The sequence below is a fragment of the Pholcus phalangioides genome, unplaced genomic scaffold, assembly GCF_987345545.1.
Source record: "Pholcus phalangioides strain wild (caught in Gottingen) unplaced genomic scaffold, Ppha-v1.0 ptg000015l_1, whole genome shotgun sequence".
NCBI classification, from domain to species: Eukaryota; Metazoa; Arthropoda; class Arachnida; order Araneae; family Pholcidae; genus Pholcus; species Pholcus phalangioides.
In genome coordinates this window covers 60,944,112-61,185,926 of record NW_028301608.1, presented here as the reverse complement: position 1 = coordinate 61,185,926, position 241,815 = coordinate 60,944,112, and the positions used below count along the sequence as shown (strand labels likewise).

Sequence of the window (241,815 nt, the reverse complement as noted above, 5' to 3'; positions counted from 1 at the left end):
CACTCATCAATTCATAATTCGATGCAGAATTTTCAAACATATCATCAATAAAATCTGTTATCGTATTTTCCTGCGTGTAATCTGCGGATTGTACGTTAGAAAAACAGGAACTTTACAGTGTGGGTGATAGATTAAAAAATAAAAGGATCTCACCGGAGAAAGTAATCAGCACGATACTTACATAGCATGAAAATTCAAGCCGTTACATCCTCACTTCAAAATATGGAAGTCATAAAACAGCACCAGCAAAGAACATAAAACAAGCGCAACTCTCACAGCATAAACGCGTTAGGGCAATGCATATAAAATATGCGTGCCCAACACATTCTGTCACGTACCGGTTAGTAAGAAATTCCACGGAGAAATGTACTCGAGGTACATGTACGGTTAAGAAGTAGTGCGGATTATATCTGCAGATTTTCTTTCTGGGATTGTAATTTTGGGTTCGTTTTCATAATTTTTTTTATGGGAAATAAATTTGGATAAATATTTAAAATTAATTTGTGAAAAATAATAATTTGATAAGATTTAGAGATGAATAAAGAACTCTCTCTTTTTTATATTAAAAAAATGGCAAACAACCCCTTTCATTTCCTAAGATTTTATATTTTTTTAAATCATTAATAGATAAAATTTTCTGCAAATTCTTGCCGTAATACTGAAATGCACGATCTTTTAATTAAAATACTTTTTACAATATAATTATAATTTCCTTCCTATATAATCCGCGGAGACAAATTTCATTCATCAACAATTATTAACGAATGAAATCTGGATATGTGAATTACACACCACTGCCGACTATATATACGATGGCATTTTTTCTCAAAGTAGCAAAATTTATCTCTGTGATTATAAAGTAGAAAATTACGGTAGCTATGTTGCAAAAAATTCAATAAAAGTTATATTTTTATACTAATTATATATAAGATCGTGCATTTCCGTATGAACTCTTTCAGACCCTGAATGCACAAATTTCGTGGTTGGCTTTTCTCACCGTAGAATTTTTTTTTTAAGTGCAGGGAGTTAAGCTTTAAATCAAAGGATTGTGTAAGTTTTGAGTAAGTAATATGATGAATATGAACTTTAGGGGCTTTCATCAGAAGGCAGCACTTACAGTTGAGCTTTTAGGGGGTTTAAGATGGCTTGCAGGAGAAAATGAAATTCTGAAAAAAAATTGTATATGAAGATGGTGAAGAGATGGATATACATCACATCACTTAGACTGAAAAAGTTCGAACGAAGTGAATTATTTCTTTAAAAAAATAAATTAATTAAATTTGAAAAAAAATAAAGATTTGCTGACATTTATGATTTTAATGTATTTTTTGAGTATCAGAAATACGTATATCTTGAAAATTTCAAAAATGAATGCTGGGTTATGAAAGATTTACGGACTGGGGTACTGCACAATGATGGGTTTCTGTATAAGAATGGGGGGGGGGAGATTTATTCATTCTTTTCGTATTAAATTTAAGAGAGAAAAACATTTCTAGAAAATTAGAGCTAAATTTCACTCTTCTTTTTTGGGCCGCGTCTTGAGTTGCATAGGCTCAAGTTACCTTAAATCACGTCTAATAAAATAATGTTTTTAACTGAATTAGTCTAACTTTAGGAGAGAAAAATGAGGTACAGGATTTATTTGTCAGTATTTTTAAGAAAGAGCGAATCAAATAGCTTACATTAATAAAAATAGAGTGTAGTAAATCTCAAAAATAGAGATGAGAACAATACAGTATAAAATTTTAATTTTCAATTTTTTTCCCCACTCAAACGTTGTTTCTTTATACAAATACAACGCCACAACAGGCAAAACGCCCAACGAGGTGGCTGAGAAAAAGATGCCCATAAAAATATGGATGTCATATATTTCAAAAATACAGCAACCCAGTTAAAAATGCAATTAATAAAAATTATAAACAATATATTTTGTTTTCTTTAGCGTTTAGTTCATTTGAGGAAATTTTGTTTCTGCACCAGATATAGAAAAATAGAAGCTTAAAAATTAGTCATATAATATATACATATACACATGTATCAATTATGACTGATATGTGAATTTTTACAATAATTTTGGTCTTTTTCAACAGATTTTTTCGAAGATAGAAATTTTCAAGATTTCTGATAAAAATGGAAAAATCTTCAAACATTATAATGTTTATACATTTTTAATTAATCTCTTTATGCGAAATATTATTACTAATTTTTTTTTCATTGTTTTCTGAGGTGCCACACATTTGTCTTATTTTTTTAACACGTTAACTATTGGGGTTTTTGGCCCACCAGCCATTCCATTTCGCCACCGGTGAAGAGAAAAAACGTTCACCCTTAGGCTATGTATGGCCTGCTTTTCCGTCAATGATTTCCCGTAATACTGTTGTATTATGGGTATTAAGGGTATTCAACACTGTTGAATACCCTTGCTTTAAAGTGGCCCACCAGTTTGAGTTTCTTATAAAATGGCCCGACATTTGCGTAAGATATAAAACAAATGATTTTCCATCTTTTTTTTTTTTTATTCGATGTTGTAATGTACGAATTTTTTTCCGATACACCTCAGCCGATAATTTTCAGCTGTACTTGATTTTTTTCTCCTTCATTTAAGAAAAGTTAAAACTATAACGATGATCGTTACATTTTTTTTTTTAACACACAAAGTCGTTTTATCATTATATTCTGTTTGTACAGGTCCTTCTTTTTTATCAAAGTATTGTATTCAAAAGAAATGAAGAAAAAATTCCAAAAGTAATAATAATAATTAAGAAAAACGCATCGGATGGTTTTTTCTAGAGAGGTTCACAGGAAGAAAAAAATATATAACTCAGGGCACTTGGGACCATTTAACGTATTTTTTTATAATAAAACTCTCCATCAAAAAAATTGGGAGAAAAAATTGTAATGATAATGTTAAATGCACTGTAGGTAAAAAATGATAAACTGCAAAAAAATGTATGTATATATATATATATAGTTAGGAAGGACCCAATGATGAACAGAGTAGTATGTAAAGAATAAAAATAACAATTACCTGAGTAAAAGCGATGTATTATTTTCCAGGTGGCCGCGCTTAGTCAAATATAACAAACGGTTCTAATCAAACCATCGAGTTCTGCCTATTGTTTCCGCGCTGTTGCCAAAACAAAGAAACGAAGAACGACCGACCCCTTCACCATTCCTACACACTCATACAAAAAATTACAGGAACTCAAATGAACGGAAAAAAAATTGCATAACAAGAAATAAAGGCAATAATAATAAAAAAAAATAAATGATTCTACCCTAAAGCTCGAATCCCTGATACAAGGGGAGAAAAAAAAAATGAAGGTTCGATGATGAATTGCCATCGTCTTTTTATATTACTTTTACATATGGCGATGTCTCGACCATTTAATTACTTTAATGCTCAGTTCGGTACTTCTGCATTCGGCCCGAATTATTGGATTTTTTTTTTTTTCAATTAAGGCTCCTGCATAAGAGATATGTTATACAGAAATAGACGATGCGAAAAAAAAATTGTATGTATATATATCGCTATCAATATATAAATATATCTGCGATAAATTGCCGATATCTGAAATCCGGATAAGTCTAATTTCTCTTATCTCTCGATATTGGCAAAGACCAATATCACCTGCAACGACTGTCATTGGAATGTTTCAAGGAAAGAAGAAAAAATTATGATTGGTGAAACAATCTGTAATTTTTATGGCCATATTCTGATCACTCGACGTTGCAAATTTTGTTTGATATAAATCACTATCAATAATGTTAGTTTTGGTTTGTTAAAGCTTGTTTGTTTTGGTTCTTCCCAAATTTTTAAGGGGTAATTATCTAAAAAGAGGGGTATTTTTTTTACTATAAAAAAACAGAGAAATAAATTTAAAAAAAATTACATAAATTTTGAAGGAGTATTTTAAATTCTCATTTAAATTTGGATGAGTAAGATTGAATTTTGATGAGTGAATCACGCATTAATATGCATATTGGTGAATACTGGTAGTAGTAGAAGAATATTTAAACACTATGTTGGAAAGTGGAAATTGAATGGAAAAATGCATTCAGAAAAGTAAAAAGTGAATTTGAAAAAAAAATGAAATTTTCTGTTTTGAAAAATAGCTTTTCAATTGCACCTGCTGATCAAAAGAAAGTCTACTTCATAAAAACAGATATGACATTATATAGAGGGTGGGGAGGTTAGCGATTTCTACTATGCCGTGGAATGGGTTGTTTCCTCAAGCCCAATTCAAACATGAAGAAATCTATTATTTTGTTTTTCTCACTCATTAAGACGATAATAATCATGAACAATATTCCATTGTACCAGTAATGAGAAATGATAGAATTGTATAAATAAATAAATTTTTGATCGATAAATATATTTCCTTTTCCATCTAAGCATCCTTCCTCATCTCTTTAATCTGTAAAGATCTGCATGGAAAAAATTAAGTTTCCAGGTAAGGAATCATTGTGCAACGTCTTATAGAAAGAATATCAGATATGAAATAAAAGGTGAAGATGTAAAATTTAATTGATCATAAAATTATCATTTTAGAGTAGACACGTATAAAATTTTGAATTATCAGACTAAATAAATAACTGATCATAATTTCAACTATTTTCTGCAAGTCGCTAAGCAAAGACATTCACGAAACCTAAGGTTCACCTATCACATCTTTTACCATGATGATACCATTTACTTTCTTAAAACTAAGGGGCCATTCAAGTATTACTTAAGCAGATTTTCAGCCATTTTTGAACCCCTCCCCTTGTCAGCAAAAGTCAGCAAAACACTTACCCCCCCCCTCCCCCCTGTCAGCAAAATTTCGTCAGCAGCTTAGAATATTTCATATCTTCAAAAAGGGTAGGTTGATGACGTAAGCAACCTTCAACACCCCCCCCCCCCGTCATCAAAAATCAGCCAATCCGAAACCCCCCCCCCCCTCAATGCTGACGTAATACTTGAATGACCCCTAAGTAGAAACTTTCATAGCGTTCAACATGTGATTACTTGGAGCTGAGATAAATTGTATGTATATTATACATAATTTTATGAAGGAACCTTTGATGCCAAACATTTTACACGTTTATACCATATTTGTTTCATTCCGGGATTACACTATAAAAATGTTATGAAAGTTCTATAAAACTGGCAAATACAACCAAAAGCTTATAAGTTGCATTTGTTTGAATGTAAACGATAAGTTGATTGCATTTTTAAAGTTTTTTAAGGAATTTTTATAAAATGTTTATAGTATAATCCTATCCTTATACATAAGTAAGATTTATTCGCCCTCTTGTGAGGGCAGAAAAATTTTCCTTTATGATAATTATTCAGTCGTAATTAAGCGTTATGTTTGACGTAATTGTCACCTAGAGATGCGATATCGGTTCCACAAGCCACTTTTTACGTCAAGAGTTTCAATAGAACTCATATCACTCTTCAATATTTTTGAATGAGGGAGTGAGATTACATATAAAATATTTTATTTTATTGAATGCTGCTTAGTCGAGGCCATGCGCAAGAGAATGCTGTTGTGATTATGAATACTGCTTTAGATTAGTAGTGGAAAGCCCTTTTCCTAGCCAGTACAATTATCAAAACCGCAAATCTTTCGAGTACCACTCACTGGCATGAAAAGTTTTACACGTAACAGACTCATAAAACAGAAATGCATAAATTTTATGAAAACAACGGGATTTACGATAGAAATTTAAGCAAAATAGAGAAACAGTATCAAAAACGGTAAGTAAAATAATATTTAAAAAAAGTTATGGTTTTAAAAATAAAACTTTTAAGGTATATCCGACTACCTTTCATAGCCACTTTTTTCTATAAAATGGTACTGAAGTGAACTTTAATAATACTTTTTGGTAGAACGCGTCCCAAAATGGCGAAAACAATAATAAATTTTAGACTGTCTATGTCATTTTCTATGAAAAAAGTCATTTTTATGCCACAAGTTTCCAACAAAATTCATATCATAATGCAAACATGATTGCAAACAAGTCTATGAATTGAAGTATATTGTTTTGTTATTTGCGCAGTACATTTAACTAGTAATGGTGCACGTTATGAACCAAAATTTAAAGGATCGTATGGTATGCGCATAAATTACACTCAAATCTGTTAATGTACGTGTGATTTTTTTGAAATTTCATTCTAAATGTCGTGTATAAAACACTTTAATCAGACAAATATATGACAGACCTTATATTTTGATTCATAATCTTAACAATTCAATATACAGCAGAATATCGTATTAAAATTTCGTAATGATATAATGAACAGATTTTTATAAATAATGTTTGAAATTCAGGTAAAGTGTCAAAAATAGTTTTCTACGCGTTTAAAATTTTTATTCGCTGTTTACTTGTATGTAAAAACGCAACACTAAAGTGGAGGTAACTTCAGTTCTAAGCATCATATTTTTTTTATTTATTTTGGTATAGTACAATAGACCTCTGGTCGCAGTGCTAGGTTCTGTGGAACCACCCGCCCATAAGTCTAAGCATCATATAAAAAATTAGGCCTGTTTAGGAATTTCCAAGAAATACGGCCTTCACAAAAAATAAAAAGACAAAAATTCATATTTTATTCCAAAATTACATTTCTTTCATCTAAATACTTTAATTTTCATCCGCGTTCTTTGGTATTTATTTATCCAACCAATCGATTCATTTATTTCGTTTTCATCAGTCCTGATTCTGAATTTCCTAATCCTGTATCAGGATTAAAGGAACTTTTTTTTTTGCTGGGGGTTTTTTATGTTTAACATCTAGAATAAAAGTTCTGCTTTTGGCAGCCTTCATATTAATATACAATAATTATTTACTCATTATAAAGTGTTATGCTTGAAGTAATCGTCATCTAGGGATGCCAAATCGCTTCCACAAACCACCAACTACCTTCCACAACACGTCAAGAGTTTCAACAGAGAACTCGTATCATTTTTAAATATTTTTTGAATGAGAACGTGAGAGGCTTGTAACCCATTATAGGCGTATAAAATAGAAATGCATCAATTTCATGAAAAGAACGTGATCCACGATAGAAACTTAAGAAAACCTGAAAAATTATATTATTAGCAATTAAAATATTCAAACATTAATGAAACATAAAACTTAGATCTTTTATCCAAATTCTCTAATCTTCATCAATGCCTTTTTCATTTATTCAACTTATCGATCATTTATTTCGTTATCCAACTTATTTCGTTTTCCGTCCTGATTGATTATGTACCAGGATTGAAGAAGCTGGTTTTTTTTTGTGGAGGCATTTTTTTTTCTAAAATAATAAATAAATGTTCTGATTTTTAATAACCTTTATAATAGTGATATCGTAATGGTATATAATAATTATTCACTCATAATTAAGCAATATGCTATATGTATATTAGTCTATTACACACACACAAACACGCACACACACAGACGCATGAAATAGAAACGAATGACTTTTGTGAAAAGAACGTGATTTATGATAGAAATATAAAATTTAAAAAAAAAATAGTTTCAAATATAATTTAAAACTTAAAATAATATTTAAACATGTTATGTTTTTTAAACAAATAGAACCAAAATTCTTTTATCAAAATACTTTACTGTTCATCAGTGCCTTTTGGTATTTATTTATCTAACTAATCAATTCATTTATTTGGTTTTCCATCCTGATTGATTATTATGTGCCAGGATTGAGAAGATGGTTTTTTTGTTCTTTTTTTTTTATTTAAGGTTTTTTTCTTTCTTTCTTTAGCAACTAGAATAAAAGCTCTGCTTTTGACAACCTAATTTCTCCCAACTAGTTCTATTATGCATTAGTATATAAACACAAACATACATGATTGTATTCCTTTCTCTCTCTCCCTGCAATTTTTTTGGTTAAAGGCGAAATTGCTGTCTTCGTGGTCGTTGTCGTGGACGAGCGCATGTTCTTCCAGAGATGAAACACATTCGTTAATTAAAGAGCGACGCAAAAACTGACTTCTTTTTTTTTTTTTTGGTTTTCCTCATCCTTCTTTTAGTTTTTGGTTGGGATTTTTCTTTTCTTTTCCAGTTACCATATCTTCCAATAAAAAAAACTTCGTGTTTCAGTTTTTTTTTTTCTATTGTTATCATTTTATTTTATTTTTTTGTTTTCTTCTTGTGTGTTTTCCCCCCTTATTTGACTTTGTTCACTGTCCATCCCATCCTCCTTATATGTGTGTGTGCCACGCTCATACCATGAGCATTGCCTTACCTCCGTCTACTATACCTCCTTTACCCGCAGAGGTTTTTGTACACAAACACTCCATTCTACTCTTCAAATATTTATCCCAGTAACAACTCGCGGGGCAGTTTTTCCTCGCGTTTAGTTTGGGCGAAATGGCAATGCACTGAAAATCGGAAGGTAATCAAGAATTGATAAACTAAGGAAAATGGTGCGCGCAGGATAGAGATGGAAAGAGATGGTCGTGGGGTAGATGGGTTCGTTGGTTTTTACTATCCTATTTATTTCTTGATTTTTTTTTTCTTTTCTTTTCTTTTTTTTTTTTTTTTGTAAAAACGAGCTCTGATTCGCTGGAGGTCTCAAAACGGTTCGTTTTCCAGACGTAAATGAGCACAAAGAATGAACGAAACTAAAGTTATGTATTACTCTTTTATCTTCCTTGATTCGTTTTTTGTAGTCCTCTCGGGGATTGTGATCCTGGGGATTTCGTAAGTCTTCTAAAAACTTCGAAGGCCTTTCGGTCGTTTTCCTGAGTTACGTTTATTGAGTTTTAAGGCCACAGCTGAAACCAAACCCCGTGTAAACCTCTATTTTCCCCCCACTACAACAAACTGTTTAAAGATGCAATCATTGCGTATCCGTGAATTTTTTAAATCTCCTTTTATTTCCCTACTTCTATTCTTTTCTTCTTCTAAAGAGATTTTCGTGAGTGAATCGTTTTTATACAGAATTCTTCAGAAAACAAAATACAGTAAACTTTCCTAAGCATATGCGTATTTGTTGTTCCGAACGTTGTTATAATAATGATGGAAATATACTTCATTTGATTTGCTATTGCAGCAAATGCTACTACAGCTGTAGTCTCGCTTATCCGACATAAACGGGCCTGCAGAACGTCGGATAAGCGGAAAAGTCGAATAATAGGGAGGTGATAAGAAAACGCCTACTAAACATCAAACTATGTTATAATTTTACGCATTACGAACCTAATAATCATGTTTCACAACAAAACAACAGAAAAGTTCAGTCCTGTGATGATTTAAATATACATATTTTGATCGTAGTCTGCTTTCTTGACGAGTGTCGTTTATTCCCTGAAAAGTCTCGCCATCTTTGCAGCATTATTATGTCGATTCCTGTAGCTTCTTTTTGTTGCTCAATGTATTTGATTGCAGTTTCTAGAGCCTTTTCTCTGTCCTTTTGTGAAATTCTGAGAGGCTCAACAGTTGATGCTTGATCTTGATCTTCAATTCCGTTGTCATTGCAATTGACAAGAGTGAGAATTTCTTCACGAGTTGCTTAATACTGATCACCATCCTTCAGCGTAGTGTAGAGGAGTGCGCCACTGTGCAGACGGGGTAACTAATTAGCTACGGTATAGTCGAAAGCAACAAAAAATAGACTACGCTCACGCTCGCAACTTGCAGTTCTTGTCGATAAATGCGGTTTTTTTTTTTGTTGTTGTTGCGGTGTTGACGTCGGATAATACGGAATGTCGGACAAGCAAAGAGCGGATAAACGAGACTGTATTGTACATTACAGTTTGAAAGGATAAAATATTTATATAATTTTACTTTATTGAATTGGTAGAGGCCATGTGTAAAACGAATGTTGTGATTGCGAGTATTGTTTTAGATCAGTATGGACCAACCTTTTCCAAACCCATGCAATTATCATAACCACAAATGTTTCACGTGCCACTCACTAATGTGAAACGTTTGACGCGCGTAACACGCATTTTTTATTATTTCTCTCATTTCGGGTCACGAGACATCCCGTTGTTTCTCTCATTTAGAGTCCCCCTAGTGACCGAAAAAATAGAACGAGTATTGAAAAGATTTAATTTATATTTGCAAATTTGAATTATTTTTCTTCCACCTTTGAAAATCGACTCGTACTTTTAGGATACTATCGTATTGACATCAAAAGGAAAATCTTGAGTTAAAACCAAAATTTATTTCTTACAGATGGGAAAAGTGTAGAAAAAGTTTTCGATCTCCAGATATTTTTTCAAAAATTCGAGACATTTTTGTTGAAAATCTTGCGAACATACGAAGTATTAAGTATCACACTTAATACTATGACATACCACTCCTCCCCACCCCCACACAAGTAGCATACATGCTGCAGGGTCGACCACATTAGTGAAAAAAGCATAAAATTTTTTGAAGATTTTAATACAGAAAAAAGGGAAGAATATTTCATTTCAAAACAATCATGATGGAAAAAACTATTTTTAAAAAAGTCGGTGGATACAAAAATTTAATATTAGAAGATAATTGTACTTTAGAATTTAGAAGATGATGTACTAGTTATATGTACTGCACTTGGTGGGCGGGGAACAACATTTTTACTCAATAACAAGAAATGTGATGCAATTATGAAACAGCAGTAACCTTTTCAGATTGATCAATCCCTAAAAATTAGATTGCAGAAATGCTTCTAATCCTGCTTATAGTCAATATCGTTCATTTTCTTCGTTAGAAATACTCAATAATAAATTAACCCTTTCAAGCAACCGGGTCAAAAAATTATATGCCGAGGCCCTACTCGCGGTATTTAAGTTTTAAAGAAATCGAACTTTGTCCAGTACCGCTGATTTTTATCATAATAAATGTTTTTTGTGAAATCACTGGTACCTCGGCTAGTGAATTTTTCGGCTGATGAAGGTTTTTTTCGTGATTTTTCTGCGTCGGCTATCAAACATTTTCGTTGATATGAATGCATGCGCTAACATAAAATAGCAGTGTCATGAGTTGAATTTTCACTTCTCTCAATCATCATCAAAAATACTGTCACTAGAGCCAATACCTTCTAAAGCTTGCTCTAGAACATAGTTTCCCAACCTTTTTTGCCCCATCGCCCCCTTCTTCAGAAATTTTCTTCTCCCATCGCCCCCCAACGCAATCTAACCCATAGGATCCTATGTTATACCGTGACCTTCGAAAGTAATACGTGTCACTCACGTAGGTCAAGGTTATACCCGTAGCTTCTACCGCCCCCCCTGGAACATCCCACCACCCCCCAGGGGGCGTTAACGCCCCCCGTTGGGAATCACTGCTCTAGAAGGTGTTGCTAGAGCCCGATTTACTCACACTTCTCTTTCTGAAATTCTTTGAGCCATTTCATGTAAAACGAAATGCATTAAAAAAAGGGGGAGTCTATGTTTTCAGAGCATGCGTTCTTTCAGTGCAAGATTCTTAGTATCAAGCTGAACAGTGTGGACATTCTAGGAAATTGTATTTTCCATCTGTATATATCAAACACAGAAATGAGCTGTCTAAATCACAAATGGATGGGAACACCCATCTATATATTCTAGAAACCTTGGGGAACACCTATGAATTCGATTGGGTTATGGCAATACGAGCTTTAATAGACCAAAGTTGGTGGTGGTTGTATGCAGGGCCGTAACTAGAGGGGGCAGGGGGGGGGGGGGGGGGTTATAATCAAAATCCTAGTTACGACCCTGGTTGTGCACATATTGGAAAATAAAAATATCTTCAGCATCTCTCATCTTTCTGTAAATTCTCATTTATCCTATTCTGAAGCTGTTCATTTCAGCCTTCGATCAGTTTTTATCTTTTTTATAGCATTCTTTGATATTTCAAAAACTTTCCTTTAAATTTTGGGCAGAAGCTGGAACGAATCAAACGGTTTCTGTAGAAACATATGGAAAAATCACGTTTCGGCTAACGAATGCGATTTCGGAACGAATCACCATCGTTAGCCGAGGTATCGCTGAAAAGTATTGCGAAATCCACGAAAAGCATGTTTCGTCGTCAAACATTTTCATTCTCAAGTATTTCTTCGTAGCGCCATCTATCGTTTGAAAACGTAAATATATTCTGATCTGTGATAAGAAATTTTTGATTCAGATTCAGAAACGAAATCGATGATAAATAGAAAATAAATCTTTCGACACGAGTAAAAAGTATTTATGAATGAATGGTATCCCCCCCCCCCTTCTCCCAGTTCAATTGGTGGATGTTGCGTGTATCGATTCGGGGAGGGAGGAATAGTAATAAAAGAAGAGAGCGTCCATTTTTCAACGAGCGTCCACATTTCCCATTCTATTGCCGTTTGCTTTAGGAACATTATTTTGACGATTCGTGTCTCGTTTGTGAGTATTGTGTGACACAAAAGAAAGAAAAGCACTCGCGAAAAGTCCTATTCAATGATAGGAAAGAAAAATTTCACACACAAAAAGGTCCCATTTCGGTACCCACTTCGCAGCGGGGAGCAATTGCGCGTGGAGCTGGGCAATATTAGAAATATATTATTGCTTATGATTCCTTTCATCGCGACGTGATGTCTGTCGGCAGTCCATCGCTCTTTTTAAGGTCCAAATAGGAAGGAGACGATAACGCCACAGGAAAAAATAGCGATTGCAGCTGGTCGTTGTCTGAAGTGGGAACTTCGTTTTTCGGGCGACACGTGGAAGAAAATAGAGCAACTTAAAAAAAATATGATTGGAGAATCTTTCTTGGGAAATTAGCACGAAAAATTTTCAAGCAGAAAAAACGAGCACTCATTTCAACTTTCTGCTTCACTTCGGAAGAAGGATCGCGTTGCAAATCTTGTGACACTACCAATCGTTCATAGGCGGAGAAGATAGACTTGAAAGTCTGAGGGGGGGGGGCATGGTCATTATTGCTGAGGGGCACGATGATGATATGATGTCAATTCATATATACATATATACATTAGATCAATCGACTCCATCTTCGACGCTGGGGGGGGGGGAAGCAATGCCCCTTCACGCACCGGTATTTCCGCCCATGCAATCGTTCCATTTTTGTGTGTCTGAAGATTTCAGTTTAAAACTTTTATTTCCCGTTTTTTTCAGGTCAAACGAATTTCAGTGTACCCGTACAGGGTAGAGGGTGCCCGTTAGATTTTGGTCTTGAGCAAACCAGAGGTGCCCTTAGAGGATGTGTGATCAGTGATCCTTAATTTTCGTCAATTCTGGAATTATTTCTTTCATTAGTTCTAAACTTTCAATAATTCTGGAATTATTTCTTTCATTAGTTCTAAACTTTCAATAATTCTGGAATTATTTCTTTCATTGGTTCTGCATTTTCATCAATTTTCTAGTATTTTTTTTCTTCCATTAATTCTGAATTTCTATCAACTCTGGAATAATTTCTCTCATTAACTCTGGGGTTCCATTGATGCTGGAAATATTTCCTCCAATTATTTTTAATTCGTCAATTTTAAAATTTCCATTAGTTTCGGCAATTTTTTCTTTTGTTGCTTTAAAATATTCCGATACCTTCTCTCAGCGCTGAATTTTCATCAATTTTTTCCGTTCATTTGATTGTGTGTTTAAAATTCTTTGTACGAATATTTCTCAGCATTCCTGTATATTCTAAAATAATGGATGCCGATTCCCCCAAATATATAAAAATCGGGGAAAGGGAGGGGGTCCTAAACACTTTTGATGCCCCGAAATTGTTGACACACCAGGTCCTGCTATTATTTTTGCACCGTGCCCCGCGTGGGGAAATTGCGGCCATGAGGCAAATATAAATTTCGAAGCTAACTTTTCACTGCTCAAAATAATATAACGTTACGTAATAATTTCATACATAACCTCAATTGTAATGTAATAATTAAAGCGTGTATAAATAGATTCTAAAATATACGATGGCATTTGTGCTTGTTTTACAATTCGTCACAGTATTCAATTCTACAAACACCATTCAAACCATTCGGGAGAATGTTTTTTTTGGAACCATTCTTTGGTTCTAATGGGATGCTAATGAAAAGATTTGCTATATTAAGTGATGTGATTAAAGAGGTCCCTTTGTCCAATATCTGGCAGATATACAGACCGATTCTGGGTACTAGTGAAGCTTCCTAGCGGACACTAGTTTAATTAATAAATAGAATTTCTAATCAAGGAAACAGATATTTTCTGGATTTTATGCCTAGGAGTACTCGGAAAGAAGTCATCTGGCCTCCACCGGGACTCGAACCGAGGCTCTTTTCATTCCGGGCAATCACGTTGCTATCTAAGCCAGGGTTTTCCAACTGGTGCTCCGCGGAATCAAAAGTGACGGAACCCCCAAAAAACCCGGAACCCTGATAGCTTCAAAAATTTTCTTGTTACTGTTTCACCTGAAGCAATTTTTTATTTTTATTTTTGTTGAGCACGTGTACTCTAAAAAATTTCGGCAACATATTGGGATAATCTACCAGTAGAAGGCGAACAATATTAGTGCTCTCTACTTTCTTTCTGTTTTCATGAGGGTCTTCCAAAATGGAATCGCGTTTGTACGACGTTCAAGAAACCATGTCAAAACCTCGTTAAAAAATATACGAAAATCGTACACCTGAAACTTCTCTGAAAATGTCGTTCCCCCCATAGACCTCGAAGAAAATATCACAAAAATTCAGTGATTTTAATTGCATTTTGTTTGTTATATAATTACTACTCTTGAGGAAAACTTACCCTCAACATTAAAATTTTCAAAATAATATTATAAATTACATAAATACCTGTAATTCGCATCACATATCATAGTTGTTTAAATACCCACCGTCGCCACAGTGGTGGTCGGCTGAAGTTGGTTTCCTGTGGTTCCCAACTTCGAGGCGCAAATGCGAGCCGATCATTAAAAAGTCTCGCCGCAGAGAGCAACAGGCCTGCAACGATAAGTTATTCAATCATTACACTTCACTCGTAGTTAGAAAAACTGGTGGCAGATGGCAACACTACACGTAACAAGTGTTACACACAAACAAATTTCACGTCAGGTTTCACTACACGTACATTCCAACATGTACCGATTCGTTAGAAGTTCCGCAGAGGAATATCTACGAGGTGCATGCGTGGTTTAATAGTAGTAGTTGTTTAAATATTAAGAATTATATTATTCTCCTGAAGATTTGAAAGAAAAAACGTAATTTTTCACTTTTTTAAAAAAGCATTTTTTGTTCTGTTCGTGCATCGTGTCCAGCTTTTTAAAAGTTGTCTAAAAGAAACGAACCTAAATACTTCATCAGTGTTTCTCAAACCATGCGTCGTGGCTCTCGGGGGGCACCGCCAACACCCCCCTTCACCTTTGTGAAGGGCTTCGCGGCAAGCTGTCGACATTACTGATTGACCGTTTAATGCTTTCAAGGGATTTTTTTCAAACTATTCTGGGCGGAGCTGTAACTAAGGAGGAACCTGGGGGGGGGGGGGGTTTCCAACTAGGAGGTCTTGAGATGTGAACGCCGGACCAGAGGGGGAGCAAATTTTACGCTTAAACATCTCTTTCAACATTAAAAGGGGGTGCCCCAGCTGACTAAGAATCCAGTCGCGGCCCTGATACGGTATCCGGGCCGGTCTGTCAACAATCAGTCAATTAGTCGATCATTAAAGTTTAGTGCTTTTGGGGTGACAATATGCAATGAACAACTATTATAGCCACACATTTTCGTAATCCACAATTACATCTATTCAAGTATAGACGTTATCATTTTCCAAACATTCGGAGTTCCAGTTGAAGTGAGAACGTAGAGTAATTGAAGTTTTTCAGAGGAGGGACAGTAAAGTTTGAGAAATGAGTGGCAAAAAAAAACAAGTAGAATAGGAAGAGGACGGCAAAATTCGAGTAAACCTGAATAAATCCGCCTCCGCCTAGACAGTAAGGATGAGTGAGTGAGGGACCTAGAAAGTTTGCAAGCACGTGGATGAGCAAAAGACTGACTTAAAGTATGTGCAAGCATGTGAAAGACCGAAAGAGTGACCTTGAGAGCGAAGAATCAGATTAGTGAGTAACCTAGAGCGTGTGCAAACATGTGAATGACAAAAACAGTGATCTAGAGCACATGCACCCATGTGAATGACTAGTAGAATGACCTACTAGAGACTGTGTAAGCGTGTAAATGATCAAAAGAGTGACCTATAAAGCAAGGTACCATATCAGTGAGCGACCAAAAGAGTGACCTAGACAATGTAAAAGCATGTGAATGACCAAAAGAGTAACCTAGAGAGTGTAAAAGCATGTGAATGACCAAAAGAATGGCCTAGAGAGTATAAAAGCATGTGCATGACCAAAACAGTGATCTAGAATGCGTTCAAGCATGTGGTCATGACTAAAAGAATAACCTAGTCCTAGAGCATGTTAAAACATGTAAATGATCAAAAGTGTGACCTGTAAAGCAAGGAACCATGTCAGTGAGTGACTGAAAGAGTGACCTAGAACATGTGCAAGTATGTTAATGACCAAAACAGTGTGCAAGCATGTGAGTGACGAAAACAGTGTGCAAGCATGCGAGTGACCAAGATAGTGTGTAAGCATGTGAGTGACGAAAACAGTGTGCAAGCATGCGAGTGACCAAGATAGTGTGTAAGCATGTGAGTGACGAAAACAGTGTGCAAGCATGCGAGTGACCAAGATAGTGTGTAAGCATGTGAATGACTAAAAGAGGAAATTAAAGACACGGATTACTTGCAGGGAGGGAGGTCGAGTGGGTTATAGCACAGTGTGGCGAATTCGGGAAATAGTAGTAAAAAATATTGGACTAGAATGCGAGAAGGGCGTCAAAATTGGCGTAGCCCACAGCCGGCAAAACCATAAATGCGCCTCTGCAATACTGACCCACGTCTGGTTTAGAGCGGCCTTAGAAAGGCATTTTAATTTACTGTGAATTGCAATATCCCATTATTTCCATCCCATTGCTAAACTTTTTGGCAAATCATCCCAATTTTTAGCAACTTTTAGCATTGCTAGGGGTGATTATACATCACGTGCATCGCGGGACAGGCCCCGGTATTTATGGGGGGTTTTTCTCGCTCTCCTGAATTTTTTGAAAAAAAATTTCCCGATTTCTCACTTCGTTTGTTTTTAACATCATTATTAGCGGTAATTGGCATTGTCCTGTGCTTTCCCGTATTTCGAACCTCAATTTCCCGTATGTTTTTCAAACAAGTATGGTCAGCTTAAGCAATACATGCCGTCTCCCGTATTTTTCCTCTGAGATGCCCAGTTAGTGTATCATATGGTCATCATATTTTATGGTGATAAAAAAGTTACAAAGAATACCTATCTACTTCTCATCTTTATTTTTGCCGCAAGTTTTTTTTTAAATTCAAAACAAATATACCGGAGAGCCCTGTATAATTCTTATTGTATTGTAAAACAGATATACACAACAACCCTGTTATTTGTGTGGGTTCGTGGATCTTCGTAAACTTTTCCGTTTTCGTTTCGATACAAATTTTTGCATTATAGAGTAGAATTTGCTGCCATCTGTTGCGTAAGTTTTTGTGCGTCACCAAGTGCTCGTACAGCCGGATTTTCCTAGGAGCAGGTTTCCTGTGCCGCGCGCAACGTGATTCGCCCAGCGCGACACGCCGTCCACTCACCAGAGAAAAGCAGCATGACTGTTTTCGTACAGGGCGCAATACGGCTCACTAAAGCGCTTTACGTCGGGCGTGATTGGCTGACTGCTTCTGGAGGACGTCAAATGCGTCGTGCGCCGCGCGTTTCACCGATATTCCCTTCATTTTATTGTGCTTTCTTTCCCTTCCCTTCAAACCGGAGCATGCAGACGACAGAGTAGCTGATGCCAAAGCCATACATATATAGTCCTCCGACCACGAGATGAATTTTCACTGCGTCATGTCACGTCGCGTCGGATGATTTCATTCAATTTTTTTTTGGTAAAACGATTGCACATCGAGAAAAGTTCATCAGTGACTGAGCTTTCACGATTGGCATGTCCTTCTAGGATAAAATAGAATCGTTTGACGTGACATGACGTGCCGTAGCCAAATCTCATCTCATGGTAGGAGGACTATACTTTATATAGCCGCCCTGATCTGATGCGCCTCGCTACGAAAACACAAACGTTTAGCGTGATTATGTAACACGTTTCTGTTGGCGCAAAATAGTCTAATTCGGTTCACGCTGCACAACAAACATATTCCTAGGAAAACCCGGCTTATGCTTAACATTTTTTTTTGTCTGCTATCATCTATAGTAACCTTTTTTGTTTTTTTATGGAATATTTACCCCTTCTGTTCCTCTGATAAGTATAAAATGAATCAAACTTATCTCCGGAAATAAGCTTACCTTATGAAACACTCATTCATTGTAAAAGTAGCTTATCCACCAAAATAGAACCCATATACACCAATGAGGCTCGGCATTTTGGGGAGAGTGCGGGCCACTTAATTAGTTTGCAAATATGTTGCGGGCCATTTGAGTTATCTGGGAATGTGTCGCTCTGGTGATCTGAAAGTGTGCCGTGGGCCGTTTGAGTGATTTGGAAGCTGTGTCGCGGGCGATTTAAGTGATCTGGAAATGTGCAAGGTGAACTTTAGTGATCTACAAAAAATGCAACGGGCCACTAAAGTGAGCTATGAATGTGGCGCGGGCAGCTCGAATGATTTTGAATTGTGCCGCCAGCCACTTAGGTAGCCACTGCAGTGGTCATAGTGACGTACTCGCGTCGGGAGTTCCCGGGTTAACCCCACAGCTAAAGTTTGTTTTCTGTGGTTCCCAACTTCAAGGCGCGAATGTGAGCCGATCTCCCCTTTAAAAGTCTCTGCACCGAAAGCAAAAGACCTACAAACAGCACAAATGTAATTCAATCACATCACTCACTTCACTTCTGAAATATAGATGATAGCTCTGAAAAATCAAACGCAACGCTACATATGCACTCAGACTGTTAGGTACACACACACAGTTACACTTCCGGCACAGCTCACTAGGTAGTAAATCACCCATAGATGGTGATAGACCTGAGTTGTGCTTGGTTTGGAAGAAAGAAAGAAAGCTCTTGTAGTTATAGATACAGGAACAAAATTTCAGAAAATTCAAATAGCAACACTAACTTTTATGCATTACGAAATGATCGGCATGGTAAAAAAAACATGAATCACATTGAAATTGTACCTGTAGCCATATAAATGCTGGTACAGGACGCAGACAAAGAAAGACAATCTCATCAAGATCTTTGAGTGCTAACTGCTCAGTTGGACTACCTGTAGATCTAACAGTGAAGCTCACCTGAGCGGCTAAGCCCTCGGCGAGGTCTTTCTTTGTCTGTGTCCTGTGCCGCATTTGTGATACTACAGGTAGTACTACCATTCTTAGTTAGTTTTTTACTGCATCAATTATTTTGCAATGTATAAAAGTAAGTGTTGCCATTTGAATTCTCCAAAATTTTGTTTCTGTAACCGTAACCATGAGAGCTACAGTTGTGTTTTTGCTTCTCATTCTCAGATGCATATTCAAACATACACTATTTTATGACCGAGGTCCTGGGTTCGAACCACACCGTCGCTGCAGTGGTGGTAGGCTGAAGTTGGTTTTCTGTGGTTCCCAACTTCAAGGTGCGAATACAAGCCGATCTCCCCATTAAAAAGTTTCGCTATAGAGAGCAACAGGCCAACAACGGTAAAATCATCTAACATTACACTTCACTCACAGTTCAAAAAATATGTGATAGATAATAGCACTATAACAAGCATTACACAGAAACAATCTTCACGTTAGGTTCCCAACACTGACACGCACATTCCAACATGTGCCAGTTCGTTAGAAGTTCCATAGAAGAATATATGGACGAGGTATATGTAGTTTTAGTAGTAGTAGCCACGTAGGTAATCTGCAAATGTACCACGTGCATTCAGGTGATTTGGAAGTGTGCTTGGGATTGCTTAAGTGATCTGAAAATGTGCCACAGGGTCACTTTAGGGATATAGTTATTTGTCACTGGCTACATCAGATAACTCCAAGGGCCATATTTGACATGCGGGCCATGGGTTGAGCATGTAGGATATACACCATTGCTGTGCTAATCCACTTCTATTATTTAACCACACAAGCACTTTGTAAAGGGTGCTGCTCCTCTGGGAGATTTCTAACAAATTGGTTCCATGCTGAAAAGTGTTTTGTTTGTGGTTTTATGCACTATCCCTAACATATTTACGTTGTCCGAGTTATGTATGTTTCTGTAATGGTGTAATATATATACATACTTTTTTTTTTAAATTTAGCAACGAAAAAGTATATCTTAGAATGGGAACCTAAGCCTTTCTTGTTTTTCGTCATTACAGACAATGTCCAGTGATAACTGTGATCCTGCTGTGTGGATGTGGACTGATCCAATGACTCAATTTTCATCTGCTTCACTGAGTTATGTGAAAAATGTCATTAAGAATAAAGGTAATTGAGGTAGCAAGTTATATTTATACAATGATAGCTGTAAATTACAGTCACTAAACTGATGGAAAAGAAAACATAAATATATAATCTAAAGGTTGTTAGAGCCTGCGGAGGAACATTATCAGAAAAAAAAAATAAGTTGTAGTAGAGAGAAAACTATCTGTTTCGTCTGTGAAAAAATTATGTGTTTTATTTCAGATGACGTTGTGACTGCGTTGTCTGTTTTTTGTCAGTATAAGTGTGTGAACGCAACGAGGTAAACACATATTGAGGAGCTGCGAGTCAGTCATTTCCTATTTTGTGGTTATTAAAGTGTTTTTTTATTTTTAATTGAGTTCAACTTGCTGTGCTTAATATTCTTCAAAGCTTGAATCAACTAATAAGAGATCTGGTTTTGTGCATGAAAATGCAAAATTGGCTTCTGTATGCATTTAATGCTAAAGTTTTCGAAGAAAAATATTTGTTTAGTTAAGATATATTCTCTTAAGAAACCAAGTCATTTTTAACGTGGCCTCATTATCAACTATAGAATAATCAGATTACATTCATTATGAAGTAACTGTTTACAAATGAGTTTTAATGTCCAGTATAAAAATCAAAATTTAATCATAACTGCAAATTCATGTACGCTATCTCCAAAGTGAGCTGTATTTAAACAGTAAAGTCCCAAAAACAAATAAACACCTTTTTCAAAATGTTTCTTGCTTACTGCTCTGAAAATAGTGAAAAATGTGTTACTTTTTCATGTATGAAGAAAAAAAACACTGAGAATTATGACAATAATGACATCAATGGGAAATGATGAGGTAATTTAATTGAAACCAGAATGAATCAAGCAGATATTTTTCACTGCATTGTTATATGAAAAATATATGTATCTCTACAGGCCCATCATTTCGAATTTTTTTCAGGGTGGGGAGCAAAGAACTTATACTCAATATATATATATTTCGCCTTGTTTGTCCATTTCTATTGTATTTTTTAAAGCTGGGGTGGCAATCGCCTCCCCTCCCCAAATTGACAAGATTGTATCTCTATGAGCATATGAATACATACGTGTGCATGTATATTTGAATGGCATTGTGAAACGAAAATGTATATTTATTCAATAGACTCATTAAAATATAACACTCATTTATTTAGAATATTTTAAAATCAAGGTCTGGCATGTCAAATTTTTAGAGAGTATAACATTTTGAAATATTCATATATCATTACATGACATGATTCTTGGGAAATGCTAGCAAAATATAACAAGGGCAACATAATTCATAGGGCTGCGTGGAAGGGTGTCGTGTTTCTTGGGGCCCAATATGGTTATACGTGTGTTCATGTCTTTTGTTTTCTATGTGGTTTTTTTTTTTTCTAAAAAAATATTCATTTTTTCCAGAACTGGTTATATTGCATCTGTCCAAAGAATATGCAGTGGCAGGAAGTTTAATGCTTGCAGAATACGTCCTGCAGTTGTGTAGACGTTTCAATCTGTTGGAAAACGAAGGGACTACTTTTTTCAGTTACCGGGATCATCTTTTAGCTCTAGAGCTGTGCTTATCGAGACTCGAGCAGGATAAAGTAGGCATTAGTTCTTAGTTCGTTGCAAACACATTTTAATGTGAAATTGATGCTCATTTCTGGCATTTTATTTTCCTCATTTCTCTCTGCCCTTTATTTTTTTTCCAAGGTTGGAATTCTTCCAAAAGTCAAGAAAGAAGAAGTGATGAACTGTCATACTGCTTATGTTCAGCAGTGCACATCTGTTCAAGAAGGTGGCGCAGAAGAAGAAGCCATACCGGCAGTTCTTTCTTACAAGAGATTTCTCAAACACAGCAATTGCATTGATATATGGTGCCTATTAAGTTTGATACTTTCAGATGCAAAAAATGGGGAATGGCAGAAATTGAGGGAACAGAATTCGTTTTTAATACTTGGCCCTATTGAAACAGAAATTACTGTGAGTAAATATGCTTTGTATGTTCTTTTATTGCAAATATAGTAGAACCACAATTCAAATATTTTTTTATTAACCAGTCATATGGCCTTTTACTTTCTCAGTATGCTACCCGCGATGCCCCTTTTTATGAAGATGTGCGCGCTTTTTCCCTTGAAGTTTGAAACTATTAAAATATATTTTTTGATTGCATTTTTTTTATAAAAACATTAGAACTGATGTTCTTTGCTGTGTATTTAAAATAATAATAATAAAAGTTAATCAATAAAACTAATTAGTTTTATAAATAGAAATGTTGAATTTTTAATTTATTAAACGCAATGACAGCATATGGGTTGTTCATATGCAAAATGAATGCAGGAAAATATTTCTCATTAATTCATGTTTAAAATTATGTGTTGAAAAAATGACATTTAAATCATATTTTTTTCTTATATGTGTTGCTAAATATTAGAATATATACAGTGGGTCCTGCTTATAACGTTTTGTGAAAAACCGTCATGAAAAAAACTTTGTAAGCGGGAAAATGTTTTAATTTATTGTTTATTTATTAATTTAATGTTTTAATGTTAAGGAACTCTTAATGAGGATTACTTCAAGTTGAGATCACGAAAATCAGTCATAATAAGCGGGAAAACATTATAAATGGGAACGACTTATATATATTAAAAAAATACATTTGAGGAGATGCAGCCTTGCAAAGCATGGCAAAGATAACAGTAATAATTACCCCAGACCTCTCTTGAAATATAATTATTCAACTATATCTAGTGTCGAGATAATAAAGTAGAAGAATGCTTATGCAGGTGGCAGCAGCTGTATGACGAATTATTCCGACATATCCATCTGATAAAACCAAAAAATCTGCATGGTAGCATATGCTGTCGTAGGCACCACTGTTACATATGGCAGTGACTTAAATATAGTCTTAGCTAGATGACTGGTTAAACAAATGAAACTATCTGTACTGCCTACTTTGTTAAATACTGGTTCAACTGTAATAACATAACAACTTATACCTAGAAAAGAAAAGTTTGTTGTCTTTGCCACGACGACAACACTTCAATATCTGTCTGAGATGTGAAGTGAGGTGTATCTGGTCCAGTATCTCCAACAAGAATCAAATCTGGGTTCTCTTGCAGGGAGCATACATAGGATCAATCTTTGGAGGAAGTACAAAAGGCTTAGGGGAGACACTAAAATTTTCTTCCTTAGAAATTTTGAGTTACCACCCTTTAGAAAGCATTTAAATTAACAGAAATTGGTTAATATAACATATAAAGGGTATTTTCTTTCTATATTTTAATTTTTTTTTTTTACAAAAATATTTTTTTTCCCTAATTTTTGGTTGACTTGGGGGAGGGGGGGCACAAGTCCCCCGTGTAAACCTGTCTTCTTGCAATCTGCGAAAACACAAGACCTTTCCTTATCTTATAACATGCATAGTAGTAAAGACACTGCAGCCTCCGTCAATTTCAGCAAGAGCTGCCGCGGAATTGGGAGAAGACTTGGGTTTTGTTCCCAGTGGAAACAAACTTTTCTTTCCGAGGTGTGTCTTGGTATAATATCCAGGAAGAGTCTCTTTCTTAGATGTGTTGTAGGCTCAGAAGAAATATTTTTATAAGAACTTAATAGTTTTGAACAATCTTTCATTTTTAATCTGTTATGATTATCGTTTCTCATATAACATTTTGAAAATTCTAAATTGTGTATTTTTTTATTGTTGTAATTGCTACTAGGTTATTGTTTGAAGTTTTTTTTTCTTTTGTATGTGTGTTTTTCCAGAAACAAATAGTACGAGTGCTTTCTGGTAATGAAGTCTTTTTACTGAGCATGGAATCACCTTTAAACTCTAGTCTTGAAAACAGTCCCTCATCAAAAGAACACATTTCTGTAAGTTTCGAGGAACAGTTGACAAAACTTGATGACATCTCCATCAATTCTCGGGAAACATCTAGATGCAACTCTGCCACTGAAGTAAGTACTTTTTAATATTTTTATTAGTCTAATTCATAAATATTTAACAAAAGTGTATTGTAGTTGAAGCTTACATCAGTAGGGAAAATTTTCTTTAAATAATGGACTTATTATAAACTATTATTTTAACTGAGCATGGTCCATTTCCGACATACTTGCAGCGCTTTGGACGATCATCTCACAATGCTTGTAAGTGTGGTGCTACGGGCTCGCTATGGCATTACGTCTGCCAATGTCCACACACATCAGCGTTTCATTTTGGTCAGATGTCACAAAGTCAGATGACGGCATTCAAAAGAAGAATACTAAAAAGTCCGATGAACTTCTCACGCATTCAAAATTTGATTCAATTTTTAGACCGTAACCTATATTTGCTGCACGACAAGATGGGTGGACTACGGAAGAAGCAGGATGAATTTCAGCCTTCCAGACCAGTAAAGCTGATACCAGGGAGAGTCTACAACTTGCGGCCACGTAGGGGTACCGGAAATTCACGAAACTGATACGTCGTTGAACGGTGAACTTTATTGGAAAAACTATAAACACTTAACATGTTAACGTTGTGAATCAATGCACCCCATAATCCAGCTAGCCAGCCGATGTAGCTTCGGGAATGATGAAATCTCCTAATTGCCCAGGAGAATTAAGACCTAGGATGCTTATGGAACAGGAATGTGTTCCTAGAATGAGCTAAAACATCTGGGTGTCCGAACATTGGCTGACTTGGACACTTGGACCAGGACATGTGACCCAAACATGACACCGATTCGTCGTTGTACGGCCTACATGACTAGTGACATCCAACGAACGTGGACGGACCGCCACCAACGGAATTTGATTATCGAGTCTGGACGTGCCCCAAGGATGCTATAATATAAATTTAGATTTCGATTCTTAGATCATGATTTATCATAATTATTTTGTTGATTTATACTCCTGTAATTGGACTTGTTATTCTGTTATACAAATTTATATAGATATATATACATATACATATTTAATAAAATTCTGGATGCACCCATCTGTCGGGAACGCTTTGATATCTCCTTGAGATGGGAAGCGGGGTGTGTCCGGTCCTTCAATGTTCAATGTGAGATTCTTCTGTTCAGTCAACACATTGAGCTATTTGCTTATTATGACCATTGAGTTTTTATTTATATATAGAATCAGGTTTCTAATATTTGATTACCCTGAGTCTACTCCTGTTCCATGTCCTGAACCTGTTCCCCTCTACCCCCCACATCTTTACACAATAAATACCCTGTGATAACATCAGGAATTTGAAATAAGAAATTGTTTGTTCATTCAACTTCTAAAATTAAATTTTTAAAGTTCAACTTTTCTTGACCTTGTTGTTTATCTTTGGGAATCTATTTTAACTCTATTTCAATTATTGAAAGCCTTCTCTTCACATACAACATGCCAATTAACATATGAATTATTACTATATTATACACAGGGTGTTCATAAAATTAATTTGTGTCTACCCCTTAGCGGCCGCAAAAATTAACTAATGCGAATATCAAATTTGAGATATATATGTTTCCCTGTATACGTCTAAGAATGAGAAGAGAAATAAAACTGTAGCTCTTGCTGTTAGCCGCTGTGGTGGTTGAGTGGTCATAGTGACGGACTCGCGCCGCGAGGTCCCTGGTTCCAACCCCACCGTTGCCACAGTGATGGTCGGCTGAAGTTGGTTTTCTGTGGTTCCCAACTTCAAGGTGTGAATGCGAGCTGATCTCCCCTTTAAAAAGTCTCTCCACAAAGAGCAACACACCTACAAACAGTAAAAATGTAATTCAATCATAACACATCACTCACTTCACTTCTGAAATATAGATGGCGGCACTGAAAAATCAAATGAAATACTACATACTCACTCAGACTGTTAGGTACAAATAGTTACACTTCCGGCACAACTCGCTAGGTAGTAAATCGCCCATAGATGGTGATAGACCTTAGTTGTGCTCGGTTTGAAAGGAAAAAAAAAAGAGCTCTTGCTCTTATAGATACAAGAACGAAATTTCAGAAAATTCAAATAGCAACACTAACTTTTATGCATTACAAAATGATCGGCGTGGTAAAAAAAATATGAATTGCATTGAAAGGGCACCTGTAGCCATATAAACACAGACAGGACACAGAAAGACAATCTCGCCAAGAGCTTTGAGTGCTAGCTGCTTGGTTGGACTACCTGCCGATCTGACAGAGAAGCTCAACCGAGCAATTATTGCACTAAGCTCTCTGCGAAATCTTTCTTTGTTTCCATCATGTGATGGCATTTGTGATACTACAAATACCATTTCAATGCCATTCTTGGTTTTTTACTGCAGTAATCATTTTGCAATGTATAAAAGTGAGTGTTGGTATTTGAATTCTTCAAAATGTTGTTGCTGTAACTGTAAGCATGAGAGCTACAGTTGCGTTTCCTTCTCGTTCTCTGACGCATACTCAAAAGCACCTATATCTCAAATTACATTCGCAATAGTTGATTTTTGTGACTGCTAGGGACTTGTATCTCTACAATGTTATATTATGACCGTGTACATAATTTTTTGTATTGTTTATTTTTCTTCAATTCGTATTTTATGCAGTCCATAAATTTTATTAAATCATTAAATCACCTAATCTTATCTTACTTATGTGGTAGAAATGAATATAATTGCTAGAACTATAGCTTCATGTACTGGAAATTTTTTGTTACAGCATTATAATGAAAATCCCGCAAAAACTTGTGAGAATTTCAAACACTTTATTCTTGTAGGTGTAATATGTATTTATAAATGAACAAAAATATAATTTAAAAACTTCCTCAATAACAACTCAAATCAAACTTAAGAGGTATTGCTTAATTTTCAAAATTTTGTTGAATTTTACAATGGTATTTTTAAAATACCTTTTAGTTTTGATCTTTATTTGTTTTTGTAATTTTTTTTTTCTCTCTTTTTTTAAAGGAATATGCGGAAGAAGTAATATTGGCTCTTTTGAGTCTTCTAGTCAATTGTAGGAATGAACTTGCGCTGTCTAAAGCTATCATCTCACCCCTGATTGATTTAGGACATCAAGCTTTCACTGATATTAAGCATGTTTCTTTGCAAAAAGAAATGCCTATGTGCCAGGTATTCATTTATCTTTATAGTTTGACAAATTTTATTCACTCATAAATGAATCAGGTTTGTCTTGATTTGTGGCTTTCCAAAATGTCTGATTCTTTTATGTGAAAGTAAGTAACCCTTTCTGCAGCACAGTAGAAATCGCTAAACTTCCTCTAAAACGACAAATCTTTATTGATGAAATACGTTTTCTTCTGATTTTCAGCAGGTGCAAAGTAAGGGATATAGCGAAAATTGCTCCCTTGGGAAATCAACTTTACAAAATATCTGGGCTTGTCACAATGCTAAAATAAGATGTTTTTAAGGAGTCGAAATATCTTGTCAATGCTGCTTAGAGGGTTAATGGTTATCCTAATTTTTGATAAATGTTGGGCTTAACGTGAGTGAAAAAAAAAAAAAATTAACATTAAATTCATATAGTTTGTGTGTAATTGCTTAGCTGTCAAAATATATGGTTTTTTTTTTTGCAGACTGTGATATCTTATGTAACTAGAATGAGACTTGGTGGAAAGGGCTATGCTCCAGCTGCTGACTGTCCTCTGAAACAGCATATAAAAGGCCTGGAGCAATTTGTTGATTTGCTCAATAAACTCCATTCAGTTATTGAAGAAGATGCATCTACAGAGTGAGCACTCATTATAGTATATTTATTCAATAACAAAAAAATTTATTTTCTATCAAAATGCATTAATGATAGTTCATAAGTTGAAAATTCGGGGTGTAGAAAACATTTTTACTTCTTTTTCATCACTTTTGTTTTGAATATAAAAAGCCCTAACAGAAACATGTAATAGCACATAGGCTATCATTTTTTTAAAACTGATGTCATTATGTTTCAATTAATCTATTTTTTACTTGATTTTTTGTCAAATACAGTTGCAGTAAACTGAACAATTAGACTTTTCGTTATCGAATCGAGATGGAAAGAAATCTCCAATTCCCATTAAGAAATCTCTAAACCCATTTTAATCATCAAATCAACCAATCATAATTTTTATTTGAAACAGGTCAGCTGTCAAACGGGCTATCAACATCTTGAAAAATAAGTTGATCCGATGTAGCAGTGACAAATTGAGGAAGAGCAGTATTGAGGAGGTTGCTTTAAGACTGACAGAAGATGTTCTACAGATCATTAAGATGAACTGCAAAGTCATTACTGTAAGTTAAAAATTGTTATACAACATGAATTTAAAATAATAAATATTAAATTGATAAAAATTCTTGAAACAGTAGTTTCCTCTTTTTTCATCTGCATTGCATCAGAAAATTTTCATGCTGTTTTTGTTCTTCCACTAACTTTGAGTAATTCATTTTTAATAACAGAGAAATGTATTACAGCCTTAAATTTATCTCATGATTTGATTGATGGAAAATTATATTCAAATTAAACTATTTCTTAGGGTCAAAATTTAGTACATTCTATTAATTCCAAATTAAATTACTTAAAATTTATCTGAAATTACTGTATTCCCCTGCGTTAACCAGCATGCTGGGAAATATAGGGGACTAGCATGCCAGGAATATTCATACTTTCTGGTATGCCGGGAAATTTTAGTCACATATTCAGGAAATTTCTTAAATATATAAAAAGAATGATAGTTTATACTACCATCAGAAGACTCTAAGAATCCATTGAATTAGCTAATTTGAACCTTGTCTGATCTCTGTATTTTAGGACCTTTGCATTTTATTTGAATTATGTTTGAAATACTTCGAATTGGAAAATCGTGTTCTTACATGTCCAATATGTGGTTCAGATAACTGGATATTTGTTTTTGCTACTATAAATTTTGGTTTATTGTAAATGTTGGATATTAATTCATTTTTTTATTCGTTCTTGTGGATTAAATGAGCTAGATAGAAAAATTAGCAGACTGTGGTGTGAACTATGTTCTTTAATCATGTGCTTAAGATTTGAATAAACAGAGAAAGATATTAAATTTCACTGCAAAACATGATATTGTAATGCAGAAGTAATGAACATGCGAAGAAAAAACTTGCAAAATACATTATCCACATTTTGTATCAGGCTTGTGACAATTAGATTAAAGCAATTAGTAAATGCTTAATTTTTACTATTGTTGTCAAATTCCTAAACAAAACACGTTTGCTACAATGAAAACTAAAATAGTATTCTGATTCGAAATTAACTTAGTATTTAATATTGATTGATATTGGTCTTTTAAATGCATTACGTGATCATTATTGGACCACTTTTCCCATCATGCCAGGAATGAACCCGACAAAATCAAGAAAGCTGATGTCCCCCAGTTTTTATGGTATGTTTTGGAATGTGATATTTATTTATGGGTTGAATAAACTTTGTAATAATATTACAAAGTTATTACTACTAAATACACTTAATGGTGTTTAGTATCAGCCCCAAAGCAGAATGTTCTCAAAAACCCCTATTCCGACTGGAAATGTTCTGCAGTAAAAATTCCCTCACTCATAGTTGGAAAAATGTATGGCAGATGGAAGCATAACGCAGTAACAAACTTCATGTTAGGTTCACATGTGCACGCACATTCCAACATGTACCAATTCACTAGAAATTCCGCCGAGAAATATGGATAAAGTGTATTTGTGGTTTAGTAGTTGTAAAAATTCCCATAATAGTGTTACTTCCCTTGAAATTCTTCCAGACTGTTCTGCAATGTACATCATAGATTTTGGTATATTCTATTTTGGGGAGTATCAGTATACAGTGATTGTGCGTGACCCATCCTGTTTTACAAACAACTAAAATGCAAGATGTCCCAGAAATCCTGTATTTTTCCTATACTTTCAGGAAGAAAAGTCATCACAGATTGGACGTAAAGCTTTCATAGCTTTGGAGCACTTAGTGAACCACAGAAATCTGACAAATTACTACAGCTTTAAGGATAGTGAAGAAATCATTGAACAGGAGAACAAAAATAAAACTCCACTCAATCTACCTCCCTTACTTGGGTATTTCAGGTAAGAGTTTATAGGTCTGAAGTTTTCACATGCTTTAAAGTTGCTTTGCCTCTATTTTTTTTAATGGATTGCATACACTTAAATTTTACCTCTAATAAGAAAACAAGTAACAAAACTGTAAAAAGAAATATTTTTTATTTTGTTAGCTAAACGCTTGCATCATTATTTCTATAAAGAGCTTTTCTTTAAGTAACTTGTAAACACACTGAGTGCCAGTGTTGCGTTTAAGTGTATCATACTTGGTGCAAGTTATAATTTTTTGAGGATGACACTCGAACCCCACCGGCACCGCAGTGGTGGTCGGCTGAAGGTGGTTTCCAACTCCAAGGCATGAATGCGAGTCGATCTCCCCGTCAAAAAGTCTCGCCACAGAGAGCAACAGGCCTACAACGTTACAAATAATCATTACACTTCACTCACAATTTGAAGTATAGATGGCAGCACTGAAATATCAAACACAACACTAGCTACACAATCAGACTGTTAGGCGCACTCACTTTGTCCCAGACTCTGCCACGAAGCTGGGCTGGAAGAGATCTCGGCAACAGGATAAGTCCGGTGGCAGAGCCCCTGGCGTTCATTCATTCATTGACGATGACACTTTTGGACCCTTTCCTTGTGAGTCATTACTGTTGAGCTGAAATAGGGCCATCAATACAATTTGTCAGCAAAATGAGGTCAACTGAGTGTCTGACCATACTCAATGACCATATCTATGCATCAACCAGCAACAGGCACTTTCTTCTATGAAAGTGATTGCATGTACCAGAATCACAATGCCAAGATACATTGATCCCAAATTTTAGAAATTGGTTTGAAAAGCAGCAGACATTACTCAGACACGGATTGGCCACCACCACCTTGACCCAATCAAGGGTCTGTAGATCTTTTTATATAATGTAAGGAATCTGAAAAGTCATTTGTTTTTCTTCAATTGATCATAAATCTTAGTAAAACAATAATAAAAATTAGACCAGAAAATAAGTGTTCAGATGTTGCATGACCTCATAAAGTAATGTCACAAGGAATATATGCTGTGATCCTGCTAAAGTCATCTAACAAAGTAGTAGAGTATGGATTTGATTTCTTTATTTTGTCATGCAGTGTATCGAGCAATAACAAACTTGTAGGCCTATAAGACATGTTGTATTTGTTTTTGCTTCAGGTCCCCAGAAGAAGACTCGACAATGAATGAGGACTCTCAAATGAGTTCAGCATCACTGAATGTTGTTCATACCAATGTAAGAGCATTAAATATTATTATGAAATCCAAAAAAAATTTCCTTCAATAAACTAAACAACAATGAAATTGCATCTGATATGAAAATATACAGTGACGAATGATTTTGATCTCCCGAACACGAATATCACATGAAAAAGTTTTATTAGCTAGTTTTTCAGATATTACACTGTTAACAATTAAAAACTGCTTTACATCGGATCATAATATGGTCCTTACCACTTTTTCACCATACAACTTTCATTGTTATATTATAACAATGTTATCCGGGAAAATGTTCAACCTTGATGCTGACTGTCTACTGTTGGGCAATTTTAAGAGATGTTCCTTATGTTATGTCCAATACAAGTGTAATGCAAAATGAGGAACGTGTCAAATTCCGATAATACAACTATTGTGCTGTAATGTGTTTACCTTTCTGTATGTTTTTATGTATATTTACTGAACTACTAGTGTACAGTTTCATCACACAATCTTCAAATTAAAAAAAAAAATTACAAAAAAAATGCAATGAATCTTTCACTTGTTCATATAAGATGACCCAGGTTTTTAAAGCAGTGAAAATTGAATAAAAACCTTGTTCTCTATACACGAATAAATACTGTATTTTGTTTTCTATACACATATGTTGTGTTTCAATAATATTGTATTGTGTTATTACGTATATGTGTATTAACTGTGTAATTTCAAAAAAAAACTAGCCTATCCAGCTTTTTTATGGCTAAATTTGTGTTCAGCACACTGAATTACATGTAAAATCACTATTTCTGTTTCAGAAGCAGAAATTTGTTGGTTGTTCAGTGTAGCAAATCATTCACCTGAATAGATTAATAGTAGATGTTATATTTGCTTCCAACATGTGCAATATAATGAAGTTTTTCTGTATTATAAATATTTGAAAAAGTTTGTGAATTAGACTATTTTCATAAAACTTGTGTTAATTTTCTTTTTTTTCAAGTTGTCTACTTCAGAGCTTCCGACAGTATCTGAAATTAATTGCAAATCATATACATTTTAAGATTTGAAATTAATAATATACAGGGCTCAGAAGCCAATCAGGATAAGATGGTAAACATTAAGAATGAGCTAAAAAGATCTTTTTATTCCATGGTCAGTATAAGTGGCTCTATCTGCGTGTTGCAACATAAAGATAGCGACTCAAATGCTTTGGCAACTGAAAATTTCAACAATGAAGAGATTCTTGCAATACAAAAGACATTTTTGAAACATTGACTTGTACTGATGGCTTTTGATTCCTTCATATGATGGTGAGGTTTATGTGTAAGTGAGAAGCGTATTTTCAAAAGGGAATATTTCCATAATTATTAAATTTACAGTAGAAGTAAAAAATCTTTTTTCTCCAGAATGGACTGTTTTACAAAAGTTGTAAATAGCCTAACACAGGTAGCATATGGTAGTGGTATAAAAATATTTAAATATTATGTTTCTTAGGGAGTTATCTACATTTAATTTTTGAAAATGTTCTGTTTTGAATAAAAATTAGTGGAAATGTTATCTTTTGATCAAAATTGAGCTGGTTTAAGTCTGAAAAATTGAAAGTTTCTACGCCACTCTCTTATTCTCTAGAAGGTTTCACTTAGCCAAAAAAGTTACCCTTGTTACTAATCTGTAGCGAGTACATAAAAAACACAATCATTCTACAGTGTTACCTCCCATTATGAACAACACTGTTAACAGACACGACCACTAACAGACACTTTCTTGAATTACATTGACGGGACTCATCATATTTTACTATATATTAACGGATACTCCTTGTTAGTGGACAGAATTTGTGGTCCCATGGGTGTCCCTTACCTAGAGTTCTATTGTAAAATGCAACTTATAAGCGCTTCTGAAAAATGTGTCATTTTGAAAGTAAAAATCTCTAATGCTAACAAGGCAGTTCATTTGTTATGTTCCCCCTTTTGAATGAACAATACAGAAGTATATATTTTCCCTATGATACAAGCGACCAACTTTACATTGTGATTTTGACCAAAAATATTCCAGTTTGAATAAACCCTGTTGCATAATCTAACAGCTCATCCCAAAGGTTTAGAAACCATTGAAAAGTGTAAATGTTCCCTTTTGGAAATAAGCTTCTCAAGTATGATAGGATTATAAATTGGAAGTACATAAGTCGTGCAAATAACATTTTTTTCTCCTTTCCAGGATGTTTCATCTGTAACATATTTCCATTCAAATGACAGCTGCTCTACACAAAAGTCATGCATTGATGCTAAGACACCTACAAAGCTGTAAGTATTCATTTGATTAATATAGATTAATCAAATTGTGTTTATTAATCATCACTGCAGTTTCTGGAAATATTTATGCACTGGCTTTTGCAAAATTTTTCTTTTTATACAGGGTGGGCAAAAAGTTCGTAGAAACTTTAAAAATGCATAAAAACCTGAAAAATAACTGAAATAAAAAAACGGTTTGCAGGGTTAGCATTGCTAGGTCACTGGAATTTTTTTAAGACAGGAAAAAAGTAACTAAAAAAACAGCCGATAGGTGGCGCTGATACGAGCAACTTTGGTGGAAATATGCAAATGAGACGTTTTTTAGAAAACTTGCGCTTCTAATCCACAATCAGTTCACCGTTATAAATTGTGTGTGTGAACAAGTATGCTGAGTGCGAAGGATAAAGCTTTGTTGGTGAAGTTGTTTTACGTGAACCAGGAATCAGCGCCCATCGCCTTGCGTAAATTCAGAGTTCAAAAGAATGTGAGGACTGGAAAAGCGCCTTTAACAGAGACAGACCTCATAAAGCTTGTTCTGCAGTTTCAGGAAACTGGAATGCTAGAGGATTGTGTAGGAGAGCTGGATGACCATATTTAAGGAAGGCGCGTTCGCCACGCGTTGCAGCCGAAATAGAAGTGTTAGCATCCAAATCAGCTGCAGGGACCAGCAGTGCTCGTGAAGCTGCCAGACGCTTCGGCTTACCATCATCCTTGGTACGTAATATTCTTCATGGAATCCTTATTCTGTACTCATACAGATTGCATTCATGCCATGAACTTTTACCAGCAGATACCATACAGAGGGAAGCATTGGCGAGGTGGGCTTTCTCCAAAATCGAACAGAATCCCACGTGGGTCTTTCATGTTGTGGACAGATGAAGCTCATTTTTCGCTTCTTGGCGACGTTAATACCCATAACTGTTGGATTTGAGCGACGTCTAATCCGTGTGAGTACACGCAGAAACCATTGCATTCCCCAAAAGTGACAGTGTGGTGTGAGTTTACAGGTTTGTTCATCATAAGACCCTTCTTTGAAACGCAGTGCCCAGTAAATGGGTGGAAAATGGCTACAGTGAATATGCAGCATTATTTACTGCTTCTGCGCAAGAATGTCATGCCATGTTTTCGTAAAAGAGATGCGCTTTCTACTGTCATGTTTATGCAAGATGGAGCAACTAGTCACACTGCTACTCCGGTCAAGGCATTCCTGATACAGACATTTAGGGAAGACAAAATCATTAGCAGGCATTGCAGGTTCCCATGGGCTCCTCGGTCTTCAGATTTGACACTGGCAGACTTCTGGTTATGGGGATATTTGAAATCCCAGGTGTATCGATTCGGTCTATCCATTCTGTCGGAACTGAAAAATACGATCCACCAAGAGGTGTCACATATACATCCAGACCGGCTGGATTTGTGACTCGCCTGCAATGTGTTATCCCCTGTGATAGTGGTCATGTGGAACAAATACTGCTGTAATAAACGATTTGGGGGCATTCTGTTTGTTATTTGCATATATTTTCTTTGACTTGTGTACATCAACGCCACTTATCGGATATTTTTTGTTTTTCCCTGTCTTAAAAAATTCCAGTGACTTAGGGATGCTATCCCACCGCTGTGGTGGTTATAGTAACGGACTCGCATCGCGAGGATCCGGGTTCGAACCCCACCAGCGCCACAGTGATGGTCGGCTGAAGTTGGTTTTCTGTGGTTTCCAACTTCAAGGCGCAAATGCGAGTCGATCTTCCCGATAGAAAGTCTCGCCCCAGAGAGCAACAGGCCTAAAACGTTACAAATATTCAATCATTACACTTCACTTACAATTTGAAGTATAGATGAAATATCCAACACAACACTAGCTACACACTCAGACTGTTAGGGGCACTCACTTTGTCACAGACTCTGCTACGTAGCTGGGCTGGAAGAGATCTTGGCTATGGGATAAGTCCGGTGACAGAGCCCCTGGCGTTCATTTATTCAGCGATGCTAACCCTGCAAACCATATTTTATTTCGGTTATTTTTCCGGTTTTTATGAGTTTTTAAAATTTTTATGGACTTTTTGCGCACCCTGTATTATAATTAATATGATGAAATCATGAGTATGAATGTTTTTCTATTGACTAAATTTAGGACTTTCAAAGGAATTTTCGAAGATAAAGTACATAATACATCAGTCAGCAGTAACCAAAGTGTAAACATAATCACAGAAAAACAAGTGACAAATAAGCTTGGTGCTAAAAGATCGATTCTTGGTGACATTTCAAATGAAAAAGCTGCAAAGAGAGCCAATACAAAGTCAACCAAAAACAAGAAAAATGCTCTGAAAGCTACAAAGCAAAAATCACAGATAAAAGGCCAAGGGCAAATCACAAAATTTTTTGTTCGAGCCTGAAACTTCCCTGTGGAAATTAATTTTAGTATGCATACACATATATATTTTCCTGTATAATTTTTGCACCTCTATTTTAGTTTATAAAATGACAATCATCTGTTGAGCAGTTATTTCTTGTTAATATAATTTATAAAATTTTTGTAATGCTTTCGAAAGTGATTTTTTTTATTATTTGATAACTGCAGCATCGAAACTTTTTATTTAATCTGCAAAGTGTTTTTGATAGCTTTAATTATTATCATTTTCTAGAAATAAATATGCAGATTAAATGTTTAATCATAGGTAATTTCTTTTTAAAAAGAAGTGTGAATTTACATGTTTCTCTGAATTACACTTTATCAGTACATGTACATCATTTTTCCATAGAAAAAAAATCTGTTTTCACTCTTATTTTACAAACAAATAGTTGTCAAAAATACTACTTAAAAATGAGTAATAGTAAATTTTGAATACAATAATATCCAGAAGTTACTGATAGGTGGGACATATAGACTATAGCCATGTAAAAATTTGCTCGAGTCTGCATACAATCTTTTTATACAAATGGGACAAAACTTTGAAAAAAACGTGTCCTTTTTTTCCAAAAATTTAGATCGCGACTGCATTTATTCTTGCGTAATGTAATGTAATTATTTTGATCTCCAATTTAATTCCATGGAAAAGGACTCTATTGCCCTAAAATATGTACAAATGAATTGTTATGTGTAGTTCGCCTTATGCTTCGAATGGTAACATTTTGGTGCATTGATAGAAATAAGCCTCTTGCATTGGAGGCAAGAAAACAACTTCCAGGCATGGGTTGGAACGAATTGAGAGTTGCAGACCGGATGCTGTGTTTGTTTAATGCTCATTATTAAGACTGGCGATAATGCTGGACTTCAGGTATGAAATGGTGACCTTCCCTGCAAAAATTACAGCTAACATTTCTAAAATCATGAAGTTTTAATTTTTAACAGTTTATACGGTAGCCTCAAAATTCAGTGCATAGTTTTGTTACGCATGGTATCCTGGTAGAATAAACAATTCCTATATTTGATTATCATTTGATAATAGATACCATAATTGCAACAGTGATGTATGCTTGAATTTGAGAGATGTGAATTTTTCACAGACAGTTGTCAAATAAGTTAAGTTATTGCTGTATTTAAAATCCAATTTGTAGATGTTTTGAAATAAGATAATCATTGATATTTTTAACTTTTCTTTTGTTAAATTTAATAATATTTATACCACTACTTGACTGTTTTTTTGCTCTTTTTATATTAATTCTGACAGTATTGAATTTTTTATTATTTTGCAGTAAAAAACAAAATAATTAATAGTCTAAGTCTTTGCTTTGGCTATCATGGATTTGTCATTGAAATGAATTTTGTATTTTCCAATGTAATGACAAAAACTTTTACCAACTAAAAATGAAATTCTCATCGCTTAATATTGATATTTCTAGTGATTTAAGCAGCAAAACCTGATAACAAAAGCAAAAATACAAATTTTATTCACTCTCATGCTAAAACATTTCACATATATATATAATAACATATAGAATATTTTTTTTAAAAATGAAATGGGTAAATATTTTGTTATTTGAAACGACAAGTACACAAATGCTATAGTTCACTGAACATCAGTGCCCAGAATAACTGTAAAACTTGTTCGTGTATTTCTTTAACCTATATAGAGAACTTTTTATATAAAATTTTTGGCTAGATTTGCATGATGAATGTGAAATCAATATTATATAATCAACATGGTATTTCACAATCCCTTGTAAATACATTTGTAATCAATGTTTCTTTTCTTCAACAAATCCATGGTAGTTTTACCATGATTTTATTTCAAAAATGAATTTGAGCATATACTGCATAAATAATTGAACATGTTTTAAAAAGTATTTATGAAAAAAACAAATGACAGCTCGGCTTAATCCAAGGTATTCACACAGAATTTTTTTTTCAGCTCAACTGAAGTAAAAAAAAACGTGCAATGATACTACATGTAGTTACTTAAGCAGTTCGAGGACATTAGATCTTTCAAAAATCAATGCTAACTTTTTTTATAGCTTTTATTCAACATTCTGGTGATATTAGGAGAATAACCTTTGTGTATACATCGAAGGTATTGCCTTTTCTTACTTTACCTTTGCAACCCACAATCAAGCTGCCATTGCAATCTAACCATGGAGAAATGGACAGCCATGTCCATTTTCTATGCTCCGGCCTGCACTACTCTCACTGTTTCAAATACAGCTTCTCTTAATTTATGTTGAGCATACATCCATAGCTTGTGCGAGATACAGATTTTCCAGAAAATATAAGTACAATTCAAAATTGAAAAACTGGTCGTTTCACAGGTGATAAGAAGCTTTTGGCTGTTTTGCATTTCTATGGTCTTAAATCATTAACTAGCATATTACTCTATCCAAAACACAAATTAAGATTACAGAATGCTTTGCTGCTGTTTTTTTTTTCTCTGAACAATGTGTGATGCTGACTAGCATAGTTTTAATACATAGGTACTATACATTAATTTCATTGCTGAAAGTTACATCACAAGAATATTAAATTAAACTTCTCCTTATAAGAGATTACAGAGAAATCTCATTAATTCTTCCACTCGTCTATTAATATCTTAAAAATCAGTTTGTGATAGAGTATGAAGTAGGTAGAATAGAAATAGTTTTGCTCTCACAATACAAATGCAACACAAGTACATGATAAATTCTGAAAACAGTGTTGGCTTTTGACATGTTCAAAGCTTTCGTGCGTTAATAAATTTTTTCTTGTACGTTTTATGCATTTTTGTTGAGTATTCTCTCTCTGCCTGTTCAATACGCTCATAGGTCAAGAGTCGCTGTATTTATACATATTAAACTATCATATTTTCAGCAAGCATAATCTACCTGCACTTTAAGAAGGCAATTGATGCACAAAAATATTTGGTATTATTTTGAACATAAACTTAAATGAAGTAAACATTTGTACAACAAATTTTTTCAAGATAACATTTTTTTATATCCCCCACCCCTTGAGGTCTGTAACTATTTTCAACCTCAGTTTATTGACCTTTCAGGTGACAAATTCATAGTCCCGAAACAAATATATTTAATCCTGAGTTTCAGCACAAAAAAGCAGTAAAAATTAGACTTTATAAAGTTATTAATATCAGCTGAAACATTACTTTATATCAATAAGAATTAGTGCCCCCCCCCCCATTTCCAGATCTCATTAATCTGATAAACATTTTGGTCATGGTCAAAAATTTACAAAAGATTGCTTCTCGTGACAATCCATACAAAAATTTCATACAAGGATATTGAACTCATGAACTGGTGATATTCAGTGTGTTTGCTACACCAGATAGTGCGCTCAAGACTTTAGACAAAAGAAACACTAATAAGCATAACAATTTCATGCAAAAAAAATAATAATACTGTATCTCTGGTCAAGTGAAAAGATTGAAGTTACATTTAACACATAGGAACTAACAAGATAGTTTTTGCTTCGAAAATATTGTATAATATTATATATTGCACAAAATCATATAAATTATTTGAAAGTTCACAAATAATACAAGTTGGTGCTGGTTATAATGACCATTCCGTTACAACTACCCAAAGGATAGTTCCAAATGCTTTCATATAATGACCACCAGATATAACGTGAGTTTTCAACAGAACAATAAGTCATTATAATCAGCATCAACAGTATCTCTGATTCCCAAATCACTCGGAACCCATTGAGAGTGCCTAATTTGTATATTGTCTGTAGAAAACAATCAACCACTTTCTCATCATATACACTTTTTGTAAAAGATCATTTTTCCTTACAAGATAAAAAATTTGAAGGAAAAAAAAGATTTAAATTTCAAACTAATTTATCATTAACAATCAAAAATTTTAAACATATTTTAAAGAGCTTGAAAAAACTCCCAAAATCTATAACAGTTTTTTTTCATCAGTTTCAATCCTTTTAAACTAATGTATTTTTTTTTTTTTTTTTGTTGTTGTATGTTTTTCATGACTCAACTGAAGACTCATCATAGTTATGTTTCTTGCCTTCATCAGTCTGTTCTTTATAATTAGTGTTTGTATCGTTGGCATTTTCTAAGACAGCAGAATCATTTTTATTATGGCTTGGAACATCAGTTTCAGTGGACTTTTCAGCTGTGGAACCAATACCATTACAACCCTCTTGAGCGGTGTTGCTGTTGTTTTCAGCACTCGTTTTTTTCTCTCTTAGTAAATTCACAATTTGGTTTAATACTTTTTGGTTGTAATAAGGAAATCTAAAATGGGGAAAAAACACAAATGTATACATTTTAGGTAATGCTTATTCATTGCTCTTTTTTTTAAACACGTGAACATCCTGGCATTTTTTGCTAAACTCTTCCTATTTAAATATTTTTTGTGTAGGTAAAATTTTGCTTTGTTGATCATCAATTATTCAAAAGAATGAAAGTGTCTGGACATTAAAACATTTCCCGAATGGTAAATTTCTATCAATAGAAATAATCATTAATAGTAAGGTAGAAATTAGTATTCTTAATCCTAGAAACTTCGTTTTTAAACGTAATTATGATCTGAGTTCCCAAGGGAATGACACAGTTGACTATTTTACAATTTATTTTTCATTTAAGACTGAAAAAAGCAACATATTTGGAATTCATAGTTTAATAGGAAAGTGTTTTTGATAATACAGTGTTAACATCTATGATTGTCTTACCATGGATTTAGGTATAAAAAAAAGATTTTAAAAGAATGCAATTTCAGATGAAATAAATTACGGCTTCAAACAGAGTTAAAATGATGGAAAAAAAATCAACAAATTGTACAGAATCTGTTACTCTAATAATTTTTCAAAACAAGATATCAGCTAAAAAAATTTAATAACACCAAACAAACCTGAAACTCAATTCATCATCTTCAGTTTCATCTCCACTGCCATCTTCAGGTGATACATATATTACTTCTAAAGTGAGCTCCCCATTCTGAAAAAAGAGAAAAAAAAATTTCATATATTCATTTAGCTTCAGAAAACACTATTGAGAAATTATTTAAGTTTGCCAAATAATTTGTGAAAATGCATGAAAATTATATGCTGGCTGAATGGATTTTGAAGGCATATATTTAGTGAGTTCAGACAAAAAAAATTGTTTACTAAGGTAATTTTCAGCGAAAACTTTCATAAAAATCTACAAAGATAAACAAAAGTCTAGACCAGTGTTTCCTGAAGTGGGCAATATTTCTCCCTGAGGAATGATGAAATGGTCCGGGGTGGGGTGTGGTAAAAGCTATGGGTATAATATGGAATCTTATGCGGGTAGCTTGAGTTAGAGGATGCGATAAGAAAAAAAAATTCTGAAGGAGGCGGCGATGGAACAAAAAGTGAAAGAAACTGATCTAGTCATTCAATTTGATTACTCATTGATACAGGTCACCAATGAATGGTTAATGCATGAACAAAAAAATAAAATAAGCCTTTTGAAACTATTTTGAACTCTAATTTTATATAAAAATGAAATTTAAATATCATTAATTGTTATCAAGTTTAGGGAAAAATATTCTCATCATGAGAAGTTATGGTTTATTTGAAAAAAAAAGTATTATAAACGCACCATGATACATTATATTAATGTATGGTACATTATACAGAGTGTCCAGTAAGTGCTAGCATGGCCTCTATCTCATCAGCCATGCATCGTAGAGGTATGTGATTCCAATTTAAAAAATACTCAACAGTCATTCAAAAATTACCCTATACCAGTTCTGAGAATGAAAATAAAGTGTGTAGCAAAATAAAAAATTGAATTTTTATACGGCCCCCTTGTCCTCCAACTTCCGATAAGAAAGCTGTTGCTCTGTATCTTCTGAGGCTAACAAAAACAAATTCCACATTTCTAAGTGCAATATTCACAGATATGTTCGAATTAGAAAAACAGGGAATTTGAGAAAGAACAGCATTAAACCATTCTACCCGCATTTAACGCTGTTATTTCCCAAATTTCGTTTTTTTTCGAGTTCGAGTATCTCTGAATATTGCACTTAGAAACATGGATTTTTTTTTTTTGTTGGCATCAGGAGAGACGGCAAAAATTTTTTAATTGGAAGTTAGAGCTCAGGGAGACCGTATAAAAATTTGGATTTTTTATTTCATTACACACTGTATTTTCACTATCAAAACTGGTACTGGGTAACTTTTTAAACTGGAGTCATACCTCTATGATGGACGGTTGATGAGATAAAGGCTATGCTAGCACTTGAAAAACACCCTGTATAATGTAACATGACATATAATTCTACTACAGTTATGTAGAGAATATGAAGCACTAAAATTATGCTGTAGTAAGGGTAAAGATTTGTAGCATATTTGGTTAATTTAACACATTTTCTTGAGTTTCCCATATATGCCATAGAAAAGTCAGAAATATAAGTTATAAAGATCAACTTTTTAAATACAGCAAGAAAAGTAAAATATACTTACAGAAATCTTTTATTTTCTTCATTGTTGTCTTTAATTTAGCTGTCTCCACTTGATACACACATTAATCCATAAATACTATTTTCTTTGGGTCATGAATAATTATACGTAAAAAACTAATGATGAATGAAATTTTCTTGATGAGATGTATATTACCTGATTTGAGAGAATTTTTGCAGCTTCCATGTGCCTTGCACACCTGAGATCTATTCCATTTACTGAAAGAATGGCATCACCTACATACAGACCTCCAGATCTCCATGCAGGGAAACCAGCATGAACTTCAGAAACAAGAATTGGCACACCATGCTCTTGACCACCCTGTTATAACATACATGAAACCAATTACCTTTGATTTGCAATATGAAATGAATATAATATGCAGAGTTTTTGAAAGTTTAGCTTTGAGTGTACCTTGAGTCCATGGTTATGTTAAATTTTAGACAACTATAGCACTACAAACTGTCTCATCTGAGCTACTATCTACAAATAATTTTTTTTGAGAAGGATTATGGTATTCTTATTACAAATCAATGATGGCTTTTGCCTTACACTATCTGCATTTCTTATGGATCATACCAAACTACTTGCAGAAGAGCTGGTAAGAATTTCTAGTTGTGGGATGAACAATTTTTTTTGTGATAGAGTGGAAACTAAGAAAAATAAAATGTTAGTAATCTTCCTAACCAATGAGTAATTCAAGGTGAGAGATGGCCTTTTGCAGCAATTTTACATGTATCACAAAACTAGTATAAACTATTGAACAAAACTAGCATTTGGGAATTCATTATTTTTCGGAATAATCAGTTTATTCATCACATATGGAGATCATTGTAGAAATCAGCAGAAAAATAATGTTCAAAAATTAAATAATGGTTTTTTTTTGTACTAACAGTGATAGAGATTCCCAACCCTTCATTTTCTCCTTTCTCTAGGTGAACTAATCTCACTTGACCAATGCCTTGTCTTCGTTTGAGTATTTGATAATCCTATTAATGATAGAAAAAACAGTAAGCACTCAGAAATAGGATATAATTAAAATATCATTCTAAGCGTAAAAAAACTGAAAAAAAATCTTAAATTTTGTGCAATATTGTCATTGGCCAATTTGCCAAAATCTCAAATTTGGCTAAAAAATTGGGCAAACTTGATAAGTTAATATTGATTAGTTCGTTATAGTTCGGTTTTTTTTCAATATGTTTATCATTGAATATGAATAATAACTCAGTTCAATATGGAATAGATTTTCCTTAATATCACAATTCAGTTAAGCATCAGACATTTTATCATGGAAACAAATTACTATTCTAACAGGAATTCAGACCAAACTTTTTTTCTTAATTTTCTTTATTTATTTAATATATGATTTAAGCATTTATTAAAGATACTGTATATGAGAACTATCCAACTTACATGTCCTGGAGGACAAGTTAGCTTGGTGTCCATTCCTAATCTTGCTCTGCATGCTCTTATGATAGTTTTGTGTCGATGTAAGTGTATTTCAGCTTCCAATTGATTCCATAACCTATCATGATCACTTCCTCTCAAATCTTTCCCTAATAACTGAATTTGTTGTATCCTGCATTGGAAAGAATGGATATAATATTGGGTGACCAAGAGTGAAGTGAAAGGCAACACAGTAGTAAAAATTATAATGTAATTAATGAGAAAAAACACTCTGAAATTTTCAATTATTCCCATTTGTTCCAAAGAATTCATTACTTGGCTAGTTTCTCGACATGTTTATGATATAACCTCAGATTAAACATCATTGAAATCTCAGAAAATATTAAGCAATAAAGTGAAACAGGACAGACCTCCCTGCAAGTTCTTTGTCCAAATATTTAGCAGCTAATCGTGCACCCAATACTTCACTTTGCAAGCTCACCATCAATTGGTATAGTAGCCCATTTTGTTTTCTTAACTGCAGAAGTTCTGTTTCTACAAGCTTTTCTTTATACACATTAGAACGGTACTGTTCCATTTCTGTCTCCTGTCCATGGGAAAAAATATTTAAATAGAGGAATAAAAAAACATTCAGATATATACAGGAATAGAAAAAATTCAAATGCAGGAATAAAATAAAGTGTTCACGCTGAAGTCAAGCTTGATAACATTAGTAAAAACAACTATCTGTGAAATAAAGCATGAGTCACGTGATATCCCTGCTCTGCAAATAATCAAATATATAGATCCACTCACCAATTTCTTTTTAATGGTTTCTGAATCTTCTGCATGTCCCATCTGAGCACTGACCTGTAGCTGAGCAGAATGCAACTGTATAAGTAGATGTTGCAACTCTTCCTGAAGAGCCTCTTTCGCTGCCTGTGATTCACAAAGTTCCTGCTTTAATGCTGCCAGCTCATCCTTCACGTAAGAACAAAATAACAGTTCGATGCAATTACTTAAAAATAAGGCAGTTAAAGAAAAACTGACATTAGACGTGAAAAAAGCAAATACATGTTTCAGGACAGAACTATGAAACCATTTTTTCATGGATCTTACAACTTTAATGCTGTACTTAGTTATTGAAGTAGGCTGTCTTTATATAATCAAGACAGAATAATGATAATTAATGATAATTGCCAAAATGACTTTAAGAGCAACAAGAAATGAGCAATAGTTGAAAATACGCATTCATTTTAATAACTTTTTTAAGATAATGCTGAATTTACTAAATAATTAAAATTGGTTCAGAATAATGTTCATGAAAAAAATTATTTAAAAAAATTTATATATATATATATATATATTTTTTTTTTTTGTATGAAGAAGTTACGAGTAGAATTCCATTACTGTCAAAATGAGTCAGACAACAATGATCATATTTTCTTATTCGACTGCATTCTACATTAAAGTTTGAGCTGTTATTTTACTCTATTGCATCAGCCCCAGAGCACATGACTGGAAACACCGAAAAATTTGTTTCTTTAAAAATACAGTAAAACTTCCATTAAGTGTCAATTTCTGTTATCCATCGTCTAAAAGAAAAAATACGGAAAAATAACCCAAATTTTTAAGGTCCGAAAAAATCAGATCACTGCTATTTTCTGTGCAAATGCCGCCGGCAATCATAGACTATCCATGCTTGTAGTTGGTAAATCCAAAACACCACGTGCTTTCAAAAATGTAAATATGAATGCATTGCCTGTGGCCCAAAAAAGTGGCTGGATGGATCAAATTTTTTTTTTTTTCAGAATGGTTCCAACGTTTCATGCCTGAAGTTAGGCGAAAAAGCAGTTGCAGCGGGAAGCACTGCTGTTAATGGACAATACCTGGACACACCCCTCTCGTGAACTCAAAAGTGATGATGGCAAAATAGCATGCCTTTTTCTCTCAGCGAAGTCAACTCCCCTAATCCAGCCTATTGACCAGGGCATAATTGAAAAAATATGAAGCAACATTGCAGAAAAGCTTTATTCAGAGGCTTGTTTCCATCTGATGATGCCATGACTGTCAAAGAATTATGGAAGAGATGCAACATAAAGGACGCTATTTTCAATGTTGTCACTACCTGGGCTGACCTTATATTGAATTTTATATTAATCATTTTGTATGAAATTAAATACAATATGTATGTATTATTCACTTTTAAAAGATTTTTTTTCATTTTCGTCCCGAATCAGCAGTGAAATCACGTTACTGTACATACGTATTAAGAGATTTCTGTTATCCGTCACAGCCCTAATCTGGACGGTGACGGTTAATCGAAGTTTCACTGAACATTGATAATTTTTACCCCTTCCTTTTCATATACCTCTTCTGTGTCATTATTTGCTTCAAATATCATCACTTATTTGCACATCGTAGATTCGTAAAATTTATATAAAAAAATATATTTTAATAATTTAACGATCTCTATTCATTTTTACTTTCATTCTTACACTTATGTATCGAAGTCATACCTCTCGAAGTTGAAAATTATCACTTGATTTTTAAAGGAATGAACAATAAAATGAAATCAGTCTAATAGAATTGAATCTGAGCAGTTGTGAATGGAGAGAAAAAAAACACATATAACAAAGAAAAAGTTACGCGTAATATCAATGAAATCATTTACGTCTCGAAATCATTTACAGATTCATGAAGGAGAGAGAAAAATCTCACAATCACCATTTTTCCTATTGCGCGCGTTAAAAATCTTCACATTCTCATCATCTCAAGTGCACCATATTATCTGATGTGATTAGAATCGGGGAGAGAGACGAAAGAGAGAGAAAAAAAAGGAGAGCAGTTTATGAAAGAAAAGCGAAGACGACACGCGCTGAGCTGACACTAGCCAGGCCACCCAGCCGCCACACAAGAAGAGATTCTGTCGGTGCTTCAGAACTTTACCGAAAGGCGCATTTTCCCATGTGGTGCACGTGAATAAGAAAAAGGGTCAGGAATGTCAAAATCTACTGCGCTAGATCTCACCCAATCCTAAGAGCAGCCAGTGAACATCTTACTAGCTAGAATAGCTTTTCTACAGATTACCGGTTCTGAAAACTTCGATTTTACAGATACCCAAAAGACAAGCGTTTTTTTCCTTTTTTCTTCTAAGAAACATGTAATTCATGCCGGTCTCCCTCACCCCCACAGTGATGTCTGGAATAATGGAAATCAAAGTGTAGTCGGCAACTTCAGGAAGTCGGGTGCGTTTTCAAAGCCTAACTCAGCGGAAGATGCTCCGAAAAGAGAGCGGGAAGGAAAGGGCCTGTATCACTCATACCATCGGACAACTAATTCAAAGTACGACAGTAACTTCGACACATCTTTCGATTCTGTTTTCTACATTTAAGTGAATGTAAAATGAAAATGGATACTTTTCAAGGAAACCGTGCAGTGTGTATATTTGTGATCGCACAGACGTTTTTCTGCGCGTTCCAACCATCGCTTTCAACTTCCCTTATTCGAGGAATTCGTGACAGGCAGCAGGATTCCGATGCGACCGAAAACAAGGGTATCAACCTCGAAAATGAAAACTGGATACACGTGCCGTCACCGATTCATGACGTCCTCTTGTCGATAGACGAGAAACTCAGGGGTCTGGACACGTTCAGTTACACCCTCAAACTAGCCAGGCTGGACTTCTCCCTAGACCAACTCTCACGGCGAATGGAAAACATAGAGACAAAACTCGGAAGACTGGAAACAAAGTTCGATGTGCGCATGGAAAAAGTTGAAGAAGTGGTCGTGAGCAAAGACATCAAAGAAGAGTTTTCGAATGAGCACCTGTCGAGAAGGATAGAGGCCTTGAACGAGAAGATTAACACAAAAGCGTCTTACTTGGATGCCAAGTTGGACATCAAGCTCGAGAGGATAACCAGCAAACTGGACCTCCTGGAACGAGACTTGCACAATTCTGTGGATGAAATATTGGAACGTCTCATCAAGAACGACGAGAGGTACGCAAAATTTGAAGACGACGCATTAAAAAGGGAGAAAGCAACGGAAGATGTTCAGACGAACTTGCTCGAAATGAAAATCTTCATGAAGGACGATTTGGCAACGATTGTCACTTCGAAATCCGATGAAATGAACAAAAAGCTCGACGTTATCCAGACGGCTATTTATGTTACTTCGAACCAGAAAGAAAAAATTATGAGTGAACTAAATATGACAGTCACAGCAGTGAGGACATATGTACGGGAATCAAGTCAAAAATTGGACAACTTATCGCGTTGCGTCGACGCAGAGCACCCGAACATAAACTCTGAGCTCCCGGTGCGGAAGTTGCAGACTCCGGTGAAGTTACTGGACAACCTGACAGAAGTGATTGAGACTCGTTTGCAGGCCGGTGAGGCAAAGCTGCAAGAGATAGACAAGGATATGGATTTTTACACGCGTAAAGTAGTGAATAGTATTCAGGACCTGTGGAAAACGTCGAATGAGTTGAAATCGGATCTTTCGACCTCTCTGCTGCAGAGCAACGAGACCAAAGAACTGATTCGATTGGAATTCCAGAAACTACAGAAACAGATCGAGCCGCTGAACAGATTGGAACCGAGGCTAGTGCAAATCCGAGAGGGCATAGATAGTAAGGTCTCGGAACTGGGCAAAACGGTCGACAACAGTTTCGCGACGCTGCTGGTAGCTCAAAATTCATTTATTTCATCGTGTAGACTGATCCAAGAAGAAGAGATGCACGTGTACGACATACTGCAGCAAATAGTCCACGAGATGAGGAACAGGTCGACGCAGGATATCAGGAAGATTGACATCGAAATCAGGCGACAGAGTTCCAGGATTCAACAGTCTCTCGCTTTCATCACGTCGGCCGTGACGGAGGCGGCAAATTCATCGACGAGGGCCGTAGAAAAGCTTCGGGATCAGATATCTAGGGACGACAAGTGCGTGTCGGACACCAGAAGCATCCGTCTCGAAACGGTCTACGAGCTGTGCAGACAGATTGTGATCGAACCGACGACCTCGGACGAGAAAACGAACCAAGTGATAGGCAATACAGCGGCCTTGAAGGAGATAAGGCAAAAGATTCTCCAGGCACTTGCCGATGCTACCTCATCCTCATCTTCGACCAGTGGCCAAGACTACGACCAGGATCCTTTGGCTATCAGAAACCAGAAGAAAAATGAAAACAAAAATAATATATCCGATATAAATGGTCCCATTCACATAGTGTCTGATTACGAAATGGATTATCGAATCCCTCCCGGCCTGGATTACAAGTGAGAAACGCGTATATTATGTTTATACGTATATTATCGCGTACCCCTAATGGCGGGAAAAAACGTTTACCGTTGTTCAATCAATCAGTGAGGGGGAAAAAGTAAGTTGTAAAAGTTTCTTTCGATTACTTTCAGAACTATCGGTTTAGATAAAGAAATTTACTCAAGAAATTACCTCATTTGAATAAACTATTTGGAAGTGCGGCAGTCCGAAACAAATGCGGTCAGCTCAATCAGACTTTTGTTTGATGTCATATTTATATGCTAATATCAAGTAGTGTGTTGATCGAGTTTATGAATAAGATTTCAATGCTCTTAGTAGGGTTCTAGTATTTTTCTCGAAGGTGTGTGGATTTTTCCATCGCATTAGAAAAAAATTGTGTATTGGTGGTTCTAAAAGTGTGCATCGCGGCTGCGAAAAGCGTCGTCGGATTTTTTTAAACGTTTTCGTATCCAAGAAAAGTATATTGATACGTGTATATTCGTAGATTATAAGAAAAACTAGTTTTCTCAATTTATTCAATCATTTACTCAGAGGAATAGGCACGCAAACAAAAATTAAAAATTAGAAGAAAATATATATGTTATGCTAGGTTTTATATAAATGGATTTCTTTCAATTTTAAATGATACTTTTGAAGTGACAAAATTTCTTTGGATAGATTCTCGTTTCCTGTCTTTCAAACCCACCAGTGCCCCCCCCCCCCGCAAAGGTCGGTTCTGAGCAAGCCATCAGCACTACTGCTGTCAGAACATCAACGAATACAGTACATACATTGGCGTACGCAGGAAGGGGGGGGGGCCCTGAGGCAAGATTATAGTGTTATTTTGCAGGAAAAATAGTAACCCCCTCCCCAGAAGGAAAAAAATCTGAAACCCCTCGAGAAAATTCTGCGTACGCCTATGAGTACATATATGATCACAAAGGTAAGCATAGGCAAATAATAAAATGCAGTGGCAGGATAAATCAAAGGGAAAATTATAAAAAAATAAAATAGTATATACATAGCTACACTATAAAAAGAGCTTAGAAGCGAATACTACCGTCAGAAAATCTTGAAAAATCGATACAAAACTTGCATTTCGATCTCAGGAGGAAGCATACACTAAATATACACTTATATAAAATTTTCCATGAATCCATGGAAGAAAATGATAAAATTTACCACCATATTATTTTTATGGATTATTTATCAGCTACCTAGAATTTGTGATTTTTATGTAAAATATGTCACATATAACGTTCCTAAAAATGTTTCATTTTCCGATGTTGATTATAATGTGAGACACTTTCATTTCTAAGACTTTTACTTTAATTTTTTCCGGCAAATGTATATGCTATGATACATACATATCGTACTTGCCGGAGTATAAGAACGTTCACTTTAATAGTAGATCAGGGCTTGACAAATCAAAAAAAATATTTAAGCGCCAGTAAGGTTTCCTAGTAACCAAGCATGCTTTTTCCCTCAAGAAAAACCGACTTATATAATTTTTTTAGACTTTTCCGAAACTTGGTGGCCTCTTTCCACGATGGAAGACACATCATTATAAAATAAAAAAATTTTGCTTCATCCTTATATTCCAATTTAGCAATACCATGTAGGAAATTTAACGCACCAATACAAATTTTCAAGTCACCATGACGACCTGGTGCCTGGGATTTGTCAAACCCTGTTGCAGATCTTTTTACAGGTGCGTCTCGTATTATGAATTTGATTGAGTGTGAAAATTTGTACAATAGAAAAAAGAGGATGCGTCTTTCACTCCGACAAATACGGTTACATTACATTCATATTATGTATTTGTCTATCTATTAACAGAATTTTTATCGACTCTTTCCAAGAATGATTTCTACATATCTAATGAAATACGTAAGCAATGTGATTCGCTGGGAAAAAAAAAACCGGTAAAAACAAGCGAAAGTAGCAATCGGAAGCACTTGAGTGAGAAATGAAGCATTTAAGAAATTAGGAATAGTTTCTTGAGGTCGGCAGAATGTCACGAGAAGAACAAAGTCCAAGGAGAAATGGAGGGTAAAAAAAAATAAAAATAGCTATAGAGATTCATTATCTCAAATACGTAAATGATTTTTTTTTCTTTCTCTCACCGAGCTAGTTATGGAAAAAGTTATTAACACGCTTAAAAAAAAGAAGAAAATGTTTGAAATTCCAAATCATCTGATTTGCTGAATGTGTTAGAAAAAAAATAGTTTATATGAGAAACATGGGAATGAAAGGAACTGATTCATTCAATTCACCATGACGTTAATTTTTCCCCCTTTTAAAAACAAAAACAGCAATAATAAAAATTGATAGCAAAAAAGCTAAATGTTATTTATAAACAGACAACAAATGAATGACTGCATAACAAACTGATCAGCTGATCTTTCCCAAGCTTTTTAGGATTTTTTTTTCTTTTTATTTTGGGTAAGGATATATTAGTCTCAGGGCCGCAACTAGATACTTTGTCATCCCGGGCAAGCCGGAATTTTTTCACTCCTTGCATGTAGAAGAATCAGTTGAATGGTGAATTCGGTTCCTCCACTTCTGGTCCAACGCCCGGGGCACCAGACCCACCTACACCCCCCCCCCGAGTTGCGGCACTGATTGGTTATAAACAAATAGAGAAACATAAATTTAGATTTCAAGAGCTTCAGCAGTTCCCAGTTTATCCAGTACATGGCGTTTCCTAAGGGACACATCGATAGCAATTGATACACATTGATTCACTTAGTAACTTTAAGTTAACAGAGTGATAATTACATAGGTACAGGGTGTAGTTATCTGTACAGGTGCGTAGCTAAGTCTTCTTGCCGCAAATTACTGGCGAACCGTTGATCTTGGAGGCACATTTCTAATTAAAAAGTACCCAAATAACGTTGGGACCTCGGATACGTCGTTCATGTTGCAAGGAGTTGTATAGTTATTGTAATAAAAAAATTAACTTTTCATACGGACACCGTTTTAAAAAACCAAATTAGTAAATTGTCTTGCCTGGGCACAGAAGAAGAAGTAGAAAATTCCATTTTTTGAAGTGCAATATTCACCGAGATATTTAAAATAAAAAATCACAGAAAATGTGGGAAAGAAACGTTGACAGTTAGTTCATGCGGTTCTCTTCTCCGGTTTTTTTTTAAAATTTCAATTTAATTTATTTTTCAGCGAATATTGCGTTTAAAAACATGGATAGCTATATATTTTTCTATTTGCGTTCAGAGGAGACGGAGCAACAACTTTTTAATTGGGTTTTTAGAATAGGGTAGTAGCTTTAGCAATCAGATACAGAAAAGTTTATGAGCAAATACTGATTTTATAGCCACCATGGCGACTGGGAATTGTCAAGCCCTGATGATAACTATAATTTCTTATTTATTTGTAGAGTAAAAATAAATGCAACTTATAAGATATATCTTCACACCTACAGTGATCTCTCACTTATGTATCGATGCAAGAGAAAACAAGGAAAAAAGTGAGAGAGGCGTATAAGTGAATAGGATTATTTACATAAATCTTTCTCAGCCACCTCGTTGGGTATTTTGCCTGTTGTGGCGTTATATTTGGATTTGTATTTGATTGGAAGTGCAGAAAATCGTCTTATAACTGAAAGAAACGTATTAGCCACTGTATATAAAAAAGCACAGTCGATCCCGCTTAGTATGACTAATTTTCGTGAATTTAACTTTTTCCTATATTTTGATTATATTAATTTTTCCCAGATAAAAAGTTCAAATTTTTTGCTATTCCCGCTTACAAGTTCGGAAAATTAAAAACGGGCTTTTTCTTCCCTTGAAATCAGCGTACTTTTTCACCTTTCTTTCCCGTAAAGAAACGAAAATGATGGTTATGTGTGTGCTAGAGTTGAAATTTTTTTTTATTGTTCGTTCACTTTGTCCAACAATAGTGTGCAGAGCATAATAGCCCTTACCACCGTTCAAATACACAAGGTTGATCGAAGTTATGTCTCTGAATAGGGGGACTAACAGATAAGAACTGGAAAAAAGTTCTTAGGAGAGATTACTTTTTTCCCCTTGCGGTCTTATTCGAATTTGCCGCATTTAGACACGACCTCCTATATAATCTTATCTACGTGGTCGTGATTTAGATCGATTCCAAAATATTAATTTTCTCATAATGGCGTTATAGACGACTGCAAATAACAAAGGAATAAACGGCGGCGGTCTATTCTCATCCACTTCTGAATCTGTTGATACAAAATCAAGACAAAAAAATTGACATGGACACAAAACATGAGCAATTCGACAGATTTTCAGACGGCAGCATCAAGTAGAGCATTTAAGAGGTTTTTTCAGATAAGAGAAATCGCATTTCCCAAATGTACTTCTTGGAATTTAATTATTCACGGAACAGCCGATAAGATGCTTTCGCGACCTTTGAAATTTCGGAAAATGAAGGCGTAAAAGCGTTAGATTTTGCCGAGCGCAGTTCGAGTCAAAATGTCTCAGAGCAAGTTAAAAAAAAATAAGCTCTAAGTTTAGAGGAAAAGAAATAAAAATTCTTAAATTTGCAGATGATAACTACAGTCGCGTCACCAGTTGCAACGTTTACAGAAGCAATTAAAGAACTGGAAACTTTTCGATATTTTGTAAAACGGCAAGAAAACGTGCCATGTGATGTCATCTAGATTTCACAAAAACTTGACTGTAACAAAAGAAAACTGTTAATTTGACTGTCGTGACAAATAATTACTTCTTATTAAATCTCTCTATGTACCGTAATGTTTGTTAATAAATTATGGTCTATATAAAACTATGTCTTATAACTCTTACAGACATTTTTCCCGCTTATAACGTTTTCAATTACGGTTTCTTGGAAAACGTATAAGCGGAATCGACTACACAATTTTAGCACACAAATACTTCGAATTGATTACATTCTGAGCTGGGCTTAATCATTTTTCAGATCGGTGCGCAAATAATTTGCAATCCTCTTCAATGTCTGTATGTGTGTGTGTGTGTTAATTTAAATGGGGTGTTTTATGGGTTTATAATGCACATATAAATCATAAATAAAATGGTATAATCATACCATTATATACACCACATATAATCATAGATAAAATGGTATAATCTTTAAGCATTTGAAGTCACGGTGAAATACATAGTCATATACTAGTGCTTTGACCCCATTTTATGCATGCTTTTAGTAATTCATGTTTTGTGTATTTTAGTAATTGTTGCATTAAAAAATAAAAAACACCAGTCCATTTCTTTCATGTTTCTTAAGAAGTAAAACTAGATGAATTTGGAATGATGGAAATTATTTATGCTTGAATTTCATTCAATTATGCTTATCATATAAAGGGTGTCTACTCTTATGTCCAATGGCTATTTCCTGAACCGTTGGTTTTAGAGAAGACTTTCAATTAGAACAAACATTTCAAATGACATCGTCCATCACCTTAAATGCTGTTAAAATGGAAAAAAAGTAATGAAAAGTTAAAAAAAATTGCATTTTTATACGGTTCTCTCCCCCCACCCCGTCCTCTAACTTCCAATTAGAAAGTTGGTGCTGCCCTGTCTCTCCTGAGGCCGAAAAAACTTTTCATGTTTCTAAGTGCAATATTCATTGGGATATTTGAATTCCAAAAGCATTGAAAAAAAAGGGAAAGAACAACATAAATGAAGGAAAGAAGAGTTGACCTTTAGGGGTCATTTAAGTATTACATTATAATTCTCATAGGGGATGAGGGTTTCGGGTTCGCTGACTTTTGATGATAAGGGGGAGAGTGGAGGTTCAATGATGCTTACGGCATCAACCACCCTTTATAAAAATATGAAATATTCTTAATGGCATCTTACTCGGTGTGCCGAAAATGAGAAAAACCTTTCGCTAGATAAATCTTCTACAGCGTCACTTTAGTGATCTCTAAATGTTCCACAGACCCTTCAAGTGTTCTGGAACGGTGCTGCGCGTCACTGAAGTGATCCGTAATTATGCCGCGGATCACTTAAGTAATCTGAAAATGTGCTGCAGGTAACTTGAGTAATATAGAGCTGCACTGGGGCAGTGCTGTCTTAACGCATGGGCTCACCCGAGAGCCTCAGAAAAACAAGAACTAGTTCAATTTTTTGAGAATTTTCCATGTAGAGCCTCAGAAAAATCACTTGGCCCGGGGGCTCATGATGCTTCTGGGCGGTGCACGGTATGAAAAGAAATGAGGATCACTTAAGTGATCTGAAAATGTGCCACGGGCTACTTAAATGCTCTGGAATTGTGACATGGGTCACTTAAGCAATCTATAAATATGTTACAGTACATAATTAACTTTGAGGTGGTGGGCCACATCAGATAACCCAGAGAGTCACATTAGGTCCGTGGGCCAGAGTTTAGCATATATGGTATAGAGGGTGGGTCGCAATGAATTTCTCAAATACAAATTTTGAGTTCTAAGCCTTCAAATAGTATTGAAATTAACAGAAATTGATTAATATATGAAGATATTATTATTTTATTTCAATTTTTTTTGTTTTTTATCGTTCCCCCCTATCGATTCTGATGTAATACCTGAATGACCCCCTAAAGGTCAAAGCTTCTTTCCCTTATTTATGCTGTTTTCTCCCATTTTTTCTCTGCATTGCGAAAACAATTATCTCAGCGAATATTCACTCAGATCACGAAAAGTTTTTTTCGGCCTCAGGAGAGAATTTTCTAATTGAAAACTATGGGCTGGGGGGGAACATGTAAAAATTTAAATTTTGTAACTTTTTGTTAGTAATTTTTTTCTCTCATTTGAACAGCATTTACAATGATGGACAACATCATTTGTTCTAATTAAAAGTTGTTTCTAAAACCAATGGTTCAGGAAATATCTATTAAACAACGACAAGAGTGGACACCCTGTATAAGCAGAAAACTACAAGCTTTAACCCATTTTTGATTGATGCTGTGTTTACGTAGAAAGCTTTATTTATATAACATTTTATTGAAGTCATTTCCACATGTTTCATATTCATTTTTTGGGAATAAAAAGATCTAGAAAATGTAGCAGAGACCAACTTTTTTTTCTGTCAATGAACAGAAATATATTTTTCAAAACTACAAACTTAAAGTCATAACTTTTAATTATTATAATTAAATGAAATTCACATGTTTATTTTCATGAAAAAAGTTAATTAATTAAAAATAAAAAAAATTTAAAAATGTCAATTTTAAGTTACCAGTAATGAAAAAAAAAGCAATTTCCCCAAAGAATAAAGGAGTGGTTGAAAATGAGTTAAATGCAAAGTAGCTCCATAACTTCTGATTGGGGGAAAAGAAGCTGCGAGCACAGAAATATTCCAAGAAAAAAGAAACACCAGAACAATCACTTGCAAAAAGAACTTCTTGAAATAATTAATCAGTAAAGAAAAAATAGCAATAAAAAAAATTAAAATAATTTCAAATTTCCCGCAGAAAAAATAAATTTATTAAAATTACCATAAGAAACTTTTTTCTAAACATTGAAAAAAGCATCTGAAATATTTATAAACACTATTTGAATATACAGGGACATTCAAAACTCAATGCACAAATTTTTAGGGGAGGTAGAAAACACAAAAACAAACCGAATCATATAGGAATGTATGACCAGAAACTCCAACCTGATCAGCTGGAGGATAAACGAAGATGCAGAAATGACAGGCCAATAATGGATGGAAAAACTCTTTATTTAGCGATACTTTACACAAGGACAGTACGTGAACACATTAAGATTCACACAAGTGCTCAAAGTGCTTACCATCCACAGCCATGCACACAAAAAAAAAAAAATATTGTGATTCTATTTTGTTTTCTACTTCCCCTAAAGTTTTACGTTCAGTTATGAATCATCTACATTTGAAATATATCTAAAATTAATCAAATTAGATAAGTCATGTTGCTTAAAGTCATACCTTAAATTTTTGAACAGATGCATAAACTTTCTACACTTTGACTTTTCCAGAGTAATCTCATTCACAATAACAACACTACAAACGTCTGAATCTAACTCAAATGTTGCAATTCTATGTTGTAAATACACTGATATAAATTCCAAAAATTTTGTGCTGTCATGACTCGAGCCAGACTTTGACAAGGGGGAGGGGGATGTGCCTAATAAAAGCAGAAAATGGGGGGGCCCATAAACTAAGTGACTAAGATCATAGATGTTTTATTAGTCAATGAATATAAATTGTTTAAACCATGGGGATCCATGTGAATCTCTCACTTGCCCATGTGGAAATCGGGCCCTATCGATGTCTATACACAAAGTTTATATTATTTAAATGTTTTTGTTTTCAACTGACTGATATGTAGCAGATAAGTGGGAGAGTTTACCTTACGAATCTCTAGTATTTATTTTACTCCAAGTTTACTAAAAATGACTGAAGGGGGATCGGTAAAAATCCTGTGGCTGGGGTTCCAATCATCAAAAACTCTTGCCTGGAGGTTTTGGGTGGGGGGATGGGTGTATCTGTTGGCAAAGCACCATATTCATATTTTACCATATGGTATATGTACCTATAGATCACTGATGAATGTTAAGCAGCATAGTCGAAAAAAAAATTGCAAAGGAATGTGTACAAGGTGCATGAATGATTAAGCAATAGTATGGTCGAAATGAAATATGCATAGCATTTTAATGTTTTACAGCCGTGTTTAACAGCAGCCGTGCATCCGAGTGCAATAAAAGTGAAGTTGTGACTGTGGGGGTAACTAGAGCTGTCTCCCAAGACCAGTATCAACTTTGGTAACACCCCCCCCCCCCCGTAATTTTTAATGAAAAAGGAGTAAACTCACGCACTTCCTATTTCAGTTGCCACAGCACCAGACCCCCTCCCTCCTCATCCTTCCGTTGTGGCCCAGGTTGCGACTGCACCCTTTGTCCTATCCAGAGTCACGCCGCGAGTGAAATAAAATTCAATACAGTGACTTGAAGCACGCTTACACATTGGAGTAAAATTTTTGGAAACATTGGGAGCATCAAACGTAATATTTCCATAGGTTACTATGGAGATAATGGGAAAATGTTGGGGGAAAACGCTCCGGCCCATGAGCTGGATACAAGTTTATGCCTATGTGTTTACATAAATGAAAAAAACAAATTCAACTCACTTCAAATCTTTTATTGACCTCGAAGACTGTGCGCGACTTGTGCGCCAACTGAGCGAAAGCCGAACTCATGGCGGTCATTCTCTGCCTCCCTTCATAAATTATTTCATACTGTTCGTCATCTACGTCACCTAATAGTAGATCCAAGTCGACGAAAGCCTTGTCGAATTCCTTCTCGAGCAGCTCCAACCATTTCATACCAGTTGCTCCAGCAGCTGCCATGACTATTATGGGAATAATCAGATAACTAATTAACGTTACTTATAACTCGACTCAAGGCTTCAGAAAAAAAATTAATATCATTTGAATTATCGGATTTTCTAAAAAGTTGCAACAACATCTGCTAAAGTATTACGGAAAATACGATATGTACACGCAATTGTAAACAACTACCAGACACGTAAACTGAGACGGCCGTGACTGAAGGAAACGATACTGTATTTATATTTTGCATCATAAAGTTTGTTTTATAAGAAAATTAGATTCATTTTAATTAACAGTTTTTTTCATCCAGTTTTTTTTTTATTAACAAAATTTTAATCGATGGTATTTTTGTCGTCATCTTGCAAGTGACCATACGTCCCGTATTCCCCGGGACAGTCCTGGTATTTTCTGTTTCTTTTGGCTGTCCCGACTCACTCCATGGTCCCGACTAGCAAAAGTGTCCCGGCTTTTCCCGTATTTTGCACGAAACCTACTTGAATTTTTATTCTTTATCGAAGTCAAAAATTGAAATTATTTTCAATTTATAAATTATATTATGATAATTACAATTATAAATGAGAATATTAATATCCCACATTTGTCTTAGTGAACGTTTTTTTTCGTGGAATTCATTTTAATCCACCGCAATCAGCAGTAATGCTGCATTTCCGGCCATTGTGATTTTTCTGTTACTTCAATAATATTTGGCAACTTTGTTCGGCTTTGGCGCCATTTTTCGCGATAATTGGCAATATCCCGTATTTTCCCTTATTTCGAATCCCAATTTCCCGTATTTCTCTCGAGAAAATATGGTCACTCTAGTCATCTCAGACGATTGGAAATTTTCAGGGTGGGAGGTGAAGAGACCAACGTATGTTTTGCTGATGCAAACAAGAACATGCAAAACTAAAACTATAAATGCTGTGATGCGACAGTTTCGGCATTTAAGATAATCTGTGGTGTTTCTTTTGTTTAAAAATCATTTTCTTAGTGCAACTGGTTGATGAAAAGCGAGGAGAAATGATGTAGCTTTTCGCAATAATTATAGTGAATTAATTGGGTACGAATTACTAATTTAAATAAAAGTTTTTCTGTCGATAATCTTGCCACCTGGCAGTTTTTTTAATGGATCTATCAATGTAAATGGGCGGTCATTTTGATACTACTATGGGACCCTTGGCCGAGTAATGCATTGGAACCTACCCCAAAGGTTGACACTTGTTTAATTGCTATACGAGGTTATTATATCAGAGGCCCCTTCGTGGACATTACCTATGCGAGTAGAGCTCAAGGGCTTATGTAGCACAAGATTACTCTTGAGTGGAGGGTGGGATTTATTCACACACGATAGAAATAAAAGCTATTCTGTTACAGTCTGAGTGTATCTAGTGTCGTGTGAAGTTTAGTGCTACCATCTATATTTCAAATTGTGAGAAGTGTAATGATTGAACATTTGTACTGTTGTAGAGCTGTTGCTCTCCGTGGCGAGACATTTTAACAGGGCAGTTGGCTTTTGCATTCGCACCTTCGGCACCACAGAAAATCAACTTCAGTCGACCATCAATGTGGTGCCGATTTGAGTTTTAAACATGAAAATGCTACTGATGTTTCCTTGAAGGAAAAAAAACACTCTCTGAACATAGCTCAAATATACAAGGCATGGCTATTAATTGTTCAAATAAAGACCCGTTTACATGCATTAAGTGACTGAGTAGTTAACTAAATTTTAAGTTGAGTACTTTAAATATGCAGACGATAAGGGCCGTTTACAAGGGTTTAGTTGGTAAGTGATTAAGTAATTTAATGAGATAAAGACAGTTCTATTCTTTCTGTTAAGTAGACTTATGTGCATGCTCCAGTAGGTGTGGCCTGCCACTCTTGGCTTATTTTGATCTTAAGCGTGAACCTGTTTATGCTCATTTGTCTGCGGGTGCCAAGTCTGGAGAATATGGAGGGTGGTTGAACTGCGCTTGGCCAACAAATGCTTCACAGGCGAGGCAATGTGTGGGCGTGCATTGCTGTGCTGAAGCACCCAACCACCCTTTCGTCAAAAACGAGCCCTTGTTCTAGAATATTCCTGTGACAGTTGTGTGAAATCGTGTTGCCCTCCATATTCTCCAGACTTGGCACCCGCCAACTATTTCTTCTAAACTGAAAGCATCACTAAAGGAACAGGATTTCAGGATATTGATAACATCAAGGTAAACGTGATGTCCAAAATTAAGAGGATTCAAGAAGATAGCTTTAAAAATTGTTTCCTACAGTTGTACAGCCGATCACAAAACTATTGTGGTAGGCGGAACCTATTTAGTTAAGCATGGATGTACTTTACATTAATATATATTTTTGGAGTTATTTGAACAGTCCTGGAAATTAATAGCCTTATCATGTATCACCCAAGCTATATAAATATTTAATGTGAATTCAGGGGCAGCTCTTGAGGTGTGTTACTTATATAGCCACACGGGTCGATGCTATAAGAGGGTCGCTAAATCTGAGTTGAAAGAGCAAGGAAAAAGTTTTTTCAACCAATAAAATGTTGGTAGGGCACCAAAAATAAGTGCATCACAGGAGAGATTTTTTTTTTCTCAAAAACTTTATAAAACCTGATAGCCCAGATTAGTAGGACACTTGCTGACCAGAGAATGTTTAGTGGTGCATTACTACCATAGGAATCTTATACTGGAGCGTTAGCATGCCAACCTGTCATCTGTATGAAACAAAATGTCAACAGACTGAAATAATACTCCATTTCCATTATATAGAGCTACACATTAAAGCAGTTATTAACGCTACTATTGTTTTGTTCATATCAAGACAGGTTTCAGTCTCATTCAGTGTCCGTCTTATACAGGTTTTACTATATAAACTGTGGTCTTGGTCCAATCACTCCCTTGTATGCATGGAATGACAATGATGGGATAAATATTCAAGTGGTGCGATTCAATGAATAGCATTGTCTCTATAGATATGGTGCCATTCAAGTATTACGTCAGCATCGATGGGGGAGAGAGGAGTTTCTGATTTGCTGACTTTTGATGATGATGGGGAGGGTGGGTTTGGATGATGCTTACGTAATCAACCACCCTTTATGAAGATACTAAATATTCTTAATGGCATCTTATTCTGTGCATCAAAAGTGGAAGTGGATAAAACCTTTCAGTAGTTTGTGGGCACTTGAAATAACATTCCCCCCCCCCCCTATTGATAAGTGCCCTACAGAGCCAAGTGATCTCTAAATGTTTCGCGGATCCAAGTGATCTAAAAATGCGTCCGGGCTGCTTAAGTGCTCTGGAACTGTGGCACGCACCACTTAAGTGATCCATAATTATATGCCGCGGATCACTTAAATAATCTGAAAATGTGCAGTAACTTGAGTGATATAGAACCGCACTGGGGGCCACTTAAGTGCTCTAAAACTGTGCCACGTGTCACTCAAGGGATCTCTAAATGTGCCACAGATCGTTTAAGTGTTCTGTAACTGTTGCAGGTTACTTAGGTGATCTTTGATTGTGAAAGTGATCTTTAAGGCCTACTTCAGTGATCTGAAAATGTGCCATGGACCACTTAAATGCTCTGGAATTGTGCCACAGGTCATTTAAGCGATTTGTAAATTTGCCGCTTAGTTCATATTTACAAAATTAGGTTTGAGGGGGGGGGCAAGCCACATCAGATAACCTCCAGGGTCCATTTGGTCTGCGGGTCAAAGGTTTATCATACATGGCTTAAAGTGTGGGTCGCAATGAATTTTTAAAGAGGAATTTTTTTTTGAGTTCTTATCCTTCAAATAACATTGAAATTAACAGAAATTTATTATAATTACATATAAAGGTATTTTCTTTTTCGAAATTTTGATTTTTTTTAAAAATATTTTTTGCATTACAAATTTTTTTTCTTCTGGGGGGGGGGGGTGCAAACGAGCCCCCTAAGCCCCCCTCTCGTGTATGTTTCTGATCCCACCAAAATGCGTTAGTAGGAGGTAGGGGGCAGTGATGACAAAATTTTGCTGACAAGGGGGGAAGTCATCAGTTTTTACAGATAATTTATACACAATGAATGTGTTTATAAACATTTTTTTTTCATTGCATTTTAGTTTCACATTCTTTGCATTTTTATTTAGCATTTTCACTCATCAACCTCATAGGTCTCTAGATCCCCTCTCCTTGGCTGATTTTTTCTCATCCTGAGTTTATGTACGAAATGAAATTAAATTGAAAATCAACTGAAAATTTTAATATCAGCTTTGTACAGAAGCTATTTTGATTTTTCTCTTACTTCCAAATAATATTTTTGTAGGTTTGGATTTTCCCTACTGATCAGCCATGGTGAAGACCACAGAATACCCAAGACTGACCAACTTTTTAAGAGCATATAGCAATGTTTGTGCACCATGGGCGAGAGACATCAGAGATGATCCTGATGAATTAGTTTGGAAAAGAAAAGAAATCCATGCTCGAGAAGCAAAGTAAGTACAAAAAGTTTTGTTTTGTTTAAATTAGATTATGAAAAGTTTTTTTCGTCATTTTCATACAAATATCTGCTTCATTTAGCAAGTTCTAGAAATGCATAGTTTGTGTGCATGAATTTCTCTATCTTTTCACTCATTCACATATTTAAATATATCAATTCTGCTTGTTTCAAGGCGCTTCTTTGAATATGCTAATACATGGGTGGGGCTCAAAAGCCATTCGGTGTTAGTCAATAAACATTAAAGATGAGGTAAAAAGATCTTTCAAAGGATCTTTTTACTCCATGGTATGTATAAGTGGTACTCTCCCCGGCGTGGTCCAACCTCTCGGGGTGAAAGGCTTATATCCCTCCTGGGACAGTCTGGATCATGTCTGGTCTTACAGTTACAGTATAAGTGGTGCTATCTGCTGTCGCAATGTAAAGATGGAAACTTGAATAATTTTGGCAATGAAAAGGCACTTCCAAAACAAGTCATTTTCAGTAAATTGACTTGCACTGATTGGCTTCTGAGCCCTCCACATAATAAAGCAGTATAGATTTGCTATTACTTTTTGTTTCTTGCTTGAATGAATTATAACTGGTAATTAGTAATTTATAATTACCAACAGTGTTCCCAACTACCTGGAAAGTCAGGGAAATAAAAAATGGTCAAGGGAAGGTGTAAAATATTTGTCAAAAGTCAGAAAAATATGGAAATATTTGAAGTTAGAGAAAAATCTGTCAAGGGGAAAAAACAAACAAAAATTAAAAATGTGATAAGTCAAGATTTTGAATTGTATTTTTTCCGGAGCTTTGGTCAGGGAAATTTTTGAGTTATGGTCAAAAAAATGATCAAGCAAATTCTACTGGGAACCCAGTATTAATTAATTTTTATATATTATTCATTTTCCTTTCGTCAAAATTAGAGTGGGTGAACTGGGTGCATGTCAGTAACAACATAATTCGTAATGAATTTATTTTTGAGATGATGCTTATTAGTTGATGACCAAAATAATTCTTCATAAAATGAAAGCTGTCACCCAAGCCTTGATTCAAATGGTCGAATGATCCAACTTGAGTTCTCTGAATCTCTGGAGAAGTCTTCATCCTTAGCTCCATTTTGGGCTTCTTTTTTCATCAACAAAATAAAATCACCCTATGGTGTTCTGGTTCATTAAATAATTCTTGATCACATCTTCATTTAGGCATTGTTTTCATCTTGACAATTATCCCATTAAGCTTATGAATTGTACTTCAATTCAAAAACCAGGCATTTTTCAAAGCTAATAACGCAACTCTGAATTCACTCGAATTTGAGTATTGCTGTATTAAAAATAAACACATTTTTTATGAACCATTTATTTTAGAATATTGAACAGCTTTTTCAATAATAAATGGTGGTAAATTTTCAAAATTTTATTAATGATTATTATTGTTTCATTTCACTTTCAGAAATTGTAGTCTAGCATTGGTAAATAATTTCATCTTAACGAATTCCACAATAGATGAAGGAGAACTGTTGAAACGGATGAAAGAATTGAAAACTTTAGCAAGGGCTATAGGTTTGTAATTCTTGATTATTATCAACATTCTGATATGTAAAACCCTTTTGGTTTTATTTCTAAAGCTTTGATTTCACAATTATGTTTAGCTGTAAAATTTCAGTCTTCCCAAAAAATAAATGTCTCTACCAAAGAAAACAATCATTATGTGTTCATTTCCAAAAATCCTGTAAGATAAAATGAGAAAAAAATCATTGGGGAGGGGGAAGAATCACAATTTTTTCTGCCACTCTTCATAATTCATTGTTTTGTAATTGCTACACAATTTTCATAATGCATAATTTGCAAGTTTTTAAAATATACTCACTTCCATTTACATGTATTTTCCAGTTGGTGAAGAAGCTTCAGTTGAAATGGTTGAGTCTTCCATAGTATATATGTTTGAAGTTTTCAAAGATTGTGAAATAATAGGTCAGAAACATGTCATGAAACTACGTCGCATGTTTGGGACGTATCAAAAATCTGAGGTCAATAAGTCGTTTGCTGTTATCAAAACAATTTTGACAGATTTGAACATTGATGCTCTCGAAGATGTAGTCAAGAATGGCTTCCCGAAGAAGCAAGAAGAAACATTACAAGAAGAGTTTGGTAGCAAAATCAAATTTGTGGCACAGGAACCTCTGAATGAGAGTTATTATCTGCTTCCTCCAGACTCCGGTAGTCAAAGTAATGAACCTGTGAATAAACTTTCTTTCAGTTTGACAGCCAGCAACAGGGTCTCTGATAGTCGCAGCAAAAATGAAGATAAACCTATTCCTAAGAAAGTAAATTATGATCAAACCTGGTTGGAATCTGAATTGAAGAAGACTATGCCTAATTGTGATGATTTTGCTCGGCTTTCCCCAGTTGAATTGACAATGTCCGCAATTAGCATATTGAAGTCTGCAAAATCAAATGATGAACTGCAAAATGAGGTAATAAGTCATTAAGTTGGTTGAATGCTTTTTTATTGGGCAATCACAAATTTCTTGTTTTCATATCTCTAATAGTTGTTAAGGGGAATTTTAGGCTTATATACATATTAAATTGTATAAATCCATATATATTTTGAAGGAAGAAAAAAGTTAAATGTGGATACACACTCTCGTGAATTGTATTCGTAACATAGAAAAATTTGTATTTTTCTGTAAGTTTATTTAATCATATTTGCACTGATTTAAAATAGGTTTTCTCAACCTATGGTTCGTGGACCAGAGATGGTCTGTGATGATGGTATAGGTGGTCCGCAAGCAGACTTGATAAAATTGATTCTGATTAAACATAATTCAAACTGAATGAAAAATTATTCAACCTTTGTAATTGATATTAGTTTTTTCCCCCCATATAGGGTTCAAATGAAAATTATACCTTCATACTTGGATTCAACATACATCATCTTGGAAAATGGTGGGAATCGCAATCCTACAAGTTGTGATAAATACAGTGTATCACTAAATTTTGCCAAGAAGTGCAATTTATTGCCTCAAATGCAAATTTTCTAATTACTGTTAAAATTGCTGCAGGGTGGGGGAAATGAACAACTGCTACAGATCACAGTAAACAAAAATGTATTTCACATTTAAAAATATTCAAATGATCATATTTTATTGAGAAAAATACGTTAAACTGGGATCTTAAATAGAGTAAAATATGGGACATAGCCAGTTGTCATCCAAAACATTGCCAGTAGTAGGCACAATCACTGTTATTAAAATTGCTGAACAAAAATTGCGAAAGAAAACGTTGAGCTTGAAAAATATGCGAGATAAATATTTATTGTAATAATTATCATAATATAATTTATATATCATGAAAACAATGAGTATTCATGACCTTAGTAAATATTACAAATTGAATATTTATTGCATAAAAAATTGGGACAACCAAAATGAAAGGAATGTCCCATAACATGGGACACAAGTGGTTCATCTAATTGTGTTGGACATTCTACTGGTCCTTGGGTTCAAAAAAGTTGAGAGAGTTCAATTTTCAAAAAATCTGAATACTTTTCATTTTATCTTTCAGCTTTTCGATTTGTTGGGTTTTGCTAGATATGAGCTCATACAAGATATTTTTCGTCATCGAGAAACTCTGACATTATCTAAAACTGAGTTGCAGATTGACTCTAAAAACCTCCCGAAGAGTAACAAAGAGTCTCTTCCATCTTACATGTGCCAAGTTACTGTTCAGGTGAGAATGGATTTTGGTTGATCATCTATAGCAGCACTGAAATCAGATCAGAGTCAAAATTATAACATGTATTTATATATATGAGAAACAAGTGATATATATTTTACAAAATTGCCTGGTTAAAAAAAAAAAACTCTTGAAAATATTCATTCTTCTTTCTTTGATTATGCTTATTTTGAAAATTTTGTATGACAAATTTTTCGTCATATAGATCATGTAAAAATCTAATTTGCACAAGCAAACCCAGTTATTCCTTCTGTTTAAAAATATTTTTGAAGGCTTTTTAAATTGTTCTTCTGAAGAAGTATTTGGTGCGAAAAGTACCAAGGACAAGTTCTCACATAAAAAAATATGGGGTAGTCAGCATTGTAGACATGGCCACAAGTTTTGACATGAATATGTTTTTGTGCCTTGAATCGTGTGTTAGGTGCTGTGCTGATGAAATTATGTCATTATTGTCAACTTTGGTATCCTTTGTTAGCTTTTCCAAAGACAATGTCATCTTTTTTAGATAAAGCAGAAAAGAATTTCTTATGAATTAGGGCAGCAGACCTGATACTCAGATGGGAAGAGGTATTAAATCAGGACAGGGAACCTGGTACCCAGGCGGGAAGATATATTAAAACTGGCGTAATATCGATTTTTTGTCCTTGCAATGTGCATCTGATAATACCATTGCTTTTGACTTGCGTTGGGTACTTCCTGAGATCCGAGTGTTTAAAGAATTTTGTGATGCAACTTTTTTTGCGTATGCTCCTACTGTTGTCAGATGATTTAAGAGACGTATTCACATCAAAAATTTGTCTACACTTGCTCTGAATAATTTAACTACACAGTGCTCAGTAGTGAAGAGGCCCCACTCATATATGAATGCATGTGTGGCCATGTGAAAATTATAATATAATCATTATTGTTTTTAATTAAACCCCAATTTTTAATAGTTATCTATTAATTTTGCCCTTTTTTTTCTTATTTTTTGACTTAACCATATCAAAAACATGCATTTGCCATTAATTCATGTCTTTCACAATAAATGACAAACAATGCTAAAAGGGGTATCATGATAGAAGAGAGGTGATTTGTTATATGTATGAGAATCTACAAACATGAGAGCGACATTCATGTCATATATATAGCCATCTGATGGCTCGTCGTCCATGAGCTATTGGCTGATCGGTTCACCGTCCATTGCACAGTTCCATTCTGCACATACACTCATTGCCATAAAAATTTGTGCACCCAGAAGAAGTCGTCAAAATGAAACAAAATTTTACACATGTAAGTACTACGTTGATATAAGTAAGTGATTAGAAAATCCAAGAAAAAGGATCATTTATTGCAGAAAAAAGTACAGATGAACAGAAGTTTTAGTACTCTGTTGGACCCCCTCTAGCACGAATGCACGATGCGATACGAGCGGGCATTGAGGCATACAAGTTCCATATGATGTCCTGAGACATCTCATTCCATAGTTGCTGTAAATGCGCCTCTAGTTCGACCAACCTCGTAGGGTGTCCAACTTGCCATCCCAAATGATCCCAGATATGCTCGATTGGTGACAAATCTGGGGATAGAGCAGGCCAGGGAAGGGTGGTAATGTGGCGGAGGCAGTCTTGTGACATCCTTGCTGTGTGTGGCCTAGCATTGTCTTGTTGAAAAATGGCTCCTGGGAAACCTGCCATGAGTGGCAGCACATGTGGCTGAAGGATGTTATGGACGTACCGCTGGGCTGTCATTGTGCCATGGATCAATATTAGGGGTGACCGTGTATCGTAAGCAATGGCACCCCATACCATGACACAAGCTGTGGGAGCGGTGTGTTGCTGTAAAGTGAAGGCAGGATTGAAGCATTCATCACGGGGCCTCCACGCACGAACGCGATTGTCATCACTGCTAAAGTTGAATCTTGATTCGTCGCTGAAGACAACCTGGTTCCATTCCGTTGCAGTCCAATCCCGTCTTGCTCGACACCACTCCAAACAGAGGCGTTGGTGGGTGGGTGTCATTGGCAGCACACGTAATGGGTGCCGCGATAACAGATGTCCTTCAGCCAGGCGTCTTGCGATGGTTCGAAAAGACACAGGGGCCCGTAGTGAAGCTGCTGCCTGTGTCTGGATAGCAGCCAATGAGGCAGTTGGCTCTACGCGTGCGTTTCGGATGATGTGACAGTCTTCTCCATCATCCCGATGATTCTTCCCCTATCAAACTCTGACAACTGCTCATATGGTCTTCGACGGCGGCGTAACGGCATGTCTACCTCAGCATTTCCTTTGCAAACGATTAAATACAGTCCAGCAAGCTCTGCTTACCTGTTTTATACTCCAAGGAGAACAAAGTTCAACGCCCTCTAGTGGCATTACGCAATGTGCAATCACTCTGCATTTCTAATCATTTGCATATCTGTCCGACATGTACCTTCAGGCCAACTTTCGTTTTGATCCCACAATTATTTCTTGGTCCGCAAATTTTTATGGCAATGAATGTATATACGCTCTAGCGAAGGAAAATCTCTATCTCCTCTGTAGCTTAGTGGCCAGAGCACTCGTCCGGCAATCGAGGGACCCGGGTTCGACTCCCGGTAGAGGCAGAGATGAGTTTTTCCTTCCTTAAAAAAAATTAATATCTCAAATAATAAATATCTTCACAACATCCAGTCTTCTGTATATCTTGAATCTGCAAATCGTTGAGTCTATCTCTGGGTGTGCACATCCTCTCAGCCAATTAAATTTTGCAAATATCATTCAGAAATACTGTTAGGATTCAGAAAACATTTCACAGGGATGAGTTGTCTTTGTTTCAAAATTTACTATGGAAATTTGTGGAAATGTGTAATCTCTTGAGGAAATGAAAAAATTTATGATGTAACATTAATTCTTGTAAAATCAAAATAAACATGAGTCAAAGTAAGTTAAAAAAAATACAATTAACTTACAATTTTATCGATAAAAAAAATAAAATATATTTTTTTTGTTTTTCTTTCTTGCCATGTTCAACATCTCATCATTTTTTTTATTCCTCACAGTCAGAGGCTGAGAAGTTACTGAGCAAGCAGATCAGGAAGGATGAAAAAAAGATACAGAAATCCCAAAATAACAATATTCCTTGCGAAGATGCTACTGTTTTAGATGCAAAGCATATGAAGTATATGAGGTAATAAATCCTTATCCTGATTAATAAGGATAAGGGGATAATACCCCTTATTTCATAGCCAGTGCTAGGACAATGTTTATTTAGGTTTATTAGAATGTTAGTTAAAAGCTTTTTTAACACTAAAACTACCGCACAGTCATTCTGACACTGCTTTCTGAACTTCGATCATCCACTACATCTTTATTTTTTCAAAATTTAGCAATTCCACTCCGTTACTTTTCTTAATTTGATGAAAGGAATGTTATGGCATAAAAAAAATTTTCTAAGTCATTTCTTTGATCTTGTAGAAAAACTTCTACCTAGAACTATAGAGCTGTCATTTTGACCACTGTTTAAAATTTCAAACTTTACTCGCAGCATTTGCATAGTTTTTACAAGTTTACTAAAAATATATAATAGAATCCTGTTCAATATCACCCACTTTTAAGCTCAAGGAAAGTTTTTCAGACAGTTAGTCGCAACACTATGGGATATTTTTATGCATTCTAACCCAATGTTTGAAGCTAAAGCCAACCATCTCAAAAGGGAGAGTATAAATGGGGAAGGGGTAAACTCACTGATAAAAATTTATTTTTAGTTTATACTTCAGGGGACCGTGGAACCCACATCCTGGATCAGGGTTCCTAGGCTGAGATCTTTTTATGGAGCCCCAGATCAGCTTTCATGGGGCCTCTATACAGAATTTGTAGCGTGAAAAAAATTATGAGAAACATCCTAGGCCTGAGGGCTGGAACCCTCTCGGCTCCAACCTTGTCGGGTCATGCAAGGGACCTCCATCAATATTGTCATCCACAGGCTGGGAAATGTTTATGCTATTGTCACAGCTTGCGATTATATACATTTATTCATGCATATAAAAAGATGGTGGGGTTGCAACAGTTCTGCTACGATAATCGCTGTGTTTTGACATGGGGCCCCACACTCCCTTCGTTCAACTTATTTACAGTGTGAAAATTTTTCTGAGCCTCAATGTCATTATAAAAGTGAGTGGTAAATCATGATGAATAGTCGGGAAATCATATGCCAACAAATCCTTTAAACTCTCAATAATATATCCGAAGACATCTTTGATGTAGAGGATGATACAGAAGAGCAAAATTCAAAGAATAGTGAAGATGAATTCCTTATACAAAATCAAAGCGACGTTTTTAGGACGAAATTTACAATGAAACTGGCTGTGATGACTAACGTAAGATGTTTTTGAATTTATATATTGCACTGAGTTCACCACAAATCGTTTTGGTTGAAAGAACTTGCTCTTATTTTCATTATTACCTCCACTTGAAGGATTTTTAGATTTTTTTTTTTTTTAATTCTCACATGCTATTCTGTTTTGTACAGTTTCATGGGTATTAATTTCAGAGACAGGGGTTCAAGAGCAACCCTCCTGGATTAGGAAAAAACATGATTTTCGCAATTTATATGAAAATTGTTGATAATAAATATGAAAATTTTGTCCCATTGATTTTTTTTCCTGTGGGCTGCTGAAAATTTCTTATATCTCTCTTTCTTTTCTTTCCAACCAATTTCCAAGTAACTTTTTTGCTTTAGATGATACTCTGAATGCTGTCAATGAAAGCAGCCACTTAGCAGCATGCATAAGTAGGAAAGAAGACTAGGTCAATCTTGTAGGCATCGAGGTCATAGACGACAACATGCCTGTCCCTGATGGTGCTAAACACTTTCAACCCGGCAATTAGCTTTTGGGGAAATATGGTCGGACTGTTGAGATTGCTCCTTTCACTGGTTGGCAACAAATCAGAGCATTTTGAAGGAGACACTAGGTTCATTTTATTACCTTAAAGAGAAATACAGGATGACAGCTGTGTTAGCGCTTGGAGACTATTTCAACATGTGCTTATTGAAGAATATCCACGAGCGCACAGTGGCTAAAGAGAGTGGTTGAAATGGATGATTGGAGCCTTTCTCTTGAAGAACTGGATGCTTTTATCGCTCTTATGTACCTCAGAGGAGCTTTTGGAGTAAAATCTACTTCTATTGGTGATCTGTTATCTAAAACCTAGGGCCACCAATTTTCACTGAGACCATGGGTAGAAATAGATTCAGTGAAATTATGAAATATCTGAGGTTGGACGAAAAATCTACTACAGCAAATCAATTGATTATAGTCTGATAAATTTTCTTTAGTTACAGAAATATGGAATGAGAGTTTGCGCGTGTGTGTGTGTATATATATATATATATATAAAACTAAGTCATGCTGCATTCCAGGTCCTAATGTTGTCATAAAGTGAAATGCTCAGTTATGCAATACCAAAGTCCTAAGAATAGATTTTATTACAATGACTATTAGATAAAACCTAAAAAGAATGTCTTCGTTTTGTGTGAGCTTCCTTCATCCCTCAATTAAAATTTCGAGAAATGAAAAAAAAAACCTTAGAGCCTGTGGAGTTCTGTAACTCAACAAAATTCAGGGTAGATATTTTAGGCCAGATGGCATGAAAATATCCTGTGCGGTTTCCTTCAAGGCTTCAAGGCGCTGGCCAATGCATGTGTTTTATAATATTGATCTGAGAGCAATTAATGTATGAATTTGCTACAAAAAAGTTACAAAGAAAAAAAATTTCTCAAAGGAACTTCATTTTATAATTAGCTGATGAACTCTGATCACCTAGGTAGATGTCCCCCTCCCCCTCCAGATTTGTCTGAAGACTGTCACAATGATCAAACAGGAAATTAGCAAACCACTAACAGTGCTATGGGAGCAAATATAAAAACAGAATATTTATGTTGTGAATAAAGTGCAAAAATTCAGTTTGTGGAAAATATTGTAAAGCAGAGTCAATGTTCAGACTGCTGAGCATTTGAGATATATAATTTCTATATGCTTTTTATTTCTCTGCGAGGTCCCAATATCTATTTGTTTTCTTTGCGGCAATGAAATTATTCGTATTACTATATAAATTATTTATATTTTAAACATTACATATCTATATTCAGATTTATATATATATATATATTATGTCAGTGTTTCCCAACCTTTTTGATGTCGCGGATCCCTTGTAGTGAAGGTTGATGCACAGCGGATTCCTCCCCCTTCCCCATAGCATCAGAACAGAAGGTCAATTTAGACCCCCCCCCCCATGAAATCTAATATATATTTTTTTTCAATTTGCGCATAAATTTATTCTTAATTTTCATATCAAATTATGATTAAATTATTATTAATGTATTTTTCTCTTCTATTGTCTGAATGTGCAAACATATAATAATTTTTATATATGCCATATTTATTATCAAGCTTATTTACCCTGAAAAAATATATGTTACGGTCAAAGTTCAGGTTCTTTGCAAAGTGGCGGGTGTCTGAAGCCTGACCAGTGAGGAAGTGGACAGCTACTTTTCAGTGTGGCCAGACTTTGGGTGTGACATACTTATACACAAAGCTATTTAACATCATTATGGACTTTTGGGCTGATTAATTCATGGCTTTCTTCCTCACAAGTTTGATACCACTATTTTGAATTGTTATGCTAGGTCACTAGAAGCATCTCATACACTAAGAAGTTGCTTGGTGACCCCATTTGTCCTGCATACACACTGAGTATACAAAAGTTTTGAAACTCAATTTTTGATGGCAATGTTTGTCGGGAACCAACATTAATGTGTGTTGACATCTAACATTTAAACATCTATGACACCTTAGATACTATGCAATGTCATCTGAATACCCCCCCCCCCACCCCCGAAATTGAATTCTGATTTATTGCTGTTAAATTATTTTAAGATTTTCCCCTCATTTTCTTTTTTCTTGATATGAGCAGAGTTAGAGAAAGCTGTCACCAATTTTTGTTTTGAAACTGTAAATTCTCCAAATTAAAAACCAGTGTAGTATAGCATATGGTAACCCATAGGCTAGCTACCTTCCTCAGCTTTTCAATCTAGAATTTCCAGCTCAAAAATAAAATTTGATGGGCCAGATAAAGTTACTTACTTGATAAACCTCCTTGCCTATGGAGGTTTCACCATATGTGTTTTCAGTTGAGGTGAATGTTTTAGAAATTTATAAAAAGTGTACTTATTTCCCCCCCCCCCATATTATTTTAGGGAAGCTCAACTTGTGGCAGCAAAAAACACTCCCATTTTTTCTCGTCCTCAAAGACAAGTAGAAAGAAGTTCATATCCTAATGTATATGATTCATTTGCTGAAGTTTCTCAAACTGCGTCATACATCAGTGGCAAGAAGGTGTGTTTTTCATTAAGATTATATTACAGTTTAATTTTTTTGTGTCATATTCACTGCATAGTGCATGAATATTATTTTCACAAAAGTGAACCCTACACTTTTTAGAATTGAAGTTTTAAAATAATGTCCAAAAATCACAGTTCACTATCTCTTTGCCAAGGCCTTCACTTTTTAAGTTGTTCATCAGGATCATATTACTTGAATATTTTTTATTGTTGGAAACACTGATTTGGTGTTTGATCAAGGTAACCTGAAAATTCGAATCTTCAGCTTGAAAAATAATAGAATTTGCTTTGGGTAAATTTTGAAAGCTAATGAGAATCTCAATGAAGGGAATTGATGGATAATGTTCAAGGATTAGTTTTGAAGTGTTAGGCTGGTCTGAAAGCCTACTATGAGTCGATAACAAGTTTGAGTGTATGCACAAGACCATAGCAGCAGTAGCTTCTCCAGTTGACAATCGTCCTTAGTCTCAGTCTAATCAGCCCTTTTTTGATAAAATGACCAATAACTGTGCTGCAATGAAATCATAAAAAGAGTAAAAAAAATATAGAATGGTACAAAAAATATTCTTATCGGTTGACAAAAAATGAGTGTATGAAAATTTTCTAACACTCAGACTGATGAAAGTTTGGTTAATTTTCTTATCTGTTGTTGTAATGTTAAAGAACATATTCTTAGGAATAATTTGTGATTTCAATAAATGTTTTGCACAATTTACTTTTCATGGCAAAAAAAAGTTAAATGACAGTGCCACAATCCTATGGCATTGTATCAGAATTGTGCAAACAAAATTGTGACATTGTGGAATCTTTTGGTATTTCCCATTCACTTGTCTCATAGCAACTAAGCAGTATAAGGAACCAAGTCATAAATGTTACCATCCAGGTTTCAGATGAAAAAGCACTGTTGAAGAAACTAAGAACCACCAACTCATCAAAACAAGTGTCATTCGGAATGCAATAGTCTCAGTGAGAAAGATCGTCAGTGAAACTGACATTAACCGAGAATATGAGCATTTGATAGCATAACAAACAAGAACTGGGACTGATAGAAGAATACCAATTCCGAAAGTGGCAACAACTTACTGATGAAAATAAGTTAGTATGGCTAAAAAGTTATCATGCATTGTTACATCGGGATTCTGTAACCAATGGGAGAACATTCTTTTCACATATGAAAAGCTGTTCAAGAGCACAACCATCAAAGCGATAGACACTGGTTGTCAGATATTCCAGGATCAACAACCATAGTTCAATGACGTCAAAACCCTCAAACCGTTATGGTTTGGGATAGAATTTGTTCCAATGGAGAGGCATGTTGTTTTTGTGGAAAAAAGGGTCAAAATCTATCAATATGTTTACCAGAAAGATATTTTGTAAGCTGCTGTGCTTTCATGGTTTCAAAAGCATTTTGGAAAAGACATCTGCATATTCCAACAAGATTCAGAGCCAGCTCACAGAGCAAAAGGTGCACAAAAGCAAGGTTTTCCTGATTTCATCACATCTGCTGAATTGCCACCGTATTCCTCTGATCTCAATCCGATGGATTACAGCATGTGGTCCATTTTGAAGAACAGGGATTGTGATAAGAGATACCAAAGTTTTGTACCTCTGAAGAAAACTCTTGAGTCAGAAATGGGATAAACTTTCTAATGAAGAGATGTGCATGAATTTCAAAATTTTACAAAGCATTTGAAGCTTCGTATCGCTGCCACAGGCAGCTATTTTAAATTCAAGTGAATGTGATTGTTAACAAATGTAACTTTATGTTTATGTTATGAATGGAGAATTATTTGTTATTTTAATTAATTAAAAAAATTACTTAAAGGAAATGTTGTATACAGTTATTTTTTATCACCCTGTACATGAGAGGTTCAGTATAATTTTCTTAATTTTAGGTACAATAGAGAAACTCTTCTGAACTTATGGTAGTCCAGATTTCTGAATTCGTTTGTTACAAATTTAGTGTATTTTATTTAAAAAAAAATAGAAATGTCCAGATTATATATACACTCATTGCCATAAAAATTTGTGCACCCAGAAGAAGTCGTCAAAATGAAACGAAATTTTACACATGTAAGTACTACGTTAATATAAGTAAGTGATTAGAAAATCCAAGAAAAAGGATCATTTATTGCAGAAAAAAGTACAGATGAACAGAAGTTTTAGTACTCTGTTGGACCCCCTCTAGCACGAATGCACGATGCGATACGAGCGGGCATTGAGGCATACAAGTTCCGTATGATGTCCTGAGACATCTCATTCCACAGTTGCTGTAAATGCGCCTCTAGTTCGACCAACCTCGTAGGGTGTCCAACTTGCCGTCCCAAATGATCTCAGATATGCTCGATTGGTGACAAATCTGGGGATAGAGCAGGCCAGGGAAGGGTGGTAATGTGGCCGAGGCAATCTTGTGACATCCTTGCTGTGTGTGGCCTAGCATTGTCTTGTTGAAAAATGGCTCCTGGGAGCCCTGCCATGAGTGGCAACACATGTGGCTGAAGGATGTTATGGACGTACCGCTGGGCTGTCATTGTGTCATGGATCAATATTAGGGGTGACCGTGTATCATAAGCAATGGCACCAGCTGTGGGAGCGGTGTGTCACTGTAAAGCGAAGGCAGGATTGAAGCGTTCACCACGGGGCCTCCACACACGAACACAATATTTATACAATATTGTTTGGCCGAGGCCTACACAAGAGGATGCGGAATTATTAACACGATTGTCATCACTGCTTAAGTTGAATCTCGATTTGTCGCTGAAGACGACCTGGTTCCATTCCGTTGCAGTCCAATCCCATCGTGCTCGACACCACTCCAAACGGAGGCGTTGGTGGGTGGGTGTCATTGGCAGCACACGTAATGGGCGCCGCGATACCAGATGTCCTTCAGCCAGGCGCCTTGCAATGGTTCGGGAAGACATAGGGGCCCGTCGTGAAGCTGCTGCCTGTGTCTGGATAGCGGCCAATGAGGCAGTGGGCTCTATGCGTGCGTTTCAGATGATGTGACAGTCTTCTCGATGACTGGTCTGTCGAGGGCGTCCTGAACCTGGTCGCTGTGTAAATGACGTCTCTTCTGTCCACTGGTCTCAACACCTCCTCACAGTAAAATCAGAACGGCTTAGTTGACGAGCTACTCGCCGAGCTGACCACCCAGCTTCCATCATCCCGATGATTCTTCCCCTATCGAACTCTGACAACTGCTCATATGGTCTTCGACGGCGGCGTAACGGCATGTCTACCTCAGCATTTTTTTTGCAAACGATTAAATACACTCCAGCAAGCTCTGCTTACCTGTTTTATATTCCAAGGAGAACAAAGTTCAACACTCTCTAGTGGCATTACGCAATGCACAATCACTCTGCATTTCTAATCATTTGCATATCTGCCCGACATGTACCTTCAGGCCAACTTTCGTTTCGATCTCACAATTATTTCTTGGTGCATAAATTTTTATGGCAATGAGTGTATATAGATTAGTATTGATTCCACTATCTCTACTGTATTTTGCATATGTTAGTAATTGCCAAATGTGGCCCGCTTGGAGGTTCTATCCAACCCGTCACATTTTTTAAAATAATAGTAATAGAAATTTTCAATTTCAGTGTTTCGAAAAATTCCTTTAAAGGGAGTATTTAATTTTTTGAATATGTAAAATCTAACTGAGAATTTGAATAGAAATTGGGAACACTCCCTGAATAAATTTGCATAAAATTATTAAAATATAGTTATTTACTTTTACAGTTGTAAAGGATAAACCATTGTATCACATTTGCAATGAAACCATGGCAGTCTTCAAACAATAAAACATATCTCGCCACTTCTAAGCTAGAAAATTCCAATTATGATCAATGTCTGAATTTTTCTGGACTGCCAAAATTTTTTCTTGTTTTTTGGCCTGCTCCTAAAAAAAGTTTGCGTATCTCTCGCATATGTAATTAGTTCTGGTTTTAGTTATTGGCTTCTCTCTGTGATAATTCTTTCCATCAAACTTAAAAATTCAAATTTCTCTCTGTACTTGAGTTTGGTCTTGAAAGGTCATGATAAATGACTATGAAAGCCTACCGAACCTTTATGAAATTTGCTATTGCATTTGGTGACTTGATTTTTCCCATTACAAATTGTACTAAGGATGAAGGAAAGACAGTCTTTCTCCTTGTTTTTATTTGGCTGGAGAGAAGGGGGAGAACTGTTCTCGCCCTATATTAATACTGTTTACAATAATAAATTAGAAACAATGAACATGGATTTTATGAACAAACATTTGAAGAAATCAATGATTTTATATATATATAAGATACTCAAGGTTATATCTAGATATTAAACTATGGTAAAGATTATGGGGGATACTTTTTGCAAAATATATATGTATGTATATATTTTTTTTTGAGGAAATTTCAGTGAAAATATTTTAAAAAATCTGGTTGTAGTTTTCTATGTTTATTTGTTAATACAAGAAATATTTTAATTTTTAGTTGCATTTGCCAACAAATAACCGTCGAGTCAACAATGCCCAGTTTGAAGAAATCGGTATTCCAGCTGTAAAACGTACAAATTTATTGACGAAACCTCTCATTCCAATAAATACTTTGGACGAAGTGAGCTAATTTTTACTTTTATACATGCATGAACATGTATATACTCTGTTTTTTATTTTTTACCATTGGAGTAGGACCATTAGCATATAACTTGAAGTTTTCTGAATAAATAATTTTATAAGAGTGGGTTTTTAAATTTTATTCATGCTTTTTCCAGTAGTTTTAGATTACATTATGGAATCATTAATTATATGATTAAAAGCACTGTAATTTAATGTTTTATTTAATCATAATGCAGTGAAACTGAAAAAAAGTAATTGTGCATGGATTGAAAGTAAACAAATAGTTTCTTTTTTTTTTTTTTGCATGTGATGGAATGGGATGGATAAGTTTTCTTGTCAGTTAAAAAATTTAACCAGTTTTTTTATTTTATTTCTGTTTTTAATGTGTCTGCTCGTTCCTCCCACCTAGCAACTAATCTTTACCATTCCAACTTCAGTTAGATGGGTCTTGAGGCACAGTAGTCAAATTGATAAGGACTACTTGCATCAAACAAGGTTTAGGATCCTCTTGTCAAAATTTTTCTTAGTACTGATCTCTCTTCCATTTATGGAAAAGGGGTGGTGCCAAGATGATCATATTTTTATGTGGCTAAACATGCATACATCACACTGAATAGATTAGTACACAAACTTCTCAGTGAGAGACTCATAGAGAAAGAACAGCCACAGGAAATCAGCTTTAAAATTTAGGTCTTGAACTAGTTAATTCTTGATTACGTAAAATGGCCCTGGTGTAATGAAATGATAAAATAATTTGACAGGTATGAGTTTAAATCTTGATGCAGGGAGGGCGGATTGGGGTCTAGTGCCCTAGGTGCTGAACTAAAAGGGCGCTGAATATCACTATTTTTTTCGTTCAAAATTATGAGGAAAGGTGTACCGAAAGGGATACTGGCCCCAGGTGACAGTGAATTTTCGTTTCGAATTTCAACTGTCTTGGTAGGTATAGAAAAGAAGCATAGCTATTCATGATCAGCTTTTAAACTATAGGTCCTTGTGTGAATAAGGCTCATGTAGACAAATGATTTTTAAAAGTTATTGAATCATTGAACAAAAAGTTGAAAAACATTGTTTTTGAATTCCTGTTAGTAGATGAGAAATAAAATGTTTCAATGTTCTATGATCTATTTGTACCCAGTATTCCATGGTTTTAACATTTCATATAGAAGTTGTTTGAAAACTTGTTATATTTTTCAGAGAAATTTTTTATTAGTGGCAGTGTATATTGTTGTTATTATTTGTAAATTATAACAGTCTATGATTATAGTCTATAATTACATATATAATAGTCTATGGTTTTTGTTACAGATTGGCAGAAAAGCTTTTAACGGTATTGAAAAGCTCAACTTGATCCAATCTATGGTGTTTGATATTGCTTATCATTCACAAGACAACATGCTGGTGTGCGCTCCAACAGGTGCCGGTAAAACAAATGTTGCCATGCTGACTGTAGTACATGAACTGAGAAATAATATGATGGGAGGGCAAATCCAAAAAGATAAGTTTAAGGTGATTATATCTACATTCATAATATCCATTCCAACTTAATTTAATTAGTTTTGGTTTGTAATTCCAACTAAAACAATTTAATTGTGTAAAACAACCATATTTTATCATTTATGGTTATGATCACAGAGTTTGAGGAGTTTCTTCCTTTTAGTTTCCTCTTTATTGACAGTCTAGGCATGGTTAGATTCAGGTTTGAATGGTTTTTTTTTTTTTTTGCTAAATAAAAACTAAAATTTAGTTTATCATTCTCAAGTGCCCACACTTATAATTTTATGAATACTTTATCACTTTTTTTAAGTGTAGATCTTTGTTTTCATTCAAGTAAGTTTTATTTTGTGTTTAGAATTCTTGCATTTTCTACATGAAGATAAGCATTCCTCATAACTCCTGCGAAATACTTGAATTTCTTATAAAAAATTATCTGATCATCTTATATTTGCGTGTAATTTTTATGACCATGTGATGGAAGCTAAAGTTTGTCTGGATTATGATTCAAGAACTAATCATTTTGGGCATGCATTAAATATTATTTAACTTGTGTTCATTTTTTACATACAGTACATTTTGTATGAAAGTACAATTTTATGGTAACAAAATCTCTTATAGGAAGTGATGATAGTGTGCAAACGCACATCATTTTATTTGAAACACATGAATAATCACTGTATGTTACTGTTTCAGATTGTATATGTAGCTCCTATGAAAGCTTTAGCATCGGAAGTAGTGAGAAATTTCAGCCAACGGCTTACTTCTCTGGGAATCAAAGTCAAAGAGCTCACTGGTGATATGCAATTGACCAAAAGAGAAATCATGGAGACACAGGTATATGAATAAAAAAAAAATATGTGTATCATTACAATGCATGTGCGTGAAGGAACTGTATGAAAATAAATACCTTATCTTTTGTTTCATCAGCATGCACCTGATGTTTTTATATATTACACACTGTTTTATATAGAAACTAGAAAACATAATTTTGTGTTATTGTATGCAAACTACATATGGTTAAAGCTAACGATTCCCATTGTTTTATTAAAAATGGATTTTATATAGTGTTCATTGTATCAAGAGGGAAAAATATGGTACAGTTATAGGGCTATATTTTTGGGACTTATCAATCCGGTCATTCTAACTAAACTATCACTGTAATGTATGGTCATTGCAACAAGCATCCAATATCAGTTATGATGTTTTTTATAATTTTCTTATGTAAATTGGCCAACATTATTTTTCTATGTAATTAGCCAAAAGATTTTCATTCTAGTTAGTAAATATATTCTAACACCATAGGTTACTGTTTTGTGAACTTAATAAATTGTATTTGAGTGAATAAATATGTATTAACTTACATTATATTACAATATGGGATTATTGTAATATTGTTCTGTTATTTTGAAGATGCTTGTAACTACGCCAGAAAAATGGGATGTTGTAACTAGGAAATCTACAGGTGATGTTGCTTTGACTCAGCTAGTGAAGCTTCTCATTATCGATGAAGTACATCTCTTGGATGGGGATAGAGGTCCAGTCCTTGAAGCACTAGTGGCTAGGACATTACGTCAGGTAAGCTCAATGATGCAACATATTATTTTAATTATAAAACACTATTTTATTTCATTCTCCATTGCATACTTTCATAAAACTTCGTTTACTACTATCATAAAAAATCAAATAAATGTTGGATATGTTTTTCTTAGCTTTTTTAAATTGTTAGTTCACCATTGTATTATGATTATTGTTGGTCCTTGGTCATAATTGTGGTTATTTTTCTTATATAAATAGTTTGGAAATATTTAACTGGGTAAATGGATTTTCAATTCACAATTATGATGGCTACGGTGTGTAATTTCTTTATCTTTTCATTTCACTGAAGATATTGTGTTTTCAGTAAGATCCTTTTGCCACAAAACCCACAGTTTAAGTTATTCTCTGCTCCTAGTTTGCTTAGAAAAACAGTTTCTATCATTTTTTTAGGTTGAGACATCTCAGTCGATGATCAGAATACTTGGACTTTCTGCCACATTGCCAAACTATGTTGATGTTGCACGATTTTTGCGTGTGAACCCATCTATTGGACTGTTCTTTTTTGATGATAGATTCCGCCCAGTTCCTTTGAGTACCACATTCATTGGTATCAAGAATCCAAATCCACTGAACCAGTTTAAAGAAATGAATGAAGTTTGCTATGAAAAAGTTTTGCGTCTTGTGCAGCAAAAGCACCAGGTAATGTCTCACTAATTATGTTTAAAATCTCAATATCATATAATATGTGATACCAAAAATCCTAATAGAAATTACTTTTGATAATAGGTTTTTCCCTCATCATAGTTACCGGAGAAAAAGAATGCAGTATTTTCAATTTGTCTTATGTTTTTATATATTTTATAGGTGAATGATAGTGACATCTGATGTTGAGTTTATCTGAGAATTACTTCAAAAACTGCCTTTTATTGAAAAACTAATCAAAAGCGCATGTCAAGTTTTTGCATAAGATGTATTTTCATGTTTGTGTGTGGTGTAAAGAAATATGCAGGATTGTTTCACTTGTGTTTTTGTATGTATTCGTTTAATCATCATTCACCAAATAATTTGTATATTTAGAACCAGTATTTTAAATTTTTATACATTTTGCAGGTGATGGTGTTTGTCCATGCAAGAAGTGCCACCGTGAGGACAGCCTGCGTCTTTAGGGAACTTGCTCAGAATAAAGGCCAAACCAAGTTATTCACTGATACACATGACACTAGAGAATTTTCTGCTGCTCTGAAGCAGGTGTTGTAGCATTACTTACAGTTGTTGACTTTTATGTTGACTATGTAAAAATCTCAAAAGTATCATTGCTTAAGACTGAAGTTGAATCATGTCTTTCTCTTTCACACATTTTCTTTTTTAAATACAAACTTCAGCATTTGAGTGAGGGAAATATGGGTAACACTAGAAAAGGATGTTATTGTCTTTTTTAAGCTAAAAGAAATTAGGAAAACATAGAAATTAATTCTGGATCTAAAGAATATAATTGTTTTAGCGTTAATCAGGCTCAACTTAAACAAGCTTGAAATACTTTCGCCATCTTTCAGGCTTTTTTTTACCAATTTTTTCTTTCTAAACTTGTTCTGTTCATAAATTCTTTCTTTTTTTTTGTTCATACCCTATCTAGGAAACAAACTTTTCTATATTCTATTCAAAATGGGAATACTTTACTGAGTTCATTCATACCTCGTCAATTCATTATATCTAAGTTTACTAACAGTTTCAGATTATTTTACTGTGTAAGTGAAGATGGCTGGGAAAAAACCTTATCAAATCCACCAAATATTATAAGAAATTTTTTTCTCTTCCTTATTTAAACATATTTTTCTTAGAAATGCAGTGGAAATTTATCTTAAAACGTGTGTAAAAAAAAAAATTGAATTATTTTTCTTTAATAAATTATGCATATGAATAGAAGTGTAATTTTTTAATATTTTTTCAAAGATATCAAAATCAAAAAATGAAGAATTGAGAAATCTTTTTGATGCCGGGTTTTCCATTCACCATGCTGGCATGGCAAGAACAGACAGAAACCATGTGGAGAAGTACTTTCGTGAAGGTTTTATCAGATGTTTAGTTTGTACATCTACTCTTGCATGGGGAGTTAATTTACCTGCTCGGGCTGTAATTATAAAGGTAGATTTCATTTGTTTTTTTCTTTTTATGATTTTCTCTATGTAAGAACTGCAAATCGAACTATGTGTTTATATTTGATGAAATTCAAGAAAATAGTAATCAAGGTAAAATAAACTTGGATAAATTACACATAAGAAGTAGCGGTAGTAATCGAACTGTGATTTTTCTGTCTGAACCATTACACAACAAGTCAAGATCTATGGCTATTTGTATGATGTATGTGTGAAAAATGAAGATATTATGGCTAGTATTCATTCAAAACCGTTTTATTTTTAACCAGTTATTTAAAACCGTTATCCAAAGAATTGTTACACTTAAGTGTAAACAATTGGCTTCTGTGTCCCAGATTCATATAATTCTATAAGCTAGAACTTAATTTCAGCTTTGTCTTTGATGTTATCTATGTTGTGGATATGCTGTCTTTTACTAAGAATTTTCTCAGGTGAAGAAACAAGTGGAAATCACCGAGTGCTAGATCCATGTTGCATGGCGGATGGTCAGAAACTTTGCACTTGAATCTTTGCAGAAGGGCTTTGATGACAATTACTGTGCAAGTTTGATCTTTTTCATGGAGCAGACATAAAGCTCTCATCAATATTCTCTGGGGTTTATTTCGGATGACCCCCTAAGTGTGTCACAAGAATTTGACACTCCCAGATAAAAGGGGCTATAAGTCAATCCAATTGGAATTCATCCCAATCATTGTCTTCTCCCCCTGCTATAAATAATTTTTTTTGCTGAAACAGTTTTGAATTTTTTTGCTTTTAGGAGAATGCACAGGGCATCATTGCAATGTTTTTTGCTTGGATTGATAATGCTTATTACAGTATATATGATAACCATACATATGCTACATACTAACTGTCAATTTAAGCTGACAGCTTCATGTGTATTGAGAAGACACATGGGTTTATTCGACATGTGTTTAAGAACTTATATTGTATTCCTAGATTTTGTTATACTCAATAAGTTGAACATGGTGTCAAGTATGACAATAAAATCCAAATGCTCAATAAGTTTATGGTCACTTTAATTAAGATACTAATTGAACTAAAAGCTAATCAAATCACTATCAAAAAAGAACCACAAACTTATTGACGATAAAATCCAAATGCTCAATAAGTTGATGGTCTTTTTTGATGGAGTGATTTGATTTGCTCTTAGTTCAATTTGTCTTTACAAAAAGGCAATTCTATCTCTCTTTACCTTAAAAACATAATTAAGTATAAACAGGTTGAATAACCATATCAGAGGATTTTTTCGAATGTTAAAGTTTGTTAATTTATTTCCTTAAAAAAAATTTAAATGATTTAACATGCTTAAATAATAAAGTGCATCAATATACTTGATTAAATGTCTAACATGCTTAATCAAAAGAGGCATTCATTATAAGAAATCAAATTTGAGTTTTTTTTCAGGGTACTGATATATATGATTCAAAGCACGGTTCATTCATTGATCTGGGAATACTGGATGTCATGCAAATATTTGGTAGGGCAGGTCGTCCACAATTTGACACTGAAGGAGAAGGAACAATAATAACCACCCATGAAAAGCTAAGCCATTATCTTTCCTTGTTAACCAGGCAGCATCAAATTGAAAGCAACTTTATCAATAATTTAGCAGACAACTTAAATGCTGAGGTAAGACTGTTAGTTTTTAATAGAAATACCAGACTGAATCTTTTTGCTTTCAACTTTTTTTTAAGCTATTCAATTATAGATTTCCTGTTTCTCTTAATAAAATAAAATATTATACAATAAAACCTGTATAAAATGTAACCTCAAGAGACAAATAACCCTTTGTGCTAAGCAGGTTCCGTTTTATAAAGGTGTACATCAATGGGACTATCCTTTGGTTTTGCTCAAGACAGGTTTCTGTCTCAGGCAGGTTTCACTGTAATTCCTGTAAGGAAGTTAGTTGAATAGCCATTAATTTATTGCACATTTTATTTAATATTTTGCCTTGCATAATAAATGAGAAATTTTGCAAGAGAGACAATTTAACTGAGTGAATGGGAAAATTTTTGGCAACAGGGTTTGAAAAAAAAAGTTATGTAGTCATTTAACAATATGTTAATGCTTTGTTTGTTTGATCCAACAACAAAGTATCTTAATTCATGCACATCTGCCAGTTTCACTCCTAATGTGGAAGCCAGATGGAAGCGGCACAGAACACGAAACATGCACAATTCTGACATCATAAATAACCTATGGCCAAACTCAGCACATTCTGAAATGTACTGATTTGTTAGAAATTCCCCAGAAAATGTTTATGAGGAGCAATAGTAGTAGTGAAATCTCTCTATAGAGAACAAGCATACCTACAACATTTAAAATTTGTGTATGATATGAAATAAGTAAAATTTTCTAACATGTTGCTTCCAAATTTAGAAGACATAGCAGCACTTCATGAATACATAACAAGCATTCCTCAGAAACTAACTTCATGTTTGGTATACAACACATACACATTCTGACATGTACATTCATTAGAAATTCCTAAGAGAACTAAAGGTTTATAAGGTGTAGTGTCAGAGCATAATTAAGTAGTAGCAGCAGAGAAGGAAAATAAGAATTTCTCTGCAGTATAGCAAATTAAAAAAAAACAAAACAGTTCTGGTCATCTTGAATCATATTTTGGTGAATTTGCGTGGCTTCAATATATGCAGGGCTCCCACTCGTCCTACTTTTTCTACATTTTGGTAAAATGTCCTACTTTTCCACCAAACCCTATCGACAAAACTTGTGTAATTGATTTTAATTGAGCAGAAAATTATTGATATAGTCCTCCGACCATGAGATGAATTTTCGCTGCGTCATATCACGTCACGTCGGATGATTTTATTCAATTTTTTTTTTTTGGTAAAACGATTGCTCATCGAGAAAAGTTCAGCCGTGACTGAGCTTTCACGATTGGCATGTCCTTCTAGGATAAAATAGAATCGTTTGACGTGACAGGACATGCCGTAGCCAAATCTCATCTCGTGGTAGGAGGACTATATATTGCCAACTATTAAAAATGTTGGAGAATGCAATTAATGATTCTGCCAAAGCAGAAATTGTATCATTTTTAAGGTAATTTAGAGGGGGGGGGGGTATGTGGACCATTTGATTGATTAATTTTTCATTTGCTCAGTTTGAGAGTTCAACAAGTATAGCGGTCATTAAAAACTTCTGTCTGGATGGAAAAATAATTTTGTATTTATTACTTCATGGTCTTGGACAGTAACTTTCATCATTCAAAATTATGGTGCAAATAGGTGAAACAACAGTTTGCATTTCAAAGCAGTTGAATACATAGGCCTATTCTAGGTTTGGTGATTCTGATGCTACCCAATAGCATTCAGTCGTCTTCTGTATTTTTAAGGCATGATTAGGCATAAACAATATTTACAATGCTCAGCAAAGAGCTAGAAATGAAAGTACTTGATTTGTCAAAAATGATTACGCTGGCATTGAACGGTAGAATGTGAACAAAACAGAAAAATTTTTAAAATGATGAGCAACGCAGTAAAACTAACTGGTTCACCTTGCCTTATATACGTCGGATCTTGTAATTTATAAATTTTGCATTGTGCTCTCGAAAGTGGTCTCAAAGGTGTGTCATTCTTAAAAAATGTACGTCTTCGAAATTTGCTGTGCCTTGTCGAAGAGAGTTGACGAGCTCGTCACTTTGGAAGACTCCAAAAAAGAATGTAATACACACTGAAGAGCCAAACAAACTGGTACACCTGCCTAATATCGTGTAAGGGCCCCCGCAAGCCCGCAGAAGTGCCGCAACACGATGTGGCATGGACTCGACTAATGTCTGAAGTAGTGCTGGAGGTAATTGACACCATGAATCCTGCAGGGCTGTCCATAAATCTGTAGGAGTAAGAGGAGGTGGAAATCTCTTCTGAACAGCACGTTGCAAGGCATCCCAGATATATTCAATAATGTCATGTCTGGGGATTTAGGTGGCCAGCGGAAGTGTCTAAAGTCAGAAGAGTGTTCCTGGAGCCACTTTGTAGCAATTCTGGACGTGTGGGGTGTCATATTGCCCTGCTGAAATCGTCCAAGTTCATCGGAATGCACAATGGACATGAATGGGTGCAGGTGATCAGACAGGATGCTTGCGTACCTGTCACCTGTCAGAGTCGTATCTAGACGTATCAGAGGTCCCATATCACGCCAACTGCACACGCCCTATACCATCACAGAGCCTCCACCAGCTTGAACAGTCCCCTGTTGACATGTAGGATTCATGAGGTTGTCACCATGCCCGTACACGTCCATCAGCTCGAAGCAGTTGGAACCGAGACTCGTCAGACCAGACAACGCGTTTCCAGTCCTCAACAGTCCAATGTCGGTGTCGTCGGGCGCAAGTGAGGCGTAACGCTTTGTGTCATGCAGTCATCAAGGGTGCACGAGTGGGCCTTCGGCTCCAAAAGCCCATATCGATGATGTTTCGTTGAATGGTTTCGCTGGCGCTTGCTGATGGCCCAGCATTGAAATCTGCAGCAATTTGCGGAAGGGTTGCACGTCTGTCACGTTTAATGATTCTCGTCAGTCGTTGTTCTTGCATGATCTTTTTCCGGCCGCAGCGATGTTGTAGATTTAATTTTTTACCGGATTCTCGATATTCACATTACACTCGTGAAATGGTCGTATGTGAAAATCCTAATTTCATCGCTATGTCCCATGCAACGTCCCTTATGGGAGTTGCTTGCCCGGTTCGAAATATCCAGCAATAAAGTGGCAAACGACAAGTGGAAAATAATTAGAAACAAACTTTCGCATGAAATATTATTTATTCAATTAATTATATGGGTTAGTTAATTTTAACAATGGATTAGTTTATCTTGGAGCCCTCTATTTGACGTTAGCAGTAAAGATACTGGCTCACCAATTGATGATCAACAACAGTCAACCTGTGCAGCGATCGGACATCCGATGTTGTTAGCTTTTCCGTAAACACCAGAGGAGTTTTCTCAGTTGAGAACCGGAACACCTTGATCAGCTCCGGGGGGCCTCTAGGTTGAGGGCCGAACCACCTTGATCAGCTCCAGAGGGCCTCTAGGTTAAGGGCCGAACCACCTTGATCAGCTCCGGGGGCCTCTCGGTTGAGGGCCGGACCACCTCGATCAGCAATGAAGAATTTTGACTGTGAAGATGTTTTATATTTTGATTCCGGACCTGCCGGAAAACGGATTCAAATAATGTAGATTATTGCATTTTAACAATTCAGCCTAAGGCCAATAGATACGGTAGTAAGACGCTGAACCGTCCTACTAGAGGGCTTCAGTTGAACAGAACAAGATTAGACGAACGCAATGTGAGAGACAAAGAGGGAGGAATTTATACTCCCCTTTTACAAGAAGTTTGGGACCACATGTCCTCGCATGGCCTTTTCGCCTCAACAAAATTATCGAATTTGCATATTCATGCGTCACTATTATAAACATTACAATTTAATTACATTGAAATCTGGCAACATGACATAATCCGGAGAGCTGATCAGACTCTCCCGATTATGTAAACATTACTAACATAACAATATGAAACGAATTGTTCCGACGGAGGTCTGCAGCCCCCCGCCGAAAATAAGTGAGTACAACACTATTTTCGTATCCGCACAACGAGACTTGCAATAACTCCCCCGGGAGGTTCTTCAATAAAAATAATTTAAACTGGGCTAAGCCTCGCCCAACTATACATATATTGGATCAAACCCCTCCACGAAAATAGCGGCATCGTCGTCATGAGGGAAATTAATTTATGTGGGACATCAGTAGCCCGACCTCTGGCCCGTTCTCGTTCGACAGCCGAAAGACCCCACCCGCCGACTGCCGAACTAATCGAACATTCTGGCTCTTACCGGTTCGCCAGTAGGTCCTCGGGTGGTTTCCGGTAACTGAGAGGTCCCTGGGGTCTAAAATAAGAAGGAATTTCCCACATAACGACAAGATCACCATTAACGTAGAGGGATCGGATCCCGATACGTTACACCCATCTCTCGCGCACCGACTATAGCACCACGTTTAAACTCACTTAAATCTCGATAACCTGCCATTGTAGGAGCAGTAACCGATCTAACAACTATGCCAGACACTTGTTGTGTTATATAGGCGTTGCCGACCGCAGCGCCGTACTCTGATTGGTTCCATATCTCGTTATTTGCGTACGCATGCCTGTACCAGTTTTTTTGGCTCTTCAGTTTATATGAGGAGAGACAGCAAAGAATTATCTGTGGTTGCTAGTGCACTGTTTTGGCCAAAAATTGGTTTTGTAACCAAGTCATTTGTCATTTTGTTTTGGCTTGACTGAAATAGTGCTAGGGAAAAAAAAGTTAGTTCAAAATTAAAAAAATTTTTTTTTAATTATTTAAAAATTTTTGTTTTGCAAAAAAAAAATTTTTTAGGGATTTTTTTTCCATTATGCTATGATTATATTGTCCAAGGGGGTTACCCTCCCCCATCCTACTTTTTAGTCCTGCGTTTTCCTACTTTTTCTCATTTTTTCAGTGGGAGCCCTGTATATGAAACATGATAATGCTTTTGATGCTATCGCAATACAGAAAATTGTGTGCATTCGAGACATAAATGTAAAATTTGTTCAGACTTATGTATGCAATTTTTCTATTGTTGGGTAAACTGTTTTTTGTCTATAAGTAAGCAAAATTTTGTGGATTAATAATTCTTTTTTTTCTTTTAATTAATTTTTTGTCAAATAAGCAAAAAAAAAAAATGTTTAGATCTACATTTTTTTCTTTAGTTTTCAACTGCTTATTATGCTTATGGCATCACTCTCGATTCAGAAAAGAGAAATCAAACTATCACTTTTCCACTTCTTTTCAAAGAGAATGTTTGACAGCATTAAAGTATAAAGGGTGCGGTAGTCCAGGTTCATAAGATACTCGGGTACTGTACCAAAGGATGATCCGAAGTGTTTCGAGTTTGATACCCGATTTGTCTTTGGCAGAATCTTTCTTGATGCATAACAGAAATGGTGAAATTATGATCTTAGAACACATTGCTACTGCAAGTAGTCTTTCACCAAAGGGTTTATCGCACTAGTCTCTTGCTGAGATACATGAAAGAAAAACGAAAATGTTGAACACAGTTGTTCAGATTTTGCAATAAACTGTAGGTCCCCATCCGATTACTTCTCGTGTTCAGAAAATGACTGTGTTGTGACAAAGAATGATGATTAAATGATAAAACATAATTGCATAAAAATATAAAAATATATTGTATATATGCACACAGTTTCAGAGAATAATTTTTTTATATTTTGTATTTATTATTTTCAGATCTCTCTGGGAACTGTGACTAATGTAGAAGAAGGTGTAGAGTGGCTTAGTTACACATACCTGTATATACGGATGCTGTCAAATCCTCACGCTTATGGGTTAACTCCAAGTGTTTTGATGGTATTTTTTTTCTCTTATTAAGGCATTGTGAGAAGAACTTTGGTTGCTCAGAAAAATTCCTAAGCTTTGATTTTCAAAAAAAATTGATATAATGTGATTTTTCATATTTATAGTCTGTTTTTGATGATTAATCCATAATTCATAATTTATTTGTGGTTTTAAAATTGATGAAAAACCTTAATTTTTTTTTTTCATTTATGAAGGGGCTATTTTTTCATTGAGAATGTAGATTTCAAAAATAAAAGTAAAATCAATGTTTTAGTTAACATGAATTATTTGAATGTATTAAGATGCACAAAATTTTGAATGAGAACCTGATTTTTCTGTCTTGAAGCATCCAAGACCCTATTCACAAGTTTTAAACATGCTAATTTTGAATGCTAATGTTATTGTTTAGCATATAATATATGTATCGTACACACTTCATGGTGATATCTTGTTTGATGTCGTCATTTTATTTTTATTTGACCTATCCGTATTAAATTATGTTTCATTTCATCATTGCAGCTGGTTTGAATTCAGCAAAATGTAAACGCAAATTTTTATTATTTTTGGTTATTTTCTATGTATCATCTTGCAACCATAATTTTTCCTCATGTTGCTTATTGCCATTTTTATTACTCAAAATGTTGCTTTCATTTGCACAGTAATTTTAATATAAATGTGGCTGAAATGTTCATTAATCAAAAATAGCTCAGTTATTTCTGTTAGCTATTTCTGTGCTGAGAAATTTATTTGATGAACAAACAGACCATTTAAAGGTTCATTACTATGGAATCGGGTTGTGGTAATGGGAACATTGCTGAGATGCTATTTGCACTAAAGTTTTATCGGTAGTTTGCTTGACAAATTTAATGCCTTATTTGACAGCATTATAGCTTTCGTAATCTGCCTTGGAGAGATATACAGTAGATGGCACTTATTAGAATCATGAATAATGTTATCAGAAGTATGGAATGGACCAATACACTAACATGGGGAAAAAAATTGTTTATAGTTATCAGGACTTAGGGTTATGTTATCAATTTTTCGACTGAAGTTTTCTTCTTGCATATTTTGAAGTGCTAAGGTTGAACCACACTTATTTTTTTCTTATACATTATTTTTATCCACCTGCAAGAGGACAGAAGGCTTCCTTGTTGGCAAAAGTTTTCGTACTGTGTTCACAATATACTAATTGCCTCATACATTGCAATGTACTAATAGCCGCTATGATCCATGTGCGTGTAGCCCTGCTTTTGCAATGGCTTTTCTATGGTGAAGGCATGTTAAGGAGGATAAAAAAGTCCCGTTCTTCAATTCATGGTCAATTTCTTCCAACTTAACCACTGTTCCTCAGATGGAAGATTTTCACAAAAGAATCTATGGAATGTACCACACACAACACATTATAAAAAGTATCATAATTTGTAATGCACATTAGACAGTTCCATTCCAACTCCTCACAATTTCTGAATGAAAAGAAAAGGATTTTTACTTAAAGGGGGAGGAATCTTTTTTTAGAACAACTGGAAAAAAGTATGTTTTATGATTTTGAAACCTGTTATGTGGGGAAGAAAAAACTGGGTTGTCCCATTTACATACGTCCTATTCAATCAAACAGGATGTATGGTCATCGTGTGTACAACCTGGAATTTTAGATATAGTTATCAATTAGTTGTTCCAAAAACCCTGATGTGATCACATTAAGTACACAGTGTGAACTGTATTAAAATTTATTACAAGGTTTTTCTAAAACTAATTTTATTGAATTTACGCATTTACCATATTTTAACATGTATAAAGAATCAATATTTTGTGGGGGGGGGGGGCGTGGTTTCAGGTTTTTTATCTGGTTTTTTGCTTTTTCAAACCCACCAGGTTTATTTAGCAAAATTAGACAAACCCTGTGACAGGAATTCAAGTCCAGAGAAGAAAAAAAGTGGAGCAATCGAAAACTTATCAAAACACAAGCAGTTCTTTCACTTGGTCAATTTGGGGTACTACACCTTGCACGAAGGCTGTTCAGTAATTTTTAAACATTGTTTAAGGCAGGAATGACTTTCTGCAGCAGAAATTTTCAGAAACATGCACTCAGTAAATGGGTAGACATTTAGTGCAGCATTCTAGACTTTTATCATGAAATTGATTCAAATGAATGCATGACCAAACGCTGTTTTTGAATGAAGTTTTATGTTTACAATTTATGTCTTTTTTCCCTAAGTGCCAGTCCCCCCCCCCCTCTTCTGTGGCCGAAAATTTAACTTTTTTCAGTGCTGTTTTCTTTTCCCCATGGCTCATATTATGTAGATACCAAGTTTCAACAAAATATGTCAGGATTGTTTGGTTTAAACCAAGTGATTTTTAAAAATAAATGAAATAAAAGTGGGCTAAATATCGTTTTTTCCTTGAAAAATATCATGTTGGTTCATTATTAGCCAAAATTTTTCATTTTTACCACATTTTATATTCTTGGGGTATATTTTGATGGTATATCTTTAAATGGCATAAGATTCAAAAAGTCTCATAAAAGTGGCCCGAATATATACTTTTTTCATATGAAGTATCTTAGTTATTTAAAGTTTTTATATACAGAAGCCAAAATTTATCATTCTTACCATATTTTCTAACCTTTGGCTACATTCTAATACTCTATCTTTAGCAAATTCATGAATAAGGATTGCATCACACATCTAAATGTAGTGGTGTATTATCTCACAGGGTTTCTTTTTCTCTTCACAAAGAAGCAGCAACAGTAGTGACACCATCATGCTAGGGGCAGGTGGTCTTATAATCCAATAAAGACACCAGCTGTCCCTAAAAGACAAAGACTAGTGTCTTTGTCTTTTAGGGACATACCTCAGACATTTTCATTTTCTTTCCCATAAGAAGTAACAGGTCTCCTACTGTATATCTCCCAGTCTTAATATTCAACAGTTGTTTTTTTATATACTTTCACTGTAAGGTCCAGTTAATCAGGGTTCTACTGTATAATAGTAGTAACAGATTTATGAAAAATAATCAGCTATATACAGGGTGATTATAATTGAAGTTTTGATTCCAAACTATACAATAAGCACTGGTGAGAATGACTTGAAAATTTACATGGATACTCCTGAAACAATGGAAATTTCTTTGGCAAAAAAAAAAGAAGTGCAAGTGGTGCAAAATGTGCAAGTACATGATGCTGTACTTAGCCAGCAGTATAATCTATTTTGTGCAACCACATCATTTTGGCACTTCAACAGCATCAGTGTGTGTATAGAACAACTTCTATCAAAATGCACATTGCAATACCAGCAACGCAGTTGCTGAAGAACTATTTTAACAATAACAGGATAGCATGACACCTGCCCAGCCTCCAGTTTTTTCAAACACTAAGTAATCTATTGAGTTAAGGGGCCGTTCAAGTATTACGTAAGTAAATTTTTAGCCATTTTTGACCCCCTCCCCCCCTTGTCAGCAAAAGTCAACAAAACGCTGACCCCCCCCCCCCCTGTCAGCAAAATTTCGTCATTAACTCTGCCCCTCTGAATCCAACTCATATTTTCATAAAGGGTGGTTGATGACGTAAGCATTATCAAACCCCCCCCCCCTTCCCCCTTGTCATCAAAAGTGAGCAAATCGGAAACTCCCCCCCCCCATCGATGATGACGTAATACTTTAACGGCCCCTAAGCAAAAAATAATTAAATAGCAAAAGTTGGTTTTTATAAAAATTTAAGAAATATTTATTGATTGATTAATATGGAAATAGTGTTAATTACATTAATAAACATTTTATTTCAATTATTAGAATGATTTTTCAGAAATTTTATTGTTTTCAATGTTAATATTGTTTTAAAAAAAACTGTTTAAACCAAAAAAACCCTGTTTTTTGGTTTTTTCCCAACCCTGAAATATGTCCACCAGTACATACATGGAGTCTGAGTAGTTTCAGTTTCAATTATAACCCGCCTGTATAAATAAACTTGTTATTTTGTCAAAATTTCAGGAAGATTTTCAGTTGATGGAATATCGTAAGCAGTTGATAATTAAAGCTGCCGAACATCTTGACAAAACCAGAATGATAAATTATGATCACAGGACTGGGTATCTGAATGTTGCTGATCTTGGTCGAACTGCTAGTCATTTCTATATCACATCTGAAACAGTGAATGTGTTCAACAAGGGTCTGAAAACCCCTTATTTGACTGATGAGGATTCCTTTAATTTGATTGCTAAGGCAAAAGAATTTCAGCAGCTGAAAGTATGTTCAAGCAACTCAACTAACTATAAATAAATAAAATAATGTTCAATAATCATCTGGCAATGAAAATATAATGCTTGTGTCTTAATATTTATATTCAAAGATGTAAGATATTGAATGGAAGTAGAATTTGAATGAGCAAATTTTTTTATTATGCCGCATTTTATTTTTAAAATTAATATTTCAGTAGGTCCTAACGATTTTGTGCACCTTCACCTGAAAGGCTATTGGAATTTTTTTATGTTAAACCTTAATTTAATTTTAGGTATATTTATGTTTCTTTATAGGTTGGCCTTCTGTTTGTAATAAGTAAAAAGTTTGTATGCTGAATATTCTACAAAAAATGCTTTTGCAAAAATAGTTACCAAAGCAAGTGGGGAGAACATTAGATTTAATCTGATCTCATCTTTTCATTGTTTTATCAAATAAGATTTATATTGTTAAAAAGCCTTAATAGACTTTATATTATATAATAGCTTCCTAAGGCTTTTCTTTCATTGTTTTCAAATATTTTCTATAAATTAATTCAATTTAATTCTATTTGAATGTAATTTTTGAATGAATATATCTGATGAAATGTTTTCATGTCTGTCAAAATTAGGTTAGAGAGGATGAGATGCCTGAACTGGATACTCTTCTTGCTCATTGTCCTTTTAGAGTAGAGACAGGTATTGAAAATACAGAGGGAAAAGTAAATGTTCTTCTCCAATCATATCTCAATCAAGAGCGCCTTGAACATTTTTCTCTCATTTCCGATCAAGCTTATGTCGTTCAGGTATGTAAAGATTTCTGTGTCAAATCATGTTAATTTTATACCTCAGGTTCTTTCAAAAATTTTAGTGTCTGTGTGCTTGGATGAGAAAACAATTAACTCATTATTTTCATATTTTGTTCTTAAGTGATGGGTTCTAGAACACCTGATGAAACATATCAGGCTTCCACAGCCCTCTTTTAAATCATGATGCTAGGGTTCTTGGCAGTTTGACCATTATGAACGTGTGGTAAAACTCAATGTGACAGAACATGTCGCCTGTGACAGTAAGGGTTTATTCAGTGATACCCAGACTTTAATAACCACAAAGAACTCCCTCAGGGTCGCCTCATTGGTATATAATCTGTATTTTACACAAGGGCAGACTGAGGGACCCTCCTCCTATCAAACCAGGCTCTCACTGCCCATTTTGCTACCTGTTTCATCCCTAGTCAGTTAATATTGCGAGGAAAAGCAATGTCTGATTTATGATTAAGCTGGAGCTTCACCTACCCATATGGCTAAATGGCTAGGTCGGGGAGTGCAATTCTAAGCCTTATCTGCAAAGAACAACTACCATGCCAGAATATTTAGAGAGTTAATTAAGATTCATAAGATTCAGAGGTCACAAAATACTATTTCAGTAGAAAAAAAGAAAATATGAAAGCCAATGGTGTTAGATTTCTAGCTTTGAGAAGTACAAATATTATATATTTGGGCCAGTTTCGAAACAACCAATCAAATAGTTTGCGTGTTCTTTACAATCACAGTAAAGCAGTGGAAGCTCAGCCAGACAACTTCATGGATATGAGCTTTATTCTTTACTTCACATCACTTCTTCTGTCTCCTGAAGATTCTCATCACTTATGCCATCGAACATTGAAAGGGTGAGTTTTATCACTTATTCACGATGGCCGAACTGCTTAAAATTATTTCATCATAATAAAGAATATCTGTTCTATGCATCTTGTCATGCCATTGAGTAAACACAGTTGTTTCTCTAAAACAGAGGTTTTCAAGCAGTACAGGCAGTACAGCACTGCCTGTACCTATCATCAAAAGAGACCCTTACGACATGTTTGACATACAAATGCATGAAATCAGGATGATTTTAATTCTTGAATGCAATTTGTACAAGGTGTTTAATTAGAACTTTGATCAAGTGCTTCAGGAAGCAAGTTGAAGGTACCTGCTCTAAAATCTGTAACGAAATCCAATCTCTTAAATTGGAAATCCATGTTTTTTTCCAGCTTATATAATTTCCAGCTTTTTTTAATAGATATTTTTATTCATTTTTTTTACCATTTTTCTGATTCATCTTTTTTTTTTAGTATTTCTTGCACATGTAAGAAAACTGGGTATTCTCACATCTTTTTTACACTAAAGCATTCATTTTTTGAAATTTTCAAGATTTTTTTTTTTCGCATTTTTGGTGCTCAAAAAATACATTAAAAACAACCTAAATGTCAGCAAATCTTTATTTTTTTTGTGAAGAAGTAATTCACTTTGTTCAGTTTTTTCAGCCTATATGATGCAGGGCATCTTCACATACAATTTTTTCCAGAATTTTATTGCTAAATTTTATGTAATAAATCATATTTTTTCCTAGATGCCAACTTAAAAAACCCCAGAAATTTCAACTTTCACAACCAGCAACACACGATTTCAGATTCTCAATAGACATTAGAGTTGCTAAACATTAACAAACTTCAAGCCAAAAAATTTCCTTCAAAAGTAGCTAAATATAAAAAAAGTTGATCAAGTATTAAAATTTTTGTTGCCATCTAATGATCATAATTCAATTAATTGCAACTATTACTGTCCATACAGGTGTTTTAGTTCAATTGAATGAATGATGAAAATTGTGTCTGTGTCCCTGTGACCATAAAATTGGTGCTCAAAATACATTATTAAATAGGCTTTTTCCCGGGAAATTTTTATTTGCCATTAAAACGGGTGACCATTAAGAGCGGTTTTACTGTAGTTGGAAAAAAACACTTAAAAGTGAAAAGCTCATTTCTTAAGAATTAGACATTAATTTATGCTATCAATATATAGTTCAATCCAGAATCATGTAGGTCCCAAGCACTTCAGATATTGTAGATTCTACTGTATATTTGTTTTTATGTAATATTTTTCCTTCAAAATAACATGTCTTCTAATTTTTCTATTCAAAGAATTCTACAAGAATAGTGCGATTTCTGTTTGAAGTTGCTCTGCGGAAAGGCTGGGCCTTGCGAACGGCACATTTTCTGAAAACTAGCAAAATGCTTGAAAGACAACTTTGGGATTACAGAACCCCTTTATGGCAATTCGCTGATATAAACCGCTCAACTCTTGAAAAGATTGACAGGCTCAATTTAAATATTGAAAATTTGATTGATACTCCATTGGATGAATTAGGTCAGTTTTTGCATTTCTTAATTTAATTTTGTATTTTTTTCATGAAGTTTCATGTTTATGTTGCAATTGTTCATTTTATGGACAACATTTTGGTTCCATAAATAGGAAGAATAAACATCATTGGCTGGCATGCAAGGAAATGTATATGTAAGATGATTAAAATAAATATAAGAAAATCATTTTTTTTTTCTATTTTTTTTTATTGTTTTCAGTGCAATTTTTGGTTTGTTTCTTGGGGGATCTTTTTTTATTTCAAAAAATTCACTAGAATTTTTGAAAATATCGACAGTGGTTAGTTTTGTTCATCGTTATAGTTATTATTGAAATTACTGTGCAGTTTTCGTACATGTATTATGTTACACACAAACAATAACTTTTCTCAATAAGCTTAACAAAAAAATTGTCCTTACCTTACAGATGCTGCACATTAATACACTAGTTAAGAGGTTTTCATTGCCATAGAAATGAGTAGTTCAGTTCCCTCATAGCCTTCCCCTTCACTGCAAACATAACTGCAAACAGACTACAGAAAAAAAATCCCTGACAGATTACTTAACTTTTTAAGCTATGAACATTATCCAAAACATAACTACTTCTTTGATCTCTGAAATTTTCTTTCCAGTATTTTTTAAAATTTAATATTTATATTTTACTTTATAGGTTTCAGAACACGCTGTCAGAAAAAAGAGAGGGATACTATTCATTACCTTTTAAGGTGCATACCAAACTTAATTGTTGAGCCATCTGTTCAGCCTATCACAGACAAAATTTTGAGAATAAGACTTAGCATTACTCCAGATTTCAAATGGGATGATCATATTCATGGTTCTGGATCGGAACCTTTTTGGCTGTGGATCGAAGACCCTGATTCCGATGCCATATACCACTTTGAGTACTTTTTGCTGACTAAGAGACAGGTAAAAAAAGTTCAGTTTATGATGGTACATTCACGCATTAGCTAATTGGCTTATTAACTTTCAGTCATTTATATAAAAAGATATCACTTTATTATTATTTTATGTGAATTTTGTGTTTTGTATTATCTCCCCATTAATGTTGTGGCATAAAAAACAGTATGCAACTACAACTTAAAAGTTGTATTTCAGGTGGCCTCAAGTCATATACTACTTGAAACTTTTATTGCGTTACACGAGTAAATATTTTGAATTGGGTGAAAATGATTTTAGCAAATCAAGTATATGTTTGTTAGTAATATTATCAATTTTTTTTCTACCTAACAATACCTCTCGATATAACAATAATTGCCTATGTAATGATAGAACTCTCTCCTGTGCTTTATATACATGATAAAATATAATGCAATGCCCGTAAAAAATATTTATGGTTGTCTTATCTAATCATCAGATAAGCATATCTTTATAAGGCATGCAGTACCCCATGTCGATAAGATATTCCTCTAAAGTACCAAAAGATGTTTAAGGTGTTGCATGCTTGATACCCGGTTCGACCTTGTCCAACTTTCCTGATGCAGGGGTAAAACATAAACGGCAACAATATGACCAGAGAAACAGATTGCTACTGTAGGGAGTCTCACACTGAGGGGTTAGCATACTAACCTCTCAGTGAGTATAACGAAAGGCTGCGGAATTTGGAATTGGCAATAAATTGTATGTCCCATTCTAATTGGCCCTTGTGTGCAGAAAATGACAGTGGTGTGACAAAAATGATCAATAGCATATCTTTATAAAGGATTTACTATTATAGATAAAATATATCAACACAATGGAAAGTTTATATTTGGTCTCGAGCATTTTTATAGGAATTTCACATTTTTTATGAAATTTCATGAAGTTGTTTACCAGGTGAATTCTATTTCCTCCATCTCAGCCCATTACCATGGGGTGCTCAGGCTTATGCATGAAGTCCTGCCTAGACACAAGAGCCAAGAACCTATTGGATGACTTCCATCTTCTTTTAAAAAGCCGCTTTTAAAAAGGTTCCTATACAGATAAATTTTCAAACAAAGAAAGAATTACAATAAGTCCAGAAATGGTCGTCCTACCACATTGCAACACACTGCTTTGACAGTCATGGGTCTTAAAACTAGTCTCTCGCATTGGCCAAATGTTTCAGAAGTAATGGAATTTATGTAGGCTGCTTTGTCCAAGAACCTATGGTAAAAATTTGTGTTTCAATCATATTTGTTATGGGCATCTTTTTCTCAACCACCTTGTTGGGCATTTTGCCTGTTGTGACATTGTATTTGTATTGTATTGTTTGTAATTGCATTTTTAATTGGATTGCTGTATTTTTGAAATATATGACATCCATATTTTAATATTGTATTGTATCTCAGGTTATAAAAAAAGAGCCACAGCTTTTGACTTTCACTATCCCTTTGCTGGAAGACATCATGCCATCTCAATATTTAGTACGCGTCATGTCTGATAAGTTCCTTGGATCAGATCGAACGTTCCCGATTGATTTCCAGAATCTTATTTTACCCAGCCATTATCAACCTCAGACAGGTACTTAATTATTTGAATTCATGTATGTAATGGGAAAATTGAGTGCGCTCATGAATGTTTATTTTTTATTTGCCTATCCAAGTATGTGAATGAGTAATATTATTTTGGATGGAATTTCTGTATGGTTCTGAATACTTTAAAAAATTATTTTTATTATGCTTAAAAAAACTATTTAAAAGAATAAGGGGAGGAAGAACTTGAGAATACAATAGCATAATGCAGTTGACAACATCTGAATTTACATTCACATTGAAAGACATCTGAATTCAAATGCTATCTTATATATAAATGTGAAAGTATGTATGTATGTATGTTCTTTATACAAATCTACAGTTTTAGACCGATCAGCGCCAGATTTTGCATATATACCAAACAGGTCCAGGATTGAACCGTAGGCTACTTTAAAAGTTTGTCAGAGCTGGGCAAATGCCCGAAACGGGCGAAAAACTGTCGGGCAACAATAGTTTTGAGGCCTCAACAATTACTTTCGGAACGTTTACTTTGGTTACTTTGGTTTCCAACAATGCGTTTCAGATGTGAATATATGCCTTTACAATGGTTTGTCACACTTTTAATTCTGTTATTATAACAGTTTATTCCTTTATAACGGTTTGTCACTTTTCCAATCCTACCAGCAATTGAAGGCAACCCGGGAAGCGCCAGATAGTTTTGCTTGCCTAGGGGTCATTCAAGTATTACATCAGCATCGATTGGGGGGGGGGGGGTTCCGATTTGCTGACTTTTGATGACAAGCGGGGGGGGGGGGGGTTTGGATGATGCTTACGTCATCAACCACCGTTCATGAAGATATGAAATATTCTTAATGGCATCTCATTCGGTGCGCCAAAAACGGAAACCTTTCGATAGTTATTGGGCACCTGAAGTAACATTCTATCTATTGATAAGTCCCCTACAGAGCCACTTTAATGATCTCTAAATGTTTCACGGATCCTTCAAGTGCTCTGGAAATGTTTCCGGACCGCTTAAGTGCTCTGTGAAACTGTGCCACGCATCACTCAAGTGATCCGTAATTATGCCACGGATCACTTAAGTAATCTGGGAATGTTCCGCGGGTAAATTGAGTGATATAGAACCACACTGGGACCACTTAAGGGCTCTAAAACTATGCCACATGTCACTCAAGGGATCTCTAAATGTGCCACGGGCCACTTAAATGCTCTGGAATTGTGCCACGGGTCATTTAAGCGATTTGTAAATGTACCGCATAGTTCATTTTAACAAAATTAGGTTTGAGGGGGGGCAAGTCACATCAGATAACCTTCAGGGCCACATTTGGTCTGCGTGTCAAGAGTTTACCATATATGGCTTAAAGGGTGGATTGCAATCAATTTCTTGAAGAGAAATTTTGAGTTCTTACCCTTCAAATAGCATTGAAATTAACAGAAATCAATTATAATAACATATAAAGGAATTTTCGAAATTTTAATTTTTTTTTAAAATATTTTTTGCATTAAAAATATTTTTTTTCGTCTGGGGGGGGGGGGGAGGCACACGAACTCCCTATGCCCCCTCCCGCGTACGTTTCTGATCCTACCAATATGCGTTAGGAGGTAGGGGGCAGTAATGACAAAATCTTTCTGACAAAGGGGGGAGGGGTTAGAGTTGAAAATGACAGTGTGAACAAGATCAACGAAAAAATCCAAAAAATTATTCCGGGAGACTCCACATCTTACAAATAGGTTGACACTGTCACAGACACAGCGCAGATAGTTCTGTATCCTGTAGAATTTCTGAACTCTGGATATTCTGGGTGTGCCACCATACAACTTGACCCTAAAAGTCAGAGCACCTATAATGCTTTCAAGAAATTTGGAGACACCGAGACTCTGCAATGGCACCAGACTCTACGCGAAGAAATTGCACAATTACATCATTGAAGCAACGATTCTAATTGGATTGCCAAAGGAGATGACGTCTTCATTCCACGTATTCCAATTATCACTGAAGAAACGCTATTCATTTTCAAGTGATTACAGTTCCTGATTTGTTTAGCTTTTGCCATGACAATCAACAAAGCACAAGGCCACTCGTTAGCGTTGGCAGGTATCAAGCTACTTGGGCTCCGTTTTTCACACGGACAGCTTTTCGTCGTGTGTTGGTAATCCCAAAAATTTGTACATCTACACACCAGATGGAAAAACAAACAAATATTGTGTATTCACAAGCGATTGCCTGAAGTTTTTAATTAAAATATTTAAAAATGAAAGTAATTTTTTCTTACTTGATGCAGAAATTTTTTTGATTAAGAAATAATTAATAAGCTATACGTATATACATTTTTTACGAGGCGGGCAACGTTGCCGGGTATCAGCTAGTCTATCTTAAACAAAAGAAAAATAGATGACTAAACTGTTGCTGAGGGGAAAAAAGTTCTGCTTTCATAGAGGTATATATCCATCTATTTGCATTGCTACTAAGGCTAAATGATTTTGATTTCATTTAATGTTATGTTTTAATGTAAATAACTGCATTAATAATTTTTTCAGATTGTGAAGTAACTGATAGAAGAATATTTTTAATGCTTATTTTTTCCAACTATACTATGTGTTTGAATAATTACGCAAAACCTTCATATAAAGATTTCATATTTCAGAACTTCTTGATTTGCATCCTCTGCCAGTTACTGCTTTAAATAATGTGCAGTATCAAAGTATATACACGTTTGACTTCTTCAATCCCATCCAGACTCAAATCTTTCATACACTGTACCACACTGACTGCAATGTTCTCTTGGGAGCACCAACTGGGTCTGGCAAAACAATTGCAGCAGAAATTGCAATGTTCCGTCTCTTTAACACTCAACCTGGTAAAAAAGTAAGTTCAGATAGATTGTGTTTTGATTCAACTATGGTAAATACAGTCAAGTCTTTACATAACATAGTCGGTTTGCTCCATAAAGAAAAATTCATTATAAATAAATACAGCGAATCCTTTTCAAGAAGTCCTCACTTATGACTTAGTCTTAAGACCAATTCTAATTGCATGACCGTCAGTGTATGATAATTGTATGATCTTAATTACCATAATTGCAAATGCAGGGTCTACAATAATTTTAAATTTAGAGTAAATTAATAAAAATATGAATATTTCAGTAAAAATTTTGTAAAACGCTGAATATTACATAGAAAAGTGAGTTTTAAAAACTGTTTTTCTCTTCTCAATTCTCTTTCTCTTATTAGTATAAATCCTTCTCATAAAGTTTTCTTCTGTACCAAAAAAAATTTTTTGTTTGAGGTGGCAAAAGCTTTTATTGGTTATTCAAATGTCATTTCAAATTCAAATTTTAAGATTTTATTGAAAAAAAATGCTAATTATTATAGGTGAAATTTTTGATGTACATTTTTTTTCTGCGTAATATACACTTATATTTAATCCTTAATACCATTTAAATAGCTAGCAAATTTATTCATAGTAACTATTTTGTAGGTTGTATATATTGCACCTTTGAAAGCTCTTGTTAGAGAAAGAATAGAAGATTGGAAAGTACGTTTTGAAGAAAAATTGGAAAAAAAGTAAGTGTATTTTTTATTGGGACTTTGGTAATCATCCTCACCCTCCCCCATACACACACACACACACAAACAGGAAATTGAGTAAATTATAATTTCAATGCATTAAAATTTCAATTAGATTTTACAGGATAAAGGTTTTGAAAAGGAATTACGTAATTATGTCGCATTCAGGTGTTATAAAAAATTATAGGGTAGCAGTTAATTGAGGCATCTTGCACATATTCAGTGATAAATTATTCACAACCCTTACATAAAATAGGCCTATATGTTCAAAAAATTTATGAAATTATGGTACATAATTCATATTTCATACTAGCTGTTACCCGTGGCTTCGCTCACGTGAATTTGGTAATCTGAAAATTACTCCAAGGTGATTCTTCCCCCCCCCCCGTATAACATTTGAACGCTTCATGACCCCCTTGCATAGCTGCCAAGTCTCCTGAATTTTAGCTTCATCGCTCGACCTCCCGAAAAGTTCTTAAATCTCCCGAATTTTTACGAAAATTACAAAAATCCCTAATTGTCCCTAAAAATTCCCTACTTCATTAAAAAAATCCCCACTTATGAAAACAATCCCTAAGGAATTTCTTGTGGGGCATGAAGCCTCTTTTTTTTCCCTTTCGAAATGACGCCACACGTCATAAATGGGGAAATTCCCATTTTTAAGGAAGTTTTACAAACCCTCTGATGGTAACAAGAAATTGTTATTGGTATTGTTTGTCTTATCGTGCAGGGAAATGGTTTAGCAGCCAATAGTCCTGGATAATAATTGAAGATTATAGTGACTCGCATATGGTCAAAATTTCTTTTGTTAAAGTTACGTACGTGCGAAATAACAAAGCATGAATAATGATAAGCAAAAACATATTTAATCAATTTTAAAGATACTTATTCCGATGAATTTCCTTTCATCAAACGTTCCAGAAGAGGGCCTTTTCCTTTTTGTACAAGTTGTGTTACGGACATAAACATCGGTCATGGAAAGACTGCCATCATCACTCGTGAAATGAAAAAAAAACATCAAGCAAGTGTCACAAAAAGTCAGTGTTCTTCAAAAATTGACGGTATTTTCCTTCATCTTCCGATGATTTTGGGGTCATTCGCGCAGAATGTTTCTTCACAGCGTTTCTGATTGAACACAATATTTATTTTTACATCATTGAAGTTTTGGCCTCCAATTTCACTTGTTTTTTGCGTAGGAATTTTATTCCCAAGGGGTTAACTTCCATGTGTGTAAAATCCATATTTTAATTTGACTTCAGTTTTTGAGTAGGGATTTTATTCTGTACGCTTTAACTTTCATGTTTGGAAAATCCCTATTTTATTTGGAAAAATCCCTATTGTATTTATTAAGGAGTGGTTTTAGCATAAAATACGGGTTTGTGCGAAAATCTCCCGAATTTCCATTTTCAAAAGTTGGCAGCTATGCCCTTGGAGGTGGAATTTTCAGAAATCCCATCTTAGTGTGTGTGGGTATCTACATTATAAAATATAATACTGGGACTGAATTTTACATTTATAGCTTCAGCGGTTTCCGCTCAGCCATGATTGTCCCATATAGCCTTTGAACTATTATTACTAAACCAGACATGAACCTCGACATATTCCTCTGCGGAACTTCGAACGATTTGATACATGTTGGAATGTGTGTGTATGTATAGTGAACCTTCCGTGAAGTTTGTTTATGTGTAATGCTTATGTGTAGTGCTGCCATCTGTAATCAATTTTTTAAACTGAGTTTTTTCTCAACTCATAGCAAGTGAAGTGTTATAAATGAATAATTATAATGTTGTAGGCCTGTTGCTGTCTGCGGTGGGACTTTTTAACTGGGAGATCGGCTGGCATTTGGTTCTCGAAATTGGGTACTACAGAAAACCAACTTCAGCCGACCACCACTGCAGCAACGGTGGGGTTTGAACCTGGATCGTTGTGATGTGAGTCTGTTGCTATGACCACTCAACCACCACAGCAGTATATAACCTATAAACTGCCTTAGAGGTTGAAATTTGAAAAGTCCCTCCTTAGTGAGTCTTTAAATCATAAAATAAAACTGACTAAATATCATATTTATAGCTTCAGTGATTTTGGCTTGGCAATGATTGCTCCATGTAACCTTTGAACCCCCTTATGACTCCTGCTTAAGGGTCAAATTTAAAAAAAAAAAACCTTCTCAGTTAGTCTTTGTCATAAAATAAAACTAAAAACTACTGACCAAATTTCATAAATATGGCTTCAAAGAGAGTGGTTTCGGCGTAACCTGATTTCTGTATGTAAAACCTTTGAACCCCTCTCATGACTCTCTTATAGAGGTCGAATGTCTGAAAATCTCTCTTTTTTTTTAGTAAGTCTTTACATTTTAAAATAAGACTATTGATCAAATTTCATATTTATAGTTTCAGGGATTTTCGCTTGACATGTTTTCTCTATTTAACATTTGGACTTCCTTGGGGTTGAATTTTGAAAAAAACTTTTTTTTTTCTTTCAAACTGAGCATAACTCAGGTCTATCACCATCTATGGGCGATTTACTACCTAGTGAATTGTACGAAAGTGTAACTGTGTGTATACCTAACAGTCTGAGTGCGTATGTAGTGTTGTATTTGATTTTTCAGTGCCGCCACCTATATTTAAGCAATGAAGTGAGTGATGTGTTATGATTGAATTACAAAGTGAGTCTTTGCATTATAAAATGAAACTACTGACCAAATTTCATATTATAGTTGCAGAGTAGTTTTGACTCAGCGATGATGAATCAGTCAGTCAGCACAGCCTTTATTTCATCAATCATCCGTCGCCGAGATATGATTCCAATCTAAAAAATGCTCAGCGGGCATTCAAAAATTACCCTGTGCCAGTTTTAAAAGTGAAAATACAGTGTGCAACAAAATAAAAATCTAAATTTTTATATGGCCTTGCTGTGCTCTAACTTCCAATAAAAAAGTTGTTGCCCTGTCTCTCCTGATGCCAAAAAAAAAAAAAATCCATGTTTCTAAGTGCAATATTTACAGAGAAATTTTGGGAAAGAACAGCGTTAAATGAGTGCAAAACAGTTTTTTTTGCATTTAATGCTGTTCTTTTCCAAATTTCCTCAGTTTTCCAAATTCGAATTTCTCAGTCCGTCTACGATGAGCAGTTGATGAGATAAAGGCTGTGTTAGCACTTACAGGGCACCCTGTATGTATAGATTTGAAGAAAAAAAAATTTTACTTAGGTAGTGTTTAATACATAGTGACTCATATTTTTTTGCTTTGTTATATTTGTAGAGTTGTGGAACTCACAGGTGATGTGACACCTGATGTGAAAGCAATAGTGACAGCTGATGTAATTGTCACAACTCCTGAAAAATGGGATGGTGTCAGTAGAAGTTGGCAAACCAGGAACTACGTAAAAGCAGTCACTCTGATGATAATTGATGAAATACATCTCTTAGGTAATGTAATATGTATGATGTTTGAAGATTTTTTCGTTGGTTTATTTGATGGTAAATTATAATTCTATTTGATTAAATTTATTTGCAGGGGAAGATCGTGGTCCGGTTCTAGAAGTTATTGTATCCAGAACAACATTCATTTCTTCCCATACTGAACGGAAAGTTAGAGTAATTGGACTATCGACAGCCTTGGCCAATGCACAAGATTTGGGCAATTGGTTAGGTATTCAAGAGGTATAGTTTGCAAGCTTCGGTGGTTGTGTTTTTTTTACTTGAATTTAATTTTGTGCTTTTTTTACAAATAGAATATATGATTGTAGAAGACGAAACTGCCAATGCTTTAACAAGTTATAAACTTCAATCATGACCAATGTTTTTGGAATTTGAACTTTTTAAATTATAATTGTCTATAGGTGGGCTTATACAACTTCCGACCATCTGTACGGCCTGTTCCTCTAGAAGTCCATGTTGCTGGATATCCGGGAAAACATTACTGTCCTCGTATGGCTGTAATGAATAAACCTACATATCAAGGTAAGGTAATTTTCTTTCTCTCTAATTTTGTGACTTATTGGTTCATTTCATCAGAGTTCAGCACAGTTGATTTGGATCACATTCACAGAGAACCACTGGAATATGGAATTAAATATCACAAGTTTTAAGCAAATATTCACACACTTATAAGCTCTCAACTTCTTATATTTTTAGTTTAAATGTCCAATTTCATGTGTCCTATAGATTTCTCAATGTCTATAACTTTTTACATCCATATTTCTTTTACGCTGAATTCTTTATTTCAGGTCAAATCTCATATAATTGATATATATATATATAATCTCTCTTGACTTACGGGTTTACAGTATTTAAATTTATTAATCAATTGTTTTGCATATATATTTGTCATGTCTCTATGATTTCGTTTAATAATCTTTAAATACATTATTATGTATCACATATTTTTTCCCCTCAGCTATTCGAACACATTCAGCAGACCAGCCTGCCCTTGTGTTTGTATCTTCGAGACGTCAGACAAGATTGACTGCCCTTGATTTGATTGCATATTTAGCAGCTGAAGATAGACCGAGACAATGGGTTCATATGAGTGATGATGAGGTAAATGAACTGCATTTTGAGTAAGCCGGTCTGACCCGTATATAATTTTTGATTTTTTTTTATGAAAAAAGAAAAAGATTGCACATTTATAAGCTTGTTTATTCAAGATTTGATGTGGGTGTATGGGTTTTAAATCCACATAATAATTCTTCCAGTCTATCTATGCTTTATTTTTATGAATGAGGTATTTAACAATATAATGCACTAGCTACAATACCCGGCGCTGCCCGGGTTTTCTTCAATGAGGCTTTTTGGATCATGCGATATCTCCCTCTTTCTTTGAGGGACATGCAAACCGTGTCTAAGTTAACCAATATGGCGACGTCCTGCGCGACTCATGAAAGAAATAAATCTAAATTTAAAGAAACGTAGAAATGAATAGTCCCCCCACTTTTTTTTATGGGTGTTAGGTATTTCGATTCCCTCCCCCTGAACTTCAAGTTATCTATTTCTGCCTGTTTGAGCTTCCAAATATGTTTAATTAAAGCTGTGGAATTTTTTCAATGCACTTTACGGGGCCCATAACTAATTTTAAAAACATCCTAAACTATATGAATTTATGCAAATAAATATCAAGAGACAATACGGAGAACTTAATTTTCATGCTTGAGAAGATATAAATAAAAAGTTGAAATCAATGTTATTACATGGATATCCAACTCAAAAGTAGATCCAGCTAATTATTCATATTTTTAATTTTCTGGGCTTCGTATCTCCAAGTGAATTCCATATTTCAAAAATCGAGAATTCAATTTAATTTTTAAAATTATTGATGTGGCAGGGGGGACCCCCCCCCCCCCCACTAAATTTCCGTATATTTGCAGTTAAATCGGCAATTTTAATAGTGATTTCTATGAGGATCACCCTTTTCCTGACCCTCAAAGCGATGATGGTGATGATTATGACGTCTATTCAAAAAGCCTCATTACTGAGAGTATTGAAAATGTGGCAAACCATTATAAAGGCATAAACTATTATACATATACTAACAGGATTAAAGAAGTGACAAACCGTTGTAAAGGCATACACACGTCTAAAACGCATCGCTAGGGAACCACGGTAATCAAAGTAAACGTTCGGAAAGTGATTGTTGAGGCCCAAAAACCATTGTTGCCGGACAGTTTTTTGCCCATTTGGGGCATTTGCCCTGGTCTGACGAAATTTTAAAGTAGCCTATCGTTCAAGTCGGGTCCCATTTGGTATATATGCAAAATTTGGCGACGATCGATCTAAAATTGTAGATTTGTATAGAGAACATACACACACACAGACACACAGAAAATCAATTTTATATATATAGATTGATATATCATCTTAGGTTTGAATCATCTTTTCTATATCAGATGGAGTCTTGTTGATTTAAAGCTTGGAAAGTTTAGCTGAGCTTGATCTTTCCCAAATTCTTTCTTGTATTTGTAGCCATAAAACTAATTATACAATCAATTATTTTGTTTCATTAATTTTTCTCAATGTCCAAACAATGTCTTCATCATCTCCAATTTTATTAGACTGACTTTGTTTGATATCTTATTTATATCATCTTGTTGTAACTTTTAATTCTATTTAATCCATATAGGTTATAGTCTTCACTCTCCCTGATTTATCTGAATTCTGTTCTTTTTGGGTTTATGAGATGTAGCAGGTTTTGTTGCATACAATTAATCTGTAATAGGCCTAAAAATATGCTATAATATATATTGTATATTCACAGATGTAAAAACTGCGGTTATATTATTCAGTTCATTAATTTTTTCAAAGTTTTTTGTCTTGTTTGTGATTGAAGTATGTGAAGAAAGTTTCTACTAAAACAGAATACTAAAAACTAGCAGTGCGAGGGATCACATTTCAAAAAATATCTAATTTAAATTATGTATTTTACTATAAATAAGCACATAAGGCAATATAATCCTATATTTTATTATAAATTTGATATAAAAAAATTAGCTTGATTGAATTACTTATTCTTTTTAGGTAGAAATGATTATATCAGCAGTTCGAGATCAGAACTTGAAACTCACAATAGCATTTGGCATTGGACTCCATCATGCAGGTCTTCATGAAAAGGATAGAAAACTTGTGGAAGAACTGTTTTTGCATCAGAAAATTCAAGTAATTGATAAGAAAAAAAATTACTAAAACTTTTTATTTACTTATATCCAGCATGTTCACTAAATATTTGTGCATGGTTGTTAATCAACCCTCTGGATGTGGCATGTATCCATATCATTGCTGATTGCCCAGGTGGCAGACATGATGGCTACTATAGTCATCGCATAAATTTTTGGTCTATTAGTCAATCTGTCTATGTGTATGTCTGGATAAATTTGGTCCGCGTGTGAGTAGCTTATAAATTCTTTTACAAGTATTTAATGTAGCACCACAGGTTGCGCTTTGAGAATTTTAATATTCAAATGATTAGTTAAATATTAATATAATTGCTTGGAAACTGATCATGCATTAAGAAATGTAGGCTGTTTTTTGGAAAGACATGAAATTCTTGTATCCTTTTCACATACTTTATTAAGAAATTATGATCTGATGCTTAACTTTTTTTATTTGATTGTTTCTTCAGGTTCTCATAGCTACAGCTACCTTGGCATGGGGTGTTAACCTTCCAGCCCATTTGGTAATTGTCAAGGGAACAGAATACTTTGATGGAAAATCTCATCGTTATGTGGATTTCCCCATAACTGGTAAGATCATTTATTCACATGCAGTTGGAAAGACGTAGCAAAATTAGAATATCCTTATTCAAATATTTCTGAATTGAGCTTGTCTTTTTGTTTCATTCATTTTCTGTTGGTTTAAAAAACTAATGTATCTTAGATTTCATCGGTGTCTATTTTCATTGGTCTGAGAGTACATTCGAGGCATAATTTACATGCTCGCTTTAATTCAATACGTTTAGGTGAAATTTTGCTGGATATTTCATTGCTTGAAAAATAAAAATATAATTTATTCTGTCTGTATACCAGTATGTGTGTAAATACATGTTTTTATTTATTCTCTTAGAATTCATAGTCATATGTGTGGGAGTGACTCACTAATCAGGGGTCTGTCCAACCAAAATTTGATTCCTTTTATTTTACCTGTCACAAAACTCCCCAATCTGAAAAACAGACAATCCACAAAATAAAAATCAATAAAACCATAAATTTTAAATTTCATTTATTCTGTACAAACTAGATTGTTTTGCTACCAACAAAATTACTTACTTTTCACAAAATTATGGATCATTTTTCACAAAAGCAGGGCCTTCCTAATGTTTAGATAACCTAGATAGAGTCTAGATAACCTCTGATATTATTTATTCTGTAATTTTTTTTACATGTGTAATTGCTAACTTTTATGATATGACAACATTCTCAATGTGTCTCTTGTAATTTTGTATTTATCACAATGATTCATATTGTGTAATCTTACAATATGAGTCATCTGTATTACGATTAATATATATTGATTTTCACTTCCACTTCATAATGTCAATGTAATTTTACCTTATAAATTTATCTCAAGTCATCTCTACAATAAATTTTGCAATTGTCCAAGATCAAGAGGATTTGTGTATTCTTCATTTGTTTTTATATTAATTAGTAATCTATTTATTTCAGATGTCCTGCAGATGATAGGTAGGGCTGGTAGACCTCAGTTTGATACCGAAGGTGTAGCTATGGTGCTCGTTCAGGATATCAAGAAAAACTTTTATAAGAAGTTTCTATATAGTCCTTTTCCTGTTGAGTCCAGGTATTTTATTTTTTAATTTTATTTATGTAGATCTGTGTGTGTACAGAGTGTTGCCTTGAAGTGGCGACAAACTCAGGAGTGATGTTAGGCATCAAGAGGAACAAAAATTGCCATAGAACATGGTATCGCAAACCATGTTCAGTTGTTAGTTGTTGAAAATCGCAAAAATACTTATGAAGGGTGTGACGTCTAGTGGGACAAAAAGGCCAATGATAATAAGTAGAAAAGCATTTAAAGATTTATTTGACAGCATGGTTACAACATGGCCTGTGGTGTATTAAATGAAGTACAATAATAAATACAAAAAAAAGTAAAATAAGTACAAAAATCATTTACTTGACAGCATGATTACAATACAACCTATGCAGCACAGTTCAATGTCAGAAAGTAGACTAAGAGAAATGATTACAGGAGTTGTTCAAAGTTATTGTTGTACTTTATTTTGTACACCACAGGCTGTGTTGTAATCATGCAGTCAAATAAATGTTTTTCTTATTTTTGGCTTTTTTGTCCCACTCCACATCACACCCTCCATAAATATTTTTGGGGTTTCCGTCGACTAAACATGGTTTGCGATACCATGTTCTATTGCAATTTTTGTTCCTCTTGATGCCTAATATCACCCCTCTGAGTTTGTTGCCACTTCAGGGCAACACCCTGTATAAACCTTTGATAGATTTTTTTTTTAAATCAAACACACACACACACATAATCATGTCGTGTCTTTATTATTTATTTAGTACTAGCTATAATACCCGGCGCTGCCCGGGTTTTCGTCAATGAGGCTTTTTTGGATCACGTGCTATCTCCCTCTCTTTTTCTTGAGGGACATACAAACCGTGTCCAAGTTAACCAATATGGCGACCTGCGCGATTCATGAAATAAACAAATATAGATTTACACAGAAACGTAGAAATGAATATATATATTTCTTTTTTTAAGGGGCGCTAGGTATTTCTATCCCCCCCCCCCCCTGAACTTCAAGTTATCCATCTGTCTGTTCCAGCTTCCAAAAATCCTTAGTTAAAGCTGTGGAATTTTTTCGATGCACTTTTCACGGGCTCATAACTAATTTTAAAATATCCTAACCCACATGAATTTATGCAAATAAATATCAAAAGCCAATACAGAGGCATTAACTTTCATGCTTGAGAAGATATAAATGAAATCAATGATATTGCTCGAATATCCAACTCAAAAGTATAGGTTTGGCTAATTACTTCGTATTTAATCTCCTGGGCTTCGTATATCTCTAAACGAACTGAATATTTCAAAAATCGAGAATTCAATACAATTTTTAAAATTATTGATGGGGCGGAAAATCCCACTAATTTCCGCATTTCTACAGTAAAATCGACAATTTTAGCACTGATTTCTATGAGGATCACCCTTTTCCTGACTCTCAAAGCGATGCTGATTATGATTATGACGTCTATTCAAAAAGCCTCATTACTGAGAGTATATTGAAAATGTGGCAAACCGTTATAAAGGCATAAACTATTATACATATACTAACAGGATTAAAGAAGTGACAAACCGTTGTAAAGGCATACACACGTCTAAAACGCATCGCTAGGGAACCACGGTAATCAAAGTAAACGTTCGGAAAGTGATTGTTGAGGCCCAAAAACCATTGTTGCCGGACAGTTTTTTGCCCATTTGGGGCATTTGCCCTGGGCTGACGAAATTTTAAAGTAGCATATTGTTCAAGTCGGGTCCCATTTGGTATATATGCAAAATTTGGCGACGATCGATCTAAAATTGTAGATTTGTATAGAGAACATACACACACACACACACACAGACACACAGAAAATCAATTTTATATATATAGATTTGAGCTTCATGATGTAAATATAGTTTTATAAGAGCATATTCATGTTCCATTGAGAAACAGTTTGGTCAATCATGATAATTTATCTCAAAATTTAAATATAATCTATTTAAGGTAATTTTTTTAAAAAGCTTGAAGTGAGCAAAATTTCTTTAATCTCTTTACAATGATTTTTAAATGGTTTTATCACTAAAACCATATAACCATCACTAAAACCATATTTATCACAATGATTCATGTTGTGTAATCTTACAATATGAGTCATCTGTATTAAACGATTAATATATATTGATTTTCACTTCCACTTCATAATGTCAATGTAATTTTATCACTAAAACCATATACCAATGTTTTTTTATATAGCTTGATTGGGCCTTTGCCAGACCACATCAATGCAGAAATAGTGGCAGGTACCATTACATCTAGACAACTTTGCCTTGATTACTTAACTTGGACATATTTCTTCCGAAGGCTTCTTCAGAATCCTGGGTAACTTTTACATATATATATTTATCTATTTCATCAAATGAGCAGGCGATACCTTTTAGCATATAATGCACATACCTTTCTACATTTTTTCAAGTCATAAAGCAGTATAATTTAAAAAAGAATGCAGTAAAAGCTCGATAACTCGTCACCTCATGTTATCAAAAAATTGACTTAAGTGAAGTGCTGTCAGTTTCAATGCATAATATTATGAAAATAATAAATTTAAAGTAACATAACATTTATTAAAATGTGAATTAAAATTACAATATATTAATAAAATTTACAGATTGCAAAAGAAAAAAATTAAAGCTTTTACCTTTTTAGAGATTTTATTACTTAACTTATTGTGTTAAAATATACTGGTACAGAATTTGGTTTATACTAGTAATTTTTAATTTAGACTTATCAGAGCAACTGTTAGATTAGTTAGCTTTTCTTTACAACAGAACTACTGCACATCAATTTTACGTACACATGAAATTTAATCTTTGTGTTTTAATTCTTTATTAGTAGTTCATGAAACAACTACAAGGTAATCTTTCACATGCTAACTACAAGACAATCTCGAACGTGGTCTACTTTGAGGGAGGTGTAGAGGGCCCGAGGTAGGGAAAGCACACATTAGAAGACCTCAACTTCGGAAAAAATGTCTGTGTGCGATTTTTCAACAAATATAAGTTCAAATAATATTCAAATTTGAACCCTTAAATTAGTGAAGGCCATGCAAAAACCAGGTCTAGCTTGGACAGTCCCCTATTGTTTCAAAAACTTTAGTGGCAAATGAACTTCCCTAGCTTAACTTTTGTTACTCGAACTGTTCCATTTTGGAACATAAGGCTTTTATGGTGACTTTTAAGCACATGGCAATGTTGTTAGCAAGCTATTTTTTTTAAAGGAAGCCATAGAAATTATCTGTTCCTCTATCTCAAACTTTTTCATGGTAACGAGTTAACCATAAGCATAACCGTAATGCATAATTAGTGATGAGTAAATGAAGGTTTAATAACACTGTTGTCTATGAAAGCTGGAAAGGCCTGAAGAAAAACGACGACTTAACCGGAGTGACGACTTAACGAGGTTTTACTGTATATCCTTAATTTAAATTGCTCGATTTGCAGGAAGAATTTTAAAGTAAGAAAATGTGAAATCACTCATAGTGCTGAAATAATAATTCTTTCTGTATAAAAAGCTAACTGATAAAGTGGAATGTGGTTTTTTTTTTTGTCCAATTCATTTGTTGCTTGATTTTCATTCCTTTATATTAGGTATTATGGTTTGGACAGTACTGAACCAAACTTGGTTAATGTGTTTCTCTCGGACTTGGTTAACAGAGTGCTTTCTATTTTATCAGATGCTTATTGCATCAACATTGATGAGGTATATTGCAATAAATATCTAACAATTTATTTTAGTGTAAATGTTTTTTTTTTTGTATTTTGAAGCAGCTGCATAATATTAGTATACAGTTTGACCCTGATATAACAAACTTGGATTCAATCAATTTCTCGATTTAACAAATTTATTTTTTAAATAGTGATGTGAAAATGAAGACAAAACCCCTATTTAACAAATAAAAACCCTCGATATATATAACAATTTTTTCAAAACGATTCTTAATTTTTTATTTATTTTTCGCCACCTAAAACCACCATCTGAAGATTTGACTTCCCATCATTTGACCTTCAGCTCTTTGAAGACAGACAAAAAGTTGGGGGGGGGGGAGTAAGAACCTGTCACTTTCTGAATAAAGGAGGCAGTAATGCCATTTAGAGTGTGGGTGGGAAGATTTCAATTGCCAATCAGTGTACACTAATACCATAAAACATTGTGCTGTCAGCATGTTTAGATTTCAGTAAAAATAAATACAGTCAAACCTCGTTAATGAGTCACTCTTGGGAGAGCAAAAATATGACTTATTAAGCGGAGTGACTCGTTAAACGGAGTAAGCCATAGCTGTGCCAATTCATGCCTGAGGACAATTGGGACTTCCAAAAAGTGACCCAGTAAGCGGAGTGACGTGTTAACTGGGTGACGCATTAACGAGGTTTGACTGTATATTTATTTCAAGTTTGTGCTCTGCCTTGACGAGTAAAGAATGGCTGGTCATCTGGAGAGAAAATGTTATTCGATCAGCAAAAAAATTGTGATTTCAACAGAATTTGATAAAAATATTAAACATATCAAACACTTCTATCAAGTAATTTTTTCATGAATCCTGATTTTATTCTTAGGTTACTATATTTTTTAAAATTTTTGTCAGAGTTAGTTGTAACAGCAACCCCAAAGAAAGTAGGCTTTTAAAACTTGCTGTTTTGTGTGTGTTTATGCTCCTGATCAATTTTACCCTGATTTAATGATTTCCTCTTTAACAAAAAATTTTGTTTGTTTCTTCTGATTCTTTAAATTGGTGTTTGACTGTAATATTTAAAACACGTAATATTCAAGCTTAAGATATATTAATTTATGTTCTATGGCTTACAATACCAGTTATTTTTGGTTATAATGTGGGTTTGTTTTATTATTTTAAGGAAGAACAAGAAATATCTGCTACAGTTCTTGGTCGTATTGCTTCTTATTACTATTTGAATCATAGAACAATGATAACATTCCGACAATATCTGACCAAGAACGTATCCATGAATGAGGTGTTGAAAGTCTTATGTGATGCTCAAGAATACGATGAATTACCTGTTCGTCATAATGAAGATACATTAAATGAGTAAGTGTTTTCATTTGGGTATATGGCAGCAATGAATATGCAGCACAAATTTCTGAAAACATCCCATCACAAGATGTTTTAACTATCCGAGGATGATGTCACTCTCTGCCATCCATACAAAGATTTTCAACAGCTGACTGATGACTCAAATTCAAGGGATAGGACATGGGTTTGATTTCCCACAAGGGCAGTTTTCTCTCTTTCCGAAATTCATCTTCAATGCCAGCTTTGAAAAACCTTCGTATGGATAGTGAGAGTGATATCAACCTCGGATAAGTTGCAATCTGGTGTTAGTTTCAGCAATTGCGAGCTTTGGTCTAGATTAGGTCCGAACACCTATGTATTGTTCCGTTCAGTGCACACAACCTCCAAGGAAAGATCAAGATATTCATTGCCTTTGTAGTCTAGTGGTCTAAGGGCGTTCACCCGGCAAGTGAAAAGACATTTGTTCATTCAATTCCCCAGCAAGGCAGGTGAATTTTCTCTTTTCTAAATTTGTCTTAGCATCAGCCAGCTGTTGAAAACCTTGATATTTTAACTAGTTTTCTGTGTACTCATACATAAACATACTGAAACTTTAATAATTTCCATGTTTATTCGAATCTAACATGCCTCAAATTTAATGTGCACCGTATTTCTCAGCCTTTGAAATGAATATTTTCTCCTCACTTTTGTAGTATTTGTCATTGTGTATCCAGATAAACAGGTTATAGACCTGCCAACTCTTCAGATTCAGGCAGGAGACTCTGGATTTTTTACCCTTTCTCTCGTTCTCTGTCATTCATAAAAATTAGATTTTCTCCTGATATTGGCGGAAGAATTATGAGCATAAACTGCATGTGCATGTCATTTTCGGCATATGCTTTGCGGGATGAAGTATAAACTTGAGTTTCCAGATGATCGCAGACAGCAGAAATTACACAGCAATCGATCGACAGATGGTTTTTTCTAATACAAAGTGGTTCCTCTAAGCAAAACAGCACTCGACTGATAACTGGTTGTGCATTCTGTCCTCTTTGGCATATGCCAATAATTGCACTTGTCTGTCATCAGCTTCGCAACCGATTTTGTTTATTGTTTTTTTTTTATGCATGATGTTTCGAAAAATCAGTTCACCCGCTCATGTAAATTTCTTGCTCACAAGTGCATAGTTTAGACATCCCCCACCCTCATTTCATTACAGTTCTGTCATGCTGTCAGAATCACCCTCTCTGTCCTCATCCATGCTTCAAAATTAATTTATGTTTGTTCAGGGTATACAGGGTTCACATGGTGCCTTAAACTACTTAAAAACTATAATTTTTATTTCCATTTTTAATGGTCCTTAAAATCCTTCCAGCTGTTTCTAAAAAAAAGTCATTAGTTTTCCCCCACCCTGGAATACTTTCAGCTAAGGTTGATAAATGATTGATGGCACTTCATGTTGAAAGAAGGTCCTTAAAAAACAGGAGAAAAAAGAAAAATGGCGTCAGATTTCTTTATAGGGATTTCAAGGCCACCCTGTAGCGAGTGGGAACAGCTCTGCCGATGACCGGCACAGCTAAGAGATAACATCTGATTGGTCAGACTCCAGTGGCCTCACTCACTTCTTATATGTTAAAAAACAATGTAAAAGAAGATTGTTGTGCTGTTGAAAAAATTTACAATGAAATTGAAATAAAAAAGTTAGCCAAGTTCTAACTATCATTCATGCCAGAAAATGGTGCTACCACCAGTGGTGGGAACTGCTGCATCGCAATGCACCAAAATTAACATTCTTCTCCAATGGTGTATTTTCGTATTTCTCCGTGCCAAATAGCGCTTGTTTGCAATTTCATTTTTATTTTAAGTGGACTTGAAAACTCTTCAAAATACTTTTATACCTTGTATGTACAGTGTTGCCAATGACGTGCTCAGCACGTTAAATTCTCTGACTTTTGGAAAAGGGTGCCAAAAACGTTTTTCCCGCATGTCGAAACGATTCTTTCAGAGAAAGAGCATGTTTTATTTCTCCGTACTTCAGCACCACACTTCCCCTCCTTCCCTCTTCCATAGTTGCACTCAGAATTATCCGAAAAAAAATAATTTTAAAGAGTAATTTCACTCCTCCTCAAAACTTGAAGAGGTACTTTTTGAAAAAAGTCATATTTTTTCAATTATATGATAAACAGAGTATAAACTCAAAAGAAAAAAGAAAAGAAATTACGTAAAATATATATTTGAAAGAAAAAGTATTTTCATTCCTCTATGAAATTTGGGGGAGTAAAATTGAATTGTGATGTGTATTGGCGAACAGTGGTCGCTCTATCTCCTAACCTTGGAAAATTGAGATCTCTGCTGGAAAGTAACCTGCTTACTGCAAAGTGCTGTACCGTATTGAGAAAAAAAACTTGTGTGCTGACCGTATGTGCTTTTCACACTTCGCGAGCACCACAAAGATGTTTTCATTCGAATGACAATTTACAATCCAAAAATATTTAATTTTTATTTATCTTTTGCAACTTTAGCCTAAAACAGACTTTTTTAAAACAAACATGTCAAACCCATCCGATCTCTCCTAGAAAGATTTGCTACAACTACAGAAAAATTTATGAAACTAGAGAGGATTTTCCCAGCAAGTTCCTGCACTCGATTTTCTCTCTGAAAATCGGATTAAGGTAATCACAACCCCTTATTTAAATTATGGGCCCTTCATCTGGCTTTTCATCACAAAACCCCCGATAATATCAGTGACAGTGCAGCTGAAGATGGCTTATTCTATTCCAATGTTTCTCAACCACCAGACCACAGCCTAGTGCTGGGTCATGAGTGATTCACAGTTTCATTTTTCCATTAATTTCTCATAAGTTGAGTGTATGACTGAGCCTTTCACTTGCACAAAAGAGATTTACTGAGCAACAGACTTTCAAAGATTGAGAACCCCACTGTTCTAGTCTACCAACTTTAGAGCGCAAATATGAGACAGTACCTGTTTAAAAAAAAACAAAAGAAAAAAGTCTACACTACAAGCAGCAGTAATTACTATGGTGGATTTATGCGAACGAAGAGCTAGTCTGCTGAATCACGAAGGAAGGAATTTTTTTGTGTATGATAATTTGTCGACTTCACCAAATAACAGGTGCTAGATTGCCAATGTCGCCAAATGACAAGTGCTAAATTGTCGAACATCGTGCTGAGTCTCCCAAAATTTGCTCCCATTTTGCAAAAATTTCTTTCTGAGTATAATTACTACTACTAAACCAGACATGCACCTCGTCCATATTCCTCTCTAGAACTTCTAACGAATTGGTACATGTTGGAATGTGTGTGTACATGTAGTAAAGTTTCTGTGTAATGCTTGTAATGTGTAGTGCTGCCATCTGCAATCAACTTCTTTAAACCATGAGTTTTTTCTCAACTCATAGTGAGTGAAGTGTAATGAATGAATAATTATTCTGTTGCTCTCTGCAGTGAGACTTGTTAACGGGGAGATCGGCTCGCATTCACTCCTCAAAATTGGGAACCGCAGAAAACCAACTTCAGCTGACCACCACTGCAGCACCGGTGGGGTTTCTGAATAGAACTGAAAAAAGAAGCCAGCAGGAATCATGCCCATAAAATTGAAAAACTTAATTTCAAGGAATTTTTTTGTGTATGTGTGTTGATTTACTTTCACGAAGTGTTGCTCTAAAAGTAAATAATTTTGCAGAGGGAAATCTTTTTCAGCTTTGATTTTTTTTTATTTTGAATAATTGAGGGGAAGTAAAAATATCCCTTAGAATTTTTATAATTTATGTGACTCTGTTCTGAGTTATACTTTTGGCCAAAACTTGAAGGTTTTAAAACACTTTGATGCAAGAGAAAATCATGAATTATCTGTATGGTTTGATTAGTCTATGATCCTAAAATTTAGGCTTGTGATGCTGAGATGGAACACAACAGACAAATGACTTGGCGGGAAAAAAAACTGATATGGATTAAGATGGTGGAAAACAGCTATCCCAAATACTTCTTCGTTCTCACCCACGATCATAGGCGCCGGAACATAGGGGCTGAGGCCATTTGAGCCCCCTCCCGAATAATTTCTGAAAAAACAATGCAATGCTTCTCCTTCATCCTTCTGTGTACACGCTCGAGTCCCGTATATATGGGACGACCAGCAACTTTCAGCCCCTCCAATGTTTTCTCCACGTCGGCATCTCTGCCTACAATGAACTACATTATCCATGCTCAACCCATTACGTGCGGGCCAAATGTGGGCCTTGATGTGGCTACAATCTAAAACCCAATTTTGTAAGAATGAAATAAGCGGCAAATTCTCATATCACTTCAGTGACTCGCAGCACATTTACAGATCACTTAAGTGAACTGTGGTATGTTTGGAAATCACTTGAGTGGTTTGCGGCACAACTATAGACCACATAAATGACCCTCTTTTCCCCCTCCACTGCCTTTAATACACCCATCTAGCATTTGTACCCAGCAAAAGAAAGCATTCATAATATCCTCCCATAGAGTTAGAGGGAGGGAAAAAGCACCATTATTTATTTTTTTTATAGCGATATGCTTTTTTTTTTCAACTCCAAGTCGAAAGTGACTTGTTCAGAAATCATTGTAGGGAGGTTATTTGTAATGTTAAGTCTATGCGACACATTCGGTACCAATGAAATGTGCTTATTGTTTGGAGGTGGCTGTTAGAGGAGGTTTTACTGCATTTTGCACAGGTGTATGTGCAGGACCTCCCAGGGGACTCAAGGCAGGCTATGCTGAACACTGGGGGTTCCTCCTCCTGGGAGAATATCTGTATTCCAAAACTTGGCACGTTAAATTCTAGTAAATAGTAGATTCTTTTTTCAACCTGCTTCCACACCTTACAGGAGAGAAGAATTGAGTATGTAAATAAATCAATATCAAACATATTTCCGGATCACACAGCTGCACCTTGAAAAATCCTTTTTTTTTTGTCCATACCAGGATTCAAACCCAGGATCATGAGGTAAGAGACACATACACTACCACTATGCTATACCTGCTGCCATTGTCTTTCGGTGCATTTCTCCCCTCTCAAGAGTTTCGGCGGCTCGCTGCAACTGCTTGGTTTGACTCCTCTTCACAGGTCCAGGTAGATTACGAATATCTGGATGTTGGCTTGCATTCTTTTGTGTGATGCTTGGCTTCACTGGATGTAGATCTTCTTGTTGCTCTTTTTTGGTCATGATTACGGCTTCATACGCAAAACATGAATATCTTTTAACTGCCGCTTCTTCCAGGACTTTTCCTTGCATGGTTCCACTTCAACAACCTCTGATAGCTTCTTCAAAACATGATGTGGTCCAAAGTAGCACTTCAGAAGCTTCTCAAATAAACTGACTTTGCTGACTGGTGTGAAAATCTGGACGAGATCACCTTCCTTGTACTGTACATCACGATGAGCCTCGCCATAACGGCTCTAATCGTTACATTATGATTGTTGCTCCGCTTTCCAAATGAATTTTGCATCTTTATTCAACAACCAATGCAATAGTGCGGCTACGAGACAGAAACCCTTGATGAAGCGTCTGAAATAGGAGCAAATTCCTAAGAATTCCCTCATGTCCAAATGTTTTCCGGGATTGGAAATCTTTCACTGGCTTCTACTTTTGCTGGATCTGGATGAATGCCTTCTTTATCTATTAAGTGACCTAGAATTTCTTATTGTTCAAAGTTAATCCAGCTCTTTGTACACATTGCAATACTAGTCTTAGTCGTGAAAGATGTTCTTCAAAAGTTGATCTGTAAACTATTACATCATCCAGGTAACATAAGCAAATATGCCATTTCAGTCCTTTTAGTAAACTGTCCATCTTCTCTCGAATATATCAGGTGCATTGCAGAGTCCAAAAAGCATCACTTTAAACTGGCAAAGACCATCGGGTGTAATGAACGCTGTCCTTTCTTTATCTTGCTTGTCCACTTGTATTTGCCAGTAGTCAGATTTGAGGTCCATAGAAGAATAGATGCTTGCCTCACCAAGACAGTCCGATGCGTCATCGATGTTGTGGCAGTGGATATACCTCCTTCTTAGTAATCTTATTTAGGTGACGGTAATCAACACAAAAGAGCCATATTCCATCTCTTTTCTTCGCTAATACAACTGGTGAGGACCAAGGATGCTAAATTATGTCCAGTTTCAACACTTTATCAATTTTGTCTTGTATTATATGCCTTTCTGCAAGTGACACTCTGTGAGGCTTCTGTTTTACATGAAGAGCGTCACCGGTGTTTATCTTGTGCTTTACACTATTTTCAATCTTCACAAACTTTTTTTCAAAATCAAAAATGCCAATGAACTCTTGCTGCAATTCTAAAAGCTTTGCACGTTTTTCATCATCAAGATGAGAATCCAAGAATTTTCCCAGTTTCTGTAGTTTTACGTCTATTATGACTATGCTTTTCTCTATCTTCTGCTGATCCAGTATCACTAGATAGAGAATACAACTGACTGACAGTCTTCGAGCTCCGTGAAGTCAACTAAAGACCTCTCCTGGAGTACGAGTTTAGTTTAGACTGGGAGGAAATGTTTGATACCCATACGTTACCTTGACCATCTTGAAGCACGATGATGGATGCTAGCATGCTCAGTTCTTTTTCAAGTTGAATCTATTTTTTGCCAGTAACCATGACAGTTTCACAAAGTTCACAATATTTGCTCACAACAGAGATTTTTCGAACAGAATTTCCAGGAATCATGTGGTCTTTGGCAGCGTACAGGTGAATCACATCCTTTCCAGATTCAGGATTGTAGCAAGAAGCTTCACCGATTTGATCTCGCCAATGGTGCAATCAGTTATTACATCTGTGGCTTTGAAGAAGTCCCAACCCAGAATAAGGTCATGGCTACACTGCAGGAATACTAAGAATTTGAATGGTTGCACATTCCCGTTCAAGTCCACTCTTAATACACATTGTCCAAGGGCTTCCACTAACTTCTGCTGACAGTACGGAGGATATTTCCCACGTTCGGCAAATAATGGTGTCTTCAACTTGCGACGCAAATGTTCTGTAATCACGGAATAGTCTGCACCTGGATCGACCAGAGTTTTCCCATTATGTCCGTTGACGATGACAAATACAGAATTTTTCATTAATTTAGCCGCTGTATGCACTGGAGGATTTCCTTCACTTGTGGCTTCACCTCTGTAACAAGTCACAGAGCTTAGTTTTCCCTCCGCGGACCGATTTGGTGAGCGACTTGGACGGCGAATTGGAGAATGGGACTGTTGGCGAGCTGCATTGCACCTGGGGAGTTACTTCTATAACGTCTGCCATCATTTTCAAACTCACATCCATACTCCGCTGTTAGAAAAGGTTTTACTGTATTCTGCTTGGGTGCATATGCAGGACTGCCCAGGGGACCCAAGGCAGAATATGCCAAAAACTGGGGGTTCCTCCTCCTGGGAGAATCTCTATTCCAAAAGTTGGCATGTCTGAGGTTAGATTCTGGAAGAAAACACAATGTATACTAAATTCTAGTAAACAGTAAATTTTTTTTTCAACCTGCTTGCATACCTATAAATATATATGATGTCTTTTTCCCATTCCCTGTCGTTGATTATGTCTGAAATGTTTTACTTATCTGAGCACACACACCAACCCCCTATCCCTTCCTCCACAGTTGCACTGTAACCTCTTTTTTTTTTAATTTTCTGTTTTAGTATTTTTGCTTCCCTTTTTGTTTCATCAATTTAATTGTGTTTTTTTTTCTTATCAGCATTTGATTTAGGAGTCATTCAAGTATTACGTCAGCATCGAGGGTGGGGGGGGGGGGGTGTTTGGATTTGCTGACTTTTGATGACGGGGGAGGGGGGTTTGAAGGTTGCTTACATCATCAACCACCCCTTTTTGAAGATATGAAATATTCTAATCTGCTGACAAATTTTGCTGACAGGGGGGGAATCAGTGTTTTACTGACTTTTGCTGACTAGGGGAGGGAGGGGGTCAAAAATGACTGAAAATCTGCTTACATAATACTTGAATGGTCCCTTACTTGTAACAAGCATTATATGCATAATTTTCATTTCATCTAATGTTAATTCACAAGAAGTCTTATTTTACTTTGTAAACTTACTCCAACTTATTGTGACACATTGTAATTTCTTCGTAACAACCAGTATGGGATCTTTGATCTCCTTGGTTGTGTGTGTGTGTTTTTTGCTTGGTTACTTCTGTTTTATACTGTACAAAAAAATAAGCAAATAAGTGTCTATTCAAGCGAAATCTACAGCCACCTGCCTTTTGTCTTATGTGCCCATGAGTGTCTCTATTAAAAGTTGAAAATGCAGTTTTTTCAAAATATTGCCATATTCCCCCTCATTAGCTGATATGCAGGGAAATAACAAGGGGGACCAGCATGCCGGGAAATTCACATCACCTATACTGCAGATAATTCTTAAATGTCTGATCAAGAATTGATTAAATTGGCCAATTTGAACCTTGTCTGTTCTCTGACTGTTCTCAAACTTGTATGTTTGCTTTTGCAACTACAAATCTTGATTTATTGAAATTGCTGGATGCTAAGCCATGAGTTGAATGGCATATAAGTTGACTGTGAAGTATTTTTGTATCATGTGTCATCATGCACTCTGCTTATACCAATTTTACACACATGACAATCACTTTCATCATTTGTGTAAAATTGGAGTAAACAGAGTGGAAAAATTAAAGAATTGTCCTACAGAACATGATACTCCACAAAATGATACTCCATGATACAACACAAAAGCAACACCATATTCCATATCATCTCTGAACATGAAAAATACAGTATCTGTATATCTTATCCCTGAGAAAAACATGTTTACTTCGGTGGAAAATTATTATTTTATTCATAAAAGACCGTGTTTAGTTCTCTCTGATTCTCCAAAATTGTGTTCAAGTGTGTGGTGGCTTCCTGTTATACAAAAAGTAAACAAGTTTTTACATTTTGGTAAATGCATCCAAATCATTGCCAATCAAAATATAGATAACAGAATATTCTAAACACATATCCCACACATTAATGCATATATTTCTTGGCTGCACTTATATGCTGTGTGACATGTAGCATGGTAATTTGTATTGTCATTCAGAAAACTTTTTTTCTAACTCTCACAATTACATTTTTCGACATTCAAACATTTCTATTTTGTATAAATTAGAACAAAATTTTGCCAACTCTTTAGTAGAAGGTGTTCATAAGACTTAAATATTGGTACTTAAATGCGTGTAAACCTGCTTGTTTCAAAAGTTTATTTTTTTAATTTCAGGCAGTTAGCCAAGAAATGTCCTGTGGAAGTTGATCCTTATTCTTATGACAACCCTCATACAAAAGCTCATTTGCTTTTCCAGGCTCATTTCAGCCGTGTTCTGCTCCCATGTTCTGACTATTACACTGACTTGAAATCAGTGTTAGATCAAGCTATACGTATTGTTCAGGTAAAGTTTTTTTGTTACTTTATGAATTTCATGAATACAGTAGAAATCAACTACAACAAGAACCTCACTATAACAAGTAAATTGTGAGTGATTGTTAAATAACTAATGTTAAAGATACAAAAAATATTCAGTTATAGGGAGTTGAAAATAATAGAGCTATTGCCAACAAAATTCTCCATTATGGTCAGTTTTTCTTTCTTTCCCTTGAAGAATTGAACTAGGAGATGGATTACTATTACATTCATCACATATGTTCCTCGTAAACATGGGCATTAGAAACTTCTAACAATGGATGAACTTGCAAAAGTCATTTTTTACCCACCCCTTCATATTTTTGGGCTTTTCAGTCTGTAAATTATCACTGCACAAGAGGTAACTTTTGTATCGCTCAGAGATCATAATCATTTGCCAGGTCTTGTTGGATTGAAACTTGCAGTTTAAAGTCATTTCCAAACAGCTGAACAAATTGTGCTAAAAGACTTTCAGATTAGTATGTTAATGAGTTCCCCCATACCCTGTTTTGAGAATGTGAAATGCTATGCAAAAACATCAGCAATCACTGCTGCAAGACCGAAAATTGATTTCATGACTGGAGTCCTATTCATTTGCTATATTAGAACAAAATGATCTAAAAGACAATTAAAATGTAGATATAGCCAGAAGTTTCTACAATTTAAAAAATGTGAAATTGTCTTTTAATGAGAAATTAGTTATAACAATTTTCTCTGTGAAAGTTAGGTGTAGTTATAAATCACTTTTGCTGTTAAATTGTATACAGTTCTATTGCTATTCAGTTCTGACACTCATTGACGTGTTCACTGCGGGGCCTAAATTGCTTGTAGAGTCCGTGGGGGGCATTTTTTTTAAGATTAAAACTAGTTTTGTACATGACGCCACCATGGCATCATTAGTAGTGAACGTGCTAATTATTCTGTAGAAGATTGTGAATTGAAAAATAGTTTTGATAATGATTTTGCTGTGAAATATTTCAAGAAATAGCTTAATATATCCAGATATAAAAGAAACATTTTTTTAAATGGTGATAATATTTTTTTTTTAATTATTATTCAAATGATAGGCCATGATAGATGTTTCATCAGACAGAGGCTGGCTTGCTACAGCAATAAAGTGCATGTCACTCTTGCAAATGATATTGCAAGCACGTTGGTATAATGACTGCAGTTTGTTGACATTACATCACGTAGTGAAAGAACATCTATTCCTTTTCAAGTTAGTGTTTTTCTTTTGCAAAAAACTAAAATTACACGCTAGTTTGTTTGTTTTGGTTTTTTTTTGCTGAGCAAAAAACATTCAGACAGGCTAGTTCAAGACTATAACAACTCAAAATTCTCTGTTTTGAGATATCAGCATTTTAAAGATTCATTATATATGGAACTCAATGGGAGTTCACTCACATTAAATTGCAGTGAGGAGTTTTCTAAGCAGAGTATGGAGTTGGAGTGTTGGGGATATTTGGAGGTGCATTTTCCACCAGTATGCATAACTGAAAAATATAATTTTTTAGTTGTTGCCATCTTTTGAACTAGCCTATCGATTTAAAGTCATATTTGACAAAAATCATCCAATTTATTTTTATATTTATTATTATTATCTTTATTTATTTTTTTGTTTTGTGTGCTTCACAGAATTAACCTAATTTTTAAGTCATCAATTAACTTTACCGGCAATAATAGTCATTGGGATAATAACTTTGAGTTTCACGCAGAATGTTCTCATGTACTGTGACACAAATGCCATAACTCCAAAATTGGTGATTTTTTTATATATAAGTACTATGATACCTCGGCTAACGAAAATTTGTTTCAGAATCATGTTCGTTAGCCGGAAATCTTCATACGCTGGCTAGATCAGCGGTTCTTAACTGGTGCTCTGTGTGCGCATCCCTCAGGGGCTCTGCTTCGACTCGAAAATAAAATTAATCAGTAAATTTTTGATAGTTAAGTAAATAAGAGAGGCCTACATGATTCCACCATAAAAATTATGTACAAAAAAGGGCTCCTCGAGTCAAACAGGGCTGCACCATAGAAATTATATACTGGAAAGGGCTCCTTGAGTCAAAAAAGGTTGAGAACCGCTGAACTAAATCATAGTTTCCCAACCTTTTTTGTCCCATCATCCCCTTAGAAACTTTTTTCTCCCATTGCCCCCCAATGCAATCTAACCCATAGGATCCTATGTTATACCCTTAACTTCTACCACTCCCCCCGGAACATTCCATTGCCCCCCAGGGGGCGTAAATTCCCACATTGGGAATCGCTGAGCTAGATTATGATTTCCATATGTTTCTATGGGAAAATCATTGAATTCGTTTCAGGTTCTGCTCAAAATTTAAAGATGGGATTTTTTAAAACACCAAGGAATGCTATAAGAAAGACAAAAACTGATTTAAGGCAAAAAGGAACAAATTTAAATTTGGATAAATGAGAATCTACAGAAAGATTGAGAGATGCAAAAGATCTTTTTTATTTTACACTAATATATACAACCAACACTACACCAACTTTAGTAGACTAAAGCTTGTATTGACACAACCCAGTTGAGTTCGTAGGTGTACCCATTCATTTGGTATATGGTCAGCTTGTTTCTGTCTCATACATGCAGACGGAAAATATATGCTTTTAGAGTCCAGAATGTTCAGTTTGATGCTAAAGAGTCTTGCACTGAAAAAATACATCCTCTAAAAACATAAGCTTAATTTGCTTCAATATATTTTCCATTTGACTGAATCCTTCATTTGGCATGAAATGGTTCGAAATATTTCAGAGAGAAGTGGGGAGTGCATCTGGAAAAACTTGCCAGGTGGGCATGTTAATCGGACTCTAGTGAGAGTAATTCTGATGATTGGCATGAAAATTCTGCTCACAATGCAATTGTTTTATGTTAATGCATACATTTATATCAACAAAAAATTTTCTTAGCAGAGGCAGAAAAATCATGAAAAAAACTCTTTGTTATCCGAAAAATTTGTAAGCTGAGGCATTCATTAGCCAAGGTATCACTACAAGAAACATAGTCAACATGTGTGGTAATATGCTGCAACTTGCAACACACTAGTGTTCTAGTTTATTTTATAAATGTAAACAGTATCCTAAATTATTTAAAATACCCACACTTTGTTTAAATATTCACGTGTTTTTCATCAAAACAGCTAAAATTGAGTTACCTGGTTGTGTGTAGTATTCACTGAGTATATTATTTCTTCTGTCGAATTGCAGATTTGGGAAAGATGCTTCATCATCTAAAGCTTTCAAACAAGAAGCAAGGAAACGGGTGGATTGTCTTCCGGAACTCATCGATATTGTTTCAAAACGATACGAATTGCTAGCCAGTGTGTTACGAGAAGAAATGGATGAAAACCAAATTAATGAAGTGAGTGTAATTTTTGTGCATATCACTCACAGACGTGCCAACTTTTAGAATCCATAGATTCTCCAGAGGGGGGTAACCCCCCACCCCAGCACTCATACACTCGATCAAAACATTTTCGAAAAAATATTTTTTTTTAAATCAATTAAGAAAAAGTTCCATTCCTTCCCCCCCCCCCCAAAGTAGGTTCTGCATTGCCCCCGAGCAGAATATAATTTAATGTCGGTCTTTCCATGCAGAATAGAGAGAGAAATCACATCTACATATACTGTTCATTAAACGTGTTTCCTTTCGTGGATGCTATCAGTGATTGATAATCTTGGGTATATCAAGTCTTAAAAGCTTTCTCTAGCTTGAAAGTTTCATATTTTCTTTCTAAAGACATATTTAATCAGAGGAAACAATTAAACAACTTCAAAATACAAAGCTGCTGATGAGAAAACTTCTGTTTACCACACAACTGTTAATCGAATACAATAACGATTATACAGGAATTTCGGCAACCAACGTCATGCCCCTGATAAATGATTGCCTATAAACGTTACGTAAACAAAGTCATGTCTTTGCCAGTTGCTTAAATGCGGTCACCAAGACTTTTTTACAGCTGCTCGATGGAAATGGCTACAGCTGTCCTCTATGGGTGTTTTCCCTTACGATGATGACAGTCATTGACGTCACGACAATGTGAAAGCTCACATAAAATCTAATTTTCTGCTAAAATCTAGAGAAATTTTAACAAATCCGGAGAGCGGGAGGAAGGATGAAAAATCTGGAGTCTCCCGCCTAAATCCGGAGAGTTGGCAGGTCTGCACTTATTATATTCTAATCTAGTAATGGATTATCTTTTGCAACTATTTATGAGTTTGTTGAGAAATTTACGACAGAATACAAAGTTTTTTTAAATTTTGAACAAGACAAAAATTTATGTATTTTTTCTAGGAATTTTTTTTAAAGATGACAGAAGATGCAAATTACTGTAGGGACTTAAAGGAATAGTTCTTTTTTTGTATATGCTCCTGCATCGGGTTTTTTTAGTAAACTGGGCTGACAGATTGTGTTTTTTAAAGTTTAGGTGCTGTAAAGTATGAAGAGGTGCTGTAAAGCTAAGAAGTATGATACTGTGCTATTTACATCAAATTTTGTTTAAGTTTTTCATTGGAAGCCAGCTTGTACTCTCATCCTAAGGAATAAGAGACTGACAAATCAACAATCAGCCAGCATGATTTTCTGTCACTCATATTATTGGATATGAGATTTTGTTGGGGATTAAGTAATTTTACACTGAATTTTGACCTTTTACGCTATAGCTGTAATCTCTTTAAATTAAAAATTTGAATTTGTTTTCCTTTAGTACAAGGCTTGACAAATTCTAGATCACCATGATGACTAAAAAATTTGGCATTGGCACTCAAAATTTTCTATTCATGATTACTAATTCAGTCTGAGAGCAACACAAAACTTTCATATATTTATGCTGGCTTATCTATCAACATGGGAAAAGATTACCAAGCAATGCCCCCCCCCCTCCGCATCCTACAGCACGGCCCCTAGGCCGGGATCTTTACCAGGTCCCTTTATCAGATATTTCACAAGCTGATGAATGCTGTGAATTTAATTTGTGAAAAACAAAAAAATTATAAAAATCGTCCCGAGCCCTGTCAGCTCTACCCTTGTGGGGCCAACATTATCAAGTCTCAGAAAAGTCTAAAATATGCACTTTATTCCTGAGAAGTTTTTGCTGGTACTTAATTTTTTTTCTTAGATTTGTCAATCCTTATTTTGTTATATTATGTATACAGAGTGAAACCTCCCGTAATGGTTACCTCTGAACATCGCCACATTTTCTTGGAACACAGCACATCCCATTAGATCAGTGATTCCCAACTTGGGCGTTTATACCCCCTTGAGGGAGATGGAATGTTCAAGGGGGATGGTAGAAGCTACGGGTATAACATAGGATCCTATGGGTGAGATTGCGTTGGCGAGCAATGGGAGAAAATAATTTCTGATGAAGGGGGCGATAGGACAAAAAAGGTTGGGAAACTATGCATTAGATTAACATTAAGGCCAGCCTTCGAACAATAATTTCTGAGTAACAGTTAGTTTTGGACATTGAAAGTGAAAGAAAATTGTTGCATAGCATGAGAAAAAATAATCCTGAAGATTTGCTCTAAAAGAGTGTTTTCCTTCCTCAAACCCTATGAACATAAAAATGAGTATGGGTTTTTCCCTTTTCGTTAGTGGTTTTCGAAACGTAGTCCTTGGGTTCCATGAGTAGTTGCTAATGGGTGTGACAAGCACATTTCGGGAAAGATCAAAGAAATTAGGACTGAAATATAGTGAGTGGCCTTGATTTTCATGCTATTTTGACCAAGGGTGCTTGGGTAAGAACTACTTCTCATTTTTCTTCATTAAATTGTCATGTATTTTGCCAAAACAAGTTACATTTCATATTTAGAATTCAACAGCTTGTTGTTTGAGTGAAATTAGTAATGAAAATGCGTCGAATGACAAGTTTAATATCTTTGATGCAAAATGTGTGTAATTTATTTTGAAACAGGCTTCCTTTAATTATGAAATGGATTGTTATATATTTACATGCAATCAAAAACTTTATTTTTATTTTTTCAGAAATACTGAACCTCTTAAAAACTGTTATCTCACAATAATGACCACATTTTCTCGGCCCCATCAGTGGTCGTTGTTGGGAGGTTTCTCTGTATTTAGTTTTTATTGTAGTTGTTAGCCTTGAACTTGATGATTTCATAGAATTAGTATTTATTGGTAGTTTGGATATTTCTTTGCAGATATTTCAAACTTTAATTTCTCTGCCGGTCATTGAAGTGAGTTGTTCCTTGAAAGGAAAGTTTCTTGAAGCGAGTGGGAGTATTCAGAAGAATATAAATTTCATGCAAATCAGTAAGTCTTTCTTTTTGATATATGAACTTTATAAGCACATAAGTTTTTAGCCTTGTCGAGATTGCAAACAATGTCACTGAATGTTGTATTGCATCAGTTTATATACAGTTTTTAAACGATTCAAACATGCCCCCCATGAAAAGGATTTTTTTCTCTTTATGTTACCTGTAATTTTCTCCTCTTTCTATCTCAATAGGTGGTGCAAGGCCTCAGTCGTCATTTATAAAAACTTACGCAGATCATGAATGCACCCTGAATGTCAACCTCAAAAGGCTAAGTAAGTCACGAAGAGACACAAAAGCCTTTGCCCCCAAGTTTCCCAAGCCAAAAGAGGAGGGTTGGTTTCTCATCCTAGGCATTGTTGATACTGGAGAGCTGGTGGCGATGAAAAGGATTCCATACATACAAAAGAATGCTCTTCACAATGTAAGGGGAATTTTTTTTTTCTTTTTACTATAGAGTCCAAATCAGCATTCACGTCAACTTGTGGACAGTGAGAAAACTTTTGTAGTCCGTGGAGGAACTTGGACATTGTTTGTAATTCTTATGTTTCCACTCCCCTACATGGATTCAAAACTTTGAATTTAGAGGATTACATGCAATTCCCCGCTGTCAATTTAACAGTTCTGCAGGATTCATAATTTTAAAGTTTAGTAGTGTCTTTGAGAGGTCCAAAAGGTCGGTGACTGCTGGTTTATACAAGGTGCATTGGTAACAGCACATACTGCATTTTTTAATAGAAAATCGTTGATCCTAGAGGCATACTTCCAATTAGGAAAAGGTATCCAAATAATAATTCATGTTTCTAGGGGTCGTTATTAAAATATAAAAAACTATTTTTTTATATAGACACCTTGGGTCCAAAAACCCAATTAGAAAGTTATTGCCTTGTCTCTCCTGATGCTAACAAAAACATTCCTTGTTTCCAAGTGCAATATTCACTGAGATACACTGGTAAAACCTACATTTAATGTTATTTTCCCCAACTTCCTTCCGTTTTTCGAATTGGAATAGCTCAGCAAATATTGCATTTAGAAACGAATTTTTTTTTTTCTTTTGTCATCAGGAAAGACATGGAAACAACTTGCTTATTGGGTTTTTGGGCACAGGGTGTCCATATGAAAATTTAGTTTTTCTTAAATTTTAATAACCATTCAACCTCTTGCAACATGAATGGCATATAATTGAGCGCTACACGATTTGGATACCTTTTTTTTTCTAATTGAAAGTATGCCTCTAGGATCAACAGTTCACAATTAAAATGCTGTGTGTGGTGTTACCTATGCACCCTGCATAATGTTTGCAGTAAAAACCTGAAATTTGAATCAAATTTAATAACAGTGATACTTTAAAAATGCTACACTATGTTTAGGTGATTGGGAATCGACACAGCTTGGAGCTAATTTTGCTCAAAAATACAATATATGCTCGAGATGGAAGTTTGAAAAACATGCATGGACAAAGAAAGCCATCTTGACCATAAAAGGAATAAATTCACCTTATTAAATTCACAGAGATTATTCACTTCCACCGTCCCTTTTATGTCAATAATTTTTTTTTTTTCAATATTGGGGGTTAGATCCCACCTATATTCAAAACACAACTGCTTGTATTGTGAGGACAGAGCCATAACTAATATTTTTGAGGAGGCAAAAATGATTTTGTCCCCCCCCCCCCAAACCACTAAAATTTGATTATTTTACAACTGATTTTGTTCCTTACTAAAATTTGCAGCCATGACAGATTTCCCCACCCCCAGTTCTGCATGAGGGGGACCCCCAATGATGACATTAAGTTTAATATTAGTGGAAAAATTATCGAAAATTTATGAATGAAACAATCAAAAACATCTCCAGAATTTATGAAAGACATAATTTCAGAATTTTTGAAATATTTCTGTAATCCGCCCCCCCCCCCATTTGATTCAGGGCCCTGGGCCAGGCACATGGATCCTGACATTGGCATCAGATCCGAGGGTGCAGTGGGTGCTTCAGCACCACAGTATTTTGTAATATCATTCTGATCACACCACTGAAGTTATTCAGAGAAATCCCTTTTATAATATATTACTTACATCTCACCCTAAAAATCGTATGCTTTTGTCGGGGAATAAACGAAATAAGGAGTTGCATAATTAATCTAGTGTTTACTTTATTTTGATCCCTAAAATCATACCTTGTCTTATATGTGAGATAAATATGGTACTCTGAAGCAATCATAGCACCAGATATCATGATCCACAATGAAATTCAGGGTTCTCCTCGCCACCCATGTCATGGTTCAGATTTTTTCTAATGTGCCTTGACATCAGATATGGAAATATCGAAAATCAAACTTATGTTACTTCTACTGCTGTGTCATTTTAAAGATGTTTAGCATGTAAGAATCCTTCAAATATATTCATATCAACTCTGCATAGCTCCTGTCTAAAATTAATTACTCCTCTTTTTTTCGCAGCTCATCTTTTATACTCCCGAAGAAGACAGACAAGTTATCTACACTTTGTTCTTGATCAGCGATAGCTATATCGGCTTGGACCAGCAATTTGATATATGTTTGAATGTGCAGTGTTCGAAAACAAAGGATTGTGGCAGAGATGATAGTTCTAGCTCAACTGATTCCGATGAGTCTATATTTGTCAGTGAAGAAGACGACTTTGCTGACGATTGATATTAACTGACTTTTGAATAATTTATATTTATAAATATTCCCTTTTTTTTAATTGTAAATAACAATTAAATGAAAATTATGCATCAGACATTGTTTAAAATGATTTTTAGCTGGAGCTCATTGAAATATCACGTTGAGGCATCTTTGAGCAAAAGTGTTGTTACATCAGTATAGTCAATTTCTGTTCCTTGACCTGCTTTTTTTGTCAACAATTTCCAAGGCATCACTTGGAGTGGCGATCTTAAGCAAGACCGCAACTAGATACTTTGTCACCTCTTGAATGTGGAAGCAAGCAGTTAAAAGGTGAATTTGATGCCCCTTCTGGTCCAGTGCCCGAGGCAACAGACCCGTAGTATTTTTTCCTAACCAGATCATGACTCAGTGAAGAGATAAGCAGGTGGGGGACGAAGAAGACTTGGTCCATGCAGGAACATGTGCAGGTTAATGCAATCTAACGTGAAGTTTGTCTCCGTGTGTTGCTTATTATACTTAGTGCTGCCATCTGTGATAAGTTTTTTTAATTATGAGTGAAGTGTAATGAGTGAATAATTGTACCATTGTAGGCGTGTTTTCTGTGGCAAGACTGTTTAACAGGGAGAGTAGCTCGAAGTTGGGAATTACAAAAAATCAACTTCAGTCGATAACCACTGTGATGACGGGGTTCAAACCCAGGTCATCACTATGACCACCACAGCGGCTAAAAATAAATCATCTGGAGAAAATTTTACCCACTCAGCATAAATCTACATTATTACCCCAAAACACTAAAATCTTCACACACAAATCTCTAATACAGTGAACACCACTTAGTGTGAACACATCAGGACGTGGTTTCTGATAAGAATAACCAATTAACTCTAAATCCAAAAAAAATTCTCAGTTGTAAGCGAGATGACCATGACCCATTTGATTGAAGGGGATGTATGAAATTAGTGAAAATTTCTATTTTTCTTTGTGGCATAACAGGTTTCAAAATGTTATATCATGCATCTTTTTCATATTGTTATAAAACAGGTTCCCCCCCCATGAGCTAATTTTTTTTTTTTTTGTTATTCAGAAATAATATGGAGTCGAAATAGAACTATTCAATGTGTGTATTTGCATGTATTGCAAATTACAATAACTTCTTTTAATGCGTAGTATACTCCATAGATCCCTAGAGAAAGTCTTCGGCCAAAGAATGTGTGAATGTGGTCAGCGACTTTTTTACCTTGCACGTGTCTCTTTCCTATAGGAAAGAAATTTCAAAAGAAGCACCACATGGTAGTATATGGGTCATAGCGATAACTTTTATGGAAAAAATGCAAGAGTCTGCATATTTTAAAGCTAAGGTTGAACCAAAGAAAAGACTTTTCATGAAAATAAATTGATAACACATAAATCAAAGTTGTCATTAACTATAAACAAATTTTTCCCTTATGTTATGATGATATTGATCCATTCTGTGCTCGGCAAAAATGATAGCAATACCCAAATGACAGCATTATCCAGGATTTCAATAAGTGGCATCTACTGAGATCTGAATTATGTACTCTATGGTAGTGAAAGGTAGATTGGATTATGATTGAAATTTTTGTTGACAACAAATCGAGGAAAATCATTAATCGTGATTGATTTGTATAAATTGGAATTTTTTTTCTGGTGTATATATGTTACTGCCAAAGCCGAAAGTTGGCCAATCCGTGATGGGGCCGGCCATTTTGCGAATTGACTAATTTTGTTAAATATTGACCCACCCAGTTAGTGAAGTGGCTGGTGATAACAAAAGACATGATTCAGGATTATCGGCAAGTTGGCGTATGTTTTTGTGATAATTATGTTCACGTTAGTTGAGGTAACCCATCAAACTGCAGTCATGATGCGTTAATCATTTTATTTCTTCAAAATTTAACAGAAAAACTTTGATTATTTTATAGTTTTCTCTCGTCAGATGAAGCTAATCCAATACAGCTGTTATATAAGAGATATGCATCTTACATGTTGGCAAATGAAAAAAAAAAGGATTTGGCTCCTACTGCGCTGTCTTGCATCGAGCATTGGCCACGACTGTCTAGCTACTTCACGAAATGGTACATTCCGAATAATTTCTACAATTCATTCTCTGACCAAAACACTTGGCTTCACTTCTGGCAGTAGCATATATACATATACATGACTTTTGTAAATAATGATTCTTACATTTGAAAGAAAACTAAAAAATTATCAATTGAGAGTTATATATATATGAAATGCTGATACAAATTTTTCATACTGAATATTCTCTTGCATATGTTTTTTTTTTATTCCAAGGGTAATTAACAGGACTCTGGAATGCAAGCAGTAAATTTAATTTCGAATTAACCCTTTAAGACCAAACTTGATCGATCGTGCGGGTGAAATACTTAACATTCATGTTTTCAAAAATTTCTTGGTCTTAAAGGGTTAAATTCATTATCTCAATCAATGTAGACAGAATGCACAAGTATATAGACTTGTGTTACCATCTGTCAGCATAAAGCAGAACTTCTTGGGAGAGTATTAATATCAGTATGTATGCTGCCATCTAGTGAGGGAATACTACACTATAGATTCAATTGTTCACTAACAGATGGCAGCATAACATCTGTTCATTTGATCAATGTGACTATTACTGTATTTTCGGCCATTCCGACTCTAATATAAGTGGCTTTTTTTTTTTATCATCGTCATGTGCTGCCATCTTCCCCCCACCACAAGACCTTCATTGGTGCAAGCCGGACTGAGTAATAATAACTCAGCAAACCCTTTGTCAAATAACTGCTGATTGCACGAGCAGTAATGCGTATAAGCCATGATTTGAATAAAAGTATAAAAATGTGACGAAACCTTACATGTGCCTAGCACTATTTCATGGTGACAATAAAGAAACTAATATGGTTTGAGAAATCGTTATGTTCTTTTATGGCACACAGACTCAGACTGTTCCCCCATTCCTTTAAAATATATCTCCACTGTGATGAAAGTACAATTGTAACGAATCTATTTTTCCAGTATGGACATTTTTACTAACTCTCTGTGGCCTTACAGCACATAATGCATTTTGTTTGTTTATACGTTGTTAAAAGAAGTTGAGAAGAGAAAATCTATCTTCCAAGAGAAGAAGACGTGAGTTGGAATGTGGCTTCCGTCCTGGAAGGTTGTCTGTTTTGAGTTTGCTTCGAAATAAAGGCTTCTTCGTTAAGTTCTGTAGTTTTGTGTATAAATTGGACACCCCTCCAATATCCAGTGTCTAGGGATATTCTGCTACCTCCCAGAAAAGAGACGCACCTCCTAGTCGACGTCCCCTTATAAAACAAAAAAAGTGATAATACATGCTGCCACGTATTAATTGTAACAATATGTTACAAATTTATTTAATCATTTGGATTTTAATATCCAAAGTCATTCTTACTTGTCCCTTATCAAAGAGGGATCTTGTCAAGACCAGTATCAGACCTAGAATTTTTTTCCCTTTTATTATATGTGCAAAGTAACAATTTAGAGGGGAGAAAAAAAAATTTACAAGAAAATTTTATTCATCAATGTGTCATGGGCTGTCACATGCTTTTTTCGTGCAAGAAATATTTCCGTATGGCTTGAAGGTCTACACACCTTATTGAAACGATGTATACCAGGACTGGCAATTAGCAAAAAATACTGGGCGCCAAAAAAAATGTTCCCTTAAAAAAAAGGTCCAAAATAATGCTCCTTTTGACTTTTTTTAGGGCATAGTGACCCTTTTGAATGTTGACACAATAAATTCCAAACATTTTGTGACGCTCTCAGCAGTTTAGTCAGGGCCGGTTAGACATTTTTCAAGTGTAAGCGAATAAAACAATCTTCCCCCTCCTCTTGAGTTGGCGCCCTAAAAAATTACCCCTCCCCCAGTTGGAGCCTTCTGCAGTAGCATAGTTTGCGGAATTATTCAGACAGTTCGGCCCTGAATTTAGTAATTAAATTATACAGAAAAAATTTCTGTCGCCAATACCAATACTTTTTAGTTGCCATGGCACTTGGGATTTGTCTGTTCTGATTTACACCTTCTATGGCATGGGCAGATATGCGGGTGGGGGGGGTGATCTAATATAGCTATATGTGCATATAGGCTACATATTGACCTGGCTCTGTCCCTTCCAGGGTTTTAGCCTGTTAGGGGTTAAATCATGCTCGGAGGAGTAAGTGATTTATCTCTCTGGGAGGCCATCCTATTCTCGAGTTTTGTACCACATGCAGTGAAACTCCTTTATAATGATACTCGAAGGACCAAAGAAAGTTAGCATTATACAGGATTTATCTCTCTCGCTAAAGATAGAAATAATAATAATGTGGGAATTGCAACAGGAATACAGAGCAATATTGTTACATTAAGGGTGGTGCTCACCGACTATAGTTACGATTTTTGGATAGGAGATTGACACGAATTAGTTAAAAACTTGAATTTAACTGTTTGAAGACTAGACTAGGGAGAACAACGTCTGGCCCGTCAAGGGACTCCATCCAAAAAATTGCAGAAGAGAAATAAAGTTCTCAAAATTTTGAAAAAATTCTCAAAGGCAATTCAATCAGGGGATTTGTCCCAGGCACTCAGTTGCCATGGCTACCAAAAAGATTGGTATTGCTGCCTAAAATTTTCTTTGTGTAGTTACTAAATTTTACAGGCTGAGAGCAGCAGAAGATTTTTGTAGAATTTATAGCATGTATCTGCAAACATGAAAGAAGGTTACTATGTTCTGAAAAAGTTAAAAGCAACATTATTTTGGACCACCTCCTTTGCATAAATTTTTTTTGGCGCCTAAAAAAATTTCTCTGGCTACTAGATTTTTTTTTGGTTTGTCCAGCCCCGTATTTCACTATAATTAATCATGATAGTCATAATTACCATATTATAATTAATGGGACACGAAAATAACTATAGAACCTCTTTCAACATGAATGACACATCTGAGTATTACACGTTATTTGGAAACTTTTTTTAATTGGAAATATACCTCTTGGATAGGGCTGGAACTGGAGGGGGGGGGGGACAATTTTGGGTGAGAACAAAGAAAACGGTTATAAAATTATCTGATTTTAAAGTTATGGGAATGGCAAAAATCCTAGTCACCGCTTTAGCATTAATGGTTTGTCAGTAAAATGCCATACCCCCTGTTTGCTACGCACCTCGTACATATAATATCCCACTTTCTACGTTAGAAGAGACACTTTTGTGGAGAATTTAATTTTAAAATTAATGATGAATTTATATTTTTCTGCCCAATTTATCAATCACACACAGGAAATTTTATGTGCAAATACTGATTTTTTAATCACCGTGGAAACCTGGTATTTGTCAAGCCCTGCAGAAACGATAACTTTTGCAGAAGAAACAATACAAATTCAATGTAAAAGAAATTGCATATTATCCAGAAGTGTGTCAGAGATTAATATTTTAATTTATACATTTTGATGTTACAAGCGCATGTATGCCACACACCATATGCATTACGCACACACACACAAAAGAAGAAATTAGTCAAACCTTCTCGTATCTTAAAAATATTAATAATCTAATATACAAGTTTTGCATAAATTAAACTGGAATATAAGATTCGCTTTCCACATTTAAATCTATCACTCTGTAACCATGCAAGCCTCTTCATTGACCCGATAATGCAAATCATACAACTCCACACGAAGTGGAAAGGAGGAGAGGAAAGCAATTAAGTACACATCCATGGCTTTTGTCTATATATATTATATAATATATATAGTTACATGTGTAAATCTTTGAATTATCTCAAAACGCTTAAATTCATAACGATTTCTGATTTATACACCCATGCGAGGCATAATAACAGCAATGATGGTCCTGCAATATATCAGAGAGGACATTTGATTCGAGTGATATAGACTATTGTTAACACAGCTACGCTGAAGATCCCCCATAAGATGGGATAGATGCCAAGGTTTTCTTCATTTATGTTAGTAAATCTGGAAGAAGAAAAAGCAATATATCATTTTAAAGGCAGGTAAAAACTACCTGCATAAAATTTTTATCATAAGCTGAATATAAATTTTTTGCCATATAAATACAATAAAGCCTCATTCCACAGAAAAACAAATTTTTTTACACTCATACTCATTGGCCATAACTAGGAATTCTTTGCGGGTCACTGTAAAAGTCGATGGTTTTATAACAGTGTTTTCGTTTCCCCTAAATTTTGTCATCCTCCTCAAGATTGCCATCTAGGGCTATTGTCTTAGCAGTTGCCTCCTCCTTTAGTTCCGTCCCTGCCCATACTATAACCAAGTGCAGAGATGCCACTTTTCACGATTGGAAGAGCAGATGACTGGATATGATGCACCAATGAATTTTAGAAAAAAAAATTCACAGGCCTCTTGCGGGGGGGGGGGGGGAAAGAGATCAAACAATCATCTCCTCATTATCCGAGCGAGTGCAGAAGTCAATTCCCCCCCCCCCCCCAAAATATGCATGTTTTCATTATGTATTCCTTGTCATCTATACTTCATATCAATAGTGGAGAATAACATCACCTCTCGACATGTCACCAAAGGCTATTAGCTGAGTTGGAGGGCTGCCTATTGTGCAGTCCCGCTCAGCGTGCATAAGCTTGAAGGAAAGAAAATATATCAGTGATGTTGTCACATAGTGGTATCGCACACTCTCCCAGACAGAATGCAGAGGGGATGGTGGTTCGATTCCTTGCACAGGCCTGTGAATTTCTGCATCTTATACCCAGTCATCTATCTATACTCTGCACAACCAAATGGTTCTAAAACTTTTGCCACCCACAGCTCCTTTGCCTTGGTCGTCGTTTATCTGTGGTTCCCCAGAATAGTACCCGAAAGAATCACTTCATAGAATTGAATAAGCACATATCAATACTAAACTCTCAGTGAAGCCTCCAACAAAGGTTGGCAATGCCCACTTTGAAAAACTCTGTGATAACCTATTGATGGTATTAAGAAATGTGTTGTTTATAAACCTGACCCATAACACTTTATAAAGCTGTGTTCCACAGACCAGAGGCGGCACAAGCACCATAACCCTGATCCACTTATCCCATTGTCGAGATCTCTCCCAGACTGGTGCTACACGGCAAAGTCTGGCCAGAGTTGGTCAGCAACCAGATTTGAAAGCTTTTGATTGACAAATTGAGTAAGAAAAAAAAATCAGAAAAAGTCTCATTTTTCATGTTATTCAAATTAAAGTGGATAGATAGCGCTTACTTCTTCCTTTTTATTCCCAGAGGATTCGGGTATCCAAAGCTATGCCAAAATTGAGACCATTTTACAATGATCCGTGTGGAACTGTTAAATGACATATAGTCACAATATGGTCAAGTCACATAAGTCAATAGTCACAATGAAATTAGTGATAAGTAGTCCCTGTGTTTCAAATGTTGAGAAATACTGCTTTGAAATTTCATTGCATTAAATCACTGCACCTAATCCCACCCTCGCACCAGAAAGCAAGTTGTCATTCAGTGGAGATGGAATCGGAAGTCACAGCATCTAACACAGGGATTCTTAACATTTCATGTTCTACAAACCCTTTGTGACAACAAGATTAAGTCCCCACCCTTGTTCCAATAAAATGAAGATCAAGGACCCATTTACAAAATAATATTCAGCATATACATCTATGCAAAAAGAAAAACAATGAGGTTATTGTTTACTCATCCAACCTTATAGACCCACTGAGATAGCCATTTTTTATGAATTTACTTACGTCCGCTGCTCTCACTGAAATTTAAACATGGGCTCTTTTATGCATCCGAGGATTAGAAACCACTTTTACAGGTTCTAAACAGACATTGCTTAATGACATGTCAAAGAAATGAATCTCATTAAAATCTCACAGTTGTGTGTTCCATCTCTATTCCATCACTTCACTAACCTGTGCAGAAACTTTGACATATTTATCAGGTTTCATAAAAGAAGAAATTTCTACATTAAATGAAATATTTTCAAAAAGGACAGCTTCATTGGTGTCAATCCAAACAATTTTCGGGGGCGCAAGGTAGAAAGCACTGACATAAATGACAAAACCCATGTATATTGATTATTAGAAGGAGCGTACAAGAATATCAATTGAAAATGTTAAGAACACGAGAAATCGAGCTACTGAGGGCGTGACGAAGAAAAGGGGTAAAACAGGATTGGAAATACAACAAAGGGGGAAAGATAGAATGTGGATCAGATACAGAACAAAACATGATTAATGAAATAGTTAATTGAAGCAGCAAAGATCACCACTGAGGCTTCACATACCTGTTATAGTATTTTCCTGCTTTTTTAGCAGGTTGTCACCTATCGAATGAAAAGGATCAGCTGCACTCATATTAGAGTTGACGATATCTACATTGAACATATAGTTGTTGTTGTGGGAGACAGAGGATGCATCTCCAATGCCAATATCGATCAGCTGGTTACTCGACGTTTCGACTCTGGTTTCTTTCACATTATTCGCTAAAGAATCTGATGATTGCTGCTCAGCTACAGAAACTTCCTCACTCAAATTGGAAGATCTTTCTTCTGAACTGCAAATAATGAATAAACACATTAAATATTTTCTAAAAAACATCTACATTTGTTACCCATATGTTCAATTAAAAATAACAAATACATTATAATTACTTTCCATATAGAGTGGATACTCAGTACAAGTGATCAAAGTTACAAGAGAAAAATATTCAGTAAAAATGCACCAACTTGCAAGCAATTATGCATAAAGCATACAAGGATAAAGCTCATTCATACGAATGAGCCATTGAATTGAAGCCATTCAATGAGTCCAAACTGACAGTGTAGTCAGACCTTACTTTGCCATGTCTCCCGGAAAGGGCAGAAGGCTTTTGAATCTCTATTCCTGTGGACTCCAGAAAAATTTAATATGTACATCTCCCATATTTCAGCTGTGATGAAAAAAAACCATTCCCAAAGAATTTATCCAGAAATCTGTTGCCTGTGTTTTCCTCCCCTCAAAATGATGTCACATGCATGAAGTAATTGTCATTGTGCTAAATTAAAAGGAAATGTTTCACTTTTGCAAGAAATTGGAAAAATTTCACCAAACAGTCATCATCAGTTCGGCAATTTAAATCAGAGAGATGAGTTGTGTATTTGATGACCATTAAATCTGCCTGTTCCTTTGTTTTCGCCACGATGGTTTTTAATTGATATTTTGGGCAATGCGATCTTGATTTGAGTGTAGTTATGACAGGTAATTTGACATACGGTTGGGTGATTATTGTTGCTTCATGCCCAGAAGCTCTTCATATGTAATTTTCCAGCAATAATTGGTAATTTTGTTGGCAACATTTGTGACAAAAATTGGCGATGTACTGTATCTTGCCCCATTCCAATTTCTCGCATTTTTCTCAATGAAATAAGAGCACCTTAATTATGATGTTTTTATCATGAAATATATACTTCGTTCACTGGAATTATTTGCAGTAGCCCTTTATTTCCCTGCCCTTCCAGAATTTTTGGAAAAAATATCCAATTATTGCTAAATTAATTTTTTTTTGGTGACAATTAGTGATATCCCATACTTGAAGTCACAATTTACATGTATTGTTCTCAATGCAATATATAGTCAATCTGTAGATCCAAGACTTCATTATAGCAAATACGAATATGAATAAGAGATATACACAGGATTGAATAATTTTTCTTTCTATTGGAATTAAATTATCAAGTCTCTGCCTTTGGTCAACAGCTTCTCAGGCCACTTTTGGTCCAAGGACCATAGGTCGACAAATGCCGAGATAGATGGTTTACAAGATGTATTTGTGACAAATATATTACACATTTTCCCAGCATCTCACTGAATTGTATTTCCTACACTCATGCTCGAAAGCTAAGGGACAAACTGATAATTCCTCATTGTAATGATATGATGATCCAGCATAAATTGCTATTGGCACCCGCATCGACCTTCGTGTCTTCACTAGATGTTCAGAGATGGCAGTACACTATCGAGATAGCATCCTTGCACCATATACTCATACCATTTCTTTCTGCAACGTGACCTGATGCCATGTTTATGGACTATAATTGAAAATTAACACAGTTTGTATTGTCAAGCAATATGTGTTCAGTCTGAAACAATGACTCGTATGGAATAGCCTCCCCCTTTTTTTTTACATGAGTCCAATAGAGAATATATCAGACATCCATCGAAAATACGCAACTGCTGTCCATGACCCTTCCCAAAGCTTTGGTGAGCTGTGGACCCTGGTACCACAAAATGCAATTGATAACCTTATTATTGGTATGGATTGACAAAAAAAAAAAAAAAAAGATTAAAACATTGCTTTTATAAGCATTTTTGATTTTGTTGCTCGACTTTTGAGCATTAATGTAGCATGGAAATCACCAGCTGATAAGCGCTTTTGATAACAAATGACCATCACTACCTTTCATTGCTTCTTCCATGGCACCATCTCAAGATAACAGAAGATGACTCAAATAAGTTAAATATGTTAACCTGAATCAAATTTTTCCTTATAACAGAAATGATGTAAAAAATTGTATTACTTGCAACATATATTTTTTCGACACTAAGGTGCATGTGGCTGCCCATGTGACGATTTTTCTGTGAAATATGAATCTTTTTTTTAAAATTTAGTAGGGGCAGAAGTATGCTTAACCATATTCTTGAGACACAAATAGCTTACCATAATGTCAGAGAGGGGTCTTCATGATTGGTGTAACCATTCGTATGTACAGCAGCAGCAGTATCACAAGTCCTATTTGGCACAGTTGTGTGAATTCCATTAGAAACACCACTAGTTTTCGCTTCAGACTCATTGATATCACTATGATCAGAGATTAAACCGTTTTTGACACTTGAACCGGTCATCAAGTCAAGACCGCACTGCTCAGCAGTTTGCTGGTCATGCTGTGAACTGGACTGAGCAACAGTAATCACACTATCACCGAGACTAATACTTTTAACTACAGAAGTTCCAGATGCTTCCATGAAGCTTGTCGTAGTAGTAGAGGTGATCATACTGCTGGATATCACATTCACGTCACTAGCTTTCCTCGTTTCTGAAATGGGCAAGTTTGCAGTGGCTGGGTCTGCCTGCTTGTTACCTCCAGATATGGCATCAGCTGATTGACTGCCTCGAATTCGTGTTCTGCTCATTATCTGTTCAACTCTCTAAATAATATAAAAGAATATTATTATTATGAGAGATAAATCACATGAATATGTATCAGAAATTAGATAACACTTGATTTTATTTCACTTTATTCAAGCATATCTGCATTTGATAATTGAATTAATGTGGATTTATACATCGGGCACTTGAAAAAAAAAGCAGGCCACACTCCAAGAAGTATAGTAGAGAAGACACAACACCATAAGTTTTTTTTATTGTGAATGTATTGTCAGAAATGAAAAATAAAAGCGTCAGATGGCACAAAAAGCACCTACTTCATTTACATCAAACTTCTACCCTTCATATACTTCATCATAATTCACTTCCTCTCAAAAAAAAGGATCCAAATTATAAGAGGCAACAGAAACCACAGGCATTATAATTGTTCTGCCACAAGATACTTGTGCTTGCTGCACCCCTGACATTTCATTTCTAACCATGCATGACCTGACAATAAAATTATAGTCCCCGGATACTCTGGTACCATTAAAATTTTTAAATACGTCTTCTTTTTAAACACCCTTTAAAATATCAATGGTGTTCAATATTTAACCCCTTAGCTGGTCAATTTTTTTACCAGAGAGTGAAGGCCACTTCATTAGATTGAAAATGGACTACTTAAGTGATCTCTATGCATGAAATATGCTGTGGGCCACTTTAGTGTTTTTGGAATGTGCTGCAGGTAACTGATCTGCAACAGTGATCTGAGAATATGATGCAGGCCATTTAAAAGATCTGTACTGTATATAAGCCATGGATCACTAAAGTGATCTGTAAATATGTGACGGTTGCTTAAGTGACCTGCAAATGTAATATGCTGTGGGCCATTTGAGTGATCTGGAACTGTGCCACATATTACTTAAGTGATCTGTAAATATGCCAGGTTCACTTGAGTGACTTGTGAATATGCCGCAGATCACTTTATTGATCTGGAAATGTGTCCCGGCCAATGAGATATTGTTCAAGTAGGACATGGTCTGCTTGAGTGATATGGAAATGTGTCGCAGGTCAGTGATCTGTGAACATGGAATGAAAAAATAATTCCAAAAAAAAATTTTTTTAATCAATTTTTTTTATTTAAATCAATGCATTGAAAATACTTTTAGAGCAGTTTAGCTAAATGTAAGTTCAACTCCCTATATTTTTCTGCAATTTTTTCCACGCAAAAAATCTAAAAATAGAGCAGCTTTCTTTTTACACTGTGTCTAGGGATTAAGTTTTATTATTAAATTGTTATTATTACTCCCCAAAGATCTTCTACACTTCTTTCAATCACGAACTTTACCACATATCAGCAACATTCATACCCTACCAGGGGTTACTTTTACTTGAATATCATTCAAGTTATGTAAAGAAAAAACAAGATTTTAAATTTTGTGATTTAAATCAATGATTTTTTAAAAGAAATCAAATGATTTAAATTGTGATTTTAATCATGATTTAAATCGGCATAACCTGCCTGTGAATGTGTCTTAGTTCACTTTTACAAAATTAGGTTCATGGGCCACACTTGGCCCACGAGTATGGGTTGAATATATATGCTGTATATCATTCAGCAAGTATATTTTTGTATTATTCAACATTGAAGTCTTACTCGTTTTCGTTCAGCTCGCTCTTGCTCTTCTTTTCTGAGTTTCTCTTCAAGTTCGAGTCTTTGTTTCAACGCCTCTTCTCTGGCTTTTCTTTCCTGCTCTTCTTTCTCAGCTTTCTGAAATTTGAAAAAGTCATGGCAATCAATGAACAGGTAATGCTGATGTAATTGAAGATTACTACAAATGGCGAATAGAAAACAGCAGTTAAACAAGAGGTTATTCATCAAATTAAACAAAACATCTCATATAGATCAACATAGCTGGATAACATGTCTTTGTCCCGCAATTCAAAACCAGCTCCAAAGTCCTGGTCTAATTAGCCGATCATAATGCATAAAAGTATTAGTGAAAGAAAATGTTCATGTCTTTATACAATAGGGCATAAATGGAGGAGGAAAATGGACTTGGGTGGCAACAGCCACGGAATGAAGCGCACACACGTTTCTTAGTAGCTCTGATTTTTTTTGTTTTTTTCGTTTAAGTACTTGTTTGGTTCTGAAGCTATTGTTGATTTTTCGATTTAACTAGGCCATGAATACGTATTTTAAACTTCATTAATATTAAACTACAAAAAGGGTAAATGTAATTATGAGAAACAAGGAGAGTTAAATTATAAGCAATATTTATTTATTATTATTTTTTTTTTTTTGAATTTGTGTATGGTGATGTACAGCTATTGAAATCGACGAAACTGCATTGATTTGACGACGATATGGATATATACTGCAAGATTTGTAAGGGACAAATTTTCGACCTCGTGGAAGTTTTCAGGTGCTGTGAGTGTAAAAATCTATACCACCCGTTGTGTGTTGGCGTCTCTGAAGCGAACTTCAGAAAAAGGAAGGACAAACAAAACTGGAATTGTGAATCATGCAAAGAGTCATTGGGAAATCAAGAACAAAAAATTCTGGAGATGATCAGATCCGAGATGAAAAAAATGACTTCCGAGATCACAAAGAAACTAACATCCGAATGTAAAGAACTTAAAGCTGAGATTTCCGAGCTAAAAAAATCATTGGAATTTAACGACAATGCAATAAGGGATTTGAAAACCGAATTGGAGGAGATGAAAGATGAGCTGAAGGAAATAAAAAATGTCAACTACAGACTGCAAAAGGAAAATCAATCGTTGACACAAAAAGTTGAGAATGCTTACACAATGCTGGATGACATGGAATTACGATCGAAGTCATCGAACATCGAAATACAGGGAATGCCAGAAGACAAGGGGGAGAACCTCCAAAATTTAGTTACTAAAATCGGGTCCCTACTAGAGGTATATCACTGTGAAGAAATCGTTAAGATGCATCGTGTAAATTCGGTCAACAAGAATAAAGCTCGTCCTGTCATTGTGAAATTTCGTGACTCTTCGATCAGAGATAAATGGATTCAAGCCGCGAAAATTCGTAAGGGTTTGTTGGCTAGTGAAATAGACGATAAGTACCCTTCGACTACGCTGTTTGTGAACGAACATCTTACAAAAAACTTAAAGAATCTGTTTTATGAAGTGAGACAATTTAAAAAAGCCAATTCATACAACTACGCTTGGATTAGGAATGGGAAAATACTATTGCGAAAAGGTGACGGTGATAGAGTACATCACATTAGAAATATCAAAGATCTGGACAAAATAAACATTAAAAGCAGTGAATCATCAAGTGAATGAATACGAGGTAGGTCCGACGTCACCTTATCTTGACTCAATTGATATTATAAATGAATTTTCAAATGAAAGTAAAATTAATATTATACATGTAAATGTCAGAAGTATGCGTGAAAATTTCAATCAATTGATGATATATTTAAAAAAAATAAATTACTCATTCGACTATATCTTATTAAGTGAAATTTGGATAAAAAATGATGAAATAGATTTATATCAAATACCCGGGTATTATATTATTTGTGAGACAAGAACTAGGAATAAATCCGGAGGAGTAATAGCATACATAAAAAATGTTCATGCTGCACAAAAAATCGATTTGCATATGACTACAGCAGAAATAACTTGTTCATATGATTCTAATCTCGAGTTGTGTATAATACTGATTTATAGAGCACATGATTTCCAATCGAATTTGAATCCATTATTAGCAATATAAAATATCAAAATGTAATTTGTATGGGAGATTTCAATATTGATATCTTAAAAATAAACTATGAATCGGAGGAATTAACAGGCATGATGGCGAAAAATGGATTTTTGTCTTATACTAATACGCCTACCCGATCAACATCGTGCATCGATCATATATATATAAGAAATGCAAAATTAAACTGGCAGTATGAAACTGCAATAGCCAAAATTCATATAACTGATCACTGGCCATTACTTTTAAATGGTTATAATGCTGAAAAAACAAAAATTACAAAATCTGAAACTCATGAGCAGAACAACATTGATAGGGTTGATTATGTAAGCTTTGAGACCTGCATAAAAAATTATAAAGTGAATGAAAATGTTTTCTCGGAGAAAAATGTGAATATATTATACGAAATATTTATTGATATCATCTACAAACACCGTTGTTTCTGGATGAAAAGTATTAAAAATAATAAAAATGGAAAGAAAAATGAATGGATAACGGTTGAACTAAAAAAAATGATTGATATTAAAGAGAAATTATATAAAAAATTCAAGCGAAACGCACATAATCAAGAAGCCAGGTTAGAATACAAAAATTATGAAAAAATGCTGAAAAAAAAGATTAGATATACCAAAGAGGAATATTTTTACAATAAATTTAATGCTTGTGGAAACGATACAAAAAAGCAATGGAAAATCATTAACAACCTAATAAATAAAAATGAGAAAATAATAAAGATACCCACTGATGAAGATCTCGGTATTGTGGTAGAAAAAATGAATGACTATTTTATTAATGTAGTCAGCAATGAATCAAATGAGACAGATACTGATAACGATCATTGTCCAATTCAAATGTCTTATAACCAAATTAATTCTATGGTTTTTACTCCACTGGAAGAAAAATATGTTAAATACATAGTTATGAAATCAAATAATAACAAAGCAATTGGATACGATGGCATTAATGCTAGAATGCTAAAAATAGTCTGTAAACATCATCTGCGGTTCATAACATATATAATCAATACTTCAATTACTGAAGGTACTTTTATTGAAAAACTTAAATATGCCATTGTTAGACCTATTCACAAAACTGGAAATATTAATAATTATAATAATTATCGCCCAATATCGATACTTCCAATTATGTCTAAAGTCATAGAACGGGTTATGAAAATGAAAATTATGGATTTCCTCAACTCTAACTCTTACTTTGCAAAAAACCAATTTGGATTTCTTGAAAATAAAAACACAGAAATGGCAGTTCTAAAACTCACTGAATACATTTACAAGAATGTCAATAACAATAAAAAAACCCTTGCTGTTTTTTTGGATTTACGTAAAGCATTTGACAGCGTTGACCATAAAATACTTCTGGACAAAATTAATAAGGCTGGTATAAGAGGAAAAATACACGACTGGTTTAAAAGCTACTTAACGAACAGAAAACAGGCAATTAAAATTAAAAATGAAATAGGATCTTTTAAGCAAATAGTAAGCGGTGTCCCACAAGGATCGGTACTCGGAGCGATACTCTTTTTGATTTATGTAAATGATATACAACACCTACAAATGAATGGAAATATTATTAGTTATGCAGATGACACAGTGCTCTTCATTTCCGATAATGATAACCTAAACCTTAAATATAAAGCGGAAAATGATATGACAATAATTTCACAATGGCTAAAATATAATAAATTGACCCTTAATTTAAATAAAACTAAATTTATGCATTTTCAATTATATAATAACAGAAATATAGAACCAATAACAATACAATATCATGTAGGTCATTGCTCACGCAATGAGTGTCGCTGTACTGAAATTAAGGAGTCCGATGAAATAAACTATCTTGGAATCGTTTTTAATAAAAACCTTAAATGGAAAACTCAAGCGGTGACAGTAAGCAATAAACTAAAATACATCAATACCAGGATTTACTGCTTGAAAAATATTATATCCCCTAAATTTCTTCGTATTATTTACTTCGCATGGATTTTACCAGTCATACAATATGGTATATCGGTATGGGGCGGTGATTATGACTCAAATATAAATATAATAAGAAACACTCTGAGAAAAGTTGTGAATAATGTATCTGAAAAAATAAATATAATCCAAGACTGTCACAATGATTATAGATTTAACATCAATAAACTCTATCTTTACAAAATATTATTCTTTATTCAGAAAAATCCCGATTGGTTCAGAATTAAACAACAGCAGAGACAAACAAGACAACACGGAATTCAATACGCCATAATTAAACCAAACAAAACCATAATACAAAAACAATTCATATACATAGCACCTAAAGAATATAATAGATTGAATAACGAAATAAAGACGGAAAAATCACTGCACAAATTCAGAAAACTACTCATAAACAAAATCAACACAATTGAATATTAATCCCAAATACATGCATCTTTTTTTCTCTCTTTACGAATGTAATGTGAAGACAATATTATATTTTAATTATATACACCATTGGTCTGTTGTCAACCCCAATATATACTACACTATCAATATGCCCTGGACGGATTATGTAATCCCTTGGGCTAATATATAAATGGTAATATATATGTTTTTTTTTGTTTGTTTTTTTTGTATATTGCGTCTGTATTATATGTTGTAATATGTGTGTGTGTAATAAATTTCAATTTCAATTTCAATTTCAATTTCAAAAAGACTCACAAGCCTTGCTTCTTCTTCCCTCCTTGCCTTCTCTTCTCGTTCTCTCTGTTCCTGCTCCTCAATGGCCTTTCTCAACTTCTCTTCCTCCATTTTTCGATGAATTTCAGCTAATCGTATTTGCTCTTCCTCTTGCCGTTTTTGCTCGAGTTCTTCTTGCCTCTGACGCTCTTCCTCTTGTCGTCTGTATACAGAATATAAATAAATGTTGAGTAAATGAATTTGAAATAGAGAAATCACTGTGAAAATTTTTACTTATCAAATTAATCATTTTTAATACAGCAAAAGAGCAGTTAAAAAATTTATTGTGAATGTTCTCACATACAGTGATACCCGACTTATGTCAGAAATTTTTTCCAAGACAAGTAAAAAAAACTAGGAAACTAAGTTCCTAGTCAAATTTAGTGAGTGTAATCTATTGTATTTAACAACAGCACCACAAATTCTTACCAAAATAAGTAGGCAAGTGTGGGGGGGGGGGGGGGAAAGCTAAGAAAATGTGTGGCACAGTTGATTTGAAGAGTCCAAATAGAGATTTTTCTGCAACTTTTGCCACTCGACAAACAGTCAACAACATTTTTTTTCTTTTCAATCAAACTTTTGTTTCTCATAACAATTAAATCAAATACAACTGCATTAAGTCTAACATGACACCACATGCAGGATACTATCGAAGACTGACTTACGTACAGGTGTAGAAAAAACTATAATATGAGTGTTAAACCCTAATTTTGAGAAGGTTCTTTTTAAATCCAGCTCAGAGGCAGAGAAATCTACCCTGATTACAATTTCATAACACTGTCAAGTATTCAACCTATCAGCAGTATATGAGCAGACCTGTTCAAAGATAAGACACTGTGGGTTCCAAGATACAGAGTATCATAGGCATGTTTCGGTATAGGATTCAAAAACCATTCAGTATCGACCATATAAAACCATTCAAAACTATTCAATATAGGGAGGTGTACAAAGTGACAGGCTATACTGTATACCCATGGTTCTCAAACAGTGGGCCACGACCCCCCCCCCCTCCCTCCGCCCAGTGGATGGGAGTTTGAGTGAATAAATTAGAGTTGCAAAAAATTTTCCAAAATTTTAACTCTTGAAAATAGATTTATTTTCTTCTTTTGCAACATCAATAAATATACTCTATACAAAATCTAAAACAGCTTAACTCTCTAAGGTATTTATTATCCATAAATATATTCATTGGTCAACAGTGAAGCACGTAACTAATAAATTAGAAACTACAGATTGTCTGGAAAAGGGAACTCCGGCATTAAAATTGAAAACCATGAAAATGGTAAATGAAAAAAAAAAAATCCTTTTCATGCTTGCAGATAGCCCTGTAAAATTTTAATTATCAGATTAAACGAAAACAATATAAAAGTATATACTGGCAGATTTAGACGATAGGAAGTCTTTAATAATTCAACTTTCATTGGTTGTCAGACACGGGTTGACGTATCTGCTGAATACACACGTGAGCACTCACATATTTTCATGCATTTCAATCAGAATGTCAATTTTTCAAATAATTCGAAAAATACAGAGTTGATTATGCACATATGAATAGTATCTGTGCAGTGGCATCTATTGATTAAATTTTTAACTGAAGTTGAAGGGGGGAGGGTCGCCAAAAAGGTTTGGAAACCACTGCTGTACATGAATTGACATCATTATTGGTGCCCCCCCCCCCCCCAAGTCTTTCAAGTCTATATCCGCTAATGATCTCAGTGTTAAGATTACAAATTCAAGTAAGCTTTGTTAAAAATATAGGAAAAACATTAATCTCCTGTGATTTTACAGGTCATAAAGTAGCCATATTTTTCTTACCAATTCATCTTCAATGCAAATTTTGTGAGGAAATGTTCACTTCCTAAGAATACTTACATTATAAGTGCATTTCATGCCTTCCGGGGTTATTGTAAATAAAATAAAACAAGAAATACAAAATGTCAAAAGCCTCTAAAGCTTTGCTCAAAGAGTGTCTGATTGATGAATATTATTTTTAGGATGAATGAGACAACATAAATGCAGAGTGTTTTAAGTTAAGGTATTACTTTATACACAAAAATCAATACAGATTAACCACTTTTAAGTAGTTGACCTTATTCAACTAACTACCAAAAATTTCTGAAAAGGCACACGTAAAAAAAATTCTTTTTCATTACGTATTTAGGATGTTTCACTGTATAATTTCTCTAAAAGAATTGCAGCATAAGGTGTGAAAACTTCTTCCATTATATTTCTATTCCATTATATTTCTATTCACACATTCCATTATATTTCTATTTGTTTAAGTTCAGTATGATCAGTTAATATTTTTTGTCCAATAAGAAAAATTTCCGAAATAAACAGAAAGCAAAATGTAAAGACAAAAATACGAAAGCCCACCTAAGCTCCTCCTGGCGCTGACGTTCCAATTCTGCCTCCCTTTCTGCTTGCTCTCTAGCAATACGTCGTTTTTCTGCCAAAAGAGCTTTTGCCTCTTCTTCTGATGTGATACGAGGCTTTGTCGGTGAAGTTTCATGGGAAGGTACAGTTTCAGCTGGTGTCAACTCCCTACTATTTTCAAGTTTTGCTTGGACAGGAATCAGTTCTTGCTGCGTTTCTGTAGGCAAAGAATGCTCCAATCCAGGGGTCTCCCTGATCTCCGGTGTTGTCTTTTCTTCTGGAGCTGGTTCTTCAGTAGAAGCTGATGTTTCAGAACCATCAGGAGCCATAGCTTGTGCATTAGCATCTGGAAGAGACTTTGTGGTACTTATATCGACCAGAGCTTGATTTTTAGTCACAGGGATAGGAAGATTCTCACTAGATTCTGAATTTTCAGAAGAGCTGACTTTGCTGCCAGAATCAGATGCTCTGACCTTGATGAATAAACAAAACAAATGGCATCAAGATATTTTTCACATTTCTTGAAATTATAAAAAAAAAACTAATTATTAAAAACAAATCACAAACAGTCAGACCCCTATATAATAATTTTTTTAGAAGTCTTTATGCATATATATATTTGTATAATACAAACCAGAAATATTTTTTCCAAAATTTAACAAATAAAAATGTCAGTTTTATCTGATTCATTAAATCCAAATTGGACTTTACCCGAATAAAAATTTCATTTTTTATGCACAGTAAGACCCGATTAGAGCTAATGTGAACCAAACCCACCTTGGATAATTGTTTTCAATGTCTTTTGTCAGCAACTCCCAAATGCTTTGATGCTTTCCAATGATCACGAGCAACAGATTTAAAATGTTTTTCTAATCAAGAGTGTTTTCTAAACTTATTTTTCTCATGAACTTCTTTATTGAAAAAGAAAAAATTAACTCCTATTGTGCCCCCCGATCAAGCCAGCTCATTTAGATCTCATCTCCAATGTCTCAATGATCCAGGGGTGGAAAATTAAAATTTGATTTTTGTAGCAGGAAAAATTATTTTTGTAGCAACATTTATCAGTTTTGTAGTACTTTAAAATTTTGGCAGTAAATTAGTTTTTATATACATATGTGCAGTAGCATACACAGGATTACCTTTTACTTTAAAAAGCAGTGTTATCAACTCAAAAGAAGGGGATGCCCCCAAGGTACAAAATACACAGATTTCCTCTAGAATATATAAATATTTTTTTTTTTAATCATAAAAAAATTTTGGGAGACTTCTTAATATTTATATTTTTACATTCTTTACAATATCAGCAAATGAGAGGTTTTTAACATAGACACATTTTAACATATGGTATTTCAGATTTCATAACCAATTTGAAAATGAGTGTTTTAGATTTAGTGTGTAGACCTGGCAATCACTAATTTAAAAACAAATCACTAAAGGAGAGACTTGAAACACTCATGAGAAAGGTAATTATTTTTCTTGTTTTTACCACTTTCGTACTCTTCAGTTTCAAGGATTTCTGAACTATTATCTTGCTTCTTTTGCCAAGATTTACCTATTTCATATTTAAAATGTGTTTCCTTTTGAGTTCGCTATTGATTATTATCTCTACTTGTTGAGTCAAACACTCAACATACTTTGAGATGACTTCTTTTGCTAGGTCATTCGTCATTTATTAGAAATTCTAAGAAATTTAATAGTGTGATTAAAAACAATAGACATAAATTATTTTTAATTTAAACTACAGAAATAAAACCTATAGAATAATATGATTAAACTATTAGAAGTTTAATAAAATGATTCTATTTTCGCAAAAAAATCCAATCTGAGTACACATCTGTTTTCACTCCCTATTTTTCACTTATTTCGAGCTTTTTTAATTTCATTACTTTTCTGGGATTTCGTCACTTTCATATGATCATAGAAACTCTGAATTTACTGACGGCTTTTGCATTGCAACTCCTGATGGTGAAGATGGATTTAGCATTTCTGTTTTTCCAGTGCGATAATACGTTCTTTCACTAACTTTTCCTTTCTGTTAAAAGATACACAAATGTTCTGTCGAGTACAACCAGTCAGGGAAAATTTATGCAATTTAAAAAATAAATAAGGAACACATAAATGAAGAGTCAACCTTTTTTTGTAAAAAAAACAGCTGGAAACAGCAACTGAAGGGGTTTTTTTTTTCGTTGCTCTGCAGATGAGCTGCAATTCACATAGTTTGATCCCATTTTATGCATTGTCAAAAGACTGGGCGCCAAATCCTGGGGAGAGGGCCTCAAGCTAATTCCATCTGTGGCCCTAAAAAATTAAATTGCAGAGAGGACAAATGATGTTAACGGAAAATCCACTTCCATTGTGATGCAACTTCAAAGTTTCTTAAGGGAGAATTTTGTTTCTGGCACAAGATGGTGCAGAATTGAAGAATATCGGCATTTTTGTAGCAGAATGTAGCAAACATCAGAAATTGTAGCAAAATGTAGAAGACATGTGAAATTGTAGCAGATTTTCGATCCCTCTTGATCCATTCCTCTGACCCCAAAAAGGGCAATATCACCCTTTGGGAAACACTGGTCTAAAATTCACAAGCCTTCGACATACATGCTGCAGCATCCTGTGAACCAGTTTGCGGTGACGTATGATATCTCGCACACCATTTCAATGCACCTAACTTTTTTAATGAATTTATGAAAAGTGCCTCAGATAACCCGAGACTCGGTTAATCAAGGCTCAAATAATCAGGGTTCTACAGTAGTATTGTTAGAGGCTTTCATGGTCAGCATTCAATGACTTGCAAGTAGTTTCCTGGATATTAGGCCATGGTCTCTAAGGTATTTTCTTCCCAACCTTTTGCCCACATCTGTGGCAGGCATATTTTGAGGCTAAACGGGCGTAGATTTCCGCGACAAGCGAGAAAGGCTTCATACATTAAGTGTCATTGACACTTCTTCTCTACATACACTTCTGAGGCTTGATCAGCAACAGAAGAACCGCATTGGCTGGCTTGTGTGGATATGTCATGCTCTGATTGGCTACATGTAGTGTTTAATAGTGATAGCAGGAGAGTTTTGGAAAAAAGTTCAACATCAAGCCCATTTTCAAACACACCAGAAGCTTAACAGAGTCACTATGCTCTGCAAAAGATCTGAGAGGTCCGTTTTGCATGGCAGATGTTAACCGAGTTCCATGCTCGTGTGGAAAAGTATACATAGGAACACCAAAAAGAAGTACTGCTACAAGAGCAAAGGAACACCAGAGAAGCTGCCACTTGGAAAAAAAGGGGAAAGTTCAGCCATATTAGCAGAACACATGCGAGAAACAGATCACAAAATGAAATTTGAAAATACTGAGGTAATATTGTCCAAGGTACACTACCATGCCCATCTTCATAAAGAAGCCATTGAAATATTTAAGCACCACAACAGAAATCAAAAGTAGGAGGATGATGATGAAGGTGCATCCCACTTGGGTCCCATTACTTCAGAGAGCAGAGATGTGTCCCCACCCTCGCAGAGAGGAAATGACCTCGACAGCCAATTGCCACTAGATGCCACATGCAGCCAATCAGAGCATGACACATCCACACAAGCCAGTTCTTCTGCAGCCAATCTAGTCTCAGAAGTGTATAAAGAGAAGTCAATGACACGATGTACACAAAGTCTTTCTCACTTGTCGTGGAGACATATGCCCATTTAACCTCAGAAGATGCCTGCCACAGATGTGGGTAAAAGGTTGAGAAGAAAATGTTTTACACCATGGCCTACTAGCCTGGAAACCGATTGCAGGTCAGGATGCTACTGTATTTCAAAGCATAACATTACATGCTGTAAAAGCGTGTTATTACGAGAAAATTATCCAATATTAACAATCAACAGAAATAATTTTGCAACTCCACTAGGAACTTATTTGATGATGCTAATTGAATCCATGGCACCAAAATTCAAAGAAATCATAGACATAAAACAAATTAGTGTTAAAAAAAATAGAATACATGACTTACTTTTCTCAAGTTATCTTTTGTCGGAACAGGATGGCTTCTAGCTTTTGCAAGTACTTGAGCTGACTTAGGGGGTGGGACAGGCTTTTTAGGTGGTGGAATTGGTTTTTGTTTGCTTTCTGGTTCTTTACTTTTTGCTCTGGGTATAGTTTTCGGTACTGTCGCTAGAAACAAAAATGATTTGCATGACTTAAATAAAATTCAAGTTAATTTTACAGTTTGATTTTTAACACTTTCATAATACAGTCTCAAATACAAGTCCAAACTACATTAATTTGACGTGATAGAATGCCTACCATTTTGTTCATGAGGTCTTGATTGCCTTTCAAAGCTTGAATTCCAAGTAGATTTGTCAACAGTTGTGCCAGCAATACTGACTGGCCTAGGTTTCCTGGGTGCAATGGGCCTTGGCCTGTAGACGACACCAGAAGCTTGGCTGGAACTAACACTCATTTCGGATTTTCCTGACATGGCACTCTGGGGACGTGATGGTGAACAGGATGAGTCTTTGGCTGAGGATAACACAACAGAAAAATTATCGAAAACAGTTAAAAGAATATTACGATTTTTTTTAATTATTGTGCATAGGGATTTGAAAAAAAAAAAATTATGAAATTAACATGTTTGTACTAAAGCTTACTACTACAGTACTGAAGTCTAACAAGCATTAAAACATTGCCAAAATTTTTCTCTCGGGTGTTTTATTGGTAAAATAAAATTTTTGTTCTTTTGTTCTTTTCCAAAGTATCCTTCATCAAGCTTTTTTCCTAATAATTTACCAAATAAAAATTTCTAAAACTAGATTACTATGACCTTTACTTTTGTTATTTCATTACTGAAATACACATATTATTTGATGCATACTTATTTTGATATGACAATGAGATACATGTAAAATATTACAAGGAATACTTACAGTTTCTTGACAACAAATATGTATACACAAAAGGAAACATCACACAAGGCGCAATAAGCAGACTGGGAGACCAGCAGGTACAGCCACGAGAAAGAATCTGGCAGCATCACCTAAATCTAGAGGAGTACCATCACCCAAGGAAATTAAAACGAGGTGCAAACTTGTATACTTGTATGCTTACCAGTGATTAATTTTTTTTAATATTTTAACAATGAACCACACCACCAAAGCTCAATCAGGAAAAGGAAAAATGCCTCATTCTACAAATTTACAGAAGCTTAAGTGAATTTGTTAGCGCAAAAAAAAACCATGCAATTAGTTGGTTTTGTCTTGTCTTCTCAGCTGCAGTGCAAAAAAAGATGTTTGGCTTATGGGGAAAAACTTAAAAATAAAATAGATAAATGCAATATTGATCTTGCCACCAGTTAAATGAAAGTCAATTTTAATGATTGCAATATAATTTTACATTACCGGATAAATGAATAGAAACAATGCTTAAGGGTCATTTGAATTATGATGAGCCTATTGATGAATATAGAAAATCTGATAAGCCATAATAAGACCCGAAAGAATATAGGATGCTCAATTGCGTCCAAAATAGATGAATCATCCATTAAACTTTTTCAGATGTATTGGAACTCATTTGAATCTAGTAAATAAGTTGAAATAAAATGTATGTTCGAATTGCTTGTGGCATCAATAAGGTAATCAGTAAAATTTTTATCCCAGTCACACAGTGCTATTATGCTATTTTACATAATTATAGAATTACCATTTCAAATACTGATAACGCTACCCACATTGAAAAAAACATTGTCATAATTTCAGCAACAATAAAAGAACTTTGAAAGAAGAAAAATTTAAAACAGATTAAATTTTGTGTACTTATTCTCTTACTCTAAAATGTAAATCGGGGGTGACAAGGTTTTCGTTCTACAAGCCAGATATGCGATATTATCACCACTCAAGGACCAGAAACTAGTATATATAGGGTGATCATAATTTTGACCAGCATTTCACAGGACCTTCCTATATAATTTTTGCTGTGTACATTTTTTTCCCCCGTTAAAAAAAAGAAAAGACCTGTTTTTTTTAATCTTCAATGGAGCTTACTTGACCTTCAATGCTTTACTGAAATCAAAGATTAAGATTATTTTCATAACTTTAATTTAAACTTTCATAATGTATTTTTTTCATGAATTACATATTAATCTACAGATATTTGCATTAGTGCTTCATTTTTCACCACTGTCAATTTTTCAGTGATAAATAGAAACCTTGCTTATGATTGAAATATTTTTTTGCAATAATTGGTGATGCTACATATTTTCCTGTAGGGATCCTGATTTCCTATATTATTATTACTATTGAGTATACATGATTCCTCTAGGTATGTATCACGAGTTGTGTACATAGATACTTTTTTTCTGGAAACCTTTCATGGGCCAGATTGAACTCCTTGGCGGGCTGGAAATTTGCCCGCCAATTGTACAGCCCAAATGTAAAAGATTAGAATTGAGATCTGGAAGCAAGATCATGTGCATGTGTGAGAGCACACATAAAATGTAATTAAACAAATTTAAAAACAAGAAAAGACAATAAAAATATGCAAGACAAAGAATACCTGTAGCTTCAAAGACAAGATAATAAGTATTTTAGAAAAAAAATTACACTTTTGAATCTGCATATGCAATCAAGCAAAAATGATCTATGCATGCAAAAGGTAACACAAAGATGGTAAAAATTTAAATAAACGCACATCGAACACATTTGTTAAGCTAGAAAAAAGGCTCTTATCAAAATTCTAACATTGATGAAAAACACATGATTATATTTTAAAACTCTAAAGCATTTATTTTTTACAATCATGCAAACATTGAGTTTATGTTCTTCTACAAACATGTAACAAATTATTTTAGAACCAGACAAAAGCAAGCAAAAATTATAAATGATCATTGGTGTATAAAAATTTAGAGGGAAAGAAATCAAATTTGATTTCTGATGTCCATAATGACATCGTGCAAGATTTGAGAATGTTCCGAATAAATAAAGGTTGGTTCCATTCAGAAAATTTAGAGTTCTTGATTGTTAGTTTACAAAAGTCTAAACACATGCATCTTCAATGCTCTAGATCATAACATGCTCAATCTATGGCCAGTGGGCCAAATGTGGCCCTTGGAGTCATCTGATGTGGTACATAGCATCAAACTTAATTTTGTGAAAATGAACCAAGCTGCACATTTCCAGATCACCTAAGGGACCTGTAGCATATTCACAGGTCTCTTATTGTACAGTTCCAGATAACTTGAGTGACATGGGGGTACAGTTTCATGTCACTTAAGTAACCACAGTGTAATCACATTCCCAGATCACTCAAATGGTCTGTGACACAGTTTCACATCCCTCATGTTGCCCATAGCACATTCCCAGATCACTTAAATGTCCTGCAGGTTATTAACAGATTACTAAAGTGACCTGCGGCATGATTTCAGAGCACTTAAGCGGCCTGTAGTGCAATTCCACATCACTAAAGTTACCCGTGGCATAGTACCAGATCATTTAAGTTTAATGTGACATGTTTGCAAATCACTTAATTAAGTGTGCCGCAACACGTTTTCAAACCAATAAAGTGGCGCTCACTCTACTTAAATTTGAGCACCCTTGTTCTAGATTAAGAATCATGCTATTTTGAAGAAAATCAAGACAAACATAAGACAGCTGATTCATTTTAAAAAAAAGACATGAACAATTAAATAACATTAAGCTGTACACATATTCATGCAATGCACAAGCCATACCTGACAAAGTAAGCCTTCCAAAAGCATAACCTTCATTTTTATGCAGATTCATCATAGATTTTGTATGACCATCCTGACGTGCACTAGCCAAGGCATTTGCCCTGAGACGAGCGGCACGGGTCAATCGGGGAGCCATAGCCAAGTGAGACATGCTCTGCGCGGGACGAAGCTTGTTCAAATTGGAATCACCATTGGGGCTTGCCACAAAGCTTGCGCTTTGCTGGTTATTTTTTGGTGCAGCCCCAGGAAGATGCATCATGCTTCTGGACATGCTTGACCCACCCCTGGAATGGGACACTCTTGTCAATCTCCTGAAAGGTTGTTGGTAGCAAGAATTATTGGCCAGATTGCACATGCTTTTACTCATGCTGGGGGAAGTAGCACGTGGTCCCGAGGGCGATGTGGTCGCAGTACTGGTCACCGAACTGCTGTTGTCCCTGGAGACATCATAGTACCTCCGTCGCGGCTGTGCCAGTTGATCCAACCGAGTCATGCTGACAGCGCGCATGCTTGGATTACCTCTGGGTGTGGTATGTGGTGTCAAGCTTCTCTCCCGAGCTATGACCGTTGGAATGAGATCGGTTCTCCGCCGGCCTCTTGAAGATGATGATAAGGAAGTCATGCTCCAGGACATAAGGTCCTCACCTAAAATAGCAAATGATAATCAATAACTATTACAAAATATCGTTTTTAAATGTGGGACGGGAAAATAAGAGCAGTTTAACTAACTCAAAGAAACTTCAAAAAATCTTAATAAATTTCGTTTCAATATTAATCTTTTTAAAAATATCAATGAGTTATCCGAGCAAAAGAAGATATTCTCCAGTAGGAAATTATTGCCATCATTCTAAGGCTGGGATTACAATATAAAAGTTTCATGAAGTTTCATTCATAAAACTCGAAATTAACTAAAAAACTAAAAATTCCACTAATAAGGTTATAGGTTACATTCCAGCAAATGCAACCATTGCCCGGCCTTATAGAAATGTCCAAAAATCATTTATAGGAATAGAATTTGAGCTAGATATAATTTTTCCCAAAATGAACTTCCAAATGTTATTTTAAACTAAAAAAATGTAAATTTTGCAGGGATCATGTGCACACATTTAAAAACTTCTGAGACCAATATTTTATAATTCCTCTGAAATTGACAAAAATCTCAAATTCAGAAATTTCGATTGAACTTTTACTATCCGATGATAAAAATTTCATTTCAGTTGGAAGAGCAAAGGTCAAATATAAAGCACATTGAAATTTATTTAAATATGTAAGATAAAATTTCATGCTGGCATCAAGATCTCTGAAATTCTTCTCTGTAAGTAAAAATTACCTTAAACCTAATACAGTCAACGCTGCTTATTAGAATATGAATAATGTTGTCATTCGGGTATTGTTATCACTTTTGCAAAGAACGGAACAAACCAATATCAAAACATAGAGAAAAATTTATTTATAGTTATCTGGACTTCAGATGTTAATTTTATTTTTATTATTTTTTTTTTAGCATTCTGAAGCTAAGGTTTAACTAAACTTTTTCTTTTTGCCTATAAGTTATCCTTATCGGGCTGCATGGCTATGCAGGAGGTTAGAAGGTTGTTCTCTCCCTCCTCCTTTGTTGACAAATATTTCCGTATTTAATGTCATAATCAGTCCGAAGTTTCCGTGATCCATGCACGTTTGGAGCTGCTTTTGCAATGGATTTCCTATAGGTGAAGACAAAGGTATGATCAAAAAAGTTCTTTTCTTCAGTTCTCTTTTCAGTTAACCAAATTCAAATTTCTTTTTGAGAGATTTTCCCAATGATCCATGACATGTATTGCGTACATTAAAAAAAATATAGTAATTTGTGATATACATTAGACAATTCCATTCTAACGCCTTACAATGGCTGAAAGAACAAATATTTAGCTCAATGGCAAAGATCGAAGAAGTCCCTTTTTTTAGAATGGAATTTTAAGAAATAGAATAATTGAACATTTTGCTACCAATCACGTGAGAAAGAAAAACAGAGTTGTCCCGTTTTGCCAATACCCATACGTCTCATTTGACCAAAGGGAAATATGGTCACCATACTTGCAAACAGGACTTTTTTTGACACAGTTATCATTTGGTTATTGCAATCAGAAACCCGAGTCCTGGTCACATTAAGCAGCGTGGACTGTAATAGAAAAAAAGGAATTAAAATAATATAAATGATAACTTGAAGAAAAATTAAACAAAATGATATGATGTATGAAGTCATGCAGCATTCCTGCAATGCAATCACAGCACATCTCATGCAAAAATATAATGAAAAAAATTTGCAAAATAGCAAAACATTTCTCCATGATCTGTCAATATCTCAGGATCGCATAAGCGAAATTTCTGACACAAGCACAGAATACAGACTTTTCTCTCATGCTTACAAAACACTAAACTAAGAGGGTATAAAATTATTGTGAATTTAGGATTTTATTCAGACGAGACTACTTTGAGCATGAAACAAACTATAGCACTACAACAGCAAAACATGCATTATAGAAAGCAGCTGGTTTCCTCCTTTGAAAAGAATCGCAAAATTTGTTTCAGATATTGGTTTAAAATTATAACCAATATCAATGTTTTGAAAGAAATCAATTAGCATAGCTAAGTTAAGCTGAACTGATGTAGTATTAAAAAATTGTTGCAGTATCTCGCTATTTTTAATTATGCAGGTACCAGATCTTTATTTTTCTTTACATTGATGTGCGGGGGGGGGGGGGGGGGGGGAGGAGAGAGAAAGGAAAATTATAAATATCTCTACTTTCTTTCAATTATTTTCAACTTCATTTTTTCCTTTCACAGAATTTTTTCCAGGCTTTTATCAAATATTTGCATATTTCCTACTTTTGAAAAATATTTTACATTTCCCCTGGCCATTTTTCATTTCCCTAATGTTCCAGATCACTGAAACGGCTTGTAGACCAGGTCATCACAAAAGAGAACTTTTTGATGCAGTCTTGTGTCCAACAAGAAATCTCTCCACAAGATTTCATACCATTTTCTTCTTTGTCTTTTTGAAAGCTTATCACTCTGAACTCACTTGAAGGCGATGCTGAATCACTACATTAATATATCCATGCAAAAAAACGGCATTCAAACCCAAACTCACCGAACTGAAGATAAACCGGGGATAGCTTGGGTCTTTAAATTCTGCACAGATATTAGTATGCTCTAGTTACATGGATGTTTTGTAAATCTAAATAGGTTTTTTTTATTCAACTGCCATGATGGAATAAGTATCACCATGTTTGTAATGTCTCTCGAGACAAATTCCTCGCCAGAATATAGAAATGTAAGTTTGGCAGGATAAAAACAAGTTTTTTTATAGAAACTAAGTTTGAGTTATTGATAAAAGAAAGTGCAATTTTATGTATGGGAAATTATTTTGTTAGAATGAAAATCAAGAACCAATATCTTTAGAACGATATCTTTATATCTCCAATATATAGAACCTTTCAAAAATCGAGAAATTGGAAGACACTAGAGAATCCCTCATGAATAGAACTTAACTGAGCATGCATGATGTCATTCTAAATAAGTTTTTCTTAGCATAGTTATTAATGTTAAAAGATTTAATGGAACTTTCCAACCTATTACATATGCAGCCTATTTTATTTGACTTTATTATACATGCAATAACTTTTTTTTTGTTGCTCTGCAGCATTAGATGTAAATTTTGTTAGTCAGCAGAAAAAAAAAGACAACACAATCACAAAGAATTCCCCACGCAATCCTGGATCAGACAACCTGTGCTGTCTGTCACAACATCCCAAACTCACCAACCAAAGCCCCCGAACCTATAAGCCACCTAGACGAGGAAGGAGAATCATTGTAAGAGTTTCTTCTGGATCTAAGATCAGCAGTTGGGCTGTCGTCCCACATTGTGAGGCAAGCTTTGGTTCGCTCTGACTTCATATGTTCAATTGCTATTTGCTTTGCGATAGTCATGTGTGATGGCAGGTCAGGTTCAACGCTCGATGAACGCCTCTGATGATTATCACAATCGTAGTTGGTTGATAAGTCTACATACTCTGAAAAGGCCAAATGGTTCGAAAGCATTATAAACTGACTTACAAACATGTTTGATTTGCTTTTTTTTTTTCATTATTTTCATTTAAACATTCGTGAACTATATTGTCATTATTGAATTTTTATGGCAGGCTCATACCTTGTAATCACATTTTTGGGATAAAAATTTTATTTATCCACTGAAAACAGAAAAAGCAGTGTTAGAAGGACAATAAAGTTATAAATAACAATCTCACCTTTGCCCAGTTTTCTCTCGTTCAAAAATCTACACTAATTACTAAAAAAATGCTCTGACACATATGAAATAAATTTGCAGACTTCTTAGGCCAAGTTTAAAATGTTAATTGCAAATTTTTTAATGAAAAATGCTCACTCATTAAAAGAGTGTCACTGTAATTGCACAAAATTGAGTACCTTGTAACTGGATTATTTCTTTTATTCATTTATTTATTTCAGCTACAAAATTCAACCAATGTAAATATTTCAATGTTTGTCTATGGCAGAGGTTCTCAAGGTATGCATTGCAGCTCTTAGGAGTGTCGCCGAACCTTCTGCATCAAGGTGAAGATATTAGCATATGCCTATGAAGTGTTCACAGTAACCAGAGTTAAATTGATTTATATAATTCATGAGGGCACCGCTGGTATATAGTCACAGGGCAAGGGAGCCACGGATGTTAAAAGTTTGAGAAACACTGATTTATGATCAAATTGTTCCCTACTGTTCACTTTGAGACAGTAAGAGGAGAAAGTATTTTCTCTAATGCAGTTATTAAATGGAATAGCTTACTTCCAGGGGTCGTAAATTCTAACACGATTGACAAGTTTAAAAAAAAGTACGATAAACATAGTGAGATAAATCAAGAAGCTATCCACACTGATAAGACAACCATAATCTTTTTTATAAGCAGTGCATTATATAGTATTAATCATTAATTTTTTTTTCATGATATATGCTTTTATGCTGTATTCTGGTTATATTTGGCATCTATACTTAGGCATCTTTTTTCAGCCACCTCATTGGGCAATTTGCCTGTTGTGGCCTTTGAATTTGTATAGGATCAATAAGCAATTAAGTGTAGAAAAAAGTATTTTTCTCTCTCTTTCTCCTGCTAGAGATTACTGTAGCAACCCATAACATTCACCACATTACGATGAGAATTGAACCACCACACTCTTGCGCTTTTGATTGAAATTTGCCCACATGCGCAGTATTTACAGCTACAGGAATTTCAATAAAAAATTGAGTGAAGTGCGCTACTCATGTGATTGATATAAATTTTAACATTTATCGATTATGCTCATGCAAAAAATTAACAAAAATAACTGAATATAACTTTCTCAACTTAATCCACATAAAACAAAATCTATAAAAAATATGAATAAAAAAAAAAGCCATAGAAGGAGTAGAAAGCGCTTTGCATACAAAATAAAAAAAAAATACTATAACAAAATGAAAAAAATAAACAAACTAAAATACAAAGTGAAACCCTCACCAGATTTACGATCTAAACTGCAAGCCGATGTTGCACGCTTTGCCCCAAACTCTCGTTCTTCAGAGCGCCTTCCACTGACAGAAGACATTAGTGGACAACCACTCCTTCCAAGTGCTGCTAAATCTAAATCAAAAGTTCTAGGTGTAGAACTGCCAAATGCAAAGCTAGCTGAATTTCGCTGGGCGTTTCTCCTAGCTTCTATTCTTGCCTCTCTTTCCAGATTTCTTCTCAAAATGGCACTCTTACGCTCCTGTAACATGATTACGTAAAAAAATAATAATAATGATTTTTCATTGCGTACATGAACAATATAAAAATCAAAGTATTAAATGTTTGGGAGAATGCTAGTGCAAAATGATTCAGGTAGAATAAAGAATAGTTAATTTTATTCTCACAATAGAGTTCAAAAAACTATCAGAATAATTTACACGTAAAGTTACCTGTTCAGCCTCCCAGATTTGTCTTTTCCTTTCTTCAACTTGTTGTCTTCGTTCGTTTTCTTTCAATTTCGCTTCTTCAATCTTTCGTCTTCTTTCTTCTTCTTGCTGTTCTCTCTGTTTTCTTGCAATTTCGAATGTTTCCTGCAACTTCTTAAGTCGCTTCAGACGTTCTTCTTCTCTTTGTTCCTGAAATGCTTTGATTCGTTCCTCTCTTTCTTTCTGAAGCTGAGCGTCTTTTGGGTCTTAAAGTGGAAATAAAAACATTTATTTACGGAGCATTAACAATTTTTTTCAGCAGAAATAGAGAAAATTTTATTTATTCATTTGATAAAAAAAATTGCTGAGCTAAAATATCCTTTGGCATTTAAAAAAATGTTTTCAGTCTGTTCTGCTTAATAATAAATCAATGAACATCAAAATATTATATCACATAGCTGCCAAGTTTAAAGAATTAGGGAGGTTTTTACGTGGATCCAAATTCTGTACAAAACTTAATATAAAAGGGATTTTTCCCCTTAGCAAAAATGTGACATCGTGTAAGCCATCACCAATCATCACCAAATAGTAGGTTAAAGTACCTGCCATTACTACTTTAAATCAAATCAAACCAACAAAAAAATTGTCATTGGCTAGAAATGGGATGTAGATTCAACGGAACATATAGTCAAAAGAAATACAAGTCCTCTCATCAATTTCGGATGTTGAGAAGACAAAGTGAAGTTGGCTGTTTGAGCAATTTTGTCTTTCTAAGATAATAAAATACTTTGTTATTTGACACAATAGTGATAATTTACATTAGGTTTGTGGCATTTCTGGGATTATAAACAAAAGCATCATCTTTTTTCCAACTAAATTGTTTGAGAATAATTCTTCCCAAAAAATAGGGATTTTTTACAATCACGGTCGAAGTTTGGGAAATGTAAACTTTTCAGGAGTCTGGGAGATGGAGTAGAAATCTGGGGTGTGGGGGACTTGGCAGGTTTTTGATATCATAATGTATGAGAGAATGCATATAGACTACATATTTCCGCAAACGCAAAATGTTTCATTTCTTTTGCCTGGTACTAATATTAATATAAATAAAATACATGAAAAAAGCAAAAATTGAAGGTAAGTGGAACCTCATATGCTTTGTAAAATTTGGTTAGCTTCTGGGAACAGTCTCTTGCAGAATTTTTCTCTTTCATGCTCGCTCTATTTTTCAGTAAAAATGTAATTGGTATGATAGCTCCTTATAAAAGGTTATATGGAGCTTTCATACGGAGAAGTTAGGTGTGTGATCACATTGCAATATGTTGCTGTCCCCTTTATATTTAATTTATTTTTGAAAGTTTGAAAATTGATCTAATATCAATATTTCAGTGTCACAAGTTCTTCTTTTCTTATAATTTAATCTGTCATTTTAGTATAACTGTGATATTCCTTCAGAGCAAGTAGTAATTAAGAAGATTACACTTTCCTCCCGTTTTTCTTGTGATGGGGCGTAAGTAGAGAACCAATGAATATACCACCCTAACCTCATACCTACTGGAACTAGCTTTATCAACTGCGGTTATGAAAATGAAAAAAGGGATAAAGCTCCTGAGGCAGCATCAGCTGCTTCTGTAGACTTAAGAGATGAGTGTTGAGGAAAATAACAATGAAACTTTATAGATACTGTTAAAAACCATTTCAGAAACAAGGACAAGGGTTTGTGTGACTTTGGGGATTCTTGTCAATTTCACAAATAAAACGTCAGTAAAGAGTTTTTCTGGGCAACTAACAGAAGTTGAGATTCATCAGGAAGCAACATTTGGAAGAGAAGAAAAATCAGTACTACATCTACTTTCCAGTGGCCCAATATTCAAGACAAAGGCATGATTAAAAATGACGACATTCTATCATTTTCTTCACCTCTCTCAAGTTTGGTAGTCTGGCAAAATTCACACATTTCTCCTCTCATGTGCTTCATATAATTATTTACAGGGGGGATATTATTACATTATATGAGTTTTTCATACATACCGAAGTTGTTCCTTAAAATTGTGAGTTTTCTGCATACTAAGGTGGTTAATTAATTTGTATACCAGAATAATAAAATGTTTGGGTTTTCATGGTTCAAACAAACTTTTTCTCTTCGTTTAAACTTTTTTCATCAATTAATCATTATTTTATGAATGATTTTAAAGCACAATCAGTCTTAGGTCCCACTTGCCCCAATTAGTGAGGCAAGTAGAATCTTCCACCAACTAAAAATGAAATTATAATCTTGGAAAAAGGATGACAGAAGAAAATACGTTTGAAATATCAACCCTGAAAAGAAAACGATTTGAAAAATCCACTCCCGTATTTTCAAGAAGTTTCATTGACATCTCCAATGTAGGTGCTAGGCTGAACTTGCACTAATGAAAAAAGCGGTTCCATTTACCTCAGTCTAAACTATGTGCACAATAAAATATATAAATAAATTTCTAGTGTATATATAAGATAATCCACACACATGATTCCGTGATTCATACCTGCATTTCTGGAATTGTTTCTATTATTTACATTAGCTAACTCTTCAACACCACCATGAGCAAACCAATATGCATCTGTGCAGGGAATAAAAATATTTGCAAAAGAAAATAATTCGCAAAAGAAAACTGTGCATAGAACTAGCATTCACAGAAATAATAAAGCATGTAAAAAAAATAATTTATAATTATGCTAGTGATAAAAGTATAGTACCAATAAATTCTTTAAGATCATTATTTTGGAAAGTTTCACTAAAAAAAATGGATGTAATTATGCTGAGTGCCATAAACTAAGTGAAAAAACAAACAAACAATGTCTTAATTTTTAATTTGGTTTCAACATTTGTTTATATGGGGTGTCCTGCAAGTCTTGATTCGGTCTGTATCTCAACCATTTTTTGTAGAGGTATGGTTTCAATTTAAAAAATGTGTTCAGAAATCACCCTGTACCAGTTTTGAGAATGAAATATAACGTGTCACAAAATAAAATAAAAAATCAAAATGTTTATATAGACACACTGTCATAAGAAACCTAATTATTATTAAGTCGCTGTCCTGTCTCTGCTGAGGCAAACAAAAAAAAAATTCATGTGTCCAAGTGCAATATTCGTGGAGATATTTGAATTAAAAAATTAGAGAAAATTTGGGAAAGAATAACAAATTATGGAAAGAAGTGTTGTACATTAGTTTATGCTGTTCTTTTCCAAATCTTCTCCAATTTTTAATTTAAAATATTCTAACAAATATTGCAATTAATGGAATACGAACATGGAATTTTTTTGTTGGCCTCAAAAGAGAAAGGGCAACAAATTTCTAATTGGAAATCACAGGACAGGGGGACTATAAAAATGTAAAATTTTCATTTTATGACACATTGCATTTTCAGTTTTAAAACTGGTACACAGTGATTTCTGAATACATTTTGAGCATTTTTCAAATCAGAATAATACCTCTACTACAAACAGTTGATGAGATAAAGGCTGAATAAGGACTTCCATGACACCCTTTATGTTTGGCAAATAGGAGCATGAAATGAATAAAATAAATTTGTATATCAATCATTTGATATTCTATGATTCATTTATTAGAAATGGTTTACATTTAAAAATAGATAATTAAGAATTTGATAAATCTGATAAAACTTTTTGATTGACTTTTCAGCCCTAATATGTGTGTGAATGATGGTATTCCAACTTTTACCTCTTGTTGGTGTGACTCTATTTACAGGTGGTGGCCTGCCATCATTCTGTTGTAGACCAGGCATTGTGGACAAGTTTTTATCACAACCTAAATATCCAAAAAGAAAAAAAAAATTGCAATATATGTCTTAGCACACATCATATAATAATAAATACATTTAATACTGCCTTATATTAAAATTCTTTTGCATGTTGAAGAACTAAAATATATTCCCAGATCATATATTATAGTATAGTAAGCCAGGGACTGACAAGTGCCAGGTCGCCAACTGAAAAAACAATGTTAGCACCTAAAATTTTCTGTGTCTGGTTACTAAATTTGTTTCTGGGTGCAATATGAAATTTTCAGACTTCATACCAATGTGCGAAGACTTTGTCAACAACCATGAAACAGGGTCAATAAGTCCCAGAAAAGAAGAAAAAAAAATTATTTTGGACCATTTTCCATAGGGAAATTTTTTTTGGCTCCTAAAAGATCTGGCCGGCACCTAAATTATTTTTTCAATTTGTCAAGTCCTGCAGTGAGGGAATTAACTTTAGTAATAGCTTCAGCGGTGTTACTCAAGAAGACTCTCGCTTATCTGGCACATATCAGACCAGGGTATCTCAGATTACTGATAGTTGAATAAATCCCATTTAAAACAATATTAATAATATAAACTTCATTTAAATAATATAAATCTCATTAAATAACAAACTTCTACACATAGACATGAAGTGACATGTTTTCCGCCTCAATGGGCTCGTAAAAAAAATGCTGGATTACTGGACAGGCCAGTGACTAGCACATGACTTGATTATCCAGAGTCCATTATACTTGACTGTACAATTGTATATGCACCTTATAAACATTGATCTGAGGAGTTTCTAAACAAGCTAAAGCAGCATAACATTAATTGATATATCTGGAAAAAATGAAAACCTGATACACATATTTTACTTTGGACATTAGCACCAAATGCATGTGATTCTCTCTGTCTTTCAGCAAGTAAGAACACATGTATACAGCTTAACACATGTAAAAAAAAAATGCCTAAACCTGCTGTTCTTGTAAACAATGACTTTCTGTGTGTATTTTATTAACATTCTATCAAGTTTATTAGAAACATCAGTGAAAACCATGGTGAGATAAAGGGAAAAAAATACTTCAAGAAAAACCCTGAAATAATATTATACAAAAAACCACATTGAGCAAGACTCTCACTCATCTAATGTTTGAAAATTGCCAAAAAGAACACACAATGAAAATCAGAAACAAAGTTGAAATATAAGCTTCATACTCTACAGCATTACCAACTGTTTTTCTTCTCAAAAGCCCAGATGATTTATGAGTTTTGTGTTGTGTCTGTCTGAAACAAGAACTTTTGTTCAAATGGTAGCATGTCATTCATTGTCTTATGTATTCCCAAGGTTTAGTCATTCTTGTTTACAATCTAAAAATTGTTTGTTCTTTTTGGAAATAACTCAGCATTGTTATTTTTGTTCTAGTCTGTAGAAACTAATGGTAAATTTTTCAATTTAGAAAATGGTTCAACATGGCAAATTTCAAGACGCACAGTAAAAAACTGATGTTTTAAAGAGTGACTATTATATTTCTCAAAAACTCTATCAGTAATTATCGTTATAAGGCTCCATATTTTTTGGCAACACTTTTTCACTTTTTGCAAACTACTGAGTTTTAACAAATTTTCTGTTTGGTCACAAAATTTGTGATAGCTGAATTTTTTCCTTTTGCTGATGGCAATAATTAACTACGAAAATCAAGTAAACATCATTGTAAGGTAGTCTGAAATACTATTTTTAACCCTTTCAGACCTGGTAACGTGCAGGTTGGTTTTTCTTACTGTAGCTATTTTTCTTAACCTCGGGGAGTTCAGCCCTCACTTCAGTGATAAAACACCCATGATCCTTGAAGTCAGGGCTGAACTCACTAAACCTTATATTGATTAAAAATACATAGTTTAAAACTAAATTACAATACTAATCATGATACAAAATTAAATGAAGAAATTACAAATTAATTTATGGCGTGGCCATATTTCAGAAACAAATGGAAGGACTTTATTAAGAGCATCTGATTAGACAGGGCTTATCAAATACCGAGCACCAGGTCACCATGGCAACCAGAAATCGGTAGTGGGGCGCCTATATATAACTACTAAATTGGAGTCTAAGGATGACACTAAATTTTCTGATTTCATTACACTTCATCTTTGAACATGGAAAGAAGTTATGAAGTTCCGGAAGGCTTGAAAAAACATTATTTATGGCCATGTTTCTTGAGCAAAAACCCCACTTGGCTCCTGAAATATTTGGCTGGTGTTATTTGCGGTCTCAACGCATGGTTCAAAAGCCTCACAAAAATGAGATTTGGTTAAAATTTTCGAGAATGACGAGTATATACTTGCCAGGAAAGGCTTTAGAAAAATCACTTGGCCCAAGGACCCATGATGCTCTTTAGGCCCTGGCTGGTGCCTAAGTTTTTTTGATTTGTCAAGCCCTGGATTAGGGTACATTTTTCGTTTTAAGATTACGATCCGAAACCGAAGATTGGCCACTAAAAACATTGACAAGACTTCAGACACTTAAGTGTTTTCTTTTATATACCAGAGCTGTGAATGGTTTGAAAAAAAAAAAAAAAGACTTCAGATAGGCCCATAGGCACACACAAAAGAGTCAAAAAAAGATTATGCTGTATTTCTGCAGTAAAAAACGAAAAAAAATTAACCCCCCCCCCCTCCCAGAAAGTCCTGCATACTCTACTGCACTGGCCACTTCACGAAGTATACAGACTTCAGACTTGCACCATAACCCATTGTGACTCCGTCCAAAGCCAAAAACTTGAAGAGGTCAGGTTTCTGAAGATTACAAACCGGCTTCTTCAAACTTTTGGTTTTGTAGCCCATTCCCGGAATAAAAGGATACTACCGATCAGTCCGACACATTTTCAACGTGGCAAAACAAAAACTAGCCCGAGATAATGATAAAATAGAGTAAAAGGACAACAGATGACCGATGGACATCGCGAATCGCGGCTACGACCATCACACACACAGGTGAATATGACGCTTAAAAAGAATGAAATAAAGGTAAGAAAAGACAAAATTGAATCAGAGATTTGAAGCAGCATCGGTCTGCAATATTTGAGAGCCCCCAGACACCTCTTTTGCAATCTACCCACCTAAAAGAAGAGGTATAACACTGCCTTTAATTTAGAGAGAAGTGGGGAAAAAAATACACACGTATATACCATCATCAAAACCCCATATCCGTTCATCGTGCGCACACACACGCGTTCGGGATGGGATATATAATATAATAGAACCGGTTCGCCAACCACACAAGGGGTTAAGAGACGGGGAAAAAAAAAGACAAACACGTATCTATATCTCAGCAAGCTTTGCCGAAATAAATAAAAAAGTTTCACTTTTCAACTGGAGAATGAAGAATGGCGTGCGGATTGTGATGGTCTGGTGCTCACGCTAACGACCAACAGAGTCGTCGTATAAAAACCCCCCGATATATAGAGGTGAAAATAAACAAACAAAAGCCAACGAAGTTCGCCAGCGTAAAAGTACACACACAACACCGTGATTCTTATTATTAGTAGATAGAGAGCAAAAACAATGACGGACCTCGGGTTACGCGGAGGGCTTCCCATGATGGAAACGTGACGCAGGGTCAACTCAGACGAATACGGTAGCACACACAATCTATGTAGTAATACGCTACTGGAAACGGCCCCGACCTCGATAGTTTTCCAACATAAATGAGGTGGTGTATGATGGTTAATTCGTGCACGGTAGGCTATAAACATAAAAAAATTAAATTTCATAAAGGAAAAGAATAAAACGAGTTTGGGAAACATAATAATAACAGTTGGTCAACACCTATAAGCATCTCATCTCAAAATCATGTACAGCAGGGGTACACGATCTAAGTCCCGGGATCATCCAGCCCGCGAAAGGTGTGTTCTGGAATAAAGTATCAATCCACACATAATAAGTATTAATAATTACACCAATTTGGACCCGCGTGTGGTAGCCATCTCACATAACTGGCCCGAACGAGAACCGCAATCAATTTTGTTCTTCGATATCAGCTTGATGGGGTCGTTTTTGTCCTGGCATCTCTCGTAATTAGACAAATCGTGAGTTGCATGGTGATGGGACATTGCCATCTTGGCTGCACTTGAGTCACGGTGGCAAATGGGTGAGAGCGCATCCAGCGAACGATCTCTAAAATACGTATATATAGTACCCAAGTTTTTACAAAATTAGCGCGGCACGAGATATTTTATCATTTGCAAGTTCACACTTACTCCCCAGAGCTAATTTCAATACTGCAAGCGACTACATAATTAATAGGTCACAGTGAACATGTTATATGTGACTCGAAGGCCTGTCTCTATTTCGCTAGAATGTTATTTGATTTTCAAACGACCCAGCTTTTAAATTTATCATAATCCACCCAAAGCATTGAAACTTCGTAATTCAAAATACAGATGTTTCTTGCTTTACGCGATTAATTGGTTCCGCAAAATAATTCCGCTTAAGACGAAATCGCGTAGAGTTGAATGTGGTGAGACAGGAATAGAAGGAATTTATTCAGAAAGACATAGAAAAATAACTCCAGCCACAAAATACATTTTTGCGAATGAACCAATTATTTAAAATAATAAATCAACCTCACGAATTCACACTATATGAAAGGATTTAACTGATAGTTTTTACTTCTGACTGTTCTCAGTTATAAACTGGTTCTGGTGAGTATAAATTTTTCTCTTTTGAAAAGCTTGAGATGAAAAGCCAATTTTTTAGTGAAATAAATGGTCGAGATTCAGCTGATCCTCAGTATTTTTCCTCCCAATAAAAAATTGATGTTGCAAGCAAGAATTTCGGATATCCATCGCAAATATGACAATTACTCTCATTCCGATCATTTTTTTAAATATAAATTCTGATGGCATTATTGATGTGTTCCCGAAAGATGTTCATTTAGTAAGCTCTGGTGACTATGATTCGAACGTTTCATGAACATTTGTCTCATTTACATCAACGGATTTCTTCGTTTCAACTAAACAACATCTTCAATTACCAAGCACATTTTCCGAATTAAAATCAAACTATCAAACTCACAGGCAAATTTTACACGTTGCAATTTCTTACATCAAATTTTCCAAATCGCATTGTAGCGAAAACGTGTGAGGGATAACTGTAAAAAGAAAAATTCGGATGATGTACTGTATTTTTCATTTTTTGAGTCATTACTCGATTTTTTTCAGTGAACATCATTTCAAGACATCTCATCTTAACGAGTTATCCGTTTAACGTGTTATCAAGATTTTCACATTAATTATCACGTTCGCAGACACTTTTATTCGGAATTCACATAACCCGGCACTGATCAGGATTATTGGTTCGATGCACAGTATAAAGAATTTCTAATAGATAAAGTACAAGCATACCAAAGCACACATCAATGCGTGAAGAAACTTATTTGAAGGAAAAGATAACCCAAAAAACATTGCATTAAGCTAAATTCACAGAATGATTTCTTTTATTATTCTTCGAGGTTCATTGCATCGTTATTTCTCACTTAGATCTATGTAGGAAGCAAAGAGAACATACACACGTAAGGACGTGGATTACGAGAGCGCGAAGGATTTAGTGACGAATTTTTCCACGCGTTACCGAAATTGCCAATCTCGTTACGATATTTCTTGCCTGTTTTTCCTAATACTTGGTCCGTTAAAATGAATGTTAGCGGACTAACCGCATTGCACCTTGAAATCATAACTTAACCGATAATCGTGAAAAATACCCTGCACGATTTTTTATACAGTTGGCGCTCGTTATAACGACTCTCATCATCGTCGAAAACGGACAGATCAGATGGTCATTATATGAAAAGTAAAATATATTGGAGAGCCGTTTTGATACTTGTCCTACCGATGGTTGCAATGCAATTATCGCTATAACGTAGGGTCGTTATAACAAGCGTTGACTGTACATGCTTATACACTATTACTTCTGTGAGACACTTCACAGAGAGATTTTGAAGGGTTTTTTTTTACGTTCTTCTGGTAAAAAAACAGGATGTGTGTCACATTCTCGGAGTTTTCATCATCCTAGGCGGGCAATGTCATTCGGTATCTTCACACCTTGAACGGGTGAAGAGGTTTCGCCCATTTAGTCAAATCATATGACTCAAGAGAAGAAAATATTATTTAAAGTAAACGTATTGATAAAATAAAATATATATTGTAAAAATATTCAAATAATGGAAAAATTATTTTTTCACAGAATTCAGTCAAAATTTTTCCAAAAACCGGACAAAACACACAGAAGTAAAGCTTACTTATCGATTTAATATTTGAAATTTATGATCGATAACCATTATCGATAAAATTTAAATCAACCGAACGGCATAATCATAGACGGGACAATAAAATATCAGAATAAACAGCTTGGGGCTTGGCAACAGAACTTATTTAAAAAGTCGTGATTTAGAAAACTACGAATTCTTATATATATATATATATATAGTGTACTTTATTTATACGATCGGAACTCACGTTCTCTACTTGTGTGTCTCCGTTTCTTTCGCAAAGATAGATTGCAAGGATGAAATACAACTTTGCAGCTTCTAAGATAAACTGACGGTAGTGATATTTAGAGCATAATTACCGATTATACTCATTCGGACACCCGTTCCCAACAACAACATAACAAAGAATAGAAACTATGATGTAATACACAGTTTTGATAAGGATGAATTACGTAAGCGAAGATTTTTTTTTCCTTTTGGCATACATCTAATTCAGGGATAAGAACTGGATGGGCATTATCTGTATCATTTGAAGCATAAGCTGGCGAAGTAACCTCGTTAGGATAGGAAGGTTGAAAGATTCGCGTGGATTGTAATAGCGAATGATTGTGAAGGCACTGAGTGCCAAAAACACTTGCCAAAACCTTCAGAGATTTCGGAATGGGTGGTTCGAGCTATAACACATCCACCAAGTGGTGAATTCTTCTCTCTTCTGGCGTCAGCGAAATTCTCCTTTCGACAACACGTACAAAGACCTATGAAAGGTAAACAACTTGTGGGTCATGTTGATGTTCACCACTGCACTTGTCACTCATCACAGCAACCGGCCGGTAACTGTACCACTACTACAGTGTCTGTGTAATACATGTAACCACTAGTTCATTATATTCATGCAAATGTAGCCTTCTCAAGGGTTGCTAATAATTTTTTAAGATGAAAATCGATCTATGCATGTTGGGTGATTCGAAAGTGCATTTCGTCAACTTGTTCGCTGCTACTCGTTATTTCTGTAGACGCGTGGCACTGATCACGTTCGTGTGATTTTTTCTTTTCGTTCATTACTTTAGTCGGAGGAGAAGGAGGAAAAACAATTAACCGTTTCCAAAACGAGTCTGAGCTTCCAATTCACATCAGCATTGACTTTTTTTTATTGATAGCATCCTGTTGTTGATTATGATCAGAGACGGCTACAAAAGAAGTCTGTATCGCCGATATTATGCACTTTATCAGCAAATCCGAGTTCATTGTTGTCCAGTCTCATTTTAAAAGGGTGCAAGAAACGTTAATGAACAACTTGCACTTCATCAATCTTTATTAGTTGCTTCTCCAAGTTCCTCTACATTCATTTTAGTAATTTTTTCCTTCACCGTTCCAAATTATTGTTTTCCCTCTTTCTTTGGGAACCCCTCTCTTCAGATACTGTACATTATTCTACTGCATGCCCCACCCCCGTTCGGCAAATCTTTTCTTAAGATTTCTACCCACGTACCCAGACCGGATACCATCTTGAAAGTTATCAGTAGTTGTTGATGCCGTCTCGTAAAGAACAATAGCGAAATAGCTCCTTTTTCTTGGCGTACAGCCTTCACATGATTTGAGAACTCCTTTATTTCGTCTGTTCTGAACGCCCAGGTTATATCTATTATTTTTTTTATGAGGCGCGTGCATGTTTTCGACCTTTCCATCTTGAGGTAAATTTTATGTCTCTCTTATCGCACGAGTTCCTAAACTCGAAAAAAACTTACAACGTCAATTTTTGTATTATTTCAAAAATTTTGAATGTTTTATTATATATACTTTTTTCTTTTATAACGAACACTATTAGGGCTTGAGACAATTTTCACCGTAAAATATAAATGTCATGATACACACGGATACTTTGCAGATGTCACAAAGAGAGCCGCGGAATCATAGAAAATATATCATTAGGAAAATGAACAATAAAAACACAATGGATCTATTTCCAAACTATTCGGCGATACTGCACATTTAAATGTATCTGATTTGTGTATCAGAAGTCGTCTTGAACGAGGAAAATTTTGAACATAAGCCGCAGCTGGTGACGTAAAAGCGATTTTTTTCCTTTTGATCTTGTGCTTGCATATATCCGTATGAGGAACATTACGGTGTGCAATCAACATCAGATCAGTCGAACCGAATGAACTCATTATCGACGCGAGTCGTATTTGAGTTGTGCTCAATTAATACTCTGGGTTAATTACCCGAGTTTCTCCTATCCTCTTTCTTCATGTTGATTAGGCACGGTCCAAAAAAGCTGGACTGATTTTCGAACTGCACGTTCAGGATAATCATTAATTGAAGACCGACACGAAAAGCTCTAATTAGAAACATCCACGAAGAGAGTAGAAAATGTGCATTCGATTGAAGAAAAACCTCGTAAACACGTCGAGAAACATAATAAAGTTTTCGGAGTTTCAGTTTTTGTTAGTGGCTTGGTTTCAGGGCGAGTATTTTCGTCACACTGAGAGATTTCAACTGTTTGCACCGCAATAATCGGAAATGAAAGCAGCCACTTTGAGACTAACGGACCCGAGGAAGCTGTTAGTTTATGTGACATGGGTTTAAAAAAAAATCACCACTGGAGAGTCAGAAGGCTTATGGCATCTTAGCACGCTCTAGATCAGTGATTCTCGACGTGAGCGTTAATGCTTCCCGGGGGGTGAATGTTTCAGTGGGGCGGTAGAAGCTACGGTCACATTTTTTGCAAAATGCGAAAGAAAATCGTAGAATGCGAAAGTAGTAGTAGCCACTTTACCAAAAATGGGTACAGGAGGTACGAAACGAGTAGACATCCAACCATGCTTTCCCCCCCCCCCCCCACTTTCGCTTTTTTTGCGAAAGGAATTTTTTATCCAGCTGAAACCCTGAAAGGGACTGAAAGTTGGATTGACATAGGATCCTATGGGTTAGATTGCGTTGGGGGCGATGGGACAAAAAAGGTTGGGAAACTATGCTCTAGATCATTAGGAAAAATTAATGAACCATATGGCCCATATACACCCTCAAAATTACCTGAAAAAAAACGATACAACTTCTGCTTTGGCAGAATCATTAATTGCAATCTACTGTATTTGTATTATTTGGCACTATTTCGATGATTTCGTCATTTGAAAAAAATTATACATTTTTTGACAAGATTTGGTAATAAAAAGGCAAGTGGGAACCCTGGGGATTAGAAAGAGATGTACAAAAATATGTTAATAATTAATTGGGGGAATAAAATTATTGGACAAAAATATATATTGACTGCTTTGAATTGGCCACCACAGCTAAAAATAAGAATAAAACTCACAAAAATAATCGCTCGTGACCACATTTCGTAGCAGATATTCCAAAACGATTGGGTGCTATGCTATCATTCAGGGGTACAACCAGATACTTCTAGGATAAAATTATATTGGTTGTAGTACCAGAGCTTATGATTCTTAACCAGTATGTCACGGCACTTTAGCGGAAAACCACAATTTCTCCACATCGTACGGGGTGGGAGGGGCGCGAGATATTTGAAATTTCGCTCTTATTCTTAAGAGTGCCACGAATGTAAAAAAGAGTTTTGAGATCTCTGGTGGTGATTTCAAACAGTGTTGAAAGTGCTGAATCTTTTGGACAAAGTTGATTTACTATGTACTACCTTGACAGGACCCGGTAAAGATATTGGCACCAATCACTATTTTTTATTTGTCCCTCAACTATTCATATCTTTTATAAAAAATTTCAATAGCTATATTTACACTAGTGAGTTTTTCTGCGCTAATCAGCTCATGCCTCCAATCAGTTGAAAGCAGGACAACGGTTTTCTGTCCGATAAATATACATTAGTAAAACGAGTTTTAGAAATATATTCATCTTTATGCTTGTCGGCCGAAAAAGTATTTTACCGTAGATAGTTTATTAAGCGTGATTTTCAGTCACAGGAATTAAATGTTCATTTTCATTGGCAGGCAAAGAGACGCATTCACATAACACATGATCGCGGCTGCGAGAAACATGGTTTTCTACAAGCGTGGGGTTGACAGGGCCCAAGATGATTATTATTACTGCATTTTTTGTAAAATTCAAAATGGAGGGAGCCGAGCAAAAATATCTGTCTAGGGGCCCGGCAGCTGGATGGGAAGGCATACACGCTGCACGAGTAGATATCTATCCTTTCACAAGTAAAGAATCCGTGAAAGTAATAAAGTTATACGAGAATCAATTAATAGGAAACAAAAAAGAAAAATTGTGACCAATATTTAGGGCCATTCAAATATTATTACGTCAGCATCGATGGTGGGGGGGGGGAGGGAGTTCGAATTTGCTGACTTTTGATGAAGGGTAAGGAGAAGAGGGGATTGAATGATGCTTACGTCATCAGCCCTTTATAAAAAATATGAAATATTATTACATATCACTACAGCAGTGTCGGTGGTGGTCAGATTCCCTATGTATATTCTCGAAGGACAACCCGATCAGAGGCTGAGGATCGACCTTTGGAGGGGACACAAAAGGATTAAGGGGTGAGTTGCAATGAATTTCTTGAAATTTTGAAGTTCTTAGCCTTCAAATGCCATTGAAATTAACATAAATTGATTATGATAACAAAAAAGTATTTTCCTTTCGATATATATATATATATTTTTTTCCTCAAAAAGAAAATTTTTATCGTCTGGGGGGGGGGGGGCATCCCCCCCCCTTCCCCGCGTACGTCTCTGATCCCAATATGCGTTATGAAGTAGGTTTCGTCTGACAGAGCTGACGAAATTTTGCTGACAAGGGGGAATATCTGAGTTTTCCTAACTTTTGCTGGGGGGGGGGGGGGAAATCAAAAATGGCCAAAACATCTCCTGACGTAATTCTACGATGGCCCCTTATGGAATTCATTTATTCACAACTACGAAATAGTTTCTAGCGTTGCGTAATAATTCTCACTGGTATTTAAGGTAGATTTCGAAAGTGCGACAAGTCATATATAAATTAACCTTGATGTTCGGAATATTTCGCAATCTCAAACGCCTCTTTTTGTCTTTTCCCTCTATAATTCTCTCTGTTGGTGACCTTGGGAGTATGTTTATATCCAATCTCCGAAAAACCGTGGTGAGTTTATCTACTATCTGTGAACAGAAAAAAATAACAACAAACGCGACAACACAATCCGGAGACAATTTCCTCTTCCGCCGTCGTTTAAACGGAACAGTAGTCCGCCGCTTACCACGACAAATGATTGACACATTAAGGAGTAATCCATACAAAAGGAGTGATGCTGGAATGGAGTGAGGAACAGGATGCGTAAAGCTTCGTTATTTCTCTCATCTTTTTTACAATATTTAGATACTCGGAAATGACGACGTTGTTTAAATGGGTTTTTTGTACGGTATTAAGTAATGCCGGATGTTTGAACGTTAAACCCGTACGAGGAACCTAAAAACTTGTGTGTGATGAGTGCATTTCGAATACATTTTTTTCTCATTATAATGATGCTCAAAAAAAAAAAATCATCTTCTCAAGGATATTTTAACCGTTTTACGGTATATTGGGGATGCTGATTTTAAAACTGGCGTTGGTCTGTAGTTTGTTGAGGCCGGCTCTATGTTTTGAGACGGCCATAACTAAGATTCTTGCCAACCCACAACTTTAAAATTCGTTAATTTTAAAACGGTTTTCCCCCACCAAAAACTGCCCCCTCTAAATTTTGCTGCAAGGGGCAGTTCCCCCCCCCCCTCCACACTAGTACCAGTCCTGTTTTGAGAGACTGCACACTCCCAACATTTCAATACAGTCAGCAACCACTAATTTTTGCATCGAATTTTTACTTTAAATTTTTTATTCATTTTCCTCTTCTATTGGATAAAAAAATTATTACATTTATATCATCATCATCAGACATCAGTGGTCTTTATTTATTGATATTAAGTTTATTATTAATTTACATTTCGCACAGTCTCAATGTGATTTTTATGATGCTTATGTAATTATCGTTGAACTTCAATTTTCATTTTATCTCAAAACTAGATAGAACCGCTCACAACCCCGGACTGATGCAAAGCACCTTACCTCCGTTATCTCAAAACTAGAGTCTATCTGACAAAACAATTGCCAGATTCGGATTCAGCACCTTAAAATCACTCAAATATCCTTTGCCAATGATTTACTGTACTCATTTACAAGTACCCACAGTCCCCAATGTGATTTTTATGTGATGCTTGTGTATTACCATTGAAATATAATTTTCACTTTATCTCAAAAACTAGCGCCAATCTGACAAAACAAATTGCCAGATTCGGAATCCGCGCTCCAACATCACTGAAATATCTTTTAGAAAAAAATCAGCATAGAGCGGTGTTATAGTCAAAATCCCTTTTACGTTAAACTCACGTAATCCATTAAAAAAAAAAAAAAAATTGGACTTCCGCTTCCATAGAAATTCAGAAATATTCGCAAACAGTTCATCAATTTGTACAATAGACAACAAGAAACTACTTACTATGAAAGTAAGAAGTTTTCTTATGATGAAAACGAGCTTCGTGAGAAGTTTTAACCTGAACTAGCGCATTTTTAAAGATCAATCGTGAATCCATAAGCATTTTAAATACTCATTATTGGTATCGGTGATCCAAAACCACCCACGATATTTTAGTCATTCCCATATAAATACATGCTGCCAGATCGACAAAATCTCTGCGGGAATAATTCCAGCTTCAGCCATTTCCGTGAGGCAAGTTCATGAATAATTCATAAAAGGAACCCGTCGTAGTCACTGGACGTGCCAATCTATCTTCAAGATTTTTCTTGGCTTTCACTTCCTCAATTCCATAATGAATAGTGGTATGTCGTTGTTTGACACGTGACTGTAACTCGACTTTAAAAAGTTATACGTTAATGTTAAGCTGTTCTCATTGGGATTCATTTTCCCTCACGAACAACACTGCGGATCTGTTCGCGATTAGTATACTCAATCGAATAATACGGTATGTGGTGTGCACATTGGTATCAACATTAGGATTCTCTGAAAATCTGGAAAGCAAACTACAAATCTGATACGTCGGTCGTTTAATAAGTAAGGTGAATCTCTATGACGGTGATGCTCAAACTTTTGTCATCCGCGGCTCCCCAGAATAGTTCGATATTTCCCCCATACAAAAAAAAAACCATTTCAAAGCATAAATAGGCTCGCCGCGACGCCCCTAGGATCCGCGACGCAAACTCTGAGATACATTGCTCTATGAGATAGCAGCACGATAATTTTCAAATTATTACAACTGTAAGTATGATTATAAAACCTGTCACAACAAGTTAGAGCAGAGAGAGCTTTGTGGTTTATTTTTTGGCATCGCTGTTAGTAAAAAAACATTTTTATCCAAAATAGTTGCAAGCTACCGGGATCAAAGCTGAATTGGAACTAGTTCATGGGGACTCTGCACCATCATTAAAGACCATTTATCTTTGAATCCACAAATTTAAATGGGCCGTACATCCACCGAAGAAGAGCGTCCTGGGCGCCCGGTTTAGGTAACTACCACTCAGCGCCACCATAACGCATGAGTTCACTAGGGCACGGTCCGGGGCCCTCAGATGTAAGGGGAGAAGCTCATGAAAACTAGATTTGGTTAAAATTTACAAAATTAAACACGTCTCGCCAGTTACGGCCTCAGAAAAACCACTTTGTCCGGGGGCCCAGAATGCCTTTAAGACGGCCCTGCTATCACCCTGGAGATCATGGGAAAAAGTCCATGATATCATCATGGAAGACTGCAGATTGAAGATGCTTGAGGTGGCTGATGTTGTGGGCATCCCAATAGGATAAAAGTAGGTTCAGAATATCCTCCATGAGAAATTGGAAATGGAAAAGCTTTATGCAAGCTGGGTACCGCGACTGCTGACAATTGATCAAAAGCGAATACAAATAGCAGTCGACGGCTCAGGGTCGAACACAAAACCTCTTCAAAAAAAGCTACTTATTTTCACAAAATCTTTTCAAAATGACCACAGGGTCACGTGATTCTAGAATGCTTTCCCCCCAGTATGTGACAATGGGTAATTGCCATGTATGATAAGCCGTCGAGAGGGGGCTGAACCGAAGTGACAGGCTGGTAACGCCCGGTGATTGACCCTTTCTTCCCAGAAATGTACTTTCTCCTTTCATTCTCCAAAGTTTTTCTATTTTCCGAACTAAATAAAAAACACATAAAGGCGGGATATACTCAAAATTTTGAACGAAATTATTGTAGCGTGTTTATAGATGCTCAGCATTCTATGGTAAATAACTCTATCAATATAGATTAGCTTTAACAGGCAATAAAATTACTTGCTTTCGCTTGTGAAATATTGATATGATTAACTTAGTAACGAAATGTCACAGCGTACTAAAAAGAAATTACTAATCCATCCACTAGGTATTTGAAAATGTCCCAATATTTTCAAGTTGAACACTATAAATATTCTGAATCTCGAGAAGCATTCTATATATATGCCCCTTAATATTTTAATTGTATTTTTTAAATTTGCAAGTGTTGAAGTATGTTCTCGCGATTTTGAGGTTCACCTAAAATGTGAATTATTTTTGAAAATCGAAAAGCTTTTTCGTAAATAATGTGCGTTGATTAAATCAGTGTTGTTGGAATTACTACTATTCGAGGCAAGGCATTGTAACAACTGATATTTGTCAGTTGATACAAATCTATTCGAGCAAAACTACAGCTACTTCCCAACCTTGGAACATCATTAAATAATTAATTTATCAAAACTTTCGGGTATAAAACTGCTTCTCAATGCTTTACTCACATTCTTTTTTAATATTAATTTCTTTTTTTCCATGATATCTTATGATCGTGGAATTAATTTCAAAAATGAGCGTAGGGTTAGTGAGATTGAATACGCATATTAGATATACAGTCATTTGCATCGGAATATAATAAAAGAATTCTCTCTGAAATATATAAATTTGGTGCATTAAATCACCTTACAAAAAAAAAAAATACATGAAAACACACAGTGACATAGTGAGAAAAAGTTTAAATACACAAATACTCGAAGTAAATAAAGTCTCTGGAATTCAAAACGTGAAAGAAAGTTGTAACTAGAGCCCGGATGAAACATGCACTAAAAATAAAGTTGAATCTGCATTTTTAAAAATGTCGAATTACACCATGAAATAAAAATACCCGATCTTTTTCAAAAAATTAGAACACCCTAGAAATTTACGAGAGCAGTTCATAAAGAGCTCAAGTTGGAAAGCTCAAATTAAGGGTATGGTTGTAATTTACATTTTCATCTTTTCACCTATGTGACTTGCTGCAGCAATTAAGTAATAGCTTAGAAAGAGTCAAAATCATGATAGAAAAATCATGATGGAAAATGCAATTTCTTTCTCCATACCATACGTCTTCAACTGGAATCAAAAGGTAGAGAGCCTAACGTTCACACCTCCATCCAGAGATGCTTTCTAATCCATTGGCCTCTATTTTTTGTTTCCACTGAAGACTTCGTTTGAAGATGAAAAACGCAGATAGTATCAAGAATTCACCAATGTGTATCAAACCTCATCGATATTTCGATGGTTTCGTGATATCTGATGATTGTACCTGATACTAATCTTATCAAGAGATTGCGGACTCGGGATAAAATAAATAAATTAATAAAAACTGATCAATTGCAAACCGCTATCGGGGAGCCGATAGCGACGATGGGATTTATAGCTGAGGCCCGATTCAGGTCTGTGCCGGACACTCATAAATTGAATGTCTTCATGCATAAAATCCATGGCCAAGACCAAAGATGGCCACAGTACAAATACAATGTATTCGTACGATATCAGCACGCGTCCCCCCCCCCCACACAGTCCTAGCAAATACATGCGTAATTATGCGTTTTTCAGAAATTTCCCGTTTTTCTACCCGTATTGCGAACATTGAATGATTGTAGGTTTGCATACATAATGAGGAAAGATATGAAACACTTATTCGATCGAGTTGATGTAAATTTGCATGAAAATATTCATGTAATACAGTAATAGGTTTTAAGCCAAATGTTCTAATTTTCTCAAACAGCTTTCGGAGTGTTCCAATTTTTTGAAACAAAGAGGAAAAAATTAATTTGGTATTTTACGACGCATTTAATCTACTTTATGAAAATTTTTTGCCACCGATATGCTCAAGATACGAAAGCTCATATGATATGATCATGATAGAAAAGGAAACTCGTAAATTTCTGGGTGTTCTAATTTTTTTGGAAAGGATGTATATATGCGAAAAATTGAAACCATCGTCGAATAATCCCGAATTATGGCATCAAAAATGAAAAATGCACGCAAAATTGAAAAAAAAAAATTATGTATGCATTTGAAAGAGATAAAAAATGAATTGGAATGTTCCAACAAATCAAAAAAAGAAGCAAAAACACTCATATTATAATGCCGAAATATGCATAAAATATAAAAATATGTGCCTTAAAAATGCGTTAAAATGCCTGCCCTAAAGGCTCAGAATATGTGGGGGGGAGGGGTATTGAAAAATATACGTATAATTAAAATATATATATTTATTTATTTATATATGTATTTAAAGTGCGGAAATTTCCCTAAGAGAAAATACACCCAGGAAAAAAAAAGAAAAAATCGTCCATTTCGGAATTCAGAAATAAGTCAGAAATGAAAAATATGCTAAAAAAAGAAAACGCATTTATAGTGCAAAAATATGCATTTAAAAATTTCCAGAAATATGCCTCAAAATGAACAATAGTCAATGTAAAATACTTTATTTAAAAAAAAAAAAATCATTGAGTTATCTGATTATATCGAGCGAAAAACTGAATGAGGGGAAATCATTTTACTCGAGAATCAAGTAATAGTTTAGTATTTTTTATTTTTGTGAAAAATGGCATGGAATCCAAGGAAATGACTGAATTCGAATTTAAAAAATAGCAGATCACATGGGCGGAGATACGGGGAGGTGGCATGGGATGCACTGCGCCCCCCCCCCCCCAACGTCAAAAGTTAAGTCGACTAGTCTAATCATTAGACTCTAATGTATATGTGTATAGATATCATCATCACCTTGCTCCCACAGCAATACTGACCGCGGCCCCCAGACTTCCAAGTTTATCTCCGCCTAAGGCAGATAATCTTATCACAAGAGAGATTTCTGCACATTTTCCAGGAAGTTTACATTCCTCAACTTTTTTTGGGGATCGCGAATCTTTACAAAGAAAACTATTAGTGACATCACAAAGGAGAAAAAACAGGACATTCCATCTTTGCATCAACCATTTTGTCAAAAAAAAGGGGTTTGCCAACTTGACTCGGCATTTATTTGATACAATACAAGTTCCTTTTCTGAGAAAAAGCGTTCGCTAGTTCTCTCCCTCTTTCATTTTGGATTTATTTTTGTTGCACCATGGTCATTTTGTGCACACTTATCTGTTGTACCTACTGTGGGTACTAGAAGAATAGCCAGTTTTAAGAAGTCCGATAAAACAGCTGTTGTATTGGCACACAATAGACAATTGAAAGTACAACAGAGATGAGATTTTTTTTTAAACTCAAGCACCTGTTATTTTGCTGTATTTACGAGTCTGAATTTACTGGTTCGCAAGTAAAATGACATGCACCCTGTATAAGAATATCTTAATACTGGGGGGGGGGGGGCTCTGCCCCCCTTGCCGCTTTGGCGGCCAACCCCTTCCCCTTCCCTTCCCAACATATCTTGTTTATGTCGTCCCACTTCATCAGCGTGCTATGGAAAGGGACACGTGAAAGCATCAGCTTACTGAATTTTAAGATAATAAAGCAACAAAAAACAAATGTGATTCATCAAGTAACCCCGAAAAACTTCTCCACGAGGGTCCCCAGACTCCAATTCGCTGAATTTTAGTGAGGGACCCAGGCTGGATTCATCTCGGGCTTCCGCTGTTGCAAAATTCCACGGAAAATAATTATATTCATCCATGGCCCCCAAAATTAATCCTGTGAATTTCCACATGGGGCCCCCGACCTGGAAGCTTGTCGGTCATCCCCCGCTGCGAGTGCTATGAAATATTTTCATTTGTACTCATTTTACCAACGAATAAAACCCATCGCTCCCAACAAAATACGTTTACAAAATACATTTATCTCAAGCTTCAGCTGTTGCAAGTTCCACAATGTTAAACAAAAGACAACAATGAGATTCATCCAGGGCTCCCAAAATGAAACCTATCAATTTCCACATCGGCCCCCGACAGGCTCGTCATTGGGGGGGTTATATATATATACATATATTCAGTACATGTCCTTTGCCCTCCCCCCCCCCCGGAAAAAGTTGAAATGACGGCCCTGGTCACCGACCTCAAACCTTTTCCGACGTCCACAGCTGCGAGTGCCACGACAAATTTTCATTTGTATTAATTTTACCAACGAATAAAACCCATCGCCCCCAACAAAATACGTCGGACCCAGAAGATAATAAGATTCATCCTGGGCCCCCAAAATGAAACGGGGTCCCCCGACTCGGAAGCTTATCGGGTATACCCCTGTGAGGGCCATGGAAAATATTCATTTGTATTCATTTTACCAACGAATAAAATCCTGCGCCCCACGCAATCACTCCGGACCGAATTCCGGACTGGAAATATCTTCAGCTTCCGCTATCGGAAATTTTTCAGTTTTAAAGCAGCAAGAAAACAATGAGGTCCATCAAGGGCCTCTGGAAATTAAACCTTTAACTTCCCCATGAAGGTACATGTGCAATGTACCAAGGTACCAAGACCCCGTATGTTGGGAGCACCGGTGATTTATGTATATTATACAATGTCGGCATGACCCCCACAAGGGCAGGGCTGACAGGGGCTGGAACGATTCTTATCACTTTTTGATTTTTCACACTATAAATTAACCACAGAGGGGCCCGTGAAAAAGCTGGTTTGGGGCCCGCTATCTCTCCCATCCTAGGGGTCCCTACTGTAGGAAGTGGGAGCCTCTCGGTACGTACACATAAATTAGTCCCGATGGGGGGCATGCAAGAGTTGGTCCCGATATGCAAGAGTTAAATGAAAACTTGAACCAAAATTCTAACCGACTTTCGTAACCCAAAAACGTAACAGATTTTCGTTACATAAAATCATCACTAATTTCTGTTGCTTAGAAACAGGCCCTTTTCGAGTTTGGGATTTTATATTATAGAGTAGATAATAATAATTCAAAGCAAAAAATATCGAAAACCCTTTAGAACGTTGTTCAACGGACGGCTTTTGAAACGACGCAACATACCAACGAGAACGACGGGGGGCAAAGCATATTCACTCAATGTGTGTGTGTATATATATATATATATATATATACCATTTTTAGTGTATTTTCAAAAGCCGGGAGGGGCAACGCCCCCCCCCCCCCCAAATGACGGTCCTGCTCAAGAGGTTAACGAAGCCACGCTGGAGATTTTTTTTTCCATGAGATGCTTCAATAATTTGGTGACAATTTCAGTAGAACATTAAATTGCCCAAGAATCATAGTACATAAAACAAATGATATATAGAACATTCGTTAAAAAATATGCACGAACACACCCTAACCCAGCGGTTCTTAAATTTTTTTTTCACTCACGGAGCCCCGTGGGCCTTTCATTTTAATTGATTTATCATATTTTGTTTATTCATTTCATTTTCCTCGACCGGTCGCAGAGCCCTGGAAAATGCATACGGAGCACCAGTTGAGAACCGCTGCCCTAACCAAGCTACTAACGAGTGAATTAGCACAAATATAATTAGTAATAACTGGAGGAAGAACTAATAATTTGTTCTCTTAGCACAAGCTGTAGTTTTCTGCGTGGATGATGAATGAATTATTGGATTCGGAATAAACCTCAGAACAGTGGTTAAATTTCATAGGTTTGAATATATATTCATAGATACGAATAATAAATATTTTTGTCAAATCAATTAACAATCTCTAATTTACTGGTAAAAACTTTCCTTTTCTTTCTTTCTTTTTTTCAACTACAACGTGGGTATTTGCGCCCTTTTCAAACCAAGTAATCCTTCTTTTCTCAATAAGCTATTCTTCTTTTCAAACATTGATAAGTTTGGGGAGGAGAGGACTGTATTGTTGAAGGAAGGGGCAGTTTGACGACACTGTGTACCTGTCACTAACCGTACAATGAGATGGGGGAAGGAACTGGTTCCTGAAGAACGCATTTATGAGTTTGAGCCGAAATGACGGTAGTTGTCTTCGGACTCATATATGAGTTCAGGCCGAAATGACGGTAGTTGTCTTCGAACTCATATATGAGTCTTCACCGTTTAGAAGGTTAAAAGAAAATTTGCCAATATTGGCTCATAATCCTGAAGACTTTCGATTTTTTTACCTTGGGTGAGACATGGACGTACAATGGAGTCAAAACAACAGTCAAAGTAGTGGATAGATCGGAGTAAAACGGCACCAAAGACAAAGGCTGTTTTGTCTGCTGGAAAAGTGATTACCGCATTTTTTGAGATTCACAAGACAATCTCTATACTGATATCTCTTCCTATTTCCAGAAGGATCAGACAATAACTGTAGAATATTATACCATACTTCTGGGAAATTCGAAAGAACAGTTGCTGATGAAATGGCCACAATTGACACAAAGAAACACTCTCGAGCATCCAAGATTCATTCAAAATCGAAAACTCATAAAACTAAAATGAATTATAATAAAAAGATAAATTTAGCACTTTTGTCCTATGGATATTCTGAATTCCACTGTCTTCAAGATATAATGCATGTATTTTGAGAAAACTATGATTTTTCACTTCAAAATTGTGATTTATATCCAAAAGAAAAATAATCTGAAGTTTATAAAAGCCAGTACTGTGCATGTACATTCAGTAGGCATCACATTATAACAGCCGCCGCTATGGCATCTAAATTTAGACGACAGGATGAAACAAGAGGCCTGTCAAGGAAAAAAGAAGGGGACAGGGAGCGACATTTCGAATTTATCGAAAAGCCTTCCCACCCACGTGACTCATTCATTCCCTGCTGATCCGAAAACACCGTTACCACAGCGTAGTAATATGTGTGGTTTTTTTTCCGACTTCCATATTTCAAGGAAGAGAACAAAGCCATGTGACTATAGAAAACTGGCCTACACCCTCTATTAAAAAGACCGCATGCTGCGCGCGTTAGTGCAAATTGCGCAGACGTCAGCAGCAGTTCAAGGATCTAAACAAAGTGCGATATTTACATAGCTGGCTGAGTCAAATCAACCTCAACATACGCGATTTTTTTTCCCAGACCTCGTAGAACTGACAATTAAGCAGCCTACAAAACTACGTACATGCAACACAGTGCAAGATCACACACGAAGTTATCGTCAGCTCCGGACTCGTTTTACTCAGTTATCGTCCGATAAAGTAGAGTAATGTAAAAATATAGGCCTATTATATCTTTAGGCTGAGTTATCTGACTGCGAACATACTTCTGTCAATGCGTTAATACCTACCTTATATAAGCACTACAATTGTGAATGATTTCCAGACAGAATCTAAAATAGATAAGAAAATGCGAATTTTCTTTAGTTGTACGAGCATCAATTGGCGCTGTACAAGAATCCTTCTTCACGCTGTCTGATCATTCGACCCTATTCAAGTTGTGTAACTTGCTTATAAAATATCATCTGATGACAGGGCATATGGCATTTAACCCCTTAAACTGCGAAAATAGTCGGAGATGCATGTGGATTCGTTTATTTTATCTCAAATGAAATCTCTAATCCGGATTCTACCAATCAGGTTAGAATCAGGAATAAAACTTGATCGACTACCGAAATGATTTCTGCGGAATTTTTTGTACGTGGACGATCGAGACTACATCCCTAACTTGTATTTCCACAGAATTTACATTACGAAAAATTTCAACTAAAAAAATTGTGAATAAAATGTGCGCTTGTAAACGCTTTTTTGTGGGGCTAAATAATAGAAACTTTCAATTACACAAAACCTGCAGCACTTCTTTCAGAAGTTACCGTAATATTATATAAGCAACAAGGATGACTTAGATGACAAGGATGATATTAGAACTAGGGCTGGTCCCATTAATCAATAAATTTGGTCCGTTAGGTTCAATTCTCAATCGCAGCTAAAAAAATTTAGTTGAGTTGATTGACTTATAGAAGACAAAACCAAAATTTATTGTCTCGATTGCAGACAGCAGTTTTCGTAAAACACTTTCGAAATCAGTGACTCCCAAAATAACTCATTTTCTAAAAAAATTACAAGATCCAAGTGAAGAAATTCCAGGATTTGACTAATATGCTTATTATACTAAATTGCTTCCAGCGGCAGCCTTAATTTCTTAATCCATTCCTATACTTGTTTATATCTAGCGAATAGGTTCGTGAAATGTATAAAATATATTTGTATATAGCATCAATTAACATTATACAATAACCAATACGCTTGTTATGTATGGTATATATTCGATTAATCACTTGATTAAAGTTTCTTGATTAACCAATTAAAAACACTAATGGAAAATGTAGTAAAATAGCACCAACGGGTCTCCCGCCTTTTTGATATCGCAGACCCCCCCCCCCCGTAGTCTCACTGTAGCATTAACAGGTCAATTTCGACACCACCCTACCATAAAATGCACAAAAAGTATTGTTTTTTTATAATTTGAGAATCATAAAAATTGAATAAATTACGATTTCACAGTACAAAATATGTCTTTCATTGCAAATGGGAGAAAATGAAAATGATTCCGCGGACCCCTTATAAAGTAGCATTTATTTATTTATTATAGCATCGGTGTATCATCGATATTAAGGCGAAACCTATTTGGATAATTTACAAACCGTCATTGGTATTCCCTTGAAAAATAAATGATTTCAAATGAGTAAAAAAAAAATGAAATGTACGCTGGAGAACTCCCAAGAAGAATCAAAATCAAAAATCACATATATAACTTACAATTTGAGTCCACAAAGAGCCCGGGCATTTTCCTGACAAAAACGCCAAAAAAGAAAGCTTTCAATCCAACTCCGGGGTGAAAGAGTATGTGATGTATATGCACTCCTACAATTGCACTCGTGTGATTGGGGGGGGGGGGGAATCAGTACAAAGAGATTGTTCAATGAAACAAGAGATGCCAGACTGAAACCAACATGGCAAGTAATAAACTCTGTAGGTACGAAAGAGTGAAAAAAAGAAGAGCATCAGTGGAGAAAAAAAAATAGTAGAAACAATCGCGCGCGCCTGTGGATGGAATACGAAAGATTTCCTGCATGAGAATGTGGAGGAAAAAGCGGTAAATGAAGGCATACATAAATATGTACAACCGAATAACGACTCCACTCTTTTTCTTTAACCCAAGAGGTAAGATAATAGGTAATACGTGAAAAAATTTCTCATCTTTCTTCACAGTAAAAAAAAAATCATCTTATGGTGTAGGAACAACATCTTCAGTCCATGAAAAAAAAAAGACGAATTCACTGTCTCGGAACGATGAAAAGAGTCTCAGGTTTTCTAAGGTTCGGAAAATTCATACCAGTTGAAAAAAAATAAAAACTAACTCGTGTACGACAAGCAATAACACCATGGGAAAACACTTTTGTTTTTACTCGGTCTTCGTCAGCCGAGCCCGAGGGTCTTCGTGATCACGCCGGAAGACCGTCCAATAACATCATGGGAAAAGAATAATGCTATACAATTTCTCATCGGTAATTTTCGACTCCTTACCAGCCTATAAAATTCAATACACCCGGAGGATGAAATCTGTAACGTTCCCCTTACGCCCGATTTTATTGCGACAATGTAGAAGAAAATGAAATGACACACGCTAGCCGTAAACATCAATTCACTTTCAACTGCGAGCGCATGAAATGAATTTTAGGAAATTGATGAAACTTGAAAAAGAAAATATATTTATACTGACGAGCCCTATCGACGCTTCCAAACACCCTTAATTTCCTTCCATCTGATTTCTTTTTTAACCTATATTTTTTGGATTTGATTAGAATGAGTAGAACTCGAATCGAACTGATTTTCCTACTCGTTATAAATAGAAGAAAATAAAATATCACCGCATTTTTGGAAGTATGAAATTACCAACCACTCTTTCACAGAAAAAAATTTAAAAAATGAAAATAGATGTTCCGAAATCGAATGATGGTGATTATTATTGCAGTTCAAAAAAAATACAGAATTACAAAAAAAAAAAAAGATATGATACGAGTAGCTCTTTCGCAATCATCTGACAAGAGTGACTAGACGGTGAACATCAAGACAGCCATCATTAAATAAATTCAATGGTCGCGAACCTTTTCAGATACCCTTCCTTCAACTTTATTCAGGAAAGTTTTCACGTTTATTTTATCAGGCCCACCCCGGATCATAAACCACTACAAAGAAGAAAAAAACTAGAGTGGACTTGAAAGAAATAAAAAAAAAAAGAGCTCTATTTTGATAACTTTTCGTACAACATTTGGGTAAACAGTGTTAAGCATGCGTAATACAGTACCAGCCAGAGTATGACACTCTTTTGCCAGTGAGACACATGTTCCTTGCAACTGATACTCAAAATCTCACAGCTAATTTACGGAATCCGATTTTAAGAGAACAAAACTACAATTAAGCTTGAATTGGAAACATATAACGATCGATCCTCCTTCGGTTTCGCGCACGTTGAACCCCACCCTCACGCGGTGTACATGTACCGATACAGAAGAATCACCTGAACTCACCCTGCAGGTATGATCGGTATAGTATTTTAACACACGTACCACGGTAGATTAATCTGATTTAGTGTTTCTACATTTTTCCGGTCTGTTGAATCACTTAAAATTGCCTAACAAGGTCTGAAGGCAACGAGGGTAAGACGGTCAGCCTGACCGTCAAGCTCATACGCTACATCACGTATTCAACTAAAAGAATGGGGCACTTTCAGATCCAAGATTCAAAGGGTTTTGATAGTAATTTTTGCTTTTGCAATAACATATATTTTTTAATAATTCCGAAAAAAAAAATCCTTTCAAGCAGTAACCAGCAAGTAGAAATGGTATTCGATATTATGCACTTACGTCGTAGTTTCAGAGCTCAACTGAGTACTGCAGTTTAAAACGGCTACAGAAAAGCGGAATATAGGAGCTTGTGATCACCCATTAGTAAGCATTTTACTAATTAATTGCATTAGTAATACGTAGTACTAACTAAAAACTACTGTGTTAAATTGGAGTTGAACCGTGTAAAAAAAATTATACAGACGACATTAAATCGGAAAATTATTCACAGCGTTACCACGTGGCAAAACTTAGAATTAAAAAAAAAATATTTCAAGGCTACGCAAGTTGTGAAAAAGCGGCAATGCGTCAAAAACCTGCGAAACCATCAAATGTACAGGTGGAGGAAGCAGACATATCCTTTCAATATCTGAGGTAATTAGATAAAGCATTCTTTTTATGCTTAAGAAAATAGAGGAAAAGACTCACAAATTCGTACGGTGTAGTCCTGCAGGCCATCGTGGATATTTGGCGTAATAACAAAATGTCTCTTTCAATCATATATTTTATAGATACCGTGCAACGTGGGGGGTAGACAGGCTTCTGCTGGCAGACAAGTCCGATGAAGAAAAGTGACTTATTGACGAGTCACATACACACACGGGCACCGGTCCGGTCGCAGAAAAAGTTTTTTTTAATGGCCACACCCTCGAGCGAGCGAAATCCCATGACGTCGTATGTATAACAACCGTCGAGTTGCCACGAGAGACTTCGCCTGCGTCAGCTGAATCAATACAGACCGTCTCATAGCCCGACAAATTCGGTCATGAGAGGCGGCAGAACTTGAAAACTATGCACCGGAACAACAGACATTCTGCCACCCAACTATTAGAAAATAAGATCATGATGATAATGGTACCGATGACAACGATTCGAAAAACTCAAACGATCTTTTTTCGAAACAACGGGCAAAAAACCGAATACACCTGCCATCACTGGGCCTCATTGGACCTACTTACACACATTTTACGTTTATCTCACTTCCTTGGCATATTTAAGCATAACCTTGAATTACGGCTTGAGTGTGCCAAAACAATTTATATAGCCCTGGAGATACATACAATAATAAAAATATACATTGAGTATATTGGTACAGAAATGCATCATTTAATGATCACTTATGTATGTGGTCCAAACATATCCTTGCCGAATTCAAACATCTTTCGATTCAATTTGCGAGTCGTTACGCTCAGCTGATGGATGTAAATATGCAGACACACACAAAAGAACAAGAAACTCCGCTTTGATGAAAATAAAAAAAAAAAGTGTTACGAGAACAACACGCAAAATAGTGAAATGATCTCTCTGATACGAGTGGGAACAGGGGATTGTTGGGATGCCACGAATCCAACGCAGCGTGGTCGATTTTACATACATCACTGGTTCTGTCTGAAGTTCTTATGCGCACCACGTGACCTTTTCCCTACTGCACAAAGCTCTATCTCTCGTCAAAATAGATTATTTTTCCAGATACCAGAAATTCTTTTAGGCATATCCCTATTTCTCTGGGAGGAATTTGTCTTCTGAAAAACTCAATCCAAATAATTTCGTAAATATCGGAAAATTATTTCTTTTGCCTTCTAGCTTCGACCTAGCACAGAAATCGAAGTAAAGTTTCATAAAGTACATCAATACTGAAATCAAAGCACTAAACATGACTTCTTTAATTCCCTTTGCTAAACACTATTTTTCCTGGCCATCGTTAATCAGAAAAACATGGACAGACCTTGATTTAGCCTTGTATGAGGAGTAGTATAGCCATAAAAACGTCTCTTCATCAAAAACCGAGTCTTCCAAAAAATATATATACATAGCTTACGCACTTTAACAAAAGTAAACTATTGTAGAAGAAAAAGTAGTATAAATCAGAGCTCCCAGAAAAACCTTCTAGATCATTTCTGTGACTAAAACTCCTGAAGAAATATAAATCAAAATCTTAGACCTTCCAAATATTTTTCGATTTTCAGTTTTTTCCCATGACTTATATCAAATATTTGCATATTTCTCTGACTTTTGCCAAATTCTCATTACTTTCCAGGTCACTGGGAACCCTGTAAAATGAAGTTATGCAATAAAGGTGGAACATACTCTTTTTAAGAAACCACAATACTGAAGTATCGTACTTATCTTGTGATCATATTTGACCTTTAATGTGCAATTACATTAAACATGACCAACATACAACAGTTTTTCGTTAAAGTATATAGGCTAAGTTTGCACCACATTCATTTATCGAGATTAAACATAAAAAACACAGTAATACTGCCATGCAACTGTTATAGATACTTACAAAAATTTGGTGAAAAAAATTAGTCTTGAAAAAAATATCACGTCACCAACAAAATATTCCAGACATATTCAACGATTACAATTTTTCTTTTCCTCACGCTCCGTTAATCCAGCGACCCGCAAGTATCAATGGTTTTTCTACGGTATGAAAGAAAAGAAAAAGCTGCAGACAAAAGATTAAAAGAAATAAAAATTGAGCCGTGCTTTTAAGTAAAAGAATTCGCAACTTTTAACACGCGTGCTCAAAGCTTAAATCTTTAGGTGTTGATTCCAATGGCGGAGCCAAAGAGAAGATAGTTTCCGCTTTTTATCCTCATACAAAGCGAATTGAAGTCACCACGCCATTTCGCATGCTTATCCAATTTTTTCTCTACTTGTACCTCAGTTTTCTTAAAAGTTACGTTCTCCAGAAATCGCATAGTGAAATTATGAATTTTCAAAAGACCACTCACGAAATGTTTCTCACACGCATGACGCAAATTTATAATAGTTCAGACCACACACATCGTAACTCAGAAACTATGCGCATGCAATCAATCAAATTGGAGCAGCCACAATTTTCAACCTTATTTGAATATAGTTTAGGATTATTTTCTAAGAACCTGAGAGAATACAAGGTTGGATAAAAAAAAACAATATAAGAATGCATGTCAAATTTTCCCCGTGCCTTTTGCACCTTCACGGTAAAAGAAAACATCCTGTTGACACAGACACGGGACCTATACAAAATTCGAATGTAAGACAAGGACCAGAGCCAAAAATAAATACACGACGCTAAGGCAAATTAAAACACGGAAGAAAGATCGAGATTCTTCACGTAGACAAGAGTTAGCACAAGTAGTTCGTTGACTGTGTGAGCGCCACACACGACATGAATTCGCCGATTGTATTCATATGCCCGCCCGTCTAGAGTATTTGCAGTGAGCTACGTTACTGGAAAATATGGCTAAAATCAGGGCACCTTTAGCGGAAAAATACTACCATCCTCATGTCTGAGTACATGTAATCTATATATATAAAATTGATTTTCTGTGTGTGTGTGTGTATGTTCTCTATACAAATCTACAATTTTAGATCGATCGTCGCCAAATTTTGCATATATACCAAATGGGACCCGACTTGAACGATAGGATACTTTAAAATTTCGTCAGACCAGGGCAAATGCCCCAAATGGGCAAAAAACTGTCCGGCAACAATGGTTTTTGGGCCTCAACAATCACTTTCCGAACGTTTACTTTGGTTACCGTGGTTCCCTAGCGATGAGTTTCAGACGTGTTTATGTCTTTACAATGGTTTGTCACTTCTTTAATGCTGCCAGTTATGTATAATAGTTTATGCCTTTATAATGGTTTGCCACATTTTTAATACTCTCAGTAATGAGGCTTTTTGAATAGACGTCATAATCATCACCATCATCGCTTTGAGGGTCAGGAAAAGGGTGATCCTCATAGAAATCACTATTAAAATTGCCGATTTAACTGCATAAATACGGAAATTTAGTGGGGGGGGGGGGGTTTCCTGCCACATCAATAATTTTGAAAATTAAATTGAATTCTCGATTTTTGAAATATGGAATTCACTTGGAGATACGAAGCCCAGAAAATTAAAAATATGAATAATTTGCCGGATCTACTTTTGAGTTGGATATCCATGTAATAACATTGATTTCAACTTTTTATTTATATCTTCTCAAGCATGAAAATTAAGTTCTCCGTATTGTCTTTTGATATTTATTTGCATAAATTCATATAGTTTAGGATGTTTTTAAAATTAGTTATGGGCCCCGTAAAGTGCATCGAAAAAATTCCACAGCTTTAATTAAGCATTTTTGGAAGCTCAAACAGGCAGAAATAGATAACTTGAAGTTCAGGGGGAGGGAATCGAAATACCTAACACCCATAAAAAAAAAGGGGGGGGGGGGGACTATTCATTTCTACGTTTCTTTAAATTTAGATTTGTTTCTTTCATGAGTCGCGCAGGACGTCGCCATATTGGTTAACTTAGACACGGTTTGCATGTCCCTCAAAGAAAGAGAGAGATATCGCATGATCCAAAAAGCCTCATTGAAGAAAACCCGGGCAGCGCCGGGTATTGTAGCTAGTCAAATATATTTTCGTACAATGCAAAATAATTTGCTGAACGCTTCGACAAACTACTTACACAAAAGCTTGATCTTGGAATCCTATGCAGAAATGAAAATTGCGTTCAACTAAAATAATATTTAATATAATAATTAAATATAATAATAATTAATATAATAATTATAATTCTAAAATAATAACTGCCAATCTTTCCATATTTACTTCTCTCATTTTATTTTTTATCGAATCAACTTATATTACACTAAAAATTAACATGGGTGTGCAGATCAATATAAATAAAAAAATTTTAAAAATTGAAAAAAAAGATTTAGAATGTCAAAATCAGCATCCCCCTTCCAGTTATAGTTCTCATAGAAAAAAGACAGCGACAAACTACCACATTAATAGGTGGGTGCACGCAAATTTTCTAAAAAAACACTTTTTTCGACTTTTCAATTTTCAAATAATATAACATTTTCTGCGTCTGTGTTCGAGTTTTTGTTTTGACTGCACTAGAAGTATTTTTAACATATTTTAATATAAACTGGTGGCAGGCATTATATATGATAACGTTTTCCACTAAAATTGTCTTTTCTCAAAACTGAGTTGTCGTCCCCCCTCCCCCCAGATATGGAAAATTTTTTTGAACACCACTTGCTCAAATGCCTTAAAACTTGGTTTTGTATCTCTTAACATTAAGGTATTACATACTTTAAGGAGAGGATTTCCCCTAAATGCTAGCTCTCTATTTAAATTGTATAAAAATACACATAGAATTTGAGAAAAAAATTGAGTGCCAACAGTGATTAGAAAAATTTTAAATGTTCCTGAAATGAAGGAGATTTTTCCCATAGGAAAACATGAGAAGCCGAGATCGTGCACCAACTCCGAAGCGCGATATCCAACAGGTTCAAAACACCATTTCGAATTACAATACGCAAAACATCCACAATAGTTTGGCAAATAAGTTTTAATCAACGCATTTAAAAGTTGAACATGAAAAATCCAATCAGAAAAAAGCCATACAATTCAGTTTTGACTTTAATGCTTTTTGATGAAGAGACAAAAAGACTCACTCGCAGCAACTGAGAAATTTTGTATTAATTGAGTTCAAATGAAATTGTTCCCTGCATCAAATATTTACACAAGCACCTTAACGGTGACACAACACAGCCGAGAATCTCGTAGAAGAGAATTTTCGAACAGCTTATAAAGAGAAACGTGGGGGGGGGGGGGGGGGGATTTGGGACCGTTTCCAATTATAGAAGAATAAAGAACCACACAAGTAATCAGCAATCCGTGAACAGGCATTAGTTAGTTTTGCAAGTAATTTTGCTTTTACACAATACGTGAATCCACAGAGACGTCTGCAACTTTTGGAATGAGTTACATACTATTAGTCAGCATTATGCATCATTTAACACTATTCGTTTAAATTACAACATAATAACATAATTGAAGAAAAGAAGAAGAAAAAAAGAAATGACTGGCACTTGAAAGAGAACAAACTACCATTTGAGGAAAATGTATTTCATCTAATTTCGTCTAATCATCCCTCTCTAGTTATTTTTTCGAACTGATAATGGGAACTCCCTGTGGTACCAGTCGGAATAAATGTGCACGCATATAGAACGGGAAAAAGTGAACCTTAATCATAGCGCTGCCAGATTATTTGGCCGTGTTTTCAGCACTCACCGTACTTTCACACTGAGAAATGTATAGAGTAATAATAATATAGTGAAACCCTGGTTATATACCAATACTCTGCGAACCAAGAAAAAATTATCATTATAGAGAGATTTATCGTTGTAACGAGGTTTTTCTGCACATCTTTGGTCTATGAAGAAATGGGCTGAGAACTACATAAGCTATCAATGAAAGGAGATGGAGGAATGGTATATTCCTGCGATGCATGTCGATTTTGTTTCACGTAATGTGACTGACACACCACTGTCATATTTCGCTACCATAACCTACAGAACCGGGACTCACGGTCAGAGTCGCAACTGGGGGGAGGGTGGTGGTGCGTGGTGCCCTGGACCAGGAAGGGTGCTGAACTCTATGCAGTATTCTTTTTCAGTAAAAATTAGATGGGAGGGGGAGGTTGCGTCAAAATTGATACTGGCCCCGGGCGACCGAGTAAATTTTAGTTTCTGGTTGCGGCCCTGCTCACAATTAGGAGCAGATTTTCGGACAGCGTCTTTCAGCCTTATTCAGTTAGATCCAGAGCTTAAAAAAAAATCATTCCCACAACACGTAATACGTACGATTGTCCCATTCTATTCACCAGTAATACAATACAAAAAATCATATCCTATTTATATAATTTTCGCGCATCTAAATATTTGGCGAAGGTCCTATATGAGACTTCCCCACCAATCAAATCCATGACAAACTGCACAGGACGAATTATCCGACTTTTAATTGGAATGGTACAGCATTGATGCAATACGGTCATCATACCTACTTCCCAATGCAATTCACAAAAATACCCGATAGTTTAACTGTACCGACTGAAACAAACAAGTCGAGATCGAAGATTTTTCGATGATGATCATAATATCAAAACAAACAACGCGTATTAAGAAAAAATTGGGGAGAAAAATATAGGAAAGTGAATATTGAGAACGAAAAAACATTTCGCGGCGATGTCAAGGCCAAACTATAAAAAAAAAGAGGGAGAGATTAGTCGCATATCCACTGAATGCACACCAGACAATGAAATGCAGCACAAGGAAATAACACAATCAACCTGAGGATAAAAAAAAGTTCATATGTCTTTTGCATCGGTTTTTCAATTGTAAATCGTTTTTTTTCCCCTTTCTATAAATACACCTGTTACACAGACGTCTGATTCATTAATTGAATAGATGACGTCAAGTTATCAACGATTACAATAGTGGAACAGAAAAAATACAATTTTGAATTTTCCTTAATCAACATCAGTCGACCATTAGCTAGTCTGATTAAATGATAAATTATATGATATATATTATATAGTAAATGTGTCAAAAGATTAATCATTAAATGTGACATACATTGAATATTATAAATGCATGCAAAGTCTGTGATTATATGTTTAAGTAGGTAATATGTTGAGCCCCAAAGCAAAATGTTTTGCATTGTTCTGCAACAAGCCCTCACCTAACTGAAAATTTTCTCTGATAAAAACTCCCATAATTATCAAGAAAACACAAAAAGCGCTGTTTTTCCTTATTTTCCCCGAAGTTCTTCCTGAGAATTTTCTGCAGCAACAGCAGAGCCGCAACTAGACACGCACTTTGTAACTCCCTCTGGTTTGGCACCCAGGGCACCAGATCCACCCTAGTTGCGGCTTTGAGCAAGAGTGATTTTCTGCGACGTGTGTCGTGGTTTTCAGTACATTCTGCTGTGGAGATGTTGAGTAGCGAACCAATGATTGCACCAAAACAAATTGTTTCTATAATAAAATTTCTGAATACATAGCAATTGCACAAAAAAACCAAGATTTCATAATTCATCATTTTCTATCTCCAACCGTTTTCTCTTTCCACACAGCCTCAGAATCTGTTATTGCTTATGAACATCTTTCTCGTACATGTTCTCAGCAGAAGTGGTTGAAGAATCATAAAAGGAGGGACAATAACTTTTGATTGATAACACTGGGCCAAGAATTCATACTGTACAATCAAACATCAACTTTTTCTCAGCACGGATAACAACACATGGCCAGCCAAACAAGCAGTGAAAGCGTCAGTGCATACAACCACATCAATTCAATTATGAGTGGGAAGTCCGGAAGGGCATCATCTCAGGTCGAGAACGCATGTCATAGTCATGCTCAGTAGAGCATCTACTCCAGGCAGGTAGATACCTTTCCTATGCTATTTATGAGGAAGGGGAAGGAATATAAGGAGTCAGCAACATATCCTCTTCTTTCAATATCCATCAAGTTGTCAGAGCACCAATTCACTCATTAAAAAAACTCACTGGGAAACTATGGGATGCACCCCAGAATTGAATGCAATAACACAAAAAATTTGAATTTTTTACATTAATTGCAAGGTTGTACACAACAATAATTCCATTAATGTTTTTGTAGCAAAGCTATGTTTTAACATCAAGACCAACTAAACTCTTGACTTTGAATCAATATAGCAATAAAAATGAATCAATGAGTTTGCGTCAAGTCTTTCCAAATTTATGTCTAGCAATGAATATTTTTGACTAATTTTTTTCTAAGTATTATAAATTTGTGAATAAAAAGCATTGATTTTTTACTGCTTTTATATTGCGAGTATAAAATTTCTTCTCTGATGCAGCATGAATAGCATGCAATAGTGAATCCAGCTGCGGTTCACACCGTTTCGATACCGATAGCTAATTTTTTTTCGCAAACAGGTTATTAAAATGTGCCCCATCACCACACCAGAACATGGTATGGTGGTGGTACACATTCCACAGTCTTCATTCTGTGTGGAATGTGCACCCATAATTAAGGTTTTCTTTGAAATAGGTGCCTGAGCAGCTGCCTAAACGTGTTTGCACTGGGAATCGATTGTTGAATTATATGAATCCCACCAGCACTTACACTTATGTAAATGTGTTAAGATTCGTAGCCTGAGGCCGTGTCACCTTCTTGTCTTTAACAAGAACCAAGTCGTTAAGCCCATATTCTTAAGCTAAGGTCAGAAAAGAAATTTTTGATTGTTATATGTTTACCTAGGTAACGTGTCCTAACTTCAGATCAAGCGCTCACTAAGGAAGAACTGGGGTGGTGTTACAAACACCAGATATTGATAGAGATAAGAATATATTATTGTTTGACAATCACAATTTGAATGAAAAAGTGCAGTTCATTGGGGGCGGAAAAATTTAAATTCATCAGGCTCACTAAACAGAACAATAAAATTTCAAATTAAATATCTGTTTCAAAAATTGAATACTGATTCTGGTTTACTCTGTGACATGACAGCAGTGTTTGATAGTTAGTTTTCACCAACTCACATAACATACAGGGGCAAAGGATGCATGTGCTCAGCACCCATAATTTCTGGAGCACAAAAATTGGCATTCTCTTTTGATACTTTGATATTTCGAAGAAGTGCTAACAAACATTTTGTAAATTTCGATTATCTTGGGGTGGGGGTAAAGAAGTGTAAGAATGGCCTCTCCATGCCCCTCTCCTTCTGTGCATGTCTCTGCCTCAAAGAGCACTATATAAGGGGCCGACAAAAAGTCATGTTTGTCCAAGGCCTGAACTTATGAAGAACAGGCCCTGATAACATATAGTCATAGTCGCTCACTTCATCGCCTTTCCTTTTCCTTTGTTATGAAACACCATTGCACAACTTTTTCCAAAATTTTGGGTCTTTGGCTTGCTGTAGTGCACCAGTGATGGCATTAGCACACTATAGATCACAAAACCATCAAAATTTATGAAAAAGACTCAAAAAATAATTCATTTATGAATGCCACTAAATAAATGTATGTTTACTCACCAAGGACCCAGTAGTTTTTTACAACTCGGGTTTTGGGGACTCAAAATAGTTCCAGACTTAGAATGACACCAACAACATGTGTAATATATATTTTGAATAAAGTTAGCGTAACACCAAAAATTTGGCCAATAATTTATGAACTGCAAATAATTCCTTTGTTTTACGGCTTTTCAAGCAATATTTGGTTGAAAGAGGTGGGGTAGCTGTGGTAAGAATTCCAAAATGAACAGAAAAGACAACTATTACCACTTAACCTTACATGAAAAATTCATATAGATTCCTATTGGGAATTTCTTTTGAATTGGCACATGCCGGAACATGTGTTATAGGTGTATGTGTGGTCTTAACATAAATATGTTATTACAGTTATTTGTTTTTCATGTTGAAGTGATGCCACCATCTGTCTTCCATATTTTAAAGTATAAATGACAGATGCTCGAATTTTGTTTATGTAAGTATCGTGTTGAAAGTCTGTCTGCTCTATGTGGAGAGACTTTTCAGCCCCAAAGCAGAATGTGCCAAAATGTGCGACATGTCGCAGAACAACCATTGCTGTTGCAGAACAATCTGGAAGAATTTTGAGAATAGTGTAGAAAAACGCTATTATGTATATGCGAATTTTTACCGCAGAACATTTTCAGTCAGCTGAGGGCTCGTTGCAGAACATTGCAAAACATTCTGCTTTGGGACTTTTCAGTTGGTAAAGACTACATGATTATGTCTACAGGAAAAAAAAATATTTTACAAGTCTGGAGCATTGGAGAAGCTCTACCCGCAACAATAATCCTTTCCCCCACTCTTCTGATTCAACAAACCCTTTTGTTGAGTCTGAAAACGCATATTACTAGATCCTTAGTTGTCAAGCATGGCTGAGGTGCTACAAGAATACACAAACTAAACGTATTAAGTACACCTTGTCATGTCCAAATCCTGTAACTTTTGGAAAGTTGACTTAATTCTCCAACAATTTATGAAAGAGACACGGAAATTTACCTGCAGATAATATAGGCCTACATACAAAAGCACAATATTTCTCTAGACGGCATCGTTTGATGCTAACAAACATTTTTTTTCAAAGACAAGCCTTTTTACCTCTGTGACTCTTTTTGTTATTTTTCCCATCTGGCAGCATCACCTTCTGTTTTTTGTGGGAGTTTTAAATATTTTTCTGCTATCGTCAGTTTCTTGGGGGTTTTTTTGGAGTACCGCCGTTTTCCTGTGAAGTGCAATCAATGTATAAAGATTGTTTGCTATCAGGTTACACTATTCTTCAGGTTTTTTCCCCTCATCATTGGTAAAAGCATCAGCATTTTGTCTCTGAAGATGTGTCTACATCTGCGTGCTGTGTGTTGTACTTGAGTAGTTTGCTGAGATTACTCATCAATGTGAAGGATGTCACAAAATACTTTATTGTAAGCTTAGTGGCGCACACCTGACAAACATCTAACTTGAGGGACCCATGGATAAAGAATACATCGAAGAGACAAGTTGCAGCTCTTGGATTTTGCATAGCAAAGGTCGTGGCACCATGACAGCAATGGAACAATGCGCGGCTAAAAAATAAAAAATGTGTGTGCATGTCTGGGGTATTTAATTATAACTTGAAGGCATGGCTACTTCACAAGGGTGGGGCTGACAGAGCTTCAGCACTGGATGATTCTAATTTTTCTGTTTTTTCATGATATAAATATAGGGAGGGGTGAAAAGTTCAGCGCCCGAGGATCCCCCAGAGATCTCAGCCTAGGAGGCCTTGTTCAGGGATGGAGAAATGTTTGCAGGTCATAGCAAGTAAGCATATATGCAGGCATACCATAATGATCTTCAAGTTTTCAAAAGCCAGTCAATCAGGGCTGTTTAAACACGTGGACCAATCCATCCAAACAAAACCAGAGGAACTACATGATAATCATATTTGGTACTATGGTTATCAAGAGAGAACTGCTATGGTGGTCGAGTGGTCGTAGTGATGGACTCGCATCGCTAGAACCCTGGTTCGAACCCCACTGTCGCCATAGTGGTGGTCGGCTGAAGTTGGTTTTCTGTGGTTCCCGACTTCATTGGTCTTCTATATTTTGAAATGAAAATGGTAAATGCTAAAATGCTTGGCAAGGGGCTACTACTACTAAACCACACATATACCTTGTCCACATTCCTCTGCGGACCTTCTAATGAATTAGTACAAATTGAAATGTGTGCATACATGTTACGTGTCTAACGTGATTTGTTTCTGTGTAATGCTTGTTATGTGTTGTGGTGTCATCTGCCATAAATTTTCTGAACTATAACTGAAGTTTAATGATTGCATAATTGTACCATCGTAGGGCTGTTGCTCTGTGTGGCGAGACTTTTTACAGGGGAAATATGCTTGCATTCATGCCTTTAAAGTTGTGAATCACAGAAAACCAACTTCAGCCTACGAGTACTGTGGCAATAGTGGGTAAGGCGAGGAGCTACAGAACATCTTTGTCTGGGATGGGTCCATGTGTCTTTTACAACAGCACTGACACCAAAGTCAGTTCATGAATGATTCAAACTTTGTTGTTCATGCGAATATAGGCTGTTGCTTCTAAAGTTTCAAGAGGACCTTGGGGTTTAATAAAAATCAAAATGTTCCAAGGAAATGAAATTGGCAGTACATAGAAAAAAAAAACCTTATAACCAGAGATATGTCTACAGGGGACTTAGTAGACTATAGCCAAAAGCAGCAAATTTGGAGGGGGCAGTAAATTTTTGGAATAAGTGTCCAGAAAATTAGTAGAATGGGAGGAGGGCAATAATTTACAAAATCTGTGTAACTCAAAGGCAGTATAATAACAATAAAACCATAAATCTGGCTCTGCCCAGACAGCGGGGGAATAGGTCCAAACAAGTGACCTAGAGAGTTTGTTTACAAATGTTTACAAACAGCTAAGTTTGTAACATCAAAACACCAAACAACTAAACCAAACATGCAACTCGTCCATATTCCTCCGCTGAACTTCTAGCGAATTGGTGCATGTTGGAATGCGTGTGTATGTATAGTGAACCTTTTCGTGAAGTTTTATTTATATGTAATGCTTTTTATGTGTAGTGCTGCCATCTGCAATCAATTTTTTAAACTATGAGTTTTTCTCAACTCATAGTGAGTGTAATGAATGAATAATTGTAACATTGTACGCTTGTTGCTCTCTGCAGTGAGACGTTTTAACGGGAAGATCGGCTCACATTCGCACCTTGATGTTAGGAATCACGGAAAAAAAAACACTGAACTAAAGAGCAAGAGACCCGGAAGTGAGAGTGACCAAAAACGTGACCTAGAGAGCAAGGGACTGAGTGAGTGAGCAACCAAAGGTGCAGCCTAGAGAGTTTGCAAGCATGTGAGTGACCAAAAGATTGACTTTAAGTGTGAGACCAAATCAGTGAGAAAGTAGTGATTAACATTGAATGTGTGCAAGTATGTGCAAAACCATACTGTTTTGGTCACTCAAAGGCCACACATTGGTCTAACCGCCACAGAGAGGGCTCACAAAGATGAGATCTGGTTGAAATTTGCGAGTAAGCATGTAAATTTGCCACGTAAAAGCTCTGAGAAATCACTTGACCCAGATCCCATGATCCTGTTAACCCGGGAGAACTTGCTGTATGAGATCTTTTCCCACACCATGAAATATTTTGCTTACCACTCAAAACTAAAAAAGGTTGTAATTTCCGTTCTCGTCTTGATAATTAGTACGCTTCAAGCGACGGTAAGGATCAGCTTGTCCCATACTGTCAACACGAGTGAGAGTGTTTTTCCCATAGCGTGAGTTCTTGTGCACTAGCGAACCCAACGACTTCTCTCGGGTTGAGACTGCCTTGCTTCAGTGTTAAAACTTGCCAAAACATTCACGTCATTATCTTCACATTGTAACAGCAGGTAGCGCCACTTATACTGACCACGGAATAAAAAGATCCTTCCATCTCATTTTTAATATTTATTGACTTACACCGATTGGCGTTTGAGCACTTTAATTCATAATAGGTGTACAAAACAAGAAACAAACAACACGTTAACAAAAATCGGAAAGCTCTTGCGGTTTATTAAAAAGGCGTGGGGGAGGGGGGGGGTTATTTCACCACCCAGTTTTATTTTAAATATTGTATATATATAAGAACTACAACTGAAAGAGTTTTTTTTAAGCAGTAACACATCCGAGTAATTGAATTGGCGATCGATCAAATGGGGATTTCGCAATCATTAATGATAACAAATGGGAAAAAAAATTACTGTATTAATTAGTAGCCGTTCAGATAAATGGGTGAGACTGGAGGCCACCGAGACCCACACACAAATTCCGCTACTCTTTTAGCGGTATCGCCCAAAATCTTTTTACCTAAGAGAAGAGTGATAGGGGAAATCGGATTATTATGAGTACCCCCCAGAGTCGGATCCCCGATGGGTAATCAACGACGCGGCAAACAATTCTAAAAAAATTCATATATAAAGGCGATCCGTAAATGATAATTAGGACACGGGGATAAAGTAAACAATTACCTTCGGGGCTCCTCCGTAAATCCTTGTCACCCGCCATGTTTGATTTCGACGAACTGAAACATTGCCAAATTCAACTCACCTTTTTTTTTCCTCTTTGCAGCGCCCTCCGGTGGAGGAAGTAAAATTATTTTTCCGCTCTTCGGGTTTCTTTTTTTTTTAAATGACTTGTTTTGTTGTTTGGTATTTTCGATGACCATATGAGCCGTTTCACCCGGGACATTCCAGTATTTTTTGTCCATCCCGACTGTTTTTTTAAATAAAAATGTAACCGTTATTTTTTTATCAACGATGCCCGCATGAATTTTTTTTTCACTGAAGTCGAGGATTGAAATTATTTTAATTATTAATTATATATCACGAGCGAGTGAGAAACTTTACAAGTGAGTGAGTTAGTAACTGTATGAGTGACCAAATACGTTAGCGAGAGCGATTGAGTGACCACAGAAGTGAACCAGTGAGTGACCGAGTGAGTAAATGATTGAGCTAGCCAGTGACCGTATGAGTGACCAATTGAGTGGGTGATGAGTGACAGAGTAAGTGGATATACAGAGTGAGCGAGTAATCACATGAGTGACCGAGTGAATGGGTGGATCACAGAGTAAGTGATTAACTGTATGAGTGACCAAGTGAGTGATCATATGAGTTACTCACTCACTTGCTCATTTGTTCACCTGCTCACTCGCCTGCTCACTCATTCGTGCATTTGCTGTGTTTTTGCGCAAAAGGGATTCATACAGTTGGCCAGTGACGTTACTGGTAACGGGACCCTCAGGACCTCCAAGACACCTCAATATACTGATTGAGTTATTCAGTTTTTTACTATATTAATTTTATTATACATATTATATTTTTTCATTATATTTTGAAAAATAGATGACAGCACCAAAAATTCACACCATAAGCGGAGATAGACTTGGAAGTCTGGGGGGGGGGGCATGGTCATTATTGCTGGGGGACACGATGATGATGATGTTATTTCATATATGCTTATATACATTTGATCAGTCGACTCCACTTTGACGGCCCCCCCCCCACCCGTATCTCCGCCCATGATTCACACACAACACTATAACTATACACTATAGATACGCACTCAGACTGTAAGTTAAGCACATACGCACTATCGGCACAACTCACTCGCAGTGCCGTGTCTTAACGCATGGAACCATACGGACACGGTCCGGGGGCTCAGAAAAATTAGACATAGTTGAATTTTTCAAGAATTTTCGAGGTAGGGCCTCAGAGAAATTAACTTGGCCCGGGATCCCATGGTACTCTTATGACGGCCCTGCTCACTCGGTAAAAATTGGTCTATGGCGATAGACCATACTTGCGCTCAGTTGTAAAGATAAGAAAATATTTCACTGCGTCAAAAGAGTAGACCTACCGTAAAAGTGCGTTATAACGAAAATCTCGTTATTGCGAGTAGTTTACAAGTGATTGTCAATGGCTAATGTTGAAGATACAAAAAATATTCGCTTATATCGAGTTATTTATGAATTAAAATCAATACACATTCGTTAAAACGACAAAGGAAATTCTTGGAAAGCATGCTTTCTTTTCTACTTTCTTTATGAACTATACATACAATGGAACGGATATGAGTTACATTTTTTTAAAACCTCTTCACTTATTCATAGGTCTTTATAAACGGGGCATGTTAGTACCGTTCAATGCTGTATTGTATCTTGTTATCTATGTATAGGAGGTGGAGAAACACAAAATTTTATCTGTAGGTGTGTTAGCTCTCAGAGACCACCTATCCCTTTGGGAAAGAGCTCAAACCATTCCAAGATGGTCCCTGGGCGGTCAGCGGTCATGTCTGTCTGTAAGTGCTGTTAGTTGAGCAGGTGGTGCACGACTTCTGGTTTTGACATCTTCATTTCCCTGGAAAAACCCTCTATTCTTTCTTCCTTTCTTTTTTCTTGGAATCTATCAAATCTGGACACGGGGCAAAACCCGTTTGCCCCGTGTCCTTTTTTTCATTTTCTCTGTCGTAAGTTGTTTTTCGCTGCCAGATTTTGCGGCTTTTTTTCTCGCTGAAATTGCCCGAGTCTCCCTTCTTTTATTTTTGTAATAGATTTTTTCTTTGCTGTGGAAAGGGAAAGTTTAGCAATCGAAGAAAAAACAACTGAAGATTTCATTCAAATGTGAAAAATATAATGAAACAAAAAGGGAAATCGCGGAAAAAATCCAAACTCCCAATCGTCAACTTCTTTTTTTGCTATACAATGAACATTGTGTGCATAGGCATACGCAGAAGTTTCTCGGGGGGGGGGGGGGGGGTTACGTTTTTTCCTGCAAAATAACACTAAAATCTCGGCTTGAGGTGGAGTTGGAACCCCCCCCCCCTTTCCCCTTTGCGTACGCCAATGATTGTGTGTGCATAAATAGTTAACGCTGGATGCTTATTTTAGAAAAAGTAGTTCGAAATAAAGGGAAAAAGAAAGGTAAATTTATCTTGTTTTTTTTCTCCCATTTACTCTATATGTTTTACTTTGTTCTTGTATGTTTCTACAAAAAATAAAATTCGTTAATGACGAGAGAAGTCCGTTATAACGACAATTTTCCCTTCGATTGTGAACTGTCATTATAATGGTCTCTTACTAAATTCATGTAAATTTTCAAGTTATTCTTCTGATTTTACAGCGTTTTCAAATCGTAGCTTTAATTACAATCACCCGGTATTATAAAATAACAATTATCTTCGTCTACGATTTCAGTTAAAGTAAAAGATTATGGTGAACTTCTTTGAAAATAAGACGAAATTTAGACATTTTTACATAAAAGTCGAGACGACCAAATATTCGTGTTTGTCCCGTAAAATATGTGTCACATGGTAACCCTATATAGAAAATATATTCTTAAAATATTGTTAGTGCTGCTATCTGTATGCGATACTTCGAACCATAAAAAAGGATATTCGAAAATTTATGATCCACAATAAAATACTATAATTATAATTATTAATTATAGTTGAAGAGAAGCATAGTCGGAAATAGACTCGAAGATCTGGGGATCACGCCTCCCTGCCTCATCCCCCATATCTCCACCCCTGCCAAGAAGGCATAAATAATGGTAAGGCATCTTAGGCAGAGGCGGATTTAACGGCGCGCGCCAAGGGCCCTGACTTCTAAAAGGGCCCAAAAAAGCACAAACTGCACAATTTTTCTAATTTAGGGGGCCCAATATTTTTTTTTCACCCGGGGCCCCAACCGACTTTAATCCGGCACTGATCATAGGTGAAATAGACTTGAAAGTCTGGGGGGGGGGGGGCATGATGATGTGATGACAATTCATATATACGCAAATACATACATATCAGTCGGCTTTACCTTCGACGCTGGGGGAGGGGGTGGGGCAATTCCCCCGATGCTCCCCCCCCCCGTATCTCCACCTATGTAAGGCATTATTAGAAGGTATAGTAAATTGAGGGCAAGACAAAAAAAAAGGCATTTTCCGGTGGACAGTCGTTTTTACAATAAACCCGTACAGATGTTAAAGACATAGGCGGAGATAGACTTCAAAGGCTAGGGGGTGGGTAAGATAACGATGATGTCTCAATTCATATACTGTGTATATGTATATCAGTCGGCTCAGTCATTGACGCGGGGGCGGGGGGTATCTCCACCCATGAATAAAAACTAGTTCGTATTGACAATTCGTAAATGTTTAAAGAGATATAAATTTTTTTGGGACCGACCACAAAATAAATCGTGAAAACGTGCGGTTCTTAAAATTGAGCCTCGACTGTAAATAAATTAAACACCTAAGAATTTATCGGAAAATTGAAAACCTTTTATATAGAGCGGGGCTACGAAAGTTTATATATAGATATTCCCTCACTATAGGGTTCATGATGTTTGGTTAGTTACCCCTTGAATGTATGCTTTTTAAATTTGAGATTACTAAGTTATAAGGCCCTGCACCGATTTCTTTCCACTGTTTTTTAATATTAATGTAACATCTAAACATTGGAACCGTTCGTGCCATCTATCGACAGACTAGAAAACATCATATGGAAAATTAAACCGAATATGGAACAGCTATCGCCATCTAATATTTAAAAAAAAAAGGAAATCATATTAATGTCTAGTACCAAAGCCTCCTATATACTACTTCTAAGAAGCTTTGCTAGTACCATCCTTGAAAACTAGATGGCAATAAACTCTTCATCAAGGAAATATGTTCCACACTATGAACCTATATACGCCAAAGCCGTACACCTTTCGGGAGCAACTACAAAAAGTCAAGACCAACCATATTTACATCATTTTAATGTATACACATTGGATGGTTTTTGGATTATTTTGTTGTTGTCTGCTTTCTGGACAATCATTGAGATGTTTTTTTTTTCTCCGAGTGGCGCTTTTCAGGGAGAGTTTGCTACATCGATGGCAGCCTGAATTAGCAATATCAGACGTATAAAAATTTCAATGGCTTTGAAAAAATATACTACAGCTTGAATTTGCTGCCATCTATGACTTAGAAATAGTACTCGTTGATAGTTTTTCTTAAATGAAGCTTCGAAATTTCTGGATAGATGGCAGCAAAAGCTGCGGTATTTTGATATGGACTTAACTTGGACATGAACTTAAACTAACTATAAACTTAAACTTGGACATGACTTACCGGGGCATTATATTTCTTCGGGAAACTTGCGGAAATGGGATCTCAAAATACTGGAAAACATGGGCAATTTCCAATTGTCGCCCAAAGGTATATCAAAGATGAAAAAAACTGCTAATTAGGACAGAAATCTCTCAAATGTGAAGCTCTTAAATGAAATGAATACTCATTGAGAAATGAAGCTCTCAAATGTGAAGATGGACTTGGAAAGTCCGGAGGGTCCATTTTTAACACCCCCCCCCCCTTGTCAGCAAAAGTCAGCAAAACACTGACCTCTGAAAAATATTATTTATAAAATATTGTAGCTATAAATGTTTAATGGGATAAAAAAATATGGCTTCCGCAGAAATAGAACAATATAAAAAAAAAAGTAGTTTAGAAAAATCTTGTGTTTATAACGATTATAATTACATACAACCATGCTACATGTTGTATACAAGGTGAAAACTTTAGTCCGTTTCACCTGAAATAACTCGTAAACCGTTGGATATAGAAATATAATTTCAATTTAAAAAAATTACTTAAATCCCTTGCTCATCAAAGATATGTCATCTATTTTACTAAAGGTATACTGAGATACAAGATTTAATTTTTATATATACGGTCGCCCGTTTTGGTCCCTTCAATTTACAATTAGAACATTTTTGCTGTTGTCCAGTCTCACCTGACACCCCCCCCCCCAAAAAAAAAGTAAAAAAAATAAAAATAAATAAATTGAAAAAATCCGTTTCCAATTGCAATATTCGCTTAGATATTTGAATTCAAAAATACCTGAAAAAATGGGAGGGGGAAAAACAGCGTATGAAAAGAGCACAATGTTCTCAGATATTATTAACTGACTTCGATTATCCATGAATATAATACCCGTAGTCGTAATATACTTTACCACGCTGCGGCTCGCACTAATATGCTTTTCAACAATATAAATACTACGGGCCCACGATGCTGAAATATGTTACCTGCCGCTTTAAGAGAAATCAATAGCCTGCGCATGTTTAAGACCCGTCTAAAAATTTATTCAACACAACAGCCATCAGAGATGTCGTATATTTCCTTCTTTTTCCTCATATAATAGCATCAATCTATGTTGTTGTTTTTTCTGACTTTTTTCATTTTGTTTTTCTGATTACTTTTGCCAACCCTTCTAATCGGCCATGGAGCTCGTCAGGGCATTTCTTTGCCCTTTTCTTCGTGGTTCGACTGTACATGTTCAGTTTTTTTCTGTTATATTGTTCAATGTTCTCACCTGTATCAATAATCATGCATGTTCTATAATACACTGTAATATTTCCATGTACGGAAAAATAAATTGAAATTGAATTGAAATTGAAATAGTTTGTCTATTAGTTTATGCAGCTCTTTTCCTCGTTTTCAGCAATTTTTCGAATTCAAATATCTTAGTGAATACTGCATTCAGAAAGGTGGATTTTTTTTGTTTTTGGGCTCAGAAGTGAAAGGCACTTTCTAATTGGAAGATAGAGGACAGTAGAACGGTATGTAAAAACTTAATTGTGTATCTCGGTACATACACGGCCCTTTGGAAAATAAATGGTACATTTAAGATGAGCACGTTATTTAAATAATTTTTTTACATATTCGAAGTTCTAGCCCTGTAGACCTGCTGGAAGGACCTTTGGGTCCCTTGAGGTCCCGAAGTTTATGCTTTTTACGTTTATACGTTTGTGTCTGTAGATATGTTTGTGTTTTGGTGCATGAAAAAAACAAGTGAAAGTATGTTTCTATAGCTAATGGTTTACGAGTTATTCGAGGTGAAACAGACTCAAGTTTTCACCTTGCACAGTTTAATGTATTTTTTTAAAGCAGAAAGAAAAGGTAATTATTTTTTGTATTTGAATTTCGATTTTTTTCCCCCATTGAATGAGAATCAAGTCTTCAAGGAAAAAGATTATTTTGGTCGTGGGCGTATAATGTCAATAATGTAAAGCACTAGCGTCGAAGACATGGGTGCTGCTGGTGCTCGAACACTCAGAATAATTTGTGGCATAGGTCCGAACACCCCGAGAATAGTGGTTCAGAAATCGAAATTTCCTATTTAAAAACTAAAGACGAGCACCCAGGGCCGTCTTAAGAGCATCATGAGGCCCCCGGGAAAAGAGATTTTTTGAGTCCCGATCTGCAAAATTCTCTAAAATTTCAATTAGTTCTAATTATTGTGAGGTCCTTCTTCTCTTGGAGTCCCCGGACCGTGCCCGGGTGAGCTCATACGTGAATATGGCACTGCGAGCACCCACACGTTTGAAACACCTCCGACGCCTTGTTGCTTAGTGAAACGTCTCCGCTATTTGAGACTAGCGATTGTGTTCTGCTCATCGTGACGTATGGTACTCCACATCACAATGTGTTCGTCATGACTTTCATTGTCGTTAGCCATTGCATCTCAAAGATCTTAACCGCAAATTCCCAAAACTGATTTCAACTCGTCTTTTTTCCCATCGTGTCTGCTATCTTGGCCGTCACTAACCATCGATATACTTGAGCCTTTGACATAATATCACAAATAAAACAATAATTCAATTCTACAAACAGTGTCCTACTGTTCTACTGTTGAGTATTAGGACTCGCTTTCGTGATCAAACGAATGTTAATCATTTTATCCATCACGCAATCGCTCCGGCAAAGACGTTTTAATAAATAAATATACCGTATATACAAAAGTGGGGGGGGGGGATTACTGTATCGTGAACGGAGCCCGATCCCATGAACAATATCGAGGAAAAATTCTCACTCGAGTCTCAATGAGCTTTGTTTCGCACCGATATATCAATTATCTCGTCAAAAACAAAAAGTTGATGAGCACGAACGAGAGTCCAGATAATACGAATGATACGGTGTTTGAACTTTTGACAGATACCTTTCTGTATATAAAGAATAAGGATCTTTTTATTGAATATGTCTCGTAGCAGTGATTATATACGGTACATTTTCGAACGTACAGTTTAAATTTCCAGACATTGACATCCGTGATTCATCGTCACCCACGCTTTCGGGCAGACGGAAAGTTCAAGAATAGAAACGAATCCGAGAGTTTGCGAATCGCTCAAACGAATGGAGTGGGGAAATGTGCGGTCATGCATCTTTAGATTTCTGCCAATTTCGTTTTGATACAGTTATCAATTTCATTTTCAATTAAACAGAAATTAATATAGCTTTTAATATATCGGGCATATGGCCTGCATGCCATATTTATAAACGTGCTACATATGAGTGTGACCATTAGACCTTATTTCGTAACACATATATATATATGACCTTAAAAGTCATTCGATTTGATCTGGAATTTTTTTACTACCTGTGAGAAATTCCAGTTGTCATAAAAAACATGTAATGGGCAGTTATCGAAAGTTTCGACATCGCCATTTGCTATGAAATCCACGGATTTCCTATAATACGAAAAAGGTTACTGAGGAAGAGGTTTGTTCAACACATTAGAATTTTATCTACAAGGATTTTTATAGACCTATGCATAAGTATCACACCCTCAATCAATGTATTTGTGTAAAATCCATTTACTGTATTTATCGGTATAGTTTCTATGAGACCAGTGCTAGAAAATTTAAATTGAAATGTCAAAGAATAAAGTGTAAAAAGGGGGAGAGACGTCTGTAAATCGACCATTGTCATAAGAAATAATGAAAAGCTTAAATTTATTTGATGAAGAGTGTATATATACAGGGTGTTTTAAAAAGAATCATCCGATTAAAAAAAATCATAACTATTCAGATTTTAATCCGTTTTGATCGAATAATGTCTAGATAGAAAAAGAATTCTCGAGTTTTACGCAGCTGCCGACAGGCAGCGCTAACCCTCTTCCTTCGGCCGCCACTTCAGTGTTTGTTAAGATTGCGACTTCACAACAGAAATAATTTTGTGTTCTAAGCTTCGCGAAGTGCGAGTCCGTAACAGCTGTTCATCGTGCTGCCTGGTGTTGAACTTCCTACCGCTCAGAATATTAGGTGATGATATAAACGATTCCGAGACACGGGTTTCCTGTGTAAAGGGGAAATCCCCTGGCTGTCCCCGCATGTGAGACAAAAATGTGGAGCGCATCCGACAGTTTCGCACACAGTCCACAGAAATCTATTCATAGTGGATGCAAGCAGGCTCACAAAAGGTTAGAACGAATTTGACTACCGTATAGACATATGCCGTGCATCCCAAGGTGGACATATTGAGCAACTTCAATTTGGTTTTTAAAAGAAACTGTGATTAGAGCAATGTAATATAAAATTTATCTTAAGTGCTTATGTTCAATATTTTTCGTAAAAAACGCATTTCAAATCGGGTGATTGTTTTTGAAACACCCTGTATACTACTGCTAACAAATCCGGTTGTAATGCATAATAACAGGCTATTATACATAATCACCGACCATTTCAGAAAGTCCTTTACCGACGATTGTGTATAACCCCAGCTCGTGTTGGTATATACATTGGCGTACGCAAAGGGAGGGAGGGGGGGGGTTTCGGGGTTCTAACCCCCCCCCCCCTCCCCCCCTGAGACAAGATTATAGTGTTATGTTGCAAGAAAAAAGTAAAGAAAACCCTCAGAAGGAAAAAAATCCGAAACCCACCTCGAGAAAATTCTGCGTACGCCTATGGGTATGGAGGGTATATGATAATCGTGAATCAATTATTTAAATTTTCCGGCCATTATGCTCAAACTTCGGTCTAGGATGATGAATTGGATCGATAATGTGTGATGATATGTTTGCACAAGCTGATAAAATGGGAAGAAAGACACTATAAACAAGGTCGAGAGAGATATGAAGAAGTTTATTTTCTCTCTACAATCTTCACACTTATTTCAATTTAATTTTTATTGCGAAATATTCGCAGTGCACGTATTTGTGCATTCGGGTAAAAATGTTAAATTGTTGAAGTAATGTGATATTTCTGCATTATTTTGTGTCCACATTTATCAAACTCAACTCTATTTGGGAATTATGCATAATCGCCTGAAAAATGGTAAATGTAACGAAATTTATCAAACTTACCGAGACGATTCGTAGTTTTGCATGCGAGCAATGGTTATGCATAATTACCCTCACATTTACCGTAACATACATATACGATGAATTAAATAACAATAATTATTATTCTAAATTAATTAGCATGAAAGCATATTGATGTTATGCTTATATTAAGGTAAATATAAAATAAAGACATAGTCACCAATCGTTTCGGTAAGTTTGATAAATTTCACTGCACTTATTTTTTAATCGGCGAGTATGCATAACTACCAAACGGAACTGGAAAGTTTTGTAAACATCAGTTTTAGTTCTGAAAATGTATCAGTAATGCAGGTTAAATGACCTTGGAAGGCATTAGCGACGCTCCATTAGCATGCTAATTATGCGAAAACATCCTATTTTTCTTAGAAAAAAAACACTTTCACGTAAGAATAGGATTCAATTTTTTTATTCAAATTTCATATTCAAAATTCAATGAATCACATTCGAGAAAAAAAATTACATTTAATAGTTCATTATAATCTCTCCCGTAAGAAAATATCTCTCCAATTATTGTTTTTTCCAGCTTCACAATTTCTATTTAGAATAATTGGTTTTTTATCCCCCCCCCCCAGAGTGTTTTTTTTCACACATTGATGAGCTTCAAACGTAATTTAAAAATAGAGTATTAGTATATATCAACGACTCCCGATCTCATCTATCCCTAGTTGAAAACAACGAATCATCATCAGGAATGTACACAATGATCTCCATGGTAGGAACTCTGCACAAAAACGATTTCTTCTTAATAATGGTAAAAGTATCATCCATAGTTCATGTCCATCGAAGCATATACGGAAAGAGAAAGGAATGAAAAGGAGCTTCCCACCTTCAGTATATATGAAAAAAACGAAGTAGAGATTTTTAAGATAATCATCAACACTATCACATTCTTCCGATTGTGACTTGTTTTATTTTTTATAAACCTTCCTATAGGAAAAAAAAAGGAAGATGTTATTTGAAAGAAGATCCAAAAAGACTTCAATTGTGAATGAGATAGAGAAGAACAAAAAAATATATACAAAAGAGTCAATGCAACATTGGGTAATAAGGAATAGAATAAGAAAAGTCACCATCTCTTATCTGCCTTTATATTTCTTTACATTTTTATTTTATTTCATTTTTTTTTATATTCATTCGAAAAATAATCGGAAACTTAAGCAATGGGTTAAACAGAGCAGATTGCAGAATCACTTTTGTAGGAAATGCTAGGTGGTGTTTGATTAATCTCTTTTATTTTCTGATTTCTCCCTAACAAAGAGTCATTTCCGCTATGTAAGACGAAAATGGCACTGTGTGTGTGTGTGTGTATGGTTCAATGAGAGTTTTTCCCTCATGTACTTCATATGGGATGATTTAAGGTTTTATTTTTGGATCTGGTGCTAGATTCAATGGGAATAAGTAACCGAATATTTCAAGCCACATCAAATGCAATACAGTCGAATCCCGTTTTAACGAATACCGTTATAGCGAAAATCGTTATAACGAATACTTTTCTAATCCTCCAGATAAGTTTACATAGGAAAAATGCAAAGACCTGAAATTCCTTTATAACGAAGTGATCTATCCGGTTTCTTGTAGTTCGTTATAACGGGATTCGACTGTAGTTCCTAGAAGACCGAGAGTAAAAGTGACCATATCAGAATTAGTTATTTGGATTCGAAACTTCGAATCGAATTGTTGTGACTTTTTGATATTTAAAATTTAAGTTTAGTACAGGTATCCCTTCGCTTTACGCGGTTTCACTATAACGCGATTTTTAAACGTTGATTTTAGGAATTCCGACCGGCGAAATTCGGCTTGGAGTTTAATCCTGGAGATGGGCTTGCAAATTGAAGATATATAATAACATGGTTAAATCCTTTGACGACGAAATACGTTGGATTTGAAACTAGAATTTTTATATTTGCGAGGATATTCAGAATTCTACATAGCTTTGTTACTAAAAATTTTACAAGGGGACGAAAAATGCTGTTTGCCAGCTAAATCTTGACTGTTTCATTAAAAAGAGTTATCATACCAGACTCTTCAGGGAGGAAAACATCCACAATCACTAGAATCAGTCAGAAGTCGTGAAGAAAAAAAGTATTAGTTTAATTCATTCATGTTGCCTCAATTCTCGGGATATATTCCTTGAATTATTATAATTAAGTTTGAATAATTAATTCATTAAAAAAAACAGTTCCTTTGCTATTGCGTTCAATTTTTTCAATCCTTTTGAAGAAAACCAACAATACGACTGACAAACGATTGTTAAGTTAGAATGGTTGTAAACGATGGCTAATCAAAGAGAGGTGTTAAACGACTTTTTGCTAAAACCATTGGTGTATATAACTAGCAATGTTTACTATATGTTAATTGTTTCATAATGAGTGAATTATTTATAAACAATAATTAACAATTTCGTCACCTATTTTCACCATTTTTAGCAAGAATCGACGGTTTCACTTTCTTCAAGAACCAGATTTTCCGTATTTGTCGTGTAAATTATAACGTGATATTACTGTACTTGATCGCATTCCATTCGCTCGTTTATAACATGACAACAAAATTTCTTGAAATTTTCGATGTCGTCATAACCGAGATTGACTGTAAAGTAATATAAACATATAGATTAAAATTAATTCACATGTACAAAAAAAATCGATGAAAATTCAAGAGCATAATACAGTTAGCTCTCGTTTTAATGACCCCACCTTATAGCGACCAATCCAATACAACGACCGTTAGTATAAGTCCCGCATGTTTTCATATAACGAGTATCATTTACGTTTCCCTTTCGGTATAGCGAACCTCCCAATATAATGTCTGTTTTCGACGGGACGGGACGGGACGGGGGGGTCGTTACATCGAGTGTCTACTGTATTATCAATCAGATATTTTCCTATATTATGAATTAACCGGATGATTTAAATTGAAGCAATAAGATTTGGAATCATTAACTGATCCGTTCTGTGATCCATGGCTCCGTTTCATCGAATCTTCAGACATACTTTTTCAAAATATTCAAATATTCACTTCTTTATACACGTTATTTCTAGGGAAAATCTTTCACGTTCACTCATCTCGCTATTCAATTTCTCTAGAGCTTTTAGAGTGAAGTAAAATAACTTATTTTTAGATCATTTCAAAGAAAAACGCATTAAATTTGAAAATGGGGGAGGGGGGGGGGAATAAAGGGAAAGAGCATTTTTGCAAGTAGAAATTTTTACAGCATTAAAAGGAATTAATGGCTAATAAATGAAAAGAAGAAGAGTTCAAGAGTTTTTAGGTTCCTCATCTAAAAAAAGCACAACCGTGTTTCAGAAAAGGTCACAAAAAGTTCAATCGAATTAAGTCCGTTGTTACAAAGAGATTAACGTGTTTTTTTTTATCGATATATTTTCATTTTTTACTCCCTGTTTGTTTAATGGCGAGTGTGTCTTTTTTAAACACGTTCAAGAAGGTCTTTTAATTTAGTTCATTCCTGATTCATAGCATTAAATATTCACACTTTTTTTCCGCATTATGTTGCGTCATTTTCTCCCCTTAATTCCAATTGTTTCTTATAATGAACAACGAAGATTATACTCACTCTAATGAACTTTGATGATGTGCTTTCCAGAGAACAATGATGATAGTGGAAAAAGAGAAAACTGAATATCGCAGAAAATAGAAGCAGTAGGAAAATTGCGAATCTGAAGCTTAATGAGTTTCGAATTTTTCTACTTTTAGATTTCGGGATGTTCTTCGTGTGAATAGAGGTGCAACAACGAGACTGACTTGAAAATAACTTCGAGGGAAGAGAATTCAGTTTTAATGAGAAAATACATATTAATGAGCCAGGTTACTACGCAGATGTAATAAAAAGCGATAAAAGCATTTTTCTTTAGTCTGTCTTCGAGAAGAATGATGTTCGGTTTTTTAGGGGCACGACAACTCCCTCTCCCCAAGAGCATGACAGCAAATGATAATTAATTAATAACTATAATAATGATGCTAATTAACTACAATGATTTCCGGTGAATAAGCCACTGCACCCAAAACTAAAAAAAAAATTGGTCATTGAAGCTCGTACCTTATATACTGTACAGGCATCTTTTCTCCCAATCCTCAATACAGATTTTAGGAATGCTTAAAAAACTTTAAAAAATTAGGATTTTTATCAAAATGACGGAGGAAAGTAGAATAAAAATTACTGTCCAGCAAAAGATACGGGTTGCTTGGTCCCTTTATAAATTATACACTGGGATATTCCGGAAAACGGATGGGAGAACACGGGTAGTAAAAATCGAATAAAAGGGAAGCCATCGCAGATGATTAAAGGGGGGGGGGGGGCATATAGACTTGTGAAAAGCACAAATGAATGTAGCGATGCATTTTAGTGAATTATGGGTGAGGAAAATGCGAAGCGCTCTGCTCAAGTCAAAAAAAAAAAAAAAAACAGGTGGTCCAAAGGGGCATAGCAAAAAAAAAAAGTTCAAGTAACAATACTTCAAAGAATTCACGTCTGCACATAAAATGAGTGGCGTGGTAACTAATTTAGTAACATGCACTGCATCTATTTGTTTTTAGTTTTATGCACAGGGTGTCCCACAAATTCGTAAATAGATTAAAAATTTATTAAAATTTAAAAATTGGTATATTTGAGTGCGATTTGCAAAGTTATTCCAGAGCGAAGGGGGGATATTTTTTTGGTACAAACGAAAAAAAATATTAGTTCAAATTTTGTCAATAGATGGTACTGCACGAAAGCAATTCACTGGAAATATGCATATCAGAGTCCTATGAAATGAAGAAATGATCTATTGAGCTCATTTCTTGATTTTCCTGTCACAAGAGCGCAGACATAAGGTTTTCATTGTGAGGTTGACATTGGTGGATGAAATGCTGTATTGGGTGAAGTTGTTTTATTTCAGCTGCGAATCATCCGCCGAAGCTTTACGAATGTTCCACACACACAGAAGAAATTTAAGAAAGGTTCAGATCCAACTTTCTGTGATTTATTTTCAGCACCTTCTATCGAAAAAAATTTGAACTATTTTTTTCCCCCGAACCAAACCCCCCCCCCCCCCTCGTGAGAGTAACACTTTCGCACAAACCGCATTCAAATATACCAACTCCTTCATCAATCTTTATGGATTTTTAAACTATTTATGAATTTGTAGAGCACCCCGCATATGCCCCGTCTCTAATACCTGTTTCTTCAAAATAAGCTATTACCTAAAATTCAGTTGCGGAAGCTAGGCATAACGAAAAGCTTTTCTGTCATTTCAAAATTGAATATTCAGTAACGTATTCAATCGCATTAATATCATGATGCTAAATATAATAAGCTGTATAGGAGTTTTCTGCATTCAAATTGTATAATTCATTTGAAATATTTAAAAATTTCAGTAATACACCACCCGTTCATTATATCGGCGAAATCGAGTGCATCCACTCATCAATTTTGAAGTCCTCTGTTGCCATATTCATTTTCATTTAATCACTACAAGAAATAATGCATTTATGACACGGGACAACATGAAAAAAAGTACGTGTCTATTCGATTGACCAAATTCAGGAAACATGCATGCACATGTTTACGGGGATGTATGTATCCGGTAAACAGAAGTCGTCATCAACGGGACTTCCGACTTTCTTTTGGTTTGTTCTGTTTTATTAGCCTTTCATTATATAATACCTTGAACAGTGGTAATGGAAGAATAAACCTCAATAGCCATAATAAAAGAGTGAAAGTTGAGTGGAAGGAGAGGGAGGTAAAAGAATTTGTGTCCTATTCATTTCCAAAATGGATAAAACAATGTTGGAAATTGCGACACGGATTGTCCTCTCTGCCCATTTGATGTGGACCCAATTTTCTTTTCTACTCAGTGTAATATATTTCCCCCTCTCTCAGCTTCATTTTTTGCCCTGTAATAATTGACTTTCCCTTTGTTCTTCTCGTTGGTTTGTTGGTATCTTTGTGGTTGATCTTAGATGGTAGTGTCAAATTGTGGCAAACTCTCTCTCTCTCTTTCTTTCTTTCTCTCTCATCCGATCAAGTCGCTTTCTTGCTTGAAATCATCTTGGCCATTGTGTCATAGTGCACGAGAAACAGAGAGAGAGAGAAAAAAAAGTCCTTGTATATGCTAGAAAACTAGATCCTTCAGTACGCTGATCAATGAGGTTCAGAAACAGGAAGAGGCTATTATGCTGTCAGTAAACAAAATTCCATGTTCATGTTTTGGGATAAATATCAGAGATTATGTTCAGTTTACACTTAACAATATAATTCGGTTTCCTGAACAAAAACCTTGCCGTAAGAATTTTCATATTTAGCTACTGCAGTGGAACCTCTCGGTAATGGGCACCTATGGGGCCAAAAATTTTGTCCGCTAATGGGGAGGTACGATATACAGTAGAGCCTCGTTTATACGACTTTGACATTTATGCGACGATTGTCTTCGTTCGGAATCGGTTCCTATTAAAATGCATAGGTTTCTGAGGTTTCTGTAAAAGTGATACACCGGTGATTGTGCATAATCACCAATCGTCTGGACAAAAAAGTTTGATTAAATTTCACTGCATTTAACACTTTTACCGGCGATTATGCGTAATTCCCAAATGAAGTTGGAAGTCTCATATAATACAGTACACGTATATGAAAAAATTTATGACCTTTCTTCTCTTTATTAAACCAATTAATTATTTTTACCCGTACATGGTATGTGCACTACACATATATTGCAATAAAAATTAAATTTAAATAAGTGTGAGGAAGATAAAAACATTCATAACAACACAGGGGCCGTTCAAGTATTACGTAAGCAAATTTTTAGCCATTTTTGACCCCCCTTGTCAGCAAAATTTCATCATCAGCTCTGCCCCTCTGAATCCTAACTCATATTTTCATAAAGGGTGGTTGATGACTTAAGCATTATCCAAACCCCCTCCCCCGTCATCGATGATGACGTAATACTTGAACGGCCCCCTAATAAGTCTTGTAATGTTGGCTTTCTTCCCACGCTATCGACAAAGAAAACGAATATTACCATTCGAGTTCGAATTCACCATCCTTGACTATAGATATGTTGAGTTAATTAAGTTGATTAATTGACGATTTGTCATATTCACCGGGTTCATATGATAAATTCTCGATTTGTGACCAAAAGTTAATAAATGTTTGCCTAATGTTCGCCGCTGTGGTGGTCGAGTGGTTATAGTGACGGACTCGCGATGCGAGGATCCGGGTTCGAACCCCACAGTGGCGGTCGGCTGAAGTTGGTTTTCTGTGGTTCCCAACTTCAAGGCGCAAATGTGAGCCGATCTCCCCGTTAAAAAGTCTCGCCACAGAGAGCAACAGTTCTACAACGATAAATCATTCAATCGTAACACTTCACTCATAGTTAGAAAAACTGGTGGCAGATGGCAGCACTACACATAACAAGCATTACAGAGAAACAAAAAACTTCACGTCAGGTTTCACTACACGTACACGCACATTCCCGCATGTACCGATTCGTTGGGGGTTCCGCGGGTGGGCGTGCATGTGTGGTGTAGCATTCATTCATTCATTCAAACCGAGCACAACTCCGGTCTATCGCCATAGGCAATTTACTACCGATTGAGTTGTGCCGGAAGTATGAGCGTGTCCCCCCCCCCAAATACCCCGGGCCACGAAAGCGACTGTATGCATTCAACTGCCTGACACCCTTATCTAATTAAATACTAATTCGTGACTTCCTCCTTCTTCGCCTCGTCCTCATTGGAAGTCGGAGTCGGAGCCTGGATCGTCTGCCTCTTGATCTTCGCTTTCCTCCTCAGTCCATTCTTCTTCTCCCTGTCGTCCCGTCTCCTGTTCTGTCTCCTGACGCCTTCTGATTCTCTCACTCCTTCTCCTGGGTGCAGGTGGGCTCGTCGCTCGATCTGCTGCTCCCGTCCGTTTATTATGGAGCCACTCCATACTCTCTTCCAGAAAGCCGACCAGTTCCTTGATTTTCCCGAGTGCCTCATCATTCTTGGCCATTCTTTTAAACCACTCGTTCTCCAGTTGCGGCCGTGGCTTAACTAAGTGGAAACGACTGGTGTGGACACATTCCGTAGCAAAGTGAATTGGACTTCCCACTCCTCCGCATATACATTGCTCGTTGTCGGAAATTTTGAAACGCTTGAAGTTGGTGGGAAACGGTCCATGGCCCGAGAAGAAGATTGTCTTTTCCCTACTCCAGTAACGTTCTTTCCACTGGACTTTTGGGATGACTCTATGAATAAGCCGTCCGTTTGTTTTTGGATCATTCCATTGCTTCTGCCATTCCACTATTGTCTGCCCCTTAATTATTCTTTTGACCGTTGCCGCAGCGATCTTCTTCTCCTGGGACGTTGTCTCCAGTTTCGTCGCTTCCCGCGCCAACTGATCTGCCTCCTCGTTTCCACGTTCTCCCACATGGCCTCTCACCCACATCAGTGCGACATTCCTCCTCTCTTTCAGTATTCTTCTCATGGCTCTAGCATCTTCGTGTCTTGTTAAAGGGTCCCTGATAGCTTCCAAGCTTGATTTACTGTCTGAATATATGGTCATCTTCTCCAAATTATCCTCCCGTTGTTCCATTGCTTTTCGGATCGCCCACAGCTCTGCTTGAAATACCGTGCATCCCTCTCTCAGTTTCTCTCTCCAGGACTTGACTCTTTCACCCCCTTGATACTCCACGTACGCTGCTCCTGTTCCACTATCCGTCTTGGACCCATCCGTAAATATTGTCCTTCCCTCGTATGAGATGGCTTCTTCTCGCTCCGTCGTTACGACCTGTTGCTCCTGGATTTCGTTAGCTGGGTGGTCGCCCCATCCTATAGCTCTTCCTTCCACCTCCTCTGGTACTATCAGCCTTTCTGCAACTGTCACCCTTCTGTTGAGTCTGGATATTCTCGCTGATTTGCATACGAAGTCGGTATACAAACTCAGGGGGGGTACTCCTGCTATGCTCTGCATTGCCGCCGTCGATATTTTGTGATACGCCCTTGTCATAAAGAACAGGAACCCTCTTTGGATGGTATCAAGCTGTCTTTTCATTTTCTCTGTCGGGCTAGCGTACCACGCAGCTGCTCCATACGTTACTGTCTTGGTTGCCACCTGGTCATAGAGCACTCTCCTCATCCTCTGGTTAATTCCCCATCTTGGACCTGCTATGGCCATCATCTTCTGTAGGTTTGCGTTGGCCTTCTTTCCTTGCTGTCGAAGATGTGGAATCCAATCCAGGTCGCTGTCGATAAGCACCCCAAGGTATTTCATTTCTTTTCTCCATGTGAGTCTTTGGTTTCTCATCCTGATTTTAGGTCGCTTGTCTCGTGTGCTAAACCACATGTAACCACTTTTGTCGAGTGCTGGCTCTAGGTCGTTCCGATCCATCCATGTTGCAATTGTCTCCAGCGCTTCTCCAACTGTTTCCTCTACATCATCCCATCTGGGCTCCGAGATTAACAGCAGTAGGTCGTCTGCGAACGCTTGTACTCTGACCCCCTCCCCCCACCTTTCTTTTAGCAGCGCATCCATCGTTATATTCCACATGAGGGGGCCAGAGCATGATCCCTGTGGGCATCCTCTTGTCTGTGCATGCTCCACTATCTCTCCTTCTACCTCCATCAGAACTTTTCGGCCCTTCAAGAGAGCTTTCAGTGTCAGCTTCAGCTCTGTTGGTATCGGGAGTTGCTGGATTATTTTCCGGAGATTTCTGTAACGAAGAGCATCGAATGCCCCCTTGATGTCAGCTGATATTAATACCGTATGTTCTTGTCTCACTCTTCTTTCTCGTAGACTGTCTATTATATCACACAACGCCTCGTCCGCCGACCTCCCCATCCGGAATCCGTACTGGTTTGGATGCAAGAATTTTTTCCTGTCCAGATGATAGACAGTCCTAGTCACCAGTATTCTTTCCAGAATTTTTCCCGTATGGGATAGTAGTGTCACCGGGCGGTACGATTCCAACTTTTCTTGTTCCTTCCCTGGCTTGGGTATCAATACTATCTTTCCAATCTTGAAGATCGTCGGTATGCTACCCAGATCCAGGCACTTGTTATATAACTCAGTGAGCAATTCCGGGTATTCCTCGTGAATCTTTTTGAGCATTGGTATTGTTATCCCATCTGGGCCTGGCGCTTTTTGTGGTGTAGCAGTAGTAGGTAGGGCCTTCCAAAAATGGCTCGGGGATCCATGATGTTCTTAAGTCAGCCACCTCGTTGGGCAATTTGCCTGTTGTGGCGTTGTATTTGTATTTGAAAAATTCGTCAGAGCTAGGCTAATACCGAAATGGGCAAAAAACTGTCGGGTCACAATTATTCTTGGGCCTCAGCAATGACTTCCGGAATGTGATATTCTCCTATTATGGAATCACCCTGTATATGTAAAATATACAGGTTGATTCCATAACTTCCCTTGCCATTTTTTACTGGTGAACCGTTAATCCTAGATGCATACTTTCAATTGGAAGAAGTATCCAAATAACGTGTAAAACTCAGATACGTCATTCATATTGCAAGAGATTTTATAGTTACTAAAATAAAAAAAAAGAGTTGAATTTTTATACGGTTCACACAGTCCTCTAATTTCCAATTAGAAAGCAGTTGCTTTCTCTCTCCTGAGGCCAACAAAACGAGTTCCGTGTTTCCAAGTGCAACATTCGCTTAAGATATTCGAATTCAAAAATTAGAGAAAAATTGGGAAAGAATGAATGACGCAAAAAAAACGTTGTCCGTTTGTTTTGCTGTTCTCTTTCTCAACTTTTCTCTGATTTTTGAATTCAGATATCTCAGTGAAAATTATAGACAAAAAAGGGGAATTTCCTTTGTTGGCCCCCAGGGGAGACAAGAAAAAACTTTCTAATTAGGTTTCTGAGGACACGGTATCCGTATAAAAAGTTAATTATTTTCATTTTAATGACTATAAAATGCAATATGAATAAGGTATCTGAGTTCTGCACGTTATTTGGATACTTTTTCTAATTGAAAGTTGAAAGTATGCCTCTAGGATCGGTTCGCCAGTTAAAAGCGGCAACGGGAATTATGGAATCACCCCCCCCCCCCCCACACTCCTGTATATGTATTCAAAATATTAGGATACAGTATTTTATTCAGTTTTCTCAACCGTGAGAGATCATGAAACAACAAATTAATTTTTTTTTTGTTTCACGGAAAATCCGTAATTTGTTATCTCCACATAAAACTATATACTAGGGGTTTAAAGAATGTTTAATTCATTAAGAGCGGAAGTTATTGCATTACTAATGCTGGTTGACACTCGGAGTGTTCCGAACAACTCCATTATTACCGAGTGGATTCTTCACACATCGGTGAATTGATCTCATCATCATCATCATATGATTAAGAGAAAGAACGAACATTCAAAATTTTTTTCGAAATGGCAATTTTGCAGTGTTAAACTTTCTTTTTTTAACGATATGCTCATCCAACCGATATCTTGAATATTAATCCTCGAATAAAGTTTTTTTTTTCCCCTCCATCTTCAGTAGAAAGTTGAAATGTTTTCTAGTGGGATGGGGAAAAAAAATATTAGCTTTCTTTTGTTTTGTGTGGAATCAGGTTAATCCCAGCCACCGGCAGGAAAAAGTATAAACACTGTCTTATTTTAAGGGAAGGTGAAAAAAAAATTCCTTTTTTTTTTCATTGTGTCTGAAAGTATTTTTCAGGGTGAGATCAATTCACCGGGAGGCTCTTTCGCCCCCGATACGTTATCATGAAGTAATGGTTGCAACTCACTTTTGAGAAACAACATGTTATAGAAGAGGATAAAATAGTTGAAGGCAAAAAGTATACTTTCGGAAAAACCATGAAAAATAGTTCATCTTTTTCAAACAAGAATTTTTTAAAACATCAATATCAGTGTTTTGTATTCTTATATTTTACGTGATGGGCGATTCTGTTTGAAAACTCGATAGATCGGGGTGATCATCTTTTTTCTTCTTCTCAGAATTACAGAATATTTTACGGTAAATGTAATAAATCCTGTGATTATGTATAATCGTCCTCACTTTTTTGGTAAGTTTAATAAATATTGTCCATTTATCACATCCACCGGTGATTATATATAATCACCGCTTCCTATTGGTGAGTTTGATGAATCGTCAATCAATTATTTAAATTTGTCCGGACATTAAGCATGAACTCAGTCCGGGATGATATATTTGATCGGTAATGTTGGTGATGTTTGCACATGTTGATAAATATGAAGAAAGGAAACATTAACACAAAGCCGGTAAAAAAATTATTTTTCTATCTTCTTCGCACTTATTTTAATTTAATTTAATTTTCATGTCAAAATACGTGTAGTGTAACCATGTATGGGCAAAACCCCTTTTAAAGTGGTTAAATTAAAGGGATATTTTCATTTGAATTCGAAAACGGAGGAAAGTTGGGAAAAAGTAGAATTAAATGTGAAAAAAACCGTTTTTTACTCTCATTTACCGCTGTTTTTTTTTCTCCTAACTTCTCTCTGTTTTTTGAATTTAAATATCTCAGTGAATAATCCACTTGGAAATATGGATTTTTTTTTTTGTTGGCATCAGGAGACAGAGCAACAACTTTCTAACTGGGTTTTGGTGCACACAGGAGTTGTATAAAGTTATTTTTTATTTTATTAACTATACAACCCCTTTTAGCATGAATGACATATCTGAGTACTAAACGTTATTTGGGCAGAGCCGGAATTTGGGCAGAGAGGTTACGCTAATAAAATACCTCTAAGGCAGAGCCGGAACTAGAGGGGGCGGGGAGAACTGCCCCAGGCAGCAAAATGTAGGAGGGGTGACAATTTTAGGTGGGAACAAAGAATGGGGTGGTAAAGAAACAATAATATTTTAACCATACTTAATTTGTTGAGATTAAAACGAAAATCAGTTTGATAACGAGCTCTATTTCAATGGAATATTGTACGTAATATTTTATTTAGAGAAATATTAATAGTACAGGGTGTTTCAAAAAGAATCACCCGATTTGAAATGCGTATATTACAATAAATATTGAACATAGACACTTACGATTATTTTTCATATTACATGGCTAATCATAACGTTTTTTTACAAACCAAATAAAAGTTGCTCAATATTTCCACCTTGGAATGCACGGCATATGTCTATATGGTAGTCAAATTCGTCCCAAACTTTTGCGAGCATGTTTGCATCCACTGCTTCCACGACTGCTGCTGTTATGCGTATCTTCAGTTCGGCTGGTGTAGCTGGAAGGGGGGAAGCACGTAATCATAGTCTTTTATAAACCCCCACAAGAAGAATTCATACACTGTGAGGTCCGGAGATCTTGGAAGCCAGTAATGTTCAACTGAATCGTCATGTCCAGTACGGCTGACCCATCGTTTAGGAATGTGATTGTTCAAAAATTCTCGAACGTCCAAGCTCCAGTGTGTTAGTGCCCCGTCCTGCTGGAAAATGAAATCATCCGAATCGGTTTCTAACTGTGGGAAAAGCCAATCTTGACAAAAACTGAAGTGGCGGCCGAAGGAAGAGCGTTAGCGCTACCTGTCGGCAACAGCGTGAAACTCGAGATTTCCCTCTTTCTACCTATATATTATTCGATCAAAACGGATTGAAAGCTGAATAGTTATGATCTTTTTAAATTGGATGAAACACCCTGTTCTTTTTGAAACACCCTGTATGTAAGTTTGATTCGTAGTCTCTTCCCCAGACACAGATAGCATAGAATAGGAAATATCGACCGGAGAGATAAGCATCACAAGCTCTCCATCGTTAGTCACACGATAGTGATGAAATTTGCATGAGAAACGAAAACTATACGATAAATTTACATAATCAATATCTTTCAGATTGTGTTTTTCGAAACAAAAACTTAACGTATGAATCGGCTGCCCTTACGCTCATGTTTTTTTTTAAGCCTTATTCCAAGAATAAGAGAAATTTCATGGATTCACTTTCAAATTCACATTCGATATTAATCCGTTTTCTTTCCTCTACATAACTCATAACATCATCCACACGATGCATTTCAGAATCAAACACCAGTAAATGGAGCGTTTGGTGCTGTTCGTAAAATGCTTGAGCAGTTTCATAATCGTTGTCCTCTTCTATTGCTTCAACAATCCTTTGTCTGGGAAGGATTACTTGGTATTCATAACATAAGCGTCTGCTCAATCACGATTGACAGAGTGATCTTGAATGCTGAATATTTCCGCTTTAGATGTCCGAAAATCATCTTCACTTCACGGTGCTGAATTTGGTGCAAATAACTTGTATAATTATGGTTATAGCATATGTATACATCGCTTTCATTTATTTTCAAAAGTAAAAAAAAACTTTCTTCGGACATGAATGACTATTAATAAATACCCGAGAACAAATTTGAATAAGCGTCAATTTTGTTTTCGTGGACGTGGTGAAGGAAATGCTTCTATAAATGGTTTACTAATGATGTCTTGTATATAGTTAGTTCATCACACATTGCTTGTTCAAGAGAGGATTAGATAGGAATAATAACTATTTGTCTGCGTTTCTTGTTGCACACTAGTTAAATTGTGTGACAGATTCTCCAAGGAGAGAGAGAGAGAGAGAGATGGATACACATATGAATAACTGACAATTAAACATAGGTTGTGAATACGACAATTTATCAGAAATTATCAATTAATTTTTTTCTTAATATTCATCAACTTTTGTTGCCCGTAAGCACTGCTTTGAAGAGTGCCCAGCGCTTGAGCACGATATTTTGTATTCTTGAGGTATCGATCGACACTCTTTATTATAGAGCGAACTGAAGTATGGGTTATAGCGTTATGCTCATACATGCTGAAATTTAAATCAGCATAGCTGTTGATACCATTATTTTGAGTTGATACCATTATGAAAATTTTCATTCTCTCTTATGATGGACAACGGCCAGGTGTGCTCAGCATTTTCGAGAATGCGGGCCACTTAGTAGACTTTGAAACGTGTAGCTGACCACTTCGCGAAGGTTTGGCAATCAATCGTAGACCACAAACGAATGAATGGTTAACAAATCATCGACGATAGTTCACGATTTTCAGTTTTTTATATATTTCTATACAGTATAATGGAAATGTTGATAAAAACCAAGATAATCTTTTTACAGGAGACTTATCTACGCTGGGTTCTGATTCAATTTTATATATATAACTGAAGCCAGTTTGCCATCCATAGTAGAAACTACAGTGAAAGGCCGCAACGTGGGATAACCACTGTTGAATCATTATCACATTTGAAAAAAAAAAAATTAAACAATACTTTGTAAGAACAATTATTTAGTTCAATTTTACAAAATTAGGTGGGACGTGATGGGGTAGAATTAGGCGTCTTCTAGGGTCATATTTGGCAAGCTGGCCATGGGTTGAGCATATATGACACTCGAAAGATGTTGACTCCAGAACTGATGGATGTTTATGATTTGAAGTAACATTTCTAACCGATACAGAGTGATACAAAATCACATGTCTGACAAATCATGGCTTATGCCAGTGACGGGCAAATTGTTTTTAGGAGCGGGCCAAAAAAGAAAAAATGGTGGTGGGCGGGGCATATTCTGGCATTGATTCGTAGTTGGAATTTTTATGCTTAGAAGTGTAGTGGCAGCACATTTCGTAGTATTCTTTGAAGACTGCCACGGTTTCAGTACAAATGAGACAATGATTTTTCCTTTACAACTGCGAAAATAGATGAGTATAATTTTAATAATTTTATGAATATTTATTAGGGCATATAACATAAATACGCATATGCAAAAAATGGAACTATGCCCTTAATTGAATTTTTTTTCGAAACATTGAAATTGAAAATTTTGATATCACTATTTTAAAACTACGTGTCGGGACCGGATAGAACCTCTAAGCGAGCCGTATCTGAACCGTCACTACCATCACTAGCTTATTTTTTTTTAATGTAATCATCACGTATTCCTAAGACATTCATGTGATTTGTCCAGGGAATTTGTTAGTATTAGTAGATATCCATGCCCGAACCCAGACCTGCACAGTGAGAGGCTAGCCTCCAACCACTCGAATGTCGAGGCCGCAGGCATTCTAATATGCAATGGTATTTTTAATTTGTAACCCTATAAAGTCTGCTGTAAGACATATCAGTAAGTCTATTTCTACATACAATAGAAATTAAAGTCCCTCTTACACTTGAGCAGTTTTTAAAATATTTTAGAGGTTCTGATCTCACATCTTGACATCTTAAATACGAAAAAAAAATCTTGTTGTAAATATTTCCAGTGCGTATTTTTGAAAGGTTTGAAATCATATGTAGTGAATAAAAAAAATAATTCTGGGGGGGAATGTGGTCAATAATTATTGAAACCGTACGCGTACGTATCTGATGGGAGCAGCGAGTACATCGTCTCAACACCTTCGTCGCTCGATATCACACGTATTATAGCAGCGGCGGCAATTCATGCGTTCACTGATATCCGGTGACACATTGTCATTTTTATAAAGTGAAATCCCTTCACAAAAAATTGCTCTCATCCATAAAGCGTGAAAAAAGAAAAAAATATTCGAGCTACAACCGATTTCTTCGATGACGGACGATGATCGCTGGCTTCCTGTCACGAGCACAAGCTCTATAACATTATTGCGTACTTCATTATTATTAACAGTAATGCTCTTTGTTAGCGCATTCTTTCGATACGCGTAACGACCAACACGTGCCTCCTCAGTCAAATTGCCCAATTTATTGTTCGGTCTCTGGTACTTCCGCCGAACATATATTCAATGTACAATATTATCGCAGGAACTATCGTAAACATTTTAATGTTAAAAATTATATCAGTTAAATGAGGTGCTGTCTGAAGTCGCATAAATTGAATTTATTAATTCACAACAATTCTCTGCCGTTCTGCATTAAAACTATAAATAGGACAATCGACTACGTGATTTGATATTAAAAAATGAAATTCATAATTGATCCCAATCCGAATGGAATTCAGTAATTATCTCGATGAGTTGAATTTGAATGAAATTTGAAAATTTCCTCTGAATGAAAAATTGTCATAATCACGTCAGTTGCCATAATCAACCGTTATTTCCGGTAAATAAGCCACACCAAGAAAAAGGGGGAACGAAGAGAATAGAAAATTTTCATAGAAACGCCGCAGCTTTTTATTCGTAAGTTTCATAATCAACCAATAAAAAAAAATTCAAAAACTTTTACATGTTTTTGTTTTACAAGCACTATATTTTTTGCATGGTTTAACTTTTATGGCGTATTATTTATTATTATAGCTGTTATTTGTATTGTAACTTGTTGAATTTTATTCAGTTTAAATTTAATTTTTTATATGAAATCAATTAATTGATTCCCTGAAAATCGTTTAAAAATGCTGAATAAATGTTCTTTTGAAGTGAAAATGCTCACAAAAATCCATTGCATTCCCCCAAAGCTAGAATACCAAGAAAATAAATATTGTATCAGCCACGCGGCTTTAAATTAGCCGTAAGAGTTGAGAAATATCCTCACAAGTTGTATAAGCCACGGCTTTATTACGAGAAATTACGGTAATTCAAACTGTGAATTCATTAAATTTTCAAGACTTAAGTCTGTAATGAGATAGATAATTATAAACTCGTGATAAAAGAATATATATTACCGTTGCAATTTAAGACATTAAGCAAGTTTACAGTGTATTTGTCTGGAGTGCGAATGGGAGCCGATCTTCTATTTGAAAAACTCTCTCTCCACAGTGAGCAGGCAGACCTTCAACGTGATACTTAACTTACATAACATAAAAATGTTATGTAAGTATGCATTTACCATCTCCACTCCCAAATATGAAACACAGATGGCAGCATCAGCAAGAACACGAAAGAAGCACAACTCCGACAACACAAATACGTTAGGGCCATGCATATACATATACTCGCACAACACGTTCTTGCATTACCGGTTCGTTAGAAATTCCGCAGAGGAATGCGTACGAAGTGCATGTGCGGTTGGATAGTAATCTATGTGTTTCTCATGTATATACTCTTAAATTACTTGTGATAAATGTGGTTGAGCTCGATTTTTCATGGCCTCAAATTTTTTTTGTGATTTCATTAAATTAAGAATTTTCCCAAATATCATTAGTGTTAAAGGCGGAGTCACACGCGTCATGTACACTTGATAAAAGTATATCAAATTTAAACTGATTTCTTATCAACATTTAGTATTTTGTAATAAGAAAAATCATACTTTTCAGTCGTTAATATTATTGTAAAATTAATTGTGAATAAGAATGATAATAAAGAATGAATCAATCTTCAGGAATGCAAAACATCGAAATATTGACGAAGAGATTAATTTCTTCTTCTTAATTAAATATTGATGCAGATTGATCACCAAAGAACATAATTCAATGCAATTCTCTCTCTCTCTCTCTTTATCAGAATGATTCTTGAACTTTATTAACCTTTTCATCAACAATTACTCTGATTGTGATAAACAATGCCATGGAGGTACTTCCGATTTTCTCAGAGATATTTTTTCACAACTCTGTCCACTGATTGTTCGAAAAGCAAAATTCAATCGGCTAAAAACGTGTCACTTTCAGGATGCAAGTTATCGATCCACTTATATGGAACAGAAGGAAG

The 241,815-nt window shown here is 35.5% G+C and overlaps 6 protein-coding genes across 16 annotated transcripts; 3 read left to right on the top strand and 3 right to left on the bottom strand.

The window, feature by feature from the left end:
- The first annotated feature begins 17,227 nt into the window (after positions 1-17,227).
- On the top strand, positions 17,228-37,585 carry LOC149076409 (uncharacterized). 2 transcript variants are annotated; one of them, XM_089243962.1, is made up of 12 exons: positions 17,228-17,458; positions 20,271-20,379; positions 21,770-21,951; positions 22,061-22,330; positions 24,113-24,304; positions 27,259-27,423; positions 27,888-28,042; positions 28,425-28,575; positions 30,209-30,378; positions 31,544-31,619; positions 33,794-33,879; positions 35,999-37,585. In XM_089243962.1, exons 2-12 carry the CDS (start codon positions 20,274-20,276, stop codon positions 36,258-36,260), a joined length of 1,815 nt encoding a protein of 604 aa, XP_089100088.1. In that variant the 5' UTR covers positions 17,228-17,458; positions 20,271-20,273; the 3' UTR covers positions 36,261-37,585. The 2 variants fall into 2 exon arrangements, with proteins under 2 accessions (XP_089100088.1, XP_089100089.1); XM_089243963.1 differs by having other exon boundaries at positions 17,273-17,458; positions 20,211-20,379; positions 35,999-36,647.
- Positions 37,586-37,730: 145 nt separating this feature from the next.
- Positions 37,731-58,910, bottom strand: LOC149076407 (Golgi-associated PDZ and coiled-coil motif-containing protein-like). Its single transcript, XM_089243960.1, has 8 exons — positions 58,499-58,910; positions 44,939-45,103; positions 44,554-44,729; positions 44,150-44,315; positions 43,630-43,725; positions 42,893-43,057; positions 41,161-41,246; positions 37,731-40,544 (listed from the first exon to the last, which is right to left on the bottom strand). Exons 1-8 carry the CDS (start codon positions 58,715-58,717, stop codon positions 40,274-40,276), a joined length of 1,344 nt encoding a protein of 447 aa, XP_089100086.1. The 5' UTR covers positions 58,718-58,910; the 3' UTR covers positions 37,731-40,273.
- Positions 46,952-54,614, top strand: LOC149076408 (uncharacterized). The gene has a single exon (XM_089243959.1). It carries the CDS (start codon positions 47,528-47,530, stop codon positions 49,406-49,408), a length of 1,881 nt encoding a protein of 626 aa, XP_089100085.1. The 5' UTR covers positions 46,952-47,527; the 3' UTR covers positions 49,409-54,614.
- A 672-nt stretch (positions 58,911-59,582) lies between the features above and the next one.
- obe (activating signal cointegrator 1 complex subunit obelus) lies at positions 59,583-136,630 on the top strand. Its single transcript, XM_089243958.1, has 39 exons — positions 59,583-59,759; positions 62,996-63,164; positions 64,601-64,710; positions 65,041-65,624; positions 66,715-66,879; positions 69,902-70,029; positions 74,098-74,236; positions 78,714-78,836; positions 80,147-80,347; positions 81,029-81,169; positions 81,746-81,910; positions 82,322-82,570; positions 82,982-83,119; positions 83,822-84,013; positions 85,432-85,656; positions 91,307-91,426; positions 95,399-95,653; positions 96,255-96,428; positions 98,582-98,807; positions 99,468-99,724; positions 101,125-101,296; positions 103,911-104,131; positions 104,744-104,829; positions 108,092-108,258; positions 108,347-108,492; positions 108,672-108,792; positions 109,229-109,371; positions 111,343-111,480; positions 111,944-112,064; positions 112,983-113,115; positions 115,313-115,438; positions 116,704-116,815; positions 117,967-118,157; positions 127,400-127,568; positions 128,647-128,798; positions 130,805-130,958; positions 133,763-133,874; positions 134,071-134,300; positions 136,332-136,630. Exons 2-39 carry the CDS (start codon positions 63,022-63,024, stop codon positions 136,542-136,544), a joined length of 6,642 nt encoding a protein of 2,213 aa, XP_089100084.1. The 5' UTR covers positions 59,583-59,759; positions 62,996-63,021; the 3' UTR covers positions 136,545-136,630.
- Positions 136,631-141,950: 5,320 nt separating this feature from the next.
- On the bottom strand, positions 141,951-213,663 carry LOC149076405 (uncharacterized). Of its 10 annotated transcripts, none has more exons than XM_089243947.1 (15): positions 213,575-213,659; positions 173,879-173,965; positions 172,682-172,756; positions 170,184-170,425; positions 169,744-169,993; positions 167,999-168,250; positions 164,199-164,843; positions 160,781-160,996; positions 160,488-160,648; positions 156,491-156,963; positions 154,097-154,277; positions 149,310-149,423; positions 147,227-147,714; positions 144,816-145,084; positions 141,951-142,511 (listed from the first exon to the last, which is right to left on the bottom strand). In XM_089243947.1, exons 1-15 carry the CDS (start codon positions 213,609-213,611, stop codon positions 142,498-142,500), a joined length of 3,504 nt encoding a protein of 1,167 aa, XP_089100073.1. In that variant the 5' UTR covers positions 213,612-213,659; the 3' UTR covers positions 141,951-142,497. The 10 variants fall into 10 exon arrangements, with proteins under 10 accessions (XP_089100073.1, XP_089100081.1, XP_089100078.1 ...); XM_089243955.1 differs by having other exon boundaries at positions 164,718-164,843; XM_089243952.1 differs by lacking the exon at positions 213,575-213,659 and adding an exon at positions 201,502-201,522.
- A 17,295-nt stretch (positions 213,664-230,958) lies between these two features.
- Positions 230,959-233,319, bottom strand: LOC149076404 (uncharacterized). Its single transcript, XM_089242241.1, has one exon. It carries the CDS (start codon positions 233,317-233,319, stop codon positions 230,959-230,961), a length of 2,361 nt encoding a protein of 786 aa, XP_089098367.1.
- Between the last annotated feature and the right edge of the window lie 8,496 nt (positions 233,320-241,815).

What these genes read in the sequence shown, in the direction of transcription:
- LOC149076409 (XM_089243962.1), top strand. Translation starts at nt 20,274, where the DNA reads ATGTCCAGTGATAACTGTGATCCTGCTGTGTGGATGTGGACTGATCCA. An exon ending in AAATGTCATTAAGAATAAAG is followed by an intron (nt 20,380 to 21,769) that starts GTAATTGAGGTA and finishes CATTTTTTCCAG; the next exon opens with AACTGGTTATATTGCATCTG. An exon ending in TGAACTGCAAAGTCATTACT is followed by an intron (nt 28,576 to 30,208) that starts GTAAGTTAAAAA and finishes CTATACTTTCAG; the next exon opens with GAAGAAAAGTCATCACAGAT.
- LOC149076407 (XM_089243960.1), bottom strand. Translation starts at nt 58,717, where the DNA reads ATGGCAGCTGCTGGAGCAACTGGTATGAAATGGTTGGAGCTGCTCGAG. An exon ending in AGGTCAATAAAAGATTTGAA is followed by an intron (nt 45,104 to 58,498) that starts GTGAGTTGAATT and finishes TCTTACGTGAAG; the next exon opens with GATGAGCTGGCAGCATTAAA. An exon ending in GACAAAGAACTTGCAGGGAG is followed by an intron (nt 44,316 to 44,553) that starts GTCTGTCCTGTT and finishes TTTCCAATGCAG; the next exon opens with GATACAACAAATTCAGTTAT.
- LOC149076404 (XM_089242241.1), bottom strand. Translation starts at nt 233,319, where the DNA reads ATGCTCAAAAAGATTCACGAGGAATACCCGGAATTGCTCACTGAGTTA.
- LOC149076405 (XM_089243947.1), bottom strand. Translation starts at nt 213,611, where the DNA reads ATGGCGGGTGACAAGGATTTACGGAGGAGCCCCGAAG. An exon ending in TTTACGGAGGAGCCCCGAAG is followed by an intron (nt 173,966 to 213,574) that starts GTAATTGTTTAC and finishes TTGGATATTTAG; the next exon opens with GTTGTGATAAAAACTTGTCC. An exon ending in AAACAATTCCAGAAATGCAG is followed by an intron (nt 170,426 to 172,681) that starts GTATGAATCACG and finishes TTCCACTTTAAG; the next exon opens with ACCCAAAAGACGCTCAGCTT.
- obe (XM_089243958.1), top strand. Translation starts at nt 63,022, where the DNA reads ATGGTGAAGACCACAGAATACCCAAGACTGACCAACTTTTTAAGAGCA. An exon ending in AACTTTAGCAAGGGCTATAG is followed by an intron (nt 64,711 to 65,040) that starts GTTTGTAATTCT and finishes TGTATTTTCCAG; the next exon opens with TTGGTGAAGAAGCTTCAGTT. An exon ending in ATGATGAACTGCAAAATGAG is followed by an intron (nt 65,625 to 66,714) that starts GTAATAAGTCAT and finishes TTTATCTTTCAG; the next exon opens with CTTTTCGATTTGTTGGGTTT.
- LOC149076408 (XM_089243959.1), top strand. Translation starts at nt 47,528, where the DNA reads ATGAAAATGGATACTTTTCAAGGAAACCGTGCAGTGTGTATATTTGTG.